The sequence below is a fragment of the Chelonia mydas genome, chromosome 1, assembly GCF_015237465.2.
Source record: "Chelonia mydas isolate rCheMyd1 chromosome 1, rCheMyd1.pri.v2, whole genome shotgun sequence".
Classification (NCBI taxonomy): domain Eukaryota; kingdom Metazoa; phylum Chordata; order Testudines; family Cheloniidae; genus Chelonia; species Chelonia mydas.
Window position 1 is genome coordinate 13,000,351 of NC_057849.1, and position 248,344 is coordinate 13,248,694.

At 51.2% G+C, this 248,344-nt stretch overlaps 1 protein-coding gene and 1 long non-coding RNA gene across 2 annotated transcripts; one reads left to right on the forward strand and one right to left on the reverse strand.

Moving 5' to 3' along the window:
* Positions 1-775: 775 nt before the first annotated feature.
* ARHGEF17 (Rho guanine nucleotide exchange factor 17) lies at positions 776-242,458 on the reverse strand. Its single transcript, XM_037881143.2, is given in 23 exon segments — positions 776-8,896; positions 11,924-12,166; positions 12,169-12,180; positions 13,597-13,772; positions 14,876-14,877; positions 15,259-15,407; positions 17,119-17,186; positions 18,050-18,136; positions 19,968-20,214; positions 21,689-21,939; positions 23,064-23,257; positions 25,019-25,092; positions 25,904-26,117; positions 28,554-28,672; positions 31,326-31,411; positions 33,250-33,359; positions 37,911-37,961; positions 38,884-39,060; positions 54,773-54,865; positions 56,079-56,195; positions 69,241-69,423; positions 81,559-81,636; positions 238,538-242,458. Coding segments are annotated over 23 exon segments (6,822 nt in total). The 5' UTR covers positions 242,438-242,458; the 3' UTR covers positions 776-8,705.
* On the forward strand, positions 140,870-160,315 carry LOC122462812. The gene is made up of 3 exons (XR_006285627.1): positions 140,870-141,019; positions 151,026-151,030; positions 160,304-160,315. It is a non-coding gene; the product is annotated as an uncharacterized LOC122462812 (long non-coding RNA).
* Positions 242,459-248,344: the final 5,886 nt, after the last annotated feature.

The window sequence follows — 248,344 nt, forward strand, 5'->3', positions numbered from 1 at the left end:
TATTTATTTGAGGATAAGCTTTCGTGAGCTACAGCTCACTTCATCAGATGCATTCAGTGAAAAATACAATGGGAAGATTTTATATACACAGAGAACCTGAAACAATGGGTGTAACCAGAGTGATCCGGTAAGGTGAGCTATTACCAGCAGGAGAGAAAAAAAACCTTTTGTAGTGATAATCAAGGTGGGCCATTTCCAGCAGTTGACAAGAACATGTGAGGAACAGTAAGTGGGGGGTGGGGGAGGAGAATAAACATGGGGAAATAGTTTTACTTTGTGTAATGACACATCCACTCCCAGTCTTTATTCAAGCCTAAGTTAATGATGTCCAGTTTGCCAGCTCCCATGATGCAGAATAGCCATGCAACCGCCATGATGCCTGCCCTCCTCTCGCTAAGAGGGGAGACTATGGTGTATCATGGGAGATGTAGACCAGGCACTATGCTGGCATTTCAAAATCCAAATATTTCAATGAAAACTCAACATTTTCCACAGAAAAAGGCCCCATTTCTTATTGTTCACTGCTTAGATGCTGGATACCCTAAGACAGCTGCAACCCGCACTGGGAGAGTGGAGGTCTTTGTCCCCCCAATAGTGACTGCTCTAAAAATAGACTTATGAACCTGCTGAAGATAGTGGCTTGGCCAGGCTTAGACCTTTAGTTCGAGCAATAGTGTTTCCTGCTTTTAGAGCTGAAGGACATTGATTCAAAACCCGCTATCAGTACAAAACTGGCCACAACAGGGCGAAGGAAAAGAACACACTAACAGATTTGGGCTCTGAACATCCGTGACCTTAATGACAAAGAACCCACGGTGACAAAATAAAAAACAAACAAACCCAGGCATAATGTGATCGTCGTAACACCTCACGGGACTTGGTAATACTTCAGGAGTAAAAGCTTTTTGTTTTGTTCTGGTCTTTAATGCACTGTAGTAGTTATAACTTAAATGTGGTCGGCACCCCTTCTGTGCCTGTGAAACTTTAAACAAGTATATAAAAATATGCCATTAAATTCATATCAACAATCAAAGACCTTGAGAAACACTATGTACAGAGGCGGCAATATATACCAATATTTACAGTACGTCTCAGCGGGATCTCTCACCAAACAGAGAAATAAAGCCAAGAGAACAGAGTCAAACAGGGAGGGGAGTGAGCATGGGAGACTGTGCCTTGCCTTGCCTGTCCTCTCCTCGGGTGCATCTCAGGTGCAAATGCCAGTCCCTTAGTTCTCTATGGAGCAGCAGCAGCATACCTCCTCAAAAAGAAAGGACCCAGGGCCTGGCTGGAGGAGCCAACCGCACCCGCCTGGCATATGGGTGGTAGCAGCAGTGATGTTGTTGAGCAGTTTGTGGAGTGGGGGTGCTGAGAGCCATTGAACAAAACTGTAAACCCTGCATATGATAGAAACCGCTTCAAGTGGGGGGTGGTGCCGCACCCCCAGTTCCAGCACCCCTGGGTAGCAGGGATTGGCCCCTTGATGGACACAGGCAACTCTCGCCACACCATTGCATCTCTAGACTGCGCCGGGAGACGGCACGGTCTGGGAGCTGGCCTCACTCGCGGCCATTGATGAGTGGAGCTCCTTCTACCTCTCTGCCAGGGGGGAATAGCAGTGGTCTGCACCGCTGTGTGCAAACGGCGCCCCCCTAGTGTTTACAAATGGGAGGGACTTTGCTTTAAGGGCGAAAGGCAAAGAAACATATTACAGCGTCTTTCACAGGAGGATGGGATCTGATGCTTGCAGGCTCTTATGTCCTGTAGGTATTGACAGGCCCAACATCACTTTGGGAAAGCTTCACAGTCACTCACAGATTTTACACGCTTCGAGGCGGGTCCCTGGGCCTGCAAACTGAGCTGATGGGGGGGGGAGGAGAAGTAATTTTTGGACAGATCTAAGAAACAGCATCCTCTCAGTGGTGGGAAGGGAGCCCGCAGTGCCGCGTGACATCGCCACTCCGGCCGGCCAAAGACCTTGCCAAGGTCCTCCAGCCACGCGAAGGCTGGGAGGAAGCTGAGATGTCAAATGGGAAAAGAACCAGGAGAAAATGCCTCCCTGCACCTTTTCCAGACACAGTTGGGTAGCCAAGGAGCAGGCAGGAGTTGAGCGAACACGCCTTTGGTTTTGCTTGTCAGTTCACCTCTAGCCAGCAGAATGAATCCTTCGGTTAGGATACATTAGACACTTTTCTAGGCTTAACTGAAGCTGAAGGTGGGCTGCAAAACACATATGGCACATACATTCCTGGAAACGGCTCGAGATCGATAGCAACAGAACCCTGCACTGAGAGACCCGAAACAATTCCTACAGTTTCACACTGCGGGACATTGGTAGCGCTGGGCAGGAACGCAGACTCTGACCCCCATGGACCCTTTTGGCCTTGAAAGATAAGAATTTATTTGAAGGACAGAGCTGGTTGAAAAGAGGGGGGAAATTGCCCCATAATGTCCCAATCCCTCTGACCCCCTGCAAAAACATTTCAATCAGCTCATTTCAACTGGCCCTCCCTTCGCTCACTATGCTCTATCCCAGCTCAAACTTTGGTACTTCCCGGCAGCCATCAATCTCACACAAACACCTTAACCATGAGGGCAGGATGGCGGTACTCGGCGTGTGACACCGGCAACCGCCCCGGGGGAAACCTGGAACGTGACCTTGGTGCCCAATCCTGAACAGGGACTCTTCTATTTCCATGGGAGCGAAGGTACTCAGCTGCTCCCAGAAGACTGAGCCAAAAGTCCCTTTATGTCAATGGACAGACCTCTCAAGACCCTCTACAAACCAGCTGAAGAGGGAGGGATTTTTCACTCTGGTTTAAGATCTACTTGCCGGTTTAAGACTGTACCAGTCTCAGCAGCTGATCTAACAGGCCCATTCTAAGAGTAGTTCAGAAAACCATTCTCACTGAGACCTAGTTGTCTTTAAGGGAAGCATCCAGGCCACTGCATCTCAAGGCCAAGCCCACCTCACCTTCTGTGAAACATCCAAAAGGGATTTTGCATGGATCAAGCGAGCAGGATTCATCCTTCACTGCTGGAAGAGTCTGCTCGGAGCATCTAGGAGATTGCGAAAGCTTCGATGAGAGGAGGTGACTGTGAGATCATTCTCTTTTTCATCTCCCAGTCAGGTCTGTTACGCCCAAGCCCTACTGAGCATCCAAAGTCCTGTCATGCCAACCAATTCCCTTCCAACCGAATCCTCACCGCGTCTGAGACCCCGGCCTGTTTCCTTCTAATATTCATTTGAAATGTGAACTAATGTGGCCTAGCAGTTTAAGATCATGATGACCCCTCCAGTGGGAAAACAGACAGACCGATGCATGATCTCTTGCACCCTGCCAGTCACATGGACTGAGATGACAGTGACGAGGCTTTCAAAAGGAGAAGCCATTGGGTTAGAGTTATTACTGGGGGCGCATTGCTCCTAAGTGGTGAACACTCAATAGGGGATGCGGAATCTGGACATGCTGGTGCCAGATGCTGCAGCTAAAGTAACTCAAAGCACAGACAGAGGGCACAATAATATTCATGATGTGTTCACCATATATAAGGGCTGGTATGAATTACCAGGGGACAAATCAAGGTGCCTTTAAGCATGGTGGAGATGACAGGAACGATCATCCTCCTTCCATGGCCAACCGAGCAGTTATGGTCCCACACTGGATTCCCTTGGAAGTTTGCTCCTTGGAGACCTCCAGGATTGGGTGTGATAAGAAACAAGAATAGGAATAAATGGTCAATTTTCACAAAGGAGTGAGATAAATAGCAGGGTCCCCCTAGGATCTCTACTGGGACAAGTGTTGTTCAACATAGTCATAAATGACCTGGAAAGAGGGGTAAACAGTGAAGGTGGCAAAATTTGCAGATGATACAAAACTACTCAAGATAGTTAAGTCCAAAGCAGATTGTGAAGAGCAACAAAGGGATCTCACAAAACTGGGTGACTGGGCCACAAAATGGCAGATGAAATTCAATGTTGATGAAAGCAAAGTAATGCACCATTGTAAAACACAATCCCAAGTATACATAGAAAAATGATGGGGTCTAAATTAGCTGTTACCACTCAAGAACGGGATCTTGGGAGTCATTGTGGAGAGTTCTCTGAAAACATCCACTCAATGTGCAGCAGCAGTCAAAAAAGCGAACAGCATGATAGGAATCATTAGAAAAGGGATAGATAATAAGAGGAAATATCATAATGCCACTATATAAATCCACGGCATGCCCACACTTTGAATACTGCTGCAGTTCTGGTGGCTCCATCTCAAAAAAGATACATTAGAACTGGAAAAAAGACAGAGAAGAACAACAAAAATGATTAGGACTATGGAACAGCTTCCGTATGAGGAGAGATTAAAAAGACCAGGACTGTTCATCTTAGAAAAGAAACGACTAAGGAGGGATATGATAGAAGTCTATAAAATCATGACAGGTGTAGAGAAAGTGAATAAGGAAGTGTTATTTCCCCCTTCACATAACACAAGAATTAGGGGTCACCCAATGAAATTAATAGGCAGCAGGTTTTAAACAAACACAAGGCAGTACTTCTTCACACAACGCACAGTCAACCTGTGGAACTCACTGCCGGGGGATGTTGTGAAGGGCAAAAGTACAACTGGGTTAAAAAAAGAATTAGATAAGTTCATGGAGGATAGATCCATCAGTGGCTATTAGTCAGGATGGTCATGGACACAACCCCATGCTCTGGGTGTCCCTAGCCTCTGATTGCCAGAAGCTGGGAGTGGATGCCAGGGGATGGATCACTCAGTAATTGCCCTGTTCTGTTTCTGCCACTGTCAGAAGACAGGATACTGGGCTAGTTCCATGTGGGCCTGGCACATGGCAGCTAGTGCTCAGAGTGGGACTCGAGCTGCTGCAGGCTGCCCTGTCTTGGGTTGATTAGGTCACGGATTCAGCAAAGCACTTAAGCATGTAGCTAGGCCGCACTGACTCCAAGGCACGCCTCAGGGCTCAGCTGCTCCTAAGGTGGTGCTAACTGGGAGAGCTGCATGTAGGGTTGTGACATATCGGTATTTTCCGACAGGGTGCAGGACAATCTCTCCATTATGCCGCTGAGGAACTGTCTGTCTATCCCACCTGCGCAAGAAATTCTGCATCTCCCCAAATCTCCACCCTCAATTCAGCACCTTATACCCCACTCAGCTAGAGACACACACAGCTGTCAATCAAGAGCCATGCTGACCCGGCCACCTGTTCTCCGGGGGGCGTGATCCACTGCCTACCAAAGCCGACTAGAATCTTTCCATTGGATTTGATGTAGGTTGGCTTGCGGCCTAGGAGATCACCCCATGAGGAAGAGAATGGCCCCAGGGGGAAGCTGCTGTATCTGACCCACACATCGCTCAGACACATTGGGCCAATTCCATCCTGACCCGCGCCCTGGGTAAATGGAGACAGGGGCAGTTCCTGACGTCAGCAGGTGAAGACTGCGATTTGTGAATGAACCTCTTGGAAAAACCACTTCTACCAACACATTGTGTACACACAAGGTAACCCGCCTGTCTTATAGGAAAGTAAATCTCATGCAGCATCCCCGGAGGATGCCTTCTCAGAACATGCCTGACCTGTCACCTGTATTGTTTATATCGCAGTAGCATGCGGAGGTGCCAACTGGGATCATTCTCACTGTGCTAGGTGCTGTGACAGACACAGGATAACCAACAGTCCCTGCCCCAAAGAGCTTCACATCTAAATACACAAGACAGACAAAGGGAGGGAGGGGAAGCAGACGCTTAGAGAGGAAAGTGTCTTGCTCCAGGTCACCCAGCAGGTCAGTAGCAGAGCTGGGAATGGAACCCAGGTGTCCTGACTGCCAGCCCAGTGCCCTAGCAACTAGATCATGCTTTTGTGCAAAATCCCAAACCACCTGATGGAGCTAATCAGCCGAAGAGGGAAAGGGAGGAAGGAGAAATTACACGTTTTCAGATGAAACAGGAAAACAGATAGTATGCAGATGAGGCAGAGAGATGAAAGAAAGCTGCTCCGGACGACAGGAATTGCAGAGGAGAAGGCTCTTGCATGAAGACTTAAATATACTTGTATATATTGTTCAGGTCACTGGGGACACAAAATGTTGTTTAAGCTTTTGGTTAAAGTATTTAAAATGCTATAGAATAAAGTATTTTCAAATACCGCAACAGGGCTAGAATTACAGCTAGGCTAAGCAGGCATAGCCACGCGGGTTGCAATGGAGAGACGTCCATTGACACGAGCTAGATGTGTGGCACGGAGCTTGTAAGCACATTGTTCGGGCACTCAGTTCTTCCACCAGAGCTGCTGTGTAACTGGGAGAACCCGGTCAGGGTTGTCTTTAAACCTACTGAAGTCTGCAGACAGGCCAAGATTTTTAAAAAACAGGTGCTTAAAGTTAGGTGCCTAAATCCATCTTTCGACATCTAAATGGGTGGCTTGATTTTCAGAAGCGACGAGGACCCAACACGTGGGGAGACGTCTCATCAGGAAGCCATGGGCACGGCGTTCAGGCCACACATTTAGGTTTCTAAATATTGTTATTCGTAATTATTTGTACTGTGGAAGGGCCCAGTCACAGATCAGGACCCCATGTGCTAGGCGCTGTACAGTGCAGAACAGAATGACGGTTCCTGCACCATAGAGCTGACAATCTAAGTAAATATGGATTGAGAAGTTGGCACCCTGGGCTACCTTTCCAAAAGTGACGGGTGATTCTGGGCACCTCCATTTTTGGAGCCCAACGTGAGACACCTTAGAGGTGGTTTTCAGAAAATGTGAGCAGCCAGGAGCAGATTTTCAAAAGAGCCAGGGTTCCAGAGTATCGCCAGACCAGAGTGTTCAAAACTCCCCAGACTGTGTTCAGAATCATGAGAGTGTTTAAAAAATCCTTCATCTGGGGTTCATTTTGATTTGCCTTCTGTTTACCGAGCCTTCGGAGTACGCTCGGGTCCTGGTTCCCAACTTTTTCTCTGCAACCATGAGGGCTAGAAATTTAATTTAAAAAAAATGAAAGCTGAGAGTCTCATGAAATAACATGATTCCAGAGACTGGAGCTTTAACGTAAGCACTAAATATCACGAGATCTGTAAGAGCTAGCAACACTGGCGACTTAGCAGCACAAACCCCATTGAGAGTCCATGGCACATGAATTCTTGTCATGTCAGGTGCTTTTGAAATTCCCAGTGCTGCCCTCTGAAAAACCAGTCCTTAAGGTGTCTCCGGTTGGGCATCCAATCCTCACTACTCACCTTGAGGCCCCATCTTGGCCACGTGAACCCCCACAGGCAGTTCTGGGGGGGAGCCTGCCTGTAAAAAACACCTTCCTTTGGGGACATTTTTGGTGCAAGCTGGCTGACAGTGGATTCATACTCTCTCTCTAGGTGAGTAAACCCCCATGATTCTCTTTGCTCCCCATCCCCACACAGGATTCGGGATCTGGAAGCTAAATACATAAATTAAGTGCTGGGGACAAAAAGGTAAGTAGTTAAAAAACAACCATAAATACTGTACAATGCAAGAGACCGTTGCAGTCGGACAATGCCCCTCCTAGTTCTGCCCCGGCTGTAGGCCACAATAACCAACTGGCTTTGCTCTTAAAGCCAAAGGAGCGTGAAGCTGCCCTGGTCCTAACAGTGCCCCCTTGTGGTGCTGCCCGCTATCAGGGATCCAGCTAAGGATTGCACATTTTTCATGCAGCGGCTCCCCTTTTTGCTGGCTGAATGGAGATCAGCTCTCTGCCCCCTCTGCAATCGGAGCTGTTGACTGTCAGCCAAGACGCTCCCACCTCTCCTCTCCCCTCCAGACACTCAGGTCACCCTCTGGGATCAGCGCTCGTGGATGAATGGGACCCTGCTGCCATTGTAGGACATTTGCTATGTGCAGCTCCTCATTGGTTGGGACTGACCGCAGGCTGGGGCGTCGGCACCCTGCATGCAATTCCCTGGGCCCGAAGCTGCCTCCGCTTCCATGCAAGCTCCTTGGCAAATGTCCCCCGCACAGAAAATAAATAAGGATATTGTATACGTATCCAAAACAACCACCACCACCACAAGCGTTCTTTGGGTGACAGCGATGAGTGAGCGGGTTAGCTAGAGGCCTGGAGATGCTGGAGCAGCTGCGGCCAACGGGGATGCTGGAGCGACTTCCTCTGACAGGAGGAGCGGGGAGCCCTGTGTGCGGGGGCCCTAGTGAAGGTGGCGGTGAAGTGAATGCGACGGTTTGCTGATTCTGGCTGGGTGGAGAAGACAGAGAGAGAGGGCAGGCAGGCTACCGTCCAGGGGTGCGCTTGCTTAGACATGGACCTTCCGCTTCCAAGCGCCCGGATGCAGAACCCCACGCAGGTCAAAGCACAACACACAAAAGAAAGGCCCCTTGCCGACTGCACGAACAATGGATTCTCTCCTCTGCTAAGCCCTCCTCTTTCGCCTGGATGCTTCCAAGCAGTGCCACATAAATCTGTCCATCCAGGTGCCCCTGTCCCCACACCCACACCCACCGCTGGAGTAAGCGCAGGCTGCCCCATAGGATCTGTTTGCTCCGCGTGTTCCTCTCACCACGCTGCAGACGCTGTGTTTGAGAGGAGCTTGTCCCCAGGCACACACAAATCATCCGGGATGAGAGATGAGATGGGCTCGGGGGCGGTTAGTGACAAGAGGAGGCAGGGGTGGGGCTGGTGCTCTCCCCCCAGTGGGGCCCCGTGCTGCTGCAGATCAGACCCTCCACAGGAGGAGATGGTTTGTGCTGTCATCTCGCCCCACTGTCTCGCTGCTGTTGGTGAGTCTGAAATCCTCATAGCCATCCCCCCCGCTGATCACCAGCATCTTAGACTTGGAGAGGACCATGTTGGAGGACCTGTGTCTTGCCAAATCTCTCTTTTCTGCGTCGCTCAGCTTCTCGGTACCTGGGAAACGGAACAAGCCCAGAGAGATCACAGTGCGTGAGCGGAAAGAACGGCTGTCTGACGGAACGTGGCGAAGGGGTTCTCAAACCCGGCAGTCTATGTCCCTCCCCAGCCATGAGCCGTAACGACCCAGGGAGCCTTGTCACACCCCACTCTCCTCCCAAGCACCAAAGGCCAGGAGTTTTAAGGGTTGAGTGATTTTGCAGGCTCATCCTGAGGACCTGATTTTCAGAAAGTGCGGAGAACCCAAGCTGCTAAAAATCAGAACCCATATGTGGTTTCACACCAGGCATCCCAAAGCCCACACCCCCTTCCTCAACTGCTTTGGAAAGCCTTGGTCAAAAGAAATGGGCTTCTCACCCTGGAAGGCCCCAGCTCACCTTTTCCAAGAGCAGCTTGAATTCTGCTCTGTGCTAGCCTCGCCTCCAGGGAGACCGAGGGAAGGGGCAGCTTATTCATAGATTCTCAGGCCAGAAGAGACCATTGTGACCATCTAGTCTGACCTCCTGCATAACACAGGCCGGAGAACTTCCCCCCGCAAATTCCTACAGCAGATCTGTTAGAAAAACATCCAGCCTTGATTTAAACATTGCCAGGGATGGAGCATCCACCACGACCCTTGATAAGCTGCTCCAGTCGGAATTTGTCTCCTTTCAACTTCCAGCCACTGGATTGTGTTAGACCTTTTCTCTGCTAGGCTGGAGAACTCACTAGTAAATAGCTGTTCCCCATGTAGGTACTTATAGACTGTGATCAAGTCCCTCACTTTGTCAAGCTACATAGACTGAGCTCTATGGCAGCTGGGTGTGTACTCCAGGGGGCAAAAGGTGTTCCACCCCCCCTAATCATTTTTATTGCCCTTCTCTGTCCCTTTTCCAGTTCTAATATATCTTTTTTTGAGATGGGGTAACCAGAACTGCACGCAGTTTTCAAGTTGTGAGGGTACCATGGATTTGTATAGAGGCAATACGATATTTTCTGTCTTATTATCTATCTTTTTCCGAATGGTTCCCAACATTCTGTGCACTTTTTTTGACGGCCGCTGCACATTGAGTGGATGTTTTCAGCAAACTCTCCACAATGGCTCCAAGATCTCTTTCCTGAGTGGTAACAGCTAATGTAAACCCCCACATTTTGTATGTATAGTTGGGATTATGTTTTCCAATGTGCACTACTTGGCATTAGTAATTTTGTATCCTCTGCAAACCTTTGGTGAGGCACCTTGTTAATGGCTTTCTGAAAGTCCAGGTACACGATACCCACTGAATCATGCTTCTCCACACATTTGTTGACCCCCCTCAAAGGATTCTAATAGATTGGTGAGGCATGATTTTCCTTTACAAAAGCCATGTTGATGCTTCCCCAACAAATTGTGTTCACCTATGTGTCTGATAATTCTGTTCTTTACTATAGTTTTAAGCAGTTTGCCTGGTACTGAAGTTAGGCTTACCAGCCTGTAATTGCCAGGATCGCGTCCGGAGCCTTTTTAAAAAATCAGCATTATATTAGCTATCCTCCAGTCATCTGGTACAGAGGCTGATTTAAGTGACAGGTAACATAAGACACTTAGTAGTTTTGCAATTTCACATTTGAGTTCCTTCAGAACTCTTGGGTGAATACCATCTGGTCCTGGTGATTTATTACCGTTTAATTTATGGCTTTGTTCCAAAACCACCTCTACTAACACCTCTGTCTGGGACAGTTCCTCAGATCTGTCACCTAAACAGAATGGCTCAGGTGTGGGAATCTCCCTCACATCCTCTGCAGCGAAGACTGATGCAAAGAATTCATACAGTTTCTCTGCAATAGGCTTGTCTTCCAGTGGCCCATTGACTATTTGGCAGGCTTCCCACTTCTGATGTACTTAATTTAAAAAAAAAAAAATTTTTTCCTGTTAGTTTTTGTGTCTTTTGCTAGCTGCTCTTCAAATTCTTTTTTGGCCTGCCTATTTATACGTTTACACTTGACTTGCCAGAGTTTATGTTCCTTTCTATTTTCTTCAGGAGGACTTGACTTCCAATTTTTAAAGGATGCCTTTTTGCCTGTAATCGCCTCTTTTACTCTGTTGTTTATCCACGGTGACATTTTTTTTGGTTCTTTTACTATGTTTTTTTTCATTTGGGGTATATATTTAATTTGAGCCTCTGTTATGGTGTTTTTACAAAGTTTCTATGCAGCTTGCAGGCATTTCACTCTTGTGACTGTTCCTTTGAATTTCTGTTTAACTAGCTCCTCATTTTTGTGTATTTCCTCTTTTAGAAGTTAAATGCTACGGTGGTGGGCTTCTTTGGTATTCTCCTCCCCGCTACCCCTCCAAACAGAGATGTTAAACCGAGGCTGGGTGTCTGCAGTAGCATTCCATGCCATAAGGGGGCGCACTCAGCACCTGCACCCTGCTGCACCCAGACTAGTCTCCCAAGAGTAGGGGTGAAGCTGCATCTCTTGGAGGATTGAAAACCAGGCTGGACAAAGAACCAGGGAATGAGAGCGGAGCAGTAGCTCTGCTATAGTGAGGGTTGAGACTCACTCACTGTTTAACAGATGATTTTCCTAAATGCTCTAAAACCCACATGTCAACTCAGATTGTCTTGAAAATCGCCGTGCCTTATGGATGTCCGGGGTAGGGTTAGTGGTCCAAATTTGGACTCACATGAGCAAGGTGTTCATGAGATACAGACCCACTAAAAATTGCATGGGACATTTCAGTGGTTCCTAGAACATTATTTGTGCCCACATCTGGTATTAGAGGGAAACAATCCTGCTTGGGCCCCACGGGGGATGGACTAAGTGGGATTTGATATCCTGGATATCTGCCCCCCTCCCCAACTTCTTACGCCTCCAGAAGGCCCATCCAAAGAGTAAGACACAATTGAAGGTGGGAAAATGGGCCCTGTGATTCCATGGGTGTGTGGGTGTGGGGTGTGTGTGTGTGTGTGTGTGTGTGTGTGGGAGCTGTTGCGTGGAAATTTCAGCCCCTGCTGATCTCTGGGTTCTGAGTGTGGGTACAAACCCTCCTGCTGGACCCACCTGGATCTCTCGGCAGTGGAAAGATGATATCAAAGTTGTCGGGCAGTTCGATGGAGGTGAGGAAGCGCACATGGCCAGTGTGCCCCTGGGACAAACCCACTGGCGTCAGGGGCATCTTCAAGGAGGTGGTGTTGGCCGTTATGGACAGTGTCAGCACCACCCCAGCGCTGGTACCAATCCAGAGCAAGTCCTTGCAAACCAGGAGTGCTGTGATCCGCAAACAGGCAGCCTTGTGCTGGCGATAATGGCATCCGAACCTGCCAGCGGGACAAAGAGAAGGACCAGGGGTTAAAACACAGGTGAGCTGAAGTTCTAAAGGTCCCTTGCCACATGTGACCAAAGGAGGTAATTCGGTCAAGCTCTCTGCAGCATCCACCTCCCTTGGGCAATGCACCTTTCTGCAGGGCACCAAGCAGGGATCATCTGGGCCAGGTGGACACATTCCACATTATCTCTGTCACATGATGGCATGGGATGGACAGTGCCAGACCTTGGGACTTCCTAGCTTCTTGTGTCAGGTGTTTGGGGCAGGGGTGATGGATTCTTCCTAAAAGTGGTGGGGCCACGAGGCCCGATCCCCTCCATGGCCCTGCTCCTGCCCCTCTTCTTCCCTCTGAGGCCCTGCCCTCGGGCCAAGCTGGAAGCCAGAGCCGGGCCAGGGAGCCCAGGTCCCTCCATCTGCCTGGGATGCGGAGGCCTGAGAGCAGCCCTTGTCTCTGCCCCCCCCGGTCCCACACCCAGGGTAGGTGGAGGGTCCGCGGCTCCCCACCACTGCCCATGTGGCTGTTACCCTGACCCAGCTCCAGCTTCCGGCCTGGCCTGGGGCTGGGCCTTGGGGGATGAAGAGCTGCAGCCGGGCCATGGTAAGAGCCGCCCGGGCAGCTGTGGGAGCTGCGGACCCTCTAACTGCCCTGGGCGGGGCGGGGGGCAGGCAGGGACATGGGGCGGGGGCTTCTCTCATGCCCCCCAACCCAGGCAGGTGGAGGGTCCGTGGCTCCCCAGAGCTCCCTGGGAGGCTCTTACCCGGGCTCGGCTCCAGCTTCCAGCCTGGCCGGGAGACAGGGCCTTGGGGGGAAGAGGAGGGGCAGGGGGCCAGGCTTGTGGCGAAAAGTGGGAGGGCCATGGTCCCTTGGCCCCCCCTGTTCTGGCAGCCCTGGTTTGCGGGTGCAGTGATTACACATCGGCCTGTCCTCTCTGGGAAATCAACATGCGAGTTCTGCTATGGTCCAAAGGGAAGAGAAACAGGATGGTCCTGTGGCCTTTGCTCCCCACGGCTTGCCGCTCAGAACAGCCTGCTGTCTCTGCGTGAGACAGGCCTGGCCGGGACCGGGACAGCACCTGGGGGAAGAGGCATGGCTGCTGGATGAGGCAGCTGGCCCAGTGACTGCCCTTGCTAAGCCTGACTCTAGCCAGGGGGAGCAAACGACAGCTCCCTGGATGGCCTGCGGAGGGATGACTGATCAGATCCCAAACGCATCCTGCTGGCATCTGCAGACCCCAAAGTGAGCCTTATTCAGATGCCTCCCCTCGGTCTGCCTCATGGCTGCTACTGAACTCTCTGATCCCCGCAATCTGGTCTCTATGGCCCCGACACAGCAGCTGTGCAGAGGCAGGTCTCCCTGGGTTTCATAGCTCGGTGCCGCAGACAAACCGTTCGAAGGCAATGCCGGTACCTGCTAACATTTTGTGGACCAGGGGTGTGATATCGACTTCAGCCAGCTGCTCGTAGCTTGTGGCGTGGTACAGCCTCACCTGGGCACTGCTCTGGAGCGCGATCCAGATACCTGGGCTGCAGCTCACCATGCAGGTCACGCTGCGGTTGCTGTCCTGCCCGATATGGAAACGTGTGCTGCGGGTGGAGAGGAGAAGTGCGTCCATCATACTGCTGCCAACGGATGGGACCCTCTGCACTGGCAGCAGAGCCAACGGGCCACTCTGGTTCTGTGCCGTGCAGCCCTGTGCTTTAGGGATCGAGACTTGCCGGTGAGGAAGTGACTTTTCCTCCTCGTGGAATGTTCCCCTGGCAGTTCTCCCTTATTATTATTTGCACTGCGGTAGCACCCAGGGGGCCCAACTGAGATCAAGGCCCGAGTGGGCGAGGTGCTGTACAGACATATAGCAAGGAGCTTTCACTCTGCAATCTAAACAGACAAGGCCCAAGGGGAAACCGAGGCACAGGGAGAGGGAGTGATTTGTAGAGGAGCTTGGATTAGCACTCAGGTCTCCTGACGCCCAGGCCAGTCTCCCAGCCAGTCTCCCATGCTGCCTTTCATGTCTATCAGTAAGACACCTGAGCCAATCCATCAGCACAACACCCCCTGAGCCAAGCTAGGTATAAGAGGGCCGTTGTCCAGGATGCATGAAGAGGAATATACGAATACGCTGCATTTCTGTAGCCTTTTCCGTACAAGATGGCAGGCGCTTCACAGACCCCTCAGGGAGGGAGGTAAGCAGCTTTATCCCAGCGTTGTCCCAGCTGCGGGGAGAGAGGGTCAGGACAGCACTGTGAAAATTAGACTCCGGTTTTGAGTGCCATCATTTTGGGTGCTTGCCCGGATGCACTCTGGGGATGGTTTTCAGAGGTGCCGAGCGCCCTCTTGTGGAAGTCAATAGCTGTTGGCCCCTCAGATATTTGGGCTCTAGATGTCTCACAGCGGGCACCCAAAAGCAGAGGAAATTCAAAAACCTGGTGGTTTGTGACGTGATCCAGAGACGGTGCCTAGAACAGAACCCAGCTCCCCAGCCACCTGCTATAACCACAAGGCCACCCTTCCTCGCCTGCTTCTCCCACCTCTAATCTCCTCTATACAGCACCCACCTCGGTGGCGGCCGGTAGGGGGCTGCTGCCCCTGTGCGTTCCTACAGCATCTCCCCCGTGGTCACCTATACATGGAGCTCTGCTGCTCACAGGGTGACCCTCATCCCACACAAGCTCCCAGTGGGATTGGTCACTGCTAGGTGCAGTCTCAGAGGGGCCCAAAGACAATGGGGCTTGGCCAAGGACTGTCCCAGGGCAGAATATGGCCTTTTGGAAACTGATGTAGGAAATAACCGAGGGGAGACCCTGGTGGCTAAACACATCTCACTGCGAGGGGCTGGAGTATTTACCTCAGGAGAGAGATGGCTCTCCTGATCAGAGATCCCGGCTCTGGGCTGTGCATGCCCTGCACTAAAGGGCCGATCCAAAGCTCATGGAAATCAACAGGAGTCTTTCCATAGACTCCATTAGGCCTCAGACTGGGCCCCAGAGCTCATGACCAGCTTCCTGAGCCCCCCGCCCCCGTGTCCCCATGTTGGCTTGAGCCCTCCTGGGGGCTGGGAAAGCGAGCGGGTACCTCCTGCAGCAGTGTGGCCGTGTTGAGGATGACGACTCGGTTCTGACACCCGCACCACAGCTTGCCAGCCACCGAGACCATCTTAGTGACAGGGCTGCCCGGGGAGCCAAGGGACAGGGACTTGGAGTTCTGGGGGTCCCAGAAATGTCCTGTACGGAGAAAGAAGAAATCAACAGTTGCGTTCTCCTTAGCTGCCCCCCATGGGTCCCCACAGCACAGCAGCCATGTGGGCCGGTGGACACACATCCTGTAAAACGAGGCACGATGTGTGGGTGGTGCTTTGAATGCCCTCTAGCTGCCGACTGCCCAGCTGTGACACTTATATGGATCCCATCACCACAGCATCTAAACTCCTCACGGCACCCCTGGGAGGCAGGGCCATGTACAGGTGGGAAACTGAGGCACGGAGAGGTTAGGTGATTTGCTCAATGCCCCACAAAAAGCCTGTGGCAGAGCAGGGACTTGAGCCCAGGTCTTCCAAGGTCCAGGTTAGTGCACTACCCGCTGGGCTAGAGCATGTGCAAATGTTCTGGGCCATGCAAACCGCCACCAGTGGGCAGAGACGGGGTTAAGGATGGTGATGACAGTAACAGTGCACACCTCTGTTGTCGCTTCCAGGGGAAGAGCTCAGATCCCTGATGCTGCTTCGGAGCCACCCTGGGAGGCAGGTCTGTGCTATTTAACCCATTGCATGGGGGAACGGAGGCAGAGAGAAGTTAAGTGACTTGCCCCAGGTCACTCAGGAAACCTGTGGCAGAGCTAAGGAGAGGCCCGTCAGACTGAGACTACCCGGGCTAACAGACGCAGCCACTCTGCAGCCAAGTCAGCTGGCCAGGCACTTTTAGTGCCCACCTCGTTCAGAACGCCCACCTCCCCCTGGCTGCATCTCAGCCTTCCAGCGACTCCTCACTACAGTGCAAGAGACTCGCCCCTTTGGCACAAGGAGCTGGGACCAGGAGCCTATGGCCATAAACCTGCTCTGCAACCTCAAGGATGTTTCCTTCTCCTCCCGCCATCCCCAGGCGTTCCTCTGAGATGTGGATTCTACAGGCCATGAATCCGTCCCCAGTTACAGCAGCATCATTCCGGAGCTACTCCCCCACGGGCAGCCCGGTCACTCCCGATTCGCGCCACATCGCTGGGAGCAGCATCTGACCCTTGGTGTCCGAACCGTGTTAGCTCTGTCCCCAGCTCTACAATGGGGGTCTTGGTTACGTGAGGGCAGAGTTTGGCCAGGAATCTTCAATTCCATGTGCCCTGAGCGCTATGAAAATATACCAGTGCTTCTGTCACTGCCAGGGCCACACTACATGGAGAAGTGATCACACCAGGCTGGGTTCTCCTCTTCCTTACGCCAGTCCAACTGCACGAGCTTCAGTGGAGTTACTCCTGATTTACACCAGGGTAAGAAAGAGGAGAATCGGGCCCAGAGCAGTTAGTAAAAGGGTAGCCTGGCATTTTAAAAATAGAAGGCCAACATTTTCAAAAGTGCCTGTAACTCTGGGTGCCCAGCGAGTGCCCATTACCTTTGGGTGCCCCAAATTAGCGGACGCTTCTGAAAATGTTGGCCCCAAATTGATGAGCTAATCTAAAGCCACAGAGGACATGATGGCAGCCATTGGAGAGGGGGATGGGGAATCAGGACTCCTGGGTTCTATGCACCGCTTTGCCACCGCCTCACTGTGTGCCCTCAGCTAAGTAACCTCTCTTGTTCCGCTACCCATCAGCACAGCGGTGCTCTTAACGCTAACCCGTCTCTCCGGGGAGTTGGGAGGCTCAGCCAGCTGCTTGGGAAGCGCTGTGGGACGGCGGCACGCAAGGCCCTACGTCAGCGCACAGCACTGTTGGCATCAGACTCACCTGCCTCTCTCTGGTAGATGATGAGTTCTCCGTTCGCCAGGGACACAAAGACCTGGTTATCCAGGTACCTGCCGAGAAGAGAAGCCCGCGCAGTTAGCCTGGGACAGACATCACCATGACAGTGCAGCAGCAGCTTCCCTCCGAGGAGGCTGCTCCCAGTGAATCAAGTCTCTCCTGCAAAAGGCTGCTCCCTCGGTGCACTTTAGTCTCTCCTCCCCTCCCCAAAGTGCCCCATATCAAGGGCTCTTAAGTATCCTCAACCCAACCGCTAGTTTCTCCTTCTAACATAGCATCCTGCACAGCCCACCCCCCCACCATATACAGCTCCAGCTCCCACCCTCCCCACACATCGGCTTCAATTGAGATCCAGGCCCCGCTGTACCAGGGACTGCACAAGAAACAGTCCCTGCCCGAAAGGCGGTACACTCTGAATAGATAAGCCGACAAAGGAAGGCGTGCTAACCTTGCCGGACAGCTGGGGAAACCGAGGCACACAGCGAGGCCGTGACTTGCCTGAGGCAGTCTGTGGCAGAACCAGGCACTGAACCCAGGTCCCCTCAAGTGCCTTTACCCTGACGCCATCTATGCTCTGTATTAGTTACTATTGAGATCATGGTGACACCTAGGGCATATCAATTAGACACCCGTGGCTGGCCCATGCCAGCTGATTCAGGCGAAGGGGCTGTTGAGTCGCGGGGCAGATGTTCAGGCTCGGCCTGGAGCTTGGGCCCTAGGGCCCTGCAAGGTGGCAGGGTCCCAGAGCTTGGCCTGCAGCCCAAGTGTGAAAGGCTACGCTGCAGTTAAACAGCCCCTTAACCCAAGTCAGCTGGCCCGGGCCGGCCGCAGGTGTCTAACTGCTGTGTAGATGTACCCCCCGAGGCCTAGCCAAGGCCCTGGCAGGAGCTGATGCCTCGTGCCGTGTACCACTCACAAGATGCACATGACGGCGGCCGAGTGCTGCATCTTCATGCTGTTCTTCCGGTTGCGGATGTTGTCTGAGGACTGGTACACATGGATGCTAGGAAACAAAGGGAGGCAGCTGAGAGTCTTCTGCTGTGGCTGATGGAACTGGCTCCCTGACCCGGCACAGGGAAACGGGAGGCAGCTCCGGTCACATCAAATCCCAATGCTTTGTTGGAAACGCACTCTGTAGGTCTGCTCAGCCTCAGTTTCCCCTTCCATCTCCACTGGCACCAGCGCCAGGGCAGCAAAGCTCACCCGCGGGGCAGCTGGGAAAGGCCTCATTCACAAGCCTCCCTAGCACTGGCTCCCAGCTCTCTGGAGCACGCAGAACTGGGTGACACTGGAACGCCCTGGCTGGTGTGTGTGTGAGTTCCACCCTTTATAAGGCTTGCTTAAGGGGTTAGAACATAAGAACGGCCACACTGGGTCGGACCAATGGCCCATCTAGCCCAGTATCCTGTCTTCCGACAGTGGCCAATGCCAGGTGCTAGAGAGGGAATGAACAGAACAGGGCAATTATCGAGTGATCCATCCCCTGTTGTCCAGTCCCACCATCACACAGCCAAAGGCTACGGACACCCAGAGCATGGGGTTCCACCCCTGACCATCTTGGCTAATAGCCATTGATGGACCGATCCTCCATGAACTTATCTAGTTCTTTTTTGAATCCAGTTATAGTTTTGGCCTTCATAACATCCCCTTGCAATGAGTTCCACAGGTTGACTGTGTGGTGCGCGTGCGTTGTACTTAGGTCGCCCTTGAGTGGCCTCCACATCAAGGACCCACACGGCATTTCTCTTCATTCACATGGCAGGGGCCGGAGCTTTTGGTGCTGAGGGGGCTGAGCCCCCATTCACCTGGTGTGAGTGGGCAGTGCAGTGTCTATGTACGTACGAGGGGCGTGTGCAGGTGGAAGTGTTTGTGTTTATGGGCCAGGACAATGAGCAAGGCAGCCTCGAGCTGGCTGAGGAAGACCTTCAGAAAACCAGCTCTTGTGTGATCTCAGCTCCTCAGGGCCTGCAAATGGCCCAGGAAAAGTGCCAGCTCAAACGCCTGGGCCACTGACACCAACACAAAAGTGTGAGCCACCTCCCAGCCCTGGGGTGCAGGGCCGTGCCTCAGTGAGAGGGTTTTCAGACATTTCCATTCTCTTCTTCAGGCTTGTGTGGGCCTGGATTGTGTGCACAAAATGTGTGTGTGTGTGTTGGGAGGGGAGGGGAGAGGAGGGGAGGGGAGGGGAGGAGGCTGTGCATGGAGGGATGGACACACAGTCATAGAGTTTAAGGCCAGAAGGAGCCACCCTACCAGATCCTGTGTGCCTTTGTGTGTGGGTATGGTGGGCATGTGGGCATGATGCCGTGTCTGTGTTTGTGTGTGGGGGCACTTACATGTGCATGCCCATGTGTGCCGTACGTGGTGGTAGGTGGACATTTAACCAGGTGGATTTAAGAGGCCTGGCCCACCTGTTCAGCGCAGAATATGACTCACCAGGATTTGATGAGATCCTCCCGGTGCCAACGGGTACAATGCCAAATAAACCAATGCAGCTGCACCTGCTGACACCAGGCCGGTGTTTGGCTTGGCGTCTCCACAAGCACTGAGTGGACATTCTTTTCTCCACCTCCCTCTATTCTCAGGGTTTACCCCAGAGAGTACCTGAATCCCCTCCTTTGTCACGCCTTCCCCCCTGTTCCCAGCGTGCTAAGCGTCCCCCTGCCAATAACGCCCGTATCGGCAGCTTCACTCCAGCACAGCCATCCATTACAGAGGCTACCAAAGGAAGTTGGCTCAGCAATGTTTGCATGCAGGCCGGCAGGATCAGGTGACATCTGCCAAGCCACCACCCACCCCTTTTCCAATACTCTGCCTGCTCCTAGCTGACCCACCAGCCATCCTCTGTGCCCAGCCACATTGAGCTCTGATACGCCTCAGGATCTATGCTCAGCAGGTCCTCCAAGCTGCCCCTTGTGAAGGACCCTCGGCTTGACCTCCTCATCGCCCGCCCATCCATGGGGCTCTCGCTATTCCTGTTCTGGCTGAAGGTGCTGGAGATGGGAAGGAAGCCTGGGTCCTGCTCCTCCTCTGAGCTGGTGGTTTCAGCTGCCACATCTTTGGAGCTGGGGATCTCTTCATCTGGACAAGGAGAGGTGACAGGAACACACAAACCAGGAGGTTTTAGGATCAGATTCTGATCAGTGTGACTCTGGATTAACTCGCTCATTCCCACTGAACCCAATCTAGTCGACTCTGGTTTAACCTAATCTATTTCAAAGAATTTCTCTTGCACCCATCACCACGGTGTCTAGGCACCAGACGGAGGTACTATGGATCTACACTAGTGCAGCTGAGGGCAGAGTTTGACCTGGGATGTTTCATACTGTAGCTGAATAGCACAGTGGTTAGGTGCCCTCTGATGGGAGCCCAGGACAAGTTACATAACAAAAGACACTGGGACTTTCAGCATTTTCTAGTATCTCACATTTCCATGGCACTTTTCATCCTGTAGGAGCAATCCCCAAACCTTCTGCAGAGGGTGACAGATTCTGTTCTCAGAGGCACCGACCCAAATTCAGAGTAAATCCATTTACTTAGTGGAGTTACACTGGATTTATACTGGAAATCAGAATCCAAATCCTGGTCCTACTGCAGTCAGGACACCAAGATTAGCGATATATTAAATATACATGTAAAATATTTCCAATATCTGGATGAGAGACAAGGTGGGTGAGGTTAATACCTTTTATTGGACCAAATTATGTGGGTGGGAGGGACAAGCTTTCGAGCTCCAGAGAGCTCTTCCTCAGGACTGGAGAAGACACTCTGGTTCTGTATAGCTCGAAAGCCCCTTCCAGCATCAGAAGCTGGTTCAATCAAATACATGACCTCACCTACCTTGTCTCTCTCATATTCCAGGACCAACATGGCTACAAAAGCACTGCAGACATGGACATTTATTACATATTAAAAAACAACATACAAAGAACATTGTTCAGGTTGCAAAATCAAGCACTTAGAAGTTAGGAAAATGCCATATACACAGTTTCCAGTGCAGCCTCATTCTGCCCCCTGTGCGTCCATCCTGTGCACTGAATGAGGCAGGGATCCTACGGGAAAAAGTAGTACTTGATTACCTAATTAAAGACTGTATCATAATGCATACACACAAAGTGGCTGAACAATTCTAGCATCTCTAAACTAGCGAGTGCTTGATTTTGCAACCTTAATAACGACCTCTTAACGTCATTTTCTTGTATGTCATTTCCTAGAGTTTGTTTTTAAAAGAAAAAAAGCGAAAACAAATTCTATTATTTGTGACTGCAACAAGATTTCTCTGAGAAACGCAAGCCAGCAAAGGGAATGGCGATTTGATGGTTTATAGCTCAGCCAAAGTTGAATGGATTTTCGTGGGACAAAGAAAAGGCACCCCTCTAGTCTGAGGGCTTTCTCTTGCCGAATATCAAAGGCCTGATGCAATTAATGACGGTGCGAGAGCTTCTCTAAGAAAAGATCACAAGAATCCTTTATAATGGAAAGTGTTAGGGTCACTACCAGCTCCCCCATAATAGCAGGGCTCAGTCATTTAGTGGCCTAAGAATTGATGACTCACTTCCAAAGCTAGAGGAGATGGTGGAGTGGCTGGCCTGGCTCTGGAGTGTGCCTGATGGGCTTGGAGAGGACTCATCGTCTGTATCATCGCTGTCAAAAGGCATCAGCTCCCTGTTGGCGCTGTCCATGGGCTCAGAGAGCTCTATCGAGGAGCCAGAGATGGAGATGTGTAGGCACTGCTGGGGCCCGGAGTCATCCAGCGCCGAAGGAGCCGGCTCGGAGGTTGGACTCACCAGGGACTCGGGATGCTCCCTGTTATTAGAGTGACAAGCTGATGTAAAACCAGGAGCACATTCACGTGGGCAAACCCAGACCCATACATGACGGGGCATGGCTACAGGAAAGGACCAAGCCTGGGGTGACTACATTGCTCGCATGTGGCTAAGCCACCGATAAGATATGTAAGTGAAGGGCTAGTGGATCAGACCCTGCAGGACTACAGGCCTAATCCTAGCTCTGCTATTGACTTGTCCTGTGCATTGGGAAAGCCACCGTGCCTCAGTTTGCCCATCTTTAAAATGGGGATAAGAAGGCTCACCTGCCTAAGAGGGGTTGCTATAAGGATTAAATCCCAAACACTTCTATTATATGCCGCATATTGCAGAAAATCTACACTGGAGCTTTAATAACAACTGATGTCTGCTATCTCCCTCTTCCCCTCTGCCTAGAAAGCCAGATGTCCTATTGCCTTGGGCCAGAGACAGCCAGGACTCACAAAATGTTTCAAATCATCACAAAAGATCAGAAGTGGCATGTCCGTAAAGCATGATGCTGTAGGTTGAAGGGCAAGTACTTCCAGCATGTGGAACCGATCTTATGTACCTTTACACCAGCGGCCAACCCAGGCTGGCTGACTTGGGCTCGCAGGGCTGCAGGGCTGTAAAGTTGCAGTGGAGATGTCCGGGCTTGGCCCGGAGCCCAGGCTCTGGCACCCCTGAACTATCTGAATGCCTCCCCGTCTCTGATGTGTTTATCTTGTGAGGTAGAGCAGTGTGAGTATCCCCATTGGACAGCTGGGGAACCAGGGTGTGTAGAGACTAAGGCCTGGGTTTTAACAGGCATCCAACTCCTATTAAAACAAGAAGTCTGGGGCAGAGATGAGACTGGAATGCTGCTCTCCTGAGTCCCAGGCTAGCACCTGACCACTGGGCCAGCCTGCCTCTCCTCACAGCTGTCCTAGGAACCTCCTCTTTGCTTCTGATGCCTCATGCACTAACAGGCCTCAATGGTGTCCCTGACCATTGCCTGGCCTGGACCCCTTCCCCTCCCGGGCAGATACCCAGCACTCAACCTGCTCCTGCGGTGCCGAGGCCCTGAGTCCATCCCCGCGTCAGTCCCTGTTTCCTTCCAGCCCCGGATGCGCTGGCATCTTGTACCTGAAGCTTCTCTTGAGGCCCGGCACAGCAGCGATGCAGAGGATCCTGGCCGAGCACACCGCTATGCAGGCCTCCACTGTGGGCTCCTTCTTGATGCTGAGAAGGCAGACCTGCCCCACGTAGCCGTCGCTGTTACACACCCACACCTCGTAGGCGTTCTCGGGGCTGCTGTGACTGGGAGAAGCACAAGAGAACTGGAAGGGGGCAAAAGACAAGGAAGTTTCAGGTCATTTTTAAATTGTACTGAAAGGCCTTCATGATGAACGTCTCAAAGCAGCCGGGCCGGGGGGAAAGGAGGGAAGGAGGGCACAGGACAGAGGAGGCGCTCTCTCTCTTGGTTTGAATAAAACCAGTTTCCTTTTCAATAGTACGGTTCATCCCAAATGATACACATGTGTCTCCGCTGGCATGCAGCCACCTGTGGGGTGGAACATAGCAGCTGCTTAACACCTCACTAAAACACCACCCTATGGTTTAGGACAGGAGGTGAAGAAAAATGGCGTTGCCAATCCAAACCGCAGGGGAAATTAGAGATGTACAATGCAATGGAATTTGGCCAGGACACCAGGGCTAATACCCCCACGCCTTTGGAAAAATGTCCCAGGACCTCTAACGAGGAGAAGACCCCACTTCCCTGGCGCATGCATGCAGGGGGGAATGTAGTTGGGTCCTGCTCTCACCTCCGTGTGATATTGGGGGGGCAGAAACATAGATCTGCCCCCCAATATTTCCACTGTGAGGGCACTAGCCTGTTTTGCCACCCCAGGAGCCACTCTCCGTCCCACAGAACGGGGGCGTTAGTATTGTTCCAGTGATGTGCAGTGATGTCTCCGGATCCCTGGCTTGAACTTCGTCACAACCAAAGAGAAGACAGCCCCAAAGCCTCCCTCCCACATCTGAGGCTGAGCCCTGCATGTGTTCGGCGGGGAGCTTCCTCAGTCCTGCGGGAGAGCTCCTGCCGTGCAGCTGCGATCCCATGACACACCTCGCTGCACTGATTTTGCGGAGAGCCCAGTAACCTGAGCATACAACAGTCCCGAGCCCTGCAGACAGGTATCCACAGCGCAAAGCAACGCAGTCACAGCTGGCACCACCTGGCTGCTCTGCAGAGCAGGGCCAGGGACTTTAAAACAGCTGGCAGGGTGGCGAGGGCATGCGTGGCTTGCCCTCGGCTGTCCTGCATCTGCCCTGTGCAGACAGAGGGCTGTCAGATCAGCACGAGGATCCCATGAAGAAAGAACACACCCGCTTCTCTGCACCTGCAGCCAGTGACGCACCCCACCCACCAGGCCAGGGGTGACCTGTGTTAAGGAAGGGGCGTGGGTTTCTGGCTGGGTAAGAGACTTAAGGGCCTGTTCTCGTCAGCCTGCAGGAACTGCATGAAACTGGGGCTTGATGTGACCTTCGGGTTCCCATAGGAACACGCCTCTGCAGACCAAGGCCAGTGGGCGGCAGCTTTTGTCTCTGGAAACAACACAGAGCGCTCGGGGCTGCACTGGTCCCCACAACAAGCAGCATCTTGCTCTCGGGCACCAGGTGTTGGTGGTGGTGGGGGGAAGCGGAAATAGGGATCAGGTATAGTAGAGACTAACAGCCAAACCCAGACCAGGACACAGAGAGGTTTGGGATCTGAATCCAATTTTACAGGTAGCCCTTATGGGCCCAACCTAAAGCTCACTGAAGTCAGTTGGAGTCTCTCCATTCACTCCAAGGGCCTATGCCCATAATGGGCCACACCAATCCCACCGCTCTAAAGAGCCTCAAACTCTGGGGTTTGAAATCCCAATCTGGATTCAGATTCCGGACACCCCAAAATTCAGATGTGGGGTGTGGTTCAGGCTCTTCTTTACAAGGCAGTGGGTTAATGCTATACCAGAGGTGTAGGAGGGAGCTCGGGGACAAGGGGAAGGGAACTGAGCAAACTCTGTAGGTCTCGTTACCAAAGGCCAACGTACTTGCATCCCACTGCGTGTCTTCATAATCGGGATCGCCTTCAGGAATTCCGGGTCCAGGCAATTTTTGTGAGAAGCTGGACACAGGAAAAGAAAGACAAGAAAAGCTAGGTCAGTGAGCCTGTGGCTATAGCAGTCAATAGCAGTAATTTCAGATCGCAGCAAATGCCCCAGGCCAGAAGGCTTTGCACAGCATAGAGACAGGGACCACAACACCCACCGCTGAAATGCAGCCACCTCTGGGGTGGAACGCCGCAGTTGCTTAACAGCGCACAACACCACCGGGCAATGGGTTAGTGCAGGAAGTGGAAAATACCGTGTTCAGCTGAAATGGCAGATGAGCTGGGCAGCATGTCCTTTACCAAACTGGAATTTGGCTAAATCCTGCATCTTGGCAGGGGGTTAGACTAGATGACCCTTGTGATCTTGTCTAACTCCATGGGTTTATGATTCTAAGGCACAAAGGATAACACCCCCTCTCTGGGCAAAACATGTCTTGGGATCTTTCAATGAGCAGTCAATTTCATTTAGCACAGGGGTTCTCAAACTGGAGGTCGGGACCCCTCAAGGGGTCGCAAGGTTATTACATGGGGGGTCGCAAGCTGTCAGCCTCCGTCTCAAACCCTACTTTGCCTCCAGCATTTATAATGGTGTTAGATATATAAAATTTTAATTTATTTAGGGGGTCGCACTCAGAGGCTTGCTATGTGAAAGGGGTCACCAGAACAAAAGTTTGAGAACGACTAGCTCCCTAGCCAAGGAAGGACTGATTCTCAGGGATAATACCCTAACTGGAGTCCTGAGAACAACTCCCACTGGTATCAATGGGAATCTTCCTATGGCATTTAGTGGGGATCACATCAGGACCCCATTTGTGGAGCTAGTTACCCAGTTTCTTCTTGGTGTCTTCGAAGGCCTGCTCAAAGCTGTGCCGTGCGTCGGGGTTGGGGAACTCGAAGATGAAGGACTCGGTGCCGTCGGCTTTGGTGGTGGTGAGCTCCACTTTGTTGGGCGGGAAGGACATGGTGAAGGAGAGGGACTGCTTCTCTGCCAGCTCCCGGTGTATGGCAGCCATCAGGTCTTTGATGACGTCATCCAGGCTCTGGGGACGCACACAGGAACGGGAAGAGCATTTTTAATCTGGAGGGGAAGCGGGCTTCGGGGAGGAAGGATGGTCTTGTGGTTAAGGTGGTGGATGGGGACCTAGAAGATGAGGGTTTAACTCCCAGCTCTGCCACAGATTCCCTGAGGGATCTTGAGCGCGTCACTTAGCCTTTCTGTGCCTCAAGTCCCCATGTGTAAAAGAGGGTGACAGTGCTCCTTTCCTGTCCCTATAGGGTGTCGCTGTTTTGGGCAGGGACTGCCTCTCACTGCTCATCCACAGCTGATGGGGGAGGTTGGGGACCGACTGTGAAGGGCCTTGGAAGGGAAGACAAGGTGCTTACATTCGATGTGACAGAGAAAGGGGAGCCCGCAGAGGGGCTCAAAGAGGGGGCAAAGCGATGGGTGAAGGAAATGCAGCAGCAGCTATGAGGGGCTATGAGGGGACAGGATCACATTCCTCTAGGCCAGAGAGAAGGATGCTGCGGTAATCGAGGCGCCAGATGATGACGCCAAATTCAGCATCAGAACCTGGGGACTTCCGTGCTGCCCCTAGCAACATCAGCCGCCCCAGGGAATCAGGGTCTGATTGGGTCTAATGAGAGTGAATATAAGTGGGGGCTAACGTGCGGCAGTGGCTGGCGTTCAAGGAGCAGTCACTTGTCATCAGAGTGGGGACGAAGAAGCTGCCTCTTAACAGCTGGAGCATGGAGCGAAGTCTACAAAAATAAGCAGCTCTAAATGGGCAGAGGATGGCAGATTTGAGTGTGATTTGGCTGGGGGGGAGCCGGAGTTCAGGTTCCAGGGTCTCACCCAGTGCTAGGAGCAGGCTCTGATCTGATGGGGCCACAATCTCATGAGCCTGTCTCACCAGACTGTGGCCCCAAATGGCAGAAATCTCACCCCCCGCGGCTTGTTCTTGTGGGATAGGCGCAGTCACCAGCGGTAGAGATAATACAGCCCTGAGCTGGACTGGGGTCTCTATACACCGCTACTGTGACGAGACATAGGACCGGAAGGGATCTCGAATTGAGTCCCCTGTTATGGCAGACAACCCCCATCGTAATTCTGATCATCATACTCATCCTTAACGCTGATCTAGGAAAAACAAACGGGGCTTGTGGCCTTTTTTTTTTGCTTCTCTATGATGGACAAAGAAAGAGGCTCAAAAGATTTTTGCTTGTTTCTTACATTGGAGACAGCACACACCTCAAGTCTTGTCTTTCCCGTTTTTGCTGCAAGTCTCCTTGGAGAACCAAGAGAACGGGAGCAGGAATTTTCTAAACCACTAGCAGAGGGATGGGGCAGGGGGTGCGTTGTTGGATCTTTAATAACGAGGGCTTTTCTCCCCACTGTTTGTCAGGTGTTCAGGTTAGACAGAGGGTAAAAAACAAACAAGCCACAAAGAGGGCCAGATCCCTCGCTGGTGTAAATCAGCGTCGCTCCATCAAAATCAATGGAACTGCGCCGATTTCTTCCCTGCCTGAGCTGCTGAGGTCTCACGTCAGACCCTGCTCATTCTCCAGTCAGACAAAGGGAGAATAGAATAGACAAGACCTTAGTTACTAATTTCATAAACCAAACAAGGGAAAAATATCTATCAGAGAGGTTACAAACCCCAGTCCCCCGCGGGCCACTGGATTGTGTTAATCAGAGCCTCACGATTAAAGCCATCTAGGCAGCTCTGTACAGGCTGGAGTCTGGTTTCTTTCATGGGAGGGTCAGTCTGTTAACACTGCTCAATGAGTTGCTTGTGAGCTGTGTATGTGCCCAGGCACTATGGGCTACAGCCTTTTACCCTCGCTTATATTGACTTACCATGCTCTATGAGTATTCCCAATACAGTCACTGGGCACACTCAGACAGAGATCAGACTGGATGATCACAATGGTCCCTGCTGGCTTTTAAATCTATTCCGCAGCACTCCCCCATCCCCCTGGCATATCAGAATCCTATCTGGCCCCTTTCCTGCATAGCCCATTAACCCTGCCCCTCCTTGGCCTGGGATAGCCCCTGGGCTGCAGGTGCTGTTAGGATAGAGGGGGTGAGGGACTCTGCTTAGATCCCCTTTAACCACAAGTGCTGCCTGCCGAGCGCAGTCGAGGAAGGAGGCTGCAGCGCTTGGAAAAGCAGCTGCTGGGAAGATTTATGCAAACATACAGCGGGCTGGGAGCTCAGCACTGCATGGCTTGAAGCTGGGGGAGATGGAGAGAGCCCTTGTAGGGGGATCAGGTCGGGCCCTCCGCTGAGGACCTCTCTGAAAAACTCTGGGTGCGATCTGGCCCAAGGAGCAGTATTTCTAGGGTGCCCAAGGATGGGTCATCTCGGGCCCAGCTGGCCCTGCAGTGGCCAGACAGGGCTGATTCCATGAGCCTGGGAGATGGTTTAAACCGGAGCCCCCAGCCCCTAGCTGTCCACACGAGGAGCCTGCCCTCACCTGGTGGGGGAAACTGAGGGTCTCGGAGAGCTTGCTGACTTGGCCCAGTGTGCTCAGGTCCTCGTCCAGGCGGCAGATCGTTTTCTGGATGCTCTCACGGTTGGTGGACTGGGAGGCCCCTGTGTGTCAAACAGAGCGACAGGGCACATCAAGCAGCAGCTGGGCTGAGACGGTGGGTGGGGGAGGATGGATCCCAATACTTCCCCTGCTCAACGTTTCATTTAATTCCTTCTCCCCCTGGATTCTCTACTGCCACATACAAACCGAGCCTCACCTGGGTCTCACTCCAGCTCCCCTCCTGTTCTCCAGCTGCTGGTATTATTAGGGTCACACAAGACCCCATCCTCCACTGACTGCTAGGCTACCAAGAACTTCTGTACACCTGATCTGGGACCCAGGCTTGTCTGGCCTCAGGGTGCAACCCTCTTTCTCTGGCTCCCCTGTCCCCCTGCTGCATCTCTGCCCAGCCACCAACATAAATCAAATGGGCCAGCTGACCCCGACCCCATGCTAGGGATCTTCTGGGGCTGCCCTGCTCTGCAGGGCTGGGACTGGGACATACTCTTCCAGCCCCTTGGAGGTGCCTGCTGTGCTAAGCGGGTGAAATTCACCCCAGTGCAAAGGCCCAGTTAGGTCTGCACTGAGACCATTGGATTATCCAGGAGCTGGGGGAGAGCACGCCTGCATCATGAATGTCAGCTGGAAATGCAGGCCCCAGGGGCCTGTTCAGCCTGTCAGCTGATGGTGCACAAACCCTGTGCTGGCCTGCACGTGGGTGAATTTAACCCAGAGAGGCTAGGCCATTACTGCTCACGGATCCCTTCTGCCAGGGCACTTCAGGATTGTGAAGCCCCCCGGGAGGGCTGCTGTGATGGGCATCAGGCAGCTCAACTCCTCCCCCACTTTCTCCCACGCTCATTGTCTGCAGAACATTGCTGCACACAGCAGCCAGCTGGCTATGCTCAGCGTGAGGGCTGGGTTCCCATGCATGGAGTAATTCCCACGCGGCAGAGCCCCTGCTAGAGTCATCAGGGCCCATGGCTCGGTGAGTCATTCCCGAGCGAGGTAGCCTCCCCCCAGCTGCCCTGGGCCTGCTTGCAGCGCTGGTCCCCGGATGCTGGAGCTTGGGGGCTTCCTGAGAGAAACTGACGCAGGAGCCCATGCCGCCTCTGGCGCCAAGGGATTAATGTGTTTACACCATCAGGAGCCCTGGCCAAGGGAGGGCCAGCCACTCCCCCAATTCTCCCACCCACCCACTCTGAGGAGGAGCCAGTCACTAGGGCTGCAGCAGCTACTAAGCAATTACACAGGGGTAAGGCCTGGGGAGCAACTCCACTCCCACCCTGTGGCCCGGGCTGGGGCGGACAGGCCCCTAATAGCCAGCTGAGTTACTCAGGCCGGGTGCTGGTGAGAGGACTGGGGCCTTGAGGCACAAAAACCTGTGACTGTTTTCATGAGGGTTGAAAGGGGCTATAGGACCAGATTCTGGCCCCTCCCTGCCACTCCACCCCCATCTCCCCAGGGCCATGGCGAGGATGGGAGCGGCTGGAGTGCTGTGTGCTCTTGCTATTTGGGGTTGCAGGGGAGCCTGTGGATAGCTGAGCGTTAGAACAGACTCCAGGGTCTGCATCAGCTCCAGGAACTGCTCAGAATCTGGGTGGCGCCCAGGTGTCCCCTTCGGCCCCCCGCTGCCTGGCCTGGGCCTTCTGGGAGACCCTGGCCCACAGCCTGTTATACAGTTTGCCCTTTGTTCCTGTTCTCCCTAGAAGAGGCCCAGTTTGGAACACAGTGGTCACCCTGCACTAGCCGGTGCTGGGCAGGAGGACAGGAGCCCTGACACATGCGTGAATCACAGAAATAACCGAAGGAAAAGACTTGCTGGGCCACCTGCTGTGTCCTCTGCTGACATTTCCGATATGTAGAGAGGCTATAATAGACATTCCCAATGGTATATTTTCTACTGCTTTCCGCAGTCCAATATGAAATGCACTGAATGGTTCAGTTATTTTGTATGCATCTATTGCTAAGGAACAGATACAGTAACATGCCCTGGGTTGCTAGGCTGCAAACCACAGCTACTGGGAACTTCACAGAAACTGAACTCAGATCCTCCTGCCTCGAAAGCACAGGCATTTGCCACTTGAGCTAAAGAAGAATCTCCACTAGCTGCTGGCAGTGGAGGGCTTACGACACACAGTCAAGAAGTTCTGAGTCTAAACAGCAGAGGGCAGTGATGCACATCGGTAGCCAGTATTTAACTCAATAACTGAGTGAGTCATTGTCTGCAAATCCCTATAAGAATACTGAAGTGCGTGACAAATAGAGCCCAGCACTCCAGTAGAAGTTGCATCTCTGGAGCTATATGGGGCCTGGTAGTTATAGTATTTGGGGGGGATGCGAGGGCTTGTTTCTCAGCTATTCACATGTTCATGTTATTGAAGTTTATTGTAAAACAGCTGAGCACAGCGAGGTGCAAACAAATCTGTCCCTGTAACAATTTTGTTAAACACAGCACAATACAGCACTTTACATTGGGGAGCTACTAGATGGGTCTTCGCTCAGCATGGACAGAATAGATGGGGGACCCTTTGCTGCTGAGCCAGTGTAACTGGCAGGGGCTCGGAGCAAAGGCTCCCGAAGGCGGCATATTGTAAGCACTTCGGGGCACAGGCTGTCTTTTCGTTCGTTTGTGCAACGCTAAGCATACCAGGGCTCTGATCTTGACTGGGGCTTCCGGGCACTGCTGTAATACAGATACATGTCGGTACAGACCTTTCACAATGTCGACATCCTCCAGGGGCAGTTTCCAGAGCAGTTTGTACTTGCTGGCTATGTCTATAACACTGGCGGCCGTGTAACTGGAAAAGAAAAGACATGAATGAATTCCCAGAGTTCAGTCCTGAATGCGACCACTAGGTGGTGAGGGTGGCAAGCTGAAGAGAGCCACAATTAACAATTAACACAGGAACCGATCACGGGCCTAAAAATAGGGCCAGCAGCTGGGCTGTCTTGGCAGGATGAACCCAGAGTGCGTCACACCCATCTCTTTTCTCATGCTCGGCACTTGGGGGAGTTTGGGTCCCATCCCTGCCTGCTCACGGGAGCACAGCGCACAGGTCGGGCATGTTGCTGTGGATATGCAGGTGTTTGGAGTCTGGCTCCTGGGGTTTATTACCAGGATGGGGAAAAGGCTGGCTTTGGCTTTAGCATTTCAGGGGGTCCCAGCCGAGTTAATCCTCAGGCCCCAGCCCATACCTCCCACAAGGCCCATCGACCTGCTCTGCCTCAGCTTGGCGGGCAGAGCGCCCAGGGAGCCAAAACGCCACCCTTTCTATTTTGGGATGTGCGCGGATCCCAAAATAGATCCCAAAACACCCAGCTGTGGGGAGCGCTGGGACTGAAAGGGGGAGAGAGAATGGAAGCCACAAGGAAACAGCGAAGAGGAAGGGAAATTGACATCCCTGGTTGGGCAGATAGGGACCAATCCTGTGTGGCACTGAGTGTTCTCAATGCACTGTGAAGTCCGTGGGTCTGATCCCACCCTACAGACGTATGGGGGGTGGGGGGGGGGAGGGGGGCTCTTGCAACAACCCCTGGCATCCACAGACAGGGATTCTCTCTGGGCTCTGCTGGGGGACTCCAGAGGAATCCCCCACCCCCAGGGCAGGCTAACCAGAATGCTGGGTCCCACCCCCTCTTCAGCCACCCTGGCCCACTTTCTGCCCTGTGCCAGCCAGCTCCAGCCCCCCCAGCAGAGCGGTGACTGTGAAGGGCTGGGCCACTGTACCCCTGCCCTGGGCAAACTTGCCATCACTGAAGGCCTGGGTGTTGTGATGGAGCTCAGCCCCTCGCAGGATTGGGCCTGTCCTGTGTGTTTAGAGACAGTCTGTGCTGGGGAAGGGCACATGTGCAGTTGACCTGCCCTGCTCCAAATAAATCAGTGGGTGCGGGCTGGAGTGGGCAAGAGGCTCAGATGACTTTGGACAGTACATGGGGACCAATTCTTCCCTGCTGCCCCACTGGAGCCAATGGCCTGGCCTGGGTACCCACAGAACACAGCCCATAGGGCAGTTCTCCATTGGGGTCCTTCAGTCTGGACAGTGTTTGGATTCTTATAAAGAGACAATCCAAGCTGGATCAGAACCAGCCCAGGGGTTCGGGCTTGGCAGAGGAAACACCACACACCATAGGTGCTGGTCCCAAACTGCCTGCCACTCAGGGGAGGGCCCTGGGGCTCCCCCGGTTGAGGTGCCGGCCCATGGTATGACAGGATCGGCATGATTCCCAGGCTGCGAAAGGAAAGAGAAGAGGGAGATAGCGGTGGGTGGGTGGGGGGACAGATTAGTTCCTTTCACTCCCCAACCCCACAGCCCCCGTCTCATCTGGTTCTGAGGGTCGTTCGCTTTTGATCACTGACAGCTGGATTCAGAGCCGTGTGAAAATGGGCCCGTCTGAGGCAGCAGAGGAGTGGCCAGAATCTCCCTGTGTTTGGGCCATGCCCCTGCGCCCCCTGGGCTTGGATCTGGATCGATCCCCCAGAATTCAAAGCCGAAGCTCAAACTGCTCAGGGATGGTCGGGTTGGGGTGAAAGCAGCTGTCTCTGGGTGTGCGCATGTGGCCCCCATCCCCACGGTGGCAGGCAGCGGCACTGGGCGAGCCCTGACCCTCTCTCCAGGCCGATTGCTGGTTTACTCACAGGCTCACGGAGCTGCGGCGCAGAGAGCCCGACTTGCGCTTCAGGGTGGTGCAAACCAGCAGGTCCGTGAAGAGGAAGAGCGAACGGTCCTTCTTCCCACCCACTGCCTTCTGCATGGCAACAAGGGGGGGGGAATTAACCCTTTCACTCCCCAAACCCAGGTGATGGCAATACAAAGAAAAAAAAGCAGCACATTTAAAGGCAAAACAGGTTCTGGCTGATACAGCATCAAAGTGAAGGATCTGGGGATGAGAGGATGATTCTGACCCCCCACCCTTGCCCGATGGACACTGGACTGCAGGGATACAGGCTAGAGATATTTTTAAATGGCTTGTCCATGAGCGAGCCAAGCTCAGATTTGTTTGCCCGACAAGACAATATGGTTGCCCCAATATTGCTTTTTGCGGTCAAGATGACATTTAAAATTCAGTAATTATGGGACAATTCTCAAGCTCACCTTCTGCTCAGCCCTTATTTCAGGCTCAGCCCCCAGTGACGCCAGCGGGAGCTTAGCTGGAGTAAGAACCTCTGGATCTGGTGAGCCCTTATTAATAAAGAGCCACCTTTTGTAGGCACCGGATTGACGTTGCCAGGCTTGTGTCCGGTGTATAGTACTTGTCCTGAGGGCCAGGACAAGCTGCTGGGCTGATCTGAGTCTCAAAGTCCCAGGCGCACTGACTGCTCAGCACATCCTGCCTGAAGCTAAAACCGAATGAGCCGCCTGCCTCAGCTTCCTCACACCTGCCGCTCACTAGCAGCTGCAACTCACCTGCCACATTCAGAATTAGCCAGGCCAGGGCCCGAACAGTCAGCCCGAGCCTGACTGCAGCAGAGCAGCTGGCCAGGCTGGCAAACTGTCCATTTGCAAAGGAACTGAGGCGGGAAGAGGCCAACTTTCAACTGCACGTCAGGTCAGGCACGCTGCTCCGTTAATCCAGAAGTCCTGACTCTCAGCAATAGCCGCTGCACCTCGGTGCCTTACTAGCCTTGCGTGGAAGCCGGCAATACAGGCTCAGAGAATTGAATCAAGGCTGGAAAGACGCCATCACAGTACAGTAGGGTGTGATCAGCACATCAGCAAGGCTGCACAGCACGGTCGGCGGGGTTTGCTGAGAGGAGGAGAGTGGAGAGGGGCGGCCTAATCTAGCACGAAGGGCAGGTGGAAGCAAGGACCGCCGGTTGGAAGATGGGCAGACCCTGTCTGAATGAGCAGCCTTGCTCGTCGTGGCCTGAAGCATGTTCGTGATGCCTTGGAGCCGAGCTGGGCGATAAGACATCACTCGCTCTCTGTCCTTGCTCTGCAGGCCCATGACAGATGACATCCACAGGGGAGCACATGCTGTGTTACTGAGTAAGCGCATGGCTGCAGCTCCTGATCCTTAGGCTGCACTGGGCAGGTCCTGCTGAGCTATGGAGAAGGACAGTCTTCTACACCAAGTGCCCTAACCACTGCAATAACCTACTGTAAGGTGCATCTAATGTCTGACGCCATTACTCCCATTTGCAAGCGCTTGGGCAGAGGCCGGGTCTTCCCTGTGTTTGTACAGCACCTAGCCCAACGGGGCCCCGATTCGGATAGGGGCTCTGAGTGATACTGTAACACAAAGAAATAACCACAGTAGGACCACAGAGTCATCCTAGAGATCGGTGATGGGAAGGACCGATTACTGTAAGTCACCTAGCTCATCCCACCTCCGATGCATGTTCGCCCTAAGGCCTCTTGTTCAGAGCTAGTCAAGTGATCACAGACACCACTGCTTGCTGTCATTTGTGGGTCATCGTGAGTCTTTGGATGGTTGCCGGGCATTGCCGAAAACGTTGGCAAATCCTGACAGTTCCTCCGATCACAGCACAAACTAGTATTGTTGGAAGATTTCACTGAGATTTGTGACTTCTTGTTCTACTGCTTAGAAAATGTCAGTTGTTCTGTTGGGGCAGTGAAGAAATAATATCATGTGACTTAAGTAACTAATAAGACTCTACCAATGGCAGCAACGTACAAAATTAACGGTTCATGAACCAAAATTGGTTTGCAAAATCTGTTTGGCATCTGTGACTGACAAGAAGTGGAATTAACCTGGGAGCAGCTCGTGAAGGGTAAAATGGGGCCGAAGCAACGGCTAATGTTGTTTGCACTGAGTTATTTGAACTCTACTCTTGACCATTCTCTCTCTGCTTTTGACCAGTTTCTCAGCCCACTTACCCATGGCAATAAACCTTTTTCATTGTTCTGAATAACCTGTGTCATTCCTGCTTGCCCTGCCTGTGGTTCCTCCCAGATTTCTGGGGCTGAGCTCCCAGGATGTGCCCCGAGAACCGTGTCCGTACAAACCCACATGCTCTCTCTCCTAGGCAAATCCAAACGACCTTGGGTCATAGCTGGGGGAGCAGGGCTAACGCATCTGGTGAAAAGGGGCCTATGTATTTTGATCAGCACTGGCAGGCTGGTGCTGCGTTGCTATGGAAACAGCCCACAGAATACTTGACTGGGAAATGCAAAAGCAAGCTTGCCTTTCTCTTGTTTGAAAACCCCTGGGTTTCATTGCATAAGGGCGAGAAGGAGGCAGTGAACATGCTTCTTTTGAAAGCGGCCGCGTGCGCTAGATGAATGAAGGTTTCAGGTTTCTCTCTGTGGTTTTGTAGCACTTTAAATAGACCACACTCCTCCACAGCAACTGGAGTCAGAGAATGACAGAAATCAGGGGGACAAAACTTCTCTCTAGCTCTCCCAGCCCATCCCCACCTGCTCAGGGCTTTATGGTATAATTTATAGATTCAAAGAGTGTAATGCCAGAAGGGATCGTCAGATCATCTATGTCCAACCTCCTGTATGTCACAGGGGCATTACATGTCACCCAGTTTCCCCCATACTGAGCCTAATGATTTGTGTTTGGCTAATGCATCTCTTCCGGAATGGCAGCCATTCCTTCAAGTGCCTTGTCCAACTGAACTCCCAGTATCTCAAGTGGTGCAACTTTAATCACTTCCCTTGGGACACCAGTCCACAGTCACAGTGCCCTGGATTATCTTGGAGGGGTTTAAGGTATGACAGAGTGCCCCATGGGGAACTAATCCATAACAAATCCCTTGTACCAAAGTTGATAACCTGAGAAGAAAAGGGATTAAAACCTGACATGTTACAGGTGCTTGGGAGACACGTGGTATTAAGGTTCCATTTATAAGTGGTCTATAAAGGGTTAATAAATGATCAATCAATGTTCTAAGCATGTGACAGACATGAGTGGCATGCATTATGAATGGCTAGAAGGGGCTATAGATGGCCATAAACCATGGTTACAAGAACCACATGACCTAACATGACCTACTGACATATGGATTTGAAAGCCAGAAGGGATCATCTAGTCTGACCTCCTGCATAACGCCAGCCAAAAAAAGTCACACAGTAATTTCTACATCATGCCCACAACTTCTGTTTGAGCTACAGTACCTCTTTAAAAAAGATATCCAGTCTGGATTTAAAGACTTTCCACCCTTCCAATGTTTAATCATCCACACTGCTAAAAATCTGCACCAGGTTGGACCCAATAACAATCTAAAACAACTGATTAACCATTTATTAATGTCTATTAACCCTCTATAAACAGAACCCCCATATAAAGTCTGATTTGTTTGCATGAATGATGTGGTTTTACTTGCTGAGAAGGACATTGTTAGCAAAATCAGTGCACAATCAAACCCCCATTAAAATCAATGGGAATCTCTTCTCTGACTTATATGGAATCTGGCCCAGGCCCCCAGTGTTCTGCCTTCTAGAAGCTTAGAATGCTTGAATCTTCTTTTCATATTCCATTCCACCTGCCCATCCCAGTTCTCATGCTGGGCCCCGGCACATACCTACCTGAAAGCCACCCATCGCACAATAAACTGGCACCTGTAAACCGTGTTGCCAGCATCACTTGGCATCAGAGAGGCAAGATGGCGCAGGAGTTAAGGCATTCACCTAGGTCTTGAAAAAGACCTGGGTTCAATTCCCTGCTCTGCCACAGGCTTCTGGGGTGACCTTAGGCAAGTCTCTCTGTGTCACAGGGGGTATCTGTAAAATGGGGCCAATTGCACTGTCCTACCACACAGGGGTGTCCTGATGCTAAATAGATTGTGAGGTGCTTAGCTATTGTGGTGATAGGGACCATAGATGTAACTTTGATAGATTCAGTTCGCTGACCAAAGCAGATTTCCCCTTCCAGAAAGTCACAGGAAAAGCAGCCCCAGGGTGCTTGCGTTGCCTTTGCTGTACCTGTTCTGCGGCTAAACAGGGTCTGTGCTCTGGTGGAGACTGTCACTACATTGCTGAAGGGAATACCCTACATGGCAGAAACAAGCTCAGCAACAGCCGTAGAGCTCCCTCCCCAAACTCCAGGCCTTGCAATTATTATTCACTGGCTGTATAAAGCACCAAGGTGCACTTGACTCCAGGGTCTGGCGATTCAGGGGAGATCTACCCTCCGGGAGCCTTGTGTACTGCACTTGGCTCTCTGCTCTGCACAGGTCACTGCAAGCGCTCAGCAAGCCTGGAAAATGACCTCGAAAGCTCCCATTGCCTCTGAGAGAGGTCACGTCTCCGAGTCACGAGGCCAGGCGCACATGGAAGGGGCAGGCGGGGACGAGGGGCAGTGATGGTAAACAGGGAGGGCGGCTCTTACCATTTCCACCACCATCTCCTGGCGCAGGAACCTCCGGAGCGGGGCCTGGAGCTGCAAGGACAGAAACAAAAAGAGTTGTGGGAGGCGCCACGTGTTCTGTCGGTCTCAGTGCTAACATCGGAGCGGGCATGATAATGCGGACAAGGCCCTTGCTGTTAACATGGAAGGGATTGATTCAGGACGTCACAGCAGCAGCAGGGTTTTAAGTACTCCTCTGTGCTCCAGGACCATCTTCCAACAGAGGGGCTCACCTTTATGAACATTAGTGAATTGCTCCTCAAACCCTCCCTGTAGGCGAGGAGCATGAAGGCCTAGCCACAAAGAGGAGAAATCAGGCTAGATTGAGAGAAGCAGGGTTGGACTGGGGTGGCCCAGAGACAAACAGATAGGAGCTGTCCTAGGAGAAACCAGACTGGAGTATCTGAGTTTCTGGAGAAACCGACAGGGGCCAGTTTGGCCGGATACCTCTGGGTAAAGCAACTGGTGTCAAATTACCCCTTCCCCAGGGTAGCGGTTAGTTGTGAAATTCAGACTCAGAACCAAACTCCAGCAGGGTTCAAAGAAGTTCAGATCTGGGGTTTCGCTTCAGCCCCTTGCAGAGTTAGGGAACAGCCGTCGCATTCTAGTCCAGATCCACAAGGTCCCAAAGCCTGGGTGTGTTCGGACTGGGGTGCGGCCTGGGCCCCATCTCATGGCAGGGTGAATTAGGGGCTGAAACAATCAGTGCAGGATTGAGAGAGAGAGAAACTAGGTTTGAAGGGGCTTGTGTCCCCCGATGCAGCGCTGGGCCGGAACTCTCAGCTACCACAGCTTAGCCACTCGCCCAACCAATGCCTAGGACGCTGAGCTAGGGCTACCCCTTTAACCAGCCTCTAGCTCGTGCCCCTGAGAATGCTACCCAGGGCCACTGCCCTCTCCATACAAAGGATGCGGGTAGCTAGTGGTTGCCTGGAGCATTGCATTGCATACGTACATCCTCCATCCCTTCGATGTGGGACTCGATCTCCTGCACTATCCTGGCGTTCCTCTCCACCTCCTCGGCGCTCTTCATCCCTTTGTTTATCTTCTCGGCCACTTGCTTGATGTTCCTCTGGGCGTCTATTAGGAAGGGGTGGTCGGGGTGGTCCACGGGCGTGTGCTTCAGAAGGTCCTAGCGGAAGAAATATTGAAAAAAGTTAAGGTACCCAAAACAGTGCACTGAGCAACAAAAATGATTAAAGGTCTAGAAAACATGAGCTAGGAGGGAAGATTGAAAACATGGGGTTTGTTTAGTCTGGAGAAGAGAAGACTGAGAGGGGACATGATGACAGTTTTCAAGTACATAAAAGGTTGTTACAAGGAGGGAGGTAAATTATTCTCAATAACCTCCGCAAAAAGAACAGGAGTACTTGTGGCACCTTAGAGACTAACAAATTTATTGGAACATAAGCTTTTGTGAGCTACAGCCCACTTCATCAGATGCACAGAATGGAACATATAGTAAGATATATATATATATACACACATACAGATAAGTTGGAAGTTACCATACAAACTGTGAGAGGCTAATTAGTTAAGATGAGCTATTATCAGCAGGAGGAGAACAAAAAAACAACTTTTGTAGTGATAATCAGGATGGCCCATTTAGACAGTTGACAAGAAGGTGTGAGGACACTTAACTTGGGGAAATAGATTCAATATGTGTAATGACCCAGCCACTCCCAGTCTCTATTCAAACCCAAGTTAATGGGATCTAGTTTGCATATTAATTCAAGCTCAGCAGTTTCTCCTTGGAATCTGTTTTTGAAGCTTTTCTGTTGCAAAATTGCCACCCGTAAATCTTTTACTGAGTGGCCAGAGAGGTTGAAGTGTTCTCCTACCGGTTTTTGAATGTTATAATTCTTGACGTCTGATTTGTGTCCATTTATTCTTTTGCATAGAGACTGTCCGGTTTGGCCGATGTACATGGCACGGGGCACTGCTGGCACATGATGGCATATATCACATTGGAAGATGTGCAGGTGAACAAGCCCCTGATGGCGTGGCTAATGTGATTAGGTCCTATGATGGTGTCACTTGAATAAATATGTGGACAGACTGATCAGATATGCTCTGTGCAGGATTAGATGAGATAACACTTAAAACGCTGGAGTCAGCAGTAAGATCCCTTTGGGGTTAGCAGTGGGATCCCCTCTGCACTAGTGCTCCCAACGATGCGAGCAGCTCAGCCAGTGTTAGCTATGGCGGGAAAGCTTGGCAGAACTTCCCTAGGGGATTTGAGGCTACTGATGAAGCTGGCGGGCTGTGATGGGCCCTGCTGAGCCCATGCTGGCAATGATTTATCTGCCAGTGCAGCGGAGGCAGATATCCTGGCGCCATTATAGACATGGTGGCACCAAGTCTCAGTCATGCTTCCTGGAACGGTACTGAGGATAGTTTTGTGCCATCAGTACGAGTGGGCCAACCATTTCCAATACCAAGAGCTGACAGCAGCAGTCAGCGGCAGGCCGGTAGACAGGACCTTTGAGTGAGCAAACCCACAGTTGCAGCTGGCAGGGTATCACAGGGAATGAGATCAGTTGCCTTTGTGAAAGACTGTTGGCTTTGCCCTGTATGGGAACCAAGCAACAAGCTCTCAGAAGAGCATGGGCTGAGACCCTTCCAAAGGGGACATCCCATAGTGAGAAAAATTCAAAGGACGATTACAGAGAGGGTTTTGCCAGTCATTTCCTGCAGCCCTTCTCGCTATTGTGGACAGGTCTGGTCTCCCTCAAAGTCCAGCCCTCCAGCATCTTGCTGCTCACACAACGCCATTATGTTGCATATATTGCTCCCTACTTTGTGATTGTCTTCATCAGAAGCAGACAGAAATATCTCCATTACGATTACACACTTTTTTAAAAAGTCCAGCTGCCCCTTTCTGATGTTCCAATGGGGAGCTGAAGGCTCCAGGAAAAAAAACAACAATATTACACATCTCTCATAAGCCAATCAGGAAACAAAGATTTACATATGTTGTATGATTGGATCATCACAAGATGATTACATTTTCACAGAACTCAGCTGGAACCAATTGCAATTGCCATCTGGGGTGTTGCGGGGATCCGTTGATGGCTGAACATATGAAGTACTCTTAAATACCATCAGAGTAGATTCACTGCTTTAGACAATTTTCTGAAAAGATAGATAACATCTTGCAGGCTTATTTCATGACTGCTCCTAGCCAGTCGTGAGACAGGTGTTTACTTTCATACGTAACAAACCAATCTGCTTCATTACTGAAGTCAAATGTCCAGCAGTGGACACAATAGCTAAAATATGATCAACCACTAATTTACAGGGTATGGATTAAGAGTATGGAACAGATAATCATCACCAGTCGCCCATTCCCAGCTTCTGACAAACAGAGGCTAGGGACACCATCACTGCCCATCCTGGCTAATAGCCACTGATGGACCTATTTTCCATGAACTTATCTAGTTATTTTTTGAACCCTCTTATAGTCTTGGCCTTCACAACATCTTCTGGCAAGGAGTTCCACAGGTTGACTGTGCGTTGTGTGAAGAAATACTTCCTTTTGTTTGTTTTAAATCTGCTGCCTATTAATTTTTTTGGGTGGCCCCTAGTTCTTGTGTTATGAAAAGGAGTAAATAACACTTCCTTATTTACTTTCTCCACACCAGTCACGATTTTATAGACTATCATACTCCCCCTTAGTGGTCTCATTGAAACCCTCCTGGGGACTGAGTCCCCTCAGGGGCTGCTCTCACCCAAACAGGAGATAACACTAACTGGGCGATCATGGCAGTGTCTTGCCCAGCAAGGCCAGCCCAGACCTGCTCGGACACATTTGCCATGGGCCAGCCCCACCTTGATTTGTGTCACCTGAGGAACTGCCTGGGGAAAGCTGCTGCAGAATAAAGCCAAGCACTCGCGGAGCGCAGGGTGGAGGAGAAGAGTGACGCTGAGCAGAAGGGGCGACTGGTTTCATTGCTCTGCCGGCTGTCAGAACGTTAGTCATTTAAAGCAAATAAAACCTGCTGGTTAATTGGCCGGATATGAATGAAAACACTCCGGCGGATGAGTACTTGGAGTTAATTTAATGCCGCCCACGGGCATCCATCAGGGCAGATGGCAGTGCTGGGGATGGCAGTGCTGGGGATGGCAGCAAGCCTGGCCACTCCTTGGGGATGTGTGATCTGTAGCAGTGGGAGGCACGCTCCCCCAGGCTGGAGGGAGGCTGTCTGGACAGAGATCGATCTGGCTGCGGCGTGTGCATGCTTTCTGTCGCCATTCAGCTTCCCTCCCACTCCGTCAGCATTTCGGCAGGTTCCCTAACATCCCTGCTTGTGCAGCGGGCTCCCCGCCAGGAGACGCTCTGCCTTTTATCAACGGCTGGTGCTGCGTCCTCCTTGCAGCTCTTCCCGGGAACCAGCCATCGAACTGGATGCTGCTTCTCCCCCCGCTAACAGTTTGCCAAGGAGCACGGGGGTCTCCAGCGATCAACCAATCTGCCAGCCACTTGGCAAAGAGCAGTAAGGGCTGGCTTGGGCCAATGCAATGCCCGGCACTGGGCTTTCAGAGGGAGGTGCAAACCCCTCTAGACGGGGAATTGCTCTGGGGGATATGCCCGTCTGGCTTTCAGGCCTCTGCTCTCCTTTGGCTCCTGACCACATCGAAGCAGAACGTACAGATTTATGGATCCACTCCTAGCTGATGGCAAGATCCCTGGCACCTTTTACAGCCAACCTCACTTGGCCCCTTAAAGCGGGGATGGCTAGTGGAGGAGGTAGGGCCCGATCCTGTCAGGTGCCGAGCGCCCCTGGGGAGGGGCTGCATGCTGTGGATCCACACTGAGGTCGGTGGGAGTGGAGGGCACTCAGCAATCTGGAAGATCAGGCCCTAAGGGGAGATTACAAGGCCTGACTCTCCTCTTACTTGCTCAGTTTTACACCTGCGTCATTCCAGGGACTTCAGGGGAGCTATTCCTAGCCTACTCGAGTGTCACGAGGGGTAGATCAAGCCCTCCAGTGGAGCCCATGAACAGAGCATACATTAAAACTTAGTTCAAGCTGGCTGTTTTACGGGGCTCCTTCATGCAATGGAAGGGGAGAACAGGGAGAGCGTAGGGACAATTTAAAACACAAAAAGGAAGAACTGACATTGCTTTTAAAATATATACAACAAAATTACCCACGCCCCTTTAAGAGGAGGGGCGGGGCCAAGGCGGAGCAAATTAAAATTCAGAGGCAAAACCCCGCTGGAGGGCGCTAAGCGAATGAAACCCGGCTGCCTGGGAAGTGCAGCTGCAGCATGTAAACAAAATTAAGGAGGGGTCTGGAAGAGAGAGAGAACAGCGGACCCAGAAGCCGGCAGACAGGCAGCTTCACAGTGCGTGTGGGCTCCAGAACAGGCAAACTCTATAGGAAGGGGAAGAAACGTTGGATGAAGTTCTTGGGAGAAAAGTAGTGGAAACTTTGATTGAGGCCTCCCACAGAATGGTCCCCTTATTCTCTTAATAGCTTGTGGCAAACAACCCACCAAGCACTTCAGCCAGGAGCGAGCCGGAGGCTAGCTGCTCATAGCATGAAATGCTTTGGGAGTGGAGTGTGGGATCTAACATGAGAGGCGGAGCCCTGGCTGGCTGAACTGGGGTATGAAGGAGACCCCAAGGCCGAGGATGAGAAAAGAGATGGGGAATAAAGCGGGGAATGGTGGAAGCCATTGCAGTCGTGCTTTGAGAGGGGCTGTGAGGACTGTCACCAGTGAGTGCTCAGAGACAGGTTTAAATGGAGAGGCCAGGCCAGGGGATCAAGCACAGCTGGTGTTCTGAACTTACACTGGTGAAGCACTGCAATGGGTTACCTAGGGGGGTGGTGGAATCTCCTTCCTTAGACGTTTCTAAGGTCAGGCTTGACAAAGCCCTGGCTGGGATGATTTAGTTGGGGATTGGTCCTGCTTTTAGCAGGGGGTTGGACTAGATGACCTCCTGAGGTCCCTTCCAACCCTGATAGTCTATGATTCTATGATTGATTCTAACACACACTGCTCGGACTCGGCCTGCCAGCTCACCATCCCCTCCTTTCAAATCCCTGGGCTGGGCTCTCGGACCTGCGAGAGTGATAGATGCAGCTGTGAATGGGACAGATGTTCCCTATAAAGGGGCTGGGGGACTGCAGAGAGGAGCTGCAGGAAAAGAGACTCTCCTGAAGGGAGGTGCCAGGTGGGAAGACCTGGGAGTTGTGACTGGGTAGAAAGCCCTAGCTGGAAGTTTGTGAGTTGGTTGGTTGTCTGGACAATATACGTGTGACACTGAGGCAGCTAATGTTAAGCAACCAGCAGGCTAAGTGTCCTAAAATCAACCTTTAAAGGACATATTAGAAAAGTATTGAAGTGATAAAAGGGTCATTTCTTGTAGATAGTTTTCAAAGCCATGTTAAATGGACAAGGGTTCTGTAATAGAGAATTAGAAGTAAATACTAATTGTATTTGCCTGTGATTACCTATATCTTGTTAGCTGTTAACAATGTGATCTAATCAGCTGGGAGAGGCTAAACTTCTGTTGCTGTCTGTTACTATATTCTGTTGACTCAGAGATCAAAAAGGAACATTAACATTTAGATAAAAGAAAAGGAGTATTTGTGGCACCTTAGAGACTAACAAATTTATTTGAGCATAAGCTATCGTGTGCTACAGCTCACTTTATCAGATGCATTCAGTGGGGAGATTTATATACATAGAGAACATGAAACAATGGGTGTTACCATACACACTGTAACCAGAGTGATCACTTAAGGTGAGCTATTACCAGCAGGAGAGCTGGGGGGAATAATCAAGGTGGGCCATTTCCAGCAGTTGACAAGAACGTCTGAGGAACAGTGGGGGGTGGGGGGATAAACATGGGGAAATAGTTTTACTTTGTGTAATGACCCATCCACTCCCAGTCTCTATTCAAGCCTAAGTTAATTGTATCCAGTTTGCAAATTAATTCCAATTCAGCTGTCTCTCGTTGGAGTCTGTTTTTGAAGTTTTAGATGAAACTTGAGTGTAATAACATCATAGTCTATATTTCTCTTTGAAGTTTGTAGTAAACTGTCTATGAACTGCTTGAAAGGGTAATTACCTTATGCTAATCAATGCAATTAATTACCTGTGTATACATAGGAAATAGGAAGTTTACTTCAAAGCAACAATGTATATTATGTATTCATTGTCCAAGGAATGCCTGCTGTGTTATCGGCTGTCAGGAGGCTATCGTAGCCTCACAGAGTTCTATAAAAGAACTCTAGGACCTGATCCTGTCATCTCAGATCTGCTTGAACTTTATCAGGGGAAGTTTAAGTCACAAGACTGAGGTCTTTTGGATTACCCTGCACATTCTCATGGAACATAAAAACGGCCATACTGGGTCAGACCAGAGGTCCATCTAGCCCAGTATCCTGTCTTCCGACAGTGGCCAATGCCAGGTGCCCCAGAGGGAATGAACAGAACAGGTAATCATCAAGTGATCAATCAGTTGATGATTACCTGTTTTGAACAAGAATTTGAACAAACTCCATACATGGACAGTAACCTATTAAATTGATTCTGCAAGAACTTTTACAAGTCAGCAGCTCACCATCTCTGCTATGAAACTGACCTAAGAACTTTATTCATATCTGTAGGTATAATGATCTTTTATTCATAAGAACTTTTTCTTTTTAATAAATCTTAGATTAATTAATAAGAATTGGCTGTAAGAGTATATTTGGGTGAGATCTGAAATATTCATTGACCTGGTGGGTATGTGTCCGATTTCTTGGGATTGGTAGAACTTTATATATGGTGAATAAGATTTTAAGTAATCCTCACCAGATTTGACTTGGCTGTCTGGATGGGAGCCCAGGGCTGGATTGCTTTAGGGGAGCTGTATTTCTGGCTTTTTGGGTAAACAGTAAGGTATTGTAGAAGCTGTTTTGTTGCTGGCTTGGTGAATCTAATTATTAGAATAAACCACCAGTTTTGGGGATAGTCTGCCCCATTCTTTACAGTTTGCCCAGATTGAGCATTCTCAGAGTGACCCCTTCCAGCAACCACGGTCATAACATGGAGCCCAGAAGCAAGGGCTAAAGCCTGATTTGGGCGTGGCTGATAATTCCCTGTCTGATGAAGAACATTGCCAGCTACACTGAGTCACTGAGCGACTTGACTATTCTGACCTTTATCCGCCTGCCCCCCTCCTGTCTATGCCCCTCACTTGTTGTGACAATCTGAATTTAGTTTGTACAGTGCTCGGGGCAAGGACTGTGTCCTGTCTTTTGTGTTTTGTGGAGGTATTTTACGCATTTCTGGGCACTCAAATAATCATCATCAGCTTTTGAACAGCCCCATCAGAGGACTGCACCTAAATCAACACTCCTGGAGTGTTTGGAGAGTACGTGCAAAAGACACCAGCAGAAAAGAGTGAAAGAATGAGTGGTTGCATGGCTGGAGAAGAATCCTGTTTCCCACTGAGGTTTCAGAAGCCACCGTTCCCATTATTTTCGAGGGCTTGACTGTTTGGGGATAATGGGGAAGATTTCGTAGGCATGTTCATTTGGTCTAGTTATTAATGTTCAGAGCTCCAGTCTCTGATTTTTTTGGATACAGTCTGAGATGGTTCAATCAACGGAGGTGACCGAGTGCATATTCTCTGGAAATGGCAACACTTGTGGTTTAGATGTATTAATCCCGTGAAAAACAAAAGCAGCAAACACTTCCCCAGTTCATAGACTTTCAGGCCATTATGGTTATCTAGGGTGTTTATATGCCACCCCCTCATTACTGTACAGTACCTCACAATCATCTAGTCTGACCTCCTGCATTACCAGAGCCAGAGAATTCCTGTGGTTGGACTAGGGTGCATTTTTAAGACAGTTTATCCTGATTTGAAGATATCAGGTGATGGAGAATCCACCACATCCCTAGGTGAATTGTTCCAATGGCTAATTACCCTCACTTTAAAAAGGGGCACTTTATTTCTAGTCTGAAATTATCTAGTTTCAGCTTCCAGCATTGGATCTTATTATGCTTTTTGCTTGCTAGATTTAAAAGCCGTTTTCTATCTGAAATCTTCTCCCCAGGTAGGAAGCTATAAACCATGAACAAGACCTCCTCCCACCACCCCCAAATAACCTTTGCTTTGACATGCTAAATAGACCAAGCAATCTAAGCTCGTTGCAAACAATCGCTTTACTCTCTAACAACAGCCTATTTTATTTACAGAACTGAAATACTGAGAATTCAGCGATCCTGAAATAAAAGCCATTTGTGGTAGCAAGCTCTGTCAACTGCTTTATGATTTTGCTTAAGTAAATAGCATCTTGTTTCCTAATAGGTAACATTTGATCCTTTCAGCAGAGTTATTTTTAAAACCCCCAAAGGGACTAATCCAGAGCTCAGGATAAAAAATTTGAGGGAGGTCTTTAGCTTTCCTGGTCAGGTGGCTAGCGATAAATCAGATTTCAAAGCTGGCCTCTAAGAACTTTAAGGATGCTCTAGAGGATTACCTGGTGCTTGACCTGACAACCAGTTTAACTACCTGTAGGCACTGGTTAAAAATTCTTCCTATTTTGCCTGGAACGCCACCCCCTGCTGGGTGAATTACACTTCTCCCGTAGTCTGCACAGTGTCTGTGCGCTGACAGCTTTGGCAATGCCCCTTGGCTTAATTCACTGTGGAAACCTCAGATGTCTGGGTCTGTATGAGGCACAAAAACAGTATTTACTTGTGCATGGACCAGTGAGATCATTCCATTTGCTGCAAATATTACTGTAACAAAGACAAGACATGGGAAACTGACTGGCTTGGATCCCTTATTTTCATTAGCAGCCAGCCAGTTAAAACACATCCACAATTAGGTTAGGGTGACCGCTAAACTATTGGCATTGAAGGCTTGAGGATGACAGATTGTGGGTATGCAAATCATCAAGAAGAGCACTGGCAGACAAACCGATGGCAGCAGAAACAGGTCAATTACTAAGGGTCAAAACAAGTGGCCTACACGTGGCAAGTTAACAAAAATGAGGCTGTGATCTTGTCTAAAAAACCTTACAGACTAAGCAAGGTCAGATTCACCGCAAGTCCCAGGACAGGAGACCAGCAACGGAAACCACAGCTGCTGTAGGAAGTGGCATTGTTACTGCGCAAGCCAGGGAGATGGCATCGACTCGATGTCCCATGGGGCACTTTGTGATGAGCCATAGAACAAGAGGCCTTAACGAATCATGGCCATTTGAGATCCTGCAGCCCTTCTCACGTGAGTAGCGGCATTAACCCTGGCATCCTGGCCAAATTCAAGCTCTGCTAATTACGTTTTTCTTCTTTAAAGCTTCTTCTGTAGTTTTAGCTGGATACAGTGATTTTTCTCCCTACTTCCTGTACTAAACTGTTGCTATATTTTACCCCAGAGGTGGCAGCGTTTCAAATTGGGGCTTAAGTGACGTCTGTAATATTGGGATCCTTATTATACAGTGTGATTTTTTTTTTTATGTGCCGTTCCTAGAAATCCCAGTTCAAACGGCGACTATTCCCATGACGTGTGTGTTTAAAGAGGAGCTATACTGCATGTGTGGGGTTGGCATCCAGCCGGCTCCAATGAAAAAAGAAAAAAGTTAGCTTCAACTTTCTGAAGCTGAACCTTGGACTCCTGCAGCTGCTCTCCTTAGCCAGAGCTTTCTCGAGAAGGCTGGACGAAATAATGATGCACGTTTCCTACCACTGGGAGAGTGACTGGAATAGCAGAGGTGCTGGCAACACCAGGAGAGCTGTGTGGTGCCCGTGGACAACTGGGTTATCAGGAGCGACTGGATGGACCCAGGAGCGATGGCGGGGCTGTGTGAAGAAACTTGAACACTGACAGCCAGCCCTGAGAGTGGTGACTGGCGGGTACACTTTTCTGAGTGACAGCGTGAAATCTCTCCTGCACCCTAGTGAGGGAATAAATGATTGCCCCTGAGGAATGAAAGGCCAGTGGACAAATCAGGGGGAAGAAGGATGGAGGGAGCCCTGGTCTCGGACAAGGGTTTCAGCTCAACGTGGCATCTAGAGCCCTGATACACACAGACATGGGGCTGGCAATGCTTTGAATCTGCAGTCACTGAACTGGATGGCTGGTCTGCTGTGAAAAGGACGTCAGGGTGGAGGACGCAGCTGAAGGGAGCACTGCTGCTTGCTTGCCCGTGGATCTCGTTAGCTGCCTCCGTGGCTGCTTGGGGGGCAACGGCGAGGAAAAGGATATTGCGCTCTGCTCAATAGCTGGCGACAGCACTTGGGAATGGCCAGAGAATCCACAGTAGCAGCGTGAACGCAGCCCTTGCACAAGGCCAGCGAACATCAATCTCTCCCTCCCCTCCTTCCCAGGACTCTTCCTGTCCCAATCCCCCTCCTTTTCTCCCCAATTCTTCCTGTCTCTCCATTCCCTCTTTGATCTCACGACTGGAACTGCGAACAGACGTTGTCCCTCAGCGTCAGAGGGTCAGATCACGGCAAAAAAGAATTTCCATTCCCAACAGGCTAAGGTGGTTTCTACCCTAAAGGCCAAGTAACAGCCACTTCCTAGAAGCCAATCCGATGTGCTCCCTCTCAGCCAGGCATGGGACATGTCTGCAGCAGGTAGTGCATAATCCTCCCGGGCAGCCATCAGCCCCTGCTCGCACAATCCCTGCTCCAGGCTGGGCGGTTCCTTTCAGCAGGGTGGAAAGGAAGCTGCAGCCCATGTTGATGATACGAACACTGTGCAAAGAGTCTCCGGATAATGTAGCACATTTCTTCTCAAGATCCCAAAGTGCTTTCCAGACATTAACCCACCAGCGAGGTAGGAGAGTCAATATTGATGCGCCTGGTTCAGAGATGGCTCAAAGAAGCCCAGAGTGGTGCAAGGTAAATGCCACTGTCTTAAGCTATCCCTATTAGAAGGCGAACTATCCTTGCACACCTCCAGAGCTGGAAAGTCTACGCCTCTCCTTGGTAGCTCGTTTCACCGTCTAATTCTTTCAAACTATAAAGTTCTCCTGTCCCTAATGCTTAAGCTACATCTCATCTGCAACAGCTGATGCTGGAAACTTCTTGTTCTGTCCTCAGTGATTACTAAAAATAATTGGGCCTGGCCTTTATAAACATCCTGTTTGATATTTGCAGGTAGCTATTGTGTGTCACTGCAGCTGTCTTCTCTCCAGACCGATCGTTCCCTTCTCAGCCTTTCCCCAGGGCCCCATTGCTCTCCTCTGAGCTCTCTTCAACCTCTCTAATCAAGCTGTCGCTCATACAGAATTACATACGTTGGGCCAAGATGTTCAAAAGCAACTAGTGATTTGGGGTCACTCTGTTTTTTGGGGCCCAACTCAAAGCACCTTAATGAGGCTTGATTTTCACAAACTGCTCCCCACCTGCCTCTACAAATTGGGCCTGTCTCAAGTTGGACACTCAAAATGACTTGTCACCTTTGAAAATCTTGGCACCTCCAGCCCTGGAGAGATGCTGTAATGTATATAGTATAAGTGCAAAGCAATAACTAGTTAATAAAGCAGCAGCATTCAGCAATTCTGTATTAGCTATCCATGTCAGGCTCGGGTGTGTGTTTGGAGGCTAGTGTCCTTGGCTCACTGGAGACACTGCACACACCATAATGTAAGAGAATAATGCCGGGGTACTTCTTCCATCACTGTACAGACCAAACCAAATCCACTGATCCACGCACCTCCGAACTATGGGGGAGTGCAGGATCCAGATCCAAACTCTGCAGTTTGGGCTCTTGTCCAGGAAAGACCAGAAACCAGGTCTTAGTCAGCCATGTACTAGCCTGTGTCCACACTAGAGAGAGCTGAAGGGAGCAGCTAACACTGAAGTGGAAGGGTTTTGTGTGTGGAGACTAGTGGGGATGCAAATAACTCATGCTAAATCACTAATGATGACAAACTCGGATTATCCCTACATTTGCAGTTGTAGTGAATCGAGCCATGTAATCTCAATTTCCTTCTTCCTCCCCAGCTCCCAGCATGGCTCCACCTTGTAACCAAAGCTGGGCAAAGCACTTGCATTCAAGTACAAATCCCTCTGAAACTTGCCTAGTGTCTGGATTTCATTACAAAGGTAAAGCTCAAGGAGGACCTTGCTGATAGGCGGGAGGCTCCTTTGTAGTGAATCCAGGCCCTGTTTTAAACAATCCACAGTTTTACATCAAAATCATGTGATGCTAGCAGCTCTGCATGGTTTCAAAATGAAACTAGGCGAACTCCCCTGGCTTGGACTCTGTTTCACACCGAGATCTGGGGTCACCAGAACCTACAACTCAAACCCAAGCACAGGGGCCATGGATCCTGTGCAAATAAAAATGGAAGGACCTGGTTGCAAAGATCTCTGCGATAAGAAACTGCTGCAAGTCTGTTCATCCGCTAGGGTGAGCATGATATACGAACCTAGACAGGCACAACTTTACCCAGCTCTATCCAGAAGGGGCTGCTTTGACAACAGTCACTGGAAATACCTTTAATTGCAAAGTCTGGGGGTGTCTGATCCAGGGATCTCTAGACATCTCCATACATCCAGGGATTTGGTCTGGCCCCATCTCTGTACGTAGGCATCTATGTATTTAGGCTTGTGGACGATGCTCATCGCAATTCTATCAGAGTGCTGTTCTTATTGTTAGCATAGCGTCTAGGATCCACGGTCACAAGCCTGGGCTAGGTGCTGATGCTGTACGATCACAGAACAAAGATGGTCCCTGCCCCTATGAGCTTACAATTTACGCACCTACCTTTAACCTTTACTCCCTGGCTTCACCCCTTTACACTTCTATACGAGTGTATGGTAGCAAATTCACAGCCATGTAGAACTTTACATCCCACCAGCACCAATCACAGGTTCACAAAGACAGCCAGGACAGAGCTCAGATCCTCCAGCTCCAAAAGCACAATCCTCTAACACAAGAAGACTCGCCACTGGCTGTTGGAAGTACAGGGCTTCTGACACACAGTTCAGCCATCCTGACTCCATCCAGTAGAAGGCAGTGGCCACACAGACACACTAGCCAGTACATTACAATATGAAGCTCTGGAGGCAAACCGTTCTGCAGCTGCAGTTCTAAGAGCTGCTGTCTCTCCTCCAGCCCTCGGCCAACCAGAGCAGAGATTCAAAGTCATAGTCTCTGGGTCAGTGTTAACATTTAACAGGCAGAAAATACCCTGAGTGTGGCTGGTTTTACCCACGCTGCACACACCTCTCGGGAGGAAGGCTGCCCAGGGCCAAAACGCCGCTTGGATCCCAGCTCCCTCGAACCCCATGAGGAGAAACGCTTTTACAAGTCTCCATTTACTGCACCAAGACCAAAGCTCCACTAAACACCACGGGAAACTGGCAGCCCTGGGAAGCCTGTTCTAGGCACATATTGCTGCCCATTGTACTGCTGCAAGGTTATAGCCACCTGGGGCTCACTGCCCACTCCCGCCCACCTTTCTGCAAAGCAAATGCAGCTTTGTGTGCCAGCGGCGATTAGCTCCCCAGCGCCAAAGAGCCGGCCGCCAGCCGGCTAAGCCGTGCTGCGGCACGGTTACCACAGCCACCCCTCCGTGTGAGCCCGCCCAGCAGCGGGACAGCAGAGCGTTCTGGTGTCACCCTTCAAATCCTGGTGACTGATAGCTGGCGGCTGCTAAAGGGGGTCGACGTGAGAGAACGCAGATGGGTCTCGCCGCTGTTCCGAGGGGACAACTGCCCACAGCCCAAAAACCCAGTCGGTCGGTGCTAACAGGCAAGTCTCAAGAGAGCCCCTGGACTGGACAGGCCATGGAGACTGACCTGCCCTTTCACGCCCCAAGCTGGCCTTTCCAGGCCAGGGCAGCTGGCCCGTTGGTGGAGCGCTGTCGGGGACACTTGCAGAGCTGTGGCCTGTGCAGCCTCCTGCTGAGAATTTCGTCTTCCAGACCCGACAGTCCGGCACCCCTCGTCTGTCCCCTGTATTCTGTTCAGTTCTGGGGCCGTGGGCCCTCCCGTCGCTGAGGGGGTGGGGCCTTTTGTTACCCACCCCCTCAGGATTTAAACAGACCGGCCCCTCCCGTCGTCACTGGTTTCGCCAGCAGACGTTTAAGGCGCTCCTTACAAGCAACTCTCGCTCTAAGGTCTAGACCAGTGGTATCCAACCTTTTTATGCCCAAGATCACTTTTTGAATCTAAGGGCAACCCAGGATCTTCCCCAGCCCTTCCCCAAGGCCCCACCCCTTCCCCAAAACCCCACTGCGCTCACTCCATCCCCCCCCCCCATCGCTTGCTCTCCCCCACCCTCACTCACTTTCACCAGGCTGGGGCAGGGGGTTGGCATTCCTGAGGGGGTGCAGGCTCTGGGCTGGGGCCGAGGGGTTTGCAGTGTGGGAGGGGGCTCTGGGCTGAGCCTGAGGCAAGGGGTTGGGGTGCAGGAGAGGGTTCGGGGTGCAGGGGGAGTATGGGGTGCTAGCTCCGGGACGGGGCTGGGGCTTGGGGTCCAGGAGGAGGTTCGGGGTGCAGAAGAAGGTATGGGGTGCTAGCTCTGGGAGGGGGCTGGGGGTTGGGGTGCAGGAGAGGGTTCAGGGTGCAGGGGGAGTATGGGGTGCTGGCTCCGGGAGGGAGTTCAGGGATGAGGGTTGGGTGCGGCCTCCTGCCAGGCAGCACTTACCTCCGGTGGCTCCCGGTCGGCAGCAGGCGCAGCGAGGCTAAGGCAGGCTCCCTGCCTACCCCAGCCCCACACCGCTCCCGGGAGGGGCCAATGTGCCCCTGGGGTGGGGGCAGGTGGCTCTGCGCGCTGCCCCTCTCTGCAAGGATCGCCCCTGCAGCTCTCCCGGCCAATGGGAGCTGCGGGGGCGGTGCTTGCAGCCAGGAGCAGCACGCGGAGGGAGACCCCTGCTCCCCCGGGGCCGCAGGGCTGCACTGGCCACTTCCGGGAGTAGCGTGGGGTTGGGGTAGGCAGGGAGTCTGCCTTAGCTGAAGCCACACTACGCCGCTGGAGATCATGATCGACTGCGAGATCCTCTCGGACCATTCAGCCCTGCTCAGCTGATTCAACTGGAAAAAGCACCTTTTGGCCTGTGTAGACAGGCCAGGGAGGTCAAAGGGCAGTTCTTAGCTGGGTGAAGCACCTGTTGGTCCTACTGACATCAACGGACCGGTGAGGACACGACATCCTTCCAAACCAACTCACAAGCGCCTGACCCGAAAGCAACGGAAGTGGGACTCAAACTCAGCTCCCTGACTTCACAGCAGTGAACCCACACCTCGCTCGGCAAGCCCGCACCAAGCTGACTCAGGTACAGTCTTCAAAGAGGGAAAAGGCCTATTGGCCTAGTTCAAAAAATAACTAGATAGATTCATGGAGGATAGGTCCATCAATGGTATTAGCCAGGATGGGCCGGGATGGTGTCCCTTGTCTGTTTGCCAGAAACTAGCAATGGGCGACGGGATGGCTCACTGGATGATGACCTGTTCTGTTCATTCCCTCTGGGGCACCTGGCATTGGCAACTGTCGGAAGACAGGATACTGGGCTAGATGGACCTTTGGTCTGACCCAGTCTGGCTGTTTTTATGATCACCCATCCCATCCCCCCCCAATTCAGGATCGCTCCCTTCGGCGTGTCCCTGGGGACTCTGTCCAAGGTGAATGTGACCAACTCTACAGACAGGAATTCCATCAGCTCCTCCGGAGTTCACCGGGTGGCCGACCTCACCGCATCCAACTTACACCTCTTCCCGACTGCCCAGCCTATCTGCATTGCCCCACAGATGGCTTCACGGCATTCCTCTCGGAGCCTGCAGGCCAGTGGGGACAGCCCCAGCAGGCTGCCCTGCTGCTCTGGAAATGCGGCTGTGCCATTGCGGTGCGCCGGCCACGCCCTGCCCCGCCTCACCTTGACAAGCAGCTCGTAGCGCGGGATCCTCTGCACAGGCTTGATCATCAGGTCCGACAGCGCTTGCTTCTCTTTGTTCTCCCGCATGCTTTGCTGCAGAACAGTGGGGAAGGGAGTGGGAGAGGGGGATCTCGTCAGAAATGGGACTAACGGCTCACAGGGACTGAGCCACACGGGTCACAGCTGAGAACATAGCGAGATTCAATAGGGCATTCACACAGCCATCAAGAGTATCCAGCGTTATCAGCACCAGCAGCAACAGTTTTGGAAGGGATATTAAACCTCGCCCTTCAGGGCTTCGCCAAATCTGGAGCTAGTAGAGACCAGGATGAGAGCTAACGCGGGGGGCAGGTTATCCCACATCTCCCCACTGCAGGGGTCTTGTGCTTTCCCCTGAGCATCTGATTCTGGCCACTGTCACTGGACTGGATGGACCTCAGATCTGATCCTGTTCCTACGGTCTGAGCCTCAGGACATGCTACAATCAGTCCCAGACCATGCACAAAACCACGGCTAGGTGGAGACTGCAGAGACAGCATCAAGATCCAGTACCTTGGGAATCCCCAGGCTAGAAACTCATCCTCGTCTCCACCACTGAAGACTGAACCAAGGAGGCGTGGCTAAATGGCTTGGGGGCGTGGCCAACCCCTCTGCCCCACTCCGAGCCTGCTAGCGTCCCTGAGCCTGGCCAACAGAGACATAATGCCTCAGAGTTGATCTGCTACATGTCCACAGGCCCTGTCTGCAGAGAACAGCAAGGGCATAATCTGGCTCCGATGGAGATCTCACTGAGAATGAGCCCGGTCACTCCCATGGGGTCACACTAGTGCCTGGGACTGGAGTGTTGGAGCAGGAGAAGCTGGACGGGAAGGAAGAAAGTTCTTATTCAGACACAAGAGGTAAGATGCTCAGCTGGTGTAAAAGGGTGCAGCGCCAATAAAGTCAATGGAGTGACACTGATTCACATCAGCTGAGGATCTGGAGTGACACCGATTCACACCAGCTGACGATGTGGAGTGACACCGATTCACACCAGCGGAGGAGCTGGCCCAAATATCTGCAATAAAAGAATCAGGAACGTGGAAAAATCCTGGCCAGATAAATTCAAATTTGTTCCCTCCAACGTTTTCTTTCCCACGCCCCTCGCCCCTCGCCCCTACCAGAGTGCTCCAGCACGATGCCCCTTGAACCCCGGTCAATGGAGGGATGAGTCTGGCCGCGCATCTCTGGACATGCGTTAACTGTACCAACTGAGCTGCAGAACCAAATCAGCTGCTCAGCTGCCCCTGCCGGGATGGCAACCTACCTCCAGGAATTTCATAAAGGCCGGCCTGGCTTCCTTGGCTACTCTCACGGCATCCTTGGCGTTGAGGAAGTTATCGATGTATGCGGAATAAATGCTCACCAGGATGTCCTTGGAAAACTGGGGGAGCAAAACAGAGAGACCAATGATGGGGGTCTTCCAGGATGAGAGGGAGGCTTTCTGTGAGCACGTCATACAGAGAAAACCAGGGAACAAAACCACACGAGCAACCCTGGGGTTGGGAGGAGGGTCTGGAAAGGGCTGGAGAAGCAGAGTCCCCACCTTTGACTCTGTGTAGGGCCGACTGTTCCCTGCTTCACCCAGGCTTCCCATTCATCTGGTGACCTTCTCATCAGAGTTTGCTTTTGTGCTCCAGACAATATGAACGTAAAGCTTAACATTAGTAAAGCCAAGTATTCACGGCAGCTGTGAACTGGGGGAGTTTCTGCCGGGGCTGAGCTAGAGCAGTGGTTCTCAACCAGGAGTCCGGGGTCCCCTGGGGGGGGCCCACGAGCAGGTTTCAGGGGGTCCTCCAAGCAGGGCCAGCGTTAGACTTGCTGCGGCCCAGGGCAGAAAGCCGAAGCCCCACCACATGGGGCCGAAGCCAAAGCCTGAACCACTTAGCTTCGCAGGGGTCCCTGTGGCATGGGGCCCCAGGCAACTGCCCTGCTTGCTACCCCCTAACGCTGGCCCTGGCTTCTATATGCAGAAAACCAGTTGTTGTGGCCCAGGTGGGCCGGGGAGTTTTTCCAGCATTTTCGGGGGGCCTCAGAAAGAACAAGGTTGAGAGCCCCTGGGCTACAGCATGTCCTCTGGAGACCCGGTTCGTTTTCTAAGAGGACAGGGGAGATGGCCTTCCTCAACAATAACGTGTGTGTGTGTGTGTGCGCGCGCGTGCGCGTGGGCACATGTGTCTCTAGAAAGCACATTATGGATGAAATCTGGGCAGTCTGTGAGATGGGCTGATCACCTCATCTAACCTCCAGCTCTCTCCTTCTTGACCTAGGAGCTTCCCGCTGCATTCGCAGGGGCTTGCCTGCCATGAAGCATGAATGTGAGTTTCAAGACTGCTTGGAAGAATGGATGAATCGATTCCTAACCAGGGGCGACGGAAGCTCCCTAAAAGTGGGGGGGCCACCAATGCCCGAAATGTGGCTCTGCCCCCCCCACGCCATCTCTTCCCCCGAGGCCCCACCCCACCTCTTCCCCCCAGGCTCCACCCCCACCCCGCCTCTTCCCCCCCAAGACACCACCCACCAACTTGCTCCCTTCTCCCCCCATCGGTCACCCTTACGGCTGGTAAAAAGTGGTGGGGCCATAGCCCCCTGAACCCCTGTTCTGGCACCCCTGTTCCTAACCCAATCCTACTTGTTGGCTGACTCAATGTACACTTTGTTAGATTGTTGCTGTGTTTGCCAGGCGGATAATTAATAACATTGTCAATCTCTCTCTCTCTCACTCACACACACACACACGCGCGCGCGCGCGCATGAGCAAACCCTGTGCCATCCAACTGTCAGCTGTTTCCAACCTGACATCTCTTTGTCTTTCAAAACCTCATTGCTTCTGTTGCCCAAGCTGGCATGTGTAATCACAGAATCAGCTGTGCTTTAAAAGTTCTGTGTTTGTACAGCACCTGGCACAATGGGGTCCTGGTCTGTGAGCGGGGCTGGTAGGCACTGTGATAATATAGACAATTAATAATAATATTGGGACGGCAGCACCTGGTCCATCAGGAAAGGCTGCTGAAGGGCTATTGGAAGCATTTGGGAAGACAGGGTTTCTGGCCCAAAAGCCTGGATTGGGTATCTAGCCATCTCCAGGAAGGAGGGTTTCATGGTTACGGTGGAGGAATTGGACTCAGAAGACCTGGCTCCTATTTCTGGCTCAGCCACCGGCCTCCTGTGTGACTTGGGTGAGTCACTTAGGACCAAATGCTGAGACCCACAGAAGGAACACAATGCAGTGGATCGGACAGCGTCATCTCTAGGGCTTTTTCCGCCCCCTTCTTTACCCTGACCCTTCAGCAGGAACAATGGATGGCTAGAGGTGTATCGTCCAATAACAGTCTCCTTTCCCCCGGGATACAGTGATGAATGTCAGATAATTCTATATGGATCAGACGAACACCGAGCGTCAAGATGATGCTGCTGACCCGCGAGCGACAGCGGCTAGTACTCAGCAGTGATGCTAGAGGGGCACATTGCCAGAGCTGTGTAGAACTGGATTAGCACAGGGCCCTGTGGGACAGGATTGAGGATGGGAAGATGGACTCAGATATTACAGTGACGGGGCCATAACTAGACAGAACAGCAGGTTGCATGTCAAGATTGAGGTGCATTGGCAGAGCTGGGGGGTGCAAGATGGCACAGGGCAGGATTGGGGTGCACTGACATAGCTGGGGTACGGGATGGCACTGGGTTAGATTGGGATGCAGTGGCAGAGTTGGGGGCAGGATGGCACAGGTCAGGGTTGGGGGGCAGCAGTAGAATTGGGGGGCAGGATGGCACAGGTCAGGGTTAGGGGGCAGGATGGCACAGGTCAGGGTTGGGGGGCAGCGGCAGAGTTGGGGGCAGGATGGCACAGGTCAGGGTTGGGGTGCAGCAGCAGAATTGGGGGGCAGGATGGCACAGGTCAGGGTTAGGGGGCAGCAGCAGAATTGGGGGGCAGGATGGCACAGGTCAGGGTTGGGGGCAGGATGGCACAGGTCAGGGTTAGGGGGCAGCAGCAGAATTGGGGGGCAGGATGGCACAGGTCAGGGTTGGGGGCAGCAGCAGAATTGGGGGGCAGGATGGCACAGGTCAGGGTTAGGGGGCAGGATGGCACAGGTCAGGGTTGGGGGGGCAGTGGCAGAGTTGGGGGCAGGATGGCACAGGTCAGGGTTGGGGTGCAGCAGCAGAATTGGGGGGCAGGATGGCACAGGTCAGGGTTGGGGGGCAGCGGCAGAGTTGGGGGCAGGATGGCACAGGTCAGGGTTAGGGGGCAGCAGCAGAATTGGGGGGCAAGATGGCACAGGTCAGGGTTGGGGGGCAGCGGCAGAGTTGGGGGCAGGATGGCACAGGTCAGGGTTAGGGGGCAGCAGCAGAATTGGGGGGCAGGATGGCACAGGTCAGGGTTGGGGGGCAGCGGCAGAGTTGGGGGCAGGATGGCACAGGGTAGGATTGGGGTGCAGCAGTAGAGTTGGGGGGCAGGATGGCACAGGTCAGGGTTGGGGGGCAGTGGCAGAGTTGGGGGCAGGATGGCACAGGGTAGGATTGGGGTGCAGCAGTAGAGTTGGGGGGCAGGATGGCACAGTCAAGATTGGGGTGTACTGACATAGCTGAGGTGGAGGATGGCACAGCGTTAGATTGGGGTGCAGTGGCAGAGTGGGGGCAGGATGGCACAGGGTAGAATTGGGATACAGCTTCAGAGTTTGGAGGTTTTCCAGCCCCCCCACTTTCAAGAAGCTGCTGGCTCCTCCACAGGGGATGGTGAAGCAGCCATCCCACAGGCCCAGCACTCCTGATGCAGGGTTCTGGATCAAACCCAGACTGTTTGATCCTCTAGAACTGAGGAGCAAATCCCACCCACCGCTCAGTTCCCCATCACATGCTTCATTACCATACAGTAGAGGATGTGAGTCAGAGATATTAAGGTCAGAAGGGACCACTTGAACATCTAATTTGAGCTCCTGCATAACACAGGCCACAGAATTTCCCTGAACTGATTTGTGCGTCACGTCCAATACCGGTAGCTGAACCAGAACATACATTTTAAGAAACATCCAACTTTTTGATTTGAAGATTTCTAGTGATGGAGAAGCCACCACGACCATTGGTAAATTGTACCAGGAGTTAATTACCCTCAGTGTTCAAAATTAGCTTCTGATTTCCAGTCTGAATTTGGCTAGCTTCAAAGGCCAGCCAATGGATTGTGTCTTTGTCTCCTAGATTGAAAAGGCCAGTATAAACCTGGAAGGCAAAACATCAGTGCAGACACTGTCTAGATTGCCTCTAGAGGAGGAATCAGAAGAGGGCGAAGAACTGGGAAAAAACTTCCTGGTCACTCCTGCAGACGTTGTGCGGACCTGTTTGTGGCTAGAGAATCCGAAGCCCAAGGACGAAGTGACGGTAAAGGATGCAGTACGAAACCTGGTAAAAGGGCAGAGCAGGGGAGGAGATTCCAATTCTGCAACAAGACGGTGACGTCAGACCCGTCTTAGTGTCAGTCATGAGCTGAACGAGGCCAGGCTGGACTTTTGGGGCCAGATACCCCCAGTCTAAGAAGCTGTCGAGACAGTGAGAATGACTGCGATTACACTGCGGAGCACTGTTCTGGGTAACATCCCATCCCCGAAATGCCAAAGAAGTGTGGCAGTTAGTGGTGCCTGTGTTGCTACACTGGGAAGTTTATGAAGCCACGCAGGATCACGGGGGGCATTCTGGAGACAGGAGCACTCTTGAGGTTACGAGGTGAAACTGTTACTGGCCCATGATGGGTAGCGACATGCAATCGTAGATCTGTCAGTGCAAACGGTATGCCCTAGCCAAGGATGTGTTTCCACCCACCTGAGCCCCTTTGATGTGTACTAACATGACTGCTCCAATGGAGATCCTAGCGATGGACTACACATGGCTAGAGAGATCTTCAGAGGGGTATGAGAACATACTGATTCTCATGGGCATGTCTACCCAATTCACCGTCGCTGTTCCAATTAGAAACCAGACAGTGCGAACGATGGCCAAAGTCCTCATAAAACACTGGTTCGTGTACTATTGTTCTCCGGCAAGGTTACACTCAGATCAGGGGAGGAATTTTGAGTCAGAAGTGATATCTGAATTGTGCAAACTGTACGGCATAGCCGAAAGCCTAACAACACCCTGTCACCTGCAAGGAAACGCTCAGTGTGAGAGGTTTAACCGGACAATTCACAACATACTAAGAATGCTCCTGCCTGAAACAAAGCGAGCCTGGTTGGAACATCTCCCTGTGCTGGTGTTGGCATATAACAGCCATGCCCATTCATTGACGGGTTACGCTCCTTTTATCTCATGTTCGGGAGAGATCCCAGGTTGCAATTAGATATTCTGGACAGAAAGGGCCCTGAGGAGGATGAGGTGACCAATTTTGATGAGCGGGTAAGAGGTCACCATGACAGGCTGAAGACAGCCTGTGAAGTTGTTCTCAGTACAACTAAAGAACAGCCCAACGTAGGAAAAGGACTTTTGATTGCAAGTCCAGTGGGGCTCTCATCAGGCCTTGTGACCATGTACTAGTTCATAACCATAGACACAGGGGGTGCTATAAAATACAGAACAAGAGGAATCGAATCCCCACATTGTAGTCGCTCACAACAATCCCAAGCTGCCAGTTTACACTATCCGGCCTGAACAGAGTAGTATGCAGGGACCAGCTAAAACATTGCACTCTTAGTCCGATCAGGTACCATAGCAGGCATAGATCAGCACGCCCTGAGGAGACTGAAACCAATGAGGGGGGATAGTTCTAGTCCCACAAACCGAATACTGAGGGGAACAAAGTGGGGGAATGGCCAGATCCCTCAAACTGACCCAGTGTTACCCGGGGCAGGGGAATAGAAAATATGGGTAATGAACCAGCAGTCTTAAGAAGGTCCCAGAGGGCTAGTCAGGGTGTACCGCCTGTTAGACGTAGAGATGCTTATGTTATTGGTCCTGTTTAGTGTTTTAATGAACGTTAGCATGTATCGTATAAAGAAGTGGACATGGAACGTTAAATATGTTCAGTGTTCTTTTGTTAATTGTTAATCGTTTTTATGTAACACGATGCTGGTGAATATTGTCGGTATGGGACCTGGATGTGCTGGTGTGAACATTCTGGCTGTGGTGTAATTTTAGCAAGGGGGGGACTGTTGGCCCGTGACTGAAACTTAGTGGGGTTTTTTGGTTGGCTAGCTCCCAGTACTAAAAGAAAGGGGAAGGGCTGATGAGAAATCGATAGTCCCCAGGGCCAATGGGGAGAGGCCAATGCAGCAGGTCAGCCTGATTGACAGGGCAGAGAGGCCAATGAGGGAGACAAGAGCACGGGGTCCCGACCTCTGTGTGAGCTGGAGCCTCCGGGGAGGAGCGGGGCAGAGCTAAGGAGAGAGCAGCAGCCAGAGCCCGAGGGCCAGAGGAGCAGCAGCCGTGCTGAGGCAGAGTGGAGCTGGGGCAGTCCAGAGCCGGGGGTCCTGAGCAGTTGGGGAACACGACGGGGGGACCCGGGGCAGCGGGCCCAGCGCAGGGAGACGCCCCCAGCCAAGCGGTCTGGCAGGCCGGACTCAGAGGGGGATCGTTACCCCGAAGGGGCGGGGGCGACGCTGGGAAGAAGGGCCCTGCCACCCAGGGCCCGAGGGCGTGTGGCCACCACCAGAGCAAGTGTCCGACCCATGGCATCCCTGCAGCACAGCCAGGGCCTGGGCAGGAGGCTGGGCCGCGTGAGGAGCAGACTGTGAACTGCCCTCACAGAGACGCTGGTTGTGATGTCTCCGTGCCCCCGAGCGGGGTGATCACCTTTCCCATTTTTTAAAATCGGTTGTTGTTTAATAAATTGTATTTGCTTTGAACTATATGCAATGATCAGTGGGTAAGGGAAACATCCAGTGCGGAGAGAGCACCCCGGAGTGGGGACACTCTCGCCCCTGTCCTAGCGCCCACGACAAGATTGGGGGTCGAACCCCACCAGGAATCATGGGCCTTTAAACCCCAGCTCTTTGCCTCTGTACCTGCTCACCCTGGGCAATGGCCCTGCACTCTCATAACATGAAATATGGCTGTAGTAGCTCCAGTAAATTACGGACACACAGATCTCGGGCTCCGGAGTACTATAGCCGAGTGGGAACACCTGATGCGCAGCCGGCCTGGTCCCCCTCCCCAGAGCAAGAGCTGCCACCTGGCAAGCAGCTGTGCAGTGTTTCTCTCCTCCCTGGCTCAGCTGCAGCTTGATTTTAAACAGCATCAGAGCAGGCGGCCGGGAGATGTTCTGAAGTCTAGCGTTAGCCCGAGCGAGGCAACCCTTAGCACTGTGTGGTTTCCAGCTGGCCCAAGCAGCGTGGCTTCAAACAGCCCACAGTGGCCACAGGCTCAATTGGCTCCTGGCTACGGCATGGCCCTGCTCCTGCCAAAATCAAGGAGAGGGCTGAAAAAGGGATTGGGTTTGGGATGGAGCACTAGGCCAGGCTTGCCTCTCGTGTGTGCCATCCCATTACCGCTCCTCCCCAGCACTGGCATCGCTTCCTCAAGGCAGGGCTTGGAGCAAGAGCCTTTATACAGCTCCCTTAATCCAAATGCAGCCCCCCAGCTCTTTGCTTCTTCACTTCAGCTGCAGGGGGGATTCAGAGAACGTCTTCTGCAAAAGCTGGATCTTGGCCAGGACATCAGGTTTACTGTCCCCACAAAGGGTCAGGAGCTGGGGTTCTAGGTCTTATTCCAAATACCAGCCCCCGCTTTGTCCCCTGTGTGGTCAGTCACACCTGATCAGAGTGAGTATAGAACACTACCAGATCACAACGACGGGACCAGAACCTCAGCCCAACTCCACTGGCTTCAATTCAATGATCCGGGTATGGGTCAAATCTTCAGCTGGAAGTCGAGCCAGTGCCACGGGCTTCAGTTCAGCTGCACCAAGGGACACTGGCTGAGGAACAGGCCATATAGTGTTTTGCACCCATTCTTCACAGATGTAAGTGGCAGTACAGGGTGCAAGGTGGTGGAAAAAGCAGCCCAGCTCGTCCAGGAATACAACTCCCTGGACGCTGGTTTACTACTAACATTCTGTGGCTCTTGTCTTTCCACTTAAAGGTTCCCCACCCTAGCACTTGAACAGAGCCTGCTTAGCGCAGGAAGGACAGCAAGAGAAACCAAAGCCGTGTGTGGACTGTGATCCGGGGGGAGGGGAGGCACACAGTGCGTACACACAAGGGCAGCTGCCTCATGCCCTGAGCTCCCTCTAACCCATAGAACAGCTCATCAGCCCCCTCCCCATGATACTTCAGCCTGACAGGTTGCACACCACCATCACTGTGATTCATGCAGTCGCTGAGATCGTGAAGGGGATGAGCCATAAATCCATGCAGTATCTTCACTCGCTTTTTAGTGATGCGGTGATCACCCATTCAGGCACTGCGGATGCCTCCTTGATGCCTTCTCCAACGACTGCTCGAAAGCAGTTTTGGGGACTTCGTAACATTCCTGCCTGAGGCTGGGCACTGAGCAGCAGCCAGACTGTTCCAAGGCAATGGATCCATATCTGCTGTTGGTTTTAGCTTGTCCAAAATGAAAGAACAGGAACCGAGAATCCTTCAAAATAGAGACAAGGCACATGGCACAGTCAATGCCCTAGTGACAAGGGCACCAGGGCAAGGAACTATGTTTCTACAGCTGCTGGCCTTTGCTTTCTGAGCAGCCTCTCACTTTTCCCGGGTTAGGAAGTAATCAATATGCTGAAGGGGCTGGTTATTAAAGATGAAAGACCTTGCTTGACATCAGCATTAAAATATGTATTTAAAAGACAAATCCCCTTTCAAAATCACAACCCCCAAAAGAGTCCTTAGCGCTCTACAGCGCTAAGAATCCTTAGCGCTTAAAGTGCTGTACAAACACCAACTAATTAATCCCAACAACCATGGGATGCAGGCATTCAGCACCCCAGTGCCCACACACACGCACCTCCAAAATGCTGACACTACACACACATCCCAGGGCAGAAGCTCAGCTGGAGTGAAGCGGGAACGCTCTGCTGACTCCAATGGTATTACGCCGGTTGACACCAGCTGAGGTTGCAGATTAAAGCCACCAAACCCCGATATGTACCTAGGAACACAGCCTCATTCACATAAGCAACCACAGAGTTTCAGGTCAGAAGGGACCATCAGATCATCTGTCTGATCTCCTATCACAGGCCACTAAACACCACCCCACAGACACACGCCAAGCCCTGCGAGCAAATTAGACCAAAGTATTACAGCCCTCAGGAGACTGAAGTATTGTGTGCCACAGGCAGAGAACAGGAAGGACCAAGTTGCCTCAATGCCTGAGGCCCCTCTGTGACAGGGTGCCCCCATTTTAGGCTTTGTTGCCTTGGCGCACTGTCCTTTTGCAAGAGAAGACCAATGCGTTTGGACCTCCATGGGTTGCCTAGAGAGGCCTCCCAGGATCAGCTGGCGGAACCAGCGAGACTTGGTCCTCCAGCAGCTAGAAAAGCCGGGAGCAGGCAGAGGCCAATCAGGGCCCAGCAGGCCACATAAAAAAGGCTGGCTATGACTCCCAAAGGCCAGTTCTGGGTGAGGCTGTGATGGGAGAGACAGGCTCTTCTTGTCTTAACCCAAGAAGCCCGGCCTGGCTGGGGGTCTCAGTGACACTATTTCGGTTGGCTCAGCTAAGGACAATCGTGTTATGTTATGGACTTTAATGCCCAGGTGGCCATACTGACTCAAGTATCAATTTATTTCCTGTAAAATTAAGGCGAACCCACTCCAATGCATGCCCTGCCTCAGGTGTGCCTGGGACATTTTCCAACCCACATGTGAATGTGCACACCCACTTGCTGCTTAGAACGTCTGCAATGCTAACGCTGTGATGCCTCCAAGTCACTGCTGTCCGGCCCTGTGGTGAACTGAGCCTCCTGCTCTTAGGCTAAACTCTATACATTTTATAAACGCTCCCACTCCCCACTCCCACTTGTCTGGTTCGTCCACCTGTTGTGTCCTGTCTGATGTCTTCTTCATTCCACTGTTTGAACAGCACCTAGCACAAGTGGGGCCTGATCCTTCCTTAGAGCTCGTAGGCACTATGGAGATAGAAATACTAGCAAACAAAAGGCTCCATACTTGTGTAAAAGACGCACACCACACTCCAGCTCGTTCACATCTTCGCATAAGCACAACCACGTGCATGCCAAATGCTCTCAACACACACAGCACTGCCCTTGAACACACAGCTACACCAAAACACACCACTCCCGCCACACAAACACGAGCAAAATCAGACCCCCACCAAACACCCACTGACACATAATTCACCCAGTTCGGAACGTCTGCCCAGCACCACTACTCACAGGGCAGAATTATAAGTAGTGAAGGTCACCCTGGACTTCCCACCTCAACTGTGCTACGTTCACTGCAGCGACTAGTCATGTGCTGGGAGGAGATGGTGAAAAAATTAATAGCCCAAGCCTTCCTGTGATGGTCGCCATCGGCGTTCTTGTTCTGGAGAGCCACAAGCAATCTCGCCAGCCACTGCCCCACCTGTGCCCCTCAGCATCACACTAATCAAGGCATCCGTCATCCGGGCCGTGTTTATTACTGAGGTGACACTGCTGTCAGGGCCCCAGCTGAGCCAGCTTGCTCTGCCTTGGACTTGTCTCGTTCTCCTTTATTAATGAGTGGTGTCTCCCCAGTCCCGTGCTGCACAATCCTCCACCATCATCTCCAGCTAAACAGCAGAGCTCTGTGAAAGCCCCACGGGCATCGTGCAGTTCATTAGGTGAGAGGCTAGAATGCCAGCATCCGTCTGGTTTCCATTTGAATTGCCAGGGACAGAGTGTGCATTAAACCCAGCTTGATTGAATCATTAGCGTCTGCTCGCCCTGCTCATTTATCAGAGAGGCAGCTGCTGTGGGACTCAGATAGGGGCTGCACAGGCCCCTGTGCACCAGCCGTGGGGCCAGTGGGAAGGGAACGCTGCGTGAAGAGGCTGACTTGGAAATGATTGGGATGGCACGGGGCTGTATGCAACCCCATGCCAGGAGAGTGGCTGACTGTACAGAGACCTCCCCCATGCGCTCGGCCAGCCTGCCACCTTGTCCTTGCTCTGTGGTGGGCTCCCTTTGGAAGGACAGCGCCCCAGCAGACCAGTCAGAGCTGCTCGGTTCACAGCATCCCTTCCCAAAACAAGGGTAACTCTCTGGTGACATAGGTTTTGCGTTCTCCCTTCCAGTCTTAAGGCTGTCTGGATTACCGGTATTTGTTATCTGTACTGCAGCAGCGCTGAGAGGGCCTCCGTGGAGATCAGGGCCCCACTGTGTTAGGAGCTGTACATCCACACAACGAGAAGAGACACAGACCCTGCCCCAAAGAGCTTGCAGTCTAGCCAGACAGGCCACCCACTCACAGGGGGCGTGCCAGCAGGGTCTCACTGCTGAATCTTTATGGGAGGCCGCGCTGCCTCTCCAGCAGCACTATCTTTGGGGTGAGGCACTAGCGCCCAGTCTACCCAGATGGCACCATGATTGGCAATAAGCCCCTTGTGGCCTGCACACTTCTCTGCTGCCAGGCAGCCTTGCTTGCAAAGAGGCTTCTGTGGGAATGATCTGTCTCACCAGCCTATGCATGGAAGATCAGGATTCAGGACCAGGACTCGGTACTTTCCTCCTCAGGCTGGCACAGAGTCATGGATCCCAAGGCCAGAAGGGAACCCCGCAATCTTTTGGTCTGACCTCCGGCATAACACAGGCCACAGAACTCTAGAAGTCATGGAAGCCCTGTGGCAGAGCGCCTCCTGCTGATCTGTAGCAAGCCCTGCAGGTGACCACTACTGGGACTCCAGAGCAGTGGTTCTCAAATTTATTTGATTGCTTCCCCCCCACCCCGGCTTCTTTATGTCTGCAGCTGTTTACGTCCCTGAAGTACAATATACCACTGCTCAGCTGTGAAGGCAGACTTCTGTCAGCAGCCGCAGGAGGCTGGGGGAGTAACTCAGGCCTGCCTGGACTAGAGTTCATTGGCAAAGACTGTCCCACTGCTGGTGACCCCAATGCGGAGCAACCGGTGCTAGCAGTAGCAGGAGTCCTGTCTACACAAGGGCTTGCACGGTTTCCTCCCCCGCAGGCGCTTGTTTGGGTTAGCTCTGGTGGGGAAGTTTTGCCACGCAATGCAAGTGTAGATTAGGGTGACCAGACAGCAAGTGTGAAAAATTGGGACGGGGGTGGAAATGGGGATGGGGGGTTAATAGGCACCTATGTAAGACAAAGCCTCGAAGATTGGGACTGTCCCTATAAAACGGGGACATCTGGGGCTCTGAGGACTCTCCTGGAGAAACCACCAAACCTTGTGCGCATTGCATCCGTGATCTCAGATGCTGTCCCTTTTATTTCTGAGGAGGCTTGGCATTTCTGGGGACTGCACAAAGCACATCACAAAAACTAAGTAAGCCTGACCACCCTCTGAGAGGTGGGTGTTATCCCCCCCAGCTTATAGAGGAGAAAACAGACACCAGAAAGGTAAGTGTCTTTCTCTGGACCAAATGGCTAGTCAGTGGCAGAGCTGGGATTAGAACTGGGGGTTCTAACTTCCCCTGCCACGTCCTTTTAGAGACTAGAGAAGAAGAAGGAGCAAGACTTTCTAGAAAAGGCACCTTCAAACTCATTGGACCTGCTCTCGGGAGAATGCGGGGTGTGTGTCCTTGAGACCTGCCTGCTTGTGGCCAAGACAAACTGGATTCTGATCTGCCTAGCACCTCGCTGACCCCACTGTCAGATAACTTCTGATGGGGGCTCTTCATTCCAGGGGGTGAGATCAGAGGCAGCCTGGCTGGATTTTTCACATCTAAGGTGGAGCTGGTAGGGGTCAGAAAAACCATTTTTGGTTTTTGACCTGGGGAACGGAGCCATCTTGATCTGGAGTCATCGGGCCAGATCCTGATCTCAGTTCCACCAGCGTAAGTCCGGAGCCGCGGCAGAGCAGGCTAGCAGGATCTGGCCCATTAAAAAAGAATGCAAAGTTTCAGCCTCCTAAGGTGATTTCTAAAGAGGTGCCAGATTGTGCAACCGTTACTCATGATGGGGAGCATTTACCCCGCCAAGCAGGTCTGAAATCCGGACAGAGACAGCTCACCAGCATGAGCGGCGCAATCTGCACTTGGCACTCTTGTCTGGCCTTCCTGCTCTCTTTAAGAGCTTAACTGCTCCATGGTACCATCCCTTTATAGGCACTCTGGTTCGTTTATGTTACCCATGCCCAGATCATCAAATAATGACTCACTTCCATATCTGGCACAGGACTGACCTTCCTTGTGTCCTGTGGATTAAAGTTAAGCTGGACAAGTTAATATGGATTCTTGTCATGGCCACACAGGTCCCCATCCTTCTGCTGAAATCAATGTGAACCTTGCCCAGCAAGGGCTCCAGGTGCCGTAACGTAGGGTATGTGTGGGGGGAGGTTTGCTGTACTTACAGATTGTACCAGGACATCTCCCACTTTCTGCTTCTCATGCCAGTTCTGCACACATTTGTGGACCTGCTCCAGGAATTGCTCGTGGTGCTCCAGCAACTCGGGGATCTGGTCGAATATCTCGTCCACCAAGGACGGGTCGCAGAGGATCGAGTTTTCTGGCTGCTTCAAGGGCTTCATGTAACCCTACAAAAATAATAATAATAATAATCATAATAAAAATATCAAAACATCCTATCGGTGGAGCCACGGACAGGATGAAGTCTAAGGGCATCTATGCTCCTCAAGCTACTCTGTGGGGTTCATCAAACTAGTGTGGATTAAAAAAATCACGGCCCCACTGTAATTAAAACCCATTCCTGCTCCCCAAGGGTGAGTCATAGCAAAGGCAAGCACCCGTGCCTCAGTTTCCCCACCTGTAAATGGGCTAATAATTACTCATCTGTGCAGAATATTCCGCGATACTTACTGGAAAGGTTATAAGGTGGTTTTTAACAGTGGTGTGTCTCAGCTGGTTTGCAACCCCAGCCATTTACAAGTTTAATCTATCTAGTGAGAGCCACAGTCCCGTAAAAATCTCCTCTTGCCGTTCCACGGCTGTAACCTAGCCAGAATTTCCAACACAACCCAGTGATGGCGCTTGCTGACAAGAGACTCCATGTAAACTAGCCACAGAGACAAAGTACAAAGGAAATGTGCTCAGCGTTTATGGGCTTCGTAGTCACTCACAGTCCAAGGGATGCTAATGAAACAAGTCAACTGGGTGTAACAAATGAAATGCTCTTGCGGTATAGCCCACCACTCCTGCTCCACCTCTCTCCTCTCTCACCCCAAGTGGCTGGGTCCATCCTCAGCACCTCTCAAGACTGCCGAGAGGCCGGGGAAGTGACAGAATCAATGTGGTGCTGTTTACAACAGTCCAATTGGCGAGAGTTTAGGATGGCTGCACGGGGCGCTGCTCCTGCCTGGTACATTTGGAGGTGCTGCAGTCCAGCGTCCGTGGCCTACTCTGATGGCCCCTTGGTGCTGCACATGTAGGGCCTGATCCTGAGATATCAGTGGGGGCTGAAGGCACGCCGCACCGTACAGGATCAGGCCCTCACATGGCACTTGGCAGACTGAGGCCCTGCCCCTGCTGAAGTCCATGGAAGTCTTGGCATTGACATCCATGGTAGTGGGATGTAGGTATTCAGGAAAGCCTTGTAGTCAATGCGAGATGCAGCCTGGACCTCAGCAGCTCTCAGGATCTGCCCTACAGGGTAAAGGCACTTACCCCATCCACACAGCCTCGGGGTATGTCTACACTGCAATGTAAGCCTAGGCTTAGTGGAGCTGGAGTCAGTGGACCCTGGGTTAGAGAACCCAGGGCTTGAGCATCTACACTGTCAACCCTAGGTCAAGAATTTTCTAACCTGGACCTGAAACCGGGGCTCCGGCGTCCACACTGCAGTACGCAGGCTCAAGTCCAGCCAACCATCTCCCAGACTTCCTAGCGCTCTCCTGAAATGTGGCCTTTCTAGCCCTGGGTTGGTGGTGCAGTGTAGGAAAACTTGACTGTCCACCAGATTGGACAGGCCAGAGGACAAAGAAACTTGGCCCGTGGGATTGTGGGATACTTTGGATGGAGTCCCAGAGCATGAGTCTACTGGGGCTGTGTCTGCACCACAAAGCAACAGGGCTTAAACCCTGGGTGCCTGCTTGACACAGGCTCAGACCTTCACCCCCAGGGGGCCCAGGACCCTGGGTTAGTGTGATTTGTGTGTAGACGGAAAGGGCATGAGGCCTGAGCTTGAGTTCGAACCCCGGGCTTACACTGCAGTGTCGACGTCCCTTACGGACTAAGGCGTGCATCACAGTGCACTGACATCGGCGGGAGTCTTCTACTGACTGGTGTGGGCTGTGGATCAGGCCCTAAGCCGGACAAGACAATGGATGGAGCAGCAGGTGAGCAGACCATCGGCGTGAGGAGGACAGGAAGGAGAGGGGGTGGATGCCTGGCTCATGGTTCAGCAGGGCAGAAGTTCAAAGCCGGCAGTGGGAGGAGCGAGGAGGGGGGGGAGGCGCGGGGCAGTCAGCTGAGAGGATTGTGGGGCGTGGAGGAGGTGCTGAGAGCAAAGATGGAGGCAGGGATCTGATGCTTGGGTCTTGTCGCAGCTCCTCACCTTGGGAGCCAGGCTGAGGGCAGCTCCTCGAGGCCGGGGACACTGACTCTCCATGCTGTACAGCTCCGAGCACATTAGACCATAGAAGACCATAGAATATCAGGGTTGGAAGGGACCTCAGGAGGTCATCTAGTCCAACGCCCTGCTCAAAGCAGGACCAATCCCCAATTTCTACCCCAGATCCCTAAATGGCCCCCTCAAGGATTGAACTAACAACCCTGGGGTTAGCAGGCCAATGCTCAAACCACTGAGCTATCCCTCCCCCCAACCCGTGCTCACCAAATAAATCACCCCCTCAAAAATCTGAACTCCCCCATACCCTTTGTGGGGGAGGGGGACTGTGAATTCCAGACCAGAACCCCAATCCCCGCTTCAAGACGACAGCCTCTCCTACCTCCCTGACGAGTCGACCCAGAACTCCGCATCGCCACACCCTCAAACCTAGTGGCGGGTTTGAAATCCCGACTCAAACCCAGATCCACATTTTGCAGCTTCTTGTTCACAGAGGCGGCCAGCCGGTCAGCCGACACCAGCAAGACTTGAGTCTCATGTCTACCATTGTAAATCACCAATAACGCCCCCAAAGTCAGTGGAGATGTACAGGGTAAGAGCAAGTATCCAGGGAGCTGGGGTGGGCTGGGGAGGGGGAACTGTACTTGGGGTGACTGGCCCAGCCTGCCACCTGTTGTGCTACGGCTACACTTCTGGCTTTAGCCCGCGTGCTCGATCCAAGTGAGTGCACATCCCTGAGCTGGAAATCACGCCTCCAGCTCCGGTGCAGACAGACCCAGAAATGGTGTAACTGCAAGGAGTGGCAGGCCCGTGTTACTCAGTTCTCCACCCCACTGAGTGCCACCAAGAAATCACAATGGAAATACAGCCAAATGTGGGCTTGTGGACTGTACCAACGTAAGGATGGTGAGTCGCGTTTGTCGAGGTCCCAGCTGAGATCAGGGCTCCAGTGTGCTAGGTGCTGTACGTACACAGAGCGAGAGACAGGCCCTGCTCTAAGAGCGTACAGGACAGACAAGTGGTGAGAGGGGAAACTGAGGCGCGGAGCGGTCAAGTGACTTGCCGATGGTCACACAGCCGCTGAGTGGGACAGTCAGTAACAGAAGCCAGGCGTCCTGAGTCCCTGGCTAGTGCCCTATCTCTCTTGATGGCTAGCTGGACAGACAGACATGCCCTGCAAACCCCAAAGACGCAAAAAGCTGGAGGACTCCTCAGCTGTTTCCACTCCCACCACCTCAAAACTCAGCCATGGGCAGCGCTGGAACGGAAGACGTTTTAATTCACTTTGTGGGAATAGAGGTGCGGGGTGGAGGGAGGGGACAGCTTGCTCCTTCATTACATGTTCCATCTCCTGCACCAGTCATTCCTGGGGGCGGTGTGCTTTGCCAGGCTGCACACATGAATAAGACAAGCACATTTCCAAGAACTTCCCTGCCTGAATTCAAGGACTCTAAATGCTTATTATCCACCTGTCCTTCAAGCCAACCAAGTGCCCACTTCCTATTCTTCATGGTGGATGACGGCCCCCAGGTGCTGCTGAGATGGAATCTTGCTTCATTACGCAGCTCCAAAGGGATGGGCGGCCCAGTGTGTGAGCTCCAGCTTGCAGGCAGGGCACCCCCAGGGGAAACTCATATGACACAAAATCACTGCAGCACCGTAGAAATCAGTTTGTGCTGCATTGGCCCGAGCCAGCAGCCCACTGACTCCGCAGTTCAGTGGTACTTAGCCCTAATCACAGAGCCATCCCTCTGCCCTCTAGCTGCAGGAAGGTGGGGGATTGACTGTGGTTTCCCGATCTCAAGTTTTGCACCAGCTCCAGAGGGTTTAGAGAGGCTCTGAGACTTTTCCAGCTGCTCTCAGCTCCCAGGGAGCCATCTGGATGCTGGGTATAGCCAGAGTAACGCAGGCCATGCAGCTAATATTTCCCACCCATGTGTGAAATGAATTTTGTTATGAGCACCGATATGGAAGTGATATGTGACACACCACCTTCATATTGGTGCACATAACAAAATTCATCTGGTGGGGGTGGGGCCAAGGGGTTCGAGTGTGGGAGGGGGCTCAGAGCTGAGGCAGAGGCTTGGGGGTGCAGGGGTGTGAAAGCTCCAGCTGGGGGTGCAGGATCTGGGGTGGGGCCGGGGATGAGGGGTTTATGGCTGGGGCAGAGGCATGGGGTGCAGGGGTGTGAAGGCTCCAGCTGGGGGTGCAAGATCTGGGGTGGGGCCGGGGATGAGGGTCTTAGGGCTGGAGCAGAGGCTTGGGGTGCAGGGGTGTGGCTCCAGCTGGGGGTGCAGGATCTGGGGTGGGGCCGGAGATGAGGGGTTTAGGGCTGGGGCAGAGGCATGGGGTGCAAGGGTGTGAAGGCTCCAGATGGGGGTGCAGGATCTGGGGTGGGGCCGGGGATGAGGGGTTTATGGCTGGGGCAGAGGCATGGGGTGCAGGGATGTGAAGGCTCCAGCTGGGGGTGCAAGATCTGGGGTGGGGCCAGGGATGAGGGTCTTAGGGCTGGGGCAGAGGCTTGGGGTGCAGGGGTGTGGCTCCAGCTGGGGGTGCAGGATCTGGGGTGGGGCTGAAGATGAGGGGTTTAGGGCTGGGGCAGAGGCTTGGGGGTGCAGGGGTGTGAAGGCTCCAGATGGGGGTGCAGGATCTGGGGTGGGGCCGGGGATGAGGGGTTTATGGCTGGGGCAGAGGCATGGGGTGCAGGGGTGTGAAGGCTCCAGCTGGGGGTGCAAGATCTGGGGTGGGGCTGGGGATGAGGGTCTTAGGCTGGGGCAGAGGCTTGGGGTGCAGGGGTGTGGCTCCAGCTGGAGGTGCAGGATCTGGGGTGGGGCCGGGAATGAGGGGTTTAGGGCTGGGGCAGAGGCATGGGGTGCAGGGGTGTGAAGGCTCCAGATGGGGGTGCAGGATCTGGGGTGGGGCCGGGGATGAGGGTCTTAGGGCTGGGGCAGAGGCAAGGGGTGCAGGGGTGTGAAGGCTCCGGCTGGGTTGTGGGCTCTGGGGTGTGGCCGGGGATGAGGCGTTTGGGGTGCAGGAGGATGCTCCAGGGTTACGGCGGGGAGAGAGGGGGAGGACCGCTCCGGGGTTGGGCCGCTGCTGGGTCTGGGCCGCTCCGGGGCTGGCCCGGGCTGCGGCTGGGCCCAATCTGGCTGCCCTGCCCCAGCTGCGACAGGTCCGGGCCGCAGGCTGAGTTGGGGCCGGGGAGGGGCTCCCCTCCTGTGGCAGGTTGGGGGCCGGGGGAGAGGAGGGGTGTCCCTCCCCCAGCTGTGGCAGTTCCCCGCTCCGGGCGGGTTCACTGAGTGTTTGCGCGGCGCTAAACAGGCTGCTGGGCAGCCACGCGGCCACGCAGTTTACAGGGACCTTAGGCTACAGCAATGCCTCCTCCCCACCCCCTACCAGAGGTGCTGTGGGAGGGTGGCTAGCAGCCCGTCAGGCTGGTTCTATGCCAGCCTGTTTCTGTCCTCTTTGCTCTGCTGGCGTGGTGCAAAGCGAGCAGAGCAGGGGGCCAAGAGTTTGGCCAGTGAGTTAAAATCATTATTTAATAAGGCAGGCACAAAAATTACGTGGGAGCACTGGTGCCGCTTAATCATCACCTACGTGCCCACAGACTGGGTACCGGGCGTATTTTTGCATTATAAGAGTGCAGGTGCCAAGCAGGAGGCTGGGCTGAGTGGCCTTTCCCAATCAGGACTCCTGGAGCGGATTCTGCCCTCTCTTCCATGGTATTCTGTGTTGGTTCTTTCTCACCACTGCAGCCCCGGAGTGCTCTCAGATGTGTGTGGGTGATGCTCACTGACGTCAGAGGAAGTTGTGTTTGTGTATCTGGGGACAGAGCTGGGCCCTTATTGCTCAAGCGACCAAGCCGCAAAATCCACATCCTGCATCAGCCCCAGTGAAAGGGTTCAGGAATTACAGTTCCCACGGAAACACAATTCACTACCAGACATAATGCTAACTGCGACCCTGCTGAGCCAGATGGTTAGGGCACTGGAGTAGGACTCAAAAGATGTGGGCCTGCTACAGGCTTGCTATATGATCTTGGGCAAATCTCTTATCTGGGACTTAGGAAAACAGGTCTTTCCCCACTTATTCCAGGTCATTTGCCTCAGTGTTGATCCCCAAGTTGGAATGATTAAAGCCCCAGAGATTAAAGTCTTCGGAAAGTTAGGAGTGACTGAAAGTCGGGGCTTACAACAAGAGGTCCGGGGTGACCTGAGCTGTCCTGCTCGCTGCCACGCCGAGGCCAGGATCCTATTTAGGGAGGCCAGTTCCGGCAGAGCATTCCAAACAGCCCAGTGGAATGAGGACGACCTTGGGTGCTTCTACTCACTTAACGGCCAGCTGGCCTCAGACACGGTGACATTTCCCCTTTGTATACGTGACTAGATGACATGCAGTTCACACGTCTTAGAGTTTTGGCACAGTTCTCCACTTCAGAGGGAGATGGGACTGATGTAGAGTTCATTTAAAAGTTAGACTGCCGTGGGGCTTCTAATGCCGCACAGGGGACATGAAACATGAGAAATCCCCCCCTTTTTTCAGGGGTTTAGAATAAAGCTGTTTTCAGACATTCTGGGACGAGCTTCAGGATATAAGCCCTTAGCCAGAGAACACACTTTTCATTTGGATTTAGGACCTTGCCCAGAAATACGTTCCACTGACTTTAAAACCAAACGGTCTCAGACTAACATCTCTCATTTGCCACAGTCGCTGGGTTTGAGGTAACACACAGGGGGAAATGGAGTGCGTTTAGGGGTTAAAGCAAGAGACCGGGAGCCGGAACTCCTGGGTTTCATTCCTGGCTGTGACACTGCTTTGCTGTTTGACCTTGGCCAAATCACTTAACCTCTCATTCCCCCCATTTATACAACGAGGATAATACCCATGATCTCAGAGAGCTTCTCAAACAATCATTAACTGAGCCTTCCGGGATCTTTGCAAGGAGGGCTAAGGGGTGAAAATTGCTACCTCTACTCCTGGTGAGGGATAGACATTGGGCATCCATGCTGAGATTGTGGGAGCTATCAGCTGCCCTCACGAGGTGTTGGCTCCCCTGTGAGCTGCAATGGGAGCAGATGGGGTTCCCCCCAGCGGGTTCATTCTTACTACACAAATCTGAGAGCTCCCAGAGAGTGATTGCTCCTGTGTATGGAGCTTTCCTCCAGGCACCTCCCATGTTCAGTGTGCCTAGGGGGCTGTTCAGAGGAGGAGGCATGGACTGTACTTCATCTGACCCAGCCTGTGCCATCAATGACCTTCCCCAGTGCTTGAGGTGTGGATGTCAGCTAGCTAGCTGAAGGCCCATTGGATAAAAGTGAGATGGTGCTGGTTGGCTGGGGGAACCAACCAGAAGTCGTCATGAAGGTGACATTGGCACAGTTTGACTGAAGGGGCATGTCCATCATTTGGCATGAGATTTCACAGCGGGGGGCAGGGGCACTGCCAGTTGGTGTCGCATGATCACATGGCAGCAGCATCTTGCCTGAAAGTTGCAGTCTGGTTCTTTTGCATGGGGCCTTTGCCAGCACAGTCCGTTGCTTTGCCATCTGCTGCCAGGCTCTCTAGGCAGGGCTGCCCCTGCCGAGTGCTTGTTAGGTGATGAAATGACACCAGTGCTCGGTCTGAAGCAGCCTGAATCTGGAGACCTTCCGAGTATGTTGCAAGGCCCATCGACTTGTCCGGGCATTTGAGCAGGAAGGGGCGCAATGGGACAAGAAATGGTGTGACTGTGGGCCCGTAGGAGATGGTTGATTCGATCTCTTCGGTCGGTCATGTAATGATGGTTCAGATGACGGTGACGCCTAGAGGTCCCAATCAGGGATCAGAACAGCATTGTGCTAGGTGATGTACATACCCATCCCGGCCCTGAAGAACTTACAAGCTTACCACAGTGTTAATGAGTGACAACATGCAAATACAATGAACATCTGGGGGCTGGGGGGGGAGGAAGATCACAATGAGACTACGTGCGGTATGGATGTTATTTTAGTGCATTTTTTTAACATTATGTGAAAGGTGCGACAGCTTGGCAGAGACACTTCCTCCTTGTTGCGAACGGTGAAATATTGGCTCCCTTGCAATCAAGAGCAAAATGTCCACTGACTTCAATGGGGCCAGGATTTCACCCTACAAATCCAAAGGGGGAACACAACTGTTTCGAGAGCGCACACCTGGTTTCAAGCTAAGTACCTGTATCCAGCCTGGCAATCGCAACAGAGAAAGAGAAATAAATGCTCCTACTAAATTTAACTGCCTGGCCTCAGCCACCTGGCTCTAAGCATCATGACCCCACGGAAAGCACCTTGTCACAGCCTGATGGGCTGGAGCAGCTGTGATGGGAACAGTTCCTAGGCCTGTTAATCATCCCCACAAAGCCCGTTCCTCTCTGAACTCCGACCCTCCCCTCCGCGGAGTGATACAATGCAGGAATGCTCCCTGGGCGTCATGGGATATCCGAGGGGAAGCGTTTGTGCATTAGCACTCTCCCCCAAGAGCTTATGTTCTGCATCACGCTGTTCTCTCCTAAGCCTCAGGGCTTTTTGTCCCCTGGCTCCTGTGCACCCTGGCTCCAAGGCCATTCCCTGAAAAGCAGAGACTTTCTGGCTTGGGTTAGACCAAAGGGTTTTCTTTTACAAAGAAATGAATCAAAGATGTAGCTGAACAAGCAACAGAAAAACCACTCTGCAAGGAGCAGCCTTTCATGCCTGCCGGTCCCTGTATTCTTGGTGTCGCTGCATAGGAGTCAACTTTGCCTGCTTCATTTTTCTCTGGGAGCTGAAGGACTTTTGCTGGTCTCCCACTAGGGAGCTAGGACCTCAGGGGTCCACCCATCGATTGACTGAGAGAGGACGTATGGGATGGGAGATGCAAAGCCGCTGGCACTGTGTTAACACACGCTGTTCGTGCAGCGTCCCTCATCGCGGCTATCTATTTATATAGCCCTCATCACTGTGGTATAGGAGCGCCTCACACTCCTTAACATTTATTCTCACCCCACCCCTCAGAGGTAGGCCAGTGCTGTTCTTCTCATTGTACAGATGGGGAACTGAGAGGCAGGAGTCTTGTCTACACTAGCACTTTTGTGGGTAAAACTTTTGTCGGTTGCGGGTGTGAAAAAACACACCCCTCATTGACATAAGTTTTCTGGACAAAAGCGCTGGTGTGGACAGCCCTATGTTGGTGGGAGATGCTCTCCTGCCGACATAGCTACGGCCACTCGTTTTGGGTGGTTTAATTATGCCGGCAGGAGAGCTCTCCCCCATCGGCAAAGAGCGGCTACACGGGAGACCTTACAGCGGCGCAGCTGCAGCGGTGCCACTGTAAGGCCTGTAGTGTAGACAGAGCCTAAGTGACTTGCCCAAGGTCACGCAGAATGCCTGTGACAGGGCTGGAGATTGAACCTGGGACACCCAAGTTCCAGGCAGGCACCCCAGCCACTGGACCATCCTTTCCCGCCTCTGTTAGGCCAGTCGCTGCCCCTTATCTTAGATTACTTTGAGCTCTTCGGAGCAGGAATTGTCCTGCTCTATATTTGTACAGCACCTAGCACAATGAGACCCTGATTCTCTACGTGCTACTCTATTAGAAACAAAGATTAAAAATAATATTCCCTTATCTATAAAACCCCCATCCTTTCGGGCCGTTTTTATGCCTCACGAAGACTAAAAAGCGCACACACCCAATTTTTGCTCCTTGTGCAGGTCCCTTTTAGCACTAACAGTTGCCGACTGAGCTTCTCAAGCAGCTCACTTCTAGACCAACACAATCTGGACACTAACATCTAGTCCATCTCCATGCTGCCGCAAGATCGTCCCTGCTCTGGAGATGTCTCTTCCATGGGCTCCTTGATTAACTTTGTCATCATTAATATTGCACCGCAGCCTGGGGAGAATCCAGGCCCCAGCAGAGGTGGTTTATCCTGGTAATCTCCAGAGGTCCCTTTCTCTGTAGCAGGGAGAAGGGCAACCACAGGCTACATGAGAGATTTCTCCCAGGCCACACGTGAATGCACCAGGGTCTGCACCGTGGCCACGTCTGTACCCTGGCTGCAGCTGGCTGGCTATAGCAGATTGAGTGACTTCTTAAAGCCATTGCATTCCCCAGGTCTGTGGGTACAAGTCATGGCTTAGCAGAAGTTTACGAATATGAAGCTGGATATCAGCTGTTGCACATCCCACCGGGTCACCCCCAGGGGAGGTAGTTTTTCAAAGTCCTTTTCCTACAGTGTTCATTCAAAGGTCCCTGAGGGCAGCTGGGCCTGGGAATACACATTTTGTTCCAAGCGGTTAATGAAGATCAGCGTAACGAAGTGTCATGTAACACTGTCCGGGGTTATTCCGAGGCGGACCCTGCAAAGTTAAACACCTGCCGGTCTGGTGAAATCTGTCTGCATGTAGAGACATCTAACACCAAACGCTGCCCGTCCATCCCAAGGGACAGGAGTCCAGAGCCCCTCTGAAGAGCAGAACGCCAGCCATTGTCTGACGAGGCAGGGCCTCAGCTGGAGCATCTTTGACTCCTCTGAGTCAGGCTGCGGCGGCCCCCGATGCTGTGATGGATTGCCTCCTCCAGTCCCTGGGCAAGGGAGCTACAGCCACTCGTCCCGCGGGACTTCTCTGCCGTGTGTCGTACTGCTGGTCCCCAAGTACCATCCCACCTCCAGGAGCTTGTGGCGGGGAACGGCTCAGGTTCTTCCTCCCAGACTGAACTTAGAGGGTCATTCTGGGCCCTTCTTGCTCCAATCCCAGAGCTGTCACCTGCAGAGTCCGGCAAAGTTCATGCCTCTTCCCCCCGGTATCCAACATCTAGGCAGAGCCACTGGGGGAGCAGCGAGGTGTTAGCAGCAGGCAGACCGCTCCCAGCTCTGCGCCTCCTTTACACCCACTGGAAGCAGCAGCATCTCCCTGCTTTCTCAGGGCCTGCGTGAAGGCTGAATGTCTAAAGCTAACCCCAGACAAGACAGAGAGGGTGCTGGCAGGAAGGGGGAAGCACAGGTCGCAGTGAGCACAGCACCCTAGGGCTCTGCTCTTCCCGTAGGCTCCCATCGAACGCCGAAGCCAGTTCAGGGCCACATTCCAGCCATGCAATTCCAATGACATCCTCAGTTGTATGTGAAGGCAGGATCTGGCCCAGTGCTCGCTACTACAGCACAATGATACAGACACTGACAATCACAGTCTAGCACAGAGGTGGCCAAACTATGGCCCACGGGACCGTCCTGCCCGGCCCTTGAGCCCCCGGCGGGGAGGCTAGCCTCTGGTGGTTAGGGGCGGGGGGTCCCGGGAGGGAGCAGTCAGGGGACAAGGAGCAGGGAGGGTTGGCTGGGTCGGGAGTTCTGAGGCGGGGCAGTCAGGGGGCGTGAAGTGGGAGGGGGCGGACAGGAGGCAGGGGCCTGGCTGTTTGGGGAGGCACAGCCTTCCCTACCCGGCCCTCCATACAGTTTCGGAATCCCAATGTGGCCCTCAGGCCAAAATGTTTGCCCACCCCTGGTCTCGCGAGAGGCCTGCCCACCTTCTTTTGAGGTAGGTGAGACAGCAGGAGCATTTGCAAAGGGAAAGAGACCAGATAGTACCCACACTCACTCCCCTGCTTTCGGAGCCATGTCTGTGTGCAGCACTGCACTCGAGGCCAGTGGTTCTTAACCTTTACTGCAGCCTGCACCCCTTATCAAAAATCAAAATATGTTCTCACACCTCTTATCAAAAATCGTTGAAGTAAGTCAGTTCTTTAAACCCAGATATGTTTTTTGTTTGTATATTACAGTAATCGTTAAAAAATGTATAATGTTAACAAATACATAGGTTTGATGAAACAAATAGTTGTACTTACGTGCCTGTGTTTAATTTGTGTTTTCGATGATTTACCTTCTAAAAAAATCTGGCATTCTCCACCCCCAGAAAGGGCATCTCGCACCCCCAGGTTAAGAACCACTGCTCTAGTGGATGTATATCTGCCTAAGATAAAAGCCCCACCAGTACTGATCGCTAAGGAGCTGTGTTTTTTGGAATGGGTCTTGTGTCCCAGCCTCGATGTCCCATGTGGGACACAGGTTCCAATCTCTGCGTGCAGTCCATGGGCTTGTGCCATCGACCCCCCGCTCCCCTCCCCTCCCCTGGGGCGTTCTGCACGAGCCTCGGCAGCACGATACCTGCATCAGGGTGCGGAGGGACTCCACGTAGGACTGCTCGGTATCCAGGAGTGTCATGGTGACATGTTTCCGCATGTCCTGCAGGGAAGGAAAGAGAGATGGTGAGAACCCAGGTGATGGCCACGGCTGAACCAGCCCCTGGGAACCGCCCAGGAGAACTCCCTCCATGTTATTCTTTTCCAGTACCCGGCCTTGCAGTCAGAGATGGCGAGAGAGAAAAGGCCTGATTGTCAGCAGGCTGGGGGCACTCCAAGGCCCCCGAACCCACAGAAGGCCAGGCCCTCTGGCACATCACATGCACCCAGGATGCTTGGTTTAGAGGCGAGAAGATGGCACCAAACCCCACCATTTTTGGCTTCATCTGGGCAGCACAGCCTAGGCCGCTGAACACAGACAGCCTGGCTCAGCCCTTACTGACAGAAATATGGTGTTGGCACAAAGACCCAGCTGCCTCAAGCCCCAGGGCGACAACCGGAGAAACCCGGTGCTGGCAAACGTTCCTCCCCTTCAAGCAGTCTTTTCCACAACCCCCTAGTCTCCATGGAAGCTCCCCCTTTACCCAGGAACCTCTCCTTGCATGCTTGTCTCCTCACTGGCCCTTTAAATGCAGAAGAGAAGCAGTTGCAGCCCCTTCCGCCCTACCAGCTGGTGACTATGCTTACTGGGCCTGATCAGGAGCACAGGGCCTGCCAGACTGGATCAGACCCAGGGTCCCTCTAGCCAGGGGCCCATCTCTGACCGTGACTAGCACCAGCTTCAGTGGAAGAAGCCCTGTCTCAGGCAATGATGGGGTACCCTGCCCCATGGAAAGCTTCCTCCAAGCATGGGGGTTGATACTCCTTCCACAGCTCTTCTTCCTCCACTGCCTGATGCCTTGTGCAACCATGTGCACTGGTGCCATTTCAGTGTGAAATCCTGCCATGGATTTCACAGCAAAATAAGTCTGGTTTAAACTGAAATAATCAGAGAGTTTGCGTTTCACTTCTATAGCACCCCTCCACCTGGGATCTCAAAGTGTTTCACGCTTGTTAATTAATTAATTCTCAGGCTTTGTCTACACACAGATTTGCACTGGTTTAATCAAACTGGGTTTGTTGAACCAGTGCAACCCTCTGTGTGAATGCTCTGATTTCAGTTTAAGAGCGGCTATTGGTTTAGCTCAAACCTGTTCCTAATCGGCTTAAACTAAACGGATGTAAAAATGTCCACCTGGATTTGCACCTATTTAAATTCACACCTTTTGTTAAATAAACCAGAGAAACTCCCCATGTAGACAATCCCTCCCATGCTCCCAGGAGGTAGGTGTGTTTATCACCATCATGTTAAAGTGACTCGCTCAAGGTTGCATAGTGAGTCAATGCAAGAGCTAAAGGAGACAGGAGTCCAGATTCCTTTGCTCTCAGCACTAAACTACTCTCCCTCTCCTTCAAGCAAAATCCTACTCAAGTAGGTTGTTTTATAGACCAAACGTTGTACTTTTAATGGTGCTGTCAGCCCCTTCCTGGTATATTTACTCAGTCTTTACATTTCTTGGTTTCCCCCTAAAAACCTGCATGCATTGTAACCAACCCAACTAGCTATAAAATCACAAACATCTGCTGGAACGAGTTACAGAAGAGAAAAGGGAACCAAGAAATTCCATCAGATGTCAGACATACTAAGGAATAAACGTCCGAGAAATCAGACCACGTCTCTTTAAGCACCGCCTGCTTGCTACTCGAGAGGATAGATCAAGATGCCAAAAGCCATTTCTTCTGTGATGTGCCCCCACTCCCACCCCATGCACACGCACACTGACCCACGTTGCATGCGTTATCCACCTTACTAATGAAGTACAGGAGAGAAGAGCGAGACCAGGAAACTCAAATGACAGTCCCTAAGCTTCCCCTCTTACAAGAAGAACAGGAGGACTTGTGGCACCTTAGAAACTAACACATTTATTAGAGCATAAGCTTTCGTGGGCTACAGCCCACTTCATCGGATGCACAGAATGAAAGAAAGATATATATGATCTTAGATGATTTTAATTAATTACCCTCTTACAGTTTGTATGGCAACTTCCACCTTCTCTGTATGTATATATACATATCTTCTTACTACATGTTCCATTCTATGCATCTGATGAAGTGGGCTGTAGCCCACAAAAGCTTATGCTCTAATAAATTTGTTAGTCTCTAAGGTGCCACAAGTACTCCTGTTCTTTTTGCGGATACAGACTAACACGGCTGCTACTCTGAACCCTCTTACAAGATCATCTTATCTTATCTGGTTTTATCTGTTACTACTGCACTGTACTAAGTGCTATCCTAGATATTATGCATTTTGGGCCCATTGTTTCTAAACAACTCCGTTTATATTTGGATCCCATTTAGCGCGGAACACATTGTTGACAGATAACAGCTAATGATTAAAAATATCAATTATAATAAATACAATCATAATGATTATATTTGCCGATTCCAAGGCCAGAAGGGACCACTGTGATCATGTAGTCTGACCTCCTGTGTAACACAGGCCATGAAACTGCCCCCAAATAATTCCTAGAGCAGAGCTTTTAGAAAAACATCCAGCCTGCATTGAAATACTGTCAATGATGGAAAATCCACCACGACCCTTGGTGAGGTTCAGTGGTTAATTACTCTCACTTTCAAAAATGTACACCTTATTTCTAGCCTGAATTTGCCTGACTTCAACTTCCAGCCTTTGGATCGTGTTAGACCTCTCTCTGCTAGACTGAAGAGCCCATTATCAAATATTTGTTTTCCATGTAGATACTTATAGACTGTGATCAAGTTACCCTTGACCTTCCTCTTTGTTAAGCTAAATAGATCGACTCAAGGAGCTCTATCACTATAATGCCGGTTTTTTAACCCTTTAATCATTCTCAGGGCTCTTCTCTGAACGGTCTCCCATTTACCAACATCGGTCTTGCATTGTGGGCACCAGAACTGGACACAGGATTCCAGCCATGGTCGCACCAGTGCCAAATACAGAGGTAAAATAATCTTCCACTCAAGATTCCTTGTTTATGCATCCTAGGATCCCATTAGCTCTCTTGGCCACAGCGTCACATTGGATCTCATGTTTAGTTGATTACTCTCCATGGCCTCCAAAATCTCTCTCAGAGTCACTGTTTCCCAGGATAGAGTCTCCCATCCTGTAAAATGGCCTAATTTATTTGTTTCTAGATGTATACACTTTAGCTGTATTAAGACACTTTTTGTTTTTTGCTTGTGCCCAGTTTACCGCGCAATTCAGATCGCTCTGAATCAGTAACCTGTTCTCTTCGTAATTTACCACTCCCCCATTTTTTGGGTCACCTGCAAACTTTATCAGTGATGATTTCAAGTTTCCTTTTAGGTCACTAATAAAAATGTTAAATAGCATAGAGCCAAGAACCAGCCCCTGTGGGACTCCACTGGGAATATACCAGCTTGATGACGATTCCCCATTTACAGTTACGTTTTGAGACCTATCAGTTAGCCAATTTTTAATCCATTTAATGTGTGCACCATGTTAATTTTATATCATTGTAGTTTTTTAATTGAAATGTCGTGTGATACCAAGTTGAATGCCCCACAGAAGTCTAAGTAGATTATGTCAACACTATTGCCTTTATCAATCGAATTTGTCATCTCGTAAAAAAAAAAAAAATCAAGTGTGACAGGATCTGCTTTCCATAAACCCTTGTTGACTAGCATTAATTACATTACCCTCTTTTAATCGAGTCCTGTAATCAGCTACCTCATTATCTTTCCGGGGATTGATAGCCAGTAATTACCCGAGTCATTCCATTTCCCTTTTTTAAAAATTGGCACAACATTAGCTTTCTTCAAGTGTTATGGAATTTCCTTAGTGCTCCAAGATTTACTGAAAATCCACATTAATGGTCCAGCGAGAGCCTCCCCAGCTCTTTTAAAACTCTTGGATGCAAGTTCTCTGGACTTGCTGATTTAAAAATGACTTATTTTAGTAGTTTCTGTTTAATATCCTCCAGAGATACTAATGGAATGGAAAGAGTGTTATCATCACCCTGTGATCAGACTATATCATCTGTTTTTTCCCCAAAGAGAGAACAGAAATATTTATTGAACACTTCTGCCTTTTCTGCATTATTATTGATAATTCTAGCATTTCCATCTAGCAATGGACCAACACCATTGTCAGGATTCTTTTTGTTGCTAATATATTTAAAAAACTCCTTCTTATTGTCCTTAACTCGGCTGGCCCTAGCTTTCTTCTTGTGTTCCTTGGCTTCCCTTATCAATTTTCCACAATGCCTAACTTCTGATTTATATTCATGACTATCAACTTCGCCTTTCTTGTATTTGTTATATATTATTCTTTCATTTTTTACTATCTGGAGGCAGGACGTTCTCCTCCCTGCTCTAATGGTGGCCAAGTCTGTTGACGCTTTAGGGCATGGTGTAAAGCTGCTCTGCTGTATTTAGGTTCTTACGTGGCACTCATCCCCATGGGATCTGAGTCCTGATTTTCTCAGCCTTTTCTCGGAAGGGAGGTGATTTCAGGGTACGTATATAGACGAGGTGAGAAGTTAGGTTTTTTGACATTACCCATGAAGACCTGATCCAGAGATCAATGGGTAGACACCTAAGAGTATGTCACAGGCTTGCCTGGGCCAACAAAATGTCTCATGAAGTGAATGCGCCCTGATTTCACAGCTGTAAATTGATACTTAAATCAAAATTCCCAAATACAAAACAGCCCTTTGCTGGCTTAACCAAAAGGTACAGTCAGAGATAGGCGCAGGCCAGGCTTCTTGGGTTAAGATCCTTCCTCCCCTGTTCCAGCTTCACCCAGAATTGGCCTCTGGAAGAAACGGCCAGCCCTTTTTATCTTGCCTGATGAGCCCTGATTGGCTCCTGCTGCAGAACCAATCCTCATTGCTACTGCTCTTGGGCAATCCCTCTGGGCAGCCCTTGGCGGACTGAACTCCGTGCTCTGCTTCCCTGGAAGGTCATCTTCTGCTGGCAGGGTGTGCCAAAGCGGTGGGGCTTTCAGGGTGGGGGTGGGAGATGTCACAGGGCTTCCTTGGGCTTTGGATGTGGGCCTCGATCTGCGTATTGTTCTCCGGGCCCCACTTTTTGCAAGTGGTGACATTCACTGAATACTCAGCACGAGAAGGGAAATGGTCTAGTAGTGCTCTATGATGGGGGGCAGGCACCTGAAAGAAACAGCTCGGTGCCATCATGTAGTGTCACTGCCAAGCCCCCACCGCCCTTCCTCGTTAAAGATACAGTACAATAATAGCCACGTGAGTGGGCCCAACCCTGCTCCTGTTATTCAGGACAGAAATTCTGCCACTGATTTCAGTTGGAGTAGGTTTGGGTATTTATGTAGGCCCTACAACAATTTGTGCCCTGCTATTTATTGCAAGGCCAATGAGTCAGCAGAAGCACAAGTTAACTATCCATCCCTATTCCCCATGGGGGAAGGGGGTGGAGAATTAGTTTGCATCCCCTAAGCAGGGAGGTTTAGCTGCCAAAGTCAATGGATCTCGGGGGCTCCAGTGGAGATCAGGATTACGGCATGGAGCCCCTGTGGTGATGGCAGGGCTCCCCTTGTTAGCAGCTGCCCCTGGAACACCCCCGGCATGCAGCAGAAAAGCCAGTACAACCCCAGGCTATACAAACTTTAAAGCAGATGCTCCCCCCATTTATAGGGGTGATGGAGTCACAGCTATTTCCCCAGCTCCTTTCCTATTCCCTCCCGTCTGTCCCTTCATCCTCACCCCTCTGGATCCCTAACCTAACCAGGAGGCTGCGATGCCGCAGAGCTGGCTGGTTGCTGTCAGAAACTGGCTCAGCTTGCATCCCAAACTCTGGCAAGTTAGCCCCAAGACAAATTCTTGGCAAGGCCTCTTCAATTCCCCGCTGTATCCGTCTCTCTCTTTGTATGATGTGGAAGAATTTTGGAATCTTAAATCGGAGGTTGGAACAGATGGCGGCGGCTTGGCTTATGGATGTATCCATTAAAAATCAAAATATTCTGCAGTGGCGAGGGACCGTTCTCTAGGCAGGGGGTTTTGCACCATCGATATGTGTTGGAGCAAGAGCCAGGAGGTCAAGAAACATACTCCCTGGTGAGGGGAATTTTCTGTGACAGGGCTCCACTGTGACTGGGATCTACCTGTAGCTAACCTCCCCACCCCCTGTTCATCTTAATGCTCTGGGTAGAGGGATCTCTCCATGGAATAAAAGCGAGGGAGGTCAGCTAGCCTCCACACCCCCAGGGATGCACAAGCTCTATCAGACATCCCCACAGCAGGACCATTCTGCCAGAAGAGACGCTGATTTAAGCCAGTATAAAAGTAAATGCAATGGATCATCCTAGACTTTACTACAGCCTGAGCAGATGCGGGGTCAAAAGTGTATCTTTGTCAAGAGTGGAGTCTTCTAGTGTCCAGATAGAGAGGGGCGAACAGTTTTCTGGACATCCAGGATGTGTGTGTCCAGGATACCCCAGGATGAAAAGCAGCAATAACAATAACAACCGGCGGTGCTGTTCCAGTGACTCTCATCCGCACGCAGCAGCTCAGTGATTTACTAAGCCTCACTACAGCCCTCTGTGCAAGGTCGTTATTATTATACCCACTTCACAGATTGGAACACTAATGCACCGAGCACCCAGTCACACTCTGATTCAAGTCAGTGACGCTGACTTCAGTGTGAACAGGGCTGGGTCCTAAGCGGGCTGCTCAAGTTGACGCATTAGGCTAGCGGCAGAACGGGGAATAAAACCCAGGAGTCCTGATTTCCACCTGCCCTGTCCGCCAGATGCCAGTCCCTCCGCAGTAAGAGTTCAGGCTACTGCTAATGAAACATTTAGCATAGGGGTTTCAAGAGGGCTGGCCTAAGCATGCTTGGTGACCAGATTGCCAGTCTCTGTGATGCAGCGGTGGGGTTTTACCCATAAGCCTGTGAGGGCAGTCTTGGATTTCCTCCAAGCACAGGCTGAGCATTTGAAACAAGATGTTAAATCTCTCAGGGACTAGGGCTCCTTCCCTCTTCAGAACCCCCCTGGGCTCTAAGGACAGTCAGAGCGATCTCCAGGAGCGGTGGTGCAGGAGGACTGGATATAGCGCTGGAGCCCTGCCGGAGCGCTGGCCTGTATTTCAAGCTCTGGAGTGATGCTCTGGACTGCTCTGGCAGGACCCCATCCCGCTCCAGGAACGCTGAGCGCCCCCAATCCCAACTGAAATCAACAGGACCTGCAGATGCTCAATACCTCGGAAAGTCAGGCTGCTTCCTCGGTACCACCCCATCCCCTCCCCTCCCCCTGTCCATCACCCCCGACGTCTCCACTGTCCACTCGGTCCCCCGGACTTACAGTCTCGGTGTCGTCTGGGGATTTGTGTCTATCCTTCTGCCCCACACGCAGGTTCTCACCGAATCCCGCTGCCTCTTCCCCTGTGGAGACGCCCCTCAAGCTGTGCTCTGGGGCGCCCTTCCTGGTGTTCTGCACAACGGAACAGTTCTCTGACAGCCAAGCAGCGGGGGATGAAGGGGTCATACAGGAAAGAGGATTATTCCCTTCGAAAGCTGGACAGCCACTGCTCCACAAACCTCACTTAACGTAAGATGGAGCTTGGTAAGTGTCTGAATGGGAATATATGATGGGGATGCCTGTGATAGCAGGGGACTGAACCCTTGAGGTCCCTTCCAGGCCTACGTTCCTACGCTCCAACCCATACTCTCCTTTGGGGTCCCCCTCGTCTCTCCCTCGCTCCAGCTCCTCAGGACTTTGTCGTACTATTCTTTACACTCAGGAAACACCTAGAGGCTCTTACAAGGGAGGCAGCATGTCCTAGTGGACAGAACACTGGCCGGGGACTCCTGGAGACCTGGGTTCTATTCCCAAATCTGCTGGAGGACCTTGGGCCAGTCACTGCACCGCTCTGTGCCTCAGTTTCCCTATTGTAAAATAATGATACTGACCTTCTTTGTGAAGGCTGCCCACACTGATCCCTTCTCAGATGCTGCTTGCTTCATGCCTGGCCCTTTCTCAGCTATACCGAATTTGTCGGAGCGAGGCTGTCAAGTCAGTGCTGCGCACACCTTAGCTTAGGATAGTGAATGGTGCTAGGAGCAAACAGAGGTAGCCACACATGGGCAAGTGGCAAAGAAGGCACGACATGATAATGGCTGCAGAAAGGAAGTAGCAGCAACGTAGCCATTATTCATGTAAAACAACCGCATAGGAAGTTTGAATTTGAGGAAATGGCCCCTCGGCACTTGCAACCTATTTCTTCTTTCGGCTCCTGATTGCCCGGCTACTTGCACATTAACAAAACCCCAAAGCCACCAGAAACTTTCAAATAGCCCGGCTCAACACAGAAACGCTCAGCTTTCTGCTGGCAACTGTTCCAGCTAAAGGCTTCCTCTGTGCTCCATCTAGCCATCCTTCTGCAGCAAGAAATTGACACACCAATGCTCATTTCATGCCAGTTTCACATCCGTGCAACTCTGCTGACTTCCTTGAAGGATGCCATGTTTACACTGGCGTGAGATCAGAATTAGAGTCCGATGGGGGCAAATCAGCTGGCGTAAATTGTCATAGCTCCATCTGAGCAATGGGACGATTGTTGTTTCCCTTGAAAGATTATTCCACCGGTCCCTAGTTCACCCCGATATTCACTCCCGAATTCTCGTTCATTTCATTTCACCTCCTTCCTCCAACTTCTATCCACTTTGGCCCATCATGAGTCATTGCCCCCAGTTTTTCCCCATGGGTGCTCCAGCCCCAGAGCACCCATGGAGTTGGCGCCTATACTTAGATCCCCCTCTTTGTGACACTATTCCACCCTGCTATGCCATAACTACTGCCCCAGCTGCATCTGCAGAGCCATCTGAGCTGGATCTCCCTTGATTTAACAGAGGGAGCTTCTGGCAGGGTGTTTTCCAGGAGGGATCTGAGAATTTGGAATTCATTGCCACCAGGATCTGAAATAACCCAGACCTGTTGATCTTCAGGGCATGCTGCAAAAAGCCCACCTCTTTTCTTAGGCTTTGCCCACCACTTTAATGCAGCCACCTCTGGGGAGGAATGCAGCAACTGTTTATGGCCTCATCTCAGCAAAGCACTTAACCAGAAGCTTAATTTTAAGCATATGCTTGAGTGCTGTACTCATCCGGGCCCGCAAATGTTGTGTCCCTTTCACGGTCAGGGGAAATATACAGAGCTGAAAGGTGGCTGAGACACAAAGAACTCATACCTCTGCCCTTGCCCAAAAGGTTCAGAGGTCTTTAATGATCAAACATGGCCACATGGTCTGTATTCATCAGAGAAAACAACACCTCCTGCAGCACAGTGACCCCTGACGCCCCACTGGGCAGGAGCCAGTCCTCACGCCAAGGGAAAAGTCCTGCCTGATGAGTCACGTATTCCAATCCAATTCTCCCTACCTTGCTGAAAAGTAGCCTAACCTACAGCCCCGCAGCAGGGCACGCTCCAGAAACCCAGCAGTGGAAATGCCTCCCGCAGCTTCGGCAAACCCTGACTGAGCTCTCTCCTGCCCGCTGCCGGCTCAAGGGCCTCGCTCCTTAATTATCAATTAAAAGCTTCTAAACACACCACTGGGCTAATCTGACGTAATTATTGGATTAATTACATGCCGAGGACTAATCTCAGTGTTCGTTTTCAGAGGTGCTGTTACTGCTCCAGGCCAGCCCCATGAGTCAGCCCCGCGGCTGTTCTCCAACCCACACAAGCAGCCCGAGCTGCAGCAGCCCACGGCCCTGCGGGTCTCTGGCAGAGCAGCAAGGATCTTGGCCACCGCAGGCTGTTTGCCTACCACCTGCGCTTGTGTCCGGACAGCTCACCCCCGCCCTGCTCACCGGGAGCCGGGCCTGGGTGAGGGCTCAGTGAGGCGCTCGGGATTTGGCTGATTGTTATGATGGGTTGCATGGGAAGAATCCCTCCCCCCACCCCGCCCGCCCCGACACCCTTATGTGGGGTACCCCAACCTGGGATCAACGATAAGCGCCGCACACCCGCTACTCCCTCGGGAGCAGGTGGGCAGGGACCGGACGCAGGCTCAGCTTTACCCCCCCAAGGTGCCACCTGGGGGAGGGGGCACAAGCTAGCAGCAAATCGCTATTCCCCCGGAGCACCGGGGAAGCCAGGCAGGGACTGTGCCTCCGAGGAGCGTCTGAGACAGCCTGCCCCCAGCGGCGACTCCTGCAGCCCCCGTGTCCCCCACTCAGGGCTGGGCCCCATGTCCCCATGGTATTCAGTTCAGATCGCCCACTGGTCTTAGATCTCTGCTCTGGACACGCAGGGCCATCAGTGCCTGCACGGCCAGGAGGGTCTCTCTCTGCCGCTGGGTGCCACAGGCACAGAAGACACACGCCGGCCTCCTTGAAGGCCCAGCCCAGCCGCCTAGTCACCAAGGGATCTCGATCCAGCGCCTCAGTCTCCTTCCGAGGCAAACACTAGAGGAGGGAAAACCAGAGGAAAGCAGCCTCGCACTGAGAGTGCCCGGGGCTGCCACGAAGCACTCAGGTAGGGAGAGACGCCATGGCAAGGGGCCTGCAGGGATGGCCAAAGGAACCAACACCCCCCAGGAGATCAGCAGCAGCCCAAAGTGGAAGCTGCAGATTCCAGGAAGGCAGCTCCTGGAAACGGCTGGGGGGATGGGATTATTCTGAACGTCTGTTCACCCATCCACCAAGCCTGTCTGTTCAGCTTCCTGCATTTCTAATGCCCCCTTTCCCAGTGCCCAGGGACCTGACCACAAGTCCAGCAGACACACGACTCTCTGCTACTCGTCCTATTAGAACCGCTGTTCTGCACAGGAGGCCGGGGGGGGGACGGGGACGGGGACGGGGGACCTCAATCCTTGTCTCCCGGAGAACGCCATTGGCTTCCGGTGCTTACAGGGGTGGGGGCTCAGAGCAGCCCAGGAGATGCTGCAGACGCTCAGATCAGGGATCCAGAGCAGGGGGAAGGACAAGAAGGAAAAGGTCTGACAAGTAACAGTGATCAACATTGCAGATTCCTGCTTCTGCCACCTGTGTTTCAAGTACACAGGAGAAAGTGACGGCAAACGGAGATCTCAGGTGGGCACCCTCCCAGGATGGCTCAGAGGGGAACATAAGAGTGGCCATACTGGGTCAGACCATCTAGTCCAGTATCCTGTCTGCTAACAAAAAGAAAAGGAGGACTTGTGGCACCTTAGAGACTAACAAATGTATTTGAGCATAAGCTTTCGTGAGCTACAGCTCACTTCATCGGATGCATGCCATGATGAAGTGAGCTGTAGCCCACGAAAGCTTATGCTCAAATACATTTGTTAGTCTCTAAGGTGCCACAAGTCCTCCTTTTCTTTTTGCGGATACAGACTAACACGGCTGCTACTCTGAAACCTGTCTTCTAACAGTGGCCAATGGCAGGTATCCTAGAGGGGATGAACAGAACAGGTAATCGTCAAGTGAGCCATCCCCTGTCACCCATTCCCAGCTTCTGGCAAACAGTGGCTAAGGACACCATCACTGCCCATCCTGGCTAATAGCCATGGATGGACCTATCCTCCATGAATTTATCTAGTTCTTTTTTGAACCCTGTTATAGTCTTGGCCTTCACAACATCCTCTGGCAAAGAGAACCACAGACTGACTGTGCGTTGTGTGAAAAAATACTTCCTTTTTTTTTGTTTTAAACCTGCTGCTTATTGATTTCATTTGGTGACTCCTCCTTCTTGTGTTATGAGAAGGAGTAAATAACACTTCCTTATTTACTTTCTTCACACCAGTCATGATTTTATAGATCTCTATCATATCCCCCCTTAGTCGTCTCTTTTCCAAGCTGAAAAGTCCCAGTCTTATTAATCTCAGCCGTTCCAGACACCTAATAATTTTTGTTGCCCTTTTCTGAACTTTTTTAAAATTTCAGTATACCTTTTTTGAGATGGAAGCGACCACATCTGCAGGCAGTATTCAAGATGTGGGCATATCATGGGATTTATAGAGAGGCAATATGATATTTTCTGTCTTATTATCTATCCCTTTTCTAATGATTTCCAACATTCTGTTAGGTTTTTTGACGGCCGCTGCACATTGAGTGGATGTTTTCAGAGAACTCTCCACAATGACTCCAAGATCAGTTTTCTGAGTGGTAACAGCTAATTTAGACATCTTCATTTTCTATGTATGGTTGGGATTATGTTTTTCAGTGTGCATTATTTTGCATTTATCAACATTGATAAATTAGGGGAAGAAGCAAAGGCAGTTCTACATGGGATGTCAAGACATTCTGACACAAGTAGCCCATGCAGGTTTGGCCTCGACCCTGCAAACGGCTAGGCCTTTAGATCAACCTAGCTACATCGCTCAGGGCTTTTCGGTCTCTGAGCGCCATAGGTAGGTTGACCTCCCCCGCACTGCAGATGCGGCGAGGTCTGTCGAGCTAGCTACCACCTCTCAGAGAGGAAGAACAGAAAGGCAACTGACTGAGCCCTGAAGGAAGCAGGGGGGCGTGGGACTCAGGTGGATGCACGGAGCAAGTGCAACAGTTGGGGTCCCTGAACCGAGAAGGACCTTTCTCCCGCCTGGCCCATGAGGAGCCACAGAAGTCAGCAAGAAGGAGCGGCCCAATCCCAGTGGCCCTGAGAAGGCAGAAGGGGCAATAACATGAATCTAATCTAATTGCCTTCTTTGACGAGATAACCGGCTCTGTGGATGAGGGGAAAGCGGTGGACGTGTTGTTCCTTGACTTTAGCAAAGCTTTTGACACAGTCTCCCACAGCATTCTTGCCAGCAAGTTAAAGAAGTATGGGCTGGATAAATGGACTATAAGGTGGATAGAAAGTTGGCTAGATTGTCAGGCTCAACGGGTAGTGATCAATGGCTCCATGTCTAGTTGGCAGCTGGTATCAAGTGGAGTGCCCCAAGGGTTGGTCCTCAGGCCGGTTTTGTTCAATATCTTCATAAATGATCTGGAGGATGGTGTGGATTGCACCCTCAGCAAGTTTCCAGATGACACTAAACTGGGAGGAGAGGTAGATACATTGGAGGGCAGGGATAGGATACAGAGGGCCCAAGACAAATTAGAGGATTGGGCCAAAAGAAATCTGATGAGGTTCAACAAGGACAATGCAGAGTCCTGAACTTAGGACGGAAGAATCCCATGCACTGCTACAGACTAGGGACCGAATGGCTAGGCAGCAGTTCTGCAGAAAAGGACCTAGGGGTTACAGTGGACGAGAAGCTGGATATGAGTCAACAGTGTGCCCTTGTTGCCAAGAAGGCCAGTGGCATTTTGGGATGTATATGTCGGGGCATTGCCAGCAGATCGAGGGACGTGATCGTTCCCCTCTATTTGACACTGGTGAGGCCTCATCTGGAGTACTGTGTCCAGTTTTGGGCCCCACACTACAAGAAGGATGTGGAAAAATTGGAAAGAGTCCAGCGGAGGGCAACAAAAATGATTAGGGGACTGGAACACATGAGTTATGAGGAGAGGCTGAGGGAACTGGGATTGTTTATTCTGCGGAACAGAAAAATGAGGGGGGATTTGATAGCTGCTTTCAACTACCTGAAAGGGGGTTCCAAAGAGGATGGCTCTAGACTGTTCTCAGTGGTAGCAGATGACAGGACAAGGAGTAATGGTCTCAAGTTGCAGTTGGGGAGGTTTAGGTTGGATATTAGGAAAAACTTTTTCACTAGGAGGGTGGTGAAGCACTGGAATGGGTTACCTAGGGAGGTGGTGGAATCTCCTTCCTTAGATATTTTTAAGGTCAGGCTTGACAAAGCCCTGATTGGGATGATTTAATTGGGGATTGGTCCTGGTTTGAGCAGGGGGTTGGACTAGATGACCTCCTGAGGTCCCTTCCAACTCTGATATTCTATGATTCTATGAATCCCTTGCACCGAAATCATCCTAGGCCGCGTCTTAGTGGAAATACACAGTGACTGCCCACTCCTAGCGCGGGGGGCAGATGTTCTTGTTGCTAAGGCACAGGGCTCTCGGGAGACCTGGAGTGCAGCCCTGCCTCTGCCACGACCTTCTGCACATCACCGTTGTCTCAGTTCCCTCACTATATAAATGAGGACGACCAACCACACAGGCTTAATTCACATGTGCGAGGACGGCACTTGGCGGCTGCTGTAGAATGGCTCAGTGTGGCATGACATCCTACAAGGGGGCAGGGGTGACTGGTCCCACCGTCCCACTGCCTGTATTCTAGCCATGACGAGCGCTGTGTGTTCATGACTAGGGAGAGCAAACACAGACCCTGGGATTGGTTTGGCTGTTGGAAGCACGGCTAACAGGACATTTGGGGCCAGATTCCTAGTACGCGGGAGGGCGGGGGGGTGCCTTAGCACAGACACAAGGATGTCTGCATGCGCCATTTCCCAGTGGCAAAAGCCCCTGGCTAGGTGTGTGCCCTGCATGTGCTAAACAGGGATCTGTGCAGTCACATTTGCAAAAGAGCGAGAGTTACCCCTGATGTCGGACTTCTCATCCAGAGAGCTCTAAGCACTCTATCCTCAAGAGCCCTGTTTTCCAAGATGGGGAAGATTGAGCTGGAGAGGGACAGCCAGACTGGATTGGCTCTGAGGTCCATCTTGTCTCCAGCACCGGAGGTTTCAGATGAAAGTGCAAGACACCTTGAAGCAGAGGCGAACCTACCTGCCCAGTGTCAGGCAGCAAGGCCAGGACAGAGAGGAGAAGAAAACTCAGGCCTCCTGACTCACAGCCATTCACTCTATCCATTGGCCCACCCTGTCTTTTGGTCCCTATCTGGGTAAAGGCCACCAAGCCCTTCACACTCCCCCACTGGTGGTGTAACGTCAGTGAGACATTTCTACTTCCACTCAGCCCCGTGCAGAGCCCTGACAGAAGCTCCTCAGCATCTCATGAAAAGACTGAGTTTCCAGAAAGACTCCAAAGTGGAAGAGACGCAACATATGTCTGCAGACGAACCCGACGGGGATCAGCCGCTGATGCACTGCTGCTGCAGTGATCAGCGCTGGGAAAGCACCCTAAGAGGAGGCAGTTCCCTCCTGAGTGCTGCAGAGTGCCAGGCTGATCGTAGGATCACAGAAATGGCAGGCTGGATGAGACCCTGAGAGGTCATCTAGTCCAGTCCCCTGCACTGAGGCAGGACCAAGCAAACCTAGACCATCCCTGACGGGTGTCTGTCCAACCTGTTCTTAAATCCTCCAGTGATGGGGTTTCCACAGCCTCCCAAATTCAAAGCTTAACTATCCCTAGAGTTGGAAAGTTTTTCCTACTATTTAACCTAAGTCTCCCAGGTTGCAGATTAAGCTCATTACTTCTTGTCCTACCTTCAATGGACAAGGAGAACAATGGATCCCCAGCCTCTTTTTAAAAGCCTTTAACAGATTTGAAGACGGTTATCAGGTCCGCCCCCCCATCTTCTTTTCTCCAGACTAAACTTGCCCAATGTTTTGAAACTTTACCTCGAAGATCTGATTTTCTAAACCTTTGATCATTTTTGTTGCTCTTCTCTTGACTCTCCCATTTATCCACCTCTTTCCTGAAGTGCGGCACCCAGAACTGGACACTGTATGCCAGCTGAGGCCTCACCCGTGCCGAGCAGAGCAGGACAGTTACCTTCCGCGTCTTACCTACGACACTCCTGTTAATACGCCCCAGAATGAGATTCGACTTTCTCACAACTGCATCACACGGTTGAGTCATGTTCAGTCTGTGAGCCGCTATAACCCCAGTTTCTTTTTAGCAGGACATTGCTGCCTAGCCAGCTGTCCCCCATTTTGTAGTTATGCATTTGATTTTTCCTTCCTAAGTGAACTACGTTGCACTTGTCTATATTGAATTTCATGCTTGCTGTGGCCAGTTCACCAAGGAGCACAGGGACTGCCAGACCACAGCAGACCCATCGTCCATCCAGTCCAGTATCCTGCCTCTGACAACGGCCGGTACCACATGTTCAGAGGAAGCAGATACAAGATAAGCTGTCCCCACACAGCTCTCATGAGGATCTCTCCGGGGAGGTTCTGAGAGACGTCTTGGTAACCCAGCTGTGCCAGCAGCTCCTTGGCAAATTACATATCCAGAAAAAAACAGAGGCTTCCTAACAGCAGCGCTGCCACGAAACTGGTGGAGACGCCAGCGGTGCTGGCGGGAGTCCTCCCTCCCCCACAACACCCAGCAATCTTTCCATTTTCTAAGCAGCGTGCCCGTCCTCATGAGGACCCTGTGTGCGTCCCAGGCAGCCTGCTGAGCCTTCGGTGGACCGGTTCTTCTCACCATCATCGTCGAGGTCTACAGCCCCAGGCCCAAGCCACAAAGTGCCTCACAGCCTGACAAATAATGGGCCCGAGCCTGCTGTGGGATGTCGGCCACTCCTCCTGTCCTCACTGGGAGCACCTCCCGTTGGGTGTTCTATGCACCTCGCCCCCACCTCCCAAACGCAGCCACCTCTGGGGAGGAATAGTGCCAACCACAACAGTGGTAGCTATGCCGCACAACAGTTCGGGTTCACGTCCGATGGCACCTCAGCGGGACGGGCCACCCTGGCACAATGCTGAAGCTCTGAGGTCAGCGATGACCCAGGGGGAAGACGGCTACTTATTAAGGGCCTGAGCTAACTGCCACTGAAGCTAACGGAAAGAGTCTCCCGTCGATTCAATGGGGGCTGAATCAAGTGTGATATGACCAGTGCCCCTTCCTGCAGCACCCTGGATTCTTCCTTGGAATTCCTTCCCTCCAGACACTGACTGGCCAGGGCCTGCTTAGCACCTGTGCTCTCCTCCGCCACACTTCCGTCAGGTTACCTCATCCACAGGAACGGGGAGGATGCAATCTGACACCCGACTCCCAAACTTCCTCAAAAGGAACCCCTCTGTCCTGTGCCCACTGAGCCACCCACATGCTATCACCTGACAGCTGCCAATCCTGAAAGCAGCCTGGGGTAAATAATTCTTAGACCAGGCAGCGCACAGGCAGGGAATGCATGAAACATTAATGATAATGTATATTTTAATCACATTTGCTTCACTTCGCTAGATGCTTTCATATGGCACACACCATCCGAGAGCAAAATGCTCGAGACAGACCAACTAATAAGGAGAAGGAAAGCTCATGGAATTGGTAAGCAACGGGCTACTGATCAATCTGTCACTTCTAGGTCACCAGTTCAAACACAGCCCTGCTGGGGAGTGATCAAAACTCTTTACCGTCTGAGGGCTCTTTGGGAGCTTAGGCTGTGTGTTCAGCTTGCCTGACAGGGGAGGGGAGGGACTGGAGGGGAGGCAGTCTGTGCGAAAACAAGACAAGCAACCAACTCCTACCACAGCCACCGGTTACTGCTTCAGAGATCAATCAGCATCAATCTGCAAGAGATCACATGAGGTACAGGTGCCGGCATCCCTTACGCTAGGGAATTCCAAGCTGGCGGGGACTCATCCCCAGAAGGCAATTTTGCAATCATAAAAACGGTGCGACGTGGTGCATAAATAGCAAGACCCAGGTGTTAACATGCGTGTGTCCATTGCCACTGCACACGTGGGTAAGCCACCCATCCCCGTGACAGCTGGGTGCACCGGACACGCTTTGCATTGGGAGCGACTGACGTTACTCAGCACAGGGCCAAATACTCAGGCAAAGTCACCTTTGAGTTTTGCCCAAGTAAAAACCAAGGAAGGATTTCAGGATTCGGCCCACAGGGAAAAACAGACAGCATAATCCCACCCCATACAGCACCTAAACTTTAAAAGGGGAAACACCTAGCAGATAGACTGCCACAGTGCCAGGGAGTCGAGAGCCCACAGTACTTGTGCCCAATTCCCCTCTCAACGACACCACAGCAGTCCCACTGTCAGCAGCGGGGGTACAGCAGCACAGCCCACAGGAGGGTTTGACCCGCTGTAGGTTTGAATGAGTGGGGATGGGCCTAGGACTCCATAGATGCCATTACATGGCACACAGTGGCCACTAGGAACTTCCCAGAGCCTGACAGTCCACTGTGATTTGGTCTCATTTTACATCCGCTCAGCACAGTCTCACTGACACAAGGACAATCAGCTCCCAGGGCAACAGCAGGGACAAACCCCAGATCCGCCTGCTCTGTAAGCAGCTCGAGCTCTTGAATGAAAGGCGACACTGTTAGCTGTGCAGGGCTTATGACACACGGTCGAGCCATTCTGATTCTGTCCAGTAGATGGCAGTGCTGTACCCATACCAGGTTAACACAGCAGGCATGGGTGTACATGTACAGGACTGAGTTCATGATGGCTCTGGAGTCTGAATTTAAGCCCAGCCGGTTGGGAGGCACAGCACAAACTCCCTTAACCAACACCTATACCCTGAGCTCACCCCCAGGTATTAAGCCCCATGGCCCTGGCTTCTGAACATACAAACAAGAAGCCTTCTGCAAAAAAACCCAGCCAGATTGCAAGCAGTGTGTTCCCCCACGCCACTCAGCTGGTTCAGAAACACGCAGCTGCAAATGCACTGGGGACTGGAAGGAAGCCTGGGGATAGGGCAGAGAGTCGCAGAGCCAATGTGGAGGGCATTGCTTTCCTACTGATTGCAATGGGTACGAATAAGGGGCTGACAGGGATCCACTAGCCCTTCCCCTCGCTCCGCCCCTCCCGTTCCTCAGTTACATTACTCAAAGCACACAGACTGGCTGAACCTAAATAAGCTGATTGGCCAAGACCAGCCTGTAGCATTTTTCCACCTATGTCTGTAGCAGGCTATAAATAAGTCATTCTTGCCTTGAAGAGTATTAGTCCATGGAAAAGTACTAACTATGGGGGCTGATCCTGCTCCCACAGAAGTCCACAGGAGTTCCACACGGACTCCAGTAAGAGCAGGTTCTGGCCCCACCGTACTGATGGGCTACGTACACTAGAGAAGGATGGAGGAGAGCAGTGGCCCTTCATAAATTCATGCAGCGATCTCAATGCTGGGCAGTCCTGCACCGCTGTATGGAAGGTCAGAACATTGTCCAGTTTCAGGGGGAATGGAGGATGCTCCATTGCTCGAATCATTTAAAAGGAGACCAGATGAAGCCCCAGGGATCACACCAGAGGGAACAATCCTGCAGCTGTCCCAGAGACACAGACCAGGTGATTGAGGGTTCTAGCCTCTGCGATTCAGCCACCGGCATACAGCAGCCGTTGCGTTCTCGGAAGGCTGCTGTTCTCTGCAGAAAGAATACGCTCCATTTAGGCTCAGCCCTGTTTCCGCACTGCCAGAGGATGAAAGTGTTTGTGGGAGGAGCAGATTTGGTCTCTGTGGCTCAGTTTGTCTACACTGCACTCAGAGGCACGACTGCAGCAGGTGTAAACCTAAGCTAGCTTTCATTTTAGCGAGCTCAGGTCCTAATGGCAGTGAAGCCATGGCAGCACCCACTAGCCACCCTAGTACATACCCAGGCTCCCTGGCGGGCTCGGGCAGCTGTGCCATGTACCCAAGCTAGCTAGCTTTAATCTAACTGGGGTACTGGTGCTGCAATCACTCCTCCAAATGCAGTATCAACAGTAACATGTCCCAGCAAGGGGTGGACAGAGAAAACTCCACAGGGGGGGAGAATCCCTGGGCTGGGGCTTTTCTTGTTTTTTTAAGAAGAACCTTTAATCAAATGAAATCACCCTTCAGACACCCTGGAGTAACCACACCCAGCATTTACCCAGGGCCTGCCATCCTCCCAGTGCTGGGCACGCACTCATTCCCGGACAGCCAGGGATGTGAGCACCCTCTCTTTGAACATGGGGAGACTGAGGGGTTAAGTGATGTGCCCAAGGCAGCGTTGCCTAGCAGCTAGGGCTGTAGGCTGGGAGACAGACAACCTGGGTTCTAGTCCCGCCACTGACCTGGGGCCTGTTGCTTCCCTCTCTGTGCCTATATTTCCCTCCCAACCCTTTGTTGGTCTTCTCCACTTAGAGTGAGAGCTCAGGGCAGGGACTGTCTCTCGCGATGTGCTCGGTACAATTGGTCCCTGACTCTCATCACTACCTAAGGGCAACAATTAAATAATAGTAACAAGGCTATAGTGACAGAACCAAGATTAGAACTCAGCACGTATCAATGGTTTGGTGTCAAACTGGGAGGGTATATTTAGTGGGGTCAGTCCTGGGTCTGGTACTATTCAAGATTTCATTAATGACTTGGATAATGGAGTGGAGAGTACGCTTATAAAATCTGCGGATGACACAAAGCCAGGAGTGGCTAAAAGCACATGGGAGGACAGGATTAGAATTCAAAATGACCTTGACAGATTGGAGAATTGGTCTGAAATCAACAAGATAAAAATTCAAAAAAAGACAAGTGCAAAGTGCTACACTGAGGCCGGGTCTACACTACAGCCCTAGGTCGATGTAACTGCATTGCTCAGGGTTGTGAAAATTCCACACCCCTGAACGACGTAGTTAGTGCTGTCTACACAGAAGGTTAAGATCGGTATACGTCAAAGGGAAAGTTTCTTCTAGTGGGGTACCCCATTGGCGCAGGACCATCTCCACTGCAGCGTGACTTTGGGGCAGCTGCAGCGTTGCAGTGTTTTAAGTGTAGACCTGCCCTTAGGAAGGAAAAATCAAATGCACAAGTACAAAATGGGGGCTAATGGGCTGGGCAGTTGTCCTGCCGGGGCTTAGAGTGGATCACAGATTGAACATGAGTCAACAGGGTGATGCAGTTGTGAAAAAGGCTAATCTCATTCTGCAGAGTATTACCCGAAAACTAGGGTGGGAACTGTCCCACTCTATTTGGCGCTGGTGTGGCCTCAGCTGGATACTGTGTCCAGTTCTGAGCAGCGCCCTTTAGAAAAGAGGTGGGGAAATTGGAGAGTCCAGAGGAAACCAACAAAAACGATCAAAGATTTTGAAAATCTGACCTATGAGGAAAGGTTAAAAAACTGGGCAAATTTAGTCTCGAGAAAAGACGACCGATAATAGTCTTTGATTCTGTTAAGGGCTGTTGTAAAGAAGCCAGGGATCAGTTGTTCTCCCTGACTCCAGAGAAGAGTGAGGGGTGATTTGATAGCAGCCTTCAACTACCTGAAGGGCGGTTCCAAAGAGGATGGTGCTCGGCTGTTCTCAGTGGTGGCAGATGACAGAACAAGGAGCAATGGTCTCAAGTTGCGGTGGGGGAGGTCTAGGCTGGATATTAGGAAACACTATTTCACTGGGAGGGTGGTGAAGCACTGGAATGCGTTACCTAGGGAGGTGGTGGAATCTCCTTCCTTAGACGTTTTTAAGGCCCGGCTTGACAAAGCCCTGGCTGGGATGATTTAGTTGGGGATTGGTCCTGCTTTGAGCAGGGGGTTGGACTAGATGACCTCCTGAGGTCCCTTCCAACCCTGATATTCTATGACCCCTGAAGATAGGACAAGAAATAATGGGCTAAATCTGCACCAAGGGAGACTTGGGTTAGTTATGAGAAAAAATAACTAACTCTCAGGGTAGTTAAAGTCTGGACGTCCAAGGGAGGCTGCGGAATCTATGATTCTAAGTCCTGGCTCTGAACAACATGCTGATCTCCTAGCCCTCTCGTCCCATTGATTAGATGTGCCATCTACAGAGCTAGGATTTGCCAAACTAGACCACAGCAAGGTCCAGGCAGGTCAGTATCCTGCCTCCAGCAATGGCCAATTCTGATGCTCCAGAGGAAATTCCCACAGTGCACGTCTCTGTGCATTACTATGCCACAGGGGCAGTGTTTCTAGTGGCCACATCTAGTGAGCAGCTCCTGGCCGGAGGCAGCCTGGCGTCTCTTGTGATCTCAGCCTAGGGGAGCCAGTGCAGAGATGTTCCTAGAAACACAATGCTTTTTAAACCCTCACACGGCTACTTACTGCCATCACATCCCGTGACCCGAGCTGCGAGTCCCTGCATCTCGGATTAATGATGTGCTGCATCAGAACAGATCTCGTCCAAGGTTGCCCTGTTCCTAGAGCCATGCACTGCTCCCCTCAGACTGGTGTGGAGAAGCGCACAGCCCCTGCTACGGATGAGCACTGCTTGCCCAGCCTTCTGCCAGTCTGAACAGTAAATTCAGCAAGGGTATCAGGGATCTACACCCCCACCCGACCTCACAGGCCTGCCAAGGGCACTGGGCTCATGGCCTCGCCCTGACGGGGCCCCAGTTTGCACAGGGTCAACCATCTCTACTCTGCCCCCCTTTCCCTTGGGCTGCTCCTGAGGCTGTGGGTCAGATGCCACCCTGGCAGCCTTGCCTCTTCCTGAGCTGAAGTTACGCGGCCCCATTCCCCTCCCTCCCTGACTCCATCTGCAAACATACAGGGCCTGATTCTGAGCTGGGAGGCTCCATGAGTGCAGCCTAGGAGTATGCCCCATTCTCAGCTACGCTAAAGCCCCTTTGCTCTGGCAGTGGAAAGGGGGTGGAAGCCACCCCTTTGGATACTTCTGCACTGGACACCTCTCCAGCTGGCGTAAGGGCTCCTCACTGGCCCTGCTCTCAGCCTCCCGTGGCCGAAGCGTGTGGAGCTGTGGCTAGCCTCGGCTTCCAAGGGCCCAGAGGAGGCTGCTCTAACTCCTGTGGGATGGAACAGGGCCCTGCACAGCCCCAGAACACGGAGTGCACAACGGTGGCTCCCAGCAACGTTTGCTTCCAACCTCTGTCCCTTTCCAAACCCAAGGAACGGAGCAATTGAGAATCCGGGCCCCTGGCTCTTTCCACATCAAGCTCTCTCTCTGTGCTTCCTCCACCCTGCCCCTAGGCATGCATGGCCTTTCTGAGGTGACACACCAGGCCATGCCCCTCTCATCACTGGGATCCCTGCTCAAGACCCCCTTCCCCAACACCTACAGGAAATTAGCCAGCTCGCCCCCTCCAGGCAGAGATTACACTTACACTGTAAACTCTTTGGGGAAGGAACCAAAGAGTTCTGGTATTGTACAGCACCTGGCACAACAGGGCCCTGATTCCTGACTGGGGTTCCTAGGTGCCACCATAGGACGGCAGTCGGGGATAGTCGAGAGACACACAACAACCAAGACAAAATGTGCAGCCTCCAGTGAGCCAGTCTTTGCTCTGACCCATCTGGGGCTTGGCCCCCACCCCTGGTTTGCTTATTGTCAGACTATAATCTCAGACTATAATCTCTTCGGAGCAGGGCTGTGGGCCAGACCGTCCGCTGGCATTGGTCCATTCACAGATCAGTGGATCTAGGCTGATCTACTGGCCCTTTGTCTCCCGATCGGTTTGGACAGCACCTAGCGCACTGGGGAGACCATATCAACAATCGCAGCTTGAGGGACACAGCTGCAGAACAGCTGACGGTTGTAGGGATCAAGGGAAGCGTGAGGAGCGGGGCCAGACACGCTGCTTTGGGATCGCACCCTGCCACCTCCTCCCCAAGGCCGATCTCCAAATCATCGGCAAGGCAAGTGTTGTGACAGATTCACAGACTCCAAGGCCAGAAGGCACCTGACCTCCTGTCTCACCCAGGCCGTAGAGCTTCCCCTCTTTGAGCTAGAGCGTCTGGCACACAGGCAGTGCAGAGTCCAGAGAGCACTGTGCCCTGCACGCCAAGCACACAAACCAGTGCCAGGCTGGGCCCCACATGCAGCTCAGCTCTGAATGGTCCCCACCACACACACCACACGTGCCTCTCACTTTGTCCCTCTTCAGCATCTCAGGGTCCCTGCAGGGCAGACCCCTTAGACGAACAGCACCGACAGCAGGTGGGCGAGAATCTATGCGTGTGCTAAGCCTCTGTAACATACCCAGCACCCTCTAAGAGCAAGGGGGGCTGCAGAATGGCGCTGATGGACGAAGAATGAGCTCCTAAGTGCAGCTCTCCACCGTGTCTGCTCATCGTATTTATTTACAGGAATTTCTTTCTGGGAAAAGAACCCAGACCGCTTAGCAACCATGTGTCGCTCTTACACACCGACACACCTGTAAATCGCCACACCCCCCCGTAAATCGTAACACACACACCCCTGTAAATAGCTACACCCGTCGTAAATCACTACACCCCCCCCCGTAAATCACTACACCCTCCGTAAATCACTACACACACACACCCATAAATCAATACCCACCCCCACCCCCCCGTAAATCGCTACCCCCCCCACACCCCGTAAATCGCTACACACCCCTGTAAATTGCCACACACCCTGTAAATCGCTACCCCCCCACCCCTGTAAAGCGCTACACCCTGCCTGTAAATCACTACACCCCCCATAAATCGCTACACCCCCCTGTAAATCACTACACCCTCCCCCACACCTTTTGTAAATCGCTACACCCCCCTGTAAATCACTACACACACACACCCTGTAAATTGCTACACCCCCCCTGTAAATCGCTACACACACACACCCTGTAAATCGCTACACCCCCCCCGTTATCGCTACACCCCCCCCCCCCCGTAAATCGCTGTACCCCCCTGGTAAATCGCTACACACACACACCCTGTAAATCGCTACCCCCCCCCATAAATCACCACACACACACATGCACACACCTGTAAATTGCTACACACACACACACCTGTAAATTGCTACAGGCTGTCTGTTGGTATTTCCTAAGCTAGGGGCAGGCACAAGACCCATTCAAGACATCAGAAAGCCTTGCGTTGCAGATGGACTTCAGTGGGCTTTGGCTCCTGCCCCTGCTACGCTGCTGCAGGAGTGCAAAATAATTAAAGCAACAAACCAAGTGTGCTAGGGCCCGCTACGCTGCAGCATCGGTAGCTAAAAGCACAACGATTGGAGTGGCTCTCGAACGCTCTAATAGAGGCCACCTGATCTGCAAAGCCCCAGCCCAATCAGTGACACATCTGAAAATTCGAATAATATCCCATGTGCTTAGCTGGCTTGTTGGGGGTTCACATTCCTCACCGGCACGGCTTACTCGATGTTTGCCGGTGTTGCCCAGACGTATATGTTCGGACACTCCCCATACACAGCAGCAGGATCTCCCTAATGTGCCACCGGTGATATATGTGACTGTAACATGTGCAAACAAAGCAAACACCAGGCTGGCCAACATCTGAGCGTCCCCGATGGCTCTGAGCGCCGGAGTTTGAAACCCACTTGTGGGTAAACCACCTGGGAGGCAGCGAGAACTCGAGGGAAGCTCACTCAAAGTCGACTGTGCCAACCAAGTAGTGTGATTGTCACTAGCACACAGAGCCGAAGGGTTTGTGTGTGTGGACGGGGTGGAGTTAATGGGGCCACTTGAGCGAGAGAGTTAAGAGACCTGTATTCTGTTTCCCACACCGCCACAGACCTTGTGGGTGACCCCTGGGCAAGTGGAACAGGGACGTGCTCAGCTGGTGTAAATCAGCATCATTTCCATTTACGTCACTAGAGCTAAGCCAATTTACGCCAGCTGAGAACCTGGCCCCAATTCCGTAGGGTCCCATGCTGCAGCCTCTCAGCGCACGGAGTCTCCTGGGGATGGGGAGTTGGGCCACAGAATCACAGCAATGTTGGGCCGGAAGGGGACTCGAGAGGTCATCTAGTCCAGCCCCTACACTAAGTATGATCTAGACCTGGCAGCTGTTTGTCTAACTTGTTCTTTAATACCTCCACTGACCAAATCCGTTCCAGTGTTTAACCACCCTGAGAGTTAGGAAGTTTTTCCTAATGCCCAACCTAAACCACCCTTCCTGCAATTTAAACCCATTGCTTCTTGTCCTGTCCTCAGCGGTTAAGGAGAACAATTTATCACCCTCCATAACCTTTTATGTACCTGAAGACTGTTATCATGTTTCCCCTCAATCTTCTCTTCTCTGGATTAAATAAACCTAATTTTTTCAATCTTCCCTCACAGGTCATGTTTTCTAGACCTTTAATCATTTTTGTTGCTCTTCTCTGGAGTTTTTCCAATTTATCCACCTCTTTCCTGAAGTGTGGTGCCCAGAACTGGTCTCTGTACTACATTTGAGGCTCAGTAAAGTGGAAGAATTTTTGAGTCTTGCTTACAACGCTCCTGATAATACATCCCAGAATGATGTTTGCTTTTTTTGCAACAATTACATTGCTGACTCTTATTTAATTTGTGATCTACTATACCCTCTAGATGATCTTCTCCAATCTCTCCTTCCTAAGCAGTCATTTCCCATGTTGTATTTGTACAATTCATTATTCCTTCCTAAGTGGAGTACTTTGCATTTGTCCTTATTGAATTTCATCCTGTTTTTATTTCAGACCATTTCTCCAGTTTGGTAAGATCGTTTTGAACTCTAACCCTATCGTTTGGAAACTTTACACGTTTTCGGACAAAATGGGTTTGCACCTCCCCCCCAGCAGACGAAGCCAGCGGTGCCGCCCCACAACCTATGTGGATCCTGCACTGGCTTTGGGGTCACCTGCACCTCCCCACTGCTTCCCTCGGGCAGCAAAGCTCTGGTACAACCACACTGCCAGACTCCTCTGCCTGCTGCTGCCCCCTAGAGGCAATCCACTGCACAGCAAGGCCACGGACTTGATACACTCTCTATTATCTCCGGCTGCCTTCCCCTGCTAGTTTGGAGGGAGAATCCCAAGAAGTCCAGCCAGTGCCCCTTCCACCTCCATGGGGTTGGAGACCCATGTGGGGGGAGGGAAGCATACTGCAGAGGTGGCTATCCCACGACGCACACCTCAACTCTGGATCTCTGGGCTCTGTTCTATTCTGGACAAGGAGGGCAGGTGCCCTCAGCCCGTCTACGTCTGAATATCTCCATCTCCCAAACAGGGATAATTCACCTCTTCCACCTCGCAGGATGTCAGGAGACTGACTGATTCGACGCTCGCATGGCTCACTGAGCTCCCAGGCCAGCAGCCCCAGGGCAGCACAGAGCGTCGCTCCGCGGGGATAGGAACAGGCTGGCGTGACATCCCTCCCCTTGGCGAGGGACGCGTTGGCAGTAAGGCAGGCCAAGGAGGCAGCGGGTCAGCGCAGCTGCTCAGTAGGACGATGACCGCGTGGCCTCTGTCATTAAATACAGCGAGATATGGGACGTACACACGTCCCGCAGTGCACAGGGATGGAGGCTTTCAGCACCACGTCCCAGCCATGCTGCTACCATCTAGCCAACGTCCTATGGGCCGTGAGGTGGGTGGTATCAGCATCACCACGATCCCAAACCGACAGCCCCAGCAGGAGACCCAGGGCTAGCTGGGCCTGGTGACCGATCTAACCTCTCACCCCTAGAGGGGTCCAGGCTGGTGCACGTTGGCAGGGCAGTTCAGGAAGCTGGAGAACTTGCCCTAGTCTCAAGGCCTGTCCCACCAGCACCTCTCATGCAAAACCCACCCCGGTTAGAAAAGTCTCCTGCTGTGGAAAGCCGCCTCCCCTGGCTACGTTTCAGGCTGGAGTGGAACCCCCCAGCGGGGCACCAGTAGCTGTGAGCAGCAGGCGCTGCCTCCCGGTGTCAGGCTGAGGGACAACACAACCGACACACGCCCGCAGGAAACAACCCCCCCAGCCCTGGCGCTGCCAGCAATCCCTCCCTCCCGTGCGCCCCCGGGGAGAACGCCTCTGCCGAGCCTAGAGCGGGATGCAGGGTGGGAAGAGACACGGAGCATTATGCTGATGGCACAATGACGCCTATAGCCTCCAGGGGTGACAACAGCCTGGAGCAATCTCATAACCCCCCCCGCCGCCCCTCCACGGGTGGCAGCTCCCTGCCACTGCTCTCCAGAGCGGACACATGTACAGCTGCACGGCATGCAGATTTCCAGAGCAGACCCAAACACGCCCCGACCCCACAACATTCACACCCCCTGGATTAGCCTCGGCATGCTCCGGCACGCTCAAGGTTCACAGCTAACGAGTCCACAGTGACTTATCAAAGGCTGAGTCTGCACATCCACAGCTCCTTCCATCCCCCACCTCCCCGCAAGTCCCCCTCCTCTCTCTTCATCACCTCGGTGATGCTATTGTTTGTGGGGCTGCTCCGGCTGCTGATGTTTTTCTCCTGCATCTCCTCGGTGGCTCCCCCGACTCCGGCAGCGGTGCTCAAGGCGGCGTCGGCGCCGTCCCCGATCTCTCGCATGTCTTCCAATGCGATCGTGAACTGGGCCAGCGTCCTCACCATCTGCAGCATGCGGTTCCCGGGGTTTGTCCGTTTGACAACGGCAAGATTCCAGTGACAATTTACCAGCGGGAGGGGAAGGGTGTGTGTGTGATGGAATATACAAAAATAAAAAAAGAAAGGAGGAAGGGGCGTGAGGGGTCTCTCCTCCTCCTCCGTCTCCCTGTCCGTACAGCTGTCCCTCTCTCTGAATCCCTCTCTCTTTCCAAACCTAGGACCGCTCTCTCTTTTCCCTAGCAGGTGTGCTGCTCGCGTGTCGCTCTGCTGCTGTTATTCGGAGACGCTCGGCAGACGAGAACAATCACCACCAGAGCGAAATGGAATGATTGGCAAGAACCGGGCCAGGGACTGTGAATCGACACTGACACTGCACGTGCCCCCACCCCCGCCCCCGCACGCATCTGATTTCAAAAAGTAAACGTGGTCTGTGTTAACGTGGGAGAGGGAAATCTTTTCACTTCGGCACATTCCCAGGGCACATGGGACCGATTCCCCCTGCGGATTCAAACACCTATGAGATCTGGTTCTGGATCTCAGCTTTACATCCCAAGCTCATCTCTAGCTCCCATCATGAGTGGGGGAAAGGAATTATCACGCTGCACAGTAATTCCACTAGGAGCAGCCGGGTGATTCTATTGATAGCACCAGAAAGGCAGCGTAAAGGATCATTAAGAGCACAGCTTAAACCGTCAGAAAAGAAGCAGAGTTAATTCTGCCTTTCACCCAAGGACTTGCAATGGACAAAAAACAGGGCTCAAGAATGCAGCGCATGCTGCAGGGCCTGCAGTGGGGAGATGCACATAATGCATTCACCTTTCAGCCAGGTGAGTGGGTAGGCATAACTGTGTGTTTGCAAAGTCTTATCTGCACAAGCACATCAGGCTGTGCAAGCCCTTTGGCTCACAATATCTGTTGTCTACAGGACACAACACTGCCCGTAGCTGTTGCCTGTCGATGTGACAACCAACCCCCTGGATGGGCTGTCTACCGCGATCGAACCTGGGACTTCAGGCTCTAAATCATGAGCCGCTACTGCATGAGCTAAAGGGCTAAGGGCCAGATCCTCAGAGGTACTTAGGCACCTACGGGGAGTTAGTCCCCTAAACACCTTTGAGGATCTGGGTCTAAGGAAGTCCATTAACCCGCAGGCCGAAGCGGACTCAAACCTCTTATGTGGTCCGACCACTAGAGGGGGCCAGAGAGCCACACTCAGTGGCTCCAACTTATGCAAGCACCCCAGATTGCCCATCGCATGAAATCCCCCCTTGGACAGTGAAATACAAAGACACACAGAGGGCAGCTGGGATGGGGCAGAGAACCAGCTGGCGTGTCAGCAGACAAGGGGTTAACTCGAGGGTAGTCTCTCCCACAGGAGGCGTAATGGAGCAGGAGCAGTGGCTTAAGGACCAATCGGGCAGGCAGAGGATGGGCAGGGCATGCTCCAGAAAGAGCTGGCTGGTTCTCGGAGGGGAGAAGACAAGAGTCTCTCAGGTATCCCAGCAATGTGGCCAGTTGCTAGAGGGTTACCACTGGCGCTGGGTTTCCTTTAAACACACTACGGGAAGGGCACAAATCTCGCTTGCTGAAAGGCTCCCTGCTCATTGCTGGCCCAGCGCATTCCCGCCACCAGCTTACACAGACCCCGAGGGTTAACCCACAACTTTACCAGCAGGAGCCGCTGCAAAATGATCTATGGGGCCCAAGTGCTGCTGGGCCAGCAGAGAGCAGGACTCAGGGCTTTGATCTGCCCCAGGGTGCTTTGCTTCTCTTCCCCCTCGCAGCAGCTCCCATGTCAAGGCACGCTGCAAAAGCTGTCTGCCCTGGGTAACACCGGGGCAGTGCCAAAGGGTACAGAGCTGCCCGTGGGGCTGATCTCACACCCGCTGACTTCAGGGAGAGAAGCAGCAGACTGATCGATGAAGCCAATCATAAGCCCAGGAAGCTCCTGGCCACTGCATGAAGGGCTTGTCACTTTTTCTTTCTTTCAAGGTGTGCTTTCTGTGGTGAGGACTCTCCCACGAGCCCTGCTTTCCCTACCAACCCTCAGCACTGTTACTGCACCAGGTAGCCCAGCATCTCCAACCGCTTTGCTCCCCCTCACGAAGGCCCCCTGTTAGGGGACTTTGACAGGAAGGAGGCGAACGTTTGGAGATGTTAATATAAAGTGCGCCATCTCCAGGCAGAGAGGAACATTGCTCCTAAATCTGGAGGCCCAATAAAAATTGTTGTCTAAGGGCCACATCTGCTAACTCTTTGAGGTGTGCTTTAATCACATCCTCCTTCCTCAGGTCCCAATCCTGCACAGTGCCAAGCCCCTCCATTCATATGGTGTACAGCGGGAGTTAGCACAGACCAGGAATTGCTCCGCACTTTTCAGGATCAGGCCCCAAGCAAAAGAGTGGCTGAGTTCCCCTTTCACCTCACTGAATAAATAACAGTTAGTAGCTGGCTCTAGTCTCATCCTGCTACAGCACTTCACTTCTTCAAAGCAGCTGCCGAACACTCAAGAGACGGGGTCTGATCAGCTAGGGCGCTCTGTGACGTGTGATGCCAGGCCGGTGCTCTTGAAATCCACCATTCAATTAGGCTGACGTGAAGATTAGACAGGATTTACAGAGGAGAGGCCTCCCGCGAGCAGAGGGCGAGATCACTTAGCTTTACACTTGAATTGGCTGGTTATTCTGCGAGAAAGCTCCAAGCACATGGCACACTGTCAGGCAATGCCGCTTCCTCTGCTCTGATTAATTCCTTCCATATATGGTAGTGCTGTGTGGGGGGTGAGCTTGACCGGCTCTCACTGGGGGTTACCTGCATCGCTCACTCGTGGCTTTACAGTCTTGCCACCCCAGGCATTCAAAATCCACGAGTCCATGAGATTGACTTAAAAATCAGAGACATAAAAGATAAGGGGCTTGTAACCTTTCGGGTTCACGTGGGTGATGCAACCACAAAGGCTAGAAACTTTCCATTTAAAAAAAAAAAGTTGAGATTTTCAAGTACTCACATGATGCCAGGTGCTGGGGCTTTAAGAACATCAGGAGACTTGTAAGAACTGGGAACCCTGGCTTCATCACGCATGAGCAATGCACCCTTCCCAACCTCATTCTACCACCGGTACGTCCCACATCGCACTCAGTGATGGCTGGGACATCATCTCTATTGTACAGTGGAGAACTGAAGCACAGAGAGAGTGAGGGGCTGAGCCAAAGACCACTAAGAAGACTCCCAGGGCCTCTGTCTCAAGCTCTTGGTGATGTGCCCAAGCTCACAGAGGGCACCCGTGTGTGCCAGAGCCAGGAATTAAACCCAGCTCTCCTGAGACCCAGTCTAGTACCTCACCCATAGACGCATGCTTCCTCGGACGGGAAGCAAGGCGTAAATGTTTAATAGTGGAAATAATAAGCACTGGAACAATTTACCAAGGGTCGTGCTGGGTTCTCCATCACTGGCAATTTGTATCAGGGAAGTTCTGTGGCCTGTGTTATACAGGAGGTCAGACGAGATGATCACAACGGTCCCGTCTGGCCTTGGAACCAACGCTGCCTCTTCATATGCAAAAGACGCCACATTTAGAACTTGGGTTCTCTTAAAACCAGCCCAACGTCTCGGCTGACAAAGCGCAGATCTGCATCGGGGGTGCGAAGGAGATGAGTGGTGATTGGATACAGCCACATTTAAATAACAAGGAATTAGGTGGAGACAGTAATGAGGAAAGGAAATAAACAGGCCTCAGGTGGCATAATGAGAGACCAGTCGGAAGATGCGTAAGCAGAACAGCAGGCTCCAGCGGTAGCGGGCCCCTCCCCTCATTAAAGGTCTGTAGCGAAATGTACATACACAGGCAGAGCTGGGCTGAGTTCCCAGCCCCTGTGGAAGCCTCTCCACATGACAGAGGCTCAGTGGGGGTGGAGCTAGGCCCGGGAGTGGGCGGAGCTAGGGATTCTCACTGCCAACTCTTCCGGGAGCCCCAGCAGCTCAGAAATCTGCCCGGGATTTGGTGCAAGCAGCAGTAACTCTCCTTCCCCTCCGAGTGGGTTCACACTGCAGATGGTGGAGAGATTTAGAGGGAGGGCCTATGGGGCACCTCTGGGGTCAGGTTCATCCCCGGGACAACTCTGCTGAGGTCAGTGGTTTCCGTGGGGAGAAGGTGACATGTGACTCAGCAATTGCCCTTCCACAGAGAGTGGGCAAGGGGGCAGGTGCATGACCCATCTGACCGCTGCTGGTGACTCGACCGCAGGAGGAGAACCGCTGGGCCTACAATAACTTCCTCCTTTATCTGACTGTATCGCTATAAAGAAAGTCTGGGATAATATGTGGGTGTGCAGTGAACCCAAGGCGGTAGTTCACTCAGGAGGGTTGGCTGAGGTTTCCAATGGTTGAGAGGTTTGCAAAGAACAGCAGAGCCAGAGAGAGTGAATGTCAGGCTCTGCATCGGCGATACCAACGATCAGGGCTAACACACACCTTAGCACTATGGGCGATAGAGTGCTATAAAGGGGACTTGCCTGGAGGAATTCCAAGTAAAAATAACAGCAATATCTAGCTATTACAGAGCACTTTTCCCCTGTAGATGTCAAAGGGCTTCACAAAAGGATATCAGTGTCATCATCCCCATTTTAGAGATGGGGTAACTGAGGCATCAAGAGGCAAAGTGACTTGCCACAGTCTCCCAGCAGGCCAATGGCATAGCTCGGAACAGAACCCAGATCTCTTAAGCCGCAGTCTGTTGCCCAAATCTCTAGGCCACACTGCCTCCCGAAGTGCATTACTGACATTAAACCTCGTGCCACCCCAGGAGACAAGGAAGAATTACTACCCCCATTTTACAGCTGGGGAAACACGCACAACAAGTCCAAGGGAGATAGGTCTGGGCACCTGGGCTAGCCTAGAGCATCAGGGGGAGCTGGTTCTGGGCATCCTGCCTGATTAGCCACTCTGGCACTTCATCTGCAGCACTGGCGGGGTCAGGGATTTTCCACATGCTTTGGCTTTCTTGCTTCAGAGCAGCACGACTTTAAAGGGGCCCTGACACGATTCAGATCTGAGACTTCTAACTATTTCCTTACCAGCACTTTAAAGAACACCTCAGGTGATCACCGCTCATACGAAAGCCCCATCTAAGCGGTGTGTTTGCTTGTCCTGCCTGGGCAGTGAAATTAACCTGGATGGTTGTGCCTGTGGAAGAGGGCTAAACCGCTCAACTGTGCCCCTTGAATGCCAGCAACGCCAGCTGCGTTTGAGCTCCAGTCTAATTGCCACCGCTGGGATTTAGATTCAAAGCCTTAGGAGAAGGGACATAAATATTAACGTAGCTCAGTGTATCTGTCCAGTGTTTTAACGCCAGTGCTGATGTGCATGCCAACAGGAACCTGCTCGCTACTATCTTATAGTCCCCAAAGAGCTATTTTCTATTTTCTCCCCTGCTGCAGTAAGCCTAGGGCTGGTAAAGGGGCTAGTAATTTCCACAGGTTAGCCGAGGGGCCCAAAACCTCCTGCGCAAAGCAGGGAGCATGCCCCTCGCCCAACGAGCTGCTCGATGGGCCAGTGCAAAGAGGTGGAGTGGAAGCCCTGGCCACTGACACCCTCTGCTTCACCCCAGAACAGATTCAGCCCAGGCAACGGCAGTGCAAGCTTCCCCCGCCTTATCCATACCAGGGCTCCCGTCGCTGGAGCCATTGGTGGAGCTGCAACAGTGGGGAGCATGTGGCACAGAGGGGCCCATGGGGGTCAGCGCTGTCCAGCCTCCCGATATTGATTTCCAGGGCACCGAAAACTCATGAGGAGCAGCTGACAGAGCTATTTCACTGGGGCCCGCTTCAGCCAGCGCGAGTTCAGCTCCTGAACACCAACCCTGGATTCATTAATTAAATGTAATTAGATATTTGTCAGTTTCTATAGCAACTGCACGCAGCAGCAGTTCTTTTGTCAGGTTACAGCCACAGCCAGTAAATTTCCTCTCCGTGCGGCCCTACGCAGAGGCAGCCAAAGCTTGTTGCTGCCCATTTCTTTAGCAACGTTACGCATCCAGACCCAGCTGCGACTTCAGGGTGATATGGAAGGTCACAGCGGAAGTGGGGATAGACCCCAGATCCTCCTGTTACGGAAACTCAGGCCTCTGGCATTTGAGCTCAATGAGACTCTCCACGAGCGCTTAGCACTATGGGGACTATGACACACAGTCAAGCCATTCTCACTCCGGTACAAACTGGGCCACCAGACTGCAGCTCAGAATTAATGCAAAGCTGAGTTGCAATCGTCTCATTTCTATGCAATGTATGTCATGGGCTATGGGCAAGGGGCTAATACAGCTCTCAGCTGGCCAAGGTTTGGCAGGCTTTACCTGGAGGTAGCCTAGGTGCACTTTGATTTATGAAGGAGAGGTGTATTCATATCCCATGAGCGAAGGAAACAGTGTTTCAAATCCACATTCCATTACGGTGAGGAACGAGCGTCCCTGTCAGCAGTGTTTCCACTGCACAGGTGCAAGGAGTCATGTCACAACTCAGCCTGAATGGGGCTCAGAAGGACTCCTGGATTGGGGGGTGGAGGAGTCTTGTGTTCGACTGCCACCTGCCTGCCAAACCAGCTACAGAAGATGAGATCCGGCAATGGCAACAGGAAACCAGCTGAAACCTAGAAAGAAAGAATGGTGGGTCCACGGCAGGTATCTAAGGGTGAGACCAGCAAAGCAGTCAGCCAGCACAAGAAAGGCCACACTGGGTCAGACCAACGGTCGATCTGGCCCAGTGTCCTGTCTTCTGACAGTGGCCAGTGCCGGGTGCCCCAGAGAGAACGAAGGGAGGAAGAATACAATCGGAACCTGCTTTTGCTGCAAGTGTGAGTCATACTCCAACTGCACAGCTGATTAGGAAAACAAGTGCAAGCCGCAGCCACAGAGATGCAGGCATGGTGCTTTATACGCATCCAATGAAGTGAGCTGTAGCTCACGAAAGCTTATGCTCAAATAAATTGGTTAGTCTCAAAGGTGTCACAACTACTCCTTTTCTTTTTGCAAATACAGACTAACACGGCTGTTACTCTGAAACCTTTGCAACAAGGGCGATCAAAAGGGCACATGGAAACCAGTGAACAGCAAGCGTCACCACCAGCAAAACCTACTTGTCTAATCTAACTATCCACCCGCAACACCCTCCCAGTGACAGTCTAGTCGCCCGCATCTGGGTTTAGGGTGACCAGCTGTCCTGATTTTACAGGGACAGTCCCGATTTTTGTGTCTTTTTCTTATATAGGCTCCTGTTACCCCTCACCGCCGTCCCGATTTTTCACACTTGCTGTCTGGTCACCCTATCTGGGGTCGTGTGCTGTGCATGTCACTAGCATCTGTCACGTGTGACTCTGTTCCGCTCGCTGCGGGGAGAACTGTGTATAGATTTTACCATTTGAGGTCAGGGTTTTGCTCAAGGTGATTTCAGCACGACCTGCTCTGGGAGCGGCTAACCTGCCAAACCGCTACAGCCTGAGCTGGGGTGAATTCTGATCTGGCAGCTGTGGGCACTCACGCTGCCCAGCCACCAGGGACCACACACGGGACAGGCTGCAGGGCATCAGGGCCCATGTCTGACCCCAGTAGGAAAATCACCAATGAGTGAGCTCTCGCTTCAGGACAGACTTAGCTCGGTTTGTTCTTGCAGGGTTGCCTGCAAGCGGGCAAAGTCCTCACTGTCTTCAGTGGAGACAGGATTTAACCCTTGCTAATGCTAAGAGCAAAGTAGCTCCCAGCTGGTTTGAACTGAGCTGCTCTCTGGATTATTACTGGGATGAGCTGAGTATCCTCAGCCCTATCTCTTACTAAGCAAAACGGGTGGGTTTCTGACAGCACAGGTGCAATCTGACAGAGCACCCCCAACCTGAGCTTGGGGAGGAAGAGGCAAGCAACATTTAAAAGTACTGAGCAAAGCTGGAACGGGTGAGCCAGACTCTGCTCTCAGGGCCTGAGCCAAGGCCCGCTGGAGCCACTGGCGCTGGATCAGGCTGTCCTCTGCAGGGGTATGAACGGGGAGTAGCACCACCGACGTCAGTGCAGTAACTCCGCATTTACCTGCAATAATGCAGGGCAGACTCTGTCCCCATGTGTCGTTGTTTCACCGCCATGTGAGAACCCGGCGATTCTATCCTCTCCCGCTAGCCTTCCCCGCAGTGTGAACAGAGTCACACTGAGTTCACACTGCCAGCACGGGCAGGACTCCACGGCACCCTATACGGCTCACAGAAGCAGTCATACTGCAGGAGGATGGTTGTTTTTAATTAAGGAAAACAGATGTTTCAGAACTCTTTTCCTTAATAAAGAGATACAATGAAAAATCAAAATCAACACCATCAGCCCAGCCCTCCAGGCAACCCTACAATAACAAACCAGCCATACATGCTATCCAGCCCCTCGTGGGCAACCCTACAATAACAAACCCGTGTACATGCTGCCCAGCCCCTCACGGGCAAGCTTACAATACCAAACCAGCATGAACGATGCCCAACACTCACTGGCACCCTACAAAAACAAACCAGGGTGCATGCTACCCAGCCCCTCATGGGCAGCCCTACAATCACAAACTAGTGTGTATGGTGCCCCTCCCCACCTTGGCACCCCTCCAATAGCAAACCAGTATGTGTGATACCCAGCTTTCACAGGCAACCCTACAATAAGAAACCATCATACGCTCCGCCCAGCCCCTGACAGGCACCCCTACAATAACAAACCAGCATGAGCGCTGCACAGCCCCTCGTGAGCAACCCTGCAAAACCAAACCGGGATGCACGCTATCCAACATTCACAGGCAACCCTACAATAACAAACCAGCACGCATGATGCCCAGCGACTACAGATAATTCTTTCCCAGATGTGTGTCTGGTGGGTCTTACCCCTGTGCTCAAGGTCTAACTGATCCTCAGATTTGGCGTCGGGAAGGAATCTTCCCCCAGCTCAGATTGGCAGAGACTCTGGGGGATTTTCACCTTCCTTTGCAGCATGGGGCGTGGGTCACTTGCAGGTTTAAACTAGGGTAAATGGTGGATTCTCTGTAACTTGAAGTCTTTAAACCATGATTTGAGGATTTCAGTAACTCAGCCAGAGGTTAGGGGTCTATTACAGCAGGGGGTGGGTGAGGTTCTGTGGCCTGCAGCGTGCAGGAGATCACACTAGATCAGGGGTTCTCAAACTTCATTGCACCACGACCCACTTCGGACAACAAAAATTACTACATGACCCCAAGTGGGGGGACCGAAGCCTGAGCCCACCTGAGCCCCACTGTCCTGGGTGGGGGGGCCAAAGCCCGAGCCGCACCACTCCAGGCAGGGGGAAAAGCTGTAGCCCAAGGGCTCCAGCCCCAGGGAGGGGGCCCGCTACCTGAGCCCCACCACCCAGGGCTGAAGCCCTTGTGTATCAGCTTCAGCCCTGGGTCCCAGCAAATCTAAGCCAGCCCTGGCAACCCCATTAAAAGGGGGTCCCGACCCACAGTTTGAGAACCGGGGAGGGATAGCTCAGTGGTTTGAGCATTGGCCTGCTAAACCCAGGGCTGCGAGTTCAATCCTTGAGGGGGCCATTTAGGGATCTGGGGCAAAAATTGGGGATTGGTCCTGCTTTGAGCAGGGGGTTGGACTAGATGACCTCCTGAGGTCCCTTCCAACCCTGATATTCTATGAACTGCTGCACTAGATGACCATGCTGGTCCCTTCTGACCTTAAAGTCTATGAGTCTATAACCCTACAATAACAAATCAATGTACGCTCTGCCCAGCCCCTTGTGGGCAATTGTACAATAACAAACCAGCATGAATGGTACCCAACATTCACAGGTAACCCTACAATAACGAATGCATGGTGGGTGGAAGCACAGGTGGAGTAGGAAATAGGTTTCAATGTCTAAGTTTTGAAGGGGTAGTATGAACAGGGAGCCAGATCCTTAGCAGGGGTAAGCCGCTGAAGTCAGTGGGGCTGTGTCGGGTCTGGAATTGGCCCACCGCTTATATGAGTCCTCCTCTGCTGGAGGGCTCCATTCACGTCAGTGGTGCAATGCCATTCGACATCAGCTGAGGATCCAGCCCGGTGTGTGGAGAAGGTGGGGGACAGGTCCTCCAGGGAACAGACCCTACCAGCTGTGCCCAGCACTGGGGCCCATCTGCCAGTGGCAGCTGCAGTCTCATTGCTTCCATTCCCCTCCCAGCCCAGGCTGGCCGGCAGTCAGCGGCCAGCTCCAGTAAACCCGCCAGAAATCTCACGCCTGCTGACAGACAGCGAGGTTTTCCCCCAGAAGGCTGTTGGCAGCAGGCGAAATGCTATCAGTTGCCCACAGGAAGAGCCCTCCCTGGGGCGAGGACAGGGCTGGCTCTGTCGGTCTCACTCCCCGCTGACAGTTCAATCCTCTGTTAACAAGCTCCTGGAGCCGCAGGCTTTCTTCGTGCTTCGTAAAGGGCTGAAGCCGACAGGCAGCTGGTCTGAATGCTGCCAGTCTCTGGGCTAGAAACCCTGTTCGGTGGCTGCGCAGGATGCTTGCACGGCCCCTGATCCTAGGGATCCAGCCCCCTCTGAGCTCTGCCTTCTTGGCCTGCCTGCACTCAGCCCTCTGGAGCTCCAGAGAGCACAGCACCAGGCTGGCCTCATTTGGGTGCCCGTCTGTGTCTGGGAGGGCAGCTAGGAGAGATCAAACTGCATCTGCCCACTTGTCACCCCAGCCAGCTGATGAGGAGGCTGGCTCTCAAACCATGGACTCTTCAGCTCTTGAGACCGAAAAGCAGCAGCTGCCGTAAATCACCCAGGATTTCTCCATCCGGGGAGCTGCAGAGGTGACGGTGTTTGCTGCTGGACCAAGCTAACCACTGTAATTAGGATGGCTGGTGAAGACATAACACTTATTTAGCCAGCCAAAGCAGGCCCTATGTAAAGGGGGTCACAGGGGAGTCCTCTGCAGTGGCAGGGCCAGGGTGTTTCCCTCAGTGCTGAGGCAAACAACGTCCCCAGGGTACTGGGGGGGCGGAGGGGCAACATCCTTCCACTGGGCGCAGTGTGCGCTCCCACCGCTGTCATGGTCCTGCCTCAATAACTGATGCCTGAAATCTGGATCCGAAGTTCGCGGCTGCACCATTTCTCTCTAACAGGCTGAGCCAGAAACCTGGATCTGAAAACCCTCAAAATTCAGACCCAGATTTCAGGCTTCCGCCTGGAAATTCAACCAGGAATCAGAGAAAATGCAGTCACTTCAGCTGACTAATACTCCAGTTGCAACCATAGGGGTGGCCACTTGCATGAACCAGAACCATTAAAAACTAAGCCACTGACGCTCTGGCAACCCAGGGCCAAGATCTGCTCTGTGCTCCCCTGGTGTAAATGCAGAGTGACTCCAGTGCAATTAACAGGCCTGATTCTGAGCTCACTTAATCCGATTTTATACTGGTGTAATTCCATTGACTTCGTGGGAGAGTATCAGATCAATGGCTCATACAGCCCATATCCCACTTCTCACAGCGATCAAGACCAGCTGCTTCAACAGACAGTGCAAGAAACCCCCTAGTGGACAGTTATAGAATCATCTGTCCCGGAAGAAAGTTTCTTCCTCACTCTGATCTGTTGGTGGCTGGTTTATGACCTGAAGTATGAGATTTTATAACTTACCAAGTGTAAATGGTGATTAGCCTCATTATCCATATAAACAGGGAATCCTTTTTGGAATCCCATTACGTTCTTGGTCGCAGTGATACCTTGTGGCAGAGAGTCCCACAGGTTAAACCATGCCCCATGTGAAAAGTATTTCCATCAATTTTAAATGTGTTAGCCTGAAATTTCCCCGCCTGGCCCCTTGTTGCTGAGAAAGGGATCCCTGGATCGACCATTCATTAATGTATTCCCAATTACCATGTCTCCCTTTATTCAATAGAGTCTCTTCTGATGTATGAGATGGCAGAACATAGCCCAAAGAGTTCAAACTCTGAAAGGCCTCTGGATTTACACCAGGGTAACAGAATTAGGCCCGCTATCTACAGAACCTCCAGGAGACCAAAATACACAGATTCCTCCCAGTCGAACTCCTTAAATGTCAGGAATGATGTGTTGCACTGGAATCAGCAGACTGGTCACCCTGTAATGGCTGTGGCTGCGGATACCCATACAGATGCCGAAGTGTTCACTTGGCTGGCAGACTAGAAGTGCTACCATGCCAGAGGGTGGACAAAAAGAGCAAAGCCACCTTTTGCCTGGCCCCCTGCAGTCCGTCCGTCTGCTGCTGGCAGGAGGGGTGCCAATGAGCAGAGACGCTGATTTAGGTTGCATCCTCAGAGAGGATGCTAAAATCATGTCATGCCAAACACTGGTCAGCTTCCCCAGGAGTCGGCTAAGAAGTTTTACCAAAGTAATAATGGCTTCTTGGTGCCTGATTCAAAGATTCCCACTGACCTGAAAAGGCTCTGGGGTCAGACTCTACATCAGTGGTCTCCAAACTTTTTAGACCGCGCAACCCCAGGGCCAGCTCTAGGGAAGCAAAAAAAAAAAAAAAAGAGCGGTCACCAGCATGCCGCTGAAGAATCAAAGGTCCAGGAGCTCTCCTCCTGCTGTGCACCCCCCAGGGATGGTCTTGCCCACCCCCTGGGCTGCGCGCACCCCACTTTGGAGACTACTGCTCTACATTAGTTGCGATGACACATGGTCACGTTAAAGGTTGCAACCTTCCTGCCCCCAGCAGATGGCAGCATTCACACCCTTTGAGCAGAAAGCATGGCTCCTGCTCTCCAGTCTCTCCGGGTGTACCTATAATCCAGCCACCTTCTCCAAGGACTCGCAGGAGCCCAGCCTTGGTACTGTACAAGTCAAGCAGAAATGCTGGAAATCCTGCATTATCCTCTGAGGCATTTGAAAGACCTAGGACTTGGCATTTACCTAGCACTTTGATTCAAGAACGTCAACGCGCCACAGTACTCGGCAAAGGTGGACAGGGGCCTGTTATTTTTGAACAGATCCTACATAAACATTAGCCGTATGTACATGATTGGGTATAAAATGTTACGGAGCCAGAATGGTCACACTTTACAGCCAATCGGCGCAGGGTAAGTGACGTCACGAGGATAAAGACAGTGGAGAATCTGACCTGAAAACCCAGATACTAATGCTAAAAAGGTTCAAAACTGGCCACCAGTTGTGGGTGCCTTAGCTGCTGGAAGACCATCTGAAGCTGGGGGGGGGGGGAAGGGGGGAGTCTCATTCCCTCTGAAAATTAGACCCCAGGTGCCTCTGGTTGGGCACCCTAAAAATGAGGCACCTCAAACCACCAAGAATTTTGGCCTGGGTGACTTACCTGAGATTAAAGGACAATGAAGGGGTGGGATTAGAACTCAGGAGTCATTAGAGCCACAGTCTAACACTCAGACCACTACACCCCAGCATCTTCTGTCAGCAGCTGCCCCGCCCTATCAGTGCTGCTATCACCCCTGAAGGGTCTCTTCCTAACCCACCCTCAATTCGATCCCCATGAGCTCTTCGGGTGCACACCCCACACTGGCCTCCTCTGTCTGCTCTATAGCCTGGAAACATGAACCCCTGGTTGTGTTTGCTGTAACTATTCATACGGTGCCAAGAGCCTCATCTCGGGCCCCGCTGCACTGGGAGCTGTACAGACACAGTGGGAGACAGCCCCTGCCCTGGAGAACCTACAGCCTAAAGAAACAAAACAGAAACAGACCTAGATCTCTGGGGTTCCAGGTCAGTGCCTCAATCACATGGCCTCTTGCTGTAGGTCACTTCCCAGGGTCCTCTGGGAGCAGTGCAGGACTCCTCCATACATGATATTCCCCCAGTGCTTTGTACACGCCGAAGGCAATGGCTCTTCTGTCACATCCCTCAAGAGACTGTTCCGCAGTCTAAGGCCCACAGGCTGCTCCTTCATTATTACCACATGCACTTCCCATCACCCGCAATCACTGTGAGGTCTGAGGTTTCCTTACCTCGATTTCCAGGGTGCAAGGAATGCCCACGAAGGGACAAGGCTCCCCCTCCCCTCTGCTCCACACGCCTCACTCTTCCTGGGAGGCCTGGGCTGGGCTGATGCCACCAGTCCCCATGAAACGACAAGTCTTGTACTGGGCCCCTGGAGGCAGCTCAGCCTCAACTCCAATGCAAGCAGGTCCTACACCCTTGGCCTCCTCCACCGCTGTCTTCAGCCTCTCCATGCTTGTATCTGCCACCATGGTAGGTTTGCTGCGAGGCTGGCTGAGCAGTGCCTTACAGGGATAACTGCCTCGTTCAGAGGCACCGCCCTGATGGAAGCAGTACAGACACCTGGACAGACAGACGGATTCTGCGCCCAGCCAGCTCACAGAGTGAGATGGAAGGAACACTCTGGCTTCCAACTGAGAACTTCACCACAGATCCTGGGCTTTCAGTTACAACCCTGCTGTGTGCCGTGCCCATGAAACTACCCCCTCTGGGTTTGATCACAGGTTAAATGGCCTGTGTTTACGTTCTGTCCCAGCACGGGGCCCCTGTTCAGAGCTACAACCTTCCGAACGCTTTTATCCAAGGATCTAACAGACTTTTACAAACATTCACTCAGTTTCACCCCGCCCCCCGCCCCAGGAGACAGCTATTATTATATCCCTTCCAGAGGGACAAAGAAAGCCTAATCCTGCCCTTGCAGCCAGTGTGACCTCTTTGGCTTCAATGAGGTCACAAGTAAGGGCAGCATTTAGCCCAGATGGATTCAGTGACATTCACAAGGTCTGTGGCAGACGTGAGCAGGGAACCCAGGAGTCCTGATGGCCAGTCCCAGGCTATAACTACTGAGACCATCCTAGAAAGGAACAATGCGTCCAACCAATCCCTGCCTCAACTCCACTGGTTTAGAACAGGGATGGAATTGGCCCAGCCCATTGATTTCTCCCCTCACCCCCACGTGTGAACTAGGAGCAACTTCTAACAAGAGGAGATCACAGGCAGAGGAAGACATCAGAACCATCTGTGGGAGGAGCTGCCTTGTCAAGGTGCAGCGGAGCGAGAGACAGCCAGGCCCTACAACCCAATTCTTTTCCAATCTAAGGAGCCAAGAGCGTATTTGTAATCAACTTGAAGGGAACAGCATGTCCTCAGGATTTCCCTAAAAATAGAGCTGCTGCAGACCAAGATGTTTCACAATGTGTCAAAAGCACTCCCAGAATATTTGTGCTGAGCCAAGTCTACTTTAGACGGAGACGCTGCATTTGGGGGAGCTGCTCTGGGCGGAGTTTCGGAGTTGGCACATTTACTGTCCCAGGTGTAGAACTGGAGATCCAGCCTCAGAGTCCAGCACAGGGAGAGTAACAACTGAACAATCCCCCAAGCAGCTTCCCTGCCCCCAGAGATTCTGGCCCTGGACCACCCGGGTCAAACGTCAAAAGCTGCATCAGGGCCCTGGGTCTCCTAGGAACTCCCACGTGCCGGAGACTGAACTGAGACCAGGGCATTAACTCACCTTAGCACTAAACCGGTCATGCAGCAGGTCAGTGGCAGAAGCAGGAATAAAACCCAGGTCTCCAGCGTCCCAGTTCAGCAGCCTCAGCAACTAACAGAAACCGCTGTCAGCTCGTCTCACTCTAATAGTTGCAGATGGTACTTTACATTCATAGATTTCGAGGCCAGAAGGGATCGTTGTGATCATCTGGTCTGACCTTCTCTGTAACGCAGGCCAGAGAACTTCCCCAAAACAAGTCCTAAATTAACTCAACCATTACTGTCTCACTGTTTGTTTGCGTTCCTCCACCTGCCAGTATCCACCTCTCCTCTTAGACTTAGATTGTAAGCTCTATGGGGCAGTGACCGTCTTTTTATTCCATGTTTGTACAGCAACTGGCACAGTGGAGTTCTGGCCTGGGAGAAAAGCTCCAAGCCATTACTGCAATACAAATAAACAACAACTGAAACAAAATCAGACTCATAGAAGATTAGGGTTGGAAGAGACCTCAGGAAGTCATCTAGTCCAACCTTCTGCTCAAAGCAAGACTAACCCCAACTAAATCATCCCAGCCAGGGCTTTGTCAAGCCGGGCCTTAACTTCACCACCCTCCTAGTGAAATAGTTTTTCCTAATATCCAACCTAGACCTCCCCCACTGCAACTTGAGACCATTACTCCTTGTTTGGTCATCTGCCACCACTGAGAACAGCCGAGCTCCATCATCTTTGGAACCCCCCTTTAGGTAGTTGAAGGCTGCTATCAAATCCCCCCTCACTCTTCTCTTCTGCAGACTAAATAAGCCCAGTTCCCTCAGCCTCTCCTCATAAGTCATGTTCCCCAGCCCCCTAATAATTTTCGTTCACTTTGCCTGACTCTCTCCAATTTGTACACCTCCTTTCTGTAGTGGGGGGGCCCAAAACTGGGTGCAATACTCCAGACGTGGCACACTGTTGACTCATATCCAGCTTCTCGTCCACTGTAATCCCCAGGTCCTTTTCTGCAGAACTGCTGCTTAGCCTATCGGTCGCCAGCCTGTAGCAGTGCATGGGATTCTTCCGTCTTAAGTGCAGGACTCTGCACTTGTCCTCGCTGAACCTCATCAGATTTCTTTTGGCCCAATCCTCCAATTTGTCTAGGTCACTCTGGACCCTATTCCTACCCTCCAGTGTATCTACCTCTCCCCCCAGCTTAGTGTCTTCCACGAACATCCATCCCATCACCGAGATCATTAATGAAGATGTTGAACAAAACTGGCCCCAGGACAGACTCCTAGGGCACTCGGCTTGATACCGGCTGCCAACTAGACATCAAGCCGTTGATCACTACCCGTTGAGCACAACAATCTAGCCAGCTTTCTATCCCCTTATAGTCCATTCAACCAATCCATACTTCTTTAACTTGCTGACAAGAATACTGTGGGAGACCGTATCAAAAGCTTTGCTAAAGTCAAGATATATCAAGTCCACCACTTCCCCGTATCCACAGAATCAGTTATCTCATCATAGAAGGCAATCAGGTTGGTCAAGCATGATTGGAAGCTGCCAATCGGTCTCCACACACTAGTCCCTGCACACGTATTCTGCATGCAGCCCTTGCGCTCTGGTCTGACATGGACACACAAGGAACGCACTAGGAATAGAGCTGGGAGGGGAATGGAAGACGTACAATGAAAGAACTCAGTTGGTGAGCACTGTAGCCAGCGGCCGAACCAGCGTCCGGGAAGGCAGCTAACCGATTCCAGGAGTGCAGGGCACCCCACCCCCGACCTCCTAACAAGGCCTGTAAAGCCTGGCAAGTGGCGTCACATTTGTATTTCAATTGCTTTGGTTTAGTTCTTTAACAAGAAAAAAAGCCTTCAACTTTGTAACGGCCTTCCAAACCAGTCCAGGAGCATCAGATGGGTTTGGTTTTGTTAAAATCATTTGTGTGTGAATGTATTGCCGATGAAAGGAAGTGGACCAATGGCTCTGGGAACAGAGCCCTCTCTTAGTCACATGGCAGTAGCCCCAATCATGAATCAGGATCGTATTGTGCTAGGCGCTGTACCAACATGACTCTAACTGCTGGATAGATATTGCCTGAGCAGTGGTAGCACAAGCCTATTATTACTCCTGTTTGTATACCAGTAATGCCTAGAGGTCCTGGCTGAGATTGGACCCCAGTGTGCTAGGGTGTGAGATTGTCCCTAAATAGACGTGTCTCCCCCTAGTCTCCGCCAACGAGCGGTCATAGCAAGGATGGCTCTGCTCATGTGGAGAACGCAGGCAGGGTCTATGTCGTGCTTTAAGGACAGAGACAATCCCCCTGAGAACCACCCTTAATAATAATAAGCCCCGCCCAAAATAAATGACCTGGGGTATTATTTAGCAATGTCCCTGCAGCATGGCCCTTGGGACCATTGACACCAGGGGAAGGAACAAACTGTCCTGAGCTCTGAGCCTCAGGAATCCACCTAAAGCGCCTTTGCAGAGTGAATGTTGATTTGTGGGCACTCACAACAGGGCGCCCTGATATTTGGAAGGCAAAACCCGGCCCGATGCCATAGCGGGCAGGAATGGGGGAGGGGAGTGCAGGGAGGTTCTGATTATAGGACAGAGGGAGAATATTGTGTCTCATCCTCCCCAGCTTTTCATCCTCCCTCCCCTCCGATCTGTGTAAGATTCTGTATATGGCCTCCACCACCATAGTATCTGAACACCTCACGATTTCTCATGTTATTTATGCTCACAACACCCCTGGGAGGTTGGACAGTGCTGGTATCCCCATTGCACAGATGGGAACGGAGGCACAGAGAGGCTAAGGGACTTACCCCAGGTCACATAGGAAGTCTGTAGCAGAAACAGGAATCGAACCCCAGCTCTCCCAAGTCCCACACTAGCACTGTGACCAGGGGACGTCGCTCCAGAAGCAGCCTGCCCCAGCACCCGCTCCCTCTCCCAGCCTGCCCTTTCCCCCAAGTCCGTTTGTTTGCGGGAGGAGCAACCTCATTTTCAGATGCACTGAGACCATGGATTTCACCTGTTCTAGTGGCTGCTAAGCCCCCCCGGAAACCCCTCCCAGGGAGTGAAATCCTGGCCTCACTGAAACCAGCAGGAGTTTTGCCACTGACTCCAATGGGGCCATGCTGTCACCCCAGGTATCCTTAATGAGACAAACACAAACTAAGGCACCCCAGAGGAGGAGCCACTTTTGATCTTGGTGGCCTTTGCCTCTCGGCATCTTCAGCTCCCCTCCAGTGGGGAGGTAATACACAGCCCCTGTGCAGAGGTGGTAGGAGCCTTATTTCACGGGAGAACGCAACACCATGACACACACATCTGTGAGGCGACCCCTGCTGCTGGCAGCCTGTCCACGGCTGAAAGGGCCAGGAGCATTAGACCAATGTCCACACTGGGCACTGAATTTGTTCCTGCCAACACTGCAATTCTGAAGCTGTGGCTTGTGCACTGCACAGGGGTCACCCATGGGGGAGCACAAGCAGCTGCTGCCAGACCCCTACTTCTACTGCTCCCCTGAAACTCACTTGATCAGCGTGGCAGGGCACCTCCTACTTCCCCCTTTGGCACTGGGGGGCCTGGCGGAAATCAGTCCCACTCCAGACAGGGTTTATTCTCCCACAGGCAGTTTCTTTGTCAGTATTTTGCGTGTAGGCTGGGGGGCAAGCCCCAGGAAAGCTCCTCCACCAAACACAAGACTTTCCCTACTCTCTCTCTCTAGGGCTGGCGCCTTGTTAGGGGCCCCAGGGTACCAGTCCATCCCCTTACCAGGCAGGTAGCTTCACCTGCAGGGAGTAGAACATCCTCCCACCCTGGAGAAGCCTTTCTCCCTACAGCAGCTTGTCTCCTCCTCCTCCTCCGCTCTCACCAGAGGAAGGGTTTTTAAAGGACTTGTGCAGCCCTCAGTTGGATTCAGGTGTCCCTAGTTGACCTGAGGTAACCCTTTTTCAGCTTATAGGGAAAAGGGCCTTTATCATTCTAGAGCTAACATACCTGCCTTCCTCCACTCTCTTCCAGCTCTCCAGCCTGACTTTGTCACATCATTCACTCCTGCCTGTTTCTTGCCGCGCCTCTCCTCAGAGCCCGGCCAGGTAACAACAGCACCTGTAACCTGCAGCCGTTCCCCTCGCACCTTCTTCTAAGTACCATGGACCTGGCCCCATCACCAGCCCCTCCGGGAAGCTGGTGGGAGGATTCTGGGGTGCATCTGGTCATGGGAGCCTACACATGGGGCTCCGAGTTGGAACAAGGCCAAGCCCCCCTACTTTAGTGGAACGCACACTAATCCCCTGAAGTGGCTGCATTCCTTTGTACACTTCGCAGACCTTAGCTCTTATCCACCTGGCATTAGGGGAGGGAGCTGCTTTGCCACCTGTATTTCATGGCTGGAATGCAACAACTAGAAGAGGGTATTCAACCCTTGTCCTATGGGAGATTTCCCGACAGCTGCCCTGGAACTGGTGCCAGCTTCTTGCCCTGTCCTGTATCCACGCCAGACAAAATGGGGACAAGGGGGGGATTCTTAGCTTCTCTGGAGGGCAAACCTTGGTGACAGGCAGAGCATGACCTGGTCCTGATGGAATGAGCTGAACTGTCTTGTATGAGCCTCATTCCCAGCCTAGATATCCTTCTGGCCACTCGTGATGGCTGCTGCTACTGTAACAGTTAAAAAAAACCCAGGAGGGTTCCAAAGAAAGGTTTGAAGGATCAGTCTCAGGCTCTATCCAGGGCATCTCCTCACCCGAGACAGGCCTGGAAGGAAAGAGACTGCTCTGAAGAACTGCAGAATGCTGAGGCTATTATGAAATAATGGAGCAGTCTCACAATGTGCAGACCCATGCTGTTGCTGAGGAACATCTGAGCAACACCTGTCAGAGACAGTCAAGGTACACATAATCCTGCCCTAGTGTTGGGGGGGCCAGACTAGATGACCTCTTGAGGTCCTTTCCTGCCCCACATTTCTCTGATTTGCCTGGGTTGTCTGAGTGTTTATTCCCTCAGAGCGATCAAAGATAAAGCTTACGTTGGATAAAATGGTGCTGCACGGCTGCCCCATATACCAGGCATGTCACCTTAAAAACCAGCGCTGTGATCCTCAATAGCCATCAGTCAAGCTGTTATCTTAGGGGGCCTGGACAGGTGAGGTCTGGGCATAGGTGTGCGTGTAAGACAGGGAGAGGTCCCACTCCCGTCTTCTGCTCTGTCTACCCAGACTATTCAGAGACCTCCAGCTGTTAAACACCACCAAGTAGTTTATTTACATTCCTCTTCCCACTACCTTTACTGATCCATCCACCGCAGCATTTACAACACCTGTTCCCCTTCCATGGAGTGAAGGGAAGGGACCTCTCCACACAGAGATCCTTCTTGGGTCCGGCTTTCCCCAGTACTTCCTGCGCCTTCTTTTATTCTGTGTGCTAATGGGCTAATTAGCTCTTTAGTCCTCCCCAGCCCATTCTAATCTACTAATTAGGCACAGTCAGGTCCACTCTGGAGGAATTACTTGGTGTTTAAGTGATCAGAATGCCGGCTCAGCTACTGGTTCCCAGCACTCTGTCACAGCGCGGGAGCCAGGAACTCCCAAGTTCCACGTCTCAGCGACTCCATCTGTGATCTTAGGTCAAGATAGTCTGATGAAAAAAATCAGCACTATACGAAATCACTACAGCACATATTACATGGATTCAAACCTGGCCAACAGATAGATCTCAAAAGATAATTGTAAATTGGGAAATCACCAGCAAAAGGGATGTTTCTAGTGTGGTGCTGCAGGGATCTCTTCACAGCCCAATGCTGTTCAATATATTTATCAATGATCCGGGGAAAAAATATAAAATCATTGGTGGCAAAGTTTGAAGATGACACACCAATTGGCAGAGGAGTAAATAATGAGGAGGACCAGACAATTATTCAGAGCCATCTGGATGCCTTGCTAAGCTGAGGCCATTGAACGACATGTGGTTTAATATAGCCAAATGCCAGGGCATACATTTAAGAGTGAAGAATGTAGGTCACACTTCCAGTATGACGGACTGTGTCCTGGAAAGACGTGATTTTGAAAAAGACTTAGGAGCCATGGTGGATCATCTGTGGATATGAGCCCCCAGTGCAACACTGTGGCTAAGAGGGCTAATGTGATCCTTGGATAGATCAACAGCAGTCGGAATGGATCGGCACCTCTATATAATGCGTTGGGGAGACCTTTATAGAAATAACGTGCCCACATGTCAAAGAGGATGTCAATGAATTAAAAAGGGCTTAGTAAAGACCTACAAGAAGGTTTCAAGGTCTGGAAAAAATGTCTTCCAATGGACAATTTAGGAAAGTCCATCTCTTTAGCTTAACAAAGAGAAAGGTAGGATGTGACTTGATCAAAGTACCTACACAAGGAGAAGATTTCTGATAGTAGACTGCTCTTCCATTTAGCAGACAAAGGCATCACACGATCCAATAGCTGGAAGCTGAAGCTAGATTCAGGCTTAGACATAAGGCACACATTTTTATCAGTGAAAACAATTAATCACTGGAACAAATTGTCCCGAGGGAGGTGGTGGATTCTCCGTCACTTGAAGCCTTTAAAGCAAGACTGGATGTTGTCCTACAGCACATGCGCCTGCTCCAAAGTTATGGGTTTGATGCAGGAACTTCTTCATGACCAATGTGGTGCTGCAGTTATGGCACCATTTACATGACTTGTCCTCATGCGTAAAGGTTACAGGGCGAACAGGCCAGGTTAGCGGTGGGACCCGTCCTGAGACAGGAAATCTATGGCATCTGCTGCAGCTTTGTCCCTCTGCTGGAGAAGGAGATTGCTGCTTCCCTGTTGGCCCCTCGTTCCTGGGGATCATTGATCCCAAGGCCACTGAAGTCTATAGAAATACCTGTTAGCATCAGTGCGCTTAGGATCGGGGTCCTTACTCCTCTGCCAAAGAATTGCTGAGGCAGGCTCCATCCCCGTGAATTTACGGCACGTCTGCTGACATCATCGGCCTTGATGGTCCATCTTCCCCTTTTATATCCCAAGTTTGCACAGGTATACAGGTCAGTTCTAGGAAGCTGTGGGCCAGATCCTCAGCTGGTGTAAAGGGGAGTCACTCTACTTCGACACTGTATTGGAGGCAGTGTGGCCTACTAGACAAAGCCCGGGAGTGGGGCACAGGAGGCTGCGTTGCATTCCTGGCTCTGCCATTGGCCTTCTGGGTGACCTTGGGCAAGTCACTTCCCTCCCTGTGCCTCAGTTTCATCATCTGTAAAATGGGGTAAAATCCAGATAAGCACGGCTCAGGCTAACTGTGGGAGAACGATCCTGCCCAAGCTCTTGGCTAGGTACTGGGGCTGCTACCCTGAACCATGTCACTACAGCTATGCTGCTGCTTTCAGGCACTAGCTCAGCTAGATCTGGCACGTGTCTCTACCCATGCGGTGAAGGACCCCTCCCAGCTGCCGTGTAGACGTACCCTTGGTCTCTGTGCTTTCATTCCCCCATCTATGAAATGGGGATAAACGTGCTGCCCTGCCCAGGCTGGGAGGCAAGGCTCTAGGAATGCTTGTGAGGGGCTCAGATCCTGTGGTCTTGAAGATCCTATACGAGGATAGATGGGAATGACGAACAGGAGCTCACAGGCCAAATGTGGCTTCTCCCCTGTCAGCAGGGGCTGCTCTTCTCTCTGAAACGGGGGGAGGAGGGGGCTGTTTTCAGCACTGATCTAGATACCGCTGGGATGGTGCTGTAAGTCTCTGTGAGAGAGATGGAGTAGGCAGCGTGGTCTGCTGCCATTGCAGGTCCCAGCATGCAGTGCTCCCTTTGGCTTTAAGCACTGCATGCTGGGAGATGAAGCTGAACAGGAGGGCAGCTGGTATCTCGGCCATTGTATGCACATTAGATACAGCCCTTGGACTCTGGGAACTAGCCTGTCTCTCTCTACCTGCACTGGGAATTGCACCTCACAGGTGCAATGCAGATGTACCAGAAGTAACTCGCCTCAGGCATTTGGCAGCACCTCAGTCTCTCTTGTTCTCTGACTAGCATACAATCGTTTAGTCCAATTAGAGTCACTGAGCTCAACAGAAGGGTGTGTGGGTGAATTTCAGTGGGCTGTGATATACAGGAGCTCAAACCACATGATCTAAGGGTCCCTTCTGGCCTTAAACTCTGAAAGTTGCCCATGATCAGAGGAAATCTGGGGCTGAGCTAGGAATTGAACCCACCTCTGTGAAGTTCTAGCCCGACAATGTACTCACTAGCCCATCCTTCCTACTTCTTGCATTAGGCGCAGTATTTAGTGACATTAGCTGCAGATATCCCACCGTGCTAAAGCTCTTCCCCGACAATGAACCAATGGTCCCATCAGGAAGATGTTGAGAACAATACGTGGGGATACAGACCACACTGGCTAGTGACGGCTTCAGGGAAGAGGTGGCAAAGTGGGGGAACAGCAGCCAAATAAAGTCACAGGTCTTTCACTCAGCATTCATCAGAAACAAACGCACACAGAATAACCCCCAACAGATTATTCCTTTCCCAGATGACTGGCCAGAAAACACATCCCCCCCGCCCACGTTCCCTTTATAGGCAGCGCTCAGAGACTCACTTCTCAACGTCCATTTAGCCAAGCCAACAAAGGAAGTGTCCCCTGGCAGCTCCCACTCTACCCCAACACCTTAGAGGACTTCGGCCGAGCTGTTGCTGTCTGGTAAGCTCCTCAGCCAGATACTGTCACTGGGGCGGCCCATATTGAAATCTACCTCTTTGAGATGGTGGCCATGATGGTTTTCTAAGTCCCGTGGATCCTTCTCCCTGTCCTGTCTCTAATGAGGAGGCTCGGCGCTGGGGTGTCATGGGGTGAGGGGCATGTGCCAGGTGATGATGTGGGGGGAAGGGAAGGCCAAGTGTGAAAGCCAACTTGTGCTTCTTAACAAAGAGAAACTACTGTGGTAACACAGTCAGGGGCCAGACCCTCCTCCAGAGCCCGGCGGTCTAGTATTCAGCAGCCGTCAATAGCACCAGGACTGCTAGCACCCCGGGGGGCACTTCCCGGCTGACTTTCCAAAGAGCTCAGTACCCAATAGACCACGCTCTTGCAAATCCGCCTTCAGCCGGGTGCCTCCCTAGGGGGTAAGGCTCTTTCAGAAGGCAGGCTCAGAGAGCGGGTGCTGAGCCCTTTTTGAGACTCCAGCCCTTACTGGTCCTGCCTAGAGCAGGAAAGCACATTTGCAGTCAGGGTTAACCCTTGCTCCCCGAGGGATCTGCCCACAGCCTGCATAGATCTTTTCAAACACCTCAGTGAGCCCCACGATTCCCCTCCACCAGGCAGCTGCAATGCAAGCTTCCCCAGAGCCCCGGGCAGCTCTCGCTGGGCCCGTTTGACCCCTTTCTACTGAGGTGGGCAAAGAGGAGGGGAACAGCTGTCGATTGGTGGGACACTGCGCCCTTCCCCCACCCGCCTCACGGACCGTGGAAGTACCAAACAGTCAGCACAAAGTAACAGCTTGCTGGAGGCTGGAGTTTGACCCAATGAGTCATGTTGTCCCATCACCGAGCCATCCAATCCCTCTGCTCTTTCAATCAAAGGTCAGGCCCAGTCTGTCAGCTGCGGGGCAATCTCTCCAGGAGGAGCAACAGCCCAGCTACCAGCAGTGCAGGGACTGTCTAAGCCAGGGGTGCTCCAAACTGTGACTCGTGGAGCTCCCCACATCCCCCTCCATTCTCCACCTACCAGACTGGGGTGGGGGGGGAGCTCAGGACCTCTGCCTTGCAGCAGGGTGATGGGGTAGAGGCTTCCTCCCCGTGGGGAGGGTGGTCTCGGGGCTCTCACCTGCTGAGGCTCAGTGCTCCAGCAGAAGTGGGGCTGAAGCCCTGAACCCCAGCAGGCGCCTCCCGCGGGGCTGAAGCCCTGAGTCCCGGCAGGCGTGCTCCGGCTCCTGAACTTCTGAAGATCGTCGTATGCAGCTTGGAGAGTCAGTAAGTCTGGCCACCCCTGATCTAGGCGAATGCAGCTGCCTGAATCTTGCATCTCCTTCGTCCCCTCCTGCTCCTTTCCCTTTGCCTCAGTGCAACTCCTATCCCCGCCTTTGGACCAAACCCTGGTCTGTTGGACTCACAGGACATTCTGCTATTGACTCTGAGAGGACAAAGTTCTGGCCCTTCGTCTCATCTACATGGCTCATTCCCGACTGGTGAAAGGAGTCCGCGTCCCAGCCAGCAGTCTCTCCTGATGAGGCAGGTTCTAATGTCTGGAGCCAAGGAGAAGGGGTCCCCGAATACAGAATGGCTGCTGTGTTTGCCCAATCCCTGTGCAACTAGCCTGTTACTTCGCAGCATGAGGTCTGCGGTACCACTGCCAGACTTTGCTGAGTCAGACAGGGCCAGAGGGTTTGCCCTTAAGGAGTGCCTCTCTCCACGGCGACACCATGACAATTACCGTTAGCCGCTGCAGCAGTCAAGCTGGCAAGCGGGCTGGTTTGATTGGGAGGGAGCTAATGGTTCTGTCCACATTTATTGACCTTCAGGCCTCCCTTGTATTTCTTCTGGCTTGTCCTGATGGGGCAGATGGGCTGGGGGACAAGTTGGCCCAAGAGGCGAGTGGCTATCGATCCATTCACCTTTCACAGAAGGTTTTTATAAACAACATACAAGTGTCCAGAACTTGAGACTGGCAATTCAAAGGAAAAATGGAGTAGGCATGTTAGCCAATCCCTGAGCTACACCAGGAACAGTATGGCAGAGCCACGCTGCAGGACCTACTAGACTTACTGAAGGAGGCAGGAGAGCGAAGGAGATAAATGCTCACAAACATTCCCTTTCAAACTGCAGCCGGCTGGCGAAGGAAAGGAGGCTGGAGGAAGCAGGGCCAGACCCTGCTCTTGGCACGGTTGTAAAATCAGAAGTGAGTGCCCTGAATTCAATAGTGGCACTGCGAGATCAGAGTCAGACGCCCTGGAATTACTCCAGATTCGGAGTGGTGGAAATGAGAGCAGCATATGGTCTGGGGAAGGAACCAAGGACCCAGATATTAAATCATCATCTAGACTCAAGAAGAGAAAGAAAAAAATAAAAAGTCTCCTGCTGAACGCAGCTCAACAGGAAATTCTTCGAATGTTTTGCCACTTTAAGAGCCTGGCCTGTTTTTAGGGAAGTCTAAAATACGACAATGTTATTTTTAGAATCATTCTTTGCAAACACCTTTTAATACTTCTTTTAAGATATTTTTTTTTTGATTAATGGGAAACTGCATTCCCGTCTGCTCAGTCTTTTATCTCGCCTCTTCCACATTCTTTCACTCCAGAATGTGTTACGGAGTTACCCGCTTCCCAGAAAGGTCAAAATCCTCCTGAAGAAATGGAATTAGTTCTTTAAAATGAAGTTTAATAGATTTTCATGGCTACTGGGGGGAAGAAGGGGGTGGGATTTGATTCCGTTCATCTGATCCTGCCAAGAGATTGTGAAACTGAATTGCAAAAGCCATTAATCTGCAGCCACACAACTGGCACTTCAAAAACATCCTCAAGCAGGAGGAGGCAGGAAGAGGCCTGAAGTTGTACTATATGGTCAGTGGAAACTCTAGTATAGACAAGGCCCCGGCGCCCACCTGAAGTTTGCCTGTAGATAACTCAGCAGGTTCACTCCAATGTTTTCCTGCAGCCTTCTACATTAGGGCTCTGGCTGTTGCTGTCACAAGAGTGGAAGCTGGGTCAGCAACAGTGGGAGATTTAGGCAGTACTGGCCCAGTGCAGACAGGCCTTCTGCCTGGCAGTTCTGTGCTGGTCCCAGTTCTGTGCTAGCGGCCCTCCTGGCATGGGAATGGAGTTATTGGGAGAGCAGCAGGGCTGGTGCTGTGAAAGATGGTTCTAGCTCCTTCCTCTCCTCAGTCATGCAACTGCCCCTCTCTCTCCCCCCTCCCCAATGCACACACCAGCTCTCACCTCCTTCTGTGGGCTGCAGGCGGGAGGATCATGCCGACACAGCAAAAGCCATTCCATGTGACTGATTCTGGTATGAGTTTTTGTGGCCAGGATCTGGACATGGATACAGACAACAGCCTCGATAGCTCATCTCCTGTGCCACATTGACAGAGGGCCCTTCATCGCCACCCCGCTCCTCTCTTAACACTGATCAAAAGCTAACCATGCCACAGATCCTTTCCAGTGACTTCTCTGGGCTTTGGGTCGGGCCAGCGGGCTTCACCGGCCTGGGAACATAAGACAGGAGCCTTCTGCTGCGCTTAGTGGAACACCGCAGCACAGAGACCCACTAGCTAAGGCCCAGTGCTTCGGAGGAAGGGGCCAACCCCACATAACATATTTCACTGCGCATTACCAGACAACGGGAAAGATTTCTCCCTGACCCCAACTGATGGGGCACTTACGCCCTGAAGCGTTGGCCTTGGTAGCCTTTGTCACACTTCTGCCAGCAGATGTTTAATCCCGTTCTGAACTTTACTACACCGCGTGCTGGGATCCCGAAGAGAGACGATCGCCCCAAATGTCAGCACCCGGCCTCAGCTCCCGCAGGAAGCAGAGCTGGGCCCAGAGCTGCAGTGTCTGAAACCGAGACACAGTCTGAGACCCTCTTTACACTGGGGCAGACCAAGGTTAAACAAGACCGGTTTCAACCTGCTTTCCCACCAATTCAGCAAAGAGGGTTTGGACCCAGTTTGCCAGGAGCATTTAAAAATGGTGTCTGAAACCCATGTTGGGCACTAAAGAGGGACCTTCTGTAGCAGCACCTAAAGGAGGGCACTCCACATTATCCAGGATCTGGTGATTGCTAGACTAGTGACTCTGAAAACTAAGTAGGGACCCAAGCGGTTCAAAGGCCAATCGTGATCTAGGTTAGCATGAGACCCAGTGGGCTCTAGTGCCCAGTGCAGACCCCAGAAGTCTAGGCTCTCTCAGTCAGGGAGCCAGCCCACAGCCCCCGGTGTAGCCGGCTAGGTAGAGATCAAGCTTTTCATTATTCATGTCCACGCCACTCAGACAAGCCGTGTTTAGCTTGCCTGAACTGCTTGTGTTCACACACAACGCAGACAGGCCCCGGCAGCACACTGGGGATCGGGGCAAAGCTGTGACTGTTCTGCCCCCTAATATCCTGATCCCTCGGTCCCAAAGCCAAGCTCTAAAGTTGCATCTGCTCTTGTGCGTTCTCTGGCTTGAGGGTAACCAGAAGGACTCAGCATCCAGCTCTCCTTTCACTCCACCCTGAATGAGCTTCACCACAAATTGCTCCTTAGGAAAGCAGGGAAAGAACTAAATAAACCCTTCAAATGAAAGAAAACCTGCCAGAGCAGCAGCCGTATTACCAGAGTCCTTGGATGTAATTCCCCCCACCCCAAATTACCTATTGGGCGCGAAGCAGCAGCCAAGTGTGTTGAGTGCTCTGGGAACCGAGGTGCAGCCAGGGTTCAGTGCTCTGACAAAAGAGGGACACACACGGCAGTCGAATGCCCCCGCCACCCACCCCCAATACAAACGGTTGCATTTACAGCCATGCCGCTCTGGGGGGAATCAAAGCAGCAGAGATCATGACACATTTCCGTGGGGACTCAGAGCAGTTTTAAGCAGTGGTTTCTGGGTTTCTCTTACTCCCAGGTTGGCCGGCGTTCCAGCATTTCAAAGCTACGGTCGCCGTCTCCTTCAACGGTTATTTCAATTCAGGATTTGGCATCAGACAGGGCTTTGCAGAAGGTCACATTACCAGAGGATTGGGGTTAATACCTGCATCTGATTTACTGCTGGCAGGAACACTGCCCCTTTGAGACACTGCCCAGAGCATTATCAGTGGGTAGTCCCGCCCAAAACACAGAGCAGGATGTTGTTTATTGTGCTCCATCAGTTGGTGGCTAGAAAACACTGGGCTACGGCTTGGAACTCTTCGCCCAAATAGATGCAACAATGCCTTGTCTCTTCACTGGGATAAGGGACTGGCCAAATTCTGCTCTCAGATCTGCACATTCAAGCTCCACTGAATCACAGGGGACGGCGGACACTTCACTCTGTGTGCCAGCACGCCTCTTAACAACCTGCCATTGGGGAATATCCTGGGGATAGTTTATACCCCTATAGAGGACATGGCATTCCCCCTCCTCTACAGCTTCAAAGCCTGGCCTGACTTATCAGTCCTTCGGAGGAAGGGAAGTCCCAGTTCCAAGCAGATTCCTGCATCGGGGCCTTTCAGATGCAGCTGTTACAAGCCCAAGTCCAGTCTGCTCAAGATGACGCACCTGGCGCTGGGGAATGGGGGCCAGCAGCCTTCCCCTCGCTCACAGCCCCTGCACAGGGGCAGGCTACCTTTTCAGCCTCCTCACTGGCTGCTTCCAAAACCCCATAGGCGAGCCCTAGAGCAAGGGCTTCTGGGAAGAGGGGATGCTGCCTGCAGTGCCCTCAGCCCGCATTGGCCCTCTGAATTGTGGTACACCAAGACAGATGCCGGCTGTCACCTCAAGAGGTGGCTGTAGTTTCGAGGCAAGGCGATTTCTGTTCGGTACGTACCATAGGATCCTTCGGGTTTGGACAGCACTGCAAAATCCGATGGGTCAAGACCTGGTTGGAGGCAGGTGGACTAACTTGGTGACGTTACTCGCAAAGTGGAACTGAATTACCTGGTACTTAATATACAGCCAGGTAGGGAGACGGTATTTATATGGTCCACCACTGTAGCATCTAAGCACCTCAAACACCAATTAGCTTGTCCAACTGCTTTCTCTCGCTAACACTCTGCCTGTTTGTTTATGCTTGTGATCCCTGCTAAAAAGACAGGAGGGATAAATCTAGCTGAGTACTGGGTTTTTCTCTTTTCTTTGACGTCCTGCTGGGGAGACCCACATCCGCTCCCTTCTTCAAATAGGGGGGAAAAAAATCAAGCCAACAACCCAGCCCTTACAAATGCCAGAATGCAGACAATAAATTGGCAACGTGCTGTAACCACTCAGATCCGTCCAACATTCCCCAAACGCCAGATTTTCAACTCAAAACCCACAATCAGCTCTGTGACCGCAGATACGTCCACATCCATCTGAATTGGACTGTTTGGTATTAATGGTGGGGATTGGCAGTATTTTAATCAAGGCATGTGGTTAATGCAGAAAGAGAGAAAGACCATAGAGCAAGGTTATTAGATTAAAATGAAATGGAAGTGAGACCGATCTCGGATTCTATTCCCAGCTAATAGCCGCTGATGGATGTATCCTTCATGAACTTATCTCATTCTTTTGGCCTTCACAACATGCCCATTTATTCTTTTGGCCTTCACAACATCCCCTGTCAGCGAGTTCCATAGGTTGACCGGGCATTGTGTGAAGTACTTCCTTATGTTTGTTTTTAACCTGCTGCCTATTCATTTCATTGGGTGACGCCTGGTTCTGGTGTTACATTTCCTTATTCACTTTCTGCACATCCATTCATGACTTCACAAACTCTGTCATATCCCCCCTTAGTCGTCTTTTTTCTATCCCCTTCCTAATGATTCCGAACATCCTGTTTGCTTTTTTGACGACCGTTGCACATTGAGCAGCTGTTTCAGAGAACTCTCCCCAACGACTCCAAGATCTCTTTCTTGAGTGGTAACACCGAATCTAGACCCCGTTATTTTGTATGTATAGTTGGGATTATGTTTTCCCATGTGCATTACTTTGCATTTATGAACATTGAATTTCATCGGCCATTTTGTTGCCCAGTCACCCAGTTTTGTGAGATCCCTTTGTTATTCTTCGCAGTCTGCTTTGAACTTAACTATCCTGAGTAATGTATTATCTTCTGGAAACTTTGCCAACTCACTGTTTACTGATGTTTCCAGATAATTTATGAATATGTTGACTAGCACGGGTCCCAGTACAGATCTTAGAGGGATCCCACTATATACCTCTCTCCACTGTGAAAACTGACCCTTTATTCCTGTCCTTTGTTTACTGTCTTTTAACCAGTTACTGATTCATGAGAGGACCTGCCCTCTTAACCCATGACTGCTTACTTTGCCTAAGAGCCTTTGGAGAGGGACCTTGTCAAAGGCTTTCTGAAAATACAAGTATGCTATATCCAGTGGACTACCCTTGCCCAGATATTTGTTGAACCCCTCAAAGAATTCTAATAGATTGGTGAGGCATGATTTCCCTTTACAAAAACCGTATTGACTCTACCCCAACATATAGTGTTCATCTAGGTGTCTGATAATTTGGTTCTTTAACATAGTTTCAACCAGTTTGCCTGAAGTTAGGCTCACAGGCCTGTAATTGCCAGGAACAGCTCTGGAGCCTTTTTAAAAGTCAATGTCATATTAGGTATCCACCAGTCATAGAGTACAGAGGCTGATTTAAGTGATAGGTTACATACCACAGTTAGTAGTTCTGCGATTTAATATCTGAGTTCTTTCAGAACTCCTGGATGAATCCCATCTGGTCCTGGTGACTTATTACTCTTTAATTTATCAATTTGTTCCAAAACCTCCTCTATGCACACCTTAATCTGAGACAGACCTAAAAAGAATGGCTCAGGTATGGGAATCTCCCTCACATCCACTGCAGTGAAGACTGATGGCTTCTGCACAATGGCCTTGTCTTCCTTGAGTGCACCTTTAGCACTTTGATCACGCACTGGCCCCACTGATTGTTTGGCAGGCTTCCTGCTCCTGATACATTTCAAATTTCTTTTGTTAGTTTTTGTGTCTTTTGCTCATTGCTCTTCAGATTCTTTTTTGGCCTGCCTAATTATACGTTTACACTTGACTTGCCAGAGTTTATGCTTCTTTCTATTTTCCTCCATAGGATTTGAGTGCCAGTTTTTTAAGCATGTCTTTCGGTCTCTAACCACTTCTTTTACTCTGGTGTTTAGCCACGGTGGCATTTTTATGGTCCTCTTACTGTTTCTTTTTTATTTGGGTTATTCGTTTAGTTTGTGCCTCTATTACGTTGCTTTGAAAAAGTTTCCATGCAGCTTGCAGGCATTTCACACTTGTGACTGTTCCTTTTAATTACCATTTAACTAGCCTCCTCATTTTGGTGTAGTTTTTCTTTTTGAAGTTAAATGCTGCTATGGTGGGTTTCTTTGGGATTTCTCCCTCTTATAAGGATGTTAAATTTAATTATATTACAGTTGCTATTACTGAGTGGTTCTGCTATATTCACCTCTTGGATCCAATCCTGTGCACCACTTAGGACTAAAGTAAAAATTGCCTCGACACTTGTGCGTTCCAAAACTAGCTGTCCCAAGAAGCAGTCAATAATGGCGTCTAGAAATTTGAGCATGCATCCCTGAGCATTTCACAATCACAGTCACCATCCTGGTCAGGGGGTCAGTAGTATGTTCCTACTGCTATATTCTTATTATTCAAGCATGGAATTTCTATCCAGAGAGAGTCTATGGTACCGTTTGATGCATTTAGGATTTTTTACTATACTTGATTCTTCGTTTTCTTTCACATATAGTGCCACTCCCCCACCAGCACAACCTACTCTTCCTATATATTTTGTACCCAGTTACTACAGAGTCCCATTGTTTATCGTTCCACCAAGTTTCTGTGATCCCTGTTACATCAATATCCTCATTTAATACCAGGCACTCAAGTTCACCCATCTGAGCATTTAGACTTCTGGCATTTGTGTACAAGCACTTATAAAATTTGTCAATATTTAGTTGTCTGCCTTCATGTGATGTAATTGAACGGGACTCTTTTTTGTTTGACTGTTTCCCTACAGCTCCTGCCTGTACTTTATCCACTCCTAATCACTCCTCTTTGCTAGGCTATAGAGTATCCCCTTTAATTAATCCTCCCCTATGTCATGTGTCTGTCCGAACTGTGTGCTTCTCTGCACCTGTCAGCTTTCCCTCTGCCCTTAGTTTAGAAACTCCTCTACAGTCTTTTTCATTTTACATGGAAGGTTTGTCGGACCTGAAACCCAAAGGGCTGCGGCACCCAAATCCCTGGGGAGTTTCATATGAGCCTGAGATCTAAGACCCCTAAGTTTTGAAGAGATCTACTTTTAAGTCCCTTCTACCTGATTTTGTATTTGCCGCAGTGTCACCATTTAACCCGCAGTGGCTCTGTGACAATCATTCTTTATTCGGAGTATGGTCGTGCTTAGAGGCCCCAACCAAAATCAGCGCCTCGTTATGCTAGGCGCTGCAGAGAGAGTAAAGGAAAGCTCCTGCCTCAAAGAGCTTCCAGTCTAAACAAATGGTGGGAGAAAGGAGAGATTATTATCCCCGTTGTACAGATGGGAAAATGAAGCACAGAGAGATGAAGTGACTTGCCCAAGTCACACAAGAAGCTGCTGACAATGCTGGGGACTGGACCCAGAGTCATAAGAACGGCCATACTGGGTCAAACCAAAGGTCCATCTAGCCCAGTATTCTGTCTTCCGACAGTGGCCAATGCCAGGCGCTTCAGAGAGAATGAACAGAATAAGGCAATGATCAAGTGATCCAATAGTGAGTCACCATATCCCCTTACAAGCCCATGCTTCCTCTCTGGTCCTTCGCCATGATTTCACCATGGTCACTTTGCCTAGACAGTGTGATAACAGCTGTTCCATAACAAGGGCTGGAGCTGGGTACTTCAAGATGCGTCAAATTGATGGCGGGGGAGCAGAGAGAGAGGCAGTTCACGAGTGGCTGCTCTAACATGGGGATTGCAGGCCCCAGATTTGTCCTGTGTGAAGCTCAGCAAATTCTGGCTGCTGGCTGCAGAGTCAGACCGACAGAACGCGGCCCCATCTGCAGAAGGCAAACAACTGTGCACGCTAAGCACATTTTAATTGTTTTAAACACTAAGCATATTAAGCCGGTTTTCAACTCAGTTGTGGCTAAACCTGATTATAACACTGTACGATGGTGCCAAACAAAAAAGCCAGGTTAAAAATGGCTCTCGGGCCAACCCAGACCTGCTCAGATCCCCTGAGTCTCCACCGAACCCCGATTTGAGCTGTTTACAATGTCCTCCCCCTGTTTGTAGCACATGAGGGGTTCTCCAAACAAAACACACAAGCAAAGAAAGGGTCCTTTTCTCTCTCTCTGCCTTGAGAGGGGAATCAGAGGAAAAGAAAAGAAAGGCAAAGGTGGCCTGTCTCTTAGGCAGTCTTTTGGGATGCCCCTTTGGGGCGTGGCTTACCAACTGGTATAGTGTCTTTAATCAGGATCTGGGTCTGTCTCCAGCCCCTCTTCTTGGCCCACCCTGCTTTGTACCTGGTCCATGCAGCCTCAGGGGTGGTAAGGTTTGCAACCGTCTCCCTCTTTGCTGATCTGTCTCCACGGTCAGCAGTCTTCTCCCTAGTCAGCACCCCAGGCTGTGGCAGACTTCCTTCTCCAGCCCTGGCAAGTCTTACAGGTAGGCCGGGTTAGTGCTGGCTGAGCCCATAGGAGCTTGTTAAGCGTCCTCTCTGCTAGAGTGAGGGTGTGCCCCTTCACACCTAAAGCCCAGCCCTTACTGTAAATAAGTAGGTGCTCGTAAAGCCACAGGTCCCATACTTCACCAGAAGCTCTGGGTTGGGCTGACCTGGACCGGCTCGCAGCTATTCAGGAAGCCGGTACGTTCCCCAGGTGGGCGCATCTAAGCTTTTGTTTTACAGAGATCTGCAGCTCTCATGTGGTTGAGAGCAAAGCCTTCAACATGTGAACTGACTGTAACCAAGGCTGCAAGATTTGCCTGAGTCTGCAGACAGCCTGAAAGAATAGCCCTGGGAAAGGTGGGAACGGCCCCTGTGTCAAAGAGTGGTAACTCTGAAGCCCAGCATTGACAATGTAAATATCACCATTGTTAACTTGATGCTACTGAAAGCGTGGAGGAGAGGAAAGCAATGAGATCCCACTCCTGCCCACCTGGAAAGTTCAACGATGCTGAGTCAGACCCAAAAAAACATGTTGTTTTTTAAAAAAATCTTAGTTTTGGGGTCAAACGTTATATTAAATATGTGTATTACTGCAGCATCTAGGAGCCCTACTCATGGACCGGGGCCAGATTGTGCTAGCTGCTGTACAAACAAAACAAAAAGAGGGTCCTAATTGTGGCAGGGTTTTTATGTTCATACTCCAATATGCGCACAATTAGTGCTGCCAACTCCCCGGATGTATAGAGTACAGCGAGCCAGGTTCCACTGCAGGAGCTCTCGCGGCTGCATGATGGGGCCAAATCTCCAGCTTCTCCCCAAACCCCAACATTTTAATTCATTCATTCTGTGTCCCCTCCAGCCCCACATCTACACCCGCCCCGGCCCAGCAATTAACTCTGCCCCACTAACCTTTACATTGATTCTGCCCCCACAACTCTCCCCTCTGCCCCCACAATCCTCCCCTCTGCCCTCCCCCTGCCCCCCGGACTGGGCGGGTAGTTCCATTCCACTTACCCCCTGTCCCACGCCTGGTGGTGCAGGGAGTGACAGAGACCAGACTGACTCACCGCTCACAGGAGGGGAGGATCAAGGTCTCCCTGAGCGGCTGGGCTCTTTCTGCTCTTCCAGCCCCTATCCAAAATCTCTTGGCTCCTGACTGGGGAAGAGCTCTGCCAGCCTCCCCTAGCTGCACTGATTGGCTGCTCTTCCCCAGGAGGTGGGCAAGTGGGGAAGGCAGCCAATCAGAGGGGACTCCCCACCCCCAGGCATAGACAGAATTCAGAAGAGGGCTGGAGCTTCTCCAGTCATGGCCAGATTGACCCCAGAGCTGGCCAAGACCGCCAGGAAATGGTTAAGAGTGGGCAGTACTGATTTTATGAAGATCCGCACAATCTACTGTGAGCAGCATCTTGTTTGTGCAACACGAGTGGGTGGAGCTTGGATTGTAGGTGGAGCTTGGAAGAATATTATGACCCTCCTCTCCCCTCCCCTCCCCCCGACTGCTCATCCTTTTAGCAGTCTGAAAAGCCAGATGCACTTGTATCAGACTGAACAGATGGAACCATGGGGAGTATGGAACCAATCCCAGGACATTCTCTGGTAACACATACAGCCTTAACTGCAGCTTTCCTATGGGCTTAAGGGGTGCCTACATCTTCTGAAGAGGGGTGAATTTCACCCTAAAATAAGACCGTGTTTTACAATCCAGCCTTGGCAGGAGCACATTCTGACCTTTGCCCCATGCACTGGGGGATGACTAAACCCAACCCCCTGGAACGTCTTTCCTGCATGAAGCCATCCTGGGTCCCCATTTATGAGCAGCTGGAGGATAACACGGTTTGGGAGGAGGGAAATCCAACAGCCTGCAAAGGGGTTTGAGGTTCAATCTGAAACAGACTGGGAACATATCTTGATATTTTGGTTTGCAGATCTGTGGTAGGTCTCTGCAATGGTCTCCTGGGGTCTGCTTCTTGCCTTCCTGTGCAAATGATGAGAGTATGTTAATATAAACAATGGATTTTTAGGGATACAGTCAACCTGAAATCTAGCTTTTTTCAAAGAAAGGAGTTAAAGCTCTCCTCCGGGATTACACCTGCCCCTGAGTCCCCTCTTGTGGTTTCACAATCACATTTTCTTACTTTTACCAAGTTTTTTTTTCTCTCTCCTCTGTTGCTGTGGGAAAATCTCACACAACCCATGGGGGGACCTGATGGGAAAGCACATCAGTGGAAAAACTCAGATCCAGATATGAACTTTGCAGTTCTGGCAGATGGCTAATTATTTTGTATTATTCAGTACTGCCAACCTCAAGTGTTCAAAAATCGTGAGTCAGGCCTCCCAAAATCTTAAAAATCATGAGATTTAAAACAAAATAAACCAATACATTTTGGGTTGTTGGGGGTTTACCACTTTCTGGCTTCTTAACCTGTGGGACTTCACATTTTCAAGCTTTTCTAGGGCTAGAAACTTGGTTTTCTTTAGCAGAAAGCTGAGATTCTCAGGTGATTTCTGGACTCCAAAAGCTGGGGCTTTAAGAAAAACATCAAATATCAGGAGACCTGTGATCAGTTTGGTGTTACTTGTATTATACTGACACCCAAAGGGCCCCAAACAAGATCAGGGCGCCATTGTGTGAGGTGCACTACATACACATAGTAGGAGACACCCTCTGCTCCATTCTCTGCTAACAGCATCACTCCTGTGAGATGTGTTCGCAGAAGACAATGATGTAGCTCTCTCTTTAGCCCCGTCTTCAGCTGCTTACAAAAGGCTGCTGTTAACTGCTCCTTTCCCTGCCCATATCCCTTTCTCAGCAGTGCTGGAAGAAACTGGAAAATATTAAAATTCATCGATTCCATGGCCAGAAGGGACCAGTGTGATCATCTAGTCTGGCCTGCTGTGTAACATAGGCCAAAATTATTCTGAGAGCAGATATTTTTGAAAAACATCCAATCTTGATTTTAAAATTGCCAGTGATGGAGAATGCACCACAACCCTTGGTAAATTGTTACAGTGGCTAATAACTTTCCCTGTCAAAAATGTACAGCTTATTTCCAGTCTGAATTTGTCTAGTTTCCAGCCATTGGACCATGTTACACCTTTCTCTGCTAGACAGAAGAGCCCACTGTCAAATATTTGTTTCCCTATAGTTACAGACTGTGATCAAGTCATCCCTTAACCTTCTCTTTGTTAAGCTACATAGACCCAAAGAGCTCAATCTATCACTAGAAGGCAGGTTTTTTAATCATTCCCAGGGTTCTTCTCTGAACCCGCTCCCATTTATCAGCAGCCTTCTTGAACTGTGGGCACCAGAACTGAACACAGTATTCCACCAGTGGTCACACCAGTGGCGAATACCGAGGTAAAATAATCTCTCTACTCCTACTTGACAGTCCCCTGTTTGTGCATCTAAGATCTCTATTGCATTCCACCATGCAGAAAGAGAATTCTATTAATTCCTGGCATTTTGCTGGCGCCTGGATCTCAAAATGCACCACAGGCATCAGTGAGTTAAGGCCTCAGCCCTGGCTAAGTCCCCTTTGTGTCACTACGAAGGGAGAAAGGGGAAGTAAAGATGCCCTGCTGTAGGGGAATCTCCTGATGATGAATTATAGCCAGCTTCTGGGAATGCCACCTGCCCCATGCCTGCATGTAGGTGGTGTTGGGCAGACCAGGGGTGTGTATGGGCATGGCCAGAGTGCACATCAGATTAGTGGTTCCTGGCTGGCAGAAGGATCCCCAGGGAATTGCTCCAGATAGCCGCACATTAGAGCAGCCCTGAGACTGCTGTAATCTCACCTATCAGAAGGGCGTTCCAGCCCCTGGCTGGCACCAGGGCCGGGAGAGGTGGGAATGGAGCTTAGAGCTACCTTAGTCTCCCCCACCAGCCCAGCTGCTCTGAGCAGATGGAATGAAGCTGAGCCCAGCAGAGAATGGAGACCACAGAGGGGCTAAGAGACCTGTCCAAGGCCACACAACAGGTAAGGGATTGCTGCTAATGCCACTCAGCCATGCATCCAACCCTTCCATCTACATAGTGGCTGGGGGCCGGACTTGAACGGCACATTACACCAATAGGGACAAAGCCCCAGTGGAAACCCCGCATCTGCAGCTCTGCAAATACTCTGTGCCCAGAGGAACTCAGCTTTGGTGACTGCAGAGCTGAAACCAGCCCATTCCCCCTTCTACACTAACCACACTAACCTCCTGCTACCATCTCAGCCAGAGCAAACACTCCCCACCCCCGCCCAAACTGCTACAGGGTCAAACACCACGTTCAAATAAAATCATTCTCCACTCCTGTGTCGCCTCACTCCCTGGGCTCCACAAGACCACCCTGCCCACCGGTGGGAGCAAACAACGCCCCATTAACACTTACTGCTTATCCCCACTCTGTGCACCTAGAGGAGTGATGATGGGGATGCTGGTATAAATAAAATAGAGGGATCACTTCATCTACCCACCATGGTAATGTAGCCACCTCTGGGGTGAACTGCAGCAGCTGCTTTAATCGTGCATAACAACTGGATAAGGGCAGAAATTGAATAATTATAATTTGTCCACTCTATAATGTTAGGTTTACATTTGATAATTACCTAAACTGGCAAAAACTGCCCTGAGGCTCACAAAAAGTCCATGTGACTCTTAAATGGCCACAAGGGAGGTGCACTTTTACAGATCACCTGAAAAATCAAGCACTTAATGCTAAAACCATGCATTAAAAAAGCTAGCAGGAAGAATGCAGTCATCTGGACCAGATGCTGAATAAAGTAATTAATCCCCTGATATTTAAATTTGCAGGTGACAGATGGCAGCCTTCACTTTAACATATTTTTGTGCTGTGTGGCTGAGTTCAAAGGAAAACAAGTCAGAATTCTTGGGGAAAATGCCTGACCTACTCCTGATCCAAGAGTTTGCTGGTTATTTTTATGGAATGGAGAGTCAGCTCAACTGCTTGATAAAGACTGACTGACTTTTGTGAATGAAGGTAGTTGCTCTCCCAAGCACGTGTCCTACTCCTAGACTTTAAGGCCACAACGGACCATCATGATCATACAGTCCAGGAGCGGGCAAACTACAGCCCGTAGGCTGTGTCCGGCCCATCAGACCTTTTAATCCCGCCCTCCCACCAGAGAGCGGGGTCAGGGGCTTGTGCTGCTCCAGCGCTGCAGCCGGGGAGTGGGACTGGGGGCTTGCGCCACTCCGGTGCTGCAGTCGGAGAGTTGGGTGGGGGCTTGCCCTGCTCGGTGCATGCCGTGGCTCCGTGCGACTCCCAGAAGCAGCGGCATGTCCCCCGTCCACCTCCTATGCGTAGGGGCAGCCAGGGGGCTCCACATGCTGCCCCCGCCCCACGAGTCGGCTCTGCAGCTCCCATTGGCCGGGAACCGTAGCCAATGGGAGCTGCAGGGGTGTTGTCTGCAGACGGAGCAGCATGCAGAGCTGCCTGGCTGGCGCCGTGCCTCCGCGTAGGAGCCAGAAATGAGACATGCCTCTGCTTCCGGGAGCTGCCTGAGGTAAGCGTGCCCGGAGCCTGCACCTCCGACCCCCTCCCATGCCCCAACCCCCTGCCCCAGCCCGGAGCTCCCTCCCACACGCTGAACCCCTCATTTCTGGCCGCACCCCGGAACCCGCACCCCCACCCCAGAGCCCGTACTCCCTCCCACACCCCAACCCTCTGCTTCAGCCCGGAGCCCCCACCATACTCCGCACCCTTCTGCTCCACCTCCAGCCCACAGCCCCCTCCTACACCCCTCATCCCTGGCCCCACCCCAGAGCCCGCACCCCCAGCCAGAACCCTTACACCCTCCCGCACCCCAACCCCCTGCCTCAACCCGCAGTGCCCTCCCATACTCCAAATCCCTCAGCCCTACCCCCCACCCTGGAGCACTTTCCTGCACCCCAAACCCCTCATACCCGGCCCCACCCCAGAGCCCACATCCCCAGCTCAGAGCCCTCACCCCAACCCCCAATTTCATGAACATTCATGGCCCGCCATACAATTTCCATACCCAGATATGGCCCCCAGGCCAAAAAGTTTGCCCACCCCTGATCTAGTCTGACCTCCTGCACATTGCAGGCCACAGAACCTCACCCACCCACTCCTGTAATAGACCCACAACCTCTGGCTGAGTTACTGAAGTCCTCAAATCATGATTTAAAGACTTCAAGTTACAGCGACTCCACCATTTACTTTAGTTCAGGGGTTCCCAAACTCTTTACCGGCATGATCCCATTTTAATTAAATATTTCCTGCCAGGACTCCAGTCAGCATGGAGGAGGCCATTTTGAAGAGCAATACCACGTCCCGCACACAGCATGACCTCGCACGCACCATGGGGGATACCATTTTGCTCTGCAAAACAGCATCCTTCGCACAGTGTGACCTCACACGCACCGTACTTGTGAGGTCAGGCCATGTAGGGAAAAATGAATTCCTCCGCACAGTAGGGGTTGCGGCGACCCCCTCTGCTGATGGCGCAACCCCATTTAGAGGTGCAACTCGCAATTTGGGAACCGCTGGTCTACTTCAAACCAGCAAGTGGCCCGGGCCCCATGCTGCAGTGGAAGGCAAAAAAACCCCCAAAACCCTTCAGGTCTCTGCCAATCTGACCTGTGGGAAATTCCTTCCCAACCCCAACTATGGCAATCAGCTAGACACTGAGCATGTGGGTGACCCACCAGCCAGCCCCCCAGGAAAGAATTCTCTGTAGTAAAACCAGACATAGCTAGTGTGGGTAGGTGCTGAGGAAGTTAACACATTATGCAGGTACACCACAATCCACAGCTCTCTCTGCTACTCAAGACCTGAACCCACCTATAGCCCTGACAATGCAACCTCACTTCTGACCAGCAGCTGCCAATACATCTCAGTCCTAACTGACAATATGCCCCTGCTGTTTCAACACTGGGTCTCCGGTATATCTCTCAAAATGCAGCCGGCCAGCCATGCCTTTACTTAACTACATGACTTTATGTGGATCAGAACAAGAAAACAGAGCCCCTCCAAGAGTCAATCCAGTTAGCACAGCAAGAGAGAGGAGAGCCCTTGTTTGCGAGCTCCATCCTGTTCCGTTTCATTCTCAGGTTCTGTCCAGAGCAGCTCCAGCTGTTGTTACTTCCAAGGCACAAGGACCACCTACAATTACCCGTGTTCCTAAAGATGCCTTTTCTAAATCGTGCCAAACTGTGAGTCAGGCTGGGGCTCCAGAATTCGTTTTCAGTCTTAACTCAAGCAGGATGTCAGCCTTTCCTCAGGCTGTATTTACCAAAGATGATGTCAACCCGCAACTAGTGGGCTTACCCCCCAGGGCCTGAGCCTGCATTCCTTGCATACCCATACCTACAACTCCCACTGAGGGACATGAGAATTGGGGTGAGGAAGGAAATAACTCTGGCTCTGCCCACACATTTTTGATGCACGGGAGTAGCTGCCCTGCATTGGTGTAAGATGTGAGGAATCAGTGCATGAGGGGGGGAGAGATAGCTCAGTGGTTTGAGCATTGGCCTGCTAACCCCAGGGTTGTGAGTTCAATCCTTGAGGGGGCCATTTAGGGATCTGGGGCAAAAATTGGGGATTGGGCCTGCTTTGAGCAGGGGGTTGGACTAGATGACCTCCTACGGTCCCTTCCAACCCTGATATTCTATGATAACCAGATTGCACTTAGTACAGCTGTAAACCAACTTTACACACTTAGCCAGGAACAAATCCTAGGCATGTTCCTGGCTAAGTAGGTCAGAGCAGTCAGGGATTGCTGGCGTGTAGGGACATTTGTCCACAATCCTTTTACCTACCCATGAACCTGACACCGGGTGACGAGTGGCTGCAGAGGAGCCACTATGGGAGTCCTATGGCACCCAAGAATCCCCCTATCCTGGGAAAATCTTCAATGTGCTGGACCTGGATTAGGGCTGCTTTGTGGTGATAAAACAAAGCTGCATTGATGTACCAGATTAGGGGGCAGGTGTGTGTGTGGGGGGGGGTCGGGGGTCACTTAGTTCTTTTCATTCACCACACTCTATAAACACGACTAGAGAGGAAGGATGGCCCAGTGACTAGGGTCCTAATGGAGACCTAGGTTCAATTCCCTGTTCCACCCCAGAACTCCTGTGTGATCTTGGGCGAATCACATAGCCTGGCTGTGCCTCGGTTGCCCATCTGTACAATGGGGACAATACAACTGCCCAGCCTCACCAGGGTGTTGTGAGGATAAATACACTCAAGATTGTGAGGCGCTCAGATTCTAGGGTAATGTATCTAAAACGGAATTAATCTTCAAAGCACTCCTATAAGATAAAGTATTGTTACAGCCATTTAGCAAAGGTAAACCGAGGCACAGAGAAGTTAAAGGATTTGCCCAAGTTCACGTCGCTAGAAAGCAGTAGACCTGGGAGTTGAACCCAGAAATCCGGACTTCCCGATCTGTATTCTAGTTGATAACCTGCACTCCATCTCCACACACATGCTCAAGTAAGAATGTGTCCTTCTTTGCCTATACTCCTAGTACTTACAGCTGCCAAGCACGCTTGCTGGAAAACATATATTTACAGAAATAAACAACAACGCAGCATGAGTCACTCCTTGGAGAGCAAGTGATTGTGGAACGTTTCAATTCCGTGATCCGTTGCTCATTTGTGTTTGCATTCTATTGTCGGGCCATCTGAATGGCCCTGGTGTAAACATGGGCTGTTTCATTTAAAATGCAATAAAATTTTAATTATAAAGAAAAAAAATCAAATAAAGAATCTGCTCTCGGGCTCTGTCCTTGTTTGCTAAAGTTCATCTCACAGCTATTGTGTTTTGGGTTTTTTTCCAGGAGTGTTAAATAACTCTCTGGAGACAAGCTGCAGCTGTAGCTTTGTCTCTCTGTGTCCATGAAGAAAACCACAGTGAGGGACTTTAAAAATGAAAAAAATGGGCTATATGACTGGTAAGTAAGGCCTGAGGAATCCACTCTCCCCAGGCAAGGAGGACTCTTCCCCAGGAGAGGGATATCAACAGCTACCTTAAAAAAAAAAAAAAAAAAGACAAAGAAGCTTCTAGCCCTTATGGTCTGAAGAAGCCCTCCCAGATAGGCCCAGAGTGTAAAGCAATGGAGCGCCATCTTCCTGAGTCTGCAGATGGACAGCTCCAGTGCCTCTGCTGCTGCTCAGGGCTTTTCCCAAGCTGCAGCAAAGTGAAAACTGACCACAATCACATCAACTTCACTCTGCTGTTGGTGCTGCTTGGGAAAACCACAGTGTGAGCAACAGCTAAGGTCATGCATTGGAGGAGGAAACAATGAGTCTACAGGATGAATACAGTAGAGAAAACACCTTGTCACCGCCCTAGTGGCAGCAAACAGGAAGCTCTACCGGCAGGGAACTCAGAGAAAATGGTAGAATCTAGGGATAAGACACTAATAGGAATCCCAGTATCCTCTCTTTAGCCAGAAGCTAAGAGGGAGGAGGAGGAGGAGGTTAGGTCTGTTGGTTTCTCACCTAGCCTTTGCCTCTGGACAAGGGGGGCCTACCACTTCTTTCCTATTAGGGGGTGGTGATTAGGGTTAGTCCTGTGACTATTTGGAATCTGGTAAAAGTTTCCAAGTGGTATCTGGGTAAGGGATGTGCGTGGTAGCGAGACTGATGGGATATGTTAGAAAAAGGGAAGTGCTGGGGAGAAAGAGAGAATTTTCAAGTGTGTGGAGTGGGAGGCGATAGGAGAGATGCAAAATACCCAGAAGTGAGTAAAGAACACAGTGAAATGAAAGGGGAAAAAAAGAGGGAAAGATGAGGGCAATGGAGGGAGAGCAAACGAAAAGAGACACTGAAGACTGTCAGACAAAGGACAGAAAGAGTGCAGTGTATCCAAGAAAGAAAGAAAGAAAGAAAGAAAGAACCAAGAGACTTGGTAAGTGATTGGTTGAACAAGAGCATCTGTTGGTTAAAGGAATCCCATGTACACACAATCGGAGGGGAGTTCTGTCCTGTCACTAGTTCAAGTATCCTCTGCAACTTTGCAGTGTCCTCCACCGCCCTGGGGTAAGGAATGGAAGGATCTGTGAAATAACAAATAACATCTAGCTCTTATATAGCCCTTTTCATCCATAGATCTCAAAGGGGAGGAGTTCAGAGGAGGGCAGTATCATTACCCTCTTTTCACAGATGGGGAAACTGAGGCACAGAGAGGCGAAGTGATTTGCCCAAGGTCACTCAGCAGGCCAGTGGCAAAGCCAGGACTCCTGACTTCCAGCCCAGCGGACTATCCACTAGGCCACACTGCCTCTCTTTAGCAACCAACCCCTCACTACGGATCTCTGATCTTGTCCCCCGTACAGGGGAACCTCAGCAACTCTGCTATATTGTGGGCCTCCCCATGCCCTGAAGATGTAGGGAGTGGTATGTGTGGAGGAGGAAGCGGGATCTGAGCCCTGGTCTGCAGAACGGGCCTTTTTCCTGTGCCATCCCCACTGGTATCTCATAGCCTGCTTTCCACCTTAGCAGCCCCCCATACTCAGCCCAGAGGCCACCAGGAAAGCACAAACCAGAAGAATGTCACTCAGTTCCCTGTGAAATGGCCCGTTCAGCCCCTGCAATCCACCAGAGCTTCTCTGAACAACAGGCAAACCCCCTGCAAAGCAAAATATTTGCTCGCCTGCTCTCCCTTAAATGCCATGGGCATCGCACATGTGACGAGGGGACGCAGCGGGAGGGAGATTAAGGAAAGTCCAACGGGATGGGCACAGCCACCTGATTAATAAGGAGGACAATTAAATTGCCAGCCGTGGGGGCTGTTCGGCTCAAAGGGGCGTGGCTAATCTGTCTAATAGGTGTTCCCTGGCTCAGCAGAGCCCCACCAGCCAGGGCCAAGGTTCATGGCCTTAAAAAACTCGGTTTTCTCCTCCTTCGAGTAGCGTCCTGCATTCCTGCCTTCCAGCTCAGAGCTCAGCCTCCCCAGGCAGCTCACCCGCTGGAGAAGGTTGCTACGGGACACCGGGTTGCCATGGAAACATCGAAATTCGATCAGGCTGGAGGCCAAAAAGAATGAATAAATGTGGGGGGCGGGCGGCGTTGGAGGGGGCGTGTGCTGTGCCAGCATCGAGTCTGTAAGATGCCAAAAGGGAGCCAGAGGGGCAGCATTTGTAACTGGATTGGCCCAAAGGGAAAAGAGGGTCAAGGGAGCCTGCTCTCGTCCCCTAAAATCAGCGCTCAGCATCCCGCGCCTATGATATTTCTGGCCAATTGGTGTTTGTTCTGCCGATGTAATGCTCCCAGCTGGCCTTTCATGGGTTGAGCAGGCTGCCACTCCACATCCACTCGCTGCTTTTCCCCTGCCACCTGCCCCCACCCCCGACCGGGTCAGAAGGGACTCACCTGCAGCGCCAGGGCTGGGAGCTGCAGCCGCCCGACGCAGGTCGGAGGTGGCCCTGGCTGAGTAGGAGCTGGCTTGGGTGATGACCCAGCGCTTCCGCACCTGCCCCGCCTGCAGTAACCAGACGCTGGGTGTCCAGTCAGAAGACTGACCGGACACTCTCAGGACCCCTTTTCGACCGGACTTTCCAGTTCAAAACCTCGGTACCTGGCCACGCTCGCTCCATCCCTGCCTTTCATGCTCAAGGGCAGAGTGGCAGAGACAGGGGCACTCTCTAAGCTGGCCGAAGCACAGCGAATGCAGCCGAGAGGATCTTGGCAGCACGTCAGCCCAGAAGGACACCCAAACCCTGCAGAAGGCCCCAGTCCAGCTTCGTGGAAATCTGAGCTGACTTGCTGAAAGGTTTATTAGGAACATCGCAATGGGAGGACATCCTGCTGGAAAGCACTTTGTTATTCCTCTGGGATGGACCCACTGAACCTGGGCAGGCTATCTGTGTCACTACCGAGTGAATGAACCAAGCTACAGCTGTCGTAAAGAGTGGAAAAGAGGGGAGTGAAGCCCTCAGAATGAGCCCCCTTAGCCACAGGCTGGGCAGGTATTCATCCCCAGGGAGAAACTCTGAGTTAAGGGCTAGTAGGAACCATTCACACCAGGGCAACTGTTGCTCATTTAGGCAACTGGAACCCCACCTGCTAGATAGCTGGTGCTTTCTGAGCATACAAGACCTGATCCTGCAAGGCGCTGAGCATGTGCCGAGCCAGCGGCAGCCCCAGAAGCTCAGCACTTTGGGGGGGAAAATCAGGCCAAAGCTATCGAAACAAGAGCTGCCTGATTTGCAGGGGCTGTCCCTGGTATTCACTAGTAATCACACTGACAATTTTGCAACCTGCTGATTGTGGGCAATAAAATAGAGGCAGGATTGGGAACTCCTGGAAGACGCAGCCTTGATTGTTCATAAAGAACAAACTTCTTTTTTCCACGTCTTTTGCCCACACAGTAAACTGCCCAGTAATCGTAGAATATCAGGGTTGGAACGGACCTCAGGAGGTCATCTAGTCCAACCCCCTGCTCAAAGCAGGACCAATCCCCAATTAAATCATCCCAACCAGGGCTTTGTCAAACCTGACGTTAAAAACCTCTACGGATGGAGATTCCACCATCTCCCAGTGCATTTGCCTCAGGAGACGATAAGATTAAGTCAAGCTCAGCTTGGACATGAACTCCCAGGGGTGGATACCTGATGGACAGACCCCTAAGCCCCTTAGGATCCTGCAGGTTTGTACACAACAGATCACCCCGAAAACGCTCTCCCCACCTCAGCCGAGAGAAGACAACAAGCCCAGAGCGCTGAGTGTGCACGTAGTTAAAGTGAAAGCATGTGACTTGGCACCAGGTCCCGGCACAGCGATGCTATTCATCTCGCAGGGAACAGATTCTTTGAACAGCCCAGACCATGTAATTTTCTGTTTCTCTACCTCGAAATACACAGCAGGTCTCCCCGGACCGGGCAGCATCAGGTACAAGCGCTAGAGAGAGAGGACACTCAGCTTGGTTTCCTCCACGCCAAGGCAGGGTTTTTCTCTCCTCCATTCTCCCCCAAATCACTGGGAAGTTACACACCAGGCTCCTGAGGATTCGGTGGACAGGGACGCTGCCTTTCGGGGATCCTTGATTTTCCAGAGAGGCACCAAAAGAGGATACAACCCCCATTAAACCCCCACCTCCAACTCATGCACACTCAAGTACCAGGGGCGTGAACTGACAGTGCGCGGACAGCACAATGCTGCTGGGAGCTCTCAAAGCAGGATCCGGGTTGCCAAAGGCCTAGCAAACCTCTGGACCAAAGTCAACAACAGCTGTAGGGCCCAATGCAAGGGGCCGTGTGCCCACTGCAACAAACTCACTGGCCCCAGCTCCCACCCCACTGCCATTCCTACAGCCATGCATGACCTGACTCTGATGGTGCCCACGGCAGTCAGGACACTCAGCGGGTTGCAGGATCGGGATCTAAGCAACCAATTGGTTGCTGATCTGGCTTGGGGCAGACAAACTGGTCTAAAGCAGAGCATTGGTCATGATTTTCATCAGGATCGGGGCCTGGGGTGCTAGGCGCTGCGCATGCATTTCTGAAGACACAGAATCAGAGGAACGTAGGGCTAGAAGGAACCCGGAGAGGTCATCTAGTCCAGCCCCTGACCCCTTCCCTGAATCGTTTACAAGCTAAGCAGATGAGCAACGGATGAAGGGGTGGGGGGGGAAAGACACAATCCAATGGATAATGAGGTTTATAGATAGACACATTTGCCCAGTCATGTCTGTATTTATAAAGAGATATGAATGGCAGGGCCAGCTAGCCCGGTCTGCCTCTTGAGCTGTCTGTAATTGGCTGATCTCTCTCACTGGCTTCATAGCCAACTCCCAGCTGTTTGGGGGCCTGCAGCAAAGGGGTCTCAGTCGAGTTGCTAGAGAGGAAGAGGTGTGTTCACACGTAGGCTCCAGTCTCAGCAGAGAGGCTACAGCTAAGCTCCCCTTGCTCCTGGAAGGGGTCATTCTAGGCCAGGCTCAACAGCTGGTCCTGCTTTTTGTCCCTGCTGTACCTGTTCTGTGGCTAAACAAGGCCTTTGCTCCCCAGGGCTGCCAATCAGGCACCAAATTCAGAGCTAAGACATCGGTGATCTTCCAGAAAACACCATCCTCGCCACTATGTCTGTAGAAGCCCTCTACACCAACATTCCACACAAAGATGGACTACAAGCCAGCAGGAACAGTATCCCTGATAATATCATGGCAAACGTGGTGGCTGAACTTTGTGACTTGGTCCTCACCCACAACTATTTCACATTTGGGGAAAACATATTCCTTCAAGTCAGCGGCACTGCTATGGGTACCCACATGGCCCCACAGTAGGCCAACATTTTTATGGCTGACTTAGAACGCTTCCTTAGCTCTCGTTCCCTAACGCCCCTACTCTACTTGCGCTACATTGATGACATCATCATCATCTGGACACATGGAAAAGAAGCCTTTGAGGAATTCCACCATGATTTCAACAATTTCCATCTCACCATCAACCTCAGCCTAGACCAATCCACACAAGCGGTCCATTTCATGGACACTATTGTGCTAATAAGCGATGGTCACAAAAACACCACCCTATACTGGAAACCTACTGACTGCTATACTTACCTACATGCCTCCAGCTTCCATCCAGGACACACCACACAATCCATTGTCTACAGCCAAGCTCTAAGATACAACCGCATTTGCTCCAATCCCTCAGACAGAGACAAACACCTACAAGATCTCTATCAAGCATTCTTACAACTACAATACCCACCTGCTGAAGTGAAGAAACAGATTGACAGAGCCAGAAGAGTACCCAGAAGTCACCTACTACAGGACAGGCCCAACAAAGATAACAGAACGCCACTAGCTGTCATCTTCAGCCCTCAACTAAAACCTCTCCAGTGCATCATCAAAGATCTCCAACCTATCCTGAAAAATGATCCCTCACTCTCACAGATCTTGGGAGACAGACCAGTCCTCGCTTACAGACAGCCCCCCAACCTGAAGCAAATACTCTCCAGCAACCACACACCACCCAACAAAAACACTAACCCAGGAACCTATCCTTGCAACAAAGCCTGTTGCCAACTGTGTCCACATATTTATTCAAGTGACACCATCATAGGACATTAGCCAAGCAATCAGGGGCTCGTTCACCTGCACATCTACAAATGTGATATATGCCATCATGTGCCAGCAATGCCCCTCTGCCATGTACATCGGCCAAACCGGAGAGTCTCTACGCCAAAGAATAAATAGACACAAATCTGACATCAGGAATCATAACATTCAAAAACCGGTAGGAGAACACTTCAACCTCTCTGGCCACTCAGTAACAGACTTAAAGGTGGCAATTTTGCAACAGAAAAGCTTCAAAAACAGACTCCAAGGAGAAACTGCTGAGCTTGAATTAATATGCAAACTAGATCCCATTAACTTGGGTTTGAATAGAGACTGGGAGTGGCTGGGTCATTAGACATATTGAATCTATTTCCCTAAGTTAAGTATCCTCACACCTTCTTGTCAACTGTCTAAATGGGCCATCTTGATTATCATTACAAAAATTTTTTCTCCTGCTGATAATAGCTCATCTTAATTAATTAGCCTCTTACAGTTCGTATGGCTACTTCCACCCTTTCATGTTCTCTGTATGTATATATATATCTCTTCTTACTATATGTTCCATTCTATGCATCCGATGAAGTGAGCTGTAGCCCATGAAAACTTATGCTCAAATAAATTTGTTAGTCTCTAAGGTGCTACAAGTACTCCTGTTCTTTTTGCGGATACAGACTAACATGGCTGCTACTCTGAAAACAAGCTAAGATAGCTGAAGAAACAAGCTCATTGAGAGTACAGACACTGTGAGGGAGCGTACTTCATTTACAGTCCTCTTCCCAGACTAAGGAGAAGGGTCTGTAATTAGTGGCATCAGGAAATGACTGGAGTAATTTGCAGGGGAAAGGTGTATGACGGACTGTCTTTAAAATAGCTTTGCATTTCTGCCAGTAAAAATGACCCTGTTTGCAAAGCTGGTCACAGTCAGTTCCTAGGAATACGTTAAACTAGGGAGGAGTGTGGAACTAGTCATTCCCTTCCCAGTTACTTACTCTCTGGTTACCGAAAATAAAAAGGCAGCCAACATGAAGTCTCACTAGTTTACACACTGCCTGCCGTGTTTGCATCGATGTCACCATGGCACCCAAACCATTGCATTGTCACCTTGTGCTTCCCCAGCTGTGTGTCGTACCCACCTGCTGCCCCTCCCAGACATGGATCGTAAACCCTTTGGGGTAGAGGATGACTCTTCCTCTGTGTTCTATAGGACCTAGCATAACTGGGTCGTAATCTCTGATTGGGGCCACTAGGCATTACCGTAGTACAGGTGTTCACAGTCGTAAAGTGCAATCACCACCTTAGCACAGTCTCAGATGGTTCCCCCTTTGTGAGGCAGGTGGGGGGTGAGGAAGTGAGCGGTGGCCACCGGCAACCCCCCTACCAGAACCTTCTCCTCTCCCACCAGCACCTGCCACGGATCAGCTGTTTCATGGCATCAAGAGGCGCTGGAGGGGAGAGGAGAGGAGAGGAGTGAGGGCGCAGTGCGCTCGGGGGCAGAACTGGGTGGGGAAGAGGCGGGGGGGGGGAGGCGGGGCAGGGGCAGGAAGAAGCAGGGTGGTGGTGGGCTGTCTGCTGCTTGTCACTAGCAAAGCATTGTGAGAGAGCCCAGGCTGGAGAGTTAAGGGGGCACAGCGGTACCCCAGTTCCAGGTTGTACCCTGGGGATCCCATCACAATGCACCTGCCCCAAGAAGATTCAGTGCAATGATCCCCACCCCCACCTTGGTTTTATGAAGGGCTTCCCCCTTCCACCAGTCTTTGAGTCAGTCCTGCCCAGCAGTGGGGAAGAGACAGTGACCAGGAATGGCTTATGCTCTAGGCAGGACAAGTGGCTGCCTGCCAGCCCAGCTCCCAGCCTCCAAGGGCTTTGGCAGGCAATCAAGGGGCTCTCTGAACCTCCTCCAGTCAGTCCAACAGACGGGTCATTCATGCCTGTCAATATTGACACTATGGCTCCTCTACAGCAGGGCCTGGGAAAAACATTCCTGCTCTCAGATGAAAGAAGGGAGGAGAGAAGCTCAGTGAGTTTACAGGCTTCAAGTACAAGTGTGGCACTGCTCTACCATTCGAACTGGTGGGACTGGGTGTCTCAGCACCGCAGTGATGGCATGGCATCAGGGGCCTTTCCATCAGGTCAGGTGGCTGGTTCACAGCCAGCACAGACACTCACTCCATGGGGCGGGGCCAGTTCCACTATTAATTGTGAGCCAGGGTATAAACGTAGGACTCTTTATTCACCTCCATGCACTGGTGTTAATGGGAGCTTTGCCCTAAGATCAAGGGGAGAATCTGGCCTGTATACAGTAACTAGACTGCAAGTGGGTGTTCTGTATTAATGATGTCACATTCAGTGTCCCACAGTGGTTAATACTGACCACTCCTATTTCTCCCCTTTATCTCTTCCTCACCCTCCCTTGTCTAATTCCCTCCTTCCCGTGGATGTGTCTCTTCTTCTCCTTTTTCCCACCTGCATTTCTTTCCCTGCAGCAGCCTCCAACTCCCTCCCCATGCCACCCGCTAAAATGATCTGCAAAGACCTAGTTCGAATTGAGATTAAAGCATTTGCATTGGCTGGCATGCCCATTAGATTAACTGGGGACAGGAAGATTCTCATTTCTCCAAGCCATAGTTCCAAGTTCTCTGCTGAGTCAGTCCTTGCCTACAGACAGCCCCCCAACCTGAAGCAAATACTCACCAGCAACCACATACCACACAACTGAACCACTAACCCAGGAACCTATCCTTGCACCAAAGCCCATTGCCAACTGTGCCCACATATCTATTCAGGGGACACCATCATAGGGCCTAATAACATCAGCCACACTATCAGAGGCTCGTTCACCTGCACATCCACCAATGTGATATATGCCATCATGTGCCAGCAATGCCCCTCTGCCATGTACATTGGTCAAACTGGACAGTCTCTACGTAAAAGAATAAATGGACATAAATCAGATGTCAAGAATTATAACATTCATAAACCAGTCGGAGAACACTTCAATCTCTCTGGTCACGCAATTACAGACATGAAGGTCGCTATCTTACAACAAAAAAACTTCAAATCCCGACTCCAGCGAGAAACTGCTAAATTGGAATTCATTTGCAAATTGGATACTATTAATTTAGGCTTAAATAGAGACTGGGAGTGGCTAAGTCATTATGCAAAGTAGCCTATTTCCCCTTGTTTTTTCCTACCCCCCCCAGACGTTCTGGTTAAACTTGGATTTATGCTGGAAGTGGCCCACCTTGATTATCATACACATTGTAAGGAGAGTGGTCAGTTTGGATGAGCTATTACCAGCAGGAGAGTGAGTTTGTGTGTGGGGGGTGGGGTGAGAAAACCTGGATTTGTGCTGGAAATGGCCCACCTTGATTATCATGCACATTGTAGGGAGACTGGTCACTTTGGATGAGCTATTACCAGCAGGAGAGTGAGTTTGTGTGTATATGGGGGTAGGGGGGGTGAGAAAACCTGGATTTGTGCTGGAAATGGCCCACCTTGATTATCATACACATTGTAAAGAGAGTGGTCACTTTAGATAAGCTATTACCAGCAGGAGAGTGGGGTGGGAGGAGGTATTGTTTCATGGTCTCTGTGTATATAGTGTCTTCTGCAGTTTCCACAGTATGCATCCGATGAAGTGAGCTGTAGCTCACGAAAGCTTATGCTCAAATAAATTGGTTAGTCTCTAAGGTGCCACAAGTACTCCTTTTCTTTTTAGGAAGGAAACACGGTCTTGGTGAACCCTTGATTCACAGATGGAAGGTTCCTTTGCAACCGCAAGGACTACGCACTTTCTTTAAAAAAAAAAAAAAAAAAACCCTCTGAGATTCTGCAGAATCTGAATGTGGCCTGCAGGCCACGTAAAAATATCAGGTCTGACGCACCTGACACAAGAAGTCATCAGCTGAGGACGGCTTGGTAGCCAGTGTGATGCAATTTGCAATTTCAGTCCAGGCAATAGGGTCCACATCCTAAACCTATCGTCAGTATGTGGTAACTGTTTCAAACCATCACGGGAGTGAGGTTCAGGAACAGCCTCCTAGTAGGAGCAGTGGGGGCCAGACACTTAAGGGTGAGATGCAGCTTGATCTGTTCATGAATGGGATGATAGGAGGGGCTTGCTTGCAATCCAGGGACTGGACTCCATGACCCAGGGGGTCCCTTCCAGTCTATGTTCTGAGCTGACAGTCTCCAGAGAGAACCCAATGCCTGGAGGGACCATCGTCCCTGGAGGTGCTTGCGGCCTGTGGGTGCTGTGCAGTTCCCGCTCTGGACTAACTGAGAATACAGCAAGGCTCACGGCTTTTGAGAGGGTCGAGCGACATGCAGAAGCTACCCTCCAGCACGTGCACTATTCCGGTCCACCCCCAGCAGAGAGCGTCAGGGCTGGCTTCAGCGTGAGTGGTACACGTCCGCCTGGCCTGGGTACTCGCTCAGTTCGCTGTCCTGTGCTGAAACCTGCAGTGCTGCGGTGCCACAGCGACGGGCACCTGAGCTGGTTCGATTAAAGGCAGCTCGAGTGCGTCTACACCTGCTGCAATCACCCCTCCCCGCCCCCGACTGCAGTCTCCACGTACCCAGGATGAAAATGACAGGCGCTGTATTGACAGCACCGGGGCTAGACTTTAATTAGCTATGCCCTGATAGGTGTCTCTATGTGTCTGTCTCAAGTGGGCAGGTCTGTCCCCAGCCTTAGATCTCTCTGTCTATCCAGGTACACAGGCTGTGCCCAAGTCGACAGGCAACAGAACTGCCCCCCCCTCCCCCGAGCCAGCTATAAGCTGTCATGTCAGGGTCTGTGCCTGGAGAGAGTTCAGGGAGCATGTCTGCCTCCACAGACTGAGCGATTCCAAGGCCAGGAGGGACCACTGTGACCTCCTGTCTAACACAGGCCAGGAACTGCCCCCAGATAATTTTGACAGCAGATCCTAATTTAAAAAATTGTAGTGATGACGAATCCACCACAGCCCTTGGGAAATCGTTCCAACGGTTAATTACTCTCACTGCGAAACACTGACACCATATTTCCATTCCCCAAGGCTGGCTGGCTGGCTGGCTCCAGCAGCAGGATAAGGGAGTGCTTAGCTCGCTTCCCAGCCAATGCTCGGGTGCCTGAAATGCAGCCCGGAGCTCCAAAGCCTGGCCCATGACTGCCCTCACCTTTCACCAACACAAGAGGCCCACCGAGACTTCAATTCCCAGCATGCATCTTGATCTGACCCACACCAGAGAGGGCCATCACCAAAGAAGCTGGATGCCTCAGGCATTCCCCCTCCCCACCCCACAAGTAGCATCTTCTGACATTCACACAGAGAGACAGGTGCTGCCTGGCACCCCCTCTGCAGAGGGACTGTGCCAAGCCGGAATCCGTGGGCTGGAGCAGATGGCAACATGGCTCTGGGGAGCATCAGCAGACTGGTCCTCTTGGCTTCCAGCATGTTGACACACTGAAGCAGGAAGCCGTGCTCACAGAGAAGTCACTTCGGAAAGCATCTGCTAGCCGGGTGCAGCTCTCTTACACGCTCTACTGCCAAAGGCCAGCACATGGTGCCCACGGAAACAGTCACTTGCTAATTCCCAGCCTTGGGAGCCACCATGCTTCGGAGCTGGAACCCAGCCAGTGATTTCCCTACATCCCCCCACCCCTTGAATTTCCCCAGCATCCCTCCCCCCCGCAGGTTTGTGAACTAGTTACATGCCAATTTAGTGACGGTTTGGAAATTTGAATTGAAATTGAAACATTAATACATACTTTAAAAGCAGATACAGTGTATGATAAAATACGTGCATCTGAAAAAGTATCATAGATTTGAAAACTATGAGCATAGACTAGCTTCCTTATACAGCTGTTGGTTTTTTTTTTACGACAATATCAGTGCATTCATTTCCATGATGTTGGCCAACCTAATAATTTCAAATTATGATTTGTAAGCAAAGTCTAAATGAGCTCTCCCTGACAGCTAGTGATGAGCTGGGGGCTGGGGGGAAAGGCTTCAGGACCAGATTGTATTTACATTCACACCTAATCTACCTAGGTATCCAGCAAACAGAGCCGTGTTGCCCAAGTGATAGATTTTGGCTGGGGTTGGGTTACAAATCACTTGAATGTGTGTGGGGGTGTGTGTGTAATGAAATGTTATTACATTCTTATTCTTATTGTATGAGTAAAGGGCAGTAGAACTGAACTTAGCCTGTGCTGATTGAGGGCATCGAGAGAGAGAGAGAGAGAGAGAGAGAGAGAGAGAGAGAGAGAGAGAGAGAGAGAGGGTGGGGACAGGTGTTTTGCTTGATGGTCTGTCTGAGTCACAAGTACGATTTGACCTGCCCCTCTCCACTGTTTAAAGACAGAGCTGATTAGGCTCCACAGATAGTGTTTTGTTTTGTTAACTGACCACTACAGCTGAAATCACTGATAATCAGGTCTAAGTGCTTAGACCCGCTGTGGGACAGTGTTTCTGTGGAAGAGATGGCCCAGTCTGCACCAGCAGCGAGGTTCCCGCACTGAGAGCCCAGCTGAAATCACTGAGAGCCGGTGGAACTCAAGAGACCAACTCGCAGAGCTCACAGTGGCAGGTGGCAGCAGAAGGTGACGGCACAGGGCCATTGGCAACGGAGCGGTGGAGTGAACGGTGGCACAACGCCTTTGCCATGGACTATGAGCAGGTGTCACCAAGTGGGCCACCGCTACACCCCGGCTCAAACATGCACTGCCACGCCATGTCCCAGTTAAGGAGGGGTATTCTTTTACCATAAAGTTTAAGCCAGTGATCCACAAACTCTTTCGGTTGCGCCCCCCGCCCCTGGCGCAGTTAGGAGCCAGGGCCGGGAGCCGGTGGCCGTGGCCAGGGCTGGAGCTGCAACTGGGGCAGAGTGGGGGGCAGAGCGGGGCTGGGTGGCACTCCCTTCCTGCCTGACGCGGGGTGGGGGGGGAGGGGTGTCCTGGGCCCCACCATGCCCCCTCAAATGTTCCTCCGCGCCCCTCTAGCGGGTCTGCCCCACAGTTTGGGGACCACTGGTTTAAACAAACAACCAGAGCGCTGTCTTAAGTCAGTACATGGCCCGCAGGCTTCAGGGCCACCCCTCCGGGACCTCTGACACTCCAGCTCCTGGCAGCTTCCTAGCCTCAGCCAGCTTGCTTCCCTGGGCCCCCGCCGCCGCAGGCACTCACCGCAGGAGCTGGCACCACTCCTGTGTGGCTTTTGCTACCTAGGGCTGCCAGGCATCCGTTTTTTGACCAGAATGTTAAAAGTCTGGTCGGTGGCGCAGCAGGGGCCCGGGGCTAAGACAGGCTCCCTGCCTGCCCTAGCTCTGTGCGACTCCCGGAAGCGGCCACCAGGTTCCTGCGGCCCTTAGGTGCATGGGGGGCCAGGGAGGATCCGCACGCTGCCCCGGCCCCTAGTGCCAGCTTCGCAGCTCCCATTGGCTGGGAACCGCGACCAATGGGAGCTGCGGAGGTGGTGCCTGCAGGCACAAGGAGCCTCTCTGGCCACCCATGTATCTAGGGGCTGCAGGGACCTGGCAGCTGCTTCCTGGGAGCCATGGTAAGTGCCGCTGGGACTCCACATCCGCTCCTGCACCCCAACCCCCTGCCTCAGCCCGGAGTCCCCTCCCGCACGCTGAACCTCTCGGCCCCAGCCTGGAGCCCCCTCCCGCACCCCAAATCCCTCATCCCCGGCCCCACCCCAGAGCCTGCACCCCCTGCTGGAGTCTTCCCCCTCCCCCACACGCCAACCCCCTGCCCCAGCTTGGAGCCCTCTCCCGCACCCTGAACCACTCATTTCTGGCCTCAGCCAGAGCCTGCACACCCCCTCCCCACCGCACCCCAACCTCCTGCCCTAGCTTGGAGCCCTCTCCTGCACCCAAAGGGGGAACAATGAGGCAAAGCATCTCTTCATTAGGCAGGGCATTCACCGAAATCTATGCATCAAGCCCCAGGGTCAACATGGTGTGCCGTGTTCTGAGCCTCCCTCCACAGAAGGCAAATGAAAGGTTACCGCTATACAGTGAATGAAAGCAAAGGGATCAAGCGACAGCGTACACAGCCAGCCTCTTCCAGGTCAAGGGTTCAAATCCAGACCTGTTCAATGGCTGTTGCTTGCAGTTCATCAATGGCCTATTGGTGACAGCAGCTCCAAGTCAACAGGTGGCTGCCGCATGAAGATGGACTTTAAGTGGTATCTGTTTTGGAAGCAGGGAGGCTTAGTTACTCCTTCCAAGGGAGGCTGACAGGCAACTCAGCTGCTTCCTGTGCCGTGGATAAACAGGTCTTGGGTCTCTAGAGCTGCCATTCAGCCACCTTTCATTAGCATGAACTCACCACAAACAAAGCTCACTTTAATCACATCCTCTTTGCCAGTGGTTAACCATAACGAGGACGAGGGGAATGCTGGTACTAAGTATTAGCTGTAGCCCCAGTCTGAGAACAACGAGAATTGTTACTACAGGAAAGAATTCTCTGTAGTAATTCAGATCCCACCGCATCTAACATCCCATCACAGGCCATTGGGCATATTTAACGCTAATAGTGAAAGATCAATTAAATGCCAAAATTAGGCTATCCCATCATACCATCCCCCTCAATAAACTTATCAAGCTTAGTCTTGAAGCCAGATAGGTCTTTTGCCCCCACTGCTTCCCTTGGAAGGCTGTTCCAGAACTTCACTTCTCTGATGGTTAGAAACCTTCGTCTAATTTCAAGTCTAAACTTCCTGATGGTCAGTTTATATCCATTTGTTCTTGTGTCCACATTGATACTGAGCTTAAATAATTCCTCCCCCCCCCCAGTATTTATCCCTCTGATGTATTTATAGAGAGAAATCATATCTCCCCTCAACCTTCTTTTGGTTAGGCTAAACAAGCCAAGCTCTTTGAGTCTCCCTTCATAAGACAGGTTTTCCATTCCTCGGATCATCCTAGTAGCCCTTCTCTGTACCTGTTCCAGTTTGAATTCATCCTTCTTAAACATGGGAGACCAGAACTGCACACAGTATTCCAGGTGAGGTCTCACCAGTGCCTTGTATAACGGTACTAGCACCTCCTTATCTCTACTGGAAATACCTCGCCTGATGCATCCCAAGACCGCATTAGATATTTTCATGGCCATATCACCATTTAATGGCGGCTCATAGACATCCTGTGATCAACCAATACTCCGAGGTCCTTCTCCTCCTCTGTTACTTCCAAGTGATGAGTCCCCAGTTTATAACAAAAATTCTTATTAATCCCGAAATGCATGACCTTGCATTTTTCACTATTACATTTCATCCTATTACTATTCCTCCAGTTCACAAGGTCATCCAGATCTTCCTGTATGATATCCCGGTCCTCCTCTGTATTGGCAATACCTCCCAGCTTTGTGTCATCCGCAAACTTTATTAGCACACTCCCACTTTTTGTGCCAAGGTCAGTGATAAAAAGATTGAATAAGATTGGTCCCAAAACCAGTCCCTGAGGAACTCCACTAGTAAGCTCCCTCCAGCCTGACAGTTCACCTTTCAGTATGACCCGCTGTAGTCTCCCCTTTAACCAGTTCCTTATCCACCTTTCAATTTTCATATTGATCCCCATCTTTGCCAATTTAACTAATAATTCCCCATGTGGAACCGTATCAAATGCCTTACTGAAATCGAGGTAAATTAGATCCACTGCGTTTCCTTTGTCTAAAAAACCTGTTACCTTCTCAAAGAAGGAGATCAGGTTGGTTTGGCATGATCTACCTTTTGTAAAACCATGTTGTATTTTGTCCCAATTACCATTGACCTCAATGTCCTTAACTACGTTCTCCTTCAAATTTTTTTCCAAGACCTTGCATACTACAGATGTCAAACTAACAGGCCTGTAGTTACCTGGATCACATTTTTTCCCCTTTCTTAAAAATAGGAACTATGTTAGCAATTCTCCAGTCATACAGTACAACCCCTGAGTTTACAGATTCATTAAAAATTCTTGCTAATGGGCTTGCAATTTCTTGTGCCAATTCCTTTAATATTCTTGGATGAAGATTATCTGGGCCCCCCGATTTAGTCCCATTAAGCTGTTCGAGTTTGGCTTCTACCCCGGACGTGGTCATATCTACCTCCATATCCTCATTCCCATTTGTCATCCTGCCATTATCCCTAAGCTCCTCGTAAGCCTCATTAAAGCCTGAGGCAAAGTATTTGTTTAGATATTGGGCCATGCCTAGATTATCCTTAACCTCCACTCCATCCTCAGTGTTTAGCGGTCCCACTTCGTCTTTCTTTGTTTTCTTCTTATTTATATGGCTATACAACCTTTTACTGTTGGTTTTAATTCCCTTTGCAAGGTCCAACTCTACATGGCTTTTGGCCTTTCTCACTTTATCCCTACATGTTTTGACCTCAATAAGGTGGCTTTCCTCGCTGATCCCTCCCATCTTCCACTCCCTGTAGGCGTTCTGCTTTTTTTTAATCACCTCTCTAAGGCACTTGCTCATCCAGCTTGGTCTACAACTCCTGCCTAGGAATTTTTTCCCCTTTCTTGGGATGCAGGCTTCTGACAGCTTCTGCAACTTTGATCTGAAGTAATCCCAGGCCTCCTCCGTCTTTAGATCCACAAGTTTTTCAGTCCAATCCACTTCCCTAAGTAATTTCCTTAATTTTTTAAAGTTAGCCCTTTTGAAATAAAAAACCCTAGTCACAGATCTATTTTTGTTTATCCTTCCGTTTAGTTTAAACTGAATTAGCTCATGATCACTCGAACCAAGGTTATCCCCTACAACCATTTCTTCTATGAGATCCTCACTACTCACCAAAACCAAATCTAAAATGGCATCCCCTCTTGTTGGTTCAGCAACTACTTCATGAAGGAATCCATCCGCTATCACATCCAGGAAAATCTGAGCCCTTCGTTTTGTGTGTATAGTTGGGGTTATTTTTCTAATCCTTAGCGCTCAATGGCCAGATTCCCAAAGGCCATCAGCATGTTGGGTGCTGAGCTCCCCTGGAAACCGGTCCCCAGTTGGGTTACTAAGCCCATGGGATGTCCCTTTCTCTATTTCTCCTCTTGGGTACCAGAATAGCTTGTAGAGAGTGTTGGCCCAGATTCTGCCATCAATTGCACTTGTGTAAACCTGGAGCGATTCCATCAACTCCTGCTTTGCGCAGGCTGCTCTGTTTCAACATGATTTTCATGCATTTTTAGGCTCTGACTTCAGCCTCCAGCTTGGGAGGAAAAGGGTTGCACTCTGCTAATTGGAAATCCTCTGCGGTGCCTGGGAATCCAAATAAGGGAGGATATTCTGACAGCCATGGCTGGGCTTATCCTTCACTTCCTCAGGCCTCCAGGAAGAAAGGAAAGCTCATTCTGAATTAACTCGTTTACGAGCTCAGCCTGTCAGAGTGGAACGGGCCTTCTTGGAATCGTCTCTCCCTGGCTGAGGGATTCTCTGGGCTCGTTCTCTGCCACTTCAATCTGCTATTCGCAACAGGCCAAGTTCTGCCTTCAGTTACAGGCGCTGAAGTCAATGGGGTGTGCACAGAGGTAAGCAAGGGTAGAATCGGGCTGATTATTTGCACTGATGTTTCCATTGCATCAGTCCCGCCCCATCCAGCACTGCTTCCTGGATCCACATTCTCCTTCTCTGGTCTTTCCCCATCTCTGCATTTTAGGGAGCGAAGGGCATCATTGGCCCCTTGGCTACCAGTGTGAATTCAGCGCTGGCTGGGAAGACTCTCAAAGCAAATCCCTCCCTTCCTCCAGAGCACGGGCCTGTTGCGCTAGGTGCTGTATGGCGCTCACACTCTAAACCAACAAGGGACGAGGAGACAGACACAGGGAAAGAAAGCGATTTGCCGACGGAACAGACCTCGGGTCTGACTCCCAGTCTAGGGCCCCATCCTCTAGACCAGGGGTTCCCAAACTGTGGCACAGTCCCAGGTGGTCCGCCAGGGGCGGAGTTTGGGGGGGAGGACATGGAGGGCGTTGCCCCCCCAAACTGTATATGTTAGTGGAAGAGCCAACGCCCCCGGTGGGCTGCAGAGGGCGAAGCGGAGCCACCAGCGGTGGGCGGAGGGCGAGGAGAAGGGGCTGGCCCTGAGAGATGGTGGCTCCCAGGGCAGCTGGAGGAGGATGGAGGGTTCACAGCCATTCCTGCTCCGAGCCTCCGCACCCCACAATTCATGGCTGTTGAGCCCTCTGGAGTATCTGCCCGGTGCCCCTCACCAAGGACCAGGGCTGGGCATGCTGCTTTTTCTGCCTCAACAATGCCATGATAGGGACAGTCATAGGTAACGGCCAGGCCTGGCCCAAGCACCTGCCTCTGCCCAGCACTCTCAGACCCAGGGCCCTTCCCTTGTTCCTGGGCAGAGAGTACCTGTGAGGTGCGCCAGGGTGCTGGGTGGGTGACCAGGCGGGGCTGCCAGGTGATGAGCTCAAGGCACTCAGATGGCTGCTAAGGCGGAGCGTGTTGGCAGGGGCTGGCTGTGGCCCCCTCTGGCGGGCCCTGGTCCCTGCTGAGGAGAGGGGCCTCACATGCCCCGCAGTGCCCCTCTCCCTGATGGACATGTGTTAATAGCGAGCTGTCGTGCCTACGGCAGCTGCACAGATGGGTCTCAGGGAAAAAAGTTTGGGAACCCCTGCTCTACACTATGCTGTCTCCCCGAATTATGGCGGTGGCTTGGCATGCCTAGAGGTCACTGCCTCTATATCCCCTTAGCTGTCCAGAAACCCACGTCTTTGTGCCCAGTACATGTCTGCTTGAGCCAAAGTGTGAGTCATGAGAACCGAGATGGTCAACCTCTCACACGCACCCTGACAGCTTTCAACACGTTTAGCAGGTGGATGCAGGGTGGGGGGGAGAAGGGAGGAGCAGAGACTGGATGCTCAATAAATTACAATGCTCTGAAAGTCTACTGTGGGGAGCGATGAGGGGAGTAAAAATGTTTCCTCGGCTGAGATATCGTCCCAGGATCAGGAGAGAAATGGGGACTGGTGGGCTATGCGGAAGCAGTGAGTGTGAACACAGGAATTATTTCAGGGAAGTTCCATGGCCCGTGTGGCACAGGAGGTCAGCTTAGATGATCACAGTGATCCCTTCTGGCCTTGGAATCTAGGTAAACCTATGCACAAGCACACTGTCTATGTCCTGCTGTCTGATCTTGTCTGGAGGTGCAGAGCTTCTTTGCTGACTCACCCTAGTAGCAGGACCAGAGGGTCTTGCTCATTAGCTTGACACAGAAACATAAAAGCCCGAGAGTTTCTCTAAGAGGAGAGAGCTAGAGGGGTAGCGGGGAAGAGATCTTATCAGCCAGCTGAGGCGAAGGCTGATCCAGAGATAAGACTGATATTTTAAGTACAGTCTTGCTTTATGTTAGCAACAAGAAGAAAGTCAAGGAAAGTGTGGGCCCCTTACTGAATGAGGGAGGCAACCTAGTGACAGAGGATGTGGAAAAAGCTAACGTACTCAATGCTTTTTTTGCCTCTGTCTTCACGAACAAGGTCAGCTCCCAGACTGCTGCACTGGGCAGCACAGCATGGGGAGGAGGTGACCAGCCCTCTGTGGAGAAAGAAGTGGTTCGGGACTATTTAGAAAAGCTGGATGTCTGCAAGTCCATGGGGCCGGATGCGTTGCATCCGAGAGTGCTAAAGGAGTTGGCGGCTGTGATTGCAAAGCCATTGGCCATTATCTTTGAAAACTCATGGCGATCGGGGGAAGTCCTGGACGACTGGAAAAAGGCTAATGTAGTGCCCATCTTTAAAAAAGGGAAGAGGGAGGATCCTGGGAACTACAGGCCAGTCAGCCTCACCTCAGTCCCCGGAAAAATCATGGAGCAGGTCCTCAAGGAATCAATTCTGAAGCACTTAGAGGAGAGGAAAGTGATCAGGAACAGTCAGCATGGATTCACCAAGGGCAAGTCATGCTTGACTAACCTAATTGCCTTCTATGACGAGATAACTGGCTCTCTGGATGAAGGGAAAGCAGTGGACTTGTTGTTCCTTGACTTTAGCAAAGCTTTTGACACTGTCTCCCACAGTATTCTTGCCAGCAAGTTAAAGAAGTATGGGCTGGATGAATGGACTATAAGGTGGATAGAAAGCTGGCTAGATTGTCGGGCTCAAAGGGTACTGATCAATGGCTCCATGTCTAGTTGGCAGCCGGTATCAAGCCGAGTGCCCCAAGGGTCGGTCCTGGGGCCGGTTTTGTTCAATATCTTCATAAATGATCTGGAGGATGGTGTGGATTGCACCCTCAGCAAGTTTGCAGATGACACTAAACTGGGAGGAGAGGTAGATACGCTGGAGGGTAGGGATAGGATACAGAGGGACCTAGACAAATTGGAGGATTGGGCCAAAAGAAATCTGATGAGGTTCAGCAAGGACAAGTGCACTTAGGACGGAAGAATCCAATGCACCGCTACAGACTAGGGACCGAATGGCTAGGCAGCAGTTCTGCAGAAAAGGACCTAGCGGTTACAGTGGACGAGAAGTTAGATATGAGTCAACAGTGTGCCCTTGTTGCCAACAAGGCCAATGGCATTTTGGGCTGTATAAGTAGGGGCACTGCCAGCAGATCAAGGGACGTGATTGTTCCCCTCTATTTGATATTGGTGAGGCCTCATCTGGAGTACTGTGTCCAGTTTTGCGCATCACACTACAAGAAGGATGTGGAAAAACTGGAAGGAGTCCAGCGGAGGGCAACAAAAATGATTAGGGGACTGGAACACATGAGTTATGAGGAGAGGCTGAGGAAACTGGGGATGTTTAGTCTGCGGAAGAGAAGAATGAGGGGGGATTTGATAGCTGCTTTCAACTACCTGAAAGGGGGTTCCAAAGGGGATGGTTCTAGATTGTTCTCAGTGGTAGCAGATGACAGAACAAGGAGTAATGGTCTCAAGTTGCAGTGGGGGAGATTTAGGTTGGATATTAGGAAAAACTTTTTCACTAGGAGGGTGGTGAAACACTGGAATGCGTTACCTAGGGAGGTGGTGGAATCTCCTTCCTTTGAGGTTTTTAAGGTCAGGCTTGACAAAGCCCGGGCTGGGATGATTTAATTGGGGATCGGTCCTGCTTCGAGCAGGGGGTTGGACTAGATGACCTCCTGAGGTCCCTTCCAACCCTGATATTCTATGATTCTATGAAACCTTTAGCATTTCAAAAAAGAATAAATGGAACTGATTTTGGACAATATCCATTGTGGGTGTAATACACTGGCCAAGTAAGTCTGCACTTGCATCGTCCCTGTCCCTCCCACCCACACAGAGGCTGAACCATGTAACATTTATGATCCGCTGCTGCCTTCCAGTTTATGTTCCTGGGCAGGGATTCTCTCCTCCGCTGCAGCCCCTCTTTGTCCCGCTGGAGGCGGCAGGGCTGCTGCACGCGTTGCTACAGCAATTCTGGCTAGTGCCGCAAATTTTAGGCAGCCGTAGGCAGTGATGAGCTGCCAAAATATTAACAACTGGTTCCCTCCTCACCCCACGAGGGGGTCGTGGCCCGCCCCCCCGGGACTCCTGCCCCATTCCCTGTCCCCTGACTGCCCCCAGAACTGGGCAGGAGGGTCTCGTGGGCCACCGTAGTGGGTGCCCACCCTGCCCTGCCCCTAAGAGCCAGAGGGACCTGCCGGGGGGCGGGCTCATCTGGGGCGGCTCCCAGGCAGGTCCCTCTGGCTCCTAGGGGCGGGGTAGCATAGCTGGGGGAAGGGGAGCAGGGGGAGTGGCCACTCCCCACTCTGATCACATTAAAAGTGGCGCCTTAGGCACCGACTCCCTGGGTGCTCTCGGGCTGGAGCACCCACGGGGAAAATTTGGTGGGTGCAGAGCACCCACCGGCAGCTCCCTGTCCCGCGCCCGGCCCCAGCTTACCTCCGCTCTGCCTCCGCCTTCTCCCCTGAACGCGCCGCCCCGCTCTGCTTCTCCGCCCCCATCCCCCGCTTCCTGCGAATCAGCTGTTCGGCGGGAAGCCGGGGAGGGCTGAGAAGCAGGCGGCGGCTTCACACTCAGGCCCAGGGAGCCGGAGATGAGCTGGGGCGGAGAGTGGTTCCCCTGAGCGCCCCCCGAGTTACCTGCTGCGGCGGGGGCGGCCCACCTTGTGCCCCCCGCCCCAGCTCACCTCCGCCTCCCTGGGCCTGAGCGCAAAGCAGCCGCCTGCTTCTCAGCCCTCCCAGGCTTCCCGCGCAAACAGCTGATTCATGGGAAGCCGGAGGGGCGAGGGCGGAGAAGCCGGGTGGGGCGGCGAGTTCAGGGGCGGAGGCGGAGCAGAGGTGAGGTGAGCTGGGGCCGGGTGCGGAGCTGCTGGTGGGTGCTCTGCACCCACCAAATTTTCCCTGTGGGTGCTCCAGCCCCGGAGCACCCACGGAGTCGGCACCTAAGGAGCCACTTTTGGCCGGTTGTTAAATTTAGAAGCCCTTTTAGAACCGGTTGTCCCTCGCGCGGACGGAAGAATCCAATGCACCTCGCGGGACAACTGGTTCTAAAAGGGCTTCTAAATTTAACAACCGGCCCCAGCGAACCGATGCGAACCGGCTCCAGCTCACCACTGGCCATGGGGAGGCTGCCTTAGTTAGAGCAGTCCTGGGTGCTGCTGTAAGTTACACCGGTGGCTGTCTGCAGCAGCCCAGAATTGTGCGTGTCACGTTGGAACCCATACATGGGAAGGGGAGAGGCTCCTCCTAGCTGCAGGGCAGGAGACCACACTCCCCATTCTGCTCCCGCCACACCTCCACCACTGTCCCTATCACCCCCCCGGTGCCCCCACCATGCACTGCCGCTCCCTCTGCTCCCCCACAGATCTTCTTTGCCCCCATCGCACTCCACTCACTCTCCACCGGCCTGCTAAAAAAACCCTGAGGTTAACTCAAGGGTTTCTGGGAATGGAGCATTCAGGCGGTTTCTTGTTTCACCCAGCTGGATTCCTCCCACTGTAGCAAAGAGTGCTCTGACCCGACTCAGGGCTCCTGCATCTCTGACCGGCCCCATGGTAATGGCCATATGCCCCTCCCCCCCACACCTCCTGCAACAGCCTTACGCAGGAAAGGCCGCGCCTTGGTTATTGGTGTGTATATGGAAGGCATGGTGCCAGACTCCTGGATTCCCCCCGGCTCCCGCTCTAGGGAATTGCTCTTTTCAGTGCCACTTTGTGGGCCTGACACATTCAGCCTGTCGCCAGTACAGCTGCCCCCCTCCTGACACAGCCGGGGCTGTCAGGTATCAAGTCACAGTCTCTTTAGTGTGCAGCTGGCTCATATCTAAACTTCCTCCTGGGCTGTAAAGGAATATTGTGTCCTGTCAGTGCAGTCGGAGCCAGGGACAAGTTTCTGGCTAAGGAAGAGCAGATGGGGGCTCCGTTTCACTTTTGACAACACACATACACAACTGGCGCCAAGGTTGGTGAAGGGCACAGACCTAAACTGGGTCTGGATTTGAACCTATGTCTCCAGTAGAAAACTTGAAAGAATCTAGCATAACCAATCCCTCTCCAGTTAGCTATGGGGCTAAGCTTTCCCCTAGCAGTCCCATAGTATCTGAGCATCTCACTGTCTTTAATAGACTTATCCCCACAACACCCCTGGAAGGTAGGAGAGTTCAGACTTTATAAATGGGGAACTAAAGCACAGAGAGATTAAATGACTTGCCCAAGGTCACACAGGAAGTCTGTGGCCCAACACAGAATCAAAACCCATGCCTCCCAAGTTCTATGCTACCACCCCAACCATCAGACAATCCCGCCCTTGCTCTGTATGTTTTGCTTTCATTGAGACACAGCTTGAAAGACGCCTCCCTCCATAGCAGGCTCAACACCAGCACCAGATACAGGTGGATGTCCAGACACTGCAGAGACCACAGGGAGGAACCTTGCTAAGATCAGTCCACACTGGGACCCAAGTCTCTGTGTGTCACATGGATTCGTCAGAAAAGCTTTGTGACCAAACCCAGTTTTTCCTGGTTGCATCCCATGACAGACCTCTAGGCAAGGCTGAGATTCAGTCGGAGACATGACCAGTATTTCAGGTCTGGAAATGAAGCAATCATGACATTTGTCTCATGTGATTTCTTTTCCCTGTAAAATTTGAAATTGGCCCTAAAGCAGTGGCCTTGGGTGATTTGCACCTGGACATAACAAGAAACACCAGGGCTAATGCACAGATCTCTGCGGCCTCACACAACTGACAGCCTGGTTCACAAGCAGAGCACCTGGAAGGAAAGACCCTTTCATAAAGTCCAAGAGAATGGAGGCAAATGTCACCCTAATTCCTTCAGGCTCCCGCAGGCCAGTTTCAGTGCCCACCAATTCTCTCTTTGGAGGCCCATCTTTAGACACTTGCTCTGACTTCCACAAGCACTGAGTGCCTTCAGCTCCCAGTGACTATCCCTACTCGGCCCTGGCAACATTGAGGCTCAAAACAACAGCTCCCTTCTGACTGTCTGTGCCATCAGAACTTCAATACAGATCAATGATTTTCATGCAGAGCAGCCTTGTGACATGGAAATGAAAGACACACAGGGCTTGTCTTCCCTGCAGAGTTCACTCAGGCTCTTGGCCCAGGCCTCCTCCCATCCACACACAAAACCCTGAACATGGTAGCGTTTTACGCCCAGAGGGTCTCACACCCATGCCCGTAGGGTTTGAGGTAGAGTTCCCACACTGCCACCCAGCTGCAGCTGTAACTAACCCGCGCTCCCCTACCCATGCTGCACACACTGACCACAGGAAGTCTCACCTCAAGGGGTTTAACAGACAGTAGCCTAATGGCACCTGATTGGCTCCCCACCCTATATAAACCCAAGGGGTGTGCAACAGCATGGGCTGCTAGCTAGCTGCAATGACCATGTCTCTGTTCCCGAACTCCTAGTATTGACCTTGGCTCTGCCTTGAGCCTTGACTCCCGCTGAAACCCCAGAACTCCCACACGGACCCTGACACCCAATACTGACCCTGAGCCTGATCCCCGACCTGTCTCCAGCCCTGCCCTTCGGCCTGAACCTCAGCCTGACGTTAACTTTGAACCCTACCAGTTGTTCTGCCTACCGAACTCCTGCCACTAGTCCTGCCTACCTTCATCCAGGGTCCTGACACTGGATTCGCTGGCACGCCCGGCGGCATAAGCAAAAGCCCAAATGCTGCTTATACTTGGGCTGGTAAAACTGCCTGCTTTGCAGCGAGGACACAGGCTAAACCACTCAAGGTCTGATAGTCCTCCAATGCCTTCCCACAATTCCCCTGTGCATCCAGAAGGATGGACAAGCTCTCCCAGAATTTACTGGGAAAGAATCATAGAGCAGCTCAAATTACTGCAGTGCTAGGAACCATTGGCAAGGCCAACTCGAGTGGCGATCACCTGCATTCACTCTGCAATGAAGATGTACCACAGTCTCCTCACCCACCATTTACCATATTGATTGACAGTAAAAAAACAAAAAAAACTACTGAGATTTTACTTGCCCACCAAAAAATCCCCAAAAGAGCTATTAACGCCAAGCAAGAATTTTCTATGTCTGGTGGAAAAAGGGAATTCTGAATAGTTTAGGGCCCAACTGCTAAATAAAGAGTGGGTGGTTACTAAACTCTTCTATGTTATTGGTTTATATAGCAATTAACTTTTCTTTTTTAAAGTGTAAACATTTCCCAGTGGTCTTGGAACTGAGAAACTGACTAGAAAACAGAGGAGCTGATTTTCCCCTGCCTTGACCACTGTGCGGTCATTTACAATGGGGCAAAGTGGATACAAAACAGCTGTAAAATGCTACCAAGTCAGAAGGCTGTGGTCAGCTCCTCCTCTGGTATAAGCTCCATGAACATCAACACAGCTGTGTTGATTTACATCAGCTGAAGATCTGGCCCAGAGCAGGTAAAACCAATTGGTGCTCCTTTTGCACAGGTGTCAATGACTACACAATGTGCTGACCATGGCCAAAAAAAGCAGACCCAGAGAGTGAATCTGACCTGTCTAGTTTCACTGCCCAAACACAGTGAAATGCAACAAAACAAACAAGCAAACTAAACAGTGACAACTTGCTATTTCTAAGCTCTAACAATCAAGGTGCTGTAAATGGTGCAGCGAGGTGCTTTTTGTGATAATGTTCTTTTATCTTAGGTTCGGTCCTTTAAAGTCAAACAAAAAGGGGGGGGAACCCACAAATGTTCTAGACGCAGAATCAATCTATAAGAGCCAACAGCAGACTCCAGAAGGGCCTGCTTAAAGCAGCCTCAGAGAAGCCAAGGCAGCAGAGTCCCCAGCCTGGAAAAGGCAAACTGCCTAACTCAGTACAATGAAGGATGAAGACAGCAGATGAGAAATCCTGGACGCAAGCCAAAGTCATCAGTGAATGACAAGAGAATCAGGAAAATATCCATCTCTGGGCAGAAATCAGGCTGCTGCTGTTACACTCCAATGCTGGACGCAGAGGCAGCTAATTCAATGCCAAATGAAATATTAGGAAAGGGCGGGGAGAAGGGGGGCGTGGATTGAGACCTAGTTGTTAGTTCGTACACTGGGAAAAGAGATGGAGCGCTCCAGCCCAAGGCTGAACAAAGCCGGGATACAGAGGCAGCATTGGTCCTATTCTCCGAAAGGTGTCATGCCCATTTTGACAGCACAAAACTTCCCCCTCCCATCAACCAAGTCTCAATTCAGACGGCTCCGTTCTCCAGCAAGCAGCTCTGCTATATTTCAGCAGTGCTATGCCTGAGCCCTTATACCGGCTGAGTCACCAAGGGCTAAATCCTGCAAGGTGCTGAGCATTATGATCTTGACCCAGCCAAAGCACTTAAGCACCTGCTTTGGGGCCAGGGTACCTTGCAGGATCAAGTCCCAAGTGCTGCTCTCTACAGTATTGCTGCTCTCTCTGGTCCTCTAGCCTGCGATGCAGGAATCTTGCTCAGCATGTGGCTGGGGCCACGGGCCATGGCTAGTTACTCACCATTCACAGAAGGCAGCATAGGGGACTCAGTCCAGGTTGTTGCTGCTGCGGTTTCATACACAGCAAGTGATTCATGGCAAGGCTGGGCTGGGCTCCCATACACTGTGGTTCAGTACCCCAGTCCCACACACCCATGAGCACTGGAGACTCAAGGGTCCAGCCAGGTCCTGAGTAGGACAGACCATGTTCCCAACGGATGAGGTGCTCATGTCTGGGTCTGACACTCTGCAGCAGTGGGATCCTTGTCCCAAAAGGAAGGTGGGGTTACAAGAGACCTCCCATAAGGGGTGGAGTCCAGCTCCTTCACTAAAGCACCATCCTTATATTTTAAACCACCTCTTTGATCACCAAACGTCCCCTAATTTTTCCACTAGTCAGGAGCAGGCTGACCTCCAGACATACTGCAGCTCTGTGTAGCCCTTGTTAGCACCAGCTCATGTTTAGCCCCTCCGGGGACCCAGCGCGAGTCTGGATAGACGACGCAATCCAATGTAATTACAGCCCAATGGATTGATTGCAGCCATTATCAATGACCCAAAGCTCCCTAGCTTGTACTTGGGAAGGAGAGAGTCACAGCACGGTTTGTGTTTCAGACTCTCATCTCTCGTCTCCTGATTTATGACGGTTGCAGGGTGCTGGGTAAGAGCCCTCTGAACGCTGTGCCAGACCCTACTTACTTTTGGGGAGTGCAGCGTCTGGCAAACTGGTCACCGTCCAGCCAGTCTGGGGCAGCCGAACACTTAGAACACAAGCAAAAAATCAGAGCGTCTCTTAAATCAATTAACACCAGAGTAAGGGAGATTGGGGGAGCGGGGAAATCAGCAATAAATACAGCAAAGGGGAAAAACCAAAATCAATCCCAGAGTAGTTAATCTTTTGCAGGCAAGAGTCAGATTTTCCCAGACGGCAATAAAATGCTGCAAAAATAGAGGTGCCAAAGTGTCAGGACAGTTGGAGATTTCCCTCCTTATTTAGAGCTCTCCAAGCTTGAGTAAGGAAGCCTGTTTGCTCATTGCTTCCTCCAGCGTCCTGGGATATCTCAAATGCAAACAAATTCCACCCTCTGCATCTTCTAAATAAGTAGCAAGGGTCCAATGTGTCCTTGGTGTAATGCCAGTGACTTCAGCAAATTACACCAGGCATGAATCTGGCCCCTCAGGTACACAATAAATAATCTTATATTTATAGGGGGCTTTTAATCCAGAAAGATCCCAAAGGGTTTTGTTCTCCTACCTGAGAATCGCTTCCCATACTGGTAAATTTCAGCCATCTCTAGGGTGGAATGTGGTAGATGTTTAACAACACGCCGCTACTTTACCCAAGAGTATACGGCAGGAAATGAGGAATGCCCCCTTCCTTATGAGTCCTTCCACGGGCTCCTACCTTTCCGCCACTTCAAATACAAGCTTCTTGTCCTTACCTTAAACCTTCTGCAACTAAGCCCCTCTCCACCTTCCCCCTTGTATATTATCACATCACCTCCAGTCCTCCACCAATCATGCCAGCCTCCATCACACACTTGTCAGCTTCTCTCACAGGCATCTCCGTTCTCCCTTAATAACCTCTCCATGTGGAACAGGCCACAGTGAATTAATCCATAAAGTCCCTCCCTTGTTCCCTCCTCAAGACCCACTTCTGCCAAAGGGGGACCTCTGAGGGCGGCTAGGTAGATGATGAGTGGGTCTTATTTATATTTGATTCAAAATTACCTCTTATTAATACAATGGTAGCACCTAGACACCAGCTGAGATCAGAGCCCCATTGTGTTGACACAGAATGAGACAGGTCTCTGTCCAAAAGAGCTGACAATCTACATGGCCAAGACAGACGGAAGGTGGGAGGAGCTGGGGAAAGGGACAGCATGTACTGGTGGAATGATCCACGTGGTGATCTGTGAGTGCTGTGGGTTTGGGTTTTTTGGTTTTGGGTGGGGGTGGTTGTTAGAGCGGGATGAGATAAAGAAGGAAGGGAGAGGAGCTAATGAAGGAAAGAAAGCAGATGGGAGGAATGAAGCCGAGGGGAAGTGACTGTAGAGTAAACATCCAATCAGCACAGGGGAGAATATCTTCTAGCACGCTCCTAGCCAGCCTCTCTTATCGGTCATCCTCTCCGTTCCTTCCGACTGTTCATTGCACCCGCTGGTTGCATCTTGTCTTAATTGGGGGTGTAAGATCTTCCAGGCAGGGTCTGTCCCCGTATTCTGTTCTCGTGCAGCACTCGGTCCTGATCCTGTTCACAGCTACTGGAGTACATGAAATAAATACCAATAATCACCCAGCTGAAAATGGGACTGGAGAGAGACAAGGTGGGCAAGGCAGTATCTTTTATTGGACCAACTCCTGTTAGTAAGAGCGACCAACCTTGTTTCGCCCCTCACTCACTTTGTCTCGCTCATCTCCTGCAACCAACACAGCCTACAGGCAGCAGCACGGCCTGGACTTGCCTTAGGGACTAAGGCAGTGGACTAGGAACTCCAAGACCTGGGTTCTAGTCCCAATTCTATCTTGTAATGTATATCCCTCCCACCCAATGCCTTTTTAAGCAATTCAGGGCATGAGCTGCCTCATGCTATTTCTGCACAATCACAGTTGAGGCCACTAGGAACTACAGTCCCAATATTTATCCTGGGATTTTGATTAGGACACCTGAATCCACACACCTGTGAAAAGCATCATGGAACCTTTAATGTGAAATGAGCACAAGCCTCCGCCTGCCTCCCTATCTGGCAACGATCCCACACAGCACCAGCATGGTTTCCCCTCAGATCCTAGTACCATTTAGCCAAACAGCCCAGGGGGAACCAACAGCATCCATCCTCCACCCTGCCATTCTCCCATCAGGTGCAGCCCTGTCACTGCAACGGACACCTGATGGGAGAACGGGGACCATGGCAAGCGTCAGCGCCCCCTGCTGGTACCTCGTGTAGTGGTACAAATGAGATGTAATGGCAGTTTGGGAGGACACTGTGAACTCTGCCCCTCCAGGCAAGGGAAACGATGTGGACAATTAGATCTGTGGCTGAGGTGGTGATGTTAGGATGGGAGGAGGGAGATATAGGACATCCCCATAATACATTGCATGTCCCCTTGTAATATGAGAGAGAGAAAGGATAGAAGGGTCCAATCTACCTTCTCTGGACCATTCATTATTTTGTCTAGCTTGGTGATGGACAATGAATGGTCTATAGAGAAGGTTAAAATCTCTGCTTTAAAAGTGAACAGCCCCAATTGCCTGGCCGCGACCGGGAAATCAACGCAGCTGCCAGAAAGTGTCTCTTTTTTCTCTGCCTAGTCTGGCTTTAAGCAGTCTGTTGACGGGACCTCTCTGTCTTTGGCGTTAACCACCCTCGTCAGCCCTGCTTACACGGCTTGGCTCCCGCCTGAAGTTCCCGCAGACTTGACATCAGGCTGATGGGATAGCACGCTTGCTCCTAATAAGCCTAACGGCCAACGGCATTGGAGTAACAGGATTCTTTTAATAAGCCAGCAAGAAGATTATGACCAGGCGCAACACCAGCACTGAGCAGACCTTTCTGAGTGAAGGTGGAATGACATTAAAAAACATTCCAGCAGGGAGTGAAATAACCACTGACCCTATCACAAGAGGCATCAGAGGAGAGGAAGACCAATTAGGTCATCCTGTCTGGTCTATCCCCTTGTCTGCTAATGTATCCACAGAATCATGTAGACTGGAGAGAGCCCAGAAAAGACTTGCTGGTTCATTTCATCTTTGTCACTCAGCGCTGTGGAATCTAGGGGTAGTCCGTCACTTGCTTTATTTGCACATATACACTGGTCCTGAAATGAAACAGGCAGAGAGCATGCAGGGCAATCCCTTCTTCCAGGAATCTCAGCCCAAAATCAATGGCTGGCCCTCAGGGAGCAACACTGCCTCGAGAACGGGCTCTAATCAGAGCCGAAGGCAGAACACAAACTCTGCTGCTACTCACACAGCTCCCCAAATTGCCTCTGGACAAAATCCTCACCTGATGCAAATCTAACACTAAGTATCAAAACTCACTCACACACCAAGGAAAAGAATTTAGAAGTCTATGTGTAACAGCGCCTCCTGGTGACACCAGCCAAAGGGGCCCCAATCAGGGACCAGGCCCCCACTGTGCTAGGCACTTTATACACATATAATGAAGACAGAGCCTGCCTCAAAGGTCTTGCACTCTAAATGCTTGACAGTGCAAGATTGTTCCCTACAGGGAAGTTTAACTATGGAATCTCCATAATTTAGGAAGTAACCAAATTATATCTATTACAAGGCTGATTTTCACCCCCATCTAGCTTTCTCAACAAAAAGCTGCTTTCTGCCTGGAACTTTTCATGCTAATTTTAAGGCCAGAAGAAATATATATATATTTCTTTTTCCTGAGGAAAGTTTGAGGTTAATCAAATGAGCTGTTTTTAGGGTTTATAGGGCTGGTGGTTAGTAATGATGTGGCTTATGCTAACCTAAATAGCTTGGATGATGATTCTACATCCAGTTCCATATTTCCTCAATAGTTTGGTTTCTGGATGGCGATTAGCTTGGATAAATTACCTTATCTCCTCTTGGGGCATTTTTAAATATAGAGTCTGATTAGGTTTAATATAGCTTCGAAGATGAACCAATACAGGGCTTAAGTATTGGCTTGGCCCTCTGCCCAGTGGTCAATTTCACCATGGAAAGGAGCATGATATGAAGAGGTGGTGAGATTGTGTGGTCATATTCTGCTTCCATGTTACGTTAACATATATTATACCTCATTATTATTCTCACTGGCTACCTCCAGTTGGTTTCAGGCCACTCTGTGCTGCATGCCTTTAGTGAAGAATCCAGCTACCGAATTTCTGAGAGCTCTCAATGGTTCAAGGAGACGACAAATCTGCAGGCACCACTTTAACCCAAGCATGAGGCAGTGTGACCTAGTGGCTAGCACGCTGGGCTGGGACGGGACTTGCATTCTGTTCCTGATTCTGTCATTGGCCTGCTGTATAATGTTGGACAAAGTAACCTTCCTGCTTTGTGCCTCAGTTTCCCCTTCTGCAAAATCAGAACAATGATACTATAGTCCTTTGTAAAGCACTTTGAGATGTGATGTGTGGATGCAAAGAGGTTGGTATTATTTGTGTGGTTCACTAACTACCTGTCAAAATAAACCTAAGGAAATTCCTAGACAAAATAGTTTGATTAAATAAAGTCCCAGAGCTTAAAAACCACCCACAAACATCTGCAAGTGACAAAGTTAGTACTAAGGACCCACTAACCGTCTTAGTTCTGCTTCTGTATCTCTTCCCACCACGTCGGCCGTGAGTAACTTAGGAACCACACACCAGCATTCTAATGGAAGATCACATTCCCTCCCCCCCGACACACCTCGCCCACATGCCTTCCTGTCTATCACTTTGTACCGAACATTTATACCTGCAACCGTCCTCCCTTGCATGAGGAAGGATGGTTCAGTGATTAGGGCACCAGTGAGGAATTTAAGAGATTTAGGTGCAATTGCCCGTTCTGCATCACAGGGGTGCTGTAAATGACAGACTGACAGGTGCTGTGGTAATGGGTGCCGGGAAGGACATGGGGCAGGTCTGTATCAATTTATGATTGCTCTATATGCCATTCGGTTGTCTGATTTCTCTAAGAGATGTTTCCTGTCTGTCCATATGGAGTTAAGCCCAAAGCAGGAAATAAAACAATGACGACAGCTTGGACACCTCTGGGTCAAACACTGCAGGATGGTTAAGAGAACAGTAATGACTGGGCTAGCAACTCAAAGGGCCTACCTGCCATGGCTCCAGCAAAGGTAAAAGACTTTCTTTGCCATGGCCAGGAGCCTAAGATCAAAAGAACTAAGTTAAAAAAATCACTCTCTAGACTAGAGAGGGGGAGTCAGCTGTCGGGAGCTACTTGGGGGAAACAGGCTGCCACAGACAGAGGCACTGGGGAGGGAGGCAGAAGATGCACTACCTGGATAACACCCCGGGGGTGGTGAGATCTGGGGAGACAAGCCTGCAAGCAGGCTGGTTTACTGGTGTTCTCCTAGGCTAGGTGGGGTTCCTACTGTTAAAAATGAACAATACTTTGTTTTGAAACGACTGCCAGGTCCCTCTGCATACACCGCTGGCCACAGCTGCCAGAAGCAGAGCTGTAGGGACTGAACCTATGGCCTGCTGAAGTAATCATGGTTAGCACACCGGGGCCTCTACCCCAGCTCCTGCCCTAAGCGTGAGCCAATCGTGTGATTCCATGCCGAGAGGTGACCGCACCTGCAGTGAGAGCCCCAAAAGGAAAAGCATTGCAGCTAGCCATGACGGGGCCACATAAGCACCTAAGAAAGGGTACTTCTATGAGTGAGCCCATGATGCTGTCTTGACTAGTGGTTAGAGCAGGGGGGAAGAGCTATGTCACATTTCTCATTTTGCCACTCTTATGGCACATTATTTAACCTTTCTTCACCCCAGTGAGGCGAGGTAGGTGGGACAAGAACAGGAGTACTTGTGGCACCTTAGAGACTAAGAGCATAAGCTTTCATGGGCTACAGCCCACTTCATCAGATGCATAGAATGGAACATATAGTAAGAAGATATATTTTTATATATACATACAGATAAGTTGGAAGTTGCCATACAAACTGTGAGAGACTAATTAGTTAAGATGAGCTATTATCAGCAGGAGAAAAAAACTGTTGTAGTGATAATCAAGATGGCCCATTTAGACAGTTGACAAGAAGGTGTGAGGATACTTAACTTAAGGAAAGAGATTCAGTATGTGTAATGACCCAGCCACTCCCAGTCTCGATTCAAACCCAAATTAATGGGATCTAGTTTGCATATTAATTCAAGCTCAGCAGTTTCTCGCTGGAGTCTGTTTTTGAAGCTTTTCTGTTGCAAAATTGCCACCTTTAAATCTTTTACTGAGTGGCCAGAGAGGCTGAAGTGTTCTCCTACCGGTTTTTGAATGTTATGATTCCTGATGTCAGATTTGTGTCCATTTATTCTTTTGCGTAGAGACTGTCCGGTTTGGTTGATGTACATGGCAGAGGGGCATTGCAGGGGAAAACAAAGATACAGACACGCACCCAAGGCCCCACACCAAGTAACTGGAAGAGGCAGGATCAGACCTCATGATCTGCTGATTAGCAGCTGGGGCGGGGCAGAGGGACACATTTCCAAAGCCCATCCTTTCCTCAGCTGAAAAGTGCGACCGAAGGGACAACTGTTGCTAGGGAAGGCTACAGCTTGTCCATCGCAGACACCTGCTGTGCGCTCTCCCACCCAGCTACAGAGATGTGAGCTGGGTCGTTGCTTAAGCAGGCGTTGGGCCAGTGCCTCTGAAAAGCAGAGCAAAGGTTGCGGTGCCTAGGTAGCCTTTTGCTGGGCTGATGATGCAGGAGCCTCGTTAAAGCCTCCTGCCCTCTGCGCCAAGATGCATGAGCTGAGGATCCAGGCTGCTGTTCTCCCACGGGTAAGAAGAGCCCAAGCCACTCTGCCAGGCGTAACCTCTTTAGAGAAAATCAGAGCATAAATCAGCCGCTCTGTGATTCAGCTCAGCTTGCGTTACTAATAATACTCCGGTGTTTATCCGCAGCCCTCCGGCAGTATATGTTTGCTTTTGACTTGTCCGTGGTTTTTCCCAGGCTCCCAGGGTGCAAAAGAGCTTTGTTTTTGTGTACAGAAACCTCCATTTATAAAACCAGCTTTCCAGCAGCCCCGGGCACAGCCGCCTTCCAGGCTCAACCTGGGAAAGGAAGAAAGCGCAGCTTCACCCTCTGCCACCAGGGAATACAAAGTGCCTCAGTCTCCACGGCGAGAGAGGATTCCTGAGATTCCCTGGCCAGGCTCTGCCCCCTCTTGCCAGCAAAGACCAAGCCCTACTGTTAAAAAAAAAAAAAAAAATTTGGCTTCAAATAAGTGGCAGGGTCTGCCGCATCAATCCAACAAGGATCCGTAGCGTCCAGACACTAGTGCACTGCCAGCCCTTATCCCACTGAGCCCGCACCACCGTGGACGACTTGATCGCTGTGGTCTTATGGTTAAGCCACTAAACCTGAGGTCCCCAATCTGTGGGGCGTGCCCCCCTATGGGGGCGCAGAGGACCATTCAGGGGAGTGCAGCTGGGGCCCAGGCCAGCCCCCAGAGGGGGCGGGAAAGGAGCACCACCCAGCTCCGCTCCTGGCCCCAGCCCCAGCTGCCAGCCCTATGCCCACCTCCAGCTGTGGCCCCAGTCTCGGCCCCCTTATCCCTGTCTGCGTCCCCCCTCCCAGAGCCAGTGGGCGGGAGGGGGCACAGACAGGGGTAAGGGGGGATACGAGGTAAAAAGTTTGGGGATCACTGCACTAAACGAGAGTTCAAAAGACCCGGGTTCAATTCCCTTCTCTATCGCAGATTTCCTGTGTGACTGGCCAAGTCACTTAGTCTGTCAGGGCCCCATCGGTAAAATGGGGACATAATACTTCTTTTCTCCTACCCCCTTTTTCTAGTTAGACTCCAAGCTCATCGGGATAGGGACCGTCTCTTACTACATTTGCACAGCACCTAGCACAATGGGGCCTGATCTTGGCTGGGATCTCTTGGCACTACACTAATGCAACCACTCTGTGAGCCAGACTCTCAGCTGGTGTGAACTGGCACAACTCCACTGACTTCCATGGAGCTATACTGAGAGAATCTGACTTTTATGAGAGTTCTGTTAAATAAAGACAGAGTAAAGACTTCAAGTCCTAATAGTCAACTGGGGGCTTCCTGTATTTAATAGCGGAGCGAAAATGTATGGGTCACCCATCAGCAAAAGATGCCACAGACCCACAAGATCCTACATCAGCTATTGAAGGGAACAAGTTTGCATTAGTGAGAGGGGAATGAGTGAGGAGGGTATGGGAGTATTTGACCTCATTGGTCTTTTCCATCTCTAACTGCTGCCATTCCATGATTCATCCCTGAGTTTGATTTTGCAGCTGGGAAGGCACAGACCAGCCATAACTTTAAGCACGAGAAAAAAGCCCCAGCAACTTTTATAGCATTTGAAGCAACAGAATTGCTGCTTGCAGAAGATTTAAAGGCTTATGTAAAAGGATTAACTGAGTTACCGCAAAAGAGTAGGGGTTAGCACCAAAGAATTGCCCTGGAAATCAAACTGCACATTCAACGAAATAGGTGGGCCTTCTTTTTCTTGTTTGTCTAAGAAATTATAGTTTATAAAACAAACATCCAACAGGCAGCAGGGCTTTTCCAGTGTGATTTTAATTAAAATTAACGTTCTTCTTGTTATCTTCATTAAATCTACAACACACAATTTTTTAAAGAGGTGGTACAATAAAGTTTGGGGACCACTGGTCTAGGTTACTACTGACCTAGGTTACTCTCGAAGTCTATTCCAGCCCTACATTTCTATGACTACAGGAAAATATAGAGACACAATCACTACTCAAACATCAACCATTAGCAAGTAGAACACTGATTGTGGCTACACTTGAGTGTGAACCATTGACTGTATACTAATGTGGCTCTGGGTGAATTAATGATTTGCAGGCTGGTTAAGAATAAGCAAATGTCCTGATTTGAGAAATACAGTTCAAGTTAAGAGTTGCCCTGAAAAGAACCCAGTGTTAAAATTAGTAAGCTAGCGCTCCCTGGACTCGACCATTACCAAAACCCATTAATGTGGGTGTGGTCAGCCCTATAATAGTGTAAGAATGTCAATATTCTCTCTATCTAGTCATTTATACTGCACTCATCATTGCTGTACTTGAGTGACTATAAATATATTCTATCAAAAAATTACACAGAGAATCGTAGACACATAGTTTCCCCCATTCGTGTATATGTATGCTATTTTCACTGTCATATTGGCCCAGTATATCGCTTTACTAACTTAGACTTGTTATAGAGATTTGGTCAGCAGCCACATATGCTCTTTTCAAACAGTGACATGGCCTTTTGTAGCTGCAATTCAGCAGATGAGGTAGTTTATGAAGAAGTGCAGGGGTGTAACTGGCAGGATCAAGACCTTAAAAACAACTCCTAGATCTTATATAGCACTTTCCAGCGTAGATCACAAAACACTTTATAAAGGGAAGTCAGTATCTTTATCCCCATTGTACAGATGGGGAAACTGAGGCACACAAAGGTGAAAAAACTTGGCTAAGGTTACCTGGTAAGCTAGCGGTAAAGCCAGAAATAGAACCCAGGTCTTCCGAGTCCCAGCTCTAGCCATTAAGACACACTGCCTCTCACTTAGGTGACCATGATCCTACACAGTGCTGTGCAGTTCTAATTCCCTCTGAAGTCAATGGGAGTTAAAGGCACTCAGCCTAAGCCAGCAAGTTTTCATTATATCTGATAGGCTTGATCAACAGTATGTTGTGTAAGCAGAGTCTGCTGTGTAATTACCAGGTAAATGGCTGGTTCTCTGGCAAGCACACAGTAGCACACAACATTACAAGAAGCCATCTACTGCAGGCTGTAAGATATTGTGTGTTTTAGTGGATTATACTGTGTTTCAGATATAGCACGCGACTGTGTCATTACACATGGCAGCTAGGCTACTGACTCTCAGTGAGATGTAGGGGCTTAAGTACCCAAGTTTCCTTTTGACAATGGTACTGAGGAACCTAAGTCACTTAGGTGTTTTTGAAAATTTTACCCACTTCCCAAAGCGCCCAAGATAGTATCTTGCCAAAGACCACGCAGGGCTAGAATTCAGCTCTCCTGCCTCCCAGTCTGGCGCTATTAGCCCTAAGGCTATCTTTGCTATTACAAGGCACCTTTCTCCTGCTCCCCAAACAGCCAAAAACTTTACATTACATACGTGGCCCCGATGCTGACAGCTATTACACACAGAGAGACCCTGTGCTTGCACAGAGCCGCACTGACATCAGCGCGCTTCCAGGCAGCCTCGGGGCTCCCCCTGCGTAAAGCAATTTGCAAGCTCAGAGCGTGCACACATTCAGGGACGCTTCCAGCCATTTCAGAGGGGGGAGCAGGCAAAGAGCAGGCGCTGGGGGAAGAGATGAATTTTGGCCAAGAACACTGGGATGAACTCATATGCCAAGGGAGGTTTAACGTGCATGCAGAGCAGACAGCAACTTCTTCTTCTTCTTCTTCTTTTAAAGTCATATCTTAGCAACTGTCCGGTAAAGCAAAGTTTATGGGATTCAGCAGCCCGGAGTCTCCTCTCACTGACACCCGTTTTCCCAGGGACTCTTGATTAGAATCAGTCCTGCGCTCTTCCACCGCAGACAGGCGAAGAGCGACGCCGACCCTGGCAGGATTCACACTCGTGCTCCGAGTCACAGGGTATGTCTACACTGCAATAAAAGACCTGCTGCAGTGAGTCTCAGAGCCTGGGTTTGCTGACTCAGGCTTGCAGGGCTCATGCTATGGGGCTAATGCAGCAGTGTAGACATTTCCACTTGGGCTCTGAAACCTAGGGAGCGAGGAGGGTCGGACAGCCGGGGCTCCAGCCTGCGCTCGCTGCTATTTTCACCCCCCTAGTGTGACCCCCATGAGCCCAAGTCAATTGACCCAGGCTCTGAGACTTGTCGCCGTGGGTTTTTTATTGCACTGTAGACGTACCCATAGAGTTTAAGCCCAGAAGAGACCAGCAGATCATCTAGTCTGGCCTCCTGTGTAGCACAGGCCACCAGCACCACCCAGCACCCGCATACTCAACCGAACCACCGAAATGAGACAGAAATATTCCAGCTCACAGGAGACTAAACTACGATGTGCCACAGGCAGAGACTCGAGGGACCGAGGTGCACCAGAGCCTAAGGCCCTTGCTATGGCAGTGAAGTGAGATATGCCCAGATTGTCCTGGCAAGGGACCCGCATTCCATGCTGCAGAGGAAACTGAAAACCTCCTAAGGTCACTGCCAGTCTGACCTGGGGGAAAATTCCTTCCTGACCCCTCACGTGGCGATCAATTAGACCCTAAGCACATGGGCAAGAACCAGCCAGCCAAGCACCTGAGAGAGAGCGGGCCTGATGCCACCTCAGAGCCTTGGCCCACGCTGTCCAGTGTCCCAGGGAACCTAGGGATTTTAAATCAGACACACCACTCAACCATCCCCACGCCCGGGCTGGCAAACATCTGCCCCTGGCGCAGGCAAAGCTGTCACGTCCAGTGAGTCTTGATCAGTGGCATCAGACTAAACAGGCCAAATGTGCTCCCATGTATCGACAAGCCCACAGATGGGAGGAGTCGCTCTCTCCCGCACTTGCTCCCAGCTGTTCCATTTTACCTCCCTGGGCGCTAGCGGGGATGGGTCAAGAGCGATCCAGCCATAAAACAGTTAACGCGGCCTCCCGTACATCTGCTCCCAGAGAGTTAAAGGCGTGTTGGGGGAACGGGGGGGTGGAGAAGGTGGAGGAGAAGCGAGCCGGTCAGCGAGTTCTGAATCAGGCCCTAGCCGAGTCCCGAGAACGGCTTTCACCAAATATGGAAGGTTTTTGCCTCAGTTTTAGTCATGCAGGCCCCAGCCCAAGAGCGCTGCTTTCCAGAGGATTAGGTCACACAGAAACAGCCCGGCTGCTCTCCCCTCCTGTAAACACTGGCCAAGAAGAGCCCGCTGGCTCCCTGCGAGCCTGAGCAGCGTGGGGGTGAGACAGGCCAGTGGCCACCCCTCAGAAATGGGAAGAATTCCTCTGCTCCACCCCCATCCCCAACAAAGACCAGGCCCCTCACTCCCCCCGAACCTTCGGAGTGAACTTTGCCTTCCTAAAAACTCAGGGACTCCTGCCGGGAGGCCTGGCAAACAAAGAGCTTCAGCTTCTGGCTGCTAAAGGCTTGAGGGGAAGAAAAGGTTGAGATTGAGATCAAGGCAGCAGCTTGCCTCGAGCTTCAGTCGTAGTATTTGTAACAGCTTTTGTCTATCAACCTTTATATTACTCCCCTCACCACAGCATCTGGGCGCCGTCAGTCAGCGGGTGCAAAGCCCCTAGTGGACTTCATGGAATCTGTGGCACTTTCCCCTCGCCATTTATGTGGGACCTTTGACCTGCCTAGGTCTAGGTACGTCTATGGTCCCTCCTCATCATATCTGATCTGAGCATCCCGAAGTGTTTGCCTATATGATGGCTGGCAGAGGCCCACCCTGTGTTCTGGGAGCCTTTAGAAATGTATGATCTCATCAACTTCCTATGCCATGAACTGCGCAGCCTGCCCTTACTGGCTATCAGCCCTGGCCTGCCAATGCTCCCGATCAATAGATTAATGCTCCCCCTCCCTCAGAAAGCCCCACATGCCAGAGAGAAGCCTCACGCAGCATACCCAGGAGATGAACAGATCCACGCTCTGCCAAGGCAGAGGGGAAGGGCGACCAGGGAGAAGAATGCCCTGCCAGCAGCCCCCTTCCACTCAGGGCCCAGCTCCCACCAAGGTCAATAGGGGTCTCTCCGTTGGGTCTGAGGAGCGTTGGATTGGGTCCTTGGGAGCTGATCTCAGCTGCGGCACCATGGCAAGGCGAGAGAGGATATCTCAAGGGTGTACGTCCCACTCCAATGAGGGATTCATAGATTCTTGAACACCACCCTGAAACGGGTGGGTTGCACCGCGTCTAGGAGCATGCTGGGGGCTCCGCACACTTGGGGGAGCATGGGTGGCAGGCACCAGGCTATGCAGGCTCTGGCCCTCAGTGGGCTCCTGGGACACCCAAAGGCTGAGTAACAAGACAGTTTCAGTAGCGTATGCACCTGAGCAGGATGGCTTCACCTTACAAACAAGAGATGATAAACTCAGGACGCACCAGATCAACCCCCTGGCATGACGGTGGGGTTCCCTAGGCCTCATACCAGGAATAATTATAGTTACTGTTATTCCCAGCTCTTCTATACTCTCCCCAGGCCACTACTCCCCACAGTCAATTGCACCCTGGCCAGAAGATCCCTCAGCCAGGTCCAGTCCCTTTGTCCCACACGTCAGGTCCCATTCGTGCCTATCCACCTGCCACAGCTAACGCTAGCCTCCCTCCAGTCCCCACAGCCTCTGGCTCCCTCCTGAGCATTACCTCCCTTCCCTGTGCTGGAGGGGATTATGGAGTCCTCGGCTGGCAGGTGGCAATGGTGTTCAGTAACGAGCCAGCCAGTTCATTACCACAATTCAGACTGTAGGGCTCTGCGAGTCCTGGGCCTCCCCCACGGACAGTGCTCAGTGCCCATGCATGCCAGCAGTGGACACCTCTGTCCCAGGGACTGGTCTGAGAGCCAACAACTTACTTCAGGAGACCATCACCCCCAATGCTAACTGACTGGGGCCAGGTCTGAACCAGCGTCTTCATTTTATTTGTCCTAATTTATTTGTCCTAGAGAGACAGAGCAGAACTCTACATGCTCACATCAGTAACCGGAGAGCGAACCTCGGAGACTCCGGTTACTCCACAGGGACTTGGGAGACCCGGCTTCAATTCCCTACTCTGCCACAGATGCTCTGTGTGACCTTAAAAACATCAATTAGCCTCTGTGTGCCTCAGTTTCCTATCTGTAAAATAGGATATTTGTAAAGATTGTGATATTATAGTTATGCAGGCGATATAAGTACTTAAAACAGAATTTAGGAGTTCTCTGTGTCATACACCTCGAGGCTATGGTAATATAAATAAAAGCTTTTCACTAAACTCAGAGACTCCTTAATTCTTCAAGAATATTACAATGGCCTTGGGCCAGTCATTTGGCTTCTCTGTGCCTCTGTTTCCCCATCTGACAAAATGGGGTCCATATTTCTCTGTTACAGGATTGTTACGAGGCCTGATCGATCGATTGACAGGAATAACAAGCAGCGATTTGTTAAGTGCTGTGAGCTCCTCAGAAAGTTCGCTCCCACTAGTAACAGCCCAGATGTGTCCCAAATACCAGCTCAGATCATTGCACTTCCCTTTCGTTCTGGACAACTTCGTACAGGCTTCTCTTTTGCAAGTGCCTGGAGAAGAGAGCAAGGGCTCTTTTGAGCAATGAGAACTCAAAGACAACCATTAAAACATTCACATTCTTTCAAAGCAATCACAGATCTCAGGGCAGGAATACTGCTGCAGCGGCCCACTGGTATGCTTTTCGGTTTCAGATGTACAGGTCCCTCTCTAGAAATAAAGGCAGACATCGGAGATGGAAAAGGCCTGTTAATTCATCTAATCCAGGGTTTCTCCACCATCACCGGTCATTGAGAAACACCCATTCTAATCTATTCCCACAGGGGGCTCCTGTAGACCTGTTCCCTACAGTTTTGTAACAGGGCAGCTTGCCATGGAGGCTGGAGAACCTGGGGCTAAGCCAGCCCTGAAAAGAGGATGGGTCCCACCTGAGAGGAATCAGGTGGTTTCTGTATAACAGGAGACTGCAGCTGTGTCTAGAGAGACTGCAGGGCCCTGAGTTATCAGGGGAAAGGAGACTGCAGGGAACAGAGTGAGGAGAGACCCTGACTGCCCAGGAAAGTGATTGGGAGACCCAGAGAGGAGTTTGTGGAGAGCGGTAGGGTGCAGCCTAGGGAAAGCTGCAGCAAAAGGTAAGGAGCAGACCTAGCTGTCCGGTAAAGGACTCTGAGCCAGAACCTGGAGTCTAGGGTGGTGCTGGGTTCCCCCACCAGCCCCAAGGAAGGCAGCCTATGGAAAGGACTGTCAAGCCCAGCAAGGGGACGGCAGGCTGAGCCGAACAAACAGCTAAGGAAGATCCCCAGAGCGGGTGGAAGTACTGCTTTCTGTTAAAGGTGTTTTTAGAGTTCTAGTTTGGGACAAGTAGGACCCTGGAAGAGGTGGAGCAAAGATGGTGACCTGCCTGGAGGGCCAAGTTACCTGGCAGGGAAACCGCCACCGTGGTAGAGTGACTGTGAGCAGGGGACGCTAGCCCAGCGAGGGAGCTGTGACACCACCCCTGGCCATGACGGGACACCTGGCGGAGAGTGGACCCTGTACACTTCTGTGCTCCAGGGATTTGTCCCACCCAGTTATAAATGATTCAAGCAAAGGCGCTTCAGTGCCTCCTGGTTCCATACATTTCCACACCCGCTACCACGTCCTCAGTTGGTGTATGTGAGTGTCGTTCATATGGCGCTATGCTGATTAACGCCAGCGGAGGGCCTGGTGCCTCGTTCTTCACATTGGCCCAGAGAGAAAGGTGCAGCCACTGAAGATCTCCCCTGTGGAAGGAGCTTTGGTTCACCATGTGAACATTCCTGCTGTTGGGCTGGGTCTGGCCCAGGCCAGAGCAGGAATCTTGACAGATGTGACAGCTAGAAACCAGAATAGATTTAACACCCTCTGCTGCTGAGCAAAACTAGCCGGATTGCAAGAGACAAGGAAAATGCTGAACAATGCTGGTGTTGAGAGCTCTTAATCTGAAGTCACTCTGAGGTCTACAAAACCCAGGTACGGTGACACTGCTCCCAGCACAGGCAGCCTGCGAAAGCCTCTGTGGTAGGTAAGCCCCACTCACGCCCTAAAGCTGGCATTAAGGAAACCTCTTCCTCTCCCCAGGCAGGATTTCAGGCTGCTAAAAGGGCCAGAGAGCGAAGGGCATGAAGTACAGAAGCAGCAGCAGCTATTCCCATTTCCCCCATGCTGCGACATTAACGGACCTCAGTCCTGGCCTTGCAGAGCTGAGAGGCAAATCTTCACCCCCATGCAGCGCTTGGTCCCTCCGCTGAGACTGCCAGAAAGAACCAGTGTCTGCATTAGCAATGATAGAGTGAGAACTGGACTGAGCTGCACCAATTTGTTTCACGTAAGCCACTACAAAGCCAAAAGGTGGTGACATCTTTCAGTCTCTACTGAGCTGAGAGGTGAAGAGCCCCCACCTCCTACTACAGATACCCTGAGCCACCTAAATCCCCTCTCACCAGAGCACTTAAAAGTAAGAGAGCAAACAGAAACCATATTTCTCGGGGAGAACTCTTAAGGGGGCTGAATACAAAACAAACCCACCCTGCTCTTTAGAGTCCCTACAGATACTAATGAGACTTCTGCAAAGGGTTAGGATCAAGCCCTAAAAACCCAAAGCAAGGCAGGTCCAGTTAGCCCCCTGCCCACCCCTTCTTTAAAAAAAAGGGGGGGGGGAAGGGCAGGAAACTTTATCCCAGTCTTGTAGATGCCAGTCTTTTCATCAAACAGCTCCCTTCATGTTTTCTTTGGCAAGTACCAAAGGGCCAGAGAACATGTGTTGCACAAATAGAAACTCTTTTGCCCGGCCGGAGAAATCTTAACCAGTAACCCAGCTGATCTTGAGAAAGACAAGTTGAATACAGGGGGAAGGAGAGTTATTTGGGCTGAAAATAGTTATTTGGGCTGAGATTTCCAAAGGTCGCAAGGGTTTATAGCGTTGTAGCTTTGTTGATTTTTTTTTTTTCTTTAAAGGCCAATAGGGACCATTAGATCGGTTAGTCTGACGTGCATAACCCAGGCCATAAAAACTCAGCCAGTTATCCCTGTACTGAGCCAAGAACTTGTGTCTATGTGCCCAACTAACTTAATCTGGAGGCCCAGATAATAAATCTGGGCACCTAATTCTAATGGGAACTGGGTGTTGAGGTGTCCTAAATTGTTTTGAAAAACTCAGCCTCAGCGCTTATCTAGCACTAGCGATGGGATAAGTATCAGGAGAGAGGCCAGCCCACATCAAACAATTGTCCTCTGCACGCCAACGTTCAGACTAAGGGGACAAGAGGAAATTATATAAACATTCTGGGCTGGATTTGCTAATCCACCGACTTCACCTTGTGACATGCGTAAAGTGACTCTAATGTGGAGACAGACCTGAGCTGAGAATTCCAACTGGATGGGGGGAATCTCTGCCCCCTTAGATGGAACCCCAGCCCAGCATAGGTGGAGGGAGGGGGTATCTCTGGAGCCGGGAGGTGGCACAGTTAATTAAGGCTCAGCTTTGGCTGATTCTCTGTTAGCAAGGGACTTTGCATCAGTGGCTTAAATTAAAGCTGCCTCCTTGCAGCTGAAAATCAGGGAACCTGTCCTCCCCCTTTCCCCCATCCCCCCCATGAGCAGAGCTCAGATGCAGTGGAGATCAAGCTATCTAAGTTATCGCCTTCCTTTGAGTCTCCAAGCATATCTTGCTCTTTTCTATGTCAGCCTTCGGGATGGGACAGGCCTGAACTTTTTCAGAGGTGCTGAGCAAACGCAGCTTTTGGGTTAAATACCTAGGAAAATCAGTTCCTAAACTCTTTGGGGGACACTTTATTTCTGTCCTGTACAGTGCTGACCATGTAGGTGGGCTTAACTAATAAACATAATAGGACAGAAAGACACAAAGACTGAAATAGATTGTCCTAGAGGGTTTGTGTGATTAGTGGAGTTAATATTTAGCCTGTGGAACTCATTGCCATGGGAGATCATTGAAGCCAAGAGCATAGCTGCCTTAAGAAAAGGATTAGCTATTTCTGTGGATAACAAATATTCACAGTTATAAAAACGAGGATTAAAAAAGAAACAAGAAGTTTGGAAGGGGGTATATAAATCCCATATTTCAGGGCATAAACCAATTGCAAACTACTAGCGGGGGCCATGAGGAAACTTTCCCAGTGGGCAAGCTATCCCAAAGCTTCAGCGTTTGTTGTACCTTCCTCTGAAGCAGCTAAGTTCCAGTCCCTGTCGGAGACAGGATATTGAGCTAGACGGAGTGCTGGTCTGAGCTAATGTGGCAGTTCCTATGCTCCTTTAAAAAAAGACTATTCTGGCCAAGTGGCTTTATTTATCTCCTGGCGACCCCTGCACTCATCTGTGCAATGGAGCAATTCCAGGCCCTACCCCTTCTAGCAACGACAGGCCACGGTTTGAAAGAAGAGTAAGTTACAGAACCAGATAGCAATTTTCCCTCTCTCTTTCATTGGCCAGGCCACAATTCCCAAAGACCAAAAAGTAAACACTCTATAAATAGAGAGAGGCTCATTTATTCTAGCCCTTCCCGTTGAAATTCCTCGCTCATCTTTCGCCATGGTAACCAAAAGAGCCCAAGAAACAGCCCCACTGGGAGCAGACCTCCGGGTTTGTCTACACTGGAAATGCTACAGCGGCAGCGCTGCTGCTGGAGGCTTTTGGTGTCGGCACGATCGATGCCGGCAGGAGGGGTTCTCCCGTCACCGCGGCTAATCCACCTCTCCGAGAGGCAGGAGCTAGCTTGACGGAAGAATTCTTCCATCGACCTAGCGCTGTCCACACTGAGTAGGTCTTAACGACGTCACTCGGGGATGTGGATTTTTCACACCCCTGAGCAACATAGCTGGGTTGACCTGACCTTTTTGTGTAGACCAGGCCTCAGAGCTTTATCAGAGTCAGGGGGAGATGGACTGATTTCCTTTTTGGACAGATCCATCCAGGCATGCTGATTGGCCAGGAAGCACCACAGTCGAAATCACAATGTAACAGGAGCCCTTTCCAGGCAAGGTATCGACTTGACATTTTCATGATCAAATTTCCAGGCCTCAGAACTTAGGCCCTGCATGGCCAGGCCTCATTACAGGAAACAGCAGAGAGAGAAACAGGGCTGAACCCCCACCCCCCCACCCCTTTTCCCTCCCCTCCAGGGTCCTCAATGCAAAGGGTTCTGTTTGTCTTAGATTTCAGTGACGGAAATAAAGAGCCTTTCAGCAAAGACCACAGGTCTGCTGGGAGTGGACAGGCCACCCCTGCAGGGAGTGCCATGGACAGAAGAAGTGATGAACTTTTAAGCAAGAGTCACGGAGTGTTTCCTCACTGAGGAGAACAGCGTGGAAAAGCAGAGGAAGTGGGAAGCAGAGTCAAGGGTCTTACTCCCAAAGGACTAAATCCGGGTTCCACAGACAGTGACCATTCAGCATCAAGGCCTGGCCTACGTGATGGCTGCTATCTTGGCCAATGCTGAGGGATAGACCCAGGGACCTCCAGACCTACAAGCATCAGCCTCCACAGCTTGAGCTAAAGAGCTAGGATCTGCAGCTCGGAGCTGTAATGTATCATCTGTGGATCAGGCACAGAGGGGGATGCACACATGTGGAGACCTCTGTGTTACCTCTACATCAGCGCAATTTCCCACACAGCAATATCCATACCCAGACACAGCTCAGCATGTGTATGCGCACACACAAACCCACAGCAGTGTAACCACATGCACAGGAGACCACACGGACCCACACACAGCCATGCCCAGTAGATACTTGCCGAAGGGCGTGCACACTTTCAGAGGTGCGTGCATACACACATGTGCATGTCCACACACACAGTGGTGCATGTTCACACACTTTGCCCAGCATCACTCTCATATGCACACACACACACCCCATCCCCACACACAGAGGGACGTGCACATCCACACAGAGAGGTGCATACGCATGCATGGACCTCCCAGCACACATGTACGCTTGGGAAGCCAAGTCCACTTCCCCCCTGTCGTCACATAGAAGGGAAAAAAAGCCGCAGGGAGAACAAGAGTTCGGCCTGTCCTTCCCATTGTCCTGATAAAAGTAAAGCAGGGGAGTCTTCGCATGCAGCATTCGGCCAGCAGCCTGCCCTTCCATGCTTCCACTGCTCCCTGCCAAACTGCCTTTCTAGGGGAGAGTGCAGAGAAAGGCTATAAGCCCTCTAGCTCCAGGGCCCCTTTCAAGTCTCTGGAGTCCTAAAGGGGCCCAGAAAGGAAGCTTAGTTTATAAATATAATCCCCTCCCCCAACAATATCCTCCCCGCAGGATTGCGTGTGTTTAACAGATCTCTGAGCAAATAAACCCCAACTAGGATGCTCCCCCGTATCTGCACTGATGGAGCCGCTGGGGGAGTGTAGCAGCGTAGTCATCCACATCTGCCTTAAAGGGCTTAAAACAACCCTGGGAGAGGGCTGTGGCAGGGGAAAAGATGGACTGATTGGGGGAAGCAGTCTCAGCTGGGGGACACGCCCCGATCAGGCCACAACTGGCCCTATAAAGGGGCTGCTAGACAGGAGCTAGGTCAGTCTCTCTCTGACGGTTGAGAGGGAAGAACCTGGATGTCTGGGGACTGAGCAAGCTACCTGAGTGGAGCAGGGCTGGGGGAAGGCCAGAGGAGCTGGGGAGCTCTGGCCTAGAAACCCCCCAGGCTGCAGGCCTAGTAGAAGGCCAAATAGGTACTGGGGTTGCAGAGACCGCAGGTCCAAACCCCCCTTGCCTATGACGAGTGGCGCTTACAACACTGCAGTTGGCCCCAGGGAACGGGGGCTAGGTGATGACTGGCAGTAGCCATAGACTGAGGCGAGGTGGGGTTAGAGGGTTGGGGGTTCCCCAGGGAGAGGAGACCCAAATCTGTGTAGGGTGCTTCACACATAGAAGGAAATATCCCAAAAGCCACAGGGAGAACAAGAGTGGAATATGAATTCCCTGGACAACCAGCAGGAGGCACCGCAGGGGTGAGTCCTGGCCTGCTACAGGGAGATCCAGCTTTGGGGTAAGAAGGTGCAACTTCACTGACTTCCAATCAGTTAACAGGCTGATTAAGACAGGGTTGAATTGGTGCCAGTGTCACTGCCCCATTCCGTCCTGGGGTGACGTTTCCGAAAGGAACTTGCCTGATTCTCCTCTTGCTTATGTCGGTGTAAATCAGGAGTAGCCCCAATCCAAGCTGATGGGCTGACCCTGACGGTGCAACGAGTGCAGGGATGAGGCTGAACGGTGTCAGCTGCTGCAAACACAGGTTTGGGATCAGATTCTGATCTAACTCCACTGGCTTCCCAAAGGACACTGGATCAATGCTCGGTGAGCAGAGACAAGCAGCACCTCCTATCAGTGGGTTCACGTGGACCCAAGACAACGGAAACAGAGATGGCAGATGACTGCATGGCCTAACACGGGGCGGGGAGGAAGGACGGTTGGGTTTTGTTCCTGCCTCTGCCACTAAATTGCTGTGGGACTTCGGGTGTGTCGTGAACCCTCTGTGCAGCTGGGAAAAGAGCATAACAGATCCCCTAGCTCTCGTGGGTCAATTTGATAAGTTAGCGCCATCATGCAGGTTGAGAGCACTACAAAACCCTTTGCGGCTCTGTTTGCTTTCAGTCACTTGTGCCCTATGTTACAAGTGACTCCCTTTGTGCATTCTGGGCCCAGAGCGTGGATTAGGCACAAGCTGGTATCCATCTGCAGCTGGATGACTTCAGATCCATTCTCTCTATCCCCTTCCCTTAGCCACACGGGCGTCACCAGGGATAGAACGCGGGAGACTGCTCCAGAAACACAAGCCCGTGCTACGTGAGCTCAGGGAGACTGTGTGTGTGGCCAGTCCCAATAGCCAGACTTCTTTCCTCAGTCATGACACAGGGGCCATACTTACAAACAACTGAACAAGTCTAAATAATGACTGGTGATGGCACAGCCCTAATAGGCCACGTACACCGATCTGACATTCCAGCCACAACAAACCAAACATACAGAACACAACAGACCTCACTTGCAGCTAACCATGTGCCTCCTCCTTTAGCCCCCTCCCTCCAAAGCAGACTGGCAGTGAGTATGCTGGAAACGTCACCGCCCAATGGGCTAGCTCTTCACAATGCTCTTGAATCACTGCACAGGTATTTCAGCGCAAGCCTAGAGGGCAGCGGGCAGGCTGCCAGGAAGGCGGGTTCTCAAGCGCCCACATGGAGAGCAGGGTAAAGATGAACTCCAAGGAATTGTTATGCCTCCCTGCAGGTTTATATTCCATCCGCTCAGGAAAGCCACACTTCGACATCCTTTGGGAAAGGCACTGTGGAATGTATTAGATACCCTAATCGCATTATGACAGTAAGCCTGCAATACAAAGGCCAATGTACAATTCACAAGCCTGGTAGTTAGGAGGTGTGGGTTCTGCTCCCAAATCTGCCAGGGACCGTGGGCACACTGCTGTATCTGTCTTTCTCCAGCTGTAAAAGGAGACCGATTTTACCTTCTTGGTGAAATGCTTTGGGTGATGGGGGCTAGATTCTGCCATATCAAAAGCTCCTTGCAGGTCTGCCCTTTTTAAAAAAACCCAAGATATATAAATACGGCAACAAAGAAATAAAGCAGGATAAACACAGCAGCAGAGCCAGAGTCGTAAAACCAACCTGCAGGCCCGCCAGCGTTATTCAGCGCTTTCAATTCCAGCACAGCGTACAAGCACCAGACCACACAGCTGGAAGCACAAACCTGAGGGCTACTGTACACGGCCAAATGTTCTCCGTCTATCTCACCAATGCAACAACAGCACGCTGGGAACGCTCCTGGCACAAGCTCGCCCTGCCTGGGCACCCCTCTTCCAGCATCGGCAACTGCCCCTCGCCACGGTTGGCCGAATGCCGATCTCGGTTACCCCACCAATCTGGGTGAAGTCCATTGATGTCAATGGAGTCCCTCCAGGTTCAGAGTGCTGCAGTTGGGAGCAAAATGTGGCTATGTTTGTTTCGGGGCAAGATGGAACCTTTGAGAGCCACTACCTATGATCTTAGCTAATCTCCTTCCTGTGGGGTCTGGACCCTCTTCATTACAGGACATTTCTTGCTAGAAAAAAACCCATCCTGCTACTATTAACATCAATTATCAGTGAATACAATGGAGCTACCCTGATTTACACCAGCCCAGGATATGGTCCCATGGGCCTCTATCCTACTTCTATGGCTCCCATTCCTGTAGTACCTTCCTTTAAAGGCATTTAGCCTCACAACACCCCTGTGAGGCAGGGTGGTGCTATCATTCCCTTCTTCAGATGAGGAAATGAGCCCAAGAGAGACTAAGTAACTTGACCAAAGGTCACATAGGAAGTCTGTGGCAGGAACTGAAACCATGCCTCAAGCTGGTGTCCTAACGCTGGACCATCCTTCCTCTCAATAGTTCAGATCTATTAGGGTCTAGTTCTCCCTCTTACTTACACTAGTTCTGCACCATTTACACCAGTGTAACCCAGTGACTTCAGCTGAGTTACTCCTAATTTGCACCAATGTGAGTAAGAGGAGAACTAGAGCCTACATCTTCTCAATCGGCTCTGAGCCAGGGGAGAGGACGCTGGTTAAGACCCTGGGAGCTTTTGCACCCATCTTCCACACTGGACCGACACTGGTAGTAGATGAAAGTAAGAGTCTACTATAGGCAGAAACACTGAGTCAGCTCCACTCCTGCTAAATGTGAGAGACCGGCAAACAGAGAGAACCCATCCAAGGCCTAATTCAGCAAGGAGCCAACAAAACATAAAAGAAGAAACCGAATAGGCAAAGCACCCCCCACGGTGACCGGGACAGCAGGAAAGCACGCGAGTTCTGCGCTGCCCCCTGCACCGTCCCCCGGCTCAGCTCTGCAGAATCAAAGCAAAGCTGGGATTAGTTGCATGCAGAGTAGCCATTTGAACTGAATGTGATTCCTGCACAGATAAGAGCTCTTCAAATGCTGCAAACCAGGGGAGAGTGTTTCCAATTAAGAGACCGAGTTATCAAAAAAACCTGCATTGCAGGGTGGCTGATAACTATCTGGCACCTCACTCTGGAGTTTGCTACCTGATTAAATATAGGTCTCTAACAAAGGCAGGTTCTTACTGAAGCTGCTGGAAGGACGTGTTTGCACAGATCTTTTGGCTAGGGATTCTTATGATTTGTATTACAGTAGTCCCTGGAGGCCTCTGTTGAAATCAGGGCTTGGCACTGTGTGTACATAGTAAGAGACAATCCCTGCCCCAAAGAACAAATTCAGATTGGAAAAAAAAAGCACCACTTTTTAAGCAGGAGGGTGATTAACCGCTGGAACGAACTACAGAGGGAAGGGGTGGATTCTCCATCTACGTCTACACAACAAAAAAAAAAAACAAAAAAAAACAACCCCACCCAGGGCAGTGAGTCTCAGAGCCCAGGCCAACTGACTCAGGCTGGCGGGGCTCATGCTTTGGGGGTAAAAATAGCAGCCTTGCTCTTCTCTGAGATCTGGCAAGGGCAGTGAGTCTCGCTGCTCAAGCTCCAGCCCGAGCGAGAGTGTCTACACTGCTATTCTTAGCTCTGGAGCACGAGACCTGCAAGCCCGAGTCAGTTGACCTGGGCTCAGACTCGGTGCTACCGGGTTATTGTTTGCAGTGTAGACGTACCCTTGATGTCTTCAGATCAAGACTGGATGCCTTTCTGGAAGATAGGCTTTAATCAGGCACGAGTTAGTCGGCTCAGTATAGGGGTAACTGGGTGTCATGTTCTGGCTTGTGGTATACAAGAGGTTAGATTAGATGATCTAATAATGGTCCCTCCTGACCTTAAACTCTATTAATCTTACATCCGATGAAGTGAGCTGTAGCTCACGAAAGCTTATGCTCTAATAAATTTTTGTTAGTCTCTAAGGTGCCACAAGCCCTCCTTTCCTTTTTGCGGATACAGACTAACACGGCTGCTACTCTGAAACCAATCTAAATAGAAGAGACTGATAAAGGGTGACAGGGGAAACAAAGCCCAAGGTCACATAGAGCTGGGACTGGACCCAGATTCTCCAACTTGCCAACCAACACCTTATCCACTAGACTACACAGCCCCCATCTCCACGCTAAGCCTCGCTATCTTATTTCAGTGACTCCCTGTTCCCGTCTCATCCCTTCAAAACATCTGCCCGGTTACCATGCATAAAACAAGAAGCAAACAAGGCGGAGAGGAGGCGAGAACAAGTGTTTGTTTACTTTCATACGCCAGCAACAAAAGTATACCATGCTCCTCCACAGAGCCAGTGTGCTAGACTCTTTGATCCAGCCTGTTAGCTATTTTATGGTTCCAGGGAAAATAAAATGACCCTACTTCTTTGGGGTTTGTTTCCACTCCAGCCACAGAAAATCTCTTCGCAGAAAAGAGGAGTGTGGCGCTGTTTTCAGCTGCTTGGAGCGAAAACCGAAATCCACCACAGAGGGAACAAAATATATAGTGCTTTCTGTTCCACCCACACAACCACAGAACAATGAGAATGTTGGTTTACATGGTAAAAATAGTCCACTGGGCAGGACAGCTGTGATCTGTCTGAGGTCTTGCTTAGGGCAGGGTGTGCAGTTTCTTGCAACAGGAGAGACGACGGGTTGGGTAGGGGGTAGGTTCCTCCTCTACCTCTGCTGATTGCATTGAAATTAACAAGGAAAATGCATGGGATGAGCAGGGAATCAGGGCTTGCGATGGTCAGATAATATAATGATAGGTGCATTAGAGACTACTCCTGAGTCCATCACTGAAGTTGTGTGTGTGTCCTTGAAGAAGCCACTTAACTGGTCAGACTTGGTGGCCTAAAGTTAGAAACCTACATCCATAATTAGGCATCTAAATAAACAGCCTGATTTCCAACCCCAGTTCTTATCCAAGTCAACAGAGGCTGCACATGCTCAACTGATCTGAAAATAAGGTCACTTATTTAAGTACCTATCTGTGGTTTTAGGTGCCCACGTTTGAAAAGGTTGACCTTAACCCATTTGCCTCAGTTTACCCATCAGTAAAATGATTACAGTTCATTGCCCCACTACTTCCTAGGGACATTCTGAGGCTTAATTAAGAATTGAAGGTGGAAACTACACACAGACTATGAATATAATTCATGCCTCTATTGATTGGCTGGAATAAAGGAGCTACCCAATCCCAGAAAAGGATGTTTTAATTCACCGCAAATTAGAAGGGCTCTGTGCTAGATTTCCAACCGAGATTGATGTCTTTTCTGTAACCAAATCAGACCATGCAGTTTGTTGCCAGCAACCCACCAGAGTTAGTTTTCTACGCCCCCAAATAGACACACACCCAACTTCCACTTAGATCCTGGATAATCTAGTCCAACAGGCATTTCCTGGCATTAATGTTAAATATCTAGCTCTTAGACAGTGCTTTTCATCACCAGATCTAAAGCTTTACAAAGGAGGTCAGTGGCATGATCCCCATTTTACACATGAGGAAACTAAGGCACAGAAAGGTAAAGTGACTTGCTCAAGGTCACCCAGCAGTCAAAGTGGTGGAGCTGGGAATAGAAACCAGCTCTTTTGAGTCCCAGCTCAGTGAATTACCGTTAGAGGACATTCAATTTTTCAGAAGCGGCCACTGATTTTGTGTGCATCCATATTTGGACGTCCAGTCTGAGATACCTGGGGCCTGATTTGCAGAAGTACTGAGCATCCTAACTCCATCTGAAATGGGTGGGATCCATGGGTGCTCAGCACTTCTGAAAGTCTCCCAAAACCAGGGATCACTTCTTGAAATGTTGGCCCATGTGCCCATATCACTACGTCACAGGATCTCTGAAATTGCACAGAGGAAACTCTGAGCCGATTTCGCACAACCACACAAACCCTGCTAAGGATTAATTCATGAATATTTGTTAAGAGCTTTGAGTAAGCCAGATAAGTGCACGTCAAAACTCTGAAAAACTTTGTAAGCCACACGCTTTAGAGTCCAATTTTAAGGGAGATGCTGGCAGGAGATTGAAACCATCCAGGATTCTTTCAGACAAATTTGTTGATGGTTTTTCTGGATGGGTGGAGTGGAAGCACCTTCAAAGGTGGCTTGGCTTTTAAACCACATACAATGTACAATAAACCCGTGGGTGCAATTAAGGTTGGGTGCTTTCCAGCCTAATCACCAAGGGCTCTTCAGTCACTAATGCAAACCATGGAATCAGAATCCATTGTAGTCAATGGAGTTATGCCAGCTGAGGATTTGGCCTGAAAATTTTCGTAACAAGTCTGACACTAAGCAAGCAGAAGGAAAGCACCAAAGCCCTGTTTGGATGCTAGGTCACCTCTTCTGTACCCAAGTTTACACAAGGTTCAAGAGGAACAATATTCTTCAGTCTTCTGCCCTATCAAGGAGGCAGCTTTATCTAGTGGATAGACTGACTTGGCAAAATTTAATTTTTTAAAAATCATTTTGACATATAATATAGATGTTTATTTTCAAGCTTTTTTTAGACGTTTATTGTTTTATCATTTTCCCGGTTGCACAAAATTATGGGTTTTTCCAGATTTTTATCAATTTAAATGTTCAAAGTTAAGGGAAGTTATGGGGGTGGGAGATCAGACAATGGGAGTGTGAGACAATCATTATGTAATGACAGGTTTCAGAGTAACAGCCGTGTTAGTCTGTATTCGCAAAAAGAAGAGGAGGACTTGTGGCACCTTAGAGACTAACCAATTTATTTGAGCATAAGCTTTCATGAGCTACAGCTCACTCCATCTTTTTATGTAATGACAGTAGACACTGAGATTCAACGAGTTTTAGAAGAGTTAAAATACAAATTGTCAACATCACATCACATCACACAAAACAAATAGCTTCAAGGCAAACTCTAAAGTTCTCCAGCACCATTTTTCTTACTTGGCCTCTATGGAAAGTTTGATTACTACTGATGGAAATATTTTCTCATCAGTTTGTGTTCGTGTGGCAAAATCGATGGTTATCGACATAGACTTAGGAAAATCTGAACTTTCCAAGCCTGCGGATAGGGCACCGGTAGCTCTGCCACTGACTTGCTGTTTGACCGTCACCACTCTGGTGGTCTGTCTCCCTGCCTTCTCATCTACCTAGACTGTATATTCGTCAGGGCCCGAACTCTCTCTCTAATGTGTTTCATACAGCACCTAGCACAACGCAGTCACAACACTGGTCTCTAGGTACTACTGTCATAATGAGCGATTTGCAGAGTGTCGTTGGAAACACAAGGGGGCTGCACTCTGCCCTCAGTTTGCACCTGTGCACCCATATAGACTTCAGTGGATTTGCAAGAAGGGTGACCAGATGTCCCAATTTTATAGGGACAGTCCCGATTTTTGGGTCTTTTTCTTATATAGGCTCCTATTACCCCCCACCCCGTCCTGATTTTTCACATTTGCTGTCTGGTCACCCTATTTGCAAGAGAGAACTGCGAACCAGTCTGTTCCCCGGCGTCCAGAAGCCCCCTTGGAGGGAACTGACTCTGAGGCCAACGGGGGGGCTCCCTCCATACCAGGCGGGCTTGCAGACCCATGTCACTGTCTGGACTCTAACGGCTGCTGAGCCGTAGCAGCGTCACCCTTGAGCGAGCAGTTATTCAGGGAATATTTTAGACCGCACTTAAGACCCTGGTATCTAAAAAACCACAGCTGTTGTAGTCACAGGATCTGGTCACTAGAGGGAGACATGTTCTCACTCACTAAGCCAGTTAAACACACTGGGACAGGGCCCAGTGGGTCTTGCTGAGATAACAGCAGAGTTGATTTTCCATGGGAAGAGGGAGGTACAGAACTGCCCCACATGCTCCTTCCCCCGTCACACTCCCGCACACCTGCTAACATCGTTTCCAAAGGGGGAAAACCAGCCGCTAGCCTTTCTTCTTCCACCACTCACCGACAACAGACTTATACGCTCAGCTGGTGCATTAAGCTGACCCAAGGAGGGATGATTTTTCATCCCCTAAAGGGAGAGGGACAATCCTGGAGACAAAAAGGTTCTGTGACCTTCAAAACAAGCTGCCCAGCCACCACTCCTGAGCAGAACCTAATGATTCAGCTCACGAGCCCCTAACGCCCCTCTGGGCTCATGGACATCCTCTGTTCGCGTCAGAGGATGTTGTGAAGGCCAAGACTATACCAGGGGTCAAAAAAGAACTAGGTAAGTTCATGGAGGATAGGTCCATCAATGGCTATGAGCCAGGATGGGCAGGGATGGTGTCATAACCAGAGAGCTGAAGCATTGCCCAGGGTCACACACGGCTTCTGTGGCAGAGAGAGGAACTGAACGCAGCTCTCCCCAGCCCCACGACAGTGCCTTAACAAGAGTTTCTCTGCTCCTTTCCCTGCTCACCCACACCAGCCCTGTCTCTGTGTCTTCACAGAATCACACCCCGTTGGTGCGAGAGCCTTCTGCCCTGCAGCCCTTTCTGCCCTGTCTCTTTTCTAACCCCCCCCCCCCCCAAAGCATCTCCTTCCCCCCCTTTGCACCTCCCTGTTCCAAAGCAAAGGCGGCAGGAATGTACCACGCGATGGGAGGTGGGGCAGATTTAAGCGGAGTCTGGCAGCAGGACATCAGATTCTGCCACATTGCTCTGTGTATCCTCAGTGTCCATTCTAAACCCACTCTGGCTCAGCACCGGGGCTTGAACTGGGGCTGTCTTGATAACGTTCTGGCACTAAAGGAATTCCGGCTGGTGGCCCTCGTCATGCCGAGGCTGGTGGAGAATCACCGAGCTGCTGGCAGCCTGTTTCCGTGCCCTGAGTGACCGTAGCCAGATGGGCTCTGATTTGTGCTGGCTCAAAGTGTTAGTCTTCCCCCTGGGTGAGCGGGAGGGGGAAGGCGGGTGCAGGGCAGCAGTGGGCCTGGCGGCAGAATCTTCCAGCAAACCAACCCCCTCCCGGTACACTCAGTCCCTCGCAAACATGCTGCATTCCCACTGATCTATTTCTGCAGTCTGCTGAGGTTTGTATGGCCCAGGGCCAGCTGTGCCATGAGAACGGCTGAGCCCGGCAAGAGCTGGTGCGCCCGTTCCTTTCTCCTCCATGTGGGGACAGCTGTTTGAAGGAGGGAAGCCAGCGGGAGCGCACTCCAGAGGCCCTCTGCTCCCCCACCCACCCGCTTCCAGGAAGGTAACACGGCCTCTCCCCACAGCTGGGTTAAGGCTGGCAGGAATCTGTAGGCTGTAGCCAGGTGCATGTTATAAAGGAGGTGTTTACAGTGGGCTTACCCAGGAATGGGAGCAGAGATAAAGCCGCCTTTTCGCTTCAGCTTGGGAGGATTTGCTGTGATACCCCTGAGGAATATCTGTGAAAAGTGAGGCCCTTTTGTTGATGTACAGGCAGCAGGGACATCGCAGCTAGGCCAGGCTTTGCTGTTCCACCCTTCAATAACCTCTACAGAACAGCCAAGGAAAGGGCCGGCCAGTGGTTAAGGTACTAGCCAGAGCCATGGGTTTGATTCCCAGCTCTGCCACTGTCTTCCTGTGTGACCCCGGGCAAGTCACTTAAGGCTGGTCTACGTGGGGAGCTATTCTGGCACGCCTATTTCTGATTAGCTCCGTATCTGGATGCGCTTAACCCACTTTTACTCTGGAATAAGTTCATCAGGAATAGTTAGCGCACTTTAAATCACGCCCTATTCGTCCAGATTTATTTTCATTTGTAGACAAGCCCTTAGCCTCGCAGTGCCTCAGTTTCCCACCTGTACAATGGGGATAATAGCACTGCCCTACTTTACAGGGCTCCCGTAAGGATAAATTCGTTAAGGGTTCTGAGGTGCTCAGGGTCATGGGGGCCACAGAACTACTTTGATACAGGATTGCTGCTCCATCCACTCTAACTCGTTCCCAACAGCCACCTCTAGATAACACTTCTGAGAGCAAAAGAACACCAGCTACCCACAATGCATCTGGCCAGACTAGCAGACTGGATGTGAGGCTCTCCGGGTTCTATTCTCCTCTCAGGGTATGGCTTGTGTACGGGAGACATCAGCCTGCACTGAGATTAACATGGAAGTGTTGTCGTTTGTCTATTGCTGGCCCTCAGGGGCTGACCACACAAAGCACTAAAATCAAGTGGTTTGAGTCACTGGGGAGAACAAGCTGCTCTATAAATCACACCACTTGAGTCTCCTTTGCCCCACAGGGGTCAGCACTGGGTAATAACCTCTACGGCAGAGCAAAAAGCAGCAGGGTATGGCTGGATCACCCCTAGGCTGGGAGACCTCTAGCAATCGGCAATTCACTAGGGGCCTGGGACCTTGCTAGAGGAGGGGATGCCTTGCAGGGGAGATGCAAAGCAGACCTCCTGATCTCTTGTGGGCACAGAGCCGGCGAGATGACTGAGAGCCAGGAGAGGCCCCTGGTTCAGATCCAGGCTGCGGAGGACTCGGGGAAAGTCACGTGTGTGCTTCAATCAATCCAACAGGGAAACTGCAGAAGCGTCTCTGTAAGCCAGCAATCCAGGTGCTGGGAAATGGGAGGAGAGAGAGAAGCATCTCTATTGGATAATGGATACTGCTGTGGGTACCATTCTTAAGCCTTAAGGAATATGAACTGCCAAGTGCACTGTCCCTGGATCTACCTTTATTTTTCATTGAACCTCTTTCCTACAGCCTTAATTAGTGGACTGCAGCAAATATCACAGCCTATGTGTGTGTGTGTGGCCCCCTGAAATCTTTTGTGGTCCCCTTACATGTATGCAGTACTTTTTATCCCAAAGCACTTTACAGGCTTTACAGATAAAGGAATGACTTCACCCAATGCTGCAATGCAGCCACCTCTGAGGGGGAGCATGGCAGCTGTTCAACATCACACCAGAGTTGAGGAGAGAAGTTAAGAATTTAATATCCTCTTAAAACTGCAGAGGTGATTTTAGGTGGAGCAAGATTTTGAGGGGCCCATCTTGAGAGATCTTAGAGAGATCTAAACTTCTGTTTACAGAAAGTGCTGAGCACCTGCCCCTTCAGGTGCCTTGAGCTGGGAACCCAAAAACCAGAAGCCCCCGAACTCTTAGCTGTACAGTGCCATTCCCCACAATGAACGTGAACAACCCTTCAGGGTGATTCCCTCCCCCCCTTGGAAAAAGTGCCGTTGGTCTGTTTGGACCTTGACTTTATGGCTCACTCGAGAGGTGGCATCTCTCTCAGCACAGTATCCCCCATAACACCATGCCAGGTCACTAGGTCAGTACCAGCGCCAAGACACCTCCTGAGCCCCCAGCATCAATTCCTGCATCACCCTGGCTTTTCCCTGGAGGTCTCTCATCCAATCACTGCTAGACAGCGACACAGCGTAGCCAGCCTGCGCTGGAATAACTCCCCTTGTTCAGTCCCCATCTGTCCTATGGCACTAGGTTGCTGTTGTGGGGGTTACAGGATGTGCAGGACTAATCTAAGCACCCACCTGTGCGATCCCCTCCTTCCTCCTACTTCACCTTACTAACAGGATGCCTTCCCCTGCAAGCCCCCTGGGAACCCACGACTGCTCCCACTCCGCACTCAGATTTGGGCCCATTGCATCCCCACACCGGACACACATTCAGTTCCCCTCCAGGGAAGACACACTTACATGCTGATCCATTTATCCAGCTGCCAGGAGAGCAGCTGCAGCCCTGAGTGCCCAGCTTTGGAGAGCAAGTACTATAAATTGTCCGGTAACTTGTGACTCTCCCTTCTCTCCTCCCCGAATGGCCCTGTGGGCTCAGCTGTATTTCAGCCTTTTCCCCATAGCTTATAACTGAACGAGATCATCCCGGCAGCGCGGGCTCCTGGAGTTCATGCTGCTGGCTTCACTTTCTGCACCGTGGCCGGCAGCTCAGCCCATGCTAAGAGGGCTGGTAACTCTGTCCGCCAGACTGCAGCACTGGATAACCTCCAGTACGCTCTGGATGGCTTTTGTAGCACATCTCCTGAGCCCAAACACAAACCTGCTACTCCCTTCGAATGATCCAAGCTCCATAATTCCTTAACAACCCCGCCGCGGGATGAAGCAGCTGGTCTTGATGTCTCCTGAATCCCTTAGCTCTTTGAAACGTGGGGCCCAGTTTAGAGATGATGGGCAGGAAGTGGAACTTTTCTGACTTCGGTGGAGTTGTTCCAGCTTCACCCCAGTGAAACTGAGAGCAGAGTCAGGCCATTTCCTGCACTCATTTACACCCAGTGCAATCCCACTGGCATCATACAGGGTATAAGTCAATGCACAATTCTGGCCCCCCGAGGGCTCTAGCTGGAAAAGCATCTAGCAGGAGGGGTCAGTTATAATTGCACCTGCAAGTCTAGCTTCACTTGGGGGCTGTCCTGTTTGATGCCAGCACAATCTCCAGCAGATGGGTCCCGCGGGTGGAAAATCCACTGGGGAGGCAGTCCACTGGCCGCCAGCGCTGCCCAGCAGCACACGGCACTGGCTGGGGAAGAGGCCTGGCTGCTGGGGTTGCACTGGATCATTACAAATTGTAGCTCTTTGATTCTGTGTCCCTGCAGCGCTGACATCAGCGTCACACTGCTACTCCACAGTCGAGGGGCGTGCTACAATCTGAATGTGTCGAACAGCAGCATCAAGCGACTCTGCACCAGTCAATACCCTGAGGAACCATCACGGTTTGTCCTGCTCTGAATTGCTCCGTGCCCACACCCTGCTTTTTGGCAGCCTTCGTTCCTGAGATGGTCTAAGCCAGGAGCAGGCTCCCGCACAGCGAATCCCTCCAGCTCGCCCTCGGTTCAGAGCAGACCGAGAGGGATTGGTTTGTCCGGATCAGTGCTCTCTGGCCTTCGTCGATTGTTCCTGAGCTACGCCAAAGGGGCACTGAACTGCAAAGTCTGGCCCAAAAACGTAGGTCTGGCAAAACTGATCTTTTATAAAGTCTAGAAAATGGCTGTTTAAGCACGATTTTGAAAAATTCCAATGGAAATTGTTTTTTTAAAAGAGCCCTTTTAGTGTTTTCAATTCCAAACGTTTCAGCATTATGTCTGTCTTCCTAGGGATTTCTAGCGTTCCCATCACTTAGACTGTGAGCTCCTTGGGGCACAGACTGTCTTTTGGTCCTGTGACTGTACAGCGCCTGGCACAGGGGGGTCCAGATGTTCACTGGTTGCATAGCTGCATGGTGTTTTCAACTGCTCTCATAGGGCTAAGTGATTGCCATCTCTCTTGACAACCACATATGTCCCTTTTCCTCCCCATTTATATCAACCCACTACTAACACCGATGGCAACAAAGAACAGTTCTGTGCTAGCCCCAGAGTGCCAAAGGCCCCGACAATCAACAAAGAGAGGAAGAACAGCCTGGTGGTTAGAGCACTGGACTGGGACTTAGGAGTTCTGAGCTCACTTCTCCATCTCTGACCCGGGTATATCGCTCTCTGGGTGTCAGTGCCTTATCTGTAAAATGGGTGTGATGATAAATACCTTCTTCGTCCTATCCTTGGCATGTCTTGTCTATTTAGACTGTAAGCTTTGGGGGCAGGGACAGTCTCTCACCATATGTCTGTACAGCGCCTAGCACGGGGGGCCCTGATCTCAGCTGGGACCTCTATCCACTTCTGCAAGACAATTAAGAATAACTTACCTGTTCTGTGCATGGTACCTAGGCTAATGCATGGTTTTCTAACACAGTTTTTATTCTGCCTACCCTCGGCCATGTTAGAATGTGTGTTGGCCACAACCAGGTTTAAACTCGGTTATTTTTAATACCATAAAAGAGCCTGTGCTAAGGGGAAAGTTTTCCTAATGGATCTTGTGTCTCTTTTACTTCCTTTCACACTTTTTCTGCTTGCCTAACGCCGGGTGCCACTCTGTCCCTCTCTAAAATCATGCCACTGCAGCTCCGGCTAGTCGCAGTGCCAGAGTCCTAAACTCTGTGTTAACCCTAATGCATGCTGTTGGGTTTGGAGCCATTACCCTAGAGTACTGTTGTGATTTTTTTTAACCAGAGCAGAAATCCATTCTCTGCAGCTCTCTGCATCACTGACTCTCCCTTGCTTTCTAGATCTTGTTGGAAAAGAGCCTTTTCCTTCATTTCTTTCTCCGCTGTAATTTCCCTTTGTAAAGTACGTGGGGCGGGGGAATCACAGCTCGTACCAATGAAGCTCTGCAAAGCAAGGTCAGACTATACTGTACTATCCAACACAGCACAGATAGAAAAGGTGCAGTCGCCCATGTCAGCACAGAGGTGCAGCACAAGCTGGATTATCCCAATGTCACAGAAGACAATGAACATGGTAGGGTAACTAAAGGACTTTAGAGAGGAAGGATGATCTTGTGCCAAAGGACTGAGAACCAGAAAATCTGGGTTTGGTTCCTGGCTCTGCCTTAGACTCCATTTGTGATCATGGGCAAGTCACTTAATCCATCTGTGTTTCAGCTCCCCGTGTGTGAAATAAGGATCATGATCGTTCCTATGGGGATGGGACTGTCTCAGTGTGTTTGTACAGCACCTAGCACAATGCAATCTCTAAGTGCTATGATAATACTACGCGTTTAATAGTTTTCAATGGACAGAAGTCTCTCCACCACTACATGCGTCCAGGTGCAAGCTCTCAGCGCCCACGGGGAAGAGGAGGGAACACAGCCTTCACCCCACCGTGCCACCTCCCCTTTTGCATCCTGCATAAGCCCCTCTGGTGGGGCGCTGCATACAAGGGACTCTGTGGGGGTTGGGATGCAGGGATGGGGGGTTGGAGCAGGGAGGCAGCCCAGGGCTATCCTAGCAGAAGTGAGCACTGCTGGCTCCTGCACGGGGCCTTCTGATAACCAGCTGCTGGGAGGCTCTTTCCATGCCTGTAGGAGCCAGACAGAATCCTAAAGCCTTGTTCCCTCACAATTCCACGGGCCTCCAAACCTCTCTCCTGGAGAGGATGCTCCTCAGTCCTCTCCCGCTTCTGTGGGTCCTCCTGGCCTGATCTAAGAGAGACGGGGGGACCAGGCCCTAGTTCTGGCCGAAAAGGGTTAAGACAATCGAGGCTGCTCTGATGGGTCTGCCCTTTCTTACAGCACAGACTCGCTCGGGGCCGAGGCTTAGGAACAACATCGCTCCACTCTAACCCCTGTGGGAATCTGTGCCACAGGGCAAAGTATGCTGGGTCATCGACAGGGCCATCGCGGCTGTAAAGAAAACCCAGGAAAGGATAGATTTATATTTCCTCTTCCCCTCCCCCCTGCTGGGGCAGCTGCCCCACGACAGACGTTTAATTATAGATTGTAAGTTATGCTGAAAATGGGACCAGCCGTATCCTGGAACCTGGCATCTGTGGGGAGGCCACAGGGAAGGGACGGAGAAGAAGGGAGATGGGAGACCGAGTTCCCGGATGCTTACGTCAATACATTCATGATCAAATCACAACTCTGCTGAGGGTCCAATGTTGCAAGGAGTGGTGTAGCATCAAGTCAGACGTGCACTGATTTAGATGGGGCCAGGATTTCACCCTTAAATGGTGCTCAGATGTTACGCTGACAGGAGCCAGCTACGCAGATGAGAGGATAAGCAAGGGGGGAAGAAGTGTGGCCCGCCCCGTACCTCAGTTTCCCCACCTGTAAATTGAGGACCTTGACATTTACCTACCTACTTGCAGAGATGTGTGAGGAGTACTGCCTGCAAAGCACCATGGGGGAGATATAAAGTGTTGCACAAGTGTCAGTGATACACAAAAAAAGGGCGGGATTCATTTCTTTATATTAAATAACCTTTCTGGCCCCTCAGCTCCACAGTTCTGTGTTGCTGCTAAAGGCAGTTCACGCTTGGCGGCGGTCAGAGAGAGGTCCAGAGCAGGGTGAAGCTCCACGTCAGGTTCAAAGGTGAATCTGGATTAGGGGAGAGAATCCACAAGGCCCAAACTTCCCCAGTTCTTTGTTCATATGAGATGTGGGCTGAAAGCCATGACAAACCTCACAAGGTCAATGGAGCTGGCAAGATTGCAGCTGCATCCAAACCAGACTCGGAAAACAGGCCCTTTTCAGCCTGGAAGAGAAACTATAAGGGGGTGGGATCGGATCCAGGCTGCCCTTCTTTGGGCCCCCAGTTCCAAGGGGTTCCAATTTGGGGTTCTGGTTTTGCTAATCTCTTATGTGTGAGGTAAGACATTTACAGGAATACAAGAGAAAGGAGGGGGTGGGGACCGGATCCATGTGGAAGGTAAATATAAGGAGGGGCACTCTTCAGCCTGGCTCAGGTCAGAGGTTCAGTGCTGAGTGTCTTCTGAGGCCGTGATTTGCCCTTCGTCAGCTACACCTTGCTACAGTCTTGACAACAAGCTGGAGCCCTCAGAAAGGAGGGAATTTTCCCTTGGATCTTTCATCCGATGAAGGACGAGACCCTCACCCCTCCTCCCCCTACGTGGAGGAATGCAGTTTTGCCTGGTGTCCATAAACACAGGGAAAGGACACAAATGAGAGTTTGCAAATGGCCAGTTATTGGGGTGGGGTGGGGTGGGGGGGTTCGTCCTTTCTTTTAACTCACCCTGACTGTGATCATCCAGTCGGACCTCCTGTGTGCCCAGACCAGAGACCTTTTCCCAGAACAGCTCCACCCCATAACAGAGAAATAGGCCACAGTACTAAGCAGGGAACTGGATAACAAATACAGTTGGGTGGGAGATCAAGGAAGTTTGGAGGTGGATTCTTGAGACTGGCTAAATGACCCCAACTATGCACACAAACCTATGAGAGACTGGATAAAATGGGGCCTTGGATCTCAATCCCTAATCAATTCTGATTCTGCAAAATCCAACCCAAAATGTGTGTCTATTTCTAGACGGGTTTGGCCTTCTAGTAAGAAATAGTTTAACATATATATAAAACTCCCAGCATCCTTGGTCTGCATGTGAAAAACAGACCTGTACTTCTGGGCAGATCACGACTAATGATAAACTCAGGGTGACTTTGAGAATGCACTGAGATGGGTCCAAGCTAAAATCCCAGATCCAAACTCCACCAAGCTCTGAGGAAAGTTCTGAGCCAGATCCAAACTTCTGTCGCTTGCCCTTGTCTCTACAATGGGCAAAACCAAAAACTCCACACCTTCAAAATGGGGATCCTGCTCCAGACCCAAAACACATTACTTGGATCCATCTCTAGCAATGTGGGATATTCTGGTTTTTGAATGGCCATTTGTCAGTGTGATCACAATTTGCTTATCCGGATGAGTGAAAAAAAAAAAAGGGGCGGGGGGGGAACCCAGATGTTTTCCTGGTGACAGAGTAGTCAGGATTTACACCCATGACAGCAGAGTGTTGGTACACCCAGGGAGGCCAGACTTTTAATCTCTGGTGACAAAAACTGACAGTAGCAGACAGTAAACCTTGTTGTTTTTTCCTTTTAAAGCTAAAGTTGCTGATTCATATTAACCGAGGAATATGGTTATGATGGTGCCTATACAACTTCAGAGGCTGCTGTGTCCCGGTTTCCTGCTTGAATGAAATCCATACAAAGTCCCTTGCTAAAATCTAATGGTGGGGCTTTCAGTTCTGCTCAGCTTTGTGCTAACTCTGCTTCCACCGAATTCAACCCTGCGCCCTCTGGAAAACGCTAGCGATCCTCGCTTGCTGTGAACTTGACACGGAGCAAAGGGAAGGGCTCGGGAACGTTCCACCCATTTGAGTGGAATTCACTGTGATTATTAATTAAGAGTTATACTGTAATAGTGCCCAGAGTCTCCAGTCAGGATTGGTTCTCCATTGTGCTAGGCCCGGTTCAGAGGCCTTACAGCGGGACACAACGGGGAGAGAAAGACAGGCTTTTATCAACCTATCAACATGTTTTCCACCCTGGAGAGCCTGTAAATCTGGACATCTCCGTAAATGCCACAGCTGTGGATCTGGGCTCCAGAGGAGCCAGAATAAGCCCCCGTGACACCCTACTGATGTTCATGGGTCCAACATACCAGGTGCGGAGCATGCTGACTGCTACAGAGGAGGAGGGCACTCAGCCCCTGGTGGGGCTGGGCCGTGGATTTGTTTATACTCACTGCAGGTCAGAATATTGCCTTGCGTTATTTCTATCACCCAGGAACTGGACAGCCATGAGGAAACCAGGTGTCCTGCTGCCTTGGCTCCACAACAGTCTTGGAGCCATTAACAAAGGCAGTGAAACACAAACACCTCTCCTGTGAACTAGGAGTAAACCCTGGAACCCACACATACCTCGAGAAACAGCCACCCTGCAACGCTTACTCGGGTGAGATCATGGAGCTGCTCTCCGCGAGTGAGCAAAGACTGCAAGATCAGACCCACCCCTGTCCACCCATCAGGGACAAACCCTAGTCCCCTTTCAGGCAATGGATCGACCTGCTCCTGACTTTGAGGATAGCAGGATATAGCCCCAGGTATGCACACTTCGGAGGAACAAAGCGCTCAGATGCACTCTGGGTAACCAGCCAAGCTATTCACACGCTGCAATCAAAGGGCAGGGAACACACAGTGATGAGAGAACAAAAGGCCCAGCGTGAAAAAAAAGCCAGCGGCAAACGCTGTGACAGCACATTCCCCTAAATGTGCCAGGACAGAATACAGCTCCTGGATCAGCTGAGAGTCACTCTGTAGGGGTCACCTGCTTCCCTTTTCAATTGCTAGAGAACCCACCAGGAGGAAGGGATGGCAGGGCAACCTACCAGTCATGCTCAGCTACAGAGAGTTCTTAAAGGGCCACCTGCTATCTCAGTTACACTGCTGAAAGTCCTCTGAAGTCACTGGTGTGAGAAAGAACAAAAACTGTGAATAAACTGTAGCAAAACACCAACAAATTCTAGTTACTTTTTAACGGATTCAGACATCCCCCCACCCCATAGACGTGGGAAGTATGGGTGCAGGGGTTGCTGCAGCACCCCCAGGTTTTGCACCCGGGGTCCCAGCCGCCAGCCCCAATGCCCCTGCTGCCCAGGGTCCCAGCCGCCGGCCCCACTATCGCCTGAGGACTACACTGCCGGCCCCGGGTCCTGCTCGGCTGCTGGTCCCACTCAGCCGATGGCTGCGCGCCCAGGGGCCCGCTTCTGGCCCGGGATCCCGCTCAGCCATGGTATCCCAGCCCCTGGCCCTGCATGTGGGGTCTCAGCTACCTTACCCCTGTCCACGTACCTTCATCCCGGAGTCATGGCTCTGCTCCCGGCCCCAGCTCTAGGGGGCGATGAGGGGCGCAGACAGGAGTAAGAGGGGTGCAGCTCAGCACCCCCACTCCAAAAAGTGTTCCAGCCCCACTGCCCCACCCCCAGCTGTGTCTGTCTCCATGGCTTTCTTTGTATGCCTCCAAATAAGAATGGCAAGTAAATGCAGAACTAGAAGGCTTTACACAGGGTAAATGTTTTGCCTTCCCCATGCACAGAGCCAGCATGAGGCAATCACCACTTAGTGCTTGTCTTCATGAGACACATTTGTAATGACCAGCATGGACACTCCACACAGGTTTGCTCCAGGCTACACACATTTGTAGTTTATGCTAGAGACCATCCTGTGTATACACTAGGGCCTAGTCTACATTAGGGTTTGAGGGTATGCCTACACTGGGAAGGAAGGTGTGATTGTGGCATGGGTGTACCCATGCTGGCTTTAGTCTAGCTAACACAGATAAGAGTAGCAAGTGTACACATGGCAACATGGGCTTCAGTACAGGCCAGCAACCACACTACAAGCCCACCAGGATCCTGGGTACACACTCAGGGTCCTAGCCTGAGATGAAGCCCTTGACATTATGTCTACATTGCTAATGTTCCTCTGCTAGCTAGATTATAGCTAGCACAGGTACATCTACCCACATCACAATCACCCTTCACTGCAGTGTAGACATACCTTAAAGGTGTGATATTCACATGTGTTAGCTAACATGTGTTAAAGCCCTAGTGTAGACAAGGCAATTTTTAGCTTTAACATGTGTTAGCTGGTCAAGATAAACTCTAGGCTCCATGCTTGGCTTGATCCCTACCAGCTAACACATAGAATCACAGGACTTGAAGGGACCTTGAGATGTCATCTAGTCCAGTCCTCTGCACTCATGGCAGGGCTAACTATTATCTACACTATCCCTGGCAAACGTTTGTCTAACCTGCTCTTAAAAATCTCCAGTGATGGAGATTCCACAACCTCCCGGCAATTTATTCCAGTGTTTAACCACCTTGACAGGGAGTTTTTCCTAATGTCCAACCTAAACCACCCTTGCTGGAATTTAAGCCCAGTGCTTCTTGTCCTATCACCAGAGGTTACGGAGAACATTTTTTCTCCCGCCTCCTTGTAACAACCTTTGTATGTACAGTACTTGAAAACCGTTACCATGTCCCTGCTCAGTCTTCTCTTCATTTTAAAAGACATGTGAAAACACAAACTGCCCTGTCTACACTTGGATTTAAGTAACCTTTTTCCTAGTCAGACAACAATGTTATTGTCTCTGGCCTGTGTTATGCAGGAGGTCAGACTAGATGTTCACAGTGGGCCCTTCTGCCTTGGAATCTATGAAATCAATTAACTCAAGATTTAAAAGAAGTCTAGTGAAGACCACCCCTCTGAGATAGGGATAATACTACCAGGCTGTTTTACAGATGGAGGGCACTGAAGGTATTAAACAGCTTGCCCAAGGCCACAGAGACTCATTGTCAGAGCTTGGTTTATAACAATTGATGGGTTAATCCTCCACCACCCTGCCCCTGGGAGATGAGTATTACAACTTGAGGCCCGGAGAGATTAAATGACTTGCCCAAAGCCACATGGTGAGTCACTGGAAGAGCTGGGAGTGGAACCCAGGTCTCCTGACACAGCCCAATCTGTGCTTTAACCACAAGCCCATCCTTCCTCACATGAGGGTAAGAACACAGGAGTATGAGGTTTCTGCTCCTCTACCTAAGACCATGAAATCAGGCCTCTTTTGTAGCCAAATCACCCCAGAACGGTGCTAGGGGGAGAAAAGCGGAAAACGCTATAAAATTGGGAACGGGGAATAAAGCCAAAAGAGGAACTGGCAAAAATGCCAGACAGTGGCATACAGCTGGGCAGTCCAGTCAGATGGCTACATGAGACGTAATGCCTCACTTACTGAATCTGAGGCACTGCTGCACGGAGCGTGCGCAGCACGCCTTTTATGCAGCTGTTATGTTCCTGGGAATCTGACCCCAGAGATTTTCCTCCAAAGGTTCCCCCATGAAAACAAGACGCCAAAGAAAAGGACGAGGGAGAGAGGAATGTCCCTTACAGGCCAAATCCAAACTCAGACGTTTATAATGGGAGGCAGGAATCCGGGATGTTTAAAACACAAACGCATGGAAGTCAAAGTGTGAGTGTGACTCATTCAACCCTGCCCTGCCCAGTAATGAACCCAGGCTGCTTTGACCACTAGGAACAAAGGTGTTGCCAGATTGGATCAGACCCGAGATCCCCCCAGTGCAATATCCTGTCCCTAACAGTGGCCAGTGCCAGATGCTTTGAGGAAGGTGTTAAGAGTCCCACAGTAGCGAATGGGGGAGAATCTGACCCACCAGACATCAGGTCTCATCCTGGTCTCTAATAACTAAGGATTGACAAAGTCCTGAGGCAGGAAGTTTAATATCTGTTCTAAAACTTTTGTTACCGTTAGCTATTATAGCCCTGGATATTCTTGATAGCCATATCAATGTCCAATCCCTTTTTGATGCTGGTTAATTTCTTGGATGCAACATCATGTGGCAATGAGTCTCGCAGTCTAATTACACACTGTGTGAAAAAGTGTTTGCCATAGTTTTGAGTTTGGACATTTACAGAATGCCCTCTGGTTAGGCAGGGAGACCAGAAGCTCCCAAACTCCCTTCTCTCAGCCATTCAGGATTTTTATAGACTTTTATCCCGTCTTCTCCTATTCATTTCCTTTCTAAGGTAACAGTCCCAGTGTTTTAGGAGAGTTTTTCCAGGCCCTTGATCATTCTTGTCACCCTTCTCTGAGCCCCATTTAGTCCTGCAATAGACTAGGCGACCTGAGCACAGAGTGGGAGGATTGTGCTGTGCCTACATTCCCATGACTGTCCTGCTCCGGACAGGTGCTATTTGAGTCAGTATTTTTCCATTTAATACAGCTCCTGCTTAAGAGCATGTCAATGAACATGCCTAATTTTCCACTCAGCGCCAGTTTATGGCTGAGAGCTGCATTCTGACTCAGCCACACTTCCTCTATGGCCACGCACGAGTCAGTTTAATCTCTCTGTGTCTCAGATGCCCATCTGTAACATTAGGGTAATCATCCATCCCCTGCCTATTTCGATTGCAAGCTCTTCAGAGCAGGGACTGTCTCTCACTATATATATGTATAGCATCTAGCATAATGCAGATCAGATCTCAGTACATCCAACATACACGTAAGTCATATGGCGGCCCCCACCACCCACAGTTCTTGCTGTAACGAACAGCCCCCACTGGCTTTACTTATCTGCAGAGCCTGAAGTGTGCCCCAGCTCTGTAATGTTATTCTGCACCCTGGCTATTGTGTGTGTTTGTTTTCTAATGTTCCAGACAGTCAGTGGGTTCTGATGGAATCAGCAAACGATTTCTCTCCCTCCGCTCCTGTTTTTGTTTTTGTCTTTGAAAGCGTTATTTCATCTCACGGCCTACATTGTGCATGCCTGAGCAAAAGCCTGGTCCAGTAGGATAAACAACATTTGCCTTGTAAAATTAACTGCTCTCCTGCAAATATAATCCTGATGCGCATTTTTAAACAAGTGGAGGAGGAGCTTTTCTGATTCAGGGATTCTTTAGAAGTCTGCTCTTTTTTTTTTTGAGAAAAAAAAACAACAACAAACCCCTCCAAAAACAACATGCCGAAGTTTTGGAACGTGCCCAGGAAAACTAATTACGCTGCAGAAAGAGACCGTTACATGTTGTCAGTCATCATTTACAGCTTCCCCTACAGATCTAGGGGACATTAAAGAATGGTTGGCTTGTTTTTTTAAAGAGAGAGCCAGTTTTGGCCACCAGGGTAGGAGACCCTGGCACAATGTTAGCAGAATGAGCCACTGCCGGTTACTCACGGACAATTCCACTATAATCAGTGAAGTTACACTGGGGTAACTGGGAGGGGAAATTGGTAGTGTTAGAGCCACAGTATTACAGTGGAATAATGACGGATTAATATTTATCTAAACAAAATAGTGCAGTGCTGGAAACATTTAGGGCCTGATTCTCCACTCTCTTATGCCAGTTTTATAAGGATGTAACCGCACTAATTTCAGTGGAGTGACACCAGCATAACACTTGTGCCACCCAGTGCAGGACTGGCCACGTACTGTTCACCACCTTGTTCCTCAGGGTGTAAATGATCCACGTACCTGCTTGGCCGTGGGCAGTACAAAAAACTTTCTCTGGGAAGTGGTGGGGTCTCAGCCATCAATTTCTACCAAATAAGCGTCCATGTTCACACACAAAGCTTCTAACCCTTAAGGGTTACAAAGAGACCGGTCTGAAGGAGACCCAGTGCAGTGCAGTCCTCCTGAGTCTGCAGACAGAGAATGCAGTGCCACGGAGGCTGCTCGGAGCACTCCCAGGCAGTAGCAGTGTGGTTTTAACAAGACATTGGCTAGTTTCGCTGCTGCTCTCACAGCCCCTTTAGTTTAATCCTGCTGCTACTTGGGAAAGCTCTGAGCAACAGACAGGCACTGAGGCTACTGACAAGGAGGACCCAGAAATAATGGTGTCTGGGGGAGGGTTGAAGTACAGACAGGCCTTCCTGGCAGTCAGCAGATGAGTAGAAGGGACGGGATAGGAAGGGAGATCTTTCCCCTGACTTCTACCAACCAGAGGGGTCAGGTCAGCCACTAGCCAGAAGCTGAGATGAATGACAGATCCCAAGAGCAGAGCTTGCAGTTGGCTAGGAATAAGAATATAAGAACGGCCACACTGGGTCAGACCAATGGTCCCTCTAGCTCAGTATCCCGTCCTCCGACAGTAGCCAATGCCAGGTGCTTTAGAGGGAATGAACAGAACAGTCAATCATCAAGTGATCCATCCCCTTTCCCAACATCCTAGCCTTTCCCAGTCTGGAGAAGAGTGAAGGATTCTCCCCAAACCGTATCCATTCCGCTATACAATATGGAATTCCAATGTGTTGTCACACGTGCTGACCAAGGCCCCAATGCTGTCACATGACGAGTCTCTCCGGCAAGACGCTGCACATCCAGGACTCCCAGAACCTCGTCGGGCCGGCCCACCTGGGCACTCCCACGCCGGGAGGTGAGCGTCCGTGACTTGGGGAGGAACGGCAGTGTGAGCCGCGGGAAGCCAGAGCCAGAGACAGAAGCAACGGGCAGCTTGATCAGCACAAGCAGACAAAGGGCTCTGTGCACAGTGTAGTAAATGTTGTTCTTCCCGAATTGGTCTAGGGAGCTGGGCAAAGATCCATTAATTCAAACCGTGATGGCCACTGTCCTCCTGGAATTCAGGGTGACTAGGATTATGCCTCCTGCAAGACGCTGAGCATCTGTGACTCCTGGAACCTCGGCGGATCGGCCCCCCGCAGACCCACCTGGCCCATGGACGCATGCACCTGCCTTGCATGTTTCTCTGGAGGTCTCATTGTGGACACACCTGCTTTTATATCACCATGGAAGCACTCCCAGCATACGCGGAGCGCCAGTTCTACACCATGGTAAGGAGCACACGAGTTAGCCCAGCAGCACCAGGGCTGCACCCTGCCCATGCGGACGGCAGTAGGGCAAGACCAGGTGCTTCAGAGTACGAACATGTCTTTCAAGCATAAAGACACTTGGTGACTCAAATATGGATTAAAGGAAATTTTGCCAGGCTTTGCACACACCCACCACTGCCAGGCTTTATACATACACATGCACACAAACACTCGCTCACACCAAGCCAGGTTTTACATACAGACACACAGAGCCAGGCTTTACACACACACGCACAGCTAGGCTTTACATACAGACACACGCACACACAGAGCCAGACAGGCACACACCTGCTAGGCTTTACACACGCACACACACACGCACATGGCAGGTGCCGAGCTCTGGTACAGATCTGGCCCTTACATAGGTGGCTAAACAAGAGCTGAGCTTTTTACACCGTCGGGCCCCGAAGGCCAGTACTGAGCACCGAGGCCACGATCCAACACTCAGGGATGTCAATGGCTCCCGCTGACTTCACCGCTCTTTGCCACAAGCCCCTGACACATACAGCCCTGAGTCCTCTGGAAGATCTGGGGCCAGACCCTCAGCTGGCACTACCTTGTCATTGCTCCATGGACGACACCGAAGCAAGGTCAGTTTATACTAGCTCAGGATCCGTCCCCTCGGTGTAAAACAAGGGTGATCACAGGGACAAGCGCATCTAGACAGCGTTACAAAGATTAATTTTTCATATGCTTTTCGCTCCTGGCCTGAACTCTCATCAACCGAAATTTCAGCCCAGGAGAACTCAGTCCTGGTTGAAAAAACCCCTTGACACTAGGGTTTACAGGAGGAAAATGTCCAGCCCCACTCTCCCAGGCTCCCGCTGCCAGGACTAACCAACTGATTAACAAATTAATATGCTCCAAACCCTTCACCCGAGTCACTTGGAATCTGAGGCGACTCTGTACAGAACAGCTCTGGCCCTTCCTACTGAGATTTTTAAAAAAGGGATCATTTCTTATCCGCAGGTCACAGAGCATGTACATTTCCCTTTGGAGCCAAAATGATGGTGCCAAGTTATATCGGGTCCTGGGCATTTTGTCCTGTAATTAAAGCAACTCCATTCCAGAGCTCCCCTCCACCCCACTCAATTCACGTCTGGTGCCATCTGAGGTAAAACATCTCAGCGTCCTGCTCCAATATATAATAAATCAAAGAGAAATAAAATACTGTTTTAAGTTATGTTATGGCTGCGGCACAAAGAGACCAAAAGGCAGGAGAGAGATTCAAAGATCCAGCTGAAATTTTGCCCTTAAAAGGAAAAATTTGCACCCACTTTGCTTAGTCCGGCAGCCTGAAAGTTCAACCAAGGTAAGGAGCACTCTGCCGATCCCTGCCCCAGTTACCCCCGTCACTGGCAGGAAGTTAGAGTTTCTCCTCTGTGCTTTTCAGAGAGACCCAGAGCCAAACTCTGCTGTCAGTTCCAATCACGCAACCCCCGCTGAAGTCAATAGGGTTACATGGCTGCAGCAGAAGTTCACCCTCTAGTGTAAACCACTGAAGTCAATATGGCAGCCCACCGCACACCTTGAGCCTTCACTGCACCAGGGTGACAATCTGCATCCTAGCGAATACACAGGGCCCAAAGCTCAGCTGGTGTAAATCAGTGGACCTATAATGATTTGCACTTGCTGAAGATCTGGCCCAGACACGCTAGTTCTTTCCTCCTCGGTGTCCTGCCCACACTCTGTCTTGCTTAGATTATACAATGCTTGGGCAGCTGCAAGACCACTGGGAGGTCTCTGTGATGTCTGCTCTGAGCATCTGCATTTTAACTGAAGCAAGATGTTGACTCTCAACAAAGGTCTCTTTTTGACAAACAGCTCATTAGTCATTGGAGATTAATAGGAGATAATAGAAACAAATAAAGAGTTTCATGAAGTGACTAAAAAGCCCTTCCCCAGAATAAATCGGAAAGACTTTGGCTAAGCAGAGCACTAATAATTGTTAAAAGACTGATACTTCAAAAATGGAAATCCAAAAAGCAACCAACAATTGAAGACCTAGCATAGACATCATCAGTTTGGCCACCATGGAAAGAATTGTATACCATACCAGAAATATCCAAGAAAGATTCTCAGAGATATGGGATGCTTTCGTGGAACTATCTGAATGATCCTATTAAATGCCTGGCATCTATCACCTCCCCTGCTTTTTTACTCACTTCCTTCCCTTCCCATCTCTATCCTCCTTCTCTGAATGTTCCTTCTATTCTTTATCTTACTTCCATATTTTTTCTTGAACTAGGTGGATTTTTATACGCCGATTTTCTTTGTTTGTAAATTGTGTCATATAAATAATTGATTTATATTTTCACCATTCATATTACATATAAGTAAATGTTTACAGTATAACTAAGGTTAGGTAGCAAATGGTTAATATATGATGAGACATTTATGTATTATGAAAAGTTTATGTATATTTTGTTATGCTTGTTATTTCTATATATAATCTTTTTTTAAAATTAATATAAAAAGCCCTTTCGTTTATTCAGATTGATCTGTGTGTGTCATGATTTCAAGAAGGTTAAAGGAGACATATGCCAAATTTAGTTTCTTTTCCAAATCACCTTTAAATATGTTAAAGCAACAAGCCCAGAAGCCTGTATAGACTTGTTGGAAACTTACCAGATACACAGTTTCCGTTATCATCAACTGAATCATGTTAATTGAGATTTCATTGTCAACATGTGTTAAAGAGAAAATCTCTCTGTATGGGAAAAAGCCACAACAACATATTTAACCAATAACAATTTGATGAAGCAGCACCATCAAAGGCAATTGTCTTCCTCTGGCAGCTTCCCTTCCCACGAGGAAGTCAAGGAAAATGTCAACTTCTTAGGAGTCCACTTCCGCTACTAATAAAGAACCACTGTGTCAGAGGAGACCAAAAGTGAATTAAGAACATTATTCTCCTAAAGGTTTCTTCACAGCAGGGACTAAGACATACAGCTAGCCTGGCTTGTGCCGGGAAACAACCAATTATTTAGTCCGAAACAAAACAGGACTAGGCCCAGTCAATTCTTGGATGGGAGACTTCCAACAAACCCCAGCCGGAGGGCAACAAACTTAGGACAGGAAGTGAAGAAAATTGTACCAAAGTCAGAGGAAGGCCCTTGGTAAGCAGAAAGGACTCACCTATATCTGATTATATTTGGCCAGGAGGCTGGGGCCAGAAGTCCACCGTAGGATTTTTAATGGCCGGGCTCTCCATTTTACACTCTGTCTGAAGGCCGACTTCCATCAGCACAGCGCCCTCAGCCAGGTGGGATTCAGTGCGTTGGAACACCCATGCCACTACCTGCACCTTACACCTCACCAAATAATTTCTCTGTGCAAGTGTGGATCCTTTATTTTGAGAAGAGCCTTGAATGACTCTTTGAACAGAATTCTGGAAATACTTGCATGATGTTTCTGAGCCTACATACTGTATGTGTTACTAATAACAGGCTGTGCTGACAAAGAAGAATACTTTGCACTTAAATAGCACTTTTCACCAGCCACTTACAAACGTTAATTAATCCCCTGCAAGGCCAGTTTTATTATCCCCACTTTACACATGAGGAAGCTGAGGCATGGAGAGCAGAAAAGCGCTTTGCTTCAAATCACCCAGCAGCAGAACTGGGATGGAAGACAGGAGCCCTGATGGCCAGGCACAAAGTTCTGCCCACTAGACTGTACTACCTCCCAGATGGCTCATGGAGCTGGTCAGACCTGTCAACTCAAACTCGGTTTCTCAAATCAGTGTCTTCTGGGGATGCCAGAATCCAACAGCAGAGTGCTTTTCCAGGGCTCACCCTTGATGATGGTGTTAGCATGTGAGCGTTTGGGGAAAGCAGCCAGATTTGAACGTATTGAAGTGTGCACAGAGCTACTTCCTAACTACGACATGATTTTCAATTAGGATTCAAGGTTAAGGTCCCTCTTATGGTTCTAAAAATCTCCATCTCTAGCATTAGGATCTCAGACTTCCTCAGCTGCAGTCTATCAAGCAATGCAGTATAGAGTTGTCTAATGATGAGCAGGAAAGGATTGGCACTCAGGACTCCTGGGTCCTATTCCCAACTCTAGCACTGACTTGCTGTGCGACCTTGGCCTAATCACTCGGTCTCTCGGTGCCCCTGTTCCTGCATCTGAAAAATGAGGCTAGCAACTGACATGAAGCTTAATTAATATTTATGAAGCACTCAACTTCTCAGATGAAAAGCATTGTTATTAGTAATATTTCCAGTAACACAAATCACATTCATTTGCAAAGAAGAACTACTCAATAACTTCAGGGAATTGCACTACAAACAGCAGGCTCGTAATGAAATGAAATGACTCCCAGGAAGGCTGTACAAACGCACTCAGGCAAACACACAGGAGCTGCAATTTTCCCTTCCAGTTTCTCTTCCGCCCAAACAGTTCTGGAGGCGTCTCTACTGAATCAGCATTTGGACTTATAATGATCACATAGCATTCTTCAAATTATTTTTCACAAATAATAAAAAAAAGTCAAACTGGGGGGGAGGGAACACAAACCCGGTGAGTAATCCAATTCCAGAGAGTGCTTCCTTCTGACGGTTTGCTGACTAGGTTGCTAGGTGTTCACAATTGTGCTGTACAGAACATCTGGTGTGGGATTTTCTATTTATCTAGTCTGAGGCATGAAGAGAAACATTGTATGGTATCCCTTCACAAAACATCGCTTCATTAGTGTTTAGACAAATGTCAATTTTCTCTTGCTGATTCTAGCGTGAACCAATTTTCCTGCAAAAATGAAAAAGCCCCTCCCCCTTCACACGCACACTCTTCAATGCCTTCCTTTGACCTGCTCCCAGCACACCACGACATCTGGCCCTCCCCTAGGCCAAATCCCTGTCCCATTACACACACTCCCCACTGTCTGACTCCTTTCACCACTGTAGCTATCCACTGCCTGATCCCTTAGGTAGGGTCTAGGAAGCACTCGATGGACAACTGGACAAACGCTCGGCTGAGTCTGAGTTTGCTCAGACATCCAGAAACACCTGGGTCACACCAGTCATGCACACCAGCCATCACCACTGTCTGAACATAAGACCTTCAGTGCCATAGCACGGATCCCCTCCCACCTGAACTAAAGGAGTAACTCCATGAGCTAGCTGTAGTAAGCCATTATCTCCTATATGGACTACCCACTAGATGGGGTGGCTGCATAATTGCTCCCATTCTAGTAACACGGGCTCAGATCCTTCAGTGGGAGTTAGGCACCTAAATATCTTTGAAGATCTGGAACATCGTACCTATCTTCCCAGCTGGGGGATCCTAAAGAAAAACACTCGAGGGGAGTTCTTGATTAGTTGTGCAGAATGCTCCTCTTACCCTGGTGGGTGTGTTTCATTCTGCCTGCTTTAGCCCAGCCAGGGCATTCCCCACTCATTGCTCAAGTAGTGTAAACACCAGCATCCGATGAAGTGAGCTCTAGCTCACGAAAGCTGATGCTCTAATAAATTTGTTAGTCTCTAAGGTGCCACAAGTCCTCCTTTTCTTTTCACCAACTCCTTATCTATCTTTGCAGTTCCCCTTTAGCTCCTCATTCCAAGTTGCACCTGAATAATTAATTGCTTCCCCCCAATGCCAGGAAAACTTCCAAACCTCTGGATCTGTGAGTGTTCGTGACTGATAGCTCCCTCCCTGATCTGACAGCTGCCATCGAGCTCCTTGTGCATGTCAGGGCACAGACGCATCCTGCAGACAGCGATTACGGGACTGGCAAGCAGCAGCATTAGAAGTGGTGCAACAAGCAATTCAGGAAATCCGTCTATTGAAACACGTCGCGGGAAAACTTCATTCAAAAAAACCCCACCAAATATAGAGCCCTGGGAGATCATACCGAACGCAGGGCTTGTCCGCCGTAGGGGTTTTTGCATCGGGGCAGCTACCGTGCTAACCCCACAGAGGTTAATTGAACTTGCACCACACCTTCTCAAGGTGTAAGCTCCCAAACCTGCAATAACCCCTAAGTTGCCACCCCATCAGAGTCTGAGCTGGGACTTGTCTTTCTCGACTGTCACCCCGACTCCCCGTGGATCCAGACAACGGCCTGCTCTGCAAACTCGGTCTGGGTTCTTTTCATCACATGGGTCCTTACTGGTTATCAAGGCTCCGCGACTCTCCTGCTGCCCCACTGTCAAAAGGGCCGGGTGGCCGGCTCTTAACAAACCGTTCTGCTGAGGAGGCCCAAGGAGGACAAGAATCCAGGGGTCAATCCAGGATTTCAAGGCCAGGATATTACCCCAGCTCACGCTCTCCCAGCAGTGCTGAGAGGCTGAGAGGAGGGAAAAACTACAACACAAATGTGGTGGGTGTGTGTCACTAATGTCAGCAGGTTATAGTGGAGTAAACTGGGGTCTTGATTACACAGTCGCTTTGCTGAGGGTCTGTCTGCTTCTCCCTTTGTACGGTTGCCAACCCTCCAGGATTGTCCCGGAGTCTCCAGGAATTAAAGATTGATATTATGTCATGCGATGAAACCTCCAGGAATACGTCCAACCAGAACTGGCAACCCTATCACTCAGATGTGACAGCACTCATAGATTTCTAAAGCCAGAAGTGACCATTAGATCATCTGGTCTGACCTCCTGTATATAGCCCAGGTTGAAGGCATCTCAGGCCTCCTGTATATATCCCAGGTTGCAGGTATCCCAGGCCGCAGAATTATCCCCAGTCGTCCCTGCACTGAGCCCAATAACTTGTGTTTGACTAAAGCAGACCTTCCAGAGAGACAGCCCCCTCTCAGTCTGAAGACATCACAAGATGGCAAATCCACAACTACCCTTGGTAGTTTGTTCTAGTGTTTAACTGTCCTCACTGTTCAAAAATTTGCACTTTATTACTGCCCTGAATTTGTCTGGCTTCAGCTTCTAGCCATTGGTTCTTGATCTGCCTTTCTTCGCTAGACTGAAGAACCCTTTGCTAGCTGGTATTTTCTCCCCATGAAGGTGCTGATACACTAATCAAGCCACCTCTCCATCTTTTTTTTAAGATTCATATGTCTCTCACTGTGAGGCATTTTTTCCAGCCTTGGCATCACTCCCAGGGCTCTTCGCAGCACCCTTTCCAAATTTTCCAACATCCTTTTCATGATGTGCACCCCAGAACTGTCCACAGTGTTCCAGTATCGGTCTCACCGACATCATAGACACTGGCCTCCCAAGGCCACAGCTTCCTACCCTGGCTTGTGGGGTTTTCCACTTCCTACTGGTGGCACGATAGGGAGAGCCAAGCTCGCCCTCTACCCCAATCTCTGGCCCAGAGACCCTACACCATAAACCCCCACTCTGCTTCACTTTTCTCCTGGCCACGTTCTGACTTTGGCCTGACTCCTGGACCCTTTTTATTGAGCCCCCCGTGTGGCCCATTCCTAGCTCCCTCTTGGCACACTGGCCCCAGAATGTCGCTCAGATACCAAATCTCCCACCTACTAGGAAAAAGGACCTGCCTTTTATTTCTAGGCCCAGGTCAGAGTGGGGACTTGACCCCTTAAAGGCCCAGCTCACCCTTTCACCACCTCTTCTCATGTCTGGCATCACTATAGAGAACACCAAGTTCCCCCACACCACTGTCCCGCAGATGACATGGGAGGGGGCATGGAGAGCCCTTAAAGCAGCCCCTGACTGTTTCATGTAGCCTTAAAGCAGCCCCTTGGCTCCACTCTACTTCCCTCCTGGCTGCACCCACTTTGCCAGATAGGCGCAGAGCCTGTCTGAGCACCGCACTGAGTTTGGGGCAAGAGACGGCAGCAGAGCCACGCTGCAGATCTGGTGCAAACTGCTCTCATTGCCGGGGTGCTTTGACCCTGGGCATAGCACACAAGCAATCGGGCAACAGGGCCCAGGAGGGGTGAAATTAAAAGCAACAATTGCTGGAAAAGCACCATCACTGGTTGGGGAGATGGGAGACAGAAGATGAGACTCCACTGGCTGGAGCACAGACCGGGGCACTAGGAATCCTTGCGCTCTTAACTGGGTGCTGGCATTGGACTCCCTCTACGGCCTTGAACAAATCTCAGTTTTCCCCATCTATAAAATGGGGATAATAAAACTCCCCCTGCCAACCTCACAGCGGTGTTGTGAGGCTTAATTAGTCTGAGGGCCGAATCCTGCATACTGAGGTCAGCCGCAGGCCTGAGAACCCAAGGAACAATGGACTGGGCTCAAAGACTGTCCAGTGCTTAGAAAATAAGTACTATTATTGTTAGCCATTCAAAGGGTTGGAGTCTATGGCCCAGATCCACAAAGTTATTTAGGCTCCACGGAAGTTAGGAGTCTAAATACCTTGTGGACCTTGGCCCGAATTCACTCCTTGTGGTTCCTTTACTCGTCTCTAAAGTCACTACGGCTCCTTATAAAGACACCCATAAATGACCCATCTTAGAATTTATTATAAGCAGCTGGGACATCCAGCACAAACAGCTGGAACGGGGCTTTTGTCCTGATCTCTGGATAATATTATGAAAAAAGGGGATTGCATTGCTGGGCATGGTGCCCTTAACTCCCACTGACTTCACAGGGCACCGTAGGTACTCAGCACCTAGCAGGATCCAGCTGGTAATAACTAGGTATGGATACTGTTAAATGTGCCGTCTCCAGGAGAGAGTGAAGGAATCCTTTTCTATTCAAGCTCAACCTCGAGGTTCAATCCCAAAACAAACCTCTCCAATCTGAAATCTCCAGACAGTACTTGGAGATAAGATCATTTGTCTCAGACCGTTGTTTGTAGCTGCCTGGGCTACTCCCCCTTGCAGGTCCTTTATAATAAACAATCTCTAGGAATCAGACCAACATATATATAATTTGGAATGAGTCCTGGCAAAGAAAAGTGGCAAGAGTTTAATACTGGAGAACACACAGGGTAAAGGAGAACGCAGCTGGGAGGAGGGGGGAAAGGATGGAGAGTTCCTTCTGATTCAGCTCAAGGCAAACTTGTCCCTAAAAGAAAACTCAAAATGACTGAACACAGCTGTTGGTAAAACTCAGAGGAAGGCCCAAGATACAAAGATCAGGGCTGTTTTGGTCCAGACTCATTGTAGGGCCAGATGCAAATCTGGATCTTTATCAAGATCCAAACTTTTCTAAGGCACAAGGGTGGTTGGAGCTGGGGTGATTTGGTTTGGCCCATTATTGCAAGATGGGTCACAGAAAAAGTCCAGATCTGGGTCTGGATTTGCCCGAAGTTGAGGGTTGTTTGGATCTGGGGTTTTGATTTGAGCCCAACTCAAGTAAAAATTAATATCCAGTAAGAATCCTCTCTAGTCACCCATCCATCCTTCTCTCTTCTATGCGCACATGTGCACACACACTTCATTCAATGAGACACTAATCAAGGGAGTGCCAGCTCCCCCAGTCTCTTTCAGAAAAACAGACTGCTCCAATTAGTGCAGATACCAGCCCTGCTCCCTTCCATCCATTGCCAAAGAAACAGAACAAACCACGCCGCACTTGCCAAGATCAAACAAAACCGAAACATCTGACAAGACTTAAGACTCCTTGGATCTTCCCAGTCAGGTGACTCGGACAGAGAGAAGTGTCCGCTCCTCACTGTATCAGGGAGAAACTCATTCCCTAGCAATGACCTTTCAGGGTTACAGACAACTATCTGTCCCAGTCCAGCAGCTTGGCTGCAGGTCACTTCTTGCTTGGCTGCTGCTAATTTTTCAGTGTGGGACGGGCAATCTACCAGCATCCATAAATCACACACCAGAACAAAAAGAAAGGAGTACTTGTGGCACCTTAGAGACTAACCAATTTATTTGAGCATAAGCCTTCCTCAGACATTCTTGTTAAACCCTGGATTTGTGCTGGAAGTGGCCCACCTTGGTTATCGTGCACATTGTAAGGAGAGCGATCGCTTGGATAAGCTATTACCAACAGGAGAATGGGTTGGGGGGTGGGGCATGGGGAGAAAACCTGGATTTGTGCTGGAAATGGCCCACCTTGATTATCATACACATTGTAAGGAGAGTGATCACTTTAGATAAGCTATTACCAGCAGGAGAGTGGGGTGGGGGGAGAGAAAACCTTTTGTAGTGATGAACACCCATTTTTTCATGCTTTGTGTGTATAAAAACATCATCTTCTGTATTTTCCACAGGATGCATCCGATGAAGTGAGCTGTAGCTCACGAAAGCTTATGCTCAAATAAATTGGTTAGTCTCTAAGGTACCACAAGTACTCCTTTTCTTTTTGCGAATACAGACTAACACGGCTGTTACTCTGACACCAGAACAGTGGTAAACTCTTCTCCTCCAAAAGCTTTCCGACGTGACAAGACTGTTCCCTTCCCCCCTCCTCAGTTATGAACATCTCGATAGGGACAGATTCACGCCCATTTCCACCAGCCACGGAGCCAGCCCACGGTTAGCAATGAGGAGCTGTTCAACTACTGACAGCATGGGCAAACGAATTGCCCACTAGACACAGGAGGTGGGATTTCCAGCCTGCCCATTGTTTCAGACTGAGACAGTCATCACAAGGCCGGATTGTGTAGCCCTTCCACTGGACTGTTATTTAGGGAGGCCCCAATCAAGGGATCACAGCCTCTTTAGAAAGGCAGTCTCTGCCCCACGGGGCTTGCAACTGAAGCATTTGATGAGAGACAACTGGTAGAGAAAAGCAAACAAATGGTGGTCAAGACGCCAAAAGGTAAAAGTGAAAGCATTACATCAGTAGCAGTCGCTCCACACTGATGAGTAAAGATCCCATAAATCAGTAAGGCATGGTCAGGCTCTCACAATTCTAGTAGCACATTACACAAATAAAACCCAAACGCCTTTGCAAGAAAACCACTGAAAGAAAAGTTCAAAAGAAAAACACATAACTAGGGGCAAATACAATGGAGCAAGAGGACAGTTGTTGCCAATTTAGTAGATAGTTTATGCTCTGGTGAACATGGCATTCAGCTCTCGTAAACAAAACATGCAAAAGCACACACACACACCCCTGCTCCCCTCCCCAAAAGAAGAGATTTTACTAGGTAAAAAGTGACACCAGTCAGACCGCAGCACCAGCCACAATGATCGTTTCCGATTACAGGGCTGAAAGAAGAAACAAAACTCGCCTATGCTACTTCAAGCGAACTTTAGATCAAGTCGACTGCAAATCTCGCCCACAATGCGGATTCTGTTTTAATACTATTGAACTGTTTCAAAGCACCTTTCAAAAGACACTGCTGTTGAGATTTCTCAGCCCCTTGCTCCCATCGGAAAGCCACATGATTCAAGATAGATTGGCAGTCTTCTCCAAATTCTCCTATGCCAACTGGAAAAATTATTCTGCACTCAATGTAATTCTCCAGCACATCAGAGACATCTTAATCTACTCAATATTTCAATCAAACAGATCAGAGCAATGGGTATTTCACATATAATTCCACCCTGACAGAGATTTCAACCGGGAAGGGAACAAACAGACCAGAATATAGGGATGTGGTTTGTAGCTAGAAATCAACTTCCCTGAATACCAATTTGCAGTCTGGTAGTAACATTGGGCCCTGATTCTATTTTCACTAATGCCAAAGGCAAAATCCTCCTTAATTACTATGGGAACAGGATGCTGACCTTGGTTATCATTAATATGCAACAAACTTTTTTTTTTTTTTTTTTTTTAGTTTTCCCTGATTTTGATACTTAAAAAAAAAAAGTCTGGTTTATTTCTGAAGCCCTTAGCAATGTCACAAACGATCAACAAGTGGCAAAAGGAATCTCAGCTGTAGGGGGGGAATAGCTGCATTTATTCCAGTTAAACAGGATTTCCACAGGTAGGAATTTATGTATATATTTAAAACAATGGATGTGTTCTTGAGCTACAGTACAATGAGCAGAATATCAGGGATGACAATGAAAGGAAAACGCTATGCAAGTTCCCTATAGACTAGAAAAAGGCAACTTTTGTTCAACATTCAAGGCAAAAAAAAAAAAACAACCACCGCCAGCCAAGAGAACAACAATTTACGGAGGCCTTATGTAGCATCCCAGAGAGACAAAACAGTAGGACTGAATTTGAAAGCACGAAAACAGTCATCCACTAAAATAGGTCCAGAACCTGTGTCTTTTACACAATATTACTGAGTCCGAATTCAGACATTCACATCAATGGGAGCTTGCCCCGTGGAAGGGCTTGGATGGCAGTGAATTAAGTTAAGGGCCGGATTCTGATCTCATTTGTCTGGAGTAACTTCATTGAAGTCAATGGAGTTCCTCCAGATTTACAACAGTGTTAATGAAAGGAGAATTTGGCCCCCCAAGAGCCAGATCCAAAGTTCATTGAAGACAATGAATAAACCTCCATTTTCTTCACTGGGTTTTGGATCAGGTCCTAGGCTAGAGCATCTTAAAACCAGGGGCACTTACCACTTGAGGCTTGCTCTTGGTGCTGCTAGGGCTGTGTTCCTCCTGCTGCTTTGGACATCTCAGCAGCTTGGGCTCTGAAATAGTCGGTGTAGCAGGCGAAGACCTGGGCATATCCACAGTACCACCAGAAGACAAGTCCCCTGAGTTAAGAGTCAACATGTATTGCTTGGTGACATCCTCCAAGGATGGAGCTTGGAGGACAGGGTAGGATTTGATGGGGAGAGGTGAAGATTCTGGCACAGTTACATGGACGTTTTGATTGAGCGACCCATGAGGCTCAGGTGCTGAGATGGGGAGGAAGGCAGCAGGCTCGCTGGCGTGCCGGACATGCTTGGATGCAGGCCTGGACCTACTCAGGGTACTAGCAGGAGTTGTGGCAGAGGATGCAGTCTCGTGATTCTCCTGGTGAGTCACCCGGTTGGTGCGCTTCTTGGAACTGCGCCTGATGATCCTGGGGGACAGGACTTCCGCCAGCTTGGGGTCAAAGCTATAGCTTTGAGCTGCCTCTCCTGCATTGTGGCCTCCTACTTTTGCAGGTAGGATGTGCTCAGACTGAGAGCGCAGCTTCTCAACCTCCTGGCCCAGCTCCTCCAGCTCTCCCATCTCGTCCCTTTGCTCGGAGAGGATGGGTTCGCTGCTGGAAGGCGGAATGGTCTGGTCCATCTCACTGATTGGCTCGCTGGGGCCCTCAAAGCCTGCGCTGGCCAACTCACTGCGACGGCTGGGGTCACTGAACGATTTCTTCTTGACTGTCTTACCATTTCCCCTCTCGTCAATCACCTTGTCCATGGCACCTGGCTGGCTAACAATGTTCTGGATCACCGTGCTGTAATCCTTGACTCCATCGCTACAGACGGACAGGTCGCTGGCAGCGCTGCCGGTGCACTCGGACAGAGCCATGGCCAAAGACTCCGGGACACCGGCCTTGGAATTCAGGGACCCTAGGAGATTACTGTCCACTGAGAAGTTCTCAGTCTCTTCTGTGATCGAGCACCTCCTGTGGGGCATGGGGTCACTTAGGGATCTGTAGGCTTCGCCACTGGATTCCCCGTTGCTGGAATCGGACCAGTTGTTGCCAACAGAGGGAAACTTCCTTCGGCGCCGCAGGGTGCTTGGGGTGGAAGGTGCCTCTAAGGACCCTTGGGCCATGGCTTTACCAGGAAGGGCATCATCAACAACAGAAGCACCCTCATGGTTCATTCTCGCTGTGAGCCCAGGAAGAAGAATCTCTTTACTGTTCACTCGATCAGTGTCGCCCTCCCCTAGGCTGGCGTTGGCCGGTGTCCAAGCCGCGACAGTCTGACAGAGTTCCCCGTAAGCAGCGTTGGTGGGACCCACCTCAGGCTCCGTCACGATGCCTTCATCGGTCATGCTAGACTCATGACCCGAGAGCTCCTCCATGGACTTCCCACAGTAGAGGTTTTCTTCAGACTCTGCTTTCTTCAGACACTGCTCATGCTCTTTGCTCCCCAGAAGGGCCACATCGGCTTCCTTCTGGTTCTCTGTAAACTCCTCGCCACACTTCACACCTGCGCTGTCCTTCTGATCTGACACAAAGACGTAGTCGTGCTGGGAGCCGATACGACTTATCTTCTCAAAGACTTGCCGTGCTTCCTGAATATACTGATCCTGGATGACGACCGGGAGCCCATCGACATCCCCTCTCTGGCCAGCATCACCGTCTGAAACCACGCTGTCATGGTCACTACTGCTGCTGGCCAGGAGAAGCTCTGAGGAGCTTTGCTTTCTGGAGCTCTGGAGGAGGAGCCTGCGTGGTGTCGGTTTGTCAGAATAGGTGAAGGACTTGGCCCGACGTAAGGTCGCGGTGAGGTCTTTGAGAGTTGGGCGGCCACCTAGCGCCCACCGATTCGGGGTTTGTGCCACGCTTCGGCCTCTGCCTCCCAGCTGGTGCCCAGGTGGGCTCTGGTAGTTCTCACTCCTGCCACTGCTGAAGGCCCCTTCCTCTTGGTCACAGACCCCGCCACCTTTCTTCCTCACCTTCAGCTCGGAGAGATCTGATTTTAGGAAGCTGAGGAGAGTCAGCGTCTCAGTGGCTATGTCAGGATTGGACATGGACTTCCTGTCCTTGGCTTGCTCGGCCTCAGGTCCACAGTGGAGCAGAATCTCACTGGAAGGGTCCTGTTTCACTTTGCCGATGCCCATGGGCAGCTTAGGACGCACCCGGACCTGCTGCTGCAGCCTGGAGAGGCTGTCGCTGTGGCCGAAGCTGGGGGATCTGTACATGCCAAGGCCCCCCTGCAAGCTCCGGCTTTGGCTGGGCCAGCAGGGCCCGAAGTGGTCCTCTTCCTTCAGGGTCTCGGTGCTCGAGTACCTGCTGCTGCTTCTCGACCCGCACGGGCTCGGCCCGAAAGGCGGGATGTTCACTTTGGAGACGCGGGAGACCAGGGGTATGGGTGGCGCTGCGGCCAGCGGGAAGTGAGCAGCAGATACGCCTTCTGACATGCCCCTCACGTACTGCCGGTGCCCTTCGACGCTGCCCGCTGCCTTGGCTTCCCCCAGCAGGGCGGCAAAGGTGTTCCCACTGTTGCAATCTGCCGCTGCCAGCCTCTTTGCCACCGAGGGCGGCTTGGCTCCATCGTTCGCAGGAAGAGGCAGGTGTGCCAGGACCTCATGAGTCCACGGGGGCCGCCCTGGCCCGGCCTCCATTCCCGCTAGCCCGTCGCTGTCGGACTCATGGTCCCAAAGGCCCAGGTCTTTCTTTTTCTTCCGGACGGAGCGTTTCCTGGGGGTCACCAGCTGGTTCCCTTCCTCCTCGCTCCCCGAGGACCGCTCCAGGGACCTGGGCCTGCCCCCGGAGGGGCCATGCTTGCTGTTGGCGCTGCCAGGGAAGGGCAAGCCATGAGCGGGCAGCAAGTCCTGGCAGCTGGAGCTCCCTTCTGGGAGGAGGCTGCAGACAGCAGAGGAGGCGGTGGAGGGCGGGGGGGCAGCCTGTGGTCTGGAAGAACTATGCCAGGAATGTAAACTATCCCAAGCCGGCTGGTGCTGCGGCTGCCGCCGGGCCTCCCCGCCGGCCGGAGCGCAGGGCAGCGGGTGCGCTCGCAGCAGGCCGGGGTAGGGAACGCAGCTGCGGGGCGGCGGGGGGGGAGGCGGCGGCTTGGGGCCGGCGCGGAGCCGCTCCTCCTCCCTCCTGGCCGGAGCGGGGCCGCTGCTGGGAAGCGGGGGGCTGTCCGTGCCCGGCCGGGGCGCCCCGAGCCCCGTCCCCGCGGCGGCCGAGCTGCCGGCCCCGCCGTGCGGGGAGCGGGCCCCACCTTCCTCCTCCGGGGCCCGGCCGGGGGGCGGCCGCCGAAAGCTCTCCCCGAAGAGTTTGCGCATCTCGGTGACGCTGGGCCAGAGCCCCCCCGGCTCCAGTCCGGCCTCCCCGGCCTTGGGGGGCTCGCTCAGCCCCTGGCTGCGCTGCGGCCCCCCGCCCTCCTCATCGGGCGGCGGCCGAGCCTCCCTCTTCCCCGGCTGGGGCGGGCAGCAGGTGGCCCCGTCCTCGTCCGGCTCCTCCTCGCTCTGGGAGCTGCGGGGGGCGGGCGGGGGAGCGGCCCCGGCGGCGGCGTCGAAGCGCTGGGAGAGCTGGCGGACGGACGGGGACAGGCTCCGCAGGGCTCTGCCCCGGAGCTCCGGGGAGGGGCAGGCGGCGGCGGCGGCCGCGAGCTTGGAAACTTTCCGGGAGAGGCCGCTGGAGGCGGCTCTGGAGGGCGATCGCCGGCGGCGCTGCGGCGAGTCCCGCTCCTGCGGCGGCGGCTGCTGCGCCCTGGCGCCGGGGGGCTGGCACTGGCACGCCGGCGGCCGGGCTCCTTCCCCCTCGGCCGCTGCCTCCAGCCACCGCTCCAGCCGCTTGAAGGAGACGCTCCGGCAGAGGGGAGCTGTCCCCTCGGCCTCCCCCTCCGCCATTGTATATACCCGCCGCGCTCAGCCCACCCACCCACCCCCTTCTCTCTCGGCCGCCCCCCTTCCTCTCCTCCCCTCTGCTCCTCCAGCCCTAAACCCGCTCCGGCGAGCAGTCCGGCCCCCGCACGCCGCCCTCCGCCATCCAGGGTCCCCGCGGCGCTGCAAACTCGGAGGCAACTTCCACTTCCCACGGCAAGTCCGGGGGGGCGGGGGGGGGATTGCAAACGCGCCCTTCCCCAAAGCCCCGGATCGCGGCTTGATCCCTTTCCCCCGGTTCCGAGGCGATTCCCAGGCAGCCCGACGTTTTGGGGTGGGAAAGCAGGCGGCAAACTTCAGTGGCACTTTCCCCGCGGCAGCGGCCGCTCCAGCTCGGTGAAAGGAAGTGGCCCCCTTTCCAATCCGACTTCATCCCCTGCACCCAGCCGCCACACCGACATCTCCCCGCCGCACGAAATCCGAAGGCATCTCTTGGTCAGACGCCAAAGCGGCCCACTTGCCTTGCACCATAGAGACAAGTCCTCATCCCTTCTCTTTTCGGTTATTATTTGGGGGCTTAAATGTCGCCCTCACTTTATTTTGTTCTCTTGCAGTCAAATAAACTTTCCCTGAGAGGCGTGGTTTCTTGAAATGAGGGGGTGGTCTCTGAAGGAAAGTCTGGGAACATGGCTTGGGTAATTTTACCAGAAAAAGAAAACGAGGAGAGAGGAAATACGGTAACGATGAGTCCCTGGTTTGCCTTTTATTTTCCAGTGTATTCACATGTTACATCTTTTGGATCTGCTTTGGCTAGAGATATAACGCTTTTTAAAGATCTACTACCCAGCCCCTTGTCGATTTTGTTTTTGTTTTAACTTCCCTCTGAGCCTTTCAGGAAGACAGGGCAAGAATTTACATATTTTAAGGCCTTTTGCTTGTTTTCATGGGGTGGATTTCCCCTAAACATAAAAACAGTCAAAAGGCCTGAGGTCTTAGGTTCCTGTCTTCTATTGATTTCAGTGCCTGGAGAGGCAGCTGAGAAAGCAATCGACTTTTCGGATTTGGAAACGCTGATGACGTTTTTCTGCCAAGGTTTCAAGTGCAGGGAAGAACCAGGGACATTGACAGTTTCACGATGTCCCCCTCTCCTCCCCCGCTTTTAATCAGCAATGAACTCTGCCTGTGCCTTTTTAAAAGGCTTTTTTTATACATACACAGTCAGCTTTTCAGGGCCTGGACTAGCTTTTGCTATATAATTATACACCCCTGCCTCCCCCCCCACCCCCAGTCTGGAATGCTGCTGGGTATTACCATAATGCAAATGAATATTACTAATACTAATAGCTCAATAATTGACTTAGACTGTGAGTTCTTTGGGGGTGGGGGACTGTCTTTTTGTTCTGTGTTTGTACAGCGCCTTGCACAGTGGGGTGGCTGGCACTCATAGGTGTTCCTACAAGACAAATAATAACAATGTCTGTAGCTAAGAGACACAAAAATCATGGCCAAGGTTTTGAAAAAAGGTGTCTGAATTTGGGCTCCTAAATCCATACAAAGGCACCTAACAAAGAGGCCTTCAGCAAGTGCCCATTGAAGGCAATCATTAGGATTTGGTCTGTACACTTTACTTTATTCCTTTTTTGGTTGGTTGGTGGGTACGCAAGTTCCCTCTGGGCTTGAACTTCCCCTCGAAGTGAACAGGGAAATTCTCATGGGCCGCCCTGGCTGAAATGCTGTGAGCTGAGACTGGAAAAGGGTAGCATCAATGAACTGGTGGGGGGCAGAGGAAGGCTCGTCCAGGTGGGGAGAGATACAAAGGAAGAGGGTCTTGCATACATGGCTGCCAGGGTAGATGACTAGAAGTGGGATAGGGAAGAAGAAGGAGAGGCCCCGGGTTCCATCCCCTGCTACAGCCTCCCCATTCTGGTGACTTAAAAGGCCTGATAACGTTATGGAATTCACTGTCACTGGGGAATCTTTTGTATAATCCATCCCCCTGCTCCCAGGATCCGGTGAAGGGTTCCCTTCAAGGTCATGATCTGCAGCGCAGGAAGGTAATGGAGCAGGAGTGGCCACATGTCACCCCTGCTGCAACTCTGTGCAGATCCCCTGGAAGAAGGAATAGTGGCAGGATGTCTCCCCTGCCCTCCTCTCGGCAGGAAGGGGTGCCCTGGGAGCAGCCGGGACCAGGGGTGGCCTGATAGTGCAGCTCCATTGGAGCCATGCTGGCAGGGCAAGGAAAGGGGGTGCCAGGAACCTGGAGAACAGCATGGCTGAGTGGCAAACCCTTCTCCATTACAGCTGCCTCTTGCAAAGGGGTAGGAGGGCAGAATCATGGTCTGGTCTGTGTCCACCTGGGAGCTTGTACAAACCCCATTGCCACTGGAATGTGGGGATCCCTGCAGAAATGCTGCTCCCTCAGCTCCTGACCACCTCCCATGGCAGAGGAGGTGTGACAGGGTCGTAGGATGTTTATGTGGCAACGGGTCACTGCCGGGCCAGGATCCCACAAACTGAGCCCAATTTGCAGCTGTCTTATTTGCTCAGCCCAGCACCGCTCCCGATAGCTGAATGGAAATTGCTCGTTGCTCCCGTTCCCCAGCATTAAAAGCCTCCGAGCTGGCAGACTAGTGCCAAGGGGCCACAGCGGAGATCAGGGCCCCGTTGTGCTAGGCACTGTACCAAAATGCCCACAGGATACATAAATCAAAACTTTGGCCTCACCCTTCTGTTTTAAGAAGAGATCAGCCCCGGGGCTGCGCTTATGCTGCTAACCCAGCCAGCCAGTGGGCTATGCTGTGGCCCCCACAACATTGCGTGGAGAGGTGGCAAGGCAGGCAGAATTCACGCCCGTTATTCCTGGAGCCCCGGCATGCTGCAAGTTGGGCTGCTGGATGGAGCTGGACCAGAAGGAAAACAGGAACCGGGCAAGAGGCCAGAGTAACCTGCTAGAGGGACACAAACCAATTACATCCTCATTCTCTGCAGCGCTTTGGTTTCACTATTAAAGTTAGTTCTAGACACAATAGACTTTTTTTATCAGGACTCTTTCCAAACCTGACTGTGTTGCGCCCCCTAGTGGACATGGGGGAAGGTGACTGCTTCTACACTGGCAGTGTCAAACCTTGGGTAGGAGCTGTAGCTCACGAAGGCTTACGCTCTAATAAATTTGTTAGTCTCTAAGGTGGCACAAGTCCTCCTTTTCTTTTTACGGATACAGACTAACACGGCTGCTACTCTGAAACCTGTCATCTTGGGTAGTGTTTCTTTCGCTTAGAAAGTATGTGGGAAAGTGAGTTAGGTTTTCACTGTTCATGGTCCCCCACCTCCCCCCAGTTGTTGTTGTTCTTCTAAGTGTTTTAGATAATTCTGCTTAATCTTTTCTCCAAACCCATGAATCGTTGGAGTGGCTCAAACCTGCTCCCATTAAAGTCAATGGTAGTTGTGGTGCTGACTTCAGCACAAGTAGAGGGAGTGTGGTCTAGGGGTGGCAGGACTCCTTGGCTCCCTAGTCCTGGCTCTGTCACTAACCCAGGGCCTGATCCTGGACCCCTTATTCTGAAATGTGGCCTGTACTCCTGGGAACAGTCCCATAGATGTCAATTACTCTGTTACATGCAAGTATTTGCATACCTTTAATCTCAGTGCTTTGCCACAACAAAGTGGATACTCCCATTCACAGGATGATACAAGTGCAATGTAATCAGAGTGCACCTCTGTGTTTGGTGCCCCACAAATGTTCTCCTTCCAGCTCACAAGAGGCAAATGAAACCTTTTAAGAGAGGGTTCCTGTGAAGATTGCTCCTTTTAAAAAAATCTGCTGTGTGAACTGTGCTTTAGTTACACTTTAACCAGCAAAAGCCAGCAGGGTAGAAAACCCCTCAGAAAGCATGGGGAAGGCTACTAGGACCTGGTCCATTCTCATCCAGCCTTTAATCAGTAACTCATTGAGTGTTTGTGCCATGCACCACTAGGAACTAGTTATAATGGATAATTGGGGCCCTTTGTGCTTATTCAATTGCCTGGCACTTTCTGAAAAAGGTTTGCTGGAGATTTAGGTGCAGCCCATTGGTGATGTGCCTCAGAGTTGGGCCGCTGGGTTACTGAACAGAAACCCAAGGTACTGCTGGGTCCAGTACTGCAGCTCTCCTGCCCTGTATGCCGAACCCTCTCGCTAATGTGGCAGGACCCGGTATTGGAACTGGACAGATTTCCACAAGACTTCAAAAGCACCGTGTGTGTTTTAGACAGCGGTGTAGTCACGAAACTTGAACACTGCCCAACTTGCTGCTGCAAATGATGGTGCATAGAAAATCATTACTAGCAATCCCAACTTCTTCTTGTGTAATAATATTAAGGCTTGTACCCTTTTGTAGGCTGCCGCCGCTAAGGGGTGACATTCAGCTCCATCCCAAGCAGGCCTGACGTTCTGTCTGGCAGAGGGCAGGCATTGTGTGAGAACACGGGCAGACTCTCATACTGAGATGTGTAGGGCTAGATGATTCCCTGCTTGCTGTTAGTCACCGAGGAGCTTCTGAAGTACACACGTCCCCTCCATAGTCATGAACCCCCTGTTTTAAGCAGACTCTGCTGTTATATCACAGGGTCTTCTTTCCCCAGTATGCCTGAACAAATAAGGTTCTCTTCAATAAGTTTCCTCCAGCCCCTGTTTGTGTGTAAGTCTGCTAGCAAATGTAGCATTCCTTCCGGGCAAATGGTTGGGTCCAGGAATCCGTGGTGGGAAGCGGAGCTGTTTAGCTCCAAACCCAGGGTGCAGATTGTGCCCAAGGAGCTGGAATGCTTATTTCTATATTCCTGGCAGTTTCCACCACCCACAGAGAGATCAACCTGGTCGCTGCCCCCAGGAGCTTACACTCTCACAACAGAACCACCCAGAGGGCAATGGCTGGGTAGGAGGCGTGTGGGAGACCCCACTGGTGAAGTGACCAACCCAGAGGGGATCCATGAAAGAAGCGGGTTTGACAAAGATCAGGGAAAGGGGAGAAAAGGTACTTAGCAAACAGGGATGGGGCCCAGGCCAGGAGTCCATAGCCGCAGGCTCTGGAGAGAGGCCAAGGCATGCACAAGTAGTGGGGACTGAGCCTAGCTCAATCCACCTGGGCTGATACATGTGGCAAGGCTGTGTGTGTGCACATGCATGCAGGGGAGTGGCGCTCTCTGGTCCGTGGGAAAAACAGGGCTTCACCCTTAGGGGCTCTTGCTCGCATCGGACTCAAATCCATTTAGTCAGACCTTCAAAATCACATGCCCTTCTCTGAAACCTGGGCTTCAGGTCAGCGTGTCGGAAGCATAGCAGTGGCAGTTAGGAAAGGAGGAAAAAATCACCCCCAACCATCAGAGCTGGGCCAGCACAAGTCCCAGCGTAGATGCACTTTTATCGGCAAAAAGGCCTGTTTCCGCAGAGCAGATTTCGCTCAGGGAATTGGTATAAGCTACACCCGCAGCAGCGCTCTTGCTACTGTATCAGAACAGATAACGTGGACCAGGCCTTAGCTGTTGTCCTGTATGGACAAACCCAGCTCCTTCACTTGCTCTGCTAAAGCAATTAAAAATTAAACCAACTAGGCTTTCAGTGTTAAACTCAACACTCTGTCCAGCCTCTCCCTGTGCAGCCATCAACCCCAAGGCTTTCGAGGTGCAAAAGGGCATTCCTCTCCCAGACCCCATGGAAGAGATTGAGCACAAAAGGGACCCCATTATCCAGTTTTGGCTATTTTGTCAATCTTGAAATAAGTCTGTTGCTTCCTAGGAACTTCATAGTCAGCCTTTCTTCTGTCTCATGGCCATGCAGAACGTCACAGCAGCAGAGGGCGTTGAATTCGGATCTTTCTGCTTCAAAAGCACAGGCCTCCTACCACGGGAGCTGAAGGAGAAGCGCCATTAGCTAGAGCAGTATAAGGCTTATGACATGCA